At 41.6% G+C, this 284146-nt stretch overlaps 21 protein-coding genes and 1 long non-coding RNA gene across 43 annotated transcripts in view; 5 read left to right on the top strand and 17 right to left on the bottom strand.

The window, feature by feature from the left end:
• Nucleotides 1–30503: 30503 nt before the first annotated feature.
• On the top strand, nucleotides 30504–31455 carry LOC113570738. The gene is made up of 2 exons (XR_003409915.2): nucleotides 30504–30813; nucleotides 31224–31455. It is a non-coding gene; the product is annotated as an uncharacterized LOC113570738 (long non-coding RNA).
• Nucleotides 31456–45574: 14119 nt separating this feature from the next.
• On the bottom strand, nucleotides 45575–57587 carry reep2 (receptor accessory protein 2). The gene is made up of 8 exons (XM_026999339.2): nucleotides 57383–57587; nucleotides 55341–55413; nucleotides 54016–54092; nucleotides 53198–53318; nucleotides 52960–53073; nucleotides 52699–52861; nucleotides 49558–49730; nucleotides 45575–48666 (listed from the first exon to the last, which is right to left on the bottom strand). The coding sequence occupies exons 1-8, from the start codon at nucleotides 57412–57414 to the stop codon at nucleotides 48592–48594; spliced, it is 828 nt and encodes a 275-aa protein (XP_026855140.1). The 5' UTR covers nucleotides 57415–57587; the 3' UTR covers nucleotides 45575–48591.
• An 812-nt stretch (nucleotides 57588–58399) lies between these two features.
• kdm3b (lysine (K)-specific demethylase 3B) lies at nucleotides 58400–73533 on the bottom strand. 2 transcript variants are annotated; one of them, XM_026999298.2, is made up of 25 exons: nucleotides 73115–73533; nucleotides 71779–71946; nucleotides 71366–71479; nucleotides 70957–71062; nucleotides 70700–70824; nucleotides 70450–70518; nucleotides 69616–70344; nucleotides 68160–69498; nucleotides 67591–67798; nucleotides 66645–66859; nucleotides 66397–66549; nucleotides 66042–66149; nucleotides 65804–65931; nucleotides 65370–65646; nucleotides 64780–65033; nucleotides 64234–64506; nucleotides 63874–64045; nucleotides 63203–63293; nucleotides 62988–63118; nucleotides 62682–62801; nucleotides 62179–62202; nucleotides 60358–60518; nucleotides 59886–60062; nucleotides 59662–59796; nucleotides 58400–59400 (listed from the first exon to the last, which is right to left on the bottom strand). In XM_026999298.2, exons 1-25 carry the CDS (start codon nucleotides 73265–73267, stop codon nucleotides 59320–59322), a joined length of 5511 nt encoding a protein of 1836 aa, XP_026855099.2. In that variant the 5' UTR covers nucleotides 73268–73533; the 3' UTR covers nucleotides 58400–59319. The 2 variants fall into 2 exon arrangements, with proteins under 2 accessions (XP_026855099.2, XP_026855100.2); XM_026999299.2 differs by having other exon boundaries at nucleotides 60379–60518.
• Nucleotides 73534–75077: 1544 nt separating this feature from the next.
• Nucleotides 75078–89292, bottom strand: spon2a (spondin 2a, extracellular matrix protein). 2 transcript variants are annotated; one of them, XM_026999331.2, is made up of 7 exons: nucleotides 89204–89282; nucleotides 88222–88242; nucleotides 86045–86273; nucleotides 84293–84513; nucleotides 76805–76996; nucleotides 76329–76503; nucleotides 75078–75934 (listed from the first exon to the last, which is right to left on the bottom strand). In XM_026999331.2, the coding sequence occupies exons 3-7, from the start codon at nucleotides 86271–86273 to the stop codon at nucleotides 75747–75749; spliced, it is 1005 nt and encodes a 334-aa protein (XP_026855132.2). In that variant the 5' UTR covers nucleotides 88222–88242; nucleotides 89204–89282; the 3' UTR covers nucleotides 75078–75746. The 2 variants fall into 2 exon arrangements, with proteins under 2 accessions (XP_026855132.2, XP_026855131.2); XM_026999330.2 differs by lacking the exon at nucleotides 88222–88242 and having other exon boundaries at nucleotides 89204–89292.
• A 2894-nt stretch (nucleotides 89293–92186) lies between these two features.
• On the bottom strand, nucleotides 92187–110866 carry LOC113570725 (C-terminal binding protein 1). Its single transcript, XM_026999323.2, has 11 exons — nucleotides 110781–110866; nucleotides 109420–109466; nucleotides 109028–109203; nucleotides 100101–100255; nucleotides 99862–100006; nucleotides 99354–99560; nucleotides 98528–98742; nucleotides 97908–98038; nucleotides 97320–97447; nucleotides 97116–97236; nucleotides 92187–96843 (listed from the first exon to the last, which is right to left on the bottom strand). The coding sequence occupies exons 3-11, from the start codon at nucleotides 109083–109085 to the stop codon at nucleotides 96654–96656; spliced, it is 1350 nt and encodes a 449-aa protein (XP_026855124.2). The 5' UTR covers nucleotides 109086–109203; nucleotides 109420–109466; nucleotides 110781–110866; the 3' UTR covers nucleotides 92187–96653.
• Nucleotides 110867–115708: 4842 nt separating this feature from the next.
• On the bottom strand, nucleotides 115709–123052 carry ankrd13d (ankyrin repeat domain 13 family, member D). 2 transcript variants are annotated; one of them, XM_026999309.2, is made up of 16 exons: nucleotides 121896–123052; nucleotides 121637–121772; nucleotides 121277–121401; nucleotides 121115–121160; nucleotides 120741–120884; nucleotides 120283–120472; nucleotides 119910–119976; nucleotides 119478–119559; nucleotides 119252–119313; nucleotides 118272–118402; nucleotides 117963–118120; nucleotides 117749–117862; nucleotides 117161–117333; nucleotides 116740–116822; nucleotides 116344–116577; nucleotides 115709–116245 (listed from the first exon to the last, which is right to left on the bottom strand). In XM_026999309.2, exons 1-16 carry the CDS (start codon nucleotides 122067–122069, stop codon nucleotides 116182–116184), a joined length of 1983 nt encoding a protein of 660 aa, XP_026855110.1. In that variant the 5' UTR covers nucleotides 122070–123052; the 3' UTR covers nucleotides 115709–116181. The 2 variants fall into 2 exon arrangements, with proteins under 2 accessions (XP_026855110.1, XP_026855111.1); XM_026999310.2 differs by having other exon boundaries at nucleotides 118272–118396.
• A 298-nt stretch (nucleotides 123053–123350) lies between these two features.
• Nucleotides 123351–134976, bottom strand: kdm2ab (lysine (K)-specific demethylase 2Ab). 3 transcript variants are annotated; one of them, XM_026999301.2, is made up of 23 exons: nucleotides 134810–134976; nucleotides 133713–133751; nucleotides 133022–133160; nucleotides 132836–132914; nucleotides 132605–132651; nucleotides 132252–132430; nucleotides 132056–132162; nucleotides 131780–131873; nucleotides 131339–131492; nucleotides 131019–131134; nucleotides 130801–130927; nucleotides 130408–130703; nucleotides 130114–130191; nucleotides 129506–129772; nucleotides 129276–129407; nucleotides 129062–129142; nucleotides 127753–128016; nucleotides 127597–127629; nucleotides 126487–127442; nucleotides 126204–126367; nucleotides 125947–126093; nucleotides 125497–125709; nucleotides 123351–124241 (listed from the first exon to the last, which is right to left on the bottom strand). In XM_026999301.2, the coding sequence occupies exons 2-23, from the start codon at nucleotides 133746–133748 to the stop codon at nucleotides 124060–124062; spliced, it is 3891 nt and encodes a 1296-aa protein (XP_026855102.2). In that variant the 5' UTR covers nucleotides 133749–133751; nucleotides 134810–134976; the 3' UTR covers nucleotides 123351–124059. The 3 variants fall into 3 exon arrangements, with proteins under 3 accessions (XP_026855102.2, XP_035388121.1, XP_035388120.1); XM_035532228.1 differs by having other exon boundaries at nucleotides 126487–127412; XM_035532227.1 differs by having other exon boundaries at nucleotides 134916–134976.
• Nucleotides 134977–135530: 554 nt separating this feature from the next.
• On the bottom strand, nucleotides 135531–149464 carry stx3a (syntaxin 3A). 5 transcript variants are annotated; one of them, XM_026999333.2, is made up of 11 exons: nucleotides 149095–149462; nucleotides 146260–146334; nucleotides 145938–146037; nucleotides 144508–144582; nucleotides 144320–144390; nucleotides 144045–144153; nucleotides 141871–141944; nucleotides 141346–141480; nucleotides 140440–140550; nucleotides 139192–139316; nucleotides 138507–138543 (listed from the first exon to the last, which is right to left on the bottom strand). In XM_026999333.2, exons 1-10 carry the CDS (start codon nucleotides 149122–149124, stop codon nucleotides 139230–139232), a joined length of 867 nt encoding a protein of 288 aa, XP_026855134.1. In that variant the 5' UTR covers nucleotides 149125–149462; the 3' UTR covers nucleotides 138507–138543; nucleotides 139192–139229. The 5 variants fall into 5 exon arrangements, with proteins under 5 accessions (XP_026855133.2, XP_026855136.1, XP_026855135.1 ...); XM_026999332.2 differs by lacking the exons at nucleotides 138507–138543; nucleotides 139192–139316 and adding an exon at nucleotides 135531–135938; XM_026999335.2 differs by lacking the exons at nucleotides 138507–138543; nucleotides 139192–139316; nucleotides 140440–140550 and adding exons at nucleotides 135858–136335; nucleotides 140208–140318 and having other exon boundaries at nucleotides 149095–149464.
• Nucleotides 149465–151100: 1636 nt separating this feature from the next.
• ran (RAN, member RAS oncogene family) lies at nucleotides 151101–154109 on the bottom strand. Its single transcript, XM_026999343.2, has 7 exons — nucleotides 154014–154109; nucleotides 153097–153165; nucleotides 152830–152914; nucleotides 152452–152577; nucleotides 152060–152247; nucleotides 151675–151845; nucleotides 151101–151521 (listed from the first exon to the last, which is right to left on the bottom strand). Exons 2-7 carry the CDS (start codon nucleotides 153127–153129, stop codon nucleotides 151477–151479), a joined length of 648 nt encoding a protein of 215 aa, XP_026855144.1. The 5' UTR covers nucleotides 153130–153165; nucleotides 154014–154109; the 3' UTR covers nucleotides 151101–151476.
• A 1632-nt stretch (nucleotides 154110–155741) lies between these two features.
• Nucleotides 155742–162170, top strand: tbc1d10c (TBC1 domain family, member 10C; the record flags this gene model as incomplete). Its single annotated transcript, XM_026999304.2, has 10 exons — nucleotides 155742–155781; nucleotides 156059–156183; nucleotides 157522–157618; nucleotides 157770–157877; nucleotides 157989–158095; nucleotides 158245–158359; nucleotides 158501–158566; nucleotides 158652–158841; nucleotides 158941–159101; nucleotides 159510–162170. Coding segments are annotated over exons 2-10 (3627 nt in total), but the record flags the coding sequence as incomplete, so codon positions are not given.
• Nucleotides 162171–162420: 250 nt separating this feature from the next.
• On the bottom strand, nucleotides 162421–166690 carry rad9a (RAD9 checkpoint clamp component A). 3 transcript variants are annotated; one of them, XM_026999327.2, is made up of 11 exons: nucleotides 166357–166690; nucleotides 165889–165959; nucleotides 165551–165673; nucleotides 165283–165397; nucleotides 165039–165138; nucleotides 164793–164899; nucleotides 163918–164024; nucleotides 163748–163812; nucleotides 163527–163634; nucleotides 162897–163107; nucleotides 162421–162795 (listed from the first exon to the last, which is right to left on the bottom strand). In XM_026999327.2, the coding sequence occupies exons 1-11, from the start codon at nucleotides 166388–166390 to the stop codon at nucleotides 162679–162681; spliced, it is 1158 nt and encodes a 385-aa protein (XP_026855128.2). In that variant the 5' UTR covers nucleotides 166391–166690; the 3' UTR covers nucleotides 162421–162678. The 3 variants fall into 3 exon arrangements, with proteins under 3 accessions (XP_026855128.2, XP_026855129.2, XP_026855130.2); XM_026999328.2 differs by having other exon boundaries at nucleotides 162905–163107; XM_026999329.2 differs by having other exon boundaries at nucleotides 165551–165601.
• A 9392-nt stretch (nucleotides 166691–176082) lies between these two features.
• On the bottom strand, nucleotides 176083–181705 carry p2rx3a (purinergic receptor P2X, ligand-gated ion channel, 3a). The gene is made up of 12 exons (XM_026999326.2): nucleotides 181001–181705; nucleotides 179913–180048; nucleotides 179636–179707; nucleotides 179408–179477; nucleotides 179198–179282; nucleotides 178973–179050; nucleotides 178642–178783; nucleotides 178201–178337; nucleotides 177997–178087; nucleotides 177854–177919; nucleotides 177684–177761; nucleotides 176083–177180 (listed from the first exon to the last, which is right to left on the bottom strand). The coding sequence occupies exons 1-12, from the start codon at nucleotides 181120–181122 to the stop codon at nucleotides 177064–177066; spliced, it is 1194 nt and encodes a 397-aa protein (XP_026855127.1). The 5' UTR covers nucleotides 181123–181705; the 3' UTR covers nucleotides 176083–177063.
• A 1748-nt stretch (nucleotides 181706–183453) lies between these two features.
• On the bottom strand, nucleotides 183454–193834 carry ssrp1a (structure specific recognition protein 1a). 2 transcript variants are annotated; one of them, XM_026999306.2, is made up of 18 exons: nucleotides 193784–193834; nucleotides 193194–193256; nucleotides 192778–192963; nucleotides 191335–191440; nucleotides 191010–191203; nucleotides 190315–190415; nucleotides 190088–190217; nucleotides 189263–189366; nucleotides 188893–189021; nucleotides 188248–188469; nucleotides 188064–188136; nucleotides 187509–187626; nucleotides 187222–187267; nucleotides 186958–187093; nucleotides 185491–185658; nucleotides 184722–184819; nucleotides 184459–184618; nucleotides 183454–184350 (listed from the first exon to the last, which is right to left on the bottom strand). In XM_026999306.2, exons 2-18 carry the CDS (start codon nucleotides 193245–193247, stop codon nucleotides 184270–184272), a joined length of 2106 nt encoding a protein of 701 aa, XP_026855107.2. In that variant the 5' UTR covers nucleotides 193248–193256; nucleotides 193784–193834; the 3' UTR covers nucleotides 183454–184269. The 2 variants fall into 2 exon arrangements, with proteins under 2 accessions (XP_026855107.2, XP_026855109.2); XM_026999308.2 differs by having other exon boundaries at nucleotides 185491–185655.
• A 10536-nt stretch (nucleotides 193835–204370) lies between these two features.
• On the top strand, nucleotides 204371–205946 carry clcf1 (cardiotrophin-like cytokine factor 1). Its single transcript, XM_026999358.2, has 3 exons — nucleotides 204371–204496; nucleotides 204798–205101; nucleotides 205780–205946. Exons 1-3 carry the CDS (start codon nucleotides 204371–204373, stop codon nucleotides 205944–205946), a joined length of 597 nt encoding a protein of 198 aa, XP_026855159.2.
• An 18875-nt stretch (nucleotides 205947–224821) lies between these two features.
• On the top strand, nucleotides 224822–250985 carry slc43a1a (solute carrier family 43 member 1a). 4 transcript variants are annotated; one of them, XM_026999318.2, is made up of 15 exons: nucleotides 224822–224967; nucleotides 234569–234723; nucleotides 235119–235302; nucleotides 235638–235693; nucleotides 236211–236287; nucleotides 238269–238361; nucleotides 238824–238960; nucleotides 240134–240255; nucleotides 241035–241181; nucleotides 241298–241333; nucleotides 241580–241697; nucleotides 241799–241931; nucleotides 247399–247472; nucleotides 249235–249358; nucleotides 249699–250985. In XM_026999318.2, exons 2-15 carry the CDS (start codon nucleotides 234570–234572, stop codon nucleotides 249900–249902), a joined length of 1659 nt encoding a protein of 552 aa, XP_026855119.2. In that variant the 5' UTR covers nucleotides 224822–224967; nucleotide 234569; the 3' UTR covers nucleotides 249903–250985. The 4 variants fall into 4 exon arrangements, with proteins under 4 accessions (XP_026855119.2, XP_026855115.2, XP_026855117.2 ...); XM_026999314.2 differs by lacking the exon at nucleotides 224822–224967 and adding an exon at nucleotides 231967–232286; XM_026999316.2 differs by lacking the exon at nucleotides 224822–224967 and adding an exon at nucleotides 231967–232286 and having other exon boundaries at nucleotides 238824–238954; nucleotides 249699–250984.
• Nucleotides 250986–251748: 763 nt separating this feature from the next.
• med19a (mediator complex subunit 19a) lies at nucleotides 251749–256001 on the bottom strand. 2 transcript variants are annotated; one of them, XM_026999341.2, is made up of 6 exons: nucleotides 255493–256001; nucleotides 255195–255317; nucleotides 254836–254969; nucleotides 254593–254689; nucleotides 254352–254446; nucleotides 251749–252012 (listed from the first exon to the last, which is right to left on the bottom strand). In XM_026999341.2, the coding sequence occupies exons 1-6, from the start codon at nucleotides 255710–255712 to the stop codon at nucleotides 251947–251949; spliced, it is 735 nt and encodes a 244-aa protein (XP_026855142.1). In that variant the 5' UTR covers nucleotides 255713–256001; the 3' UTR covers nucleotides 251749–251946. The 2 variants fall into 2 exon arrangements, with proteins under 2 accessions (XP_026855142.1, XP_026855141.1); XM_026999340.2 differs by having other exon boundaries at nucleotides 254352–254449; nucleotides 255493–256000.
• A 429-nt stretch (nucleotides 256002–256430) lies between these two features.
• On the bottom strand, nucleotides 256431–260913 carry si:dkey-6i22.5 (polyamine-modulated factor 1). The gene is made up of 5 exons (XM_035532233.1): nucleotides 260622–260913; nucleotides 260339–260444; nucleotides 259889–259989; nucleotides 259472–259667; nucleotides 256431–256956 (listed from the first exon to the last, which is right to left on the bottom strand). The coding sequence occupies exons 1-5, from the start codon at nucleotides 260810–260812 to the stop codon at nucleotides 256888–256890; spliced, it is 663 nt and encodes a 220-aa protein (XP_035388126.1). The 5' UTR covers nucleotides 260813–260913; the 3' UTR covers nucleotides 256431–256887.
• An 80-nt stretch (nucleotides 260914–260993) lies between these two features.
• Nucleotides 260994–263704, top strand: tmx2a (thioredoxin-related transmembrane protein 2a). Its single transcript, XM_026999336.2, has 8 exons — nucleotides 260994–261280; nucleotides 261481–261541; nucleotides 262044–262157; nucleotides 262284–262360; nucleotides 262465–262571; nucleotides 262660–262725; nucleotides 262817–262946; nucleotides 263021–263704. The coding sequence occupies exons 1-8, from the start codon at nucleotides 261092–261094 to the stop codon at nucleotides 263192–263194; spliced, it is 918 nt and encodes a 305-aa protein (XP_026855137.1). The 5' UTR covers nucleotides 260994–261091; the 3' UTR covers nucleotides 263195–263704.
• On the bottom strand, nucleotides 263432–277042 carry zdhhc5b (zinc finger DHHC-type palmitoyltransferase 5b). Of its 3 annotated transcripts, XM_026999312.2 has the most exons (13): nucleotides 276475–277042; nucleotides 273749–275118; nucleotides 273536–273657; nucleotides 273081–273238; nucleotides 272776–272948; nucleotides 272221–272323; nucleotides 272032–272123; nucleotides 271826–271940; nucleotides 269068–269176; nucleotides 268861–268967; nucleotides 266182–266936; nucleotides 265811–265833; nucleotides 265214–265300 (listed from the first exon to the last, which is right to left on the bottom strand). In XM_026999312.2, exons 2-12 carry the CDS (start codon nucleotides 273883–273885, stop codon nucleotides 265812–265814), a joined length of 1893 nt encoding a protein of 630 aa, XP_026855113.2. In that variant the 5' UTR covers nucleotides 273886–275118; nucleotides 276475–277042; the 3' UTR covers nucleotides 265214–265300; nucleotide 265811. The 3 variants fall into 3 exon arrangements, with proteins under 3 accessions (XP_026855112.2, XP_035388122.1, XP_026855113.2); XM_026999311.2 differs by lacking the exon at nucleotides 265811–265833 and having other exon boundaries at nucleotides 263432–265300; XM_035532229.1 differs by lacking the exons at nucleotides 265811–265833; nucleotides 266182–266936 and having other exon boundaries at nucleotides 265194–265300.
• An 85-nt stretch (nucleotides 277043–277127) lies between these two features.
• On the bottom strand, nucleotides 277128–280650 carry clp1 (cleavage factor polyribonucleotide kinase subunit 1). The gene is made up of 6 exons (XM_026999325.2): nucleotides 280551–280650; nucleotides 279837–280114; nucleotides 279621–279728; nucleotides 279382–279501; nucleotides 278424–278561; nucleotides 277128–278079 (listed from the first exon to the last, which is right to left on the bottom strand). The coding sequence occupies exons 2-6, from the start codon at nucleotides 280110–280112 to the stop codon at nucleotides 277390–277392; spliced, it is 1332 nt and encodes a 443-aa protein (XP_026855126.1). The 5' UTR covers nucleotides 280113–280114; nucleotides 280551–280650; the 3' UTR covers nucleotides 277128–277389.
• Nucleotides 280651–280730: 80 nt separating this feature from the next.
• selenoh (selenoprotein H) lies at nucleotides 280731–283063 on the bottom strand. Its single transcript, XM_026999344.2, has 5 exons — nucleotides 282976–283063; nucleotides 282153–282270; nucleotides 281850–281992; nucleotides 281296–281419; nucleotides 280731–281080 (listed from the first exon to the last, which is right to left on the bottom strand). Exons 1-4 carry the CDS (start codon nucleotides 282995–282997, stop codon nucleotides 281313–281315), a joined length of 390 nt encoding a protein of 129 aa, XP_026855145.1. The 5' UTR covers nucleotides 282998–283063; the 3' UTR covers nucleotides 280731–281080; nucleotides 281296–281312.
• An 82-nt stretch (nucleotides 283064–283145) lies between these two features.
• The window catches only part of LOC113570724 (zinc finger protein with KRAB and SCAN domains 1-like), a 3306-nt gene continuing 2305 nt past the window's right edge, over nucleotides 283146–284146 (bottom strand). For all 4 annotated transcript variants that reach the window (XM_026999320.2, XM_035532230.1, XM_026999321.2 and 1 more), the window contains exon 4: nucleotides 283146–284146. This exon is cut by the window's right edge. In XM_026999320.2, the coding sequence (XP_026855121.2) occupies nucleotides 283956–284146 (191 nt within the window). In that variant the 3' untranslated portion in view covers nucleotides 283146–283955.

Here is a 284146-nt window from a genome sequence, read left to right as displayed (position 1 = left end):
TTTTCAATAGTGACTCACTATGCAAACACACATACACACAAATCACACACAAATGCACACACATACACACATGCACACAGGAGGTACCTTGGAAAATATCACAGCCACCTCCAGGAGTTTTAAACAGAATGCTGCGTCTCTAACAGAATGCATCCGCAAAGAAACGGCCTCTCCTTCACACAGCCTCTCCTTGAAACCTCGCAGACTCCCTATTCAACCTCTATTCACTTATTCTTCATGTCCTTTCCCCCACCACCTGCACCAGCCAGTGCCCAATCGATCGCAGGGGATTACAACAGTCCCACACCTGAGCACACACAGGCATATTAACAGCAGTCCCAGGATTCCCCACCTCCTTAAGAACAATGATTACAGACAAATGTAAGAGAGAGACGCACCACATGTGGTGTTAGCTCTGCACGTGGGCTTACATTTAGCCGCCGGTACACAATTTGTGCATTTTCCATTCACCTTTGAGCAGCTTCATGTCTTCCTAATGGTAAGGCTGGCGAGGTTACAGTTTTCTTTCCACCGCGTCATAGTATTCCCCTGTGATACGTGCAAATCCAGAAATAGAAAAGGGGTTAAGTGTACCATCTGGGAGTAATTAATACTTAATTAGTGTGTGAGGTTGTGAATGCTCATTAGAGGATGGGGCGAGAGGGGGGTACCTTCAGTCTCCTGATTTATCCTCTGTTTTGTGGGAAGCCATCAGGACAGCCTGCTGTGAAACACCTCTCTGATATTTATGGTTGCAGAGAAGCCTCATAATGCTGATCATTTCATTTGGACCATAATATGGCATAACAAAAGATTCTTCTTCCTTTTGGCTTTTATACAGGTTTATTTGGTCTTTATTGGCATGCATGTCATCTTCCGCTTTTGGGATTGTATTTTTGTTTTTGTTTTGTTATTTTAAGCAAGATTGTAAAAAAATGAATTAATAAAGGATGTTGACTAATGTCCCTTTGTGACCAATTTAAAATGTGCAAAGCAGCAGATGAGTTGATGAGTTGATGACTTATCATGCCACCGACTGTACTAAGGGAGCTATATGAAAGCATCATACATCAGCCTCTCTGTGCTTCTGAAACTCAAGTATAAGCACTGAGGCAGTGGCTATTCAAATACCAAGACAAAAGATACAAAAGAAAAACTGAATAACATCATAAAACAAATGTGTTCCGGCCTTATATCCTTCAGTACTTAAATGTGTTCCTATAGTTTTTTCTAAGCTTTATTAAAAAAAAAAAAAAAAAAGTACTATGCCAATTAAAACTGGTGTTCATTTTGTACATGTAGCGATAAATGTCCTTAAAACCAAATTCCTCTCAGTCCATTTTTCTTTGAATTCTAGTGAGAACTTTCATAATGACCTACGGATAACTATTTACAGCAGAGGGACAAGAATATCAGAACCTGACAATATCAGAACCTGATAAGATTTTTTTCATCCATCATGTGATTTGAAACTGACCATATGCCCATCAAGTTCTAAAACAATGAAAAACTGATTTGAACATTATCATCATGTCGATAGAATTCAAACTGCAAAGAGTCCTGAATGTATTCCTAGGAGACTAAAGGATTTTTCCCAGGTTAAACAATTTTTTCCCAGTTGCATCCAGAATCTCACCACTGTGTTCACATGGTAGTGTGTATACTAAAAGACTTTCAGTGCTTAGGTCAGAGCATCAGGACCACCCATTCACCACATGACACTTACTCAGATATGTAAATACTACCATACACACCAAAAACAAACAAAGAAAAACAGGACAGTAAAGTTTATAAACGGTGCAGTGGCAGCTCAGTGGTTAAGGTACTTGAGTTGTAATTAGAAGACTGCTGGTTCAAGCCCCCCCCCCACTACTGATTTGTGACTCTTGGGACCCTGAGCAAGACCCATAACCCTCAACTGCTCAGGCTGTACTCAGCCATGATTGTCAATGTTTGCATCTGCTTCCTGAAGAGGAGCTGTCTACTCCATAAATCCAGCTTTGCAGGAATTCCTAGTGAGCATCGTCGTTTCTGCTACTACTGTTATTGCACTAAAGTCCTGAGCTTCTGCCCAGGAAGGAGTCAACACAGTCAGTATGCTCCACCAAGCGTCGCAGTGTGAATGCTGTTTGGCCCCTCACCCCAGCAACAAACACATGTCTTACTCGCATTGATTTCTCAGTCCTTTGCCCAGAGTCCTCTGATCCTCTCAAAGTTCAAACCAGGAAAAAGAATATCCATGACAACTTCTGCCCTTGTATCTCCCTGTGTCTTACCAGGTCTCTGTTTTGTTTTCACACTTGGCTCCATCACTTTCCCTTTCTTCAGTGTGGAGTCACTGTGCCTTTTGCGAACATTTCAGGTAAGACACTTCCTTCCTACCCACAACTGAGAACACTGACACAGTTAGGGCAACCTCACCAGACAGGTCTTTCACTACTGTAGTACCTTGTTGCTTTTAAGAGGGAATACCTCAGAAGTAGTACTTGGGGTAAATTTCTAAAGAAGTGGCCCCATGCCAGTGTAAAAGAGTTTGAGGTTTGCTGTTACAATTGACATAGGAAGGTCAGCTCACTGGAACTGAATGGAGGTCATTAATTATGACTTCAGATACATACAATTACAACCATTTTTAAAGTGGTGTTTTTTAATTGCACTATCATTCATCATTTACAAATACAGAGGTGAACAACAAAGGGTTTTATGATAAATGATCTAGTGATTTATATATATATATATATATATATATATATAAAAAATACAGGTATTAGCAAGTATGTCAGTTATCTAGAGTGCCTCTGTGATTTAGCTCTGAACTGTAGCCCACAGTAATAATACAATCTAAGTCATCTGTCACCAGTCAGCAATAGCTGACAGTGGGGTTCCTGGGTTCAATTCAGACTCATTAAAATCCAATACAAAACAATTACTGCATCATGAACTAGATTTAGTGCTAAATTACTTTTTAAATGGATGAAATTACAAAGGTAGAAGTCTATGGAAGACTATTTGTTTACAGCACCTTCTAAATCAGTCTGTAGATTACTAATAACAGTTTTGTTTATAGAGAACTACATGGTGTATGTTTTTCAGAAATTGTGCATTATGAAATATTGGGAGTCCAATGGACCCCTAAGCTGTTTAATGAGGAACTGAAAAGACAAAGCTGTAGGATCTGTGAGGTGTTGAGGGTGCAGATCCAAAGCCAGAATGCACTCCTCCAAGTTTGCTCTTTATCCATTTGTTTCTCTTATCCTCAACTTGTTGTTGTTTCTTTCTTTCTTTCTCTCTCTCTAAAGATTAGAACAGATAAAAGGTTATTATCTATCCAGTGCCAATTTAATTAAAACTTCCTTTGAAGCTCATTTACAGATTGTCAAAAGTATATGTATACATATAAAATGTGTCAGTTGTCCCTGGAAATTCTTGTGTTGCTGCATCTGTAACAGGATTTTAGAAATGACATGTAATCCTACTGTTGTCAAAATCATTAAAAATAATTAATGTACCAATTAATTTTATCCCATTTGTTAGAAGTATTTACTCATAAAAGATTGAATTTTTATTATCAAAACACTGGACAAAGAACAGAAGAGGACACTCTAAGTGTCAGGTATAATGAGGCTTACAGGTGATAAACATTAGGCTTAATAAGGAAGAATAAAAGTGTCACATTAGTTAAAGTATGAAGTATAAAGTATGAAGAATCAGCCTCAAAATTCCTGCTTACAATATAATTCTAAGAGTTTAATTTATTTCCAAGATTATAGATTGTTGTCATTAGTTTTTGATTCCAGATGTCATTTAAATATAAACTAATGTCACTTTAAGTGATAAGGTATAGACAAAAACAGGTTTTGTCTGCTCCTTCTATCAGAGAGAGAGAGAGAGAAATAGAGGTGCAGACAGAGATAGAGAAAGTGATTGAGAGACTGAGGAGGAGATGCGTGCTAAATGAAGCAAGTTAGTAATCAGAACATGTGATGCTGGTATGGAGCCGATGCTTCATAAATTCTTGTGAGCCTCAATGCAGTGAACACACCACGCATGGGAGCCAGCATATTTTAGGATTTACAAATTCCCTGAGTAAATGATCGACATGATTAGTACACTCAAGATCTGATGATGTCAGGGACATGCCCTCTTCTGTTAAAAAACAAAACCTGTGGGTTTGAAAGCAGGCAAAGGGAAGGAAAAGAATCATTTGATTATGTCTGATTACCTACATTCAGCAAAAGAACAAGTTCCAGAGAAATAACTTCCATGTATTCTTGATAAATGGACACCTAGAATTAAATATACATCATAAGAAAAATATACTTTTCAAATCAGTTAACAATACAGAAGCAGACACTCATATACAAAGATGCAGGTGTTGAACAATAAACCAAGTTGTTCTTTGTGGCATAAAACTATGGTTGTGATATTTACTTACATTAACACTCTTCATTTCCCTTGTGATGTTTTTAGGACACATCATCCACAAAAGGGCAACATCACCACGATCAGACACACCACTGTCCACAGCCTCGTAAAAAGGGCCACAAAAGTCACTCAAGCATCGCTTTCCCGCAGGGCCCCAGTGTCCCACTGTGCAGAACGAGATCGTTAAAATAATCAAATTACAACAGAAGCACCAAAAGAAAAAAAGGGAAAGGGCAAATTACCAATGCCCGCCATCGTTCGAAGAGCTGTACTAATAATTCTGGCCTTCTGAAGGATGGAATTGTGGGAGGTATGTGAGATTTAACACGTGCAGAGGCACAGCCTGAGGATAGTTGTTTTTTATTTCTTTGTTTTTGTTTCGCTTTTTTTTTTTTTTACAGATTAGTGTTTCAAAGTTCTTTTATAGACAAAGGCAGAAGACTGAGCAGCTTCTGTTGCAGGCTGGACATATATCTTAGATGCACTATGCCAAACATAGTCATTGCATTTTATTAAGTACTTAAAAGTGGTGTTTAAACCTCATTCACTGAAACAAATGACCTCTAATTACATATCATTTTATTTTTTAGTGTAGTTAGATATAGTTGAAGGTAGTTAGATATAATCAATGACACTTAATTCCAAACACAATTAAAAGAGCCATAATTGGTTTACTTTTCCATGCAAATATCTTTATTTTATTACAGGAAAAAAACAGTTCAAGTTTCCTCAAGAAGTTTGAAAGTGGGATAGAATTTCATCAACTTTGCAGAGTCATTTAGAACATGTGTTAATTTACATCAATAATCTCTCAGTCAAAAAGATTCCTAATTAATTATGTGAAATGCAAATTTTTTCATTAGATCTGTTAAACTACAAACACGCCGTCAGTTACAAGTGGCTCTGCTGAGATTACGGCTGATTTTGTTTTCGTTAATGAAGCTGATGTTGCCTTTTCTCTCTCTTTTTTCATTAATTGGATTACAGTAACAATCTTCTTTAGTGTTATGCCAAGAAGAGAAAACTTAGTGGTTTTCTTGTATCTAGATAAAAAAAGAAATCTCTTGGTCATGAGAGATTAAGTAAACTATCTTCAGTTGACCAAAAAAATCCTCATTTTTGATTTTTCAAATCATTAAATGATATGAAAATCAAATAGGAATGGATCATGAGAGAAGAGTGCATACTTTAGTGCTTTTTATAATGTAGCAAAGTCTGCTGAAATATGAGGCATGAAACAGAATATAGAGGCACTGCCAGCCAACCAACAAGAAGACACACACCCTCAGACAGATGCTCACTGATCATCCACGGTCATTACACAAAACTGTCATTTATGAACTGACCTAATTATGGAAATCTGCACAAGGAAGGCAGAGGGAAGACTCATATACAATATGGCTGCCATTTTTGGAGGGAAACATGAGAACAGGAAGGTTTTTTTTTTCTTTAGCAGTAATACTAACCTGTCAATGTCATCATTCTGTGTGCCCTATTTTCCCAAAGTTGCAGTGGATATTGTTAGACATTAATCATTCCAAAGCCTAATGAATACTCAGAGGCCCTCTTCTTGTGTTATCAATGCAGCCTCATAAACTGGCAGTTTTGCACCTGGTGCAGGTCACCTTCTGTAGCAGGATCCACAGCAGTCATCCAGCCCCATCCAACAGCATCCAAACACATGAAGAAGTGTTAATAAAAATGTTAATAGCACTTATGTGGGAAAGCAGGACAGCAAGCAGAAATGTTGCTGTGTTCCAGAATTCTAACTTTAACATCCGTATCTGGAGATTTTGACTGAGAGTTTATGCTATGCAATGAATTGCAGAATTTTCTCTCTGGATGTGAAATTTCCTACACAGAGGTGGTACTGCCACTTGTTCCTGTTAACATACCACAGGCTTCAAAAGTTTCATTGTCAAGAATGTGATGTTTAAAAATGGAGGTAGTTAGAACAGCATAGTGTTGCTAGTATAAAAGCTTAAACTCAGCAAATGGGTTTTTTCCCACTGTAGATGAAAGATGTGTATTATGTTTTTGACTGTTTATATGTTTTTGAGTAAAAAAAGATTTAAAGCTAAAATAAAGAAATAAATTGTAGAACTCCATTAGATCAGTGCCAATCCTAATTTAACCATGGTGAGTGGTAACCAGCATTAAGTCTAGTGAGGGGTGACCACTGACTCATTTATATTATATGCTAGTATTTATATGCTATTTCTAAACTGTAGCAAACTGTGTTTGGTCAAGACTAGAATTTACCTGTGTATGGCAACAGACTTCCTGGAGCACAGCATGATCCCCTGTGCTTTAAAAATACACCAGCCTATCTGGCATTTCAATATTTACCATCCAACCAACAGTTGCATGTCCGTCATGTGACATTACAAATGGCTGCCCTCTGAATGCCTTAATTTGATAGGTAAACTGTGGAAGTGAAGTGTTTAAAATGCCTCCAACATGTGCCTTAGAGCACACATCAGCTGAGCTGGCAGCGCTCAAGCTGAGAAAGGGAGACAAAAGAGGCCAAGAGCAGGAAAACTCTGATGGGTGGCTCACAGGCGGAGAGGGGCAGAAGAACAAAGCCACCGTTCTCCTGCTGGAGACAGGCAGAGGATGGGGACAGGAAAGCAAGGGAAGCTTATGTTTAGTCCCACGAGACAGCGGCATTGAGCGGCACGTCCCATCCTTTTCTCACTGTCTCAAAGTCCTGGGTTGACTCGTGTAAGTTCAAGCACGCTGTTAGAACAGAGAGATTTCTAAGTGTAGACGCTGGATGCGCGTGTGTGTTTATATGTGTGTGTGTGTGTGTGGTTGGTTTGACGCTCCGGGAGGTATTCCGTAATGAGCGGGGTGGTAGAGTCACTGCCGTCTCCTGCAGGCATGCATGGCTCATGAAGCAGAATCTTTATGGCAACGCTGCTATTATCACAGCTAACACCGCTTTCTATTGATTTCTCTGTGGAAGAATGTGTACCTCTTCTTTTTCCCCCTTGTACATTCCACCGATGACAGAATGTGCGAGGACGCAGAGCAATGAGCTGCCATTGCACTGGTGATTTCATAAGCGTTTCGAGGTGAATTGTGCTAACAGGCTGGAGCCTCCAGCATATGTGTACCCATTCCATCTGATCCCAGTGTGAACAAAATGGTGTCCTCACACAAAGGAAGAAGCAGACGAAGGCAAAGTTGAGGGGGATTTGATGTAACAATGGTCATGTTTTCATGTTTGCACTGCTTGCTGAATCTAAACCACACATTTGATCAGTTTGCTTTGTGAAATAATTTCCTTGAACATCTAAATGAATAATTTTACTGTATTCGTTTGGTAACACCATCTAGGTTACAGAGAAGCATACTCATACAGATATGCAATCACACAAACACCTGTTTGTCTTATAGGCTTATGGGCTTTTAGGTTACATGTCACGCTTATGTGAAAGAACACACACACACACACACATGCACTGCTGAGAACCCCATAGGGAAGAGGTGGGAGCCCTTGTGCTCCACTAAGTGGAAAACTCGATCTTCTTACCTCAGCAACTTCATACAGGGCAGCTCAGTGGAAGGACATATGTGCTTGAGAAAGAGAAAGCAAAAGAGAGTGAGGGAGAGAGAGAGACAGAGGGAGTGAGATTGAGGGGGAGAAAGAGAGAGAGAAAGAGATAGAGAGAGAGTGAGAGAGAGAGAGGTAACAAGAGAGGTAGTTCTGGACTTCACCCTGCTTGGGGAAAGTGTGAAAGGTGTGAAAGAAGAAGCAGAAACAACACTCTGAAAATATTATTTCATTCTTCAGCTGCAATTAATAGAACCTCAGTGAGCTCTATAGTAACATTTCAGGAGACAGTTAGATACCAGTCTCAACTCTGCACTTTGCTCTGATTGATAGCACATTAACTACAGGGAAGAACCTGATAGGTGAAGAAAGACATGCAAAAAAAAACAAAAAAACAAGATGCTCTGACTTTACTGACTGGATATTGGAATAGGCCACCACAGGCCCCTTCTCTGATCAAAATGATCACACTATCACCAGTGTGAAAAGCCAAGGCCACAAATCACACATTCCACTCCCTCCCTCTCCTGCTTTCCCTTCCCTGCCTCTCATTTTCTGTTTTCCGTTTTCCTCCCTCTGGCCTGTTGGTCTCTGTTGTAGTTCAAGCACTTCCTTAAGATGACATCAGCTAGTAGTCATCCTCATCCATCAATCCTCCACCTCTGTCTCTCACTCTCTCTCTCTCTCTCTCTCTCTCTCTCTCTCTCTCTCTCTCTCTTTTTCTGTCTGAACTGTCACAGGACATTCTGCTCAAAAGGCTTTCCCTGACAGGACTGTGAGATTTCCTTTGTCATGCTGTGCTTTTCATCCTGCTGTGCTTTTCATCCTGTTCCTACATGATGGATATAAAGGGTGTGTGGGTGTGGGAATTTATGTACATTCTCAAGAGCTTTAGTTGTATTAGTAAATTGTGACCTATTCTGAAATTATTAAATCTTTAAATTATTATACCACCAAAGATGACAGCTTCATAAGTGCAATGTCAGTTGTCAGATCACCTTACCTTTTTGATATTGGTGTCATATTTGTACAACTAGCAGTTTATGGGCCTTATAAAGTCTTAATTGAGAGTTGCCTTGGAAACAGTGACATCACAGAAGCTCTCCCTTTTTTTTCTTTGCTTTTTTTTTTAGGCTGTATGATTATGAGTGTCAAACTACAATATGCAATGGGAGGACCACTGCCACACTCCGCCAATCAGACTTATTATAGCACAATCACAAGTCACAATAGTGCCAGTCATTGTAGTGGAAAGTAGCTATTCTGTCGGGAGCTCTTTTGCGCACGTCTAGCCTATATATAGTTATATAGTCCAACCCTTATGGAATCTGGCTGGGAGTAACAATTAGTGAATAATTAAATGAATCACTCTCTGTGGTCAGATGACAAGCACTCTATTTAGCTAGTCACAGATGAGGTTTGATGTGTCCTTCCAACAGCGGAGTAGCTGGGTTTTGGGTGACATGTTGCAAACAAGATTGTCACAGGGTGGACAGACTTGGATGTCAGCGAATTTTTAGCAGTTCTTGTAACTTAAGAGTGTATGTGAGCCTGCATGCATGTGTGTTGATTACTCTTAGCTCAGCTCACCCTTCACCTAATCGATACCCTTGGTGCACTGCTTTCACCATGACGACACTGTCCTTTCTCCTCTAATCACCAAACACTACCACCTCCTTGGAGCCAAAAAAACCCAAAAACGCCCGAGTGTTCATTTCACTCCTGATACCTGCCATTTACATGTCTGCCCACTGCCGTGGAAATAAATACCATGTTGGAGAAGCCCCACGATGGAGTCTCCAGTCAGAGGCTCTCTCTCCATTCAGAGCACACCTGCATAATTGCCACATCTGACCTTTTCCAGGCTGTCTGATGCTGGAGCAAGCGCTCAATTGGGTGCAGTATAAATAGAAGCTCGTTACATGCAGCCAAGGCATAAAACAAAGCTTGATTTTCAGAGGCACTTTATTTCATCAGCAATGCACCTTTCCAAACAACGGGGGGCTTGTTTTACTTGGTAATGCACAAAATCCAAGGGGGAAAATTCATCAGAGTAGCTAATTTTTCTGATCCGGCATCAGTCAATGTTGGCACAAATCGATTCTTGTATAAATCTGACCTCATTTGATATGGGTCTTTTGTGAAATTGTCTGTGTGTGTGTGTGTGTGTGTGTGTGTGTGTGTGTGTGTGTGTGTGTGTGTGTGTGTGTGTGTGTGTGAGAGAGAGAGAGAGCGAGAGAGAGAGAGAGAGAGTGTGTATGTGTGTGTATGTATGTGTGTGTGTGTGTGTGTGTGTGTGTGTGTGTGTGTGTGTGTGTGTGTGTGTATGAAGGGGTGATTAAGGAGTCAATTCAGTAGCATAATTCAATTCTCCCCCTACCCCACAGTAATGATTCTCTGTGTAACTAACACAGATTACTGACAGCCATTCTCTAAGTAGGGCAGAAAAAAAAGTTTCCTATTGAAAGCAGCTCCAAGCCTTAATCCATAATTATCCTCACAGCTCTGTAGCTATCTGAAAGCTGATATGCCCCTGTATCAGTGCACAGGAGATTTCTCCAATGTGCGAGCAAGCATTAGTACACAGATTTTCAAACAATGTAAAAGAGCAGATGCAAAGCATGCGAGCTGAATCCAGGGAAGAGCGCCTTAACAAACCTGCAGAATAACTACAAATACCATCACATTACACACACCCACAAAAAAACATGACCCCGTGAGGATCATAATTCTGTGTTCCTGAAGCACAAGGGGGGGGGGGGGGAGGCTTGTGTTTTTGATCTCATTACAACAGATTTACCAGCTCTTTTACAAGCTTAATAATTCATGGGGTAAGATTTTATAGCTCCTTCCTTTGAGCAGGGATTTTGCCATATGTATGACAATGTGATATAAATCTACTTGGCATCAGATTGTTATGGGGAAAGCGAGGACAAAAGAGAGCGGCAGTGGCGGGAGAACAAGAGTATCACTTTAATGCACCATGGACAGCCGTAATAAAACGCTTCAGAACGAGTGTCTTTTCATGTGAGGTGGAATGCGTGCAGAAATCAATCTAACGCAATCACTAAAACGAACAAGTATGAATAAGAGTATTCTTCAAACTATGTAATAATGTGACAGAGTGTAGGTGGATGGTGGGTGTTTTAATATGTGAATTAATGAGGGTGCAGCATGCACAGATGATAGAGGGATATATAATATATACTTCTCTCTTATATATATGGAGAGAGAGAAAGAGAGAGAGATGCTGGATTAACAAAATATATATAATGGAATAGGGATCCCCTGGAAACTGCGGCCCACACACAGACAGCCACGGAGTCATTAAAGAACAGACACACAAAAAAAGACACACATACTCATACTAATGCACACCGACTCTGTGAACATGCAGGAGCTTCAGAAATCAATAAAGATGTTAGCAGTACACTGTGAGGGATGCACATAGGCTGCAAACAAAAAAGGGAAGAGTGTGGCTCCAGAGAACATTCACACATGTTGATCTGCCTAACAGGCATTGAATATTAAATTATCTAGCTAGATTTTATGATACATTTTAGGTTTTTTGCTTATATCTTCATGTGATCATTGAGTAGGTAGCATCAATACAGACAACACCTTCATGTAATCGAAGGCACGTTTCCCATGTGTATAATGACAACTTGAATACTCCTAATATAGATACCCAGTGGCACTGTGAATTAATACATTTGTTGGAGAGATTTTTGTTAAAGGATTGGTAACTTTTTATTATTTCATTTTATTGTGCTTATTAACTTAGCTATCTTATGCTAAAGTTGTATGCTGCAACTTAAAGACAAATTAAAAGGCTGATGAGGTGTAGGATGTTTACTCTATATTTGTTTTCTCTTGCCACAGAGAACTACAGTGTAGTGTATAGGTATTTGGACAGAGACACTATCTTTGTTACTTTGGCTCTGTACACCAGCATTATCAGATTATCAGATCGGGGTCACATTTCCTTCAAGGAGAAATTACATCTACACTAAAGCATGTGGACACCTGACCATCACATTTAATTGAGCTTGTTGGACATTAATATGGAGCATAAATATGCTCCATGTTGGACATTAGTATGGAGTTGCCCTCACTTCTTTGCAGCTATAATACCGTCCACTCTTTTGGTGAAGCTTTGCATGGGATTTCAGAGTGCACTTTCACACTCAGCGGTTCTGCTCTAGAAGATTGGGCTACTGCTTCCTGGCTGAGCAGTTGTTGCTCCTTGATGTTTTTCTTTCACAATATCATCACTTACATTTAACCAGGTCACATCTAGCAGGACAGAAACTTCAACAATTGATTGGTAAAAGTGGCATCATATGACAGTGCCACATTTAAAGTCACAGCGCTTTTCAGGATGGCCCATTATACTGCCAGTATGTCTGTGAAGATTGCAAATTGATTTTGTACACCTGTTAGCCATGGGTGTGTTTAGAATACCTGAACTCAGTAATTAGATAATTAGAGTGTTCACACTATTTTGGCAATGTAGTATACCATTTGGGAATAAGCCTGTGGTTTATATTTATTCTGATCCCATTTCAGGAATCCAAAGTAATTGTATCAGTTAACTATCTTGAATGAAATGGTCATGTTTAACACAGCTCCAAATCCTTTGCATTTAGTGGCTGCAAGGTATCTTCCTTGGCAAGACATATGATGGCAGTTATGTGGCTGTTTTCACTTTTTGGATGAGAAAAATTAAATACATTAGCACTAAATTTAGTTATTATCTTGCTGCAAGGTGAAAGGCCATCCAGTGACTTCTGAGAGATTTTTTGAATGTGGAGAAGCATCTGTGCACTTCAGAATTCATCCTTCTAGTATTCCTTCATGCTGATGGTGTCAGTGGTTTCACAGATTAAGGTAGTATGTTTCACAGATGAGAGGGCAAGCTTTTGACTATATTTTCCCCTCCACACTTTCCTTTCTATATATTTTTGTCAGGTCAACTTTTACCACATCCTTTAACACACCTCATCTTACGAATTGTTATAGTTTACATCTTGTGGATAGCCTACTGAGTTTGTGCTGGTGTATTCTAGTACCATGGCCAAATAAAGAGAAAAACTGTAGACTGACTACTATGTTAAACTTCACTAATTGCATAAATAGTCTATTACCCAACACTGTTGTGGCACGGAACGCTCCTCCCCCCAAGAGTCACGTGGCATGGCCCGCCGCGTGCAAGGGGACTCACAGTTGTTATTGTAACCACGCCCACCTAGGATAGCACACGCCTGTGCTGAATTGAATGTTACGTTTGTTCGTGTTTCTAGTCCTACGTGTATTCATGTTAAACGTATATGTTCGTGTTGCCGTCGTTAGTGTTCCTGCCAGTGTTACATGTATTCATGTTATGTGTCAATAAACATCTGTCAAAGTCGAGGGAATCTGTGCGTCCTCCTCCGCGCCCTGCGGCATTCGGGCCGTTACAGTGGTATCATGCCGTATCATGCATTCCACCCGCTATGCATCAGTCTACAGTGTGAGCACCTGTCCCACTCAGAGGATGTGCAGGTACAAAACATTAATAACTGAATCAATAACCACAACTGTTCCATGAGAGTCATAAAATAATAAGGGTCAGAACATATTTATAGGGGTACTTTTATATTATAAGGGTGGCATTTTAAAACAGATGACTAGACTGTGTGTGTGTGTGTGTGTGTGTGTGTGTGTGTGTGTGTGTGTGTGTGTGTGTGTGTGAGCATAGTGTTTCAGAGAGGGAATCTGCATGTAAGAAAAAATAGCAGTGATCACAAACCAAAGTCCTCAGCCCGCTTTCATCTCTTTTGTCTAGTGCCACAGTGTAGGTATGTAGGCATTAACAAACTCCTGTGATTTTCCTTCAAGCTTACTTATTCATTCACTTACCAAATACAGTATGACCTAACAAGAAAATAAGCTGACAATGTAAGTGTCTTATCAACAGAAAATAATGAAGCATTACCGAGTGGACATGAGCAGACAAATGGCTCACCTGTGGCTACACCCCTGCTGTTTTCCTCTCTATATGATAAAGGTCTATGAAACAGTTGGCTTTTTTGTGAGTGAAATCATTTTTGAGTCATCCACTACTTTGGCCTTCCATGGTCTAACAAGTTGTTGGCCAATCACACCACAGCTTATGGTGCTGTCTAGAACCACAGTTTCTAGAAGTCTCTCCCCTACAAATATATTCTAAAAAACCTTGAGTGCTTTGGTTTCTCACTGCATCTCATACATGACTACCAGTTGATTTATTAGATGGTGTAATATGTTGCTTCAAAATATATGATTTGCTAGAAATATCAAATGCTCTAAAAGTGAGTTGTATGATCTAGAAGAGTGCTTGGTCTCCAATGGTCTCCATTTTAGCAAAGTGTCAAGACAACCCTTCTCCCACCTGCCAGCCCTGCGTTCCTCCAGGTGTCTCCTCTGGGCAGATGGGCTGTGCTAATTCCACGATTAGCTCCTTAATTACTCAACATCTGCCACAGTGATGAAGCCCTGGATCACGTTGTCAACTTGATCAGGGGGTATGGGTAGGGGGTGTGGGCTGCACCATAGAAAAAGGTCCAGAGACCAACCTAACAGGTGTTCTCCACTGTAAACATCTCTGGGGGGAGGTGGAGGGTTATGGGGGAGAGGAGTTTCCCCCCACTGCATGCTCACCCAGTCCTCCTCTGCATGGCTGAGTGTTGCGCAGGCATTGGTTTAGGATATTAATCTCATATGTGCATCAGCACTGGGTGCACAGATGATAAATGGAGCTGTATGGTACTGGGTTTCAAGATCAGCTCTTAAAGATTCCTAAATATAGGATAGTCATATTTCTCCTCAACCCTCCTCCTTCTCATTCTTTCTCCCTGCTGCTCTCTCTCTCTCTCTCTCTCTCTCTCTCTCTCTCTCTCTCTCTCTCTCTCTCTCTCTCTCACTCCCCTCCTGCTCTCGTTCTCTCTCTCTCGCTCATCTGTATTCATGCCCTCCATACTGAAAAGGTCTGTACAACTTGGACGAACTCATGAAAAGCACTTACTGCAATTACTGATTAATTACAGGGAATTAAAGCAATTACTGCTTTTGAAATATACAATTAACCATCACATTTCCTGTTGTAGCTCTGACTCGAGAATGTGCAAGATTACAATGCAATCATATATCTTACTGTAGTCTTGATTTTTAGATTCATCTAACATAGGGATGAGCTACAGAAGGTGTTTCCAAAGGTCCTGCAAAACAATGAGTATTTTCATCATGGAATACATATTCAGTTTCACATAGGCAGGGATGGTTGGTTACCACAGATATAAGCTGTATTATACATGTGATCTCTATTGTTACCATCCCCTCCCCACAATTTAGTTATATATTATTTTTGAGTGGATGATGAGATCTTCCCTATAAAAGAAATATAGTAATGGCAAAAGATTTATACATATTTATGCTATTTCCTTGAACCTACAGACACACTACAACAATGGTAGATTCTCACCATCACTTACGTTGTCAAATCAAGATTCAGTCTTATGGAAAGGAGTGCTGGGACAGTATGTGACAGGTAAAGGAACTTCAGGTTTAAAACTCACTATTGCACTGGGAGGTATGAGTCTGCTCCAGGGGAAGGGGAGGAAGGGGTGACTGAGTGAAAGAGGATTCACAAGGTTTGAAAGTGAGGAAAGGTCTTGTTCCCCACACACACAGGCACACACACACACACACACACACAGGCACAGGCACACACGTAATGCTGCACCAAAACAATGTGCATTGCCTGCAGCCATGCTTAAGGATACATACATACACACACATGCATGTTTTCTTCCATTATTCAATCGTTTTTATTTACTACATGGCACCAAAGCAGTGATTTGCATAGGCACAGTAACAACAAATCTCAGAACTTCACTTGTAAACTTTCCACTGTCATGTGTTCCACATCGCCTGCTGATTTTGCATTTAAACTAAGCTGATAACAAATTTTAAGTTAATATATTGTGGCAGCATTGCCTTACAAGATTTCACTTATAGCAATTTTAATGGAAAAAAAAACATTGCTAATGCATAAAAAGGTGCTAATCTGTGTTTTCAAACACATTTCAAAAATTCACATTCAAGGCAGTTGCTGTGTTTTATGGAAACTTTACGTTTTCCAGTTCTTGTCCCCAGAGCTATAGCACAAATGGTTATTGCTTCTCTGGAAAAGCCCACCTGGATGAAAAAATGAAGGGAAGAGCTTTTGTTGCATTGCCGCTTTCATTATTTTTTCATGATAGTGTTGCAGCAATGACTGAGAGCTTGTGGTCATCACTGTGCTAGTCCCTTGCTGTATGCCACTTACGGAGCTGAAATGGTCTGGATCTGCAGAATTTTGCAACAATCTGGGCTAGTCCATCAGCGGCAGTGTTGGATGTCCTGTACCCAAGTTCATTCTGATGTGGTTTTCTGTCCCTCTGCCTATATCGGGTCTCTTTTCTCCTTGCGTGTTTGTTTCTTGTATATTTCTCTTAAATGTAATGAATAATCAAGGAAGCCTCTCAAAACCAATGTCTATCTCACTAAAATGAGAAGGATTGCCATTTTATACTTTTGAATTCTTAGACAAATTGATCAAATATTAATGTCCATACATAGTTAGGGTTTTTTCTTTTGTAAATCTAGAACCTTTTTTGCACTTTATTGCTTTACTTATTTATGAAAGGAGCAGAGAGTGTCCTCATATACAGCCTGTGAGTCATCCAGATACGAATTCACATGGCAACCCTTAAACTGCAATTTGCGCACGCACACACACAGGCACACACACATATGCAGGCACACACAAAATTACAGCAGCACAGAGACCATTTTTGATTATTAAGGTCAGCAGGTCTTCTGATACTGCAAAAGATGCATGTAATCATTCCCATATTCCCACTGTAGTCATTATGTTTAATTAATATGTTGTTTTCATATTAATTTAAGTGTGCTCTAACTGAGGCCAGTGGTTAAATAAATGAGGGCAAATATGCAATAATGTCACATGCATATCATCTACTGATAATCGTCTCTTTCAGAGGGACTTAACGATCAGCTTTCTGGGGGATGGGGGAGGAGGGGTTGGTGTTCAGCACAGTTCAAAAACTCTTTGCATCTTTCCTCTGCAGATTTGCCATCTCCACCTCCCCATGGAACACTTTAGAGGATAATGACCGAGTGCTGTCTGCCGCTACTCTGGTAATGACGTCTAATGTGTTGAGCCGGCGTAATGTGCATTACAAGTTGCATTTGCGTTTGGGTTTGGAATGTGCCTCTGCCTTCTTATACTGGTGCTGCAGTGTGAAGCCATTATGATAATGCAGCACCTGAGGGAAGCAGAGAGAGACAGAGAGAGAGAGAGAGAGAGATCAGTCTTCAAGTGCTTATTACCAAAAGATGACGGTGTTTAATGAAAGCCTCCCTGTGTGTGAGAAGGTAGGTCGTTGTCCTCCTCTCTCTCCCTCTGTCTTTTTATTCTCTCCATTTATCCTTGGCTCTTCTTCTTACCCAATTTCACATCCTTCAGCCCTGCTCCCCCTCTCTTTTCTCAACCATCACGATTTACCATGTTCTTCTCCTCTCCTTCATCACATCCGCCCCTCTCATCTGTCACCATCCCTCTCACTTTTACCTCTCCTCTCACATTTGTCTATACCAAACAGTGACAGCTTATATAACCCAGTTCCAAACTTAGCTTCCTATTTGAACCATGACTTCCACTTCTGTTTTTTCTCTACAGTTACGTGACTCATATTCGCTATTATGCTTCACACAGGGAAAGCAACGAGAAAATAAGAGAGAGAAAGAGAGAAGAAGAAGAAGAAGCAGATGAAGAAGAAGAGAGAAAAATGTGTTTAATTTTTTTAGCCTTGCAGCAGAAAGCAGCATTACCGAGATGGGATACGGGGCTCCTTGGATTGGCAGGAGGTAGGACTTGGGAGCGGGCGGAGGGGTCACCCTGGGACAGCAGGAAGGTGTAGGGGCGTACAGGTGGGCGAGAGGAAACACCACAGTATGAGTTGGCAACCAGAGAGAAAGAAAAAGGGAGAGAATAGGAGGGGGTGCTTATCGATGTGCTTCTGAAAAGGTGTGAAAAATAGCAGGGGTTTTTTTTTTTTCCAAACATCACTTTTTCCTCTAGAAGTGGTTGAATTCCCTACATTTCCTACTGGTATAATTGAATCTGTGACCAAAGCAGCCAAGCTAGGAAAGCCTGGGAGAGTTTTGCTGGAAAATGTTTGTCAAAGCACCTGTATAACACACAGTTGGTGCTAATTACAGCTAATTAATCAGATCATTAATAATTATTTTCACCCTCAGGTGAAATCAGGGATAACTACTCCGAGAATTACTGTTAATAGTTTAGAACAATAAAACATCTATACACCACCAGATTGTTAATTATACAAATTGCATACCACATAATAACCCCAAAGAACCACCATACTCTAAATGCCTAAAATTGCCTAAAATGCCTAAAAATTCATTTTTGTTCAGGCAGTTGGAACTCTACATGGACTTCACATGCTTAGGAGAGGGGGTCCTGAGAGACCTCTTTGGATGTGCAGAGAGGGTCTGCCTGCTAAAGAAACAGCTGGTGTGTGTGTGTGTGTGTGTGTGTGTGTGTGTGTGTGTGTGTGTGTGTGTGTGTGTGTGTGTGTGTGTGTGTGCGTGTGTGTGTGTGAGTGTAATTGTGTGTCTGTGTATGTGTGTGTGTGTGTGTGTGTGTGTGTGTGTGTGTGTGTGTGTGTGTGTGTGTGTAAAAAAGGCAGAGGGCATTCCCATGCACACTGCAGCTCCCCATAAAACGCAACCACTTTCATCGCCATATCCTAAGTGAAGACAACAAATCAAGAGAGGGAGAAGGGGACAAAAATGATTTCATTTAAAAAGTGGAACTAACTAAAGTTAAATTCACTTAATTTGTGATTTTGATTCGCAGTGTTAGAAATTATTCCACGCAGGACAAAGAAAGTAGTAAGTAGGTCAAGTTTGCTGTTTTTTTAAAGGTCTTGGCACCGCGTTTATTCAGTTCACGTGACCTTAAAGAACTCTTTTTAATCAGATCTGCTAAGAACAAACACCTCAAAAGCGAACGTGAAGAAACTGTCAGGTGTTCCGAGATTAAACCTGCGTTTCGAGTGAACTCACTGACACAAACATACTTTACAACTTCATTCTTTTCCTCTTCTAATTGCCAGCCTTCGAATTACTTTATTCCCTACTGCGCATCATTCTTTTTCTCTGTGTCCCTCACGAATTCTATTCTGTCTGCACGCGCACGAGTGATTCAGAGCGGACACTAAACTTCCGATAAGATCAGTGTTTAATTCGGATTGCTGCAGGCCATTGACAGAAACAGTGGAAGTCTTTCATCTACAAAGGGACGCACGGAGGCTCCTTGTGAATCTCTTATATTTTAACGCATTCGTCGCGAGCTGTCCCGTTTGTTACTCAGAGCGCGTGCTCTCGCTGACACGAAAAAGATCTGAGGTGCCTTCGCTTACAGACAGGTTCGCCGAGGGAAATCGCTTGCCCCTCGCACTGGGAGCGCGTATACGACCCTTGTGTGTTGAAGCTTTTAGCACTTTGGACAGCGGGAGCACATGAACATTATGGGTTCTGCACCACACAAACTCTTTTTCTGTGGCCCAACAATCTGAAAGCAAGAGTGGGCAAAGCTGTTCTGTAGAGACTTGGAAGCCTAAACCTGCTCCTGGAAATACACATTCCTACAAAGCTTAGTTCCAAGCCTACTTACCTGGCTCCAGTGTTCAAATGGTCTTGAGGACTTTGATTCGCTAGGTTAAGTATCTAAGATTAGCCACGCAACTACATGCACCACATGCTGCATTAGAAAAAACACCTGCCTTGCACCACCAATCTCTCTCCACTTTATTAAGCACACCTATCTTAAGGCCCTATCTGTTCCCATGCACAATTTTTTGGCCACTCCTCATTCATCAGTGATCTGTTGCTGACCACACAGGACCATTGCTGACCAGTATTGTGGATGGATGGCATTTGAATGGCATCTCAACACAGCAGTGCCACTGATATGGTATTGGCATGGTTGTGGGTGTTGCACTGGTATGAGTGCACCAGGCACAGCAGCATTGCTGGAGTGTCTAATAAATGAATGTTTCTGACAGAGTGGGTGGTGAATGTAAACTCCACAGGAGCAGAACTGGGGACCCTTACTGTGGCTGAACACCTAATTCTAAGTCAGGTGGAGGTAGTTATATGAGACGCTGCACTTTCACATAGACCCACACTGCTGTCGCTTTGAAATCCTTTAAACTAGACATTTTATGCCCAAGTCAATATATGTTCCTGATTGCTAATCACTGGTGGTTAATAGCTAAAAAGATACACAGTTAGTGCAATTTATTGGTCACTGAGCACCATACTAGATTCCTATAAGTGAGGAAAAATGTCCAGCATTCAGCCCTTGAAGACCATGAATTGACAATCCCTGCCTTAAAAATAATGAGTCACAGACAGACACACACACATACACACACAAACACAAACTATCTGCAATATTGAGCGCATGCTAAAGTGTGGCATCCCCTCAAAGTGTGCTGACACACTCACATACACCCTGCACCCCAAACCCCCCTCCCTGCCCAAAAAAACCCACACCATTGGGACCAATTCAAACATGCACATCTTATTACATTGACTGCATACCACCCACCTGACCTGACACAGACATCCTCATATTCATAAGCATCTTAGGCATAATTGAATAATTTTGTGCCAAGCTGAGATATATCTTCGGGACTCATATATCTCTGTCTCTCCACGACAGGCCCTGGCGACAGCTTTGCCACAAACCTTGGGTCGCATTAATGGTACCTGAAGGATGCACGCTAACAAAACAGAACCAATTTGAATTCATTAGTTCAGGTGGGCCACCTTCAAAGCCCAAGCCATGCCTGTGAGCCTGCATGATGTGCCCCAAACACTGTCAACTACGAATTTTAATTCATCCTTCTTCTTTTGAAATTAGTCATTTATGTAACTGCTCCTCTTTTAAAAAAGACGAAAGAAAGAAAATGCAATAGCATAAATAATTAGCATTTTGTTAGCAGAGGAGCAACTTGTTAAACAAAGCGAGAGGGCTTAGCGTAAGGAATCGTGTTTGAAGTGCTTGTAAGTAATCCGGATGAATATGCGTTCGCCCCAGAGAGCCGAAGCAAAGCGGAAAACCATAGCAGCACATGATGCTCGCAGCCGCAGCTCATCCACATTTTCAGCGTTAAAGCACATACAAGCTGCCACACATTAAAGAAATCAGATAATCAGTTTCAGATAAGTGTAAAAATCAGTTAATAAGATGAGCATACAACCCCCCCCCCACCCACCCCATCTCCTTGCCAAGGAGAGCCAAGGTTGAAAGTACACAGGTGAAGCTACATCTCTAATTCAAGTTTAAATCCCAGATGTGCTGTGTACCATTTGGGATAAAGGACAGCAGAGTCACTCCCTTCCCTGACAATGCACTACACATCAACTAGTCGGGAATCTGCCAAGTTTTGTGGTGGAGTCAAGCATGTAGTCTTCTCCTCCAAGTGGGTGGAGGTGCAAAAAGATGCAGTGGCAGATTTCATATGCACCGGAGGAGTCATGCAATGCCCTTTGTCTCCTCAGACTGGTAAAAGACTATTTTGGCAACAGCTTATGCAACCCAACCGCACAAATTTGTGTGAATTATGACAAGTACTGATATGCCATGGAGGTACTGATTTCACTGGATGATGTTGTAATACATATAAATTGATGTCATAACAAAAGCACACAGTGCTAAATTCACCCTATCTATATCCCTAATCATCTGTAACTTTTCATATAAGTTCCTTCAAATTTACATTTGTGCTTATTCCTACAATTTTTAACGATCGTGACATTATGCTAGGTTATGACAAGAGTGGCTGAAAGTAAGATCTGTACATTTGAAAAAGTGTTCTTAGAAAAGTTGAACATACTCAACTTTTCTGTCCACATACTTAACCCTCTGAAGTCCACAGTTATTCTTTGTAGATGTAAATAATATACTGTGCTCTATATAGGGTTTTATATTCTATTTTAATTACTTTAGTACAGCATGATTTTTCATGTCACCAGCAATGTGTTAGACCTCAGGGGGCACTTGATCAGACTTTCACACAACAGGTGTGCTGAAGACTTGTTGATTGGAAACACTGTGGACACACTTGACCTAGATTTTCTAATAGCTGTTAAAAGATAGTCTATCAACATCATAGGAAGTGTAATTTTACTGCAGTGCCAGCAGTCATATGACATGGAATGCAGCTATACAACTCTCCATGTGAAAGTTATGGAAGGTGACTGAAGGGGTGCCTTGAGACCCAGTAATGTTCCCATATGCTTTCGTTCAGCGGGGAGTGATGACAGAGGGGCACAGGGTGGACATGCTCTTCGCTAATTGTAATGGACAGGAGTGAAATGTCAGACATCCAACCTTTGGATATGACCCCTCTGGCTGTAGCTGTAACCCCTGAATGCTCTTTGTCCCCTAGACATAGTACTGATAAATATATATCGTCTAAAAAAGTTTTGTTTTTTTTTTCATGCATTCAGTGCCATATTCTGTCAGGTTTGAAAGTAGAGGCAAAGACTTGATGTGTCTATTGTGACTTGTGTTTAGAAATGTTTAATAAAAATGTGGATTGTTTGACACAGATAAGGAGGGGGGGCAGCACTATTGCCACATATTGAAAAGGGTCCATGGATAAGGCTTTGATGGTTTCTAGCTGCTGAGTTTCAGATCCTGTTTTTTTTCAGGTATGTGACACCCATGAGGTTGCTCTCGGAATCAATGCCAAGTCATGTCAGAGCAAAATCGGCTTAGCAGATCCAGGGCTTAAAATGTCCTTCCCACTCTATGCACTGTTTCACAGAGGTTAAAAATCAGCTTTAAAAAATGACATTTTGTGATAATTGGGCCATACATAGACATGTCTCTTTCTCTTCGCTCCTGATAAGGACACTTTTGACCTGGGAGATATCTTCATCATAGCACAGATTATGGAAAGTCTTAAGCTGTTCTTTTTAATTCAGTTCCATTTCAAATTATGACTAATTCAGAATAATTTAATTTAGACTAATTTAGACTAACATAGAAGATGACTAAGATAAAAGTTTATTTTCTTCAAAAGTTTTCTGTAGTCATGTTATACATTTCCAATCTACAATTATGTCTGGGACTTGGTAGGTTCACACCAAATCAAAGTGGTGGCAGCAAAAGTAATTTTTCAAACCTAAGGTGAACATCCACCTTGCTGTAGCCATCATTTTAGTAGCTTCAATCTCATGTGTCAGGTGTGCAGGCTTTAATAACTACCCAGAGGTGACTATGTCGCAGTCTGGAGATTAGAGTGTGTGCTCATGGACCTGAGCAGATGTGTCCTTGAACAAGTAGTGGCATTTCATTGTGGCAACACTGAGAGCAAGTTATGGATAGATTTCGATTAGTTTCCATACAGTTCAGTCTTACACAAGGTAAGATTGAAGAGTTGTTCATGACCATGTTCACAAAGAAAAGGCCAAAAAAGGAACAGTGACTTGGGAAGGGCCCTACAATTACATTTTCTACATCTTCAATTCTTTACTAACATTAAAAGATAGACAAGACAGGAAACAGTTGAACACCAGTTAATTGATTGTAATCAATTGTAACTGAAATGTGCCTTATACACTCACAATCTGTGGAAAAGTCATTATTAGACTGTAATTGAATTGGCCCTTATATAACATAATTAAACTTACAATTAGTGTTAATACCAAACCATTCAGGCTCTTCATTCCCTTAAACCTTCTGTGCTTCTTAGCTTTATCTACACCCTTCAATCTCACAGATCCATCCTCCATGGCACATGACAGCGAGGGGTGTCGTGTTAGCGACAGGCCCAGCAGACCAGATAATCCGCAAGACAAAGTGAGCGATCAGCCCTGAGGACTCATTAACCCAACGCTGCTCTGAAATGGGTTGACATACTCAACCAGAGGTTGCACTCTGAGCTAAACGAGTCTGACGTCCCAGCCGCCACTCTCAACATCGTAGCTTGTGCACTGATTCACATGCTCTGCTTCAACACATGGGTACTGCCAGAGGAGGCTGACATGCTTTTGGCCTGGGGTGTCTACTGGCCATGATAACCAAATATCTTATGGGCCGAGAGGGCAGTGAGAATGAGAAGAGAAGCCAGCTAATCCGTTTCAGTTATGCTGAGAAGCCTTGAGTTGTGCTGAAATATCTGCATTGGACAACTTTTGGCCCTAATCCATATTCATAAGACCTCAGCTAGATCTGGACCACTGCATCATGCACCACCCAAGACATGCCATTTCACAGGGACTGGTAGATTAGAATCCTGTACTGCACCAGGCAGCAACGCAGTTTTCAATCTCAGCTCCCACAGCAGGTCCAGAATCAAGCTGAGTCACGTTCTCGCCTCTTTTCTCGGAGGAATGCCTAAAACCTGCCAAAAGACACCCGGAGCAGGAAGAATCCTAACAGCAAAAAACTTCCCTATGTGGAGACATCAACTTCCCATGGCATCTTCAGGCTCCCTCTGGCAACAGTAACTTTGCAAAAGTTGAGTGTGAAGGAAGCACTGCTTGTGACCCACCAGTTACTAACTCACTTACTTTGTAATTCTGGAGTGTTCCTGCAGTATTTGGCCAGAGCAGTTGTGTTAAATGCACATATATCTAAAGACCCTAACAGGATGCTGACCCTGTGAAATTTTTTACCTTCATTGAGAGACCAACTAATTTTACAAAGGGCAAATTTTTAATGCCAAGTTATTGTTGAGCAAGTTACAATAGCTCAGTCAGAGGAATCTTGGTACACCCACTTACAACAAATTAGTCTGAGAGCTACAACACCATCTTAATCACTGTTTGTCATTACGCATTCAACTCAAACTTGTCTAAAGGAAGCATGCCATATACCACTCCAGGGCTGCTTATTCCTGCACTGATGGGACAACATACCTTAATTGGTAGACATGACCTCAGATCAGGACTGGGTGTGTTAGATCTGGGTTAGAACTAATCTCTGTCAAAGGAGAGATCTGTGTGACTTCAGTCTGTTGGAAATCCATGGGGACCACAAATCCCACTCCCTCTTCTCCACCATTGACTATGACTATATTCACATCACAGGACCTAATGCGCTATTTTGTTTTTTTACTTTTGTTGTTGGTGGTTTTTTGTTTGTTTGTTTGTTTTTTGTTTTTTGGCTTGGATCGAATCTTTTCTCTTAGCATGCTTGTAGATAACCCATAGCTGTCATCAGTGTGAACAGGCTTCTGCCCTAAAAGGATTCACATGTGCACATTTACACAACCCATGTCACATGCATCACCCACATGCCCACATGAACAACAGCAAAAAAAATGTCAGATTTACAGAGCCTTTATTGAGGCAGTCCATCAATGGAATGGCAAAATGAATTAAACAATTGTACGAGCACTCGTGGCAAAGATTCGAAAAGGGCAAAAGGCATAGCTGATGCTGTTTTAGCAGCTATTGCTGGCACTTGTGTGCTGAGAGGTGTGTGGGTGTGGGAGAAGAGCCAGCAGTGGTGGGACAGCAGTGTGGACAGTGATCTATGCTGCACAGTGGGGAAAAAATGCATGAATTCCAATGTGACAGTTCTCACTGGGCTCTCATGGCCATGGATCAGATATGTATCCGATCTAGGACCACATCTGAAAATACAATTGTATTTTTGTGTTCACACTCCTTAGAAAAGTGTGAAGAAAATCAGATATATGTCACATGTAGGAAAAAAATGCCACTTTCACCCTCAAGTGTGAATGTATTACTGCTTAAATTTGATTGATGTTTGTCCTCTGAAATTTCCCAAGGGCAGAATTAAGGCACAATTCTAAAATCTCTCAATTGTATTGCCATCATTTCTTCATAATACATTGTTTACCTTCTCTGACCTGATTTTCATCAAAACCTATCCCTGAGACAGCATGAGCCTCACTAATCCTATCTCAGGAACACTCCCAAATCTCACAGAGAGGGAACAACCCTGACCATCTGTGTGTCTCTCCATAGCTCTGGCATCCCTGAGAAGATTCTGGAAGCCGAGTGGATCACCCCTACAGTCAGCAGACCGCACAGCCCAGCAGCATCCATTCATCAGACCGGCTCACGTTCTGTTCTGCGACCGGAATGGAACATATAGGAATGCCTGAACATCCGTCCCTTACAACACAACACAAAAAAAAAAGAAAAAAAAGAAAAAAAAACAAAAAAAACAGGAAAATCACCTCAGAATAAGGTCAAGTGAGTTTGGGGACCCAACATAGCAGTTGATTCACTTTTAAAAATGCATTCTTCAAAAGAGCTTTTTGGAGGAACAGCCTGGTGTTTGCTTCTCAAAGTTCTAGTCATTTGGTTAAGATGTTTTAGGGTTTAACCTAGGACACGGTTTTGGTCAAAACCAAGATTGCTTTTGCCATATGAAAAGCTGAGGTCACTGGAGCAATGATGGCCTGTACGCTTACTGTGGGGGTGTGCATGTGTCTGAGAGCAGTGTCACATTGCCTAGCCCTTGCGCAGTGGCTGGTCATACCTTCGTGCACGGGCAGTTCGACCTTCTGCAGCAAAGGGGGGGGCGGGGGGGAGTCCCCGTTCCCCACCCCAGCCTGCAGAGAAGGCCATCTGTGCTGGGAAACCTCACGCCGAGGTCCTGGCCGAGTGTATGGAGCCCTGTACCTCATCCTCTCGTTCACACATGCACATGCACACATATTTTCACAGACAGTCTTCCATCAGCTGTTTGACTATGAGAGACAAGTCCTCAGTGACCCTGGGTGACTGTCAGTCCTTCATTCACATAGTCACTCCGTTTATAGCAACATCTTTGACAGAATTACATTAAACTAGGAGGTATGGAATGTTTCAGCAAGGTTACTTGTTTGCAATGTGATCAAATGTATATCCATAACCCCCCCCCCCCCCCCATATTTTATGGGTGGTACTGAAATGAAAAAAATGGAGCTGTGGGAAAGAGAAGTAGGAGATGTTTGAAAAGAGCATATTAGAGTATGTTAAAATATGTTAGAGGGGAACTGTGTGACCAGTAAAGTGATGTTTAGAACCTGCTTTTGCCTTGATTGCTGGACTGTCTTTTGGATGTGTTCTGTTTGCATGGGGCTGTGAAAAACCGGCCTCAACTGTCTCTAAACATGCACTGCATGCTAGACAACTGGCTGTTTTACACTGGAAATGCAACAAATCTGTGAAGAGAACATTTCAGGTCAGTAACACTAACATACAAAAACTGAGAGGAGTGAAGAGAGAAAGATATAGAGAGAGAGAATATAAATGCTGAAGGTAAAGCCATGCACATCGAATTCACCCTAATATGATTTTGTGTTCTGTCTATTGAAGTCAGTCTTGATTCGGTTTCAAACACTAATCACATCAGCCAAGAGATTTGCATGGGCTCCTTTTTTCCACTTCCTGTCTTTTTTCCCTCCCTCATTCCCTATTGGAACTCGCATCAGGCGTCATGACACAAATCCTCCTTGATAAATTAGAAATGATTGATTCTGAGTCAAAGATGGAAACAGCACCAAGAGAACTGAGAAACTACTGCATGTTGCAGTAGAAAAAACAGAGTCCACGTTCATTTCAGAGAAAGTGATGGCTTCTAATCACCTCTGAAGCACGATCCAAGCAGCCTGAGGATCTGCTACTGGTCTGTCAATTAGTATTAACTTTTGAATCAAAAACATTCTACTCTCTAGAACCTCATAACCCACAAAACGGCTTTAAATATTCTCCAAACAAAAGAGCGTGTTGTATCTGCGTGAGTCAACATTCGGTGTGTGCATCTGAGGGTTCTGCTGTTTTCACTTTTACTGAAGATAAATATTACTTCCCTGTCCACTGATGAAACACCAAAGTGCCTCTGGCACTTCATGGATGAATAAAAAATAGGATATTTATGCTTGTTTGATCAAGTGACAAGTGCGTGCAGATGGTGCAGGAACTCTTTGGCAATTTCCAAGTAAGCTAAATGAACAACCTCACCACAACCAAAGTTTTTTCAAACACGTTCTCATATTAAATGGTGGGGTGGGGTGGGGTGGGGAGGGGAGGCAGAAAAATGTCAAGCTCAGTCAAATCACTGTGCATCTACAAACAAGCTCTGGTCCCAGCTTCCCTCTCCCTGCAGCAGTCTATATTATCATTGCTATTAGCACGTTTCATACAAAGCAAAGCTTATTTCAGCCCAGCTTTCCCTCTACTCCTAATGTGTGCACACACACACACACACACACACACACACACACACGCATGCATGCATGCACGCACTCACATACTGCTCCAATTAGGCGGGAGTGTTGTGTAGCGTCAGTGTCGAGGGATTCAGCTTTCTTCTGTGCTGTCAGGTCCCATCAGAAAGGCGGCTCATTAGTGTCAGGTTCAGCACTGCCACTGCCTCTCTCCACACTCTCTTTCTCTCTCTCTCTCTCTCTCTCTCTCTCTCTCCATACTCTCTCCTTCTCTCATCTATCTATTGCTCCACATTTCTCCTTTTTCAAATAAACATTTCAAATGACTCCCACCAGTGGATATATGCTGTGTGCTGTGCTCTCTCTCTCTCTCTCTCTCTCTCTCTCTCTCTCTCTCTCTCTCTCTCTCTCTCTCTCTCTCTCTCTCTCTCTCTCTTTCTATCGCTCTCCTTCCTTAGTTTATCATATCTTATCATCAGATCAGTGTCACTTTTGGCTGTATCTTCCTTTACAGTGAACACTATCTGCCCTATATAATTCATCCAATCAGAAAGAAAAAGATGAACCTGCACCATAAATGTATTAAGAGTGTAAGCCAAGCTGAAGGGACTTTTCTTCACAGTGCTAAAATAACCACAAGATTACTACCTCTGTCTCTTAATTCAACCAGCCCGTGTGAGTTCATAGCTCCAAAACCACCGCAGCGTGGTAGTGAGGGTGACATTCAAACCCTTATACCAGTTCAGGTGATCCTAAAGTTCCGATATTTTAGAGTACTTCCTCAATACCAAAAACCCTCTCACCCCGCAATTGGCTTAATGAAGTCTTCGAGCACGATACGCTGGGGTAGCACGAGGAGTTGCAGCGGCATATTTCTGCCCGTCGTAAGCTTAAACAGCGGCGAGGGGAGACTGGCAGTATTCGCGCGCGGAAAGCGGTGCTAATGGTCTCAAACGTGTCAACAGGTTTTCACAAAGGACCCCATCACAGCCGCGTGCACACATAACGTGTAGTCAGCACATTCACACGCGCGCAAAACTCATTATGTAATAATTAATGGGCCTGACACTACCCAAAAACCCGAAGATAAACGCGACTGGTAAAGTAATCGGTAGCAGACATTATGTAGACTACCACGTCGTATCATCTATCAAACAGCAAACACTGAACAAACAAACAAACATTAGTTAAGTAAAGCAGTGCTTCTACTAAACCTCTACTGGCTCCCGAAACAGGCTACCTTTGGCTATTACTGGCACATAACAAGGCAACGGTTACTAACAGAAACGATTGTCTGTTTAAGTTTGAAATTTTAACATTAGCTTCTGAGAAAGTAAGTGTCTTGTTGGCTTTTTACGTGTACTGCTAAAATGAACAAAAATCAACAAAACTTATCTGAGCCAAGCTAAGATCAAAAGGCTAACTTTTGTTTATCAGTTTCATCTTCCCAATCATACGACCCCCCAATAAGTCTCCCTTCACTTTCTCTTCTGGCAACCCAACCCATTTCTAATTAAATCCTTTAATTAAGAAAACAGCCTTTGAATTCAACTGTGGGACCACCATCTCCGGATGCCACGTCGAGGGAACAGTCCAACCTACTCGTTTCATTGACACCCCTTCTCCAATTCCCCGCAAAGTGTGTTTTTTTTTCTTTCCTCCTCTCATGCCCTGAGCCCCCCTCTTCAATTCTCTTTCATTCTCTTGTTCCTTCAGAACACTTTCACTATCAAAGACATGTTAATTAGCCGCAGAGGTTCGTCTGTATTTTATTATATTCTCTAGTTTTAATTAACTGTGCGCAGTGGCAACGGAGACCGATCTCCATCGCGCCGCTCAGTCTTATGCTTTGCGCGTGCTTGTGTGCGCACATGCAAACTTTGAACTGTGCCCTGGAAACGCGGCGCAGATAAAAAGCCAGCAAGTGTCAAAAAGCAAGCAAACTTTCTCCATTCCCTCCTCTCCACATGAATACACCTTTCCTCTCTTTCCTTCTCCGCGCCGTGCTTCTTTTCATGCCATTTGTAGCGACCTAATGAGGACATTTCTGTCAAAAAATCAATCAAAGACGCGGCTGGGAGCGTTATAAATCACAGGTTTCTGAGATGCCTTACTCACCCCCTTTTTCTTCCGGCAGATGAGTAATAATAAAAATAAAATAAAATAAATATATAAGTTGGGTGCATTTAATTCTGCAACACGGGGACTGGTGGACAGGGTTGGAAGGGAGTTGAAAGGGGACATGGGAGAAGCGCAAGCTGCCTGGATTCCCTTATCTCTGAGGCGGCATAAAGTGAACATGCCAAACACCTTCAGACTGGGGCGGGAGCAGAGTGTGCCTTGTTATCCCCCCTACCACCATGTTTAAAATGGGATTTAAGACAGGGCGAATGAGCGTCTGAGTACGTCCGTGCGTGCGTGCGTGCGTGCGAGCGTGCGGAAGCGTCTCAAAACGAACAAGAGATAGACGGCAGTGGGCAACCCTCCAGGATACCCAGAATGTCGCACTTGGTATGCATTTTGACTTATCTCCCCAGAACAAAGATGGCTGTGTCTTCGTGCTTATTAAAACATGCTTTTTAGCCTCTGCCTGTGTTTTTTAAAGAAGCAAATCTTTTTGCTACAGACTGACAACGCGCGCGAGAAACTGAAAAAAACAAAACATGCAAAGAGAGAAGAAAGATTCTCATTTAGCCCCAACATCTTGGACATGATTACTTGTTTTAAGTGTGAGAAGCTTTGAACTGTATTGAAAACCTGGGCTGCTTCTCATGTAGGGTTTAGCTTCACTCTCATTCGTGGGTGGGGGTGGTCGTGTTGATCTCTTAATTATTTAGCCTACCCGTCTTAAACAATGACGTGATTAAACGTGTCCACACAAGTTAAAAGCGACTTGTAATCGTTTTTGTTTCATCCCGAAGTGAAAAAGGGGACAACATCTGCTGCTGACAGGCTGTTGATGGTTTGACAGCGCTGCTTTTGAACATGTCTGGATACCTCTGAGCAGATGCGGACGCTGAAATGTACTGTGGCTGCCTTCAGCACGGAAGATGAAGAACGAAGCCCGGATGAAATTGCGCAGCGCATCTCAGCATATGCAGATTTGTTATGTAGACCATGGGATTAAACAGGCAATAAACGAATTTCCGGTTACCATGGACTCTGTGTTGTAATCTAAATAATTTATTTAGCTGCTGTATCTTGCGGTTTGGTTATGAAGTAAACGTCTGCTATAATAAAGTGGGGAATAGTTTAGAAGTAAATATTTAGTGTATAATTGTACTTAATTAAGGTCTGTTACATAAAATGCTTACAAAAAGCGAGACTGGGAAATTATTATTAAAGTGCACAACATGTATATGATGAAAAAATACACAAAAATGCCTGCATTAGTTGTAATAAAATTCAAAAGTTATGCTAAAACACTCGAGATTATTATGATTAGATACAAATAAAAATATTTGACAAGTCAGTGCATTGCTGGAAGTCATTTCCCCACTGTGCTACAGTGCAATGTCCTGTAAAATAATGGTAAGCCTACTCTTCAAGGACAGTGATCTCCATTATTCAAATCTAGACCTCTACAATCTTTATTGTAGATCTGTGTGTGCTTCCAGTTCATATTATTGTGGATATAGTGCATTGTGTGGATTCTAAAATTTTAACTTCTCCTGCATGACCTCAACATTTTTCACAACTTTTCAGGCGATTCCAGCATGTTTTCTTTTCCTTGCAAATTGAAATTATTACATCAGAGCAAAAGACGTGATCTTTCCACAAGAGGCATCTTCAGAGTTTGAAAATAGCTTCATGTTTGCCCAGCTCCTCGCATTTTCATTGTGAAGTTCATTGTGAGTGCAGCACTCAAGGGCCCACTGGGTCAATTACCTAATCTTAATAACCATAACTGCTGGGCTTAGAAAGCAGCTGAGCTATTAATTCTGGTATGGACCACTGGAGAATTGAAGCTCACTGCCAGAGACAAGACATGCTTAAACAGGAGTGCGCACAAACGTATGCACACACACACACATAGGCAGAATGTTAACGCACATCTATCCCCTCTGTTATGCACATAGTGGTTCTTAAGCACTACCTCTTTCACACGATTGGGTCTCCTTGGTTAATTAATGGGATATTCCACCTCCCCTGCAGTCTCCCTCACTGGTTAGCAGTTTGAGTTTAGAGGATTCCTCTGCCGCACCCAGGAAGATCAATCGATCTCAGAGTGCCATGATCGATCCACGAGTCATCGCCCCATCTTCTAATGAAGCTATCTATGAGGGGACTCTTACCCTGGCACTGTTACCCAGCAGACCTTTCTTCACAGGCAGCCCACATCCAAGTGCAGACATCATGAGAGACAGCATGTATGCAGTTGGGGTGGAGGGGGCGTGTTAATGTGACCCTGTATATTAAGTATGTTCACTCTCCCACAACCTGTTCTTCAATAGGAAGTTGGCTTGGATCTGTAGGGGTCACTTGCAATCGATACCATGATCAATAGCATGGAACTAAAAATAGGCAGCAGGGAAATGTCAGCTGTCTTTCGGTTACTGAGAGCCGTTTCTCAGTGTGGTGTCAGAGTGGAACACCTGTTCGTCAAACTTGCGAGGACTCTACACTCGTTCTTCAGAAAGTGTCATACATATCATGAGGAGAAGCGAGACTCACTGAGGTGACGGTATCTCTTTGTGGAATGCACTTGCTCTTAGTTCCAAGTTCCTACCAGACCTGATTAACATACACAACCTTATTATTAATTGATTAGCTCCTAATTGTTTCAGTGGGTATTCCACCAAAAATGCTATTCATTTGATTATTTTTCTGCTGTAAATATTACTGTCCTGCCATAGCTAACATGACACAACTGGTTCCATTACAAATGGTGTTGCTGTCACTGAATGTTAGCACATATTTGACAACGTCAGTGGGAGTTTGGGCTCCCAAATGACACGTCCTGACAGTGATATCCTCGGGCAGCCTACTGAGTGATGCCGAAATTTGGGCAGCCCTGGTGGAAAAGCTTTACATTCCCATATACACCACCCTCCCCCCAATCTCCCCATGCACCCCTTTATTGGAGCTGTCACCATGTAATGTTGCTCTTTAGCCTTTAAATATATGTGTGGAGCATGCTCATGGTCCTGGGCATTTGTCACTGTAATGACAGTAATTTGCGCCTCTGCTACCCAGCGTGCCGCAGGCTGGAGCTGCTCTCAACACACAAGTAACGCCGACTCCCACCCAGCGCCCCTGGCGGACATCTGCCTCCCTGACCGCACGTCATGCATCACGCATCACATGTCATGCGACACATGTCACACGTCACTTCACTTCCGATCAGCCTGTCGAATCCTGCCTAATGTGTGGCATGTTGTTGGGGCCTCATCTGCAGCACCGCTTTACGAATTTGTGTGCGCATCGAAGAATTCTTTTAGCTTCAGCCTTAGTGTCCATACCATGCCTGTGCAGTGCCATTGCTTGAGTGGCACAGAAATGACACTGGAGGGTGGTGCCTCTGACCCTCACCAGTGGGCGGGGATGACACCAACCCTGTCAACGGACCACAGGGGGAGATGGTCAACCAGTGGACCGGAGGGGAGGGCTCAAGCACTGGCTGCTGCAGTTGCCATAGAGATGGGTGATGAGCAGAGGAGAGAAGCAGTGGCACTAAAATAAGAAATGGCCGCAGGTAATTGGCAGAGAGCCGTCCATCGGAGCAGGGTGACATCTCGCTCCTGACAGTCGACCAAGGCCAAGGAGCACTCTTCCCCTGACAGAGGCCTGTGGAAACAGTCAAATTTTATATTTGGCAAGATTAAGCCAAAGTTTTGTTGATGCCTGAGTTATTGATTTGTGTCACTAAACTTGACTACATTACCTTGCAATTGTGCTCAGAAGATGGACACCAAAGAACAGTGCAATATGCTGCTGTGGACATCAGAACCTTTATAATGTCTCATCAACACTATTTCTATGTGTGACAGTGTTTGTGTGTGTGTGTGGAGGGGGGGGCTGAGAGAGAGACAGAGGGTGACTGAGAGATTGAGAGGAGAAAGTGGTTGCTATGGCAAACAAAACTTTCATAATGAGAGGCAGAGCTGCAATGAGAAAGCAGTAAAAGAAAGTGAGAGATACTAAACATAATATTGACTGATAAGAGAAGGGACAGTGCCAACAAAATACTGAGCTATGTTTGAGAAGATCCAATCAATTATTTCAAAAATTAAGCGATTTCTTTTTGCCAAATATATTTGCATTATTCAAGAGCTTGAACAAATGATTTTCTGACCTAGGACTGCAAAGTAAATTTAGCATCAGCCTTCGACCTAAACTGCTTTCACTAACAGCACATTGTTTAAGCACAAGTCACTAGATGAGGGTGTAGGACCACTACTCTTCTGTGTTCAACCAAGAAGATCTGTCTTTGACTCTGTGATTAAGCCCACAGCTGCAGAAACCCCATTCATATGGACTTAACAACAAGGCCAGAAAGAGAGCATGATTTCTCTCTACCTATTTATAGAATCCACCTTTGAGCTGCATGTTGTCGTGTTTGTAAGCATGTGCTAGTGCGTGTACAAAGGGATATTCGATCACATCTGAATGGTGTGGAGTGGGAGGACGCCCGAGGCGATCCCTCTCCATCTGGGTCTCAGGAGCTTCTCTCCAAATTCCTCTGCTGCATCCCACGGCCGCGCTTAAGCCTGCATTAGCCCATCCTCACAGCCAGGCTTGTTTTGTCATCACCAGCCATGTTAGCTGGCATGGATGTCCCTGTCAGGGCAACCCTCCAGCGTGGGCTGAACTGCGCCTACACGGAAGCGTCAACAGATTAGTGCCATTCAGCCGCCCCAGATTTGCTCCACACTTCGTTTCCAGGCTAAGCATGGAGAGCTCCGAAACAAGCAGCCTTCTAAGCAGTTCGAGCCCTTCATCATTGTTTTATATATATATAGCTACTGGTGTATACATATATAGCTACTGCGGCAGTCCATTCGGGACTGAGATATGAATTGAGGCATGTGAACCCTAACCTGATTTATTAAGAAAAGTTAGCTATGGACTTTGCCTTCATCCACTGAACTGACATTAATGTATCAACCTGGTGCTCTTGCGATGGGTGAGGTCAGTTCATGAGCGATGGCGGATTTTGCTCTGGTCTCTCTGAGGAGGCTATGCGCTCTCATATTAATAAAGCTGGTGGGCAGGCCGAGAGGAAAGAGAGACGCTCTCCTGCCATTTACAACTAATATGATTTCCCCCGCAGAGCAGGTGGTGCAGACACTGAGGTTAAAGAGTGCATCTTTACAGCACTCACTTGCACAAACACAAACACACACATGCACGAGCACCCATTTGGCTACTCTGACCCGCCTGAGAAAAGCCCTTTATTGCTGAAAAGATCTCTGTTCGCCTACCGCTTGCACCACCTTCCCTCTTCAGGTCATCTGGACAGGGCAACAAGGGCTGAGTGACAAAGATATAAAAAGGATACGAAAATGAGGGCCGAAAGAATGAAAAGTAATGGCTGTAAATTCAGATGACAGCAAGAGTCACTTCGATGACTAAGGCATGATGATGTAGATAATAAGAGAAGGATGGAGCATGCCCCTGCTCTTAATCAGGCAAAGGAGGGGAGAGGGAAGGGTTATGGCCACACTCAGAGGGAGGGGTTGTAGCCGACTGGAAAGGCTGGCCCTGGCCCGGCACAGTGGGTGTTAAAGGGACTCTGCTGATGACAAGCCGGGGAATTGGGAAACCTCCGTCATCCAGCAGAGATCTGGAGCCACCACCCCCTCAGCCCAGATCCAGAGCTGCCGTAATGGGAGAGCCTTCTGCCTCCCACACCCCATACACACACTCACACAGCCTGACACCAGCCCTTCTAAAGCCATGGTTTCTGGATGAGACTTTCAAGATTGATACTTTCTATGCCTCTTTTCATTCACTTCCCACACTGGTCTCTTCATATTGCTAATGCAGACATATTGCTGTAAATATACATCTAACAGTGAATCAGCGCACTGAATCAGTGAGGTAGCTATTGCCCGCGTCATACATATTATTTAAGGGTACAGAATGTTGTGTACTACAAAACATATCTCCATAACTTCTTCTTACTTCCAGTCTGGAGGCCTTGGGCTGGGGGAATGAACGGGTTCCTCAGCAGGGCGCTTGTCTCTACTGCCCCACCAACACCCTGCCTTGTCTCACACTCATGTCAGGATTCCTGAAGCATGAGTCAGCTTGACACCAAACAAACCTGATTCCAACGTCTACCCGAACCAACCCCACATGCCATAAACCAGCATGCTGTGCTCGGACAGTGGTATGCAGCCATATCACTATGGATAAGAATGAAACGCACCTCAGAGGGCATGGGTACCTCCAGCCCACTACGCACACTTCTTGTCACCCCTCTTAGGAACCCTCCAGGGCTCAGCAGAGCAGTGGCAGTGTGATTCATGTGGTAATCTCTCCCCGCTTGTCGGGGGTTATTGACTGTGAGAGAAAAGCTTTCAGACGTAATGGAGATTCATTTTTCCGATGGCATCAAGAGGAGCCGTCTGCACATATTCATACCGACCCCTCCATGCCGAGCAATGGGATTTCAGAGAGTGAGGGAACGAGGGAAAAAAGAGATGGAAAAGTAAAACAAGCATTGATCTGAGAAAGAGAGACAGTGAGAAAGGGAAATACAGGGACTCTGGGGAGGAGAGGGAGGGAGAAAGAAAAAGAGAGGGATTCCTATATTTATAGTCTTAGACTTTGTATAGAAAGAATGGTGACAGAATGGTATCAGAAAGTACAGACTTTGAATGGGATTCAATTCACATGTAATACACCATGTAAGTAAATGTCATTATGCTTAATATGCATCACTCAGAACAACCAAACTTGGTTGAGCAAAATACTGAATCCAATTTAACTTTTTAGAAGTATAGCAAATTCAATGTATAAGAATGTTTAAAAGATACAAATATATAAGCCTATAGGTCAAAAACTATGAAGTATCCAATAACATGGAGTACAGGATGCTTCACAAACAAACCCGTCATTATATGCGAGTGTTCTGTGTAGCCCCAAGATAGATTTAATAATGAATGGTTATATACACCCCAATCACAACTGATTGCCCAGTTGCTGTGAAGCTGTCATCAAGAAGGTGTAGCTGAGATATTTAGTTAAATTTTTGAGTCATTGCAGAGCTGTCGAACTGATTGGGTGAAGTCAAGCAATCTGGTCAAGTTGAGTCAAGTCCCAACAGTTTAGGCCAGAGGGAGATTCTGTTGACCAAACCGACATACAAATTGCACATGCAACATACACATGCAAACTGAATGCAGTCCCTTGTTTTTGTTCTAGTTTCACTTGGAGAGAGAGCATCACAGAACAGCCACTGATCTGAGATTACAGGCCATTTGCCAAAGAATCATTAAAATGGTATTGCTAAGACAAACAGCAAAGGAAAAAAACATTAGGCATATAATAGTTCCAAGGGAGCTGTTGCTCTGTCGTCCTTGACAACAGTAGAGTTGGAAGAGGTAAAGCCAGCACTACATCCTCAGCAAGCAGCACCGCAATTAAAAAGACAAACAAACAAATACCCCTTCATGTACTCATACACACACACACACACACACACACACACACATCAGCCCCGCTTGTCAGTTATGTAAGCCATTCATTTATGAACACAATAACACAATACATACACCAGAAGGGGAACATCTATTATTTACACAAAACAATAATAAATATATTAGAATAATCTTTATTTTTTGGATATGTGAGACCCAGTTGTGTATGGAAAGGGCACTTGTTCACCTGCAATACCTGGTGTCCATGGCAATACTTGTGGTCAAGGACACAGCAATAACTCTATTCAGCTGGCCCATAAGTTGTTAAAAGCCATGTTCTGTCAACACCGTGTACTATGTACTAACGACAGCCTGAACATTATGTTAAATGTAATAAAATACAAAGAGGGCAATAAACAATGCTGTATATATGTGCTCGTGTGTGTATGTGTAATTTAGAAAAGTAAAAGGCAAACTCCTCTTCGGCACTGTGGTTTATAGGTAGTGTGGCGAGTGCAGTGAGTTGAGTTTAGCAAGAGGGTAATGGGGGGAAAAACATTAACATCATATTATTGATGTAATATTTATGAAGTAATATCAGAAGCCTCCATTTCCATTATTTAGCACCAAGGAGAGAGGGAGGGGAGGGAGAGTGGGAGGAACAATACTGGTAGTGTTAACAGACCAGTGCAGATGCAGGTGGGTGGAAAAGGGCTTCCCCCAACTTTCACACTGGCTCTGGCACTACCATAAACACCCCCCCCCCCCACACACACACACACACACACACACACTCACACACGCACAAACACACACAACCTCACTTCCCAGTGCGCGATAGAAGCAAAAGTGTCTTGTTGTCAGGTTGGTTCAGGATGGCTCCTCATCTCCCACCTGTCCGGCCCCACAACTCATAAATGGCACCTTCTCTACTCCTTGACCCAGTAAGTTTCAATGAGTTGGTGTGGATGCATGTGTGTATGAGAGCCCATTGCATGCCTTATCGTTCATGCTTTCCAGTCTTTAAAAGATGAACACTAAGTGAATAAACTCTCAGGACTGCCTTCCATGCTGTTACATGGTCTGCACATCCATAAAGGAGCTTATCGTGTGCGTTGTGTTCAGAAAGCACTAGCTGCACGGCCATTACTATGCCATTGTGATTACATGCTGGATACAGTGTGTCATAGCCACATACTGTGTGTCATATCCACATTCTTGTGACATGGCATCATGCCTAACAGCACTGTAAGTGTGTGTGCCACAGAGCCTCTTGCCCCTCCATCCTCTGCTTCATTCTCTCTCTCATCACTTCACCTTCTCCCTTACCTGCTTTTCTTTTCTGCCTGCCCTCTCCTCATCCCTCACTCTTCTTCCTCACTGTCTTCATGTCTTCCACGTGACCATCCCTCTCTCCCTTTACTGCTCCTGGCTCCCTCACTCTCCTGCTCTTTTCTACTTGCCTACAGACCTACTCCTGTCAGTTTGGCAAATCTTGGTTTGTCTCAGTGAACTGTGGTGTCTCTATTGTGTGTGTGTGTGTGTGTGTGTGTGTGTGCGTGTGCGTGTGTGTGTGTGTGTGTGTGTGTGTACTCATCAATCTGGAATGGAAAAACAAATTGCTTTGTTTCCACTGCTCTGGCTCCTGCCCTGTGAAATCTTCCAGGCAACTGTCAGAACATTCCTGTGTCACTCACGCACACTTAACCGTGCAGTCTCTTCGCGTGTACACACACGCGCACGTATCAACGTTCAAGGTGTAAGGGGAAATTCTTTGCTCTTGTGTCAGTATATATAGAGGCGTGTGCGTGTGCGCGTGCGCGCGCGCGCGTGTGTGGCATGCGAGCCACTTTGAATTAGAGCAGTAATGAGGTGCAGTATGAGGGGGATGTGGCCGTAACACAGCAGGTCGCGGCCAATTTGCTCCTAGCCGCCGCGGCGCGGCACTCACTGCGCGCCTGAGCGCGCCTTTAAACCTGGAAGGCGCGGCGGGAGAGAGCAAACTCCAGCCCGCGCTCCGTTTTATCATCCGCTTCACAGCGAAGATCAAGCACACGCGCTCACTCTACAGGAGCCAGCGCTGGCGAAGTAACGCCGTCGTCGTTTAAACGCAGATCCACGTCTGCACACATCTAAGGGTTCTGGCTAATGTTCATTTGGTAATGTTCATGTAACACACATGTAAACATTATTGATTAAAGATACGCTGTGCCAGTCCTAGCCCTCCTGGCATAGTGCGCGCTTCGTAAGGCCGTGTATTTGAATTCCCAAAGTGAATGCCTCGTTCGGTGCTATTGTATAATCATACACACACTAGCGGTTGATTTTCAGGTTATTTTCTCATGGAAATTAGTAATTTACAGTGGGAAACTCCGTTTTGTTGTAGCGCCACCTATGCTTGGACTATAAAACAAGTTAAATATGTGTGTGTGTGTGTGTGTGTGTGTGTGTGTACGTGCACGCGCGCACTCAGTTATGTAAAGGCTGAAACGAACAACGGAAAAAGTGTTGGGATGTGTCCTACTAGATTGACATTGTCATCATACATTAAATAGCACTCTGGGTCTGTCTAAGCAAGCCACATATTAATAAAGAATGAAGCCTGTTTTAATTTTAGCTCACCACTCCACTCCTCTGCCTTTCTCTGTGCTTTCGACATTTTGACATTGCATATGGAAAACAGGGAAAAGGATTTCAGCACCATGGAGAGCCTCTGTGTCTGAATTCAGGTGAGTGAAATGTTCAATAGTGCTTCAAGACGAAAACATGCTTTGTAAAGCTTTATTTATGATTGTATGTGTGTGTGTTTGAGGGTGAGTGCCTTTCAGTGCTAAGTGTGTGCGTGTCTGTGTGTGTGCATCTCTGCACTAAGTATGTGTGCATGTGCATCTCAGTGCTGACTGTGTGAATGTGTGTGTGTGTGTGTGGCAGTTGATGACAGCACACCAGGTGTCCCCTCAACAGGAGCACAGCAGTAAACAGCAGTAAATGCAGCAAGGCTTCTGACAGGCTCTGACCTTATCCACTTCTCTAAACTCCAACTCTCCATCCTCACATCCACATGTACACTCTCTATCTGACTGCTTCTGGCAGGGCTGCCCTGCTACTCATGTGCCCTCATTTGTTAAAGGTAAAATAAATCCTTTATGAGAGAGACAGAGAGCGAGACAGAGAGAGAGAAAGAGAGAGAGAGAGAGAGAGAGAGAGAGAGAGAGAGAGAGAGAGAGAGAGAGAGAGCGCAAGACGGAAGAGAGAGACAGACAGAAGTGAAGGAAAAAATAGTCAGCTGAAGTCCAATCATTCTGTCTCTGTAGACAAGCCCAGGCTTCAGTTTGAGGGACAGGAGAGGGAGAAAAGTGGTCAAACAGTAGAAGACTGTAAAAAGGGAGAGACTGAGGCAGAAGGCAATGGCAGACAGGCAGAAGCAGGCAGGAAAGGAAGGGAAAGACTAGAACAATGGAAGGAGAGCAGAGGAGGATACGAATGAGATCACGCCAGTGAGGGCAATGCCATTCTGGGCAGAAAAACATGGAGGTAAACTAGATTGACGGAGAGAGATGGAGCAGGTGGGGTGAGACAGGCAGGGGGACCTGTAGGGGTCAAGAGGGGTAAAGATATTGACAATCAGAACAGTGAAAAGAAAGAGAGAGAGAACTGAGACTGCATCTGGCAGGAGAGGTGAGGTGGTCCATTGAACAACCAATCTTGACTAAATTAAATTAAAACGGCCCTCAACTCAGTTGAATTCATTTCCATGTTTGATCAGACACTGAAGAAACCTGGAGAGGCTGAAGGTCAACCCCTCAACCCCTGGCAAGCAGAGCAGCTGCCTAACACAGCGAGAGTGAGGGAAAGAGCTAAACACAGACAGAAAGAGAGAAAGGGAAGGGCAGAGAGTGAGAACGTGTGAGAGACACAGACAGAGACACTGATGGTGAGGGAGACAGAGAGAGAAACAGGTAAATAAGAAGGGAAAGAAAGGGAGACAAAAAGACCATGAGCCACGATTTAAAGAGAGACATTGAGACAGAGCTGAGAGAGAGCTGACTGAATGAGAAGAGGGTAATGAAGAGGAAGAGGAGGATGAAGGGTGCCAAAGGTAAAAGAGGGCTGGAGGGATCAGCGGGTCCACTTAACCCCCCCCCCCCATTAGCCTGGCTCACTTTAATTAGCGCTAAGCTAAGTGCCAGTAATTAGCCGCATTGTGTCACCTGCAAGAGGCCCCACACAATCTCAGCGCATGTTGCTATGGCTACCAAGGGAGAAGAATGGTGGGGAGGAGGAGAGAGAGAGGGGGAGGGATGAGAGAAGACACAAACAAAGCGTCACACAGGACTGGACGGATCGCAAACAAACCAGCGTGTGTCCTGGACCCAGCACACACGCGGCATGGAAAAAGAACACTCTCTGGGAGGACTTCTCAGGAACATTGTACGGGGGAAGCAAGGGACATCCCGATATGTGAGCATGAGTTACGTGTGAAAGCGCACTTTAGATAAATGCACTCAGTGCCAGTGGCAAGCCCTTTATTAGGACAGAGCTGTAAACAGAAGCCATTCCGTTGAAGCAATACAACAAGCAATGAATGTAATGACACAGAAATAGCACAGTAGCACAGGCCTCCAATACTGCACACGACACTTGTGTAGCTTCAGGAGTACCAGGGGAGAAATAACACAAAATGTCCTCTTCTAACACACTTAAATCAGGTTGTGCCTGTTTGGTCTCCACTGTTGCACTCCACAGCGGTGGTAAGGGCTTTGTTACATTGTAGTGCTAGACTACCTTTAAAACAGCATTCCAGAACCGCAGTGAGAGCCACTTTAACCTAGGTGGTCCTTGACACTTCATCCAGCATGGCTGAAGGCCCCTTCACACACGCATATACTCACGAGGAAACACAAAACACACACACACACACACACACACCTGCGGCTGGCATGAGCATGCTATGAAGGTTTTTCTTCAAGGGGACCATCCTCAGCTTTCGATGGGGATGTTTTTCCCTATCTCTCTCTGCTCCGGTGCTGAGAACCTGTATTTGAGGTGTCATTTTACACTCTGTCAGAGTGTGAGTGCATGTGCACTTGTGTGTGTGTGTGCGCGCATGTGTGCACGCGTGTGCTCGAGTGCATGCGCAAGAGCTTGCTGAGAAGCCGTGACAAAGGACTGCTCTTTGACACAGTGACTCACTTGTCCATATCTACCTTAGTTGTTGCTGAGGTTTACTGCAGCATTCCTGTGTGTGTGTGTGTGTGTGAGAGAGAGAGAGAGAGAGAGAGATAGAGAGAGAGAGAGAGAGAAAGAATAACTTTCTGAAAAAGTAAAACTTTTTGCTGAGAGATGGAATGCTACTGTACATAAGCCCAGGTGTGCCCTTCACTTTCCCCCATACCATCACTCTGCACCAGAGCTCGATCAAGTGAAAAATAACTCCTCATGGGCTATTCGCTTTTCACCCCAAATTCCTCTCTCCTCTGCATTTTCTTCTATTCAGCTTCTTTCTTTCAGTACATTACTTACTTATGTAACATCTCTGCCCTCTATGTCCTGATCTAAATTTCCCAGCACTTAGTTCTAATTTTTGCCAAGGTGTTTGTTCTAAAGGAAAATGAATAAATACAATAAAGAATGTTGGTATGAAATCAGTTATATCTGCTGTTAAACAAGGAAATGCATGCTTATGTTTCTTCATGCAGTTTTCTTGATCTTTTAATGAGCGATATCTAATGGAACCGTAGAAGTCAGATACTTGTAAAAGGCCCCATATTCACAGACATTCATTATTGGTAACAGAAAAATGGGTAGAGATTAAAATCTGATTTTTTTTTATTTCTGATGGTAATGAGTTGTAAAACCCAATACTAATCAGTGGCATAACCTGAAATTATTATTGTACTTAGTACAATTTTTCCTGATCCTATATGGCCCCCTGGTGGCAAGGTATAGCATTACACATCAGAATAGCGTCCACTCCTTATGTAGAAGTAGGATCAGGCCTAGAGTATGGCAAGTCACCTCTTAGCCATTTTCACATTCATTCTGAGACTGATCTCAGAACAGAATCTTGAGCATCTCCATCCTTTTTAAAATTAGCAGGGTGTAAAATTAGTAGGGCTAAAGTCTGAAACATCTTTGCACATACAGTGTTATCAGACTTAGAACCATACATTGATGTATATTTGACCCCAAAAGAATGTTTAAATATCCAGAATAACTGAAAAAGGAAACTAGACTTTGTGAACATTATAAGCATTATTAAGACTCAAGTATTTTGTATTTACATATCTAAATATTTCAGTAAACGAGCCTCTGTAAATAAATAAATAAATGAATGAATAGAAAATTAAAGAAAAAGAAAAACCATTTTCAGAAGAAGGAGCACTAGGATATTGCTCTGGCACCTAAAGCCCTGGCCTGCACTATGACAGCCCGGGGGCAGGTTGTGTAATCGGGTCTATCCCATGATGTCAGCCAGAGACTCTCAGACAACAAACCAAGCAGCTCTGCAATCTCTGGAGGGACTGAGGGGAAAGAGAAGAGGGGGGGGGGGAGAGAAAATGAAGATGATGCAAGTGTGGGCAAACCCAGGGATTCCCCCATCTGTGTTAGTTTGTGGAGTTGGGGTTCACATACACACAAACACAGCCCTCCCTTACTGCAAACCAGAACTGCAGCAGTAATGAGATGCAGCCACTGCAGAGACTTATGCAACCACACACTTTTTGATGTGTACCTGAGACAATACACTCCGTCCACTCTCGGCTCACACCCACCCCTCATACACACATGCACCCACCAAAGATGCAAACACCAAACATGAAAATTAAATTGAATGATCAAAAGGTAGCTTTAAAAATAGGTTAACCTCACATCTCATTAGCAGCCCGACATCAATTGCCTTGGGGGGGGGGTTTTTTTTACTAGTTTATGTTTATAAAGTTCCTGTGCTCCTAACCGTAAAAAATTGAACATAAACTATATATTCATTCATCTTCTTCCCCTTTCTAGTGCCTATAAGCATACTTAAAGAACTATAAACACCAGCATACGAGAGGTCAATAGATTATTACACCGGATATAATGGAGATCACATTTTAACCTGTAAAAAGGATGACCTACACAAGCAATCATTTAAACCAGACTGAGTAGCACAAATGGCAGCATACCAAATTAGAACTCTGAATCATATCATGAGTAATCAGCACAGACTGCACAAACATGCATATCAAGATGGCTCATTTAAATGAAGTTATCACTGTTTCATTGTTTATTTGTACATAAGGTTCTATTAATTGGTCAATATAATGAGGAAACTCATTAGCGGGATATAACACACAACATAATTAGTTCAAAAATAAGTTATCACTCAAACACTTGCAAATGTAGTCGCTTCTGTACATTTGGTTGGTGAAGTCAATTGATGAACAGCGACCCCCTGTGACACAGCCGAGTACCGCATTAACTCAACAAACGAAATTCACAGCAAAAAGACCTCTTACTCAACCTCTGAAGAGTCAAAGAAATAAGACAGTGATCAATGTAGTTTCCAATACCATCTTGCTGCCAATGATCAACATTTGTGTGTTGACAATAAAAGGCTAATGCAGTCAGACTGCATTCATATAGCTGTTCAACCCAACTCACTATTAATAACTATCCCAAAATCAGGAATGCAGTCCATGTGGGAGCTGTGGTATGGTTTTATTTTGCAGTGTTGGTATGTCAGTTAATGTTTAGCAGCAGTCCTTAAACATATCATTATCATTCTTTATTACAGTGGAGTACAGACAACTGGCACAAACAATACATTAGTGCTGAATATTCTCTCACACTTTAAAGTCCTATACATGATAATACTGATCTCAATCACACAGCAAGAAATATTCTGAACAGAAAGAATAAAGAGAAATATGAAATGAAAATTCCAATTGCAAAAGAAGTAAGTATTACAACACCAGATGTGTCAATAGGATTGTGTTTACCATCACGCAATCCTTGGTCAAACTCAAAAATTTAAAAATTCAAGTCAAGGTTTGACATAAGCAAGCAGTGTAAAGAAAAACAAGTGGAAAATTAAATAGTTCTTTAATTTGGAGATTTAAAAACCTAAATGATTTTTTTAAAAACTATGTTCTGCAATATTTACTTAAAAAAAAAAAACCTGTTCTTTCAACAACAGGATCTGGCATTATAAAATACCAAATGTGTATCTGTGTTAACTGGTCTGTGTAAATGTGTGGCAGGTGTGGTAAACTCCAGCTCTTTGCTGTTCGGGCTAAAGCCTGAGCCTGGCTCAGAGCTTCTTCACTCCAGGCTCAGAGGCCCAGCCACACACATCCATGTCTTCTCAGAGGCTCCACCCTGACTCCACCCTGACCCAGACAAAGGGCTTAAGGATCAGCTCCAGAGATGTCTCTGGGCCGCTAGAGCGGGCAGGGGGACAAACTGCTGCGCCTGGAGCTGGGAATCACTGCTCTGGGTTCGAGCAGCAGTGTGACAGGGATCACACTGGACATGTGTGCATAGCACAAGGGACCGGCAAACTAGAGTGTGGAATTAATTTCACCATTGCTGAATGTTTGCATACAACCAGTTCTGACCATTGATTAATGTTGTCTTTAAGACCAAGTATATTAGAATATAGAAATAAACACAAAAATAGAACCAATATATAAAAACTAAAAACATTCTGTCAACCAATAAGTAGCTTTTTACAAGACTTTTTATACCTCTATTATAAAAGTGGCAAGTGATCAGATTTGTCAAAAACAAACAAAAAACCCAGAGAGTAAGGCAAGCAAGCTTATCCTGTACAGTCAGAAGTATAATAATTATATACATTTTTCCCAGTGGATTCACATTGAGAGACCAGTAGAGATCCTACATGTTGATCTCAAGCATTTCAGAATAACTCACTGTCCAGGGATGCACTCTCTCTGCCCTTAATCACATATATGTTAGAATAAGCATGAAAAACTGATCTGAGTGCAGGGCTTACCTGAGAGGTCTGATAGACACAGCCCCATACTGTAGAGCTCTGCTTCATTTTCATAGGAGTATGGCTCCCTCTGTTTATTACCAGTAGTCATTACGCTTGATAATGCAGCCCAGCTGCTCCAAGATCAGTGCTGTTGGCTCTGCTCTCTAATGCTCGGTGCACTCTGCTAAGAGGAACAGGCTAATCTTGCATCTGTATTAAGAGACAATTTCTTAATCAGAGCGGACACAATCCCACCTTGGGCGAGATTTAAAGCATTGACAAATGAGTCTCACAGGGGCCATACTGCATAAGAACACTGAAACAGATAGACATGTTCTTTTCAAGCACAACACAACGCAAAGACTGTGAAACCAGTGGGATTTTGGTGTAATTTAATATGACTAAGGAAATGTTTTTCTCCACTGCATGAACACTGTCAGTCATTTTAAAGCGGCACCATGAGGAGCTGGTTAGGGACGAGGAGCTGGTTAGGGTTAGCCAAGCTCAGGATGGAGCCTGCAGCACCCACTCACACCTCTGAGTTAATGTTCTGGTGGACGCCACCATGGAGGAGTCTGCACAGCAACCTTTCTGCAGCACAGTGTGATGCAAACACCCAGAGACAAGTCAGCCTTTCCCAGGCACTGTCCGAATAAGAGGCCATTTTCTGGTAATGGTATGCGGATCACTTTTCTCTTGGCCCAGTATGTTACACAGGCTTAACTTTTTTGCAATCTATGCAGGTGTATATAAGCCTTCATAATCCTTCAAAATGGTGCTATAAACCCCATGATGATTACCCAAGTGTTTAACAACAGGCTGTCTGTCGTGTTTGTGGCTGTGCTGCACAGAGGGAAAATGGCCCTGCGAGCGGGGGCTGGGCGTCCTCGGTGTCGGCCCAGACAGAGCGCTCATTAACGGTGAGAGCTTTTGGAGTGGATGTGACTCTGGCCTCTCCCTTGGCATACATCTCCTGGAGCGCTGACGAACCATGACGGGGGTGGGGTGGGGTGGGTACAGAACCGTACTCGTGGCCCTGACTTCCCCCACAGCTTTTCAACATGGTCATTAGGCATGTGAGAGAGAGGGTCTCTGAAGCTGGGCTGCCTTTCTTTGCTTCCTGTTACAGTGTGGTGTCACTGCTGCCCCCTGGTGCCAGGGTGGGCATGCTGCATGCCAAAAATTAGAGCTCTGGGGTGCAAGACAAGGAGACACAGTGTCCTAAAGCAGAGGGGAGCTGGGAGCAGGACTTGGAGAGTGTACTGCTACTTCTGTGAGTGCAGATGAAGCTTACTGGTCTAAAGCATTAGTAAGATCTCCATTACAACCTACAGAGGATATGGTGGGTAGTGAGGCCACTGCATGCATGCACACACACACACACAGGTGCACGCACGCATGTACACGCAAACCTATTCTCTAAAGTATGATATAAACTCAGATGATGAAAAGCTTCTGAATAATACAGAAACTGAGAATTCATAAAGTCTTACACACACACATAAAACGGTATCTAAAATAAGTCAGAAAGCAAAACAAGCCTAGACCAAGGGAGTGATAAAGTTGGTACACGCAGCTATGTGTGTGTTTTTAGGAGAGAATCTACCCATGTAGTAGTGGATTTACTCAAGTGTACAAGAAGTATTCAGTGTGTGGTGCTTGTGTGTGTGTTTGTGTGTGTGTGTGTGTGTGTGTCCAGCTTTATCTCAGCAGTGCTTCTCATGGTGTCTCAGCATTATTGCTGGTCATAGTAGTACTCTTCTTCTTTGGCTGTTTTTTCACCATTTTAGATGTCTGGTGCCCATGATAGGAGCAGGAAGGGAGAGAGAAAAAAAAAGAGAAAAAGTGAAGTTATTTAAAAAGTGCACATTCTGCTCTAGCAGCAAACCTCCTCTTCAAACCACTAAGCTAGCGAGAATGCATATGTAGGAATAATTGGTGACTTTTAACATGCACGTTCAGGCCTTCTGACATATACTGGGTAGTCCTAACTGTGGATAAAGTTTGCATTAGATCCACTCTGCCCTATTACAAGCCTAACTAAATGTTCGCACTTGAATTGTCTATTTGAGTCAGAGCCACCTGAGTGAGCAACAGCAAACAAATGAGAACCTAGGAAGACTACTGTGATTAATCTTAGACAAGCCTAGTTTCACTGGACCCACCATCAACAGCAAGGTGTTCATTGCAGGCTTTTTTTTTCTCAGAACTGATGGACATGGAATGTAACACATTAACAGTACCTTAATAAAGAATAAATACTCAATGCAACATTTAAACTTTGAGAAAAAAGAGAAAAAAAAGGGAGAAAGACAAAAGAGGACATGGACAGGGTACAACAGAGAAAGAGAGAGGGAGTGGGGGAGGGAGAGAGAGAAAGATGTGAAGTGATGCATTATGACTGAGCAGTATTGGCTGAAGAGTCCTGGAGCAACACACAACTGCAAATGGCAACTGCACTAAATTCCAAAAGGATTCACCCACTACTTACAAGCGCATTTGGATACACGTGTTTACATTCATGAGTTTGTCTCCTTATGAGACACCTTGCTTAAAATAATGCATAGTACATTTGATCTGTGTGTGTGCTTGTGCATTCACGCATGTGTGTATATGCATGCATGTGTGAAAATATGTGCATGTGCTTGTGCATGTGTGTTTGTGTGCAGGTGTGCGTGTGTGTACCTCCGTCTTCGTGGCTGCTGGTTTCTTGGCTGCTCTGACACTAGCTGTTCGCTTGGCCACTTTGTCAGCAGTGGCATCCTCATCCGAGTGTTCAGTCCTGCTATCCGATTGGTCGCCGTCAGACCGGGAACTGAGCTGTGATTCGGTGTCTGCAATTATGGGTGTGGCACGCACTGAAAAGAACAGAAATAGCTTTCTCAGATGTCCACTAAGAAATAATGGTGCTTTTGAAATGTCAAGTTATATACACACACACACAAAATACAATTGCCACATATAAAGCCTTATATGAAATACCTTTAAAGAATGAAGTGAGTATCAATACAGTTTTAAATTTCAATACACTGATTTAAATGTTTTTCCACTTGCTTGATACTGTCAAAATCATTGCACATCAAATTCAATGAAATCAGACTGACAGGTCACCACAGACTATGATCGTAATAGGGTAGCACTAAACCAAGTCCAGTTTTTAGTACATTCCCCTAAAACCAAAACATGCCTTATTTACAATAGTGAAAGGCTGAACCACACCGCAAACCCACGCTGCTCACAAAACTTACATCGTACCTTCAAGCCAGTGAGCAAACATCTACACCTACACACAAACACACAAGCCCCTACACAGACATGCATGCACAGCCACACACGCATTCCTCTCTCTTTTCCCATGATGGGCAGATATTTAAAGTGTGCCAGGCCAACACAAATCCGAGCCCAAGAGACAAAACCCTTCATTGAAAGTGCTCCACAGAGGTGTTGCTTTGTGCTGCCATCAGACCACAGGCTAAAACCCAAATGTCTTTGACATCATTTACTGTAACTATGACCTCAGAGGAATCCTAGATCTCCTAATAGTACATTTTGGTTGAAAAGGAAATGGCACACTATTTAAAATGGGCCAAAAAGCCTTTAGCTCAAGTTCCACACTACATCCGTCTCTCCTCTTGTCATTGTTTTGCATGTCTACAGCACATGATTGTTCCCTAGACTATTCCTTTATCCCCCTCGCTCTCCTCTCCCTCTAACCACACACTGATCACATCACCACCAGCATGGAAACGAGCAGGAACAATAGCCTCCTGCAAGGCTGGGGTCAGTGAGTCTGCAGGCCTCGCAATCGCTCTGGGAACACTGCCGCTTAAAGACACACTGGCTCCAACAGCTACCGGTGTAAATAAAAAGTAAAACACGTTTCATCATAACACATCTGAGAGCTGTGCAAAATCTGATGCGCGAGTTCATTCACTTCTGTACCAGTGTAGACCTTCAAAGGAACTACAGTAATGTACCACAACCTCAACATCATTGTACAAAATGATGGCTGATGAAGAAAGCAAGTTTTCTTCATTTTATGGTTCAGGTTTAAAATGTTTTTTTTTTTCTTTTGGAATCTTTGACTCCCTTAAAGCATATGTAACATTCCCCACTGTATTTATGACGTACCTACTAACCTTTGAATTGTGCTGTAACAGGTTCGCATGTTCATGCAATAACGCACATACATGGCAAATAATAACGCACGTACATGGCAAATAACTTGCCAGCAGGTGTAGTAGAGTCATAGAAAACCATCAGATCCAACATTCATGATATGCATGCTCCTGAGTTTGTGTAATTGAATAATTAATTGAAACAGGCGTGTTCAAAATAATAGCAGTGTGGAGTTCAATTAGTGAGGTCATTCATTCTGAAAAAACAGATGTCAATCAGGTGGCCCTTATTTAAGGATGAAGCCAACACATGTTGTACATGCATTTCTCTCTGAAAACCTGAGAAAAATGGGTCGTTCCAGACATTGTTCAGAACAGCAGCATACTTTGATTAAAACGTTGATTGGAGAGGGGAAAACGTATAAAGAAGTGCAGAAAATGATAGGCTACTCAGCTAAAATGATCTCCAATGCTTTAAAATGGAAAGCAAAACCAGAGACATGGAAGAAAATGGAAGACAGCACCAGAATGGCAAAGACTCAGCTCCAGGGTAATCAAAGACAGTTTGAAGTTACCTGTGCATACTGTGACAATTAGAAGATGCCTGTGTGAAGCTAATCTATTGGCAAGAAGCCCCCACAAAGTCCCATTGTTACAAAAAAGGACATGTGCTGAAGAGGTTACAATTTGCCAAACACCACATGGACTGGCCTAAACAGAAATGCAGAAACATTTTATGGACTGATGAAAGTAAGATTGTTTTTGTTGGATCCAAGGTTTGTCAGACGACCCCCAAACACTGAATTCAAACCCCAATACACTCTGAAGACAGTGAAGCATGGTGGTGCAGGCATCATGATATGGGGATGTTTCTCTTACTATGGCGTCAGGTCCATTTATCACATACCAGGGATCATGGATCAGTTTGCATATATCAAAATACTTGAAGAGGTCATGTTGCCTTATGCTGAAGAGGAAATGCCCTCGAAATGGGTGTTTAAAACAAGACAACGACCCCAAACACACCAGTAAGTGATCAGTATCTTGGTTCCAGGCCAACAAAATTAAAGTTATGGAGTGGCCAGCCCAATCCCTAGACCTTAAGAAAACTTGTGGGGGGACATAAGAAATGCCGTTTCTGGGGCAAAACCAAGAAATGCAGAGGAATTGTGGAAAGTTGTCAAATCATCCTGGGCTGGAATACCTGTTCACAGGTCCCAGAAGTTGGTCAGCTCCATGCAACACAGATGTGAAGCAGTTCTCAGAAACAGTGGTTATACAACTAAATATTAGTTATTCATAGCAATGCTAAATCCTAAAGATTTGTCAGTTTATACAGTAAATATTTGAGTTTGTGAAGAAAAATGCACACTGCTATTTTTTTAACAGCCCAATATTCATTTTTCTTCTAGAATATAATGCGCAGTGTTCCCAATACATGGAAATAAAAACTATTATAAGGATCCTGAGCTTTACTCATGTTTTTAAACACACTGCTATTATTTTGAACACAACAGTGCGTGGGCACTGTATTGTAAGAGTGTGTGTGTGTGTCTGAGCGCATGGACATTATTCCACAAGTGTCTGTGTACCTGACCATGTGGACGTTACTCCACAAGGGTGTGTGTACCTGAGCAGGAAGACATTACTCTGCGAGTGTGCGTGCACAAGTTAGCAAATGGACATTATTCAGCAAGTGTGTGTGCACCTGTGCGTGCAGGCGTCTTGGTGCGAGGCAAAGTAGCGGCGGTGTGCGTGTCGTCAGCCGGGTCGAGTAGGCCAGCACGCAGCTGTAGCTCCTCTTCATTCTGAATAAGCGTCAGATCCTGCATGCTGAAACTACGTAGCTTCTCCGAGAGGACACCCTGACCCTGTACACACAAAAAAAAAATTATACATTTTATACTGTACTGACACTTTTTTTTCCCCCACATTTATACTGCATACACAACCAGTCCCTCCCGTTCACCTTAGCGGCTGCAGTGACCGCTGCTGTAGCTGCAATATTCAGCCCCCTCTTCCCGAACCGCATCATCGTCTCATAGCTACGGTCCTTCGCCTGAGCAATGTACTCGTCAATCTCCTGCACGCACACGCGCACACGCACGCACGCAAGCACATGTACCAGGATCAGCATGTGCATTCCTGGCTAATAAACCAAGCCAGTGCTAGTCTGACAGGAGCGGTGGGTGTGCTAGAGGCAAGACCTTCTCTTTCCTGGAGAGCGTGGGGTGCACAAATTTGCGGTACAGCACGCTGGAGCCCTTTGTGTACGGTGAGAGCAGCCAGATCACGAAGGCGATCTTCAGCTCAAAATAAAATGGAAACCTGCGCAAACACAATACATCCTCGTAGCACACCCGGGACAACACGCAAGAGGAAATACATCTTCATAATACACCTGGGGCCACACGAGATGAAAAGCTTTCCCAGCGGACAGCGGACTACAGGCTTTTAAACCAGAAGTTTAGTGGCAACTGCCACAAATTTACAAGGTTGCAAAGATGCAATACAGTGAATTAAGACTGTTACACAGTAAAGTAACAACACAGTAAATTAAAAATGTTAAATAGTCCTGAAGGAACTCAATTTACCAAGTTTAAGTACTTATTCAAAACTTAAACAATGCAACATACAAAACAACTGCTTAGTTACTTGTGAGACATAAAAAGATAAAGCTATACAGATGTGTTCATTTAGATTGTAATGAAAAACTGAAAAGAAAAAAGTTAAAAACCATGTACTGAAATGTAAAGCAGTTTTAATAAGGTTCAATGTGACAGTTCACATTTTTGCATTTATAAAACTATAAACAGTACATGCATTATAATCAGAACTTTGTAGAACAAAGTAATTTTCTTACTATATAAAATACCTTAAACAATGTACATTCAAAAAATACATTAAAAATCTAACTGAAAATCAGAAAACATCTTAATGTATGTATATTTACACACCTAATAATGAAAGCAAATCACTTTCTTAGTATTAGTGTCAGTAATTGGAGTATGTGAAGGCCACTCACCAAGAGAGAAGCAGATCTGTGATCGTCTCTGCTGTCGTAAAGAGTGCAAATACTATCCAGTACATCATCCACTTCACCTGAGGGACACAAGGACACATGCTCACACATGCAACAATATCGGCCAAGGCCAAGATTCAACAGGCACAGGTTCACATCTTGCACATACACCATGCCTTCTTTCAGCATATGCTAGCCTTAGGTAACTTGTACGGCACACAGGAGTCACTCGCAGAGCCTTAAAAATGGGTTCACAATAATCCAGTTACAGAAGGGTCATTATAAACTACAAACACAATTTAACTAAAATTATCATCTACCAATTGTCAAAAGAACTGAGAAACAGTAAAACATAAAAAACGAAAAATGTAATTCTACAATAAGTAAGAGACCCTTGACAGACACCGGACTATCTAGACCCCTGCTAAAGCAGGAGAGATAGAGAGAGAGAGAGAGAGAGAGAGAGAGAGAGAGAGAGAGAGAGATACATACACAGAGAGGCAAAAAGGTGGGGGGGGGGGAGTAAAAATGGCAAGCCTGCCAACTGTTTTCTGACCCAGAGGGGTTTCCATAGCAACCTGTGAGAAATCTCCCTGGAATGATGTGGCATGAAGTCTACTCCAGGAAACAGGAGCTAAATGCTAAATGTTGACAAAAACATACTAATTTTTAATTAGTATCAGAAGTATCAAAATGTGTCTTTTAAATAACCCTCTCAGGTGCTATAATCACCTCATCTGACATTTATTCATTATGCCACCAGTATGGTAAGGCATTGAGCACTTAGATCAGAGCGTGAACAGATAAGACTAGATATTTTTAACTCAGAAATTTGTTATAAATAAACCAACGATAAGCCTCAAGTTATAATCAAATTGCATAATAAAAACTAAACAAACTGTAAACTTCCTTTGATGTTTAGGCTATGATGTCCAAACATCATGTACAGGGTACATGACTAACGAATAAAATGCATAGAATTGGTACCAGATTCATAATAAAACTCTTAGCAAATTTTTTTTTTCTGAACAACAACAACAATTAACTAACTAACTAACTAACTATGGTGTATAACTACCAGTTTTCACTTTGAATTATTTCTGCATCATTTTCAGTTTACATTTGCTGGACACCACCACTCTCTGTAATACCCAAATACTGTTACTGAACTGTCATCACACGGATCTCTTAATGATAGTGGATCCATTGCTAGGCCTATAGATGATATGACAAAACCAAAGAAAAAGCCAGATCAGAGTATCCAGAAAGCCTGATTAGCCTCCCCAGCAGGCCAGACTAGCTGCATGTAGCCATGCTGGAATACTCACATATTCCTTGACATTCTTTGTCTTCACTGCCTTATAGGAGGAGTAAGCTGGATAGAGCGTTCCAAACGCCAGGCTGTTGGGGAGAGAGACATATTAGCCTTTGGCTTAGGACCCACACATGCTTTCTGTTCCAGTAAATTTCACCCAGCTCACCTTACAATGATGAATTAGATTTCAGCATTTTGCACAAGCAAACCAGAGTAACATGAAGGACAGTATCTACTTAAAATGTCAGTAAGAGACCAGTCACAGATGAAATCTGTCAGTCATTCTGTAGCAACAATGATGTGATGTTTTTGAACTACTGTGCATTTCTCTCACTCGGCTTACGACAAAGCCAATGGTCAGCTCCTCAGTCACTAGACAATTGGGTCAATCGGTCCAGCCACCCAAAATGCTAAACTCATTATCCCAGTTCAGTAAGGAAACAAAACCCATGGAGGGTAAATTGAAATAAGAGACCCAGCAAGCTGTGCAAAGGCCTGGGTGAAAAACGAGGCCTTGAAAACAGCACATGAGCTGGCCGGATTTCGATGGCGTCATCTCACTGCAGAAACCAAAGTTAGTGGGAAGTTCTACTGCCAGAACCCTTTACTCGTCTCCTCAAAACTGGGCGCAGACACTGACCGCTGGGGCTCTGGCAGCCCTCTGATCTGGGACAGGGCTGCTTCACTGGGGCCTGAACCAATGTTAACCAGCAGAGAGTCAGAATGAATCATTTATTACCATGGACTGAGAGTAGGAGAGCGGTTTGGCCAGAGCGGGGTCAGCGCTAAGGGCTGACACAAAGAGGCACAGGCAACAAAGCCGCTCGTGCAGACACGTGCTCTCGCACACGCACAGACACAAGCACATGCATGCACCCACACACACCCTGGATGCTAATTTTTTTGCCAATGTGACAGGATCCCAACCCCTCTGCAATGGCAGAATTAACAGGCAGTTGTAGCCACTGCAAAGATTGTAGACATCAGCTGCCAGTGTGTGTGCATTTCTCAGTGTACAATAATTCTGTGTTCAGTCTGAGTGTTGTACTTGTGCATATGCAGAGTCCAATGAACTGAGCAAGAGTGGGGCAGATCCAGTACATGTCCTCGATCCCATTCAGAATACTCCCACTGCCATAATGCCTCTCCCAGACTATGCCACTCCAAAGCACACAATGTAAGAGATTTATCAGATAATTACCAAACAAGGCTATACAGTGGCAGTTCAAACATATCACAGTCCACGCTGTTGCAACCTAGCCTCTCTCTCTCTCCCTCATCAAAACATGGAGACCAAGGCCTGCTGGTTTAATCACAATAATGACAAAGCATCCTCTGTGGGACACGGCCCGAGTCTTCTTCAAACAGCAGTACACGAAGGAAACTGTAAATTCGAGGCTTCTCAGGCACATCCGATTCGGTTTAGTACACTCGACCACGTTAAATGTCGACAACAGACGGTTTAAATGTGAGAGTCATCAGTAACAGATTATAATCCTTCATTATAGAACATTAACAGTACAAGGAGGTCATCTCTGCATTTAGGCCTGGTTATTAATATAGCTAAAGCTCCGACTCCCATTCAAACGGATGTTCAAGAAATGTTCAGGGAAAACGAAATCAGCAGAGGATAAAGCACAACGTGCTCAGGTCAACAGCTGGAATAGGTGCAGCCTTATTCAAACCTGTCCGTGTCCTGTTTCACGTTTCATTTTTGGTCAGGCATCGTTAAAATATACTTGGCTATGTGATTTATCAAAATCATTGTTAATTAAAATTATATTTAAAATTTATTTTTATAGAGAAGCTAAATCTGTCAAGTGACAACCAATACAGATAGGTAGCGCCCTGTCTGAATGAAGTCATCGGTCGCCGTTTTATTAGCTAGATATCCGTTAGCAAGCATTGGTATATTTAAGTAGAGAACCGGGTTTTGAGGGGGGGAGTGAACATCTTACAAATTACAGCTAACTGGAGAACAGGGGAGAATGATTCGGAAAGACTAGCAAAAGGCAAGCAAATTACGACAAACAAGCTCAAAAAATCCATACTCACACCACCATCCTCGAAATGATCCACGACACCATCTTGATTGTTGCTGAATTTCACTTCTCCTTGGATGTTACTGTAGCATCCATTACGACAAATGATGTGAATTACTCTGAGGTAACATGGCCCTTTGCCTCGCAGCTCAACCGAATCACAGGTACCTCAGAACTACATTAGCCAGCAGCTTCTGTTCTGAGTCCTGCTGGCTACATATCTGTGCAGACAAGCCCCCTACAGTCTTAAAGGGACAGATGGCTCTTGTATCAGTTTGTCCTACAAACACAGCCTACTTTAAGACAATTTAAGATAGAACAGAAGATTTGTCCTAAGATTTTGTGTTCTCGTTTGTTTTTACCTCTACAGTGGATCCCAGGAAAGAATTTTGGAAGTGCTAAACAAAATTATTAAAAATACTTAACTGTCCCAGATTTATGAACTGATTTCTATAATTAGGAGCAGTTAGGGACCGTTGATCAAAATGATTAAAATTACAGCAGAGAAGACAACCAGATTAATTTGAATTGCTTTGAGAAAATGTGTTTAAAATATTCAGAGGTATAAAAAATAGATTTTTACTACACCCATAGTGTATACAGGCAAATGTTTAACACCATTTACTGTAGAACATTGCTTTAGCTTTGTATAGTTATGCATTAAATGTTAAAAAGATAATTCAGAGATGATCAGTGAGCTCTGACATGTTTCCTGTACTTGCTTACTCTAGAGGCATGTTAACCCTGAAATTTAAGCAAATTGGAGGCCTTTGCTTGTACATTACTACACCTCAATCTCTGCTGGCAGCAGGAAGCGTTCCAGAGTGCCTCTTGTTGGAAAGGAGGAAGGAAAGCCCCCCTTTTTTTCCACTTGCTAACCAAAATAATCAATGTATCTAGTTCATTTTTAAATATTTTTATTTAAACTGAAAGGTTTACTTTATTTACAGGTATTTAAAAGTAAACCAAGTTTGTAAGTTAAATCAGACAGCCAAAACAATTGAGGCAGAAAACACATCTGTAGCATGTACAACATTAAAAAATGCTTTGTTTATTGCAGCATTATCAAGGAACCACAAAAGGTTTTATTTGATAAAATTGTAAGAACTGAACAAAAATTTCTAACAAATTAAGTGTGCACAATTTCCAAAACAGGAGGGCCAAATCCATTTTTTGTAAACTTTATTTTGAAAAATCATACACACTGCTAAGATCAATATATATATTGATACATATTAATGACCAGTAGTCCATAACTGGAATTCTTGATTTTTCAACAATCATTTCTCAAAGCCATCTGCCTACCGCTCACTGTCAGTGATTCAAATTACCTAATGGCCTATTAAAGTAAAAGAGAAAAGAACAAGACAATTTCCATTTCCAAAACTAAAAATACAAAACTTTGGTCTAGTTCCCTTCAAAACTCTTGTCTGCCTCAGAGGGTAGAGGGAATCTTCATTTTCTATTTTATGTCTGTTTGCCTGTTTTTAATCTCCTGTACAGACAGAGCTTTCCATTAGTGAAGAAAACAAACCATTAACATTGGCTAAAAAAGAACCCCAGTGCTTACATTTATTCAGAAGGGATAAAGAAGCTGATCCTTCTTTTAAAATTCCATCACCTTCTTCCTGAACAATCCAACAATCTATCACGTAAAAAAAAAAAAAAAAAAAAAAAAAAAAAAAAAAAAAAAGGACACTGACATTTTAAATACAGGGGAAAATGACTTAAGTCATTTGATAAAACTAAACAACGGTTTTGTAACACTGATGAAGCGCATCCTTCATCCTAGCCTGAAGCTCTGAGAAGCCTTGAATTATAGGGCTTGTTCTGGAAGCCCTCTGGCTCTCTCCGAACCCATGTTTAAGTGCCACCCAAACACCCAGTCTCTGTGTGCTGTCCCAGCAACAGCCCAAGCTTAGGATTACAGTCAGCCCTGGACACACAAAACTACGACCGTGCTAGCTTCGCCTCATGAGCCTTTAGCGTTCCCACGGCGTCCTTCACGGCGTGGAAAATGATGTTCTTCACCTGTGGGAGTTGACACGACACAAACCCCATCAGAAATCAGTCACAAAAGTGTTTATAATGATGGCAACAATAGATCTTACAGGGTGTTTCTATTTTTAGGTAAGCTCAACCATTTTAAGTGAGAAAATTCTGCTCACATTCTGGCAGCTGTCAATAAAATATATCCTCAAGAGTTTAAAAAAAAAAAAAAAAGAAAGATCTTTTTGGTTCTGTAATCAGGGGTCTCCGTAGCTAACTTTGGCAGGTACCAGTAGCAAATACCTGTAGTTTGTCCTCATGGTTAGTGTGCGTGGTGGAAAGATGTCGGAACTCCTGCGTCAGTCTGAAGCAGTGCTTCACATGCTCCGGTGAGACAAAGTCCTCAGCCACCTTAATGCAACTGTACAGGTTGTGCACCTGGATGGGCCATGAGCATCAACTATTAATTTGTCAAGTGACCACCAAAAGATAAACATGTGAAATAGGGTTAAATCACAGATGCTTGCCTGATGGGGTGCGCCAGCTGGAATAAAGACGGCATCTCCCAGGAACTGGACAATGGACCAGCCCTGAACACCATACTCCTCGTAGAGGCGGCGGCGGAGCACCTGGTCCAAATACCAGCTCTGGTCATGGATGGGGTCGTGATCTGGAGGATTCTCTTGTCCCTGCTCCTCTCCCACCTTTAGCAGTAGCCGAATGAGACAAGTCTTTAGTCTTAACCCGGAATCTCACAGATGACTGGGAGTACTTCCATGATGTTTATTTTAGCGGCAACCAAGAAAACAGTCTAAAACTCCCAGAGAGAAATAAGAGATCCGTTTGTACACATTTGCTTAGGGTTTAAATAGAAAAATGTCAGGCACCAAATAAATGCACCAAGGGACCATGATCCTAAATTAGCACTCTTGGTTTATTCTACTCGATGGATGGGAGGGTTTAACAGCACTTTTGTGGCCTTTTTGGATGGGGCCTTACCCCACAGATGATGGGCGTTACCTTGCGCAGGAGCTCACGGATCTTCTCAGCGTCTTTGGCTGCGTAGATGTGCCAGAGGGCACCTGGCCTCTCTTTTCCCTCGTAAATCCTCCTTTTTGTCATCTCATCCACATCTCCCTCCTCAATGGTGAGCGCCACCTCTGCAGTCATAACAGAGGTGTGTGAAACGGGTGCAGATACACACCTTAAAACTGATCAGAGGTGACTTTTGCTAGAACACTGGAGGCACTCAGCTGTTCCGAGTGCAGATGAAGACCAAATCCGGGATTAAAATTATTACACTGATGACAATTCACTTAATTCACTATAAATTATAGGCCAGGACTCAGATCATTCAAAGGTCAAGTATAATGAGCAGCCAACTGTACATGGCCTCTGAACAGTTTAACTGGAAAAGGGTCTACAAGATTTTAATAACAAGAGTATTATAGCACATTCTTCACCAGTTTCTGAACTGAGAGTAAAGATCCTGATATATTGCTTAGACAAGCTATAATCTAGCAAATCATCCCAATACCAAAACTACCACAAGGCATCTCCCCAGGTTTACATGGCAACAATGACCACTGAACAAAGGACATCTTTACAACAGGTATTTTCAACCAAACCATTAATAGACAGTGATTTTATAGGTAGGAATGAATAAAGAGAAGATTAATGTCCAGATACTCCATACTATTTGGTGGTTAGGTATTGTAAAGAATAGGTTTGCTGTTTTTTAGCCCATACGTTATTGCTTTTAAAATTACATATCATTTAATCATCATGTATAGCACATCCATGCCTTTAGGACTGAGAGACTTTGTAGCTCCTCAAGAGTTTCAAGTTTGGTTTATTTGTCACATACATAGTCATTCACAGTATAACTCGCAGTGAAATGGTTGAGAGCTGCACAATTATAAATAAGGTGAAAATTTTATTGAGGTATGGGTTGAAGAAATAGCAAACCGATCCTTTACCCTTTTCTTATTATGATGAACAGCCATTCAGCATGAGAGAATGTTGGAAGCAGGAGCTGATAGAGAATGACATCATTCCTTCTGGAGGAACCCTCCACAGACACCTATGTTTACTGTGTTTGTTTGACTTCCAAAAAGTACTGAGGCACCATTGATCTATGCTGTTAACCTACTTTGCTCTTCACAGAAAGGGAGTGGAAGAGACCAATAGTTTGTCCTTGACCTAAGGGTTTGGTTTTTTTTTTTTGCATAAGCACCAAAGATGTGGTTGGGTGATGTCCGTCTCCCCAAAAGACTGCTGTTACTAAACAAATGCTCCAGCCTTTTAGGTCAAAGCCATATTGCATGCAGCTTGTACGGTTTGTGTCAGATAGCTGTACAAAGTCCTGCTATACTCACAGTTAGGGCATATACTCTGAAAACGTATTTTAGTGGAAAACAACAATCATTATCTCTGACAGAGGTGACTGAAATAATGTTGAAGAACTCGAATCCAAGTGCCCTTAGATGTTCAGTGAACAATTAAGGGTATAAGAGTTATGGTTACCTGAAATTAAAGCAAATCATTGACTCATTTTAGGTCTGAACATGTGATGGGTTTGGTAGCCAGCATAATTTTATTTCTTAATGCCAGTGTTACATTCTGTCTATAGGTGGCAGTGCATAAGGAGTGAATAACTTTGGGATGTGATTTACTGCAGTAGAATATAGCCACCTCTGGATGCCATATAAGGAGGTTGAGAAAGAGATGAGTGAAAGACAAGAAACGACAGAGGGGTTAGTCTAGAGGGGCATGCCTAGGAGGGATGACAAATTTGGGGGGAAAAAAAATTGCACAGACCTTTGGATCCAGCGAGGTCTGCTTCTGTGAATGAGAAATGGGGCCACAATCAAAAGAAGCAAGACCCTGTAACCAAGTAACGCTGTGACTGCTATCTAAGGATCCAAGTCTCACAGGCTAAAGGAATATAAGGTTTTACACGTCAGAGTCTAGTCATGACAAGACACTAAACGATATGGGGGACCAGACAAGGCTAAAGAGCAGATGAAGGCTCAGGTTAGAATATTGAATAATCGAAAAGCCTATGGAATTGGGTTCAAATCTGCTGCACAAACACAGAATACACAGGTATATTGGCAAGACGGAAAGAAAAAAGCTGGTGACATTAGCCTATTTCACTGCTGAACACTTGGCACCTGGTCATCACATGATAACGTCTTCTGCTTTTGTAATTGGACCCTGGTTTTAGCTTTACAATACTGACAGTACTACAGCCGTTTCCTTAAATAAGTGGTGCCTTTAAAAAAAAAAAGTAATAAAAAGTAACCAATGAGAGGCTTTACCCTTTTCATGGTCATCCTTTCCCTCAGGGATTCCCACGTACACCATCACGTTAACCGCATCGGAAACGTCCAGATGCAGGTTGGTGGTGCCAACCTTCCTGTCCTCCGTAGATATTAGACCTGGAAGGAAAGAGGAAAGAAAGATTAGAAAGACAAGGTGGGACAAAGGACAGGGAGACAAAAGAGAAGGAAGGAAAGAGAAAAAGGGGATGGAGAAAAGATAGCGAAAGAGGATAAGTAATCTAAACCAGAAATACAGGACAGGTGTTAATGAAGCAGTGCTGTGTTGATCAGTGTGCCCCTCACCGTAGGCATTGTACATCTTGGGGCCCAGATCCGGCCGCACAAAGAAGTTGGGAAGACGGGATGCCAGGTTGAGGCGTCCATCTCTCTTAGTGTACTCCGGCAGAGGAAGATTGTCCATGAGGTCGTCGAACCTGGGCAGAGCGGAAGAAAGCTCATTGGCAAGCTCTCTCTTTGAGACCGTGGCTGGGACATCAGGTAAAAGTCATTAAGATTACCGAGTGGGCATCATATCTCGGAAATCCTCCCCCGGAGGCCAGTCTTTGAGTTTCAGTACCATGGGCTGCCCATCAGTACCTTGCAACCGTTCTGTAGGATAATGATGAAGACATGGGATGGTGTAGTTGTAAAGATTTGTGTTTTGTGCTACAAGGTAGTGACAAGCAAACAAACAATAATTCCAAACTAGAGCCAGTGTTATGTGGCACTGCCTACATGAACTTTTCTATTAGAGAAAGTGCTCAAATTGCACTCTGATCTTTGGGAGGCCAGGACACTCTCACTCACTCTTTCCCCCCTCTCCCTCCCTCCATGTTTTGTAATGGAGGAGAACATTTTATTTTTACAAGGCTTTTGCTTTTATGCAGATTAACATTCCTGATTATTTACTATTGACATTCCTTTCTATTTGCAAAGAACATATTCTGTACCATGAAAAGAAAAATTTTTGCTTTCCTCAACTGCTTAATGGCAAAGATATCTCCAAGAGGGACATAGTGGGTAAACCCTTGACCGAATCTGCATCACCTTCAGGAAATCAGACAGGCATTACCAAGCCCAAGCACAGAATAAGATGATATCTACTTATACAAAAACACTGGTTTGACCATTTTAAACAGCCTGTGACATGTAATGGCAAAGACTTTTAGCCTTGTACCAGGACACTCACTGGAGATGACCTGAAAGCCGTCCCAGAAGTCTCGGACCTTGACATCAGAGATGATGGCACAGTTCCTACAGTTGACCAGGTCTACGTCCTGATCTCCAAACTCTTCACTGAAGGCCTCTGGCAGCCACAGAGCGGTCTTCAGCTTCTTGTCGACACCAGACACCAAAACCGGCTAAATAATGAACCAGAACAAGTCACGTCAGATACTGCTTAAGGCTACATGATCCTAATTGCACATGTGAAAGCTAGGCAAAAATTACTGCAACAATGATTGGACTTGGACACTGTATTACTTTACCGACTCATTGAGAAACTCCAGGTTTTAGCAACAGCATTCCTAGGCACCCGTGCAGCACTCACCTGGCCCTGTTTCCAACACTCGCGGAAGATCTTCCAGTTGTTGCCGTTGCTGGGATCCTGCAGACAGAGCAGGCGTCCATCACACAGCCATGAGTGGGAAGTGTGGGGGTCCAGCACGCTGAGGCCCATAACACCCTCTCGTCGCGAGACACCGATAGGGTCTGTGCTCTCTGTCGAGCCTGGCACTCGGCGCCCCTCTGCTCTCTTGTTCTCCACCACGGAGGCGATGATATGGTCAAGGATGGTGGGTAGACCTCCCTTCATCTTGTCAGCCTGTCAGGATGGTGTTAACCAGTCACTCATTCTCCTCAGCTGCTTAATGGCAGATGTCTCCAAGATAGACGGAGTAGGTGAAAATCACCCCATCACCCACCTAATCTACCTCACTTTCAGCAGTAACTTTGGAGACAATTGAACTCCAATATGGTTTGACAATATCCTATCTAAGGTGGAATGGATACAGTGCATATGGATACGAATCGTGCAGCTGCATCAAAATCACAACCATTCTGAGCTTCAGATTTTAGACCAGGGACCTCCACTCACCCCTGCTGTAGATGAGAACACTGAAGGGAAAGGGACTCCACCGTCTTGGGCCTGGGGCAGTTTGCCAGGGCCCGAGTTGAGAAGGTCTCGTAGACTGGTGCCCTCTGCCTTGGGCTGGGCAGGACCGGACCCTAGCAGCAGGCTGTTGAAGAGCTTGGGACTTGGGCTGGATGGCTTGGAGAGTGAGCTGAAGGAATCTAGACCAAAGGGGGTGCGCCCATCACGACCCACCATGGCCCGGAGGGAGCCCGAATCTGTGGGGACAAGGGAAGAGCATTCAGAAAGGGGCCAGGGGAAATTCAAGATGATTGACATTGGGCAACTATCTGATGGCAGGAGAGGATATATGAAATACTCCGGCGTTCAAAGAAACTTGATTAATAATTTGCATGGACTCTCTCTCTCTCTCTCTCTCTCAAAACACAGCACAGCCTGAAACCAGACCCCCCCCCGCCCCACCATGCAAACAAAAGGACAAGGACACACATGCGCACACAAACATACGCTAGCTTGCTTACTCAAACCCTAGGAAACTGGCAACCAGAAGCTCAAGCTCAGTCAGTGCTCCAAATAATCTTGAAACAACCCACCTTTGGAGTTCTCTTTTGCCTTCTGTGTGGCCAGGTCGGCCAGCCAGTGGAGGGCAGAGGATGGGTTGCCCTTGCCATCCTTAGAACCAGGCACCTGTGTGCCAGCCGGGCCTACTCCTCCAGCACTGGCTCCACCATTGCCCAAAGATGCCTCGATGCTGCTCCCCTCCACACCAAGTTCCACTTTGACCCTTGCGTCTGTCGTGGGGTCCCCATCTGGGCGGATCATGGCTGAACTAGAAGAGGCCCCATTCCCCCCACTTGAGCCTGCACCTGACTGCAAGCAAAAAAAATTGCCACCACATTAGATCCATACTGAATCCATACAGCCTGTAAGAGATAGAACCTCCCAACATAAGAAGCACAAAGCTATAAATAATAAGCACTTGTAAGCTGTTCTGGTGTAGTTAAAATTCAGCGTTAAGCAGCCTTACTTGGGAGAGGCCGTTGGGTGCAGTGGGCCTTGCCACAGGTCTGCTGTGTCGGTTAGTGCAGGGACAGTTAGCTTTGATTCCCCATTTGCCTCTTGCTGCATGGACCATGTCCCCTATAGTATAGAGTGCTACAAGGACAAAAGTAACAAATAACATCAGCCAACATGTTGTATTGAACTAAGTACGACAAAGTACGTAGGACAAAAAGCAGAATCTCTTTCAAGTGTGGATGGCCTACCTGTGCCAGGTATGATCTGAGTGGGCATGAGGTTCTGCGGTTCATGAGGTTGGCCTTTCGCGCACTTTAGCCATGAGAAGACCTCATCATCTGGGCTGTCGTCCACCTCTGCATGAATAGGAAATAAATTAGAAAAACAGGGCAACTCAGAAATGACAAATGCCATCACACACTGAGTTGTCATCAGATACCACAAATAAAAGCCCAGTGACCAAGACTCAGATTATTCATAACCCAGACTACTAAATTTCAAAAGGTGGATCACTACTAACATCTCGATATAGTCCAAGAAAGGACTTAATTCATGCCAGGGAAATGCTTAACCAGCTGTTACAGACAGCTGCTACAGACTCACCATCACGTGGTCGATTCTTCCGTAGCCGGTAGCAATCTAGGCAGACGCCAAAGCCACACTTGCGACACACCCAGTGAATGTTGAAGAGCGTCGTTTCGCACACATCACACATCTCCCTCACACCCCTCACCGCCCGCTTCCATGCCACCTTTTCTGTACCAACAAACACCCACAACGTGTTAAAAACCAAGTCAAAAGTAGCAGGCTGGTACAAGGAGGAGGAACATGAGGATTGTGGTGAGGCTTACGGTGAGGCTCCACCATCATCATGGCCTCTTTCTCAGACATGACAAGCTGGCAGAACTGGTCTCCCACGTTGGCCAGGATGTACTTGGATGTGTCCAGGTCGAGGCAGTCTTGTGCATTTGAAGAGGGGAGCCACAGGCCCATGGCCATATTGTCACTCTGCTGTGGGGTCAGGAAGCCCTCCACACGCAGTACACCCTTCCTCGTGAATGCTAGTCTGGTGGAGGGAGAAAGAGCATGTTCAATATGCTTCCTACAGAACGCTATATCTTACGGGAACGTGAAAGGTAGGTATTAATGCTTTTGTATAATAGCTGGTGTGCGGACCAAAATAATGGCTGCTTGGAGTTCTGCACTGTTCCTTATCAAATCATGGCGAGGCAAACCAGGCAAGGCACAACCATGTCAGAACTCAGGTGGAGTCATAAATCCCAAATGTCCAAAAACAAGATTTTCACTGTAAACATGATTGTAACGTTGAAAAAACAAATTCAAAGCTCTTAAAACACACTCACTATAAGGGAAAACTGTTTAGCTAGCTCACCTTCTACCTAGAAAGTTCTCTGAGAAACTATTGAGCTGGCTGTCTCTCTGTGCCTTTTTCCACCTCCTTGTCCATCTTTTTACACTACAAGCAAATACTGATTGGACAACTGTGTATAAGATCCAAATGCTAAAAACTGGCTAACATCATATAACTGTTGATAATGCTAAATCACTTACAGTATTGTACATGGAACATTATATCATCACTTGTATTAGATTTTCTTTAATCTCAAAGTTTAAATCAAACCAACACTCAGAATTGCTCACATTTTAAATACAATTACCAGAATGGACTTTCCTCTTCACTGCAATTTCTAAAATGTACAGTATGAACAGCTCAATTTCAGCAGTTCACTTGTGTTCACACTAATATTTTACACGACTCCATACTCCCGTACTGACCTGCGAAAGTGGAAGAAGCGGCAGGCAACATTGGGGTCATCATCGTCTGATTCCTGCTCGCGGGACTTGCGGTAGCGCTCCAGTCGGCATTCGCGGCACTTGTGCAGGTGAGGTGCCACGTTGATGCAAGAACCGTCCTGCAAGAAGGCCTCACCAGACTGCTTCAGCCGCCGAACCTTGCTCTGGTCCTTTAGCACTGACTGACCCACTGCAGTGTATGGCAACAAAAGAGTTAATCTCTGACACCAAAGCCACATGCCTGCATCGGTAGTACATTTCTGTAAAGTACCAACCATTTTATGTGATAAATAACTCTATGCTTTCATGAAATAGGTCAGGAGTGCCCAGCTATGTTCCTGGTTGGCTGAAGTACAGCCCAGTTGGGTGATTTCTCATCGGTAGTGTGCCTGAACTAGGAAATCACTACAAACTGCGCAAAATTCCAGCTCTCCAGGACCAGAGATGTGCATCCCTGCTAGCATTAAAAGACACAGCAACAGAAAGCTCCCCAGCATCTACACAAACATGAAGAAAGCAACATGACAGCACTGTGATGGAGTGGTGGTCACCTTTGAAGGGTTTGCTCCTTGAGCGGCTTTTAGGAGCGGACTGGGGCTTGGAATTCTGCATCTCGTCCCCGTCAGCCTTTGCGTTAGGCACCTGGACACTGGGCTTCTGGCTCTGCTCCGAGTGATCCTCAGCTTCACTCAGGTCTGACAAGTCACTGTTCGTGCTCGATTCAGAGTCAACTTTGGTCGCCTGCCCACGCTCATCCAAGGTGAACTTCTGCGATGTCTGGTCAAAGGGCACAGAGGTAACCTCCTCCTCCACCAAGTTGCTTTCGGAGTCGATGCAGGCACTGGCACCACCTTCAGTGCACTCTTTGTTGGCTTTGAGCATTTGCTGCCCATCTTGGGGTGTCGACATGAAAGTTGGAGCCGAAGAGGAAGATGAACCACCAGTGAACTGGGAAGATAGGATACCCTTGGGAGGTTCAGCCATGATGAACAGATTTGACTGGCCATCAGTGGAAGTTGGATCTTGGTTAAGAATTCCAGGGCCACTGGTAGGCAGAGTAGTGGACACAGGTGTAGGAAGCTTGGGGGTGGTCAACACGCTAAACGGACTAGGTGAGGCCGCGCTGCTATAAGCAAGAAATGGATTTGCCTCTTTTGAAGCCTGTAAAAACAAGTTCTCATGAGCTTCTGAACCCTTGCTGCCTACTAGCAGGCCAAAGCTGCTAGCTGCGTTAGTGCAACTGGTGTTTCTTAACCCACCTCCAGCGGCACTCAGTCCAGCAGAACCTGTACCCAAGGAAGCACCAAGCCCTAAGGCAGGCTTGGAAATTTCCACTGAACCCACCGCAGGGCTGCTCCCTACAGCTGCAGGAAACCCAGAGCCCAGTTTGCTGAGGGCATCTGCTCCTGGTCCAAAGGGCTTGCTCATCAGAATTCCGTTACCTGCTGGCTTGGCATCAGGTACTTTGGGCTGCTCTTTCATAGATGGCAAGCCACTGGCTGGAGCAGAACCAAAGAGTCCTGCGGACGCAGAGGCAACAACAGCCTTCTTTAGGCCCTCAGAGGGAGTGGCAGGCTTGAACAGGCTCTGAGGCTCCTTGCTCAGGCACTCTGACAGGGCTGTGAAGTAGTTAGTGTCTTTTGACTGTGTTTGAGCCATACTTGGGCATGGAGTCTGCGTCTGAGACATGCATTGGAAGAACAGGTTTTGTGAAGGATCAGATGCCTGCTGCTGAGGTTCTTTTGGGCCAGAGAAATAAAATCCAAAGGGCTTGTTTTCCTGGGATGAGCCGTTCGCCTGCGCAGGGACGTCGCCAAACACTGCCCCGCTGGTCTGCTTAGGCTGGGAAGGGCTGAATCCTGCAGCAGCAAGGGTAGTTGTCTTCGGTGTCTGAAATGTAATAATTCCTTAGAATCAAAATCTCACATTTAACTCAAACATTAATAAGAACTAGAGAAAAAAAAAAAAAAAACAACAACAACAGCAGAACATGATCTACAGGCTTACTTGGCTGGTTTCTGGGGGTGAGCCCCAAACAGGGGTCTTCTGGCTGCGGTCGGCGGGTGCAGAAAGAACCACACTTGGTGCATTGTCCTGGGAAGGTGAGGAGATGGTGACAGGGCCTGGGGACACGAGGGCAGCAGTTTTGGGGTATCCTGAAAGTACACCGTCCTCCCTCTCTGGCACCAGGGCTGTAGGCGAGGACTTGGGTGCAGGAGCTCCGGGTACCAGACTGGGCATCTGGCCCAAGGAGGGAAAAATATTAGAGAATGCTGAAGGAGCCGGCTTCAAGGGTGGTGGCGTTGGGGTGGGCACAGGAAGGGCCACAGTTGCTGGTGGCCCTGTTCTGTCCTGGTTCAGGATAGCACTACCGTTCTCTTTGATGACGCCTGCAGATCGGTTTCCGGGGTGATCCTGCTGAGACGCAGTGCTGGTGGTCAGACCCCGGCTGGCCAAAGTAACTGCTTCTGGGCTGGCGGTGGACTTCCCCCTGCTGACTACTCCACCCACTCCGTCCTTTCCCTCAACCACTCCGAGCACAGGTGTCTCTCCACTCATCAGGGGCTCACTGTCCTTACTGGGAGGGCTACCGTTCTGCCCATCTGCTTCACCCTCGCCAGCACCTTTGAAACGTTTGAGTGTAATGTCATCATCACCGCCCTCAGACGCAGTCCTCCGTCGCCGGCCACCCTCACCCTTCCCTCCATCCAGCTCCTTCTTGCGGCGATCCTGGTTCTGCAAGATTACAGCGAATCGAAGCAAGCAAAGACAACCACGACTGTATTGAATTCTTTGCTACAAGGATGACCCTTATGATGCAAAATGAGAGCATAAGTATACCTCATCTACTGGATCCATAGCAAGCATTACATGAATTACACGGGGATCTACCACCTGAGTCTCTTCTCCCTGCAGAGGAAAAAGGTGAACATGAATAAGAATAAAGCGTTTCAAATGCCCAGCGATGAAATCTACACACAGCAATTCCAGCATAGGAGAATTCAAAAATAATCATCGAAAACTAGATGATGACAACACCACAGAAGTGGATGGGAATGTAATAAACATTTGTGGCAGACTATGCACAAACCTGATCCATGGTAATCTCCATAATATGTGAAACAGGGTCATGCTGAGAGACAAGCCCCATTGCCCAGGGCTCCTCAAACTCCGGCTGGTACACCTGCACCCTCCGCCCCTGGATAGTATAGGGTCCTGACCGAGGAAGAAAGCACATAGCATATTTAACTACAGAGCCTGTGGGAGGAACCACAACAAAGCTGTGCTCGGGCACACTGGGCAGGGTCTCCCATGCCAAGGGCTGTTTCTAGGGCAAATGCTACTGACCTTTTCTCAGGATCTCCTGCAGCTCAGAATCCCGGTGCCAGCTGCTGACGGCAGCATGAAGGGATGGCTGTTCCTGGAATAGTGGGTGCCTCACATCTTTCTCAGCCTGCAGGGAGAATACCAGCTGACCTTGAACTCATGTCTACATGGATAACACAGGCTGACAGCAATTCTGCACAATGCAGCCATAAAGGAGAAGTTCAAACAAAATTAAAGTTCCCAAATGAATGTGTGATAAGTGGATTTTTTGAAGACCTGGATTTGAGCCATCTCTTGCAAATGTAGTTCCTTGAAAAACGGTTAGCGGTTGCCAGATTTTGTTTCATGCAAGCCATTCTGAGATTTTGATCAACCTGTTCAAATCAATACAGATCTCTCATGAAGACATTTAAATTTATAAATGGCCAACCTCAAATCTCTGCAAGGAATTTCCATTGGGGAGAAATTCCAGCTTTCTAGTTCCAAAGAATTCAACAGGAACCAGAGATCCCAACCCCACACGGTCCACAAGCAAATGGAACACCTGAAAAATGTACCAGAGGAATGTCTTTTACCACTAGCATTTCAACGGGTGTTTACACTTAAGTAACAGTTGTACAACATCAACTATATTTTAAAAACTGCATGCATAAAATTTATATTTGTAGTCTCATTTGCAAATAATGTGGCAGGTTTTTTTTTTTTAAAACAACCAGGGCTTCTGTGAACTATACTTGCAAGCATTTAAGCAATATATGTATTCAGCACAGACTGCACACCAAGTTAACAGCCATAACAGGCTACTTTTCCAAAAGTGAATGAAGTTTTGTCTGTGGGACTTACTAAGGCTGGCCAATGGCTAGTAGACGTTCCCCCTGTTGTGGAAAGGGAGGGCTCACTTCGGGGAGCCCAAATTATTGTATTCTCCATCAAAGCTGCTCGCACCTCCTCTCCATACACCTGTACCCAGGAGCGCTGTCGCCATGGGCTATCTTCAAATTCCAGGAACACCTACAGCGATAAGAAGAGTTGGCTTACAAGTTCACTTTACCAATGAGTCCGAATGACAGGTAGCTTGCATTTGTAATGCTGCACCTGTTTAAAGACATCCTAATTGCTTACACATGAAGTAAATGGTTAGGAAGTAAGGATATGCTTTAAAAAAAAGTTTGTAATACTTATACAAGTTAGCATTGTATCATCCACCATAACATATATGGCTCATGTTAACAGTGACAGGGCAGAGCTGAAAAAAGCACTGGGTCTTAAGAAACTTTCAGAGAGAAGCAAATTTCCATCCAACTTTTCATCAATCTGCCAATCTTTGTGAACAGGGTTGCTTTCTGACATACTGAAAATATTTACTTGCTTATAGACCAAACCAGTTTTTTCTGCAGAGAACAGAGCTGAACTGCAACATCAAATCAAATCAAATAAATAGACATAGGCCAAGTTAAATGTAAGACGAAATAGCCAGTGACAGCACGCATATACAATTATGTATTTTAAAAAACAAATGTTACACAATAATACAATGTACATTTAAATACATTTGTGAGAGTGGTTGCGTGTGTATTTTGAGCCTGCCCCTTGTTAAATAACCAAAATTTCTTTTCAGTGTAATTTGTGTCATGACTGGCTTACAGACTGAGTAGCTCGTAGCCATGGGTTAGCTATTTGGTAACGCTACATTCCTGACTACAGTTACCTAGATAGACAGACAGCTAGCTACCGGGCTAGCTGACTTGAAGTTAGCACAGAAACTACCCATAAACAAACAGAACGCGTGTTGCATGCTATACTTTACACGCACATTTACCAACTTACATTATGAACGTGTTTTCGATTGTTGAATGACCTTTATTTGTGCGTGTTTATACACATTCCAGCCACACAAACCGCTAACTAGCTGGCTGGCTGGCTAGCTAGCTAGCTAGTTAGCTTTCTTATTAGTCATCTTTAATAAAAGGCTGCGATCATATGAACATAGAAAATCCGAGCGCTAGATAGTTAATCTTGTCCAGCTCTGCGTTACTAAGGTGCTAGCTAACTAATATTTAACTTGACGTCTACACAACTCGTCTTCTTGAGCCAGTTAGCTTTGCTATGTTCTTTAGCTATCACTGTCTGTATATTCAATGACCGTCAGCACTACTGTTGTTACATTTTCGTTTCTTACCTCTACTCCTGGGCTCGCCAGACCAATAACACTAACTGCCCGCACGGTCCCTCGAAGCCAGGCGGCCTGGTCCATTTCGTTGCCAACAGCAGATCCCCCATCGTCGAGGAGGAGCAGCAGTCGCTTCCCGATAAGACCGAGAGAATCCCCCATATTTATAAAACCACCATGAAGACGCGACTTCCTTGCTTGAAACTCACTTGAAATTACCAAGACCGCTGCAAGCCTTAAATTGTTTAAACATAAAACATTGGCTTGCAACTAATGTTTAGCTACATATGCATGGAAGTGCCCTCTACCGAAAGGTTTCTTTTATGGGTACTGAATCGAATTACACCACTTTTACCGGATAACTGAGATGTTATTGTTCTGACTACGGTCCCTTCTCCGCATCCGCCATTTAGGCTTGCAATAACGAAACGCACTCCTCGTACACTGCGGGCTCTAGCTCTTCAAGTTACCCATGGAATTTAATAGCGCCCTCTGCCGAGTATTTAATTTTATGGATAATGACATTGTGATGGGAAGATTTTTAAAATAAAAATGCAGATATACCTTATTGCTGATATATTGATTGGTATAAACAGTATGGTCCCTTTTATTCGGCTTTTTAATGGTAGACCCTCCTGAGACTTGTCTTAGAATGCATTATGAAAGTGGTCATCCAGGAGAAAATCACCCCTAGTCCCCAGGTAAACCCATACAGTGCTTGATCTAGTTAAGTTTATGCCTTATCATTACGTTTCAGTGGTAGACTGTTTAGTCTTGTACTTTTAAAAGCCAATAGATGATAGAAGGAGAAGTGTTGGACATAGGGTAGAGGCTTGCTTTATTAAGGCGAGAGTGCTCATCTCTAAAGGCCTTTGGGAAACGTATGTATTCATGTAAACCTGTGAGCTGTTTGTGTCGTTCATAAACGTAGTGTTTGTGGTTGTGGGTAGTTACCTGTTGGCTCAATCAGATTAGCAATAAATGATAAAGGATTTTTTATTATTATTTGGTCAAATTGGTGCTATGAACTAGTGATGATTTTGTATTTGAGTCACTCTATGTTTAAGTTGAACAGGGTCAAGAGTGGCGCAAGTGAGCTCAAGGACAGACCATTTGTAGTTAAACTTTAAGGAAATAACTTGTGTTAACCACAAGGGGGCGGCATGTCATCTTTTGAAGCAGTAGCCAACGTTTCACCACATCGTTTACTTGCTGGCTCCAAGTCCAAGCCATAGAATTGTAAAAGTATAAAAGTTATGACGAAATGATTACAAGGGTATGACTTGTAATTAATGACCGATGAAACAAAATAATGACCTTTTCATATTGGTTACACGTTGCTTTCTGTAAATATTTTAATGAATGAGAATTTCAAAAGCAATCGTTGATGAACTACTGGTTGATTGCACTTAAGAGTTAGTTTTTATTAAGTAATGGCCACTGCTTGCTACTGATTTTCAAATAAACTATTTATGAAACCCACATGTTGCTGTTGTCATAACTTATAAATGCCCCGCACTGGTAAATATAAAGGTGAGAGGGTAATTAAGACCACTGTGTGAAACATAAGACATAAATAGTCATGTCATCATGGATTACAGAATCACTTTTGCTGTAATGAATTTGGTGGCTCTCACTGCTCTTGGCTTTTGATAGGTCGGTCGGTCGGTCTCTCTCTCTCTCTCTCTCTCTCTCTCTCTCTCTCTCTCTCTCTCTCTCTCTCTCTCTCTCTCTCTCTCTCTCTCTCTCTCTCTCTCTCTCTCTCTCTCTCTCTCTCTCTCTCTCTCTCTCTCTCTCTCTCTCTCTCTGGGGGTGGGGGGGGGGGTATGTGAGTACTGCATTTGGCTAGATCAGCATTGGCCAATTCCATTCTTGGTGAACTGGATGGAGTCTAGCACTGTCTATGATTTTCATGCTCAGACACACCTAATAAAACCTATCAGTAAATGAATAGGAGTGTTTGAGCAGGGAAATCTGAGTTTATTCTAGATTGCACCAAAATTACATCTACCAGAATACTAAAGTTCATTATTATTAAGGAAAACAAATGTATTTATTAGACAGAGAGAAAAGGGCAAAAACAACATATATACAACTCATTATATATATATAATGATTATGTATTCAAATTGAACTTAGACATGGTTCAGGGTCTGTTAGCCTAATAAAAGGGACCTGGCCCATCTTTCCCAATGTAAGATTTCAGTTTCCATGTCTACTAGTGAACAGCACTGTTGGTCAATTCATTCCACAACTGAAGTACCTTTGTCTCAGTGCAATGGTGAAATGAAAAAAACAAGAAAATAAAAATGTCCATAGGACCTACATTTGACAGGTCAGTAGGTGTGTATATTAAAAAAGATCCACTCTCCATAATAACTGCAGCTGCAAAGTATGATGCATGTGATTATTTTTCAACACGCTGTGTTTACCATAGAAAAGCGGTACCTATGATCAGAGTTTCTCTATGAACAGACTAGACAGGCCGTGCTTGTCCAGGCAGGGCAGCTGGGTGGGTGGGGCAGGCGAGCACCAGCCATGCCCCTGCCTCCTGCAGCCGCAGCCTCGCATTGGCCTGCGTCTCAAAGCCGCTCTTAATGCGGGCCACGTTGGGGTGTCTGCGCCGGTGCCCAGGTGGCTGTCACTGTTGCGTCAGGCAGTTGTGCGGTGTGCACTGGGACTGCTCCTCCAGCTCGGGGCAGGGGGCGCCACTGTTGGCCGGTTTCAGCAGGATGTAGCGCGTGCGGTGGCGCACACCTCCGCGTGAGCACGGCCCCATGCACAGGCCCCACGAGGACCATAAGGACACCTCACAGTCCAACGGTGTCTCTGCAAGAACATGAGCCAGCCATGAATGAGTGCTCAAGGAGCAGCCCACCCAAAAAATGCTAACAAATCTAACAGTGGGAACAAAGTGAGTGTGAACAAAATGGGCATGAGTTAATTTGCCAGTGTTAATGGGTTAGCTTTCATTCATTTGCATAATGCTAATCTTTTTCTATCTCATCAGTCACTTATTTCCATAAAGCTAATTGTGCTCTTTTAGTTTTATCTCATTTGCATAATGATTATTGGCCTCTTTTAGCTTTTATTCATAGTTTGCTATGTTATAATTGTAATTTGAACTATTTTATTCAAGTTTAAATGGTATGTCAAAGGTTTTTGGTGAGGTAAATAATAGCACATGCACAAGCTATTTCCTCCTTCAAGTCTATATTTTCACCTGAGAACTGCTGTGGCTTGGTATGATGGGGTAGAATGTGATTAGAAACATGGTTCTGTTGACGGACAGGTGAGCGTGTCTGTCTCTTCAGCCATACGGTGGCCAGGGGCGGGAGCTCTGTCAGGCGTGGGTAGTAGAAGGAGTTAGCTGGATGATTTGGCCTTTGAGATGTAATCTGCATTTTAAAATGAAACAACAATGACGCAGATTTTGAGGTTTCTTATATCCCAGCACATAATTGAAATCACCTATTTCAAAATATTCTTTTAATCCCAAAAGGAACATGACAAAGGAAAAACTAATTTAATAGAACACTTCCTAAAATAAGACCACTGTTGTACACTGGATTTCATGGAAAATGTTATGCGCATTATCACCAGCCCATTAGAAAAGGAGCATTTCTTTTCTGCATGGCTGTCACCAGTACTGTAGAAGGTTTCTCAGGTGTAGAGGAGAGAGCTCATGGACTGTCTTACCATGGTGATGTTCTCCGGGGGTGTTGTGGGAAAATTGGGTGAAGAGAAAGTGAAGCCACTGTCTGTCCCAGCATCATATGGGTGCAGGTCAATGGTCACTTCCTGCTTCCACTGCCCCATCTCACACAGGTTTAGACTGTCAATGCCCACAAACCAGTCAGGACTGGGAATCACTTTCACCATCAGGGAGAGCTGAGTGAGAAAATGTAGCGTAATTAGACACACAGAGGCACATACAGTTATGCACACATACCGCCACAGATTCTTATAAAGTAAATTTTTTGGCAATTTACTTTTGTGAGCTGTACATGCCTCACTATGCAAGAGTAATTGAGTTCATAAGTCATATCTGAAACATTTCTTTGCAGCAATTTCCAGAATTTTCCATTTTTCCTATGTTTGTTAGACTGAAACCTGCTGGGTGTTTTTCCTTTAAATGGTGATGAATGTTTCCTGTTGGGATATGACCTCATGCAGGAAGAGCCCCTAGGTCACAGCACACACACTCTCAGTCCGTCTCAAATACACACATACAACCACACGCAATTACACACGATCCTGAGGGACAGGGCTATTTCAAGATTAGAGCAAAAGTTGATATGCAGCCAGAGTTTTTAGTGGAGCATGCATATAAAGTGCAACCAAATGGACAGTTCAGATACATTACTGCTTATTACTGGCTTTAGATCTGAAAGGTTGAAATCACCACATTAGTAATGCATGAGGTAGCTGAGGTTATTCTGAGCCCATGATCAGGCACTGCTGCAAAGCCCACAGTGTCCTTTATTATTCACATTTTGTTTTATATACATCGTATTCCGATAGAAATACCATATAATATGAACATTATCTTCAAAACGTCTGCCTATAATGATGCACAGTTTCCTCTTCCAATATCCTGTTACAGAAGTAAATGAATTGATCTCCCAGCCAGCCTTGTTTTGCTCTTCCTCCCCCTCCTGTCCTAGTGCCTTGACTTTTCCAGGAATCCGCCCTGCTAGATCACTTTCACTGGCGTGGGAGCAGTGGGAGCGGCCACATCTCTCCATCGTCTACTATGGTCAACTAACACTGGTGAGAGCAGACTAGGTGCATGTACACACACACACATACATACACACACTAGCAAATCGGTGGCTACACCATCACACTCATACACTTTTTGGCTTCCATTTCACTTTAAGTTAGTGAAAGACAACCCCCACGCACTCCAACTCTCCCCTGACCACCAAACCTAACTTACAGCAAATTACACCATGTCAGGAAAAATTTTTGTTGCCATCATACTTTTCTCTCTTTCTCAGCTGCTGCTTGAAACTCTAGTATTGCCTGTTTCCCATTAAATGCATAATCGCTTGAAAAGTGACTTATAAATATTTATGGGCAAACAATTTGTGGCTTTTGATAAACTAGTTCATCTTAAGTGTTTGTGTGACTGTGGCCAGAAGGACTCTCCAAGCTAAATCCATCAAATGATATTCCAATCCTTACCCTATGATTACGTGGCTGTCTGACTGAAACCCAGTCCGTTCAGAAATGTTTGAATGTGAGCTTTGCCCTATTAATGCACTTCCATACGTCAGTACTGTGCAGGTAAACTAAGAAAGCTCTAAAAGGCATGTGCAACAGAGTGATCTTGTCTCCACATTAATAGTACATTGTGCTGTCTCCATAACATCCCAGACAACTTGGCCTTTTCATTTCTGGGGAAGTGCATGTAAGGTGAAATCAAGATGTCTGTGTGCTGGCCTGAAGACATTGCTATGGCATAACCACCTAATGTGTCATACACACAAACACCCAACAGGCTGCAGGTGCATATAATGCTGTGCATCTGAGTAAAGAAAGGGAGAGAAGGGAAAGAGAGATGAAGAGCAAAGCAGAGAGAGAGAGCCAAGGATCGTTCAATACTGCATGTTCCATTGTTCAAGTTGTTCGCGTGTGACAGGTGGTAGAGGCCAGATAAACACAGATAAATATCACATTCCTCACACCCTTGTGTCTACTCCCACATGCACACAAAGACACTCACAGAGCCACGAGGCATCCATGGCCTCATGATAAGGCCTATAAACAGCCTTACCGCAGCAGACGTCCTGCCTGTCAGCTACGAGCGGGCAGCCACATCAGACACGTGTCCGAGAGCCACAGTGTACCTGATGTTTTCTTTTCTTTCCTTTTTTTAGGAGGCTTCTTTTCATTTTGCAGGTGCCAAATTGAAAATAGCCCTCTGGGTAATGAACACAAGTCGTCGCATCCCCACCTGTGGCCATTTTTAGCCGCTACGCCCAAATGTCCCCCACCGGTCAGGGGAGCAGCCATGAGTCAGTGGAAAGCGTAAGACATTGGAAGATAAACAATCAAGAGTGGCAGAGAAGGATCCAGACGATGGCTTGGGCTGCATGGCGCAGAGCTCAGGGTACAAGAGACACAGGCCAGAGACCCGGGCCTGGGGAGAGGAGGATGTGGTTTTGGAGGGGGCTCAGAGCACAACTCTGGATGGTTCTGGAAAGCCGCTTTGGTTTTTGCTGTTATTATGGTCTACTGAGCACTTCACAACTAAACGCAAAAGAAATTGTTTTCAGTTTTGACCTACTATGTAACACTAGGATCCCTTACCTAGCATCCTGCTAGCCAACGTCCAGTCTCTGGATAACAAGCTAGACGACCTCTGGGCCAGGATAAAGTTCCAGAGGGACATTCGGGACTGCAATCTCCTCTGCTTCACCGAGTCGTGGCTGAACCCAGCGGTACCAAACCACGCTATACAGCCGGCCGAGTTCTTCTCGGTTCACCGCATGGACAGGACGGCAGATTCGGGGAAGTCGAGAGGCGGCGGAGTGTGTGTGATGGTAAACAACAGCTGGTGCAACAATGCCAACGTTGTTACTCTCGCCTGCTCCTGCTCACCCAACCTGGAGCTGCTCGCCCTCAAGCTTCGTCCCTTCTACCTTCCCCGGGAGTTCACTTCGGTCATCATCAACACCGTGTACATCCCACCTCAGGCTAACATGGACACTGCACTGTGTGAACTTCATGAGGCTGTTACAACAACTGTAGATATGGTACTATACAATGGATCTGTACATTCTGTAGATTGTGTACATATATACTCAACCATATACATTGTACATTGTGTATATAATCACAATATACATATATATTGTACATACATTATTAATATATTTTGTACATACATAGAATATATATATTTATCTGTATATATTTTTTTTTTCTCTATGCACCCCTGGTTCTCTTCCTCAGTTTGGACAGAGCACTCTCCACCATTTCACTGCGTGTTGTACTGTGTATGACTATGTATGTGACAAATAAACCAAACTTGAAACTTGAAACTAGTGGCAGGATTTTCATATCTTCTGGTTTAAATGATTAGCATTATACATTCTATATTTATTCTTTGAAACTTAATAGCCTGCTATATATGAGTTACCTCATAGATCATCTACAGGTATTCAGATTATTTAAAAAACTATTTAGTGCTTGGCTATATTCACTGTTTCTGGTCATGCATGAAGCTACAAAGCTATTGATCTGGTATTGTCAATGAACTGTGTGTAATTTTTGGTGTTCCAATAGAGCTGGATCCGATAATGGAGTGTATCGCCAATGAATACATTTCATGTATGTTTTACTCTTCAGTGGACACCTTCTACAAAGTCTGGGATCCTTACTTAGGGAATATTGGACCTAAGCTGTCATCTTCCTTAATACATGGATTTCCTAAATCGGCCTAACCTGTCTCTTCTGTTTTTATTGCAAAACCCACTTTCCTGTAACTTTGCCATCTATTTATATATAGGGTTATATATATATATGCCAGACCAGAGGACAAATATCAGCTTAATAATACTGAGGAATGTGTGAAGGACATCAGACACTGGATGTCAAGAAACGTTCTCTCACGTTATCCTGTTAAAACAGAAGTGCTTCTATTAGGCCTACAGACTATGCCTTCTATTAGGCCTACAGACTATGCCTTCGCTCTCTAATTACATAATAAACGTTGATGGTCTCCCAATCACACCTTCTTTAACAGTTAAAGATCTTGGTGTAATTATGGTCCTCAGGCTCTCATTTGTAGCTCATATAAATAATATTTCTAGGACAATCTTTCTCCACCTCAGGAACATTGCAAAGCTTAGGAACATACTATCTTCACATGATGCAGGAAAGCTAGTCCATGCCTTTATCACTTCCAGATTGAACTACTGTAATGCCTTACTATCTGGTTGTACCACTGCTCCCAGTAAAATTTCATATTAATAATCAAATACTTCTAATGATCTACAAAGCACTGAACGGTCTTGCCCCACCCTTGCCTTACCCTGACTCTCTATCCTCTCTTTGGATACAGTTACAAATACTTTCATTTCTACACTCTCCCCATCAATGAATCATCTGTGCCCTCTCTCCTCTAGACCCACTAAGTCCTCCCCACCTGCCCCCTGGCTAACAGAAACACTTCGCTGCCACAGGAGAGAACTAAGGACTGCAGAGAGGTGGTGGAGGAAATCTCATGTAGATTTAGACCTTAGCTCATACAAGTCTCTCCTTTCCAAGTTCTCACTGGAAGTAACATCTGCAAAGTCATCCTACTATAGGGAGAAATTCAAATCATCATCATCATCTGATCCACGCAAGCTCTTCACTATTTTTCTTCTCTCCTTAATCCTCCCCCTCCTTCCTCATCTCTTACTCCAGAGGATTTTATCACCTTCTTTGAGGAGAAGGTTGCAGCAATCCACCAGTCCTTTTCCTCTGTTCCCAACCCTCCAACTAACGTGCATTCCTCAACATCCAACTCTCTGACTTCTTTTTCTCCTCTCTCCACAGATGAAATTCTTCTACTCCTGACTTCTAGCAATCTGACTACATGTCCGCTGGATCCGATTCCTTCTGCTCTGTTCCAGACAATCGCAAGAGATCTGCTTCCTTTCATCTCTGTCATCATCAACAACTCCTTATCTTCTGGATACGTGCCTACTGCATTCAAAACCACCAGGGTGGTACCAATCCTCAAGAAGGCCACACTTGACAGCTCCAGCGTTACCAACTACAGACTGGTATCACTTCTTTCTTTCCTCTCAAAAGCCCTTGAACGAACAGTTTATAATCAATTGTCTCTTTTTCTCACCCAGAACCAGCTGCACGATCCCAATCAGTCTGGCTACAAACCACAGAAACGGCCCTCGTAGTGGTGACTGAGAAACTTCATGCCACTAAAGCTGCCAAACAGTCATCTGTTTTGATTCTTCTAGACCTTTCAGCAGCCTTTGACACAGTGAACCACAACATTCTTCTCTCTGTTCTTTCCAGGCTTGGTGTGACTGGCTCTGCTTGAAGATGGTTTCAGTCCTATCTGGATGGACGGTCCTATTAGGTGACATGGAGAGGATCCACATCTAAACCGTATAGACTCTACACTGGTGTTCTACAAGGCTCAGTATTAGGCCCCCTTCTCTTCTCTTTGTATACTCGTTCTCTTGGTGATGTAATATCTTCTCATGGTTTCTCCTACCACTGCTATGCCGATGACACTCAGTTATTTCTTTCTTTTCCACCCTCTGACACGCAGGTCTCCAGACGTATCTCGGCATGCTTGACTGACATTGCGTCATGGATGACAGCCCACCACTTGAAGCTCAACCCCAGTAAAACTGAGCTTCTGTTCATCCCAGGTACTCTCAACCCTTACCATGACCTCACTGTTTCCTTTGAGAACTCCCTGGTATCACCATCCGAAGCTGCCCATAGCCTGGGTATAACTTTGGACAACCAGTTGTCGTTCTCAACTCATGTTTCTAATCTAACCCGGTCTTGCAGATTCCTCCTTTGTAACATACGAAGGATTCGACCCTTTCTTTCGCAGGAAGCTACCCAGGTGCTTGTACAGTCTCTTGTGATCTCAAAGCTAGACAACTGCAACTCGCTACTTGCTGGTCTTCCTCTAAGAGCCATCAAACCTCTACAACTTGTCCAGAATGCAGCAGCACGACTGGTCTTCAATCTTCCGAAGTTCACACGTTACTCCACTGCTGCGCTCCCTTCATTGGCTCCCTGTAGCTGCACGCATCAGATTTAAAACCTTGATGCTTGCCTACAAAGCCAAAAATGGACCAGCCCCTTCATACATGAGGTCAATGGTCAAAGACCGATCTCTACCTCGAGTACTTTGAACCTCAAGTACGGCTCGGCTTGAAATACCTTGCTTTAGGTATCATGGACGACAAGCATCGAGACTATTTTCTGTCCTGGCTCCAAGATGGTGGAATGAACTCCCACTTGATGTCCGGACAGCAGAGTCCCTTGCAGTCTTCAAACGCAGACTGAAGACCCATCTATTTGCAGAATACTTAAAAGACAACTGACACTGCTCCCTTATTGACTGACTAATTTAGTACTTATTGTAGGGCACTGTTTATGTTTTTTAACAAACTCTAGCACTTATTGTTTATAGCACTTATCATTGTTTAAGATAGACCTTATGTATTTTGTACTTCTAGGTATCAGCATTCATCCCTGTATTCTGCAGTATTCTAGTTCATTGGTATGTTTAATTCTAACCTACTATACTGTACTTGGATATATTCTATGAGTAAATGACAAAGCACTTTTGTAAGTCGCTCTGGATAAGAGCGTCTGCTAAATGCCATAAATGTAAATGCCCCACAGTACAGAGACAGAGAGCGGTGGAGTGCTGATGTTCTAGGGAGCCCTCATGCCTGTGTTTCCTTGTGGTGCTATACTTAATGCTGTGCTGCCATAGCCTCTGCCGAAGGTCATCTTTGTACATTATAGTTCCCTAATTTACAAATCTTTGTACTTGGACATGCCTAATAATCTATTCTTTCTTTCTGTCGAGGTACACCTACTCCTGATGTCATGTTGTTACTGAGCCTCTAAGGCTCCTTCCACCACCCCCTGATGACCCATGCTGTAGCCCACCAGCCCACCACCCCTCCACCCCAGCTAACCACTTCTCCGTTGCCCTGAACAGACATTCTCATGCAAGATGGGGTTCGGACACACGTGCTATGACTTCTAAAAACTGGAACAGACATTCATTACTTATTTTTTATTTAATTAGCTAATTTATTTTTCTCTCATTAGTTCGTCTTTATTGTTTATATTGTGGCTATTGTAGTGTCCTTTGTCGGCCAGAGGACCAACAGAGGATTTTATCTTTAGGACCTGACATCAACACAACTTGTTTTAGGCAAGATTTAAAAAAGAAAATTAGTTTAGTATAAGAATTTCATCAATAGTAACTTAATAGTAACTTAAATTATGCTTTATATATTGTATGTATATTATTAATAATTGGTCTAAACAGAGATAACTGCCAAGTTAGCACATCCTGTGAGCCCTCAGCCCATCAGCCCCTCAGGCCTATCAGCCCCTCAGGCCCATCAGCCCCTCAGGACCCTCAGGACCCTCAGGCCCTCAGGCCTTTCCATCTGGACATACCAGTGGGCTCCTTGGCAGCAGAAGCAGCTCAGTGGAGCTGTGGCCCACACCGGCGGGGATCCCAGCTGTGCGGTACATGGAGCCCAACGCTTTTCTCTTCCTTGCTTCCTTGGCTTCCTTCCCCAGCTCCACAGTCACACCCAGCTCAGCGAATATCTGTACACCAAGACTCGCTGGCGCCCCCTCCTGCCACAGCTGGTACTGATCATTATGGGTGACAGCTGTAGGGAGATGGAGAGTTAATTAAGCAATTAAGATTTAATTAAGATGTGAAGAAAATACTTTCATGTGGTACTCAAAGTTTAGGTGAAACATCTAAAATGATTTTACTGATACTGATTTAGTAATTCACGTGTGACCAGCTCTACATAAATAAAATAAAATCTATCAAAATAAAACCAGGTAATAATAATCCATAAGGCATGTCGTGGCATGCTGATGGACAGGCACATGTACCATATACACACTCCAGGAGCTTTGCGTCCATCTAAACACCCACACACGACCAAACGCACTTCTGCCATACTTCTGTATCCTCTCAGAAACTCCAGTGTGCGCCAGTGTGCGCCAGTGTGCGCCAGTGTGCGACACAGTGACAAAACAGCTGTAACAGCTACTAAAGCTTAGAGGAGATTGAAATCTCATTAATAAAGTTTTTAATTTATGCAGATACAAACCATTTTGGTGGGTGAGAGAGAGAGAGAGAGAGAGAGAGAGAGAGAGAGAGAGAGAGAGAGAGAGAGACAGAGACAGAGACAGACAGAAAGAGGAAAATATTGTTGGTTACACTGACATACTTCATCCGTTCAATGCAGGGCATGACTGGTTGTGCATATACGCAATCAGTCAGAACCAAATGTCTTCACCTCAGGCAACATTACCACAGAACCACAGCAAGCCCTCCTCCCCCTGCCATATCTGCCTTTACCAAACCAAACCCTCATGTAGACAGGGTCTACTCACTTCTTCACATCTACTCTCATTTCTTTTCAATTTGACTGCAATTTTAAAACAAATTACTTTAAAGTTGAACAGGGAGGCATAAAGGAGTGGCCTGATCTGTCCCATCCCCACAACCCACACACACCAGATGTAAATGTCTGGGTCACAGTCGTAGGGCCTTACATCCCCCTCTGGCTGGCATTGCTTGGTAGCCCGGTATTAATGCTGTGTAACATCTGTATGCAGAAGGGCACCAAAGGTCCATTTCCCTCTCCCACTTAGCTTGTCTCTGCCCTGCTTTTTCTTCGTCTCTCTGTCTGTCTCTCTCGGGCTTCTTACTCTCCACTTCAGGTCAAGGGGAGCTGTGGGGTACCTGGTATCATCTGGTAACAGTTATTACACTTCCCCTCCTTTCCCCCCCCGCTCTATTTCTTGCCCTCTGCTTTCCTCATTAGGCTGCCTCACTCACTTATGGAGGAGGTGCAGGGGGAGGGGGTTTGGGAAGTTCTCATGGGGTTGTGGGGGGCACCACGGTAGGTTAATAGGCCAGCTGTGAATCTTCAGCCTTCCAACATGTCACAACCTCAAGTAAGACCTCCCCTCCCCCACCCGCCCCACACAGACAAATTTCATTGGGAACAGAACTGAAATCAGGGAGTGCATGGAGAGGCTCTGTGGAGGCAGTCCAGAAGGGACAGCCATCTTTTTGGGCTGGTACACCTCATACTGAGCTCCAGAGCTCAGCAGAAGGTAAAGGACAGTTTTACAGAGTATCTCTTCTGACTCATATACCCTATAGACATGTCTTACCTACAAGTTTGGACCACTGTGCGGGAGGTCGGAATAGGGGGTACTGTTTCGGGAACATCTGTGAGCTCCAGTGACCAGTGAAGACCAGGATGTAAGAGGCAGCTCCTCGAGCAGTGCATGCAGTTTCATTGGCCACTCTTACCGGCGAGGCACAGGAGAGGGTAAGCTTCAAGAGCACAATAAGCAGGTGCTGAAGCCAACCAGGGATGAAGGTATCGGATGACATCATCTGCAGTAAATATAAAGTGGGGAAGACATCACTACAGGCTTGTACTCGTGAACTGCTGCAAAACCTACAGATTACTGAAAATCTAGATAATTTGCCGGTGAGTTGAAGTGCTTTTGTTAGACCAGGGCAAACCATATGTCTAGCATGTAATTGTTCTGCATTATAAATCCAGTACTTCTTCCTACCAAATAAAACTTCTTCCTACCAAATCTTGGTACAAATTTTGTACCTGAAGTATCAAACTTCCGAATTCGTTAACTTGATCACTGCTTCATAGATATTCTTTAGGGACTGAAGCTGATGCCTCGCAACTGTGTGAATCCTCCAAATCCTCTGCATTCTAATACAGAGATTATTATATCTGAAATTATATCATCATAATTTGCGTAGAATGGTGTTACAGCACTTTGCACCAGGTGCAAGGTTTTCAGATGGGCCCCTCAAATCCTTTGTGATTAAAAGCTGAAGACAGGGACTGCAGTTTATTTTTGCCTCTTGCTAAGCAACCAGGCACATATAATGATTGGTCAATCTTATTTGTGTCTCATTACATCATCTCGTAATTTCAAACCTTAGATAAGCACAAGTTATGGAGATGTCCTGAGGTTCTGTTATGTTAGCCCATTTTTAAGAGATACCAACATATTACTGTCACTTACACATATGCAACATTACATATGCTAAGTCACTGCGTGTTTGTAGTGTGTTCAGTTGCTCTTGACTAGAGGTCAGAAGCTTGCCAATTTAAACTCCTTTATAATGACGTAACTGTTATAAATGGTGAGACTGGTGTAAAGAGCCAAACTTAAAATAAAGCATCTGTCAGGGCTGTGCAGGGTCAGATGAGGGGCGTGATGACAGAGCAGGAACTAGAGCAGCAGGTCCCTCTCTCTGTGCTCTTTTCTGCTCCTAGATGGAGCTCTACCTAGAGCCTCAGATCAGCATAAATCAAACTCCACAAAAGCCCTTCAAACCCCAACCCCCCCCCCCCTCATCTCCTCTCTGCACATGCATACACAAGCGTGCGCCGACATGCTCCCATGCGTATACACACACTCCCTGATTTACTGCCTGGCCGCATTAAAATAGCAGAACAGTGGCAAAGCCGTTCGGGCTGAGATATTTCTGTCTGAGTGGCTGTGTGAAGTGAGAGCGCCGCCGCCGCGGTCGGCGCGGCACGCGGTGGCATGGCTGAACACTCCGCAGGGAGCTGCCCTGTCTGTCACAGCCACTTTATAAAGACAATAACGCCCCGAAGGTCACTAGGTCACTAGCACCAGGTCTCCAGCACCCACCCTGCCAGCTGTTTCCTTAAATGAACCAATCACCCATGATCAGATGGGTCCACAGATTAAAGAGCAAGCTTCAACCGCCTCCTCCACCCAAGTATTTTTAAACTTTAAAGTGGCTTTTAAATTTTGAAGTCATTAATGCAAGTTAAAAGACTGATGTATAGGCTTTTAGAAAGTGTGTTTAGCTAGAAGGAACTGTAACAGCACAAAACAATGATCAGACCCATGCAGCACAAAGTGGAGAACAATAATTCTTCATCAGAAGTGATATAAACCATATTAACATATGGGACAATGTTGAGTCACCCGAGGTGAGCTAATGTCTAACCATCTAATTTCTAGGTCTTTGGTGCAATCTAGACTTCCTCAGATTTGAAAAGAGGCCTAAATCACAGATACAACTGCTGAAGGACGAAAGCTATGTTCGTTTTCAGTGTGACCGTCTGTCTTCCTTTTATTGGACCACAGATCTGAAAGGTCTGATGCAACTCTTCTTGGAAGCCTTAAAGTCGTGTGTATTTATCGGGTACACTGCACTGCCATAAAGCATTTTCGAGAAACCAAACATGACCAAAGAAAGATGCTTGCGTGGGAGAGAACACAAAGTGAGAATACAGAGAATGTTAACACACAACTCATGAAAACAGAACACTCACTCAAAGTCTTTCCATTGACATCTGCAGAAAACGACACAAACACAACAAACTCAGTTACTGTGCTGCACATCTCTATGTTGCCAACCAACTTCTGCATTACTTCATAAGGACTTGATGCATTTGATCCAAGTCATTTACACAAACATTTGCTAATTAAAGTAATATGTTTGACTTCTCATTTCATTTAAGGAAATATTAACCACATTTACCACATCTGACAGTAGTTCTTTTCCTCAGTAACACCTCTTTCTGCTGCAATGTTATGACATGTGGCAAACAGAAAATCTGTCATTTGTGTCTTGCATAACACAAAACTAAGACTTGGGGCACCTTTAAAGATAAAATAGTGTTTTGCATTAAAAGTTATTGTGATTGGTGAAGAAAAAAGCCCGGAGCCAGAATTGCCAGTGTTATAGTCAGTTCCATTGATTTAAAACTTAACCAGTACTGTTGGCTTTGCTAGCTTTAGTCACACTGGCCTAAAGCAAACCAACTTTTATTTGCCCTCTTTGTTAGACAAGCCACAAGACACACACACCCTCAAACCTCATATTCAGCTTTCAGACAGCATTTCCCTTCCATGAGCACGAACCAGACACAATAAAATCAGGAGAGGAATAGAAGAGCCAAAAAAATGCTCGACACTTCTTACCATGCTAAGACAAAATTACCGAGCCCGACACAGTGTGAAACACAAACGACAGAAAGGTTGAGAAACTCCCATTTTCATCTCATACACACAGAAACCACAGTGATGATGGACTTTTCAAGACCATGGAATAAGAAAAATTGAGCAATAAAGGAGAGAAAAGAAAAGAGAAAGCAAGAAACTGGTTACAGGGAGTTCATATGTTAAATCACTCAGAAAGAGGGCACAGTTTTTGAAAGGAACATCAGTCCTGCGGAGAGAGACAGAGATGGACAAGATAAGAGGGAGAGCACAAGAGATGCATTTCACAGCGGCAGTGCGGCTTGTTCTTACCTGTTCTGGAGGAGGTCAAGAAAGGAAGAGTTGGAGGAGATGATGTGCAGCACTGTGCAGTACTCTTCTCTACTCTGTCTCTCTTTCTCACTCTCCCCTTGTCGCTTACACGCTCTCTCCCCCCCTTTCCCCTCCCATTCTACACCCCCTCCTTGTATGGGTGCAGAGCACACACACTCTCCCATAAGAGTTGTGTTCGTTCATTCTCTCTCTCTCTCGTCTACCTCTATGTCTCTCCTTAGCTCTTCACAGCCATGCAAAAATTCTCCTCCTCTCCCCCATTGCCATTAAACTCCCTCATCTCTGTAGGCAAACATCAGGCAAAGCACATTTTATTGCACAAAGTTGCTTTAGTTCAGGATTCCTCAAACGGTGGAAACAGTTGCTTAAGGGCACCCTGTTAGGGTGAAAAGCTGAGTGTGCATCCTTGCATCCTGCAGCATCCTCAAGCCTTACTCCGAACACACTGCCTATGGAAAATGCATGCACTTCGTTTAGATTTGGGGTGTGTTACTATAGTTAAGAGCACTGTGACTCTTGCCAGGAGCATTCTGTTCAGATACTAGTTTGCAAAAACCAATGACTAAGCAAAAATTTAAAAAGCATTGTGTGAAAAACCAAGTGTGAATGCTTCAGTTGCTTAAACTCCACAGACCCTTCAGTGGGTCTGGACTCTTACTCCTGAAATTACATCACTGTAATTCCAATGAAGCTACTGAATAATTCAAAGTAGTTACTAAACAATTTTCATTAAGGTAACTATTTAAATGGGTCTGATGTTCAGGAGGGAGACTGGTGCTTCTAAGCCTAAACCTTGACCTGTCTTAATAGCCCCAAGTCAAATGGGAACAAAATTTACAACAATGCCCAGTTTGTAGCTAGAGGGAGCAGTATGAAGCATGTCTATGTTTTCATGTGCTGGGAAATGCCAAAACAAGGAAGCGAGAGGTGCTGCCCCACAACTGGGTACTGTCAATATGGATGGTATTTAGTGCTAAAAATATACAAGCTCAAACTACTTATTCCTTAAGAACCAAAAAAAAATAAGCTAGAGCTACATTTTATTTCAGTCCATAAGAAGCAGCTTACTGGCTCCAGTGTGCCTTCCTGCCAAAAATGAGGTCTATTAAACTGCTCCATGAAAATCAGTGATGGCATTTAAATGAAAAGGGATACTGACACACTGCTCTGAAATGGAGGGAAAGAAAGCACCAGTGCCTGTCAAATGTGTCATGTTAACTGCAGCAAGCCACACTAGTCATGAGAACTTAAGCAGAATGTGCCTTATCGCCACACTGGTTGACCACTTATTGGTTTGCTCTGACGTAAATGAGTTTGGACTGAGCAGTTTCTGAATGCCAGTGCAAACAGAGCTGCCTTCTCTCTAGCAGTGCTGAGCACACAGCTGCCATGGTGACCCTGGCTTGAACTTCCCAGGCCCTAGTGGAGGTCACGCCGGCTGGGAGCCCGTAGGCCGCAAAGAACGGCTGTTTAGGCCAATAGTCCTACTTTTATACCAACTGCACAATTTCAGCTGGTCCTCAGGTGTACCTCTGAGTGCAACTTTTAAGCCTATTTCAACTTAGCTTTCTTAGCAAGCTAAATATTCAGTGGAAAAACTGACATCATGGCCTGGGATTAAGTGCTGATGCACTTAAGTGAAAAGAGAGAAACCACCCTGAACAGTGATGCGCACTGGGAGCAATCCATTTGCAAACATTTAGATCATGACCAAGTGCAGCGTTAACAGTTGTCCTTTGTTGACTGTGGTGTGAGAACTGTGGAAGTTGCTTTAAATCTTTATTTCAGTGAAACCTCTTTAGACATAATATGCGGAACTCTTGCCAGGACATGTAGTAGGGCGAGTGGTCAGTGATCAGCTCTTACAATGGCAAAACCCCATGTACTGCTGCTGTAATCAGGGAATTAGGGTTGATGACTATAGTCTAGTGTCAGACACATTCCTCAGTATAAATCTACCTTAGGAGTTAATTTCAATATTCATTATGACCTTAAGAGTCTCCATGCATATCTACAAAACAGAAAACAGAACTGTTGCAGGCCTGTGCTAAAAAAAAAATAAATAAATTTTAATTTTTAAAAATATTTTAAAAAATTAATGCAAAAGGGTATTTCTGCAGACACTGGAGCACTTTGTGATGCTTACCTGAATGACACACAAAAGAAAAACACTAAAAAGGAAGTTAAAGCAGATATTTTACATTTGCTTCAAATATTTATATACCCAGCAACAACACAATAGCCAATTTTGCTGAATTGTAACATAAAACACACACTCAAAGTAGCCTGCATTTTAATTTGTTAAGGGGTTGCCAAGCACCCATTGTGAAATGAGGGCAAACGATTTCTAGAACACACTTCTTTTTCCTTTACAAGTGCTGTTTGAGAACCAAGTTGTTCCAAAGGTCCCACTAGCTGATGGCACCAAGCAAGCTTTAAAAATACAGGCATCTTATATTTTCTCTTTAGCACAAGTACAGACATCTTTTTTTCTCTATTTAGATCAAAATTAGTATAGGTAATTGAAAAAAGGTCACAAATCCTCTTGAGAAGATACCTCACATCCTCGGTGAGCCTCCTCACCTGCTAAGATCCTTTTATAATTTAGTTGGAAATATAGCACTCTATGTTGCTGTACTAAATGTGGGTCAAAAATCGAGGCTACAGGACAGAACCCTCATAAAAGGGCCATATGGTAATGATTTTAGTTGGCAGGCATGGTAGGGAGTGCACGCACTGTAGCCCTCATAAAGCTAATAGCACCATAACTGCCAACCTTCGCCAGGGGCAGGATATACACAGTCTGTGGAGGCTGCCTGGTGTAAAAAAAAAAAAAAACAAAAATAAAAAAAATAAAATAAAAAACCACATACAACAGCAATAATTTCCTTAATAACAATCAAAAACAATTTCTATAGTTATGTAAACTCAATTTTCTTTAACAAAGACAATAAACAAGGGGTTAATCTTTAGGATTTTATTAAAATACCTTGTGGAATTTACCATCAGAGGTTACCATCACAAACATGATTGTTTTCTAATAAAAAAGTAAACAAAAACAAAAGTAAAAGCTTAAGAGCCTAGTTATTGGAGTTTTTTTTTTTTCCTTTTTGTTGTTTTTGCAGTCTAGTGATGGGGGGGAAAAGAATCAATTCACAACAAAAACAAAAGGTGGTGAAAGAAAGGAATAAAAAGTTCACATGTTGTAAAAATACATTTCCCAATTTCAACATTACACACAGTTCAATTAAAACATTCATTCTTTCATTGTTAGATGTCAGTGCGACAAATATGCCAAGAAGAAAAAAAAAAGGGGAGAGTAGAAAAGAGACATCATGTAGACAGAAAGGACTGAATGAGAACAATGTGGAGTTCTAGATCTTCATTCTGAGGTTTTGGAGTTGAGTGACCCACAAACTCCTGGAGGATATGTGTGCATTTGAACCCTGAGAGAGAAAGTGACTGCTCCAGACTCACATTTTCCTCTATACTCCATCTCCCTTCATGAACTAGATTTAGCGATAGCTGCACCCCATTCCATGGGTTAGCAGAGCCTGAAAAGGAGCTTTAAAGAGCAGCCAACCAGCGCCCAATTCACAACTCAAGGAAAAATCCAGCTGGACATATGCATACAGCACACAGAGCTATGACCTTTTAGCAGAGAATGGCTAAAGAAAACTTCCTCTCTCTTGTATGCGTACTGCAGGGATTGGCCGAAAGAGGCCGGCACCAAACCCATCACAGTCTACATCTTTAAGGCAGTGAGGGGCTAAATGATTACATGTAAGTGAAATCCCGGAGGAGGCCCATTAGACTAGCTGCTAAAAATGATCTTTAAATGCAATGTGACTGAGGGGAAGAACGAAGGGAAGAGAGATCTGTTTGAAATGTTTCCATACAACATGTAGAACACTGAACGATATCAACTAAAATTAATTATACACAAAAAATGTAAATGTACAGTGCACAGCTGATGCCAAAGCCTGATGAAAACGATAGCAAAGGAAATGCCAGTTATGCTCAAAAATCCAATAAATGACAGCAGTCAAAAATATATAGCAAAGGACAGAGTAGCAAGAAAATTTCAATATGGGTATAATGGGTGCCACTTTAGTTCAGTAGAACTACCACACCAGAAACCAAACATCAAAATGTGGAAAACCAGCAAAATGGGGACAGGGAAGTCAAGGATGCACCAAGTTATCCAAAAACAGTTCCTATATTGCAATATTGTGTCGTATTTCGACCTCATGTGAATAACATGCATTATTCCATGAGATTCATATTCGTTCAAGGGGTATGTTGGCATGAAGATCAGAATCATTTAAACAACAGTGTCCAGACGTGGGATTCAAGCCAGTGAGATCCAACATACAATTTTGTCCTTGACAAAAAATGTACTAAAACTACACTGGATTTTTGCCAAGAAAAAAAAATACTCAACAGAATAATTTAGTCCAAGTTTAGGATAAGGGTGAATGGCCCTAGAAGTAGGCAATGTTCTTAAATCATCCTGTTAAGAGTTTATTTTCAAATGCACTAGTTACCTAGTTTACCAGACCCTAATCCCCACAATTATACAAATCACTAATACACATACATCCACAGAGTAAATTAATGTTGATTTGTGCTCATTAATTACAAATGAAAGAAAGGGTTAGCTCTAAACATAAGATTAACCTATTAATCTAGCTAATCAAACAAGTGGATGCTTTATACATATTTAAAAAAACAAAAACAAAAAAATGGGGAGGGCAGGATTTCAACAATGGGTAGGGTTCATCAGACGTATTGAAAGAGCTGAAAATATACACTCAAGCACGCAACACTTCAGAAATAGGAAACTACCATCTAAAAAAGCTGTACAAAGAAAAAAAAAAAAAGAGCAAGAACAAGAACAGTAAAGCATACATTCAATATCTGTTACTGAGGTACTACAAAGGTTTTCCCTTGATGCAGAACAGTATTCAGAGCTAACATGCTTATCCTGGGGATGGCGTCCCCTTTTGGACAATGACTGGTTTGCCCGTGAACTAGCTTCATCCAAACTCTCGTTTTAAGCTTCTGTGCTCCTTATGCTGGGTTGAGTTATTGGAAAAAGATATAAAGATATCCTTAACAATTATAGGAAAAGAAAGGGTGGGGTGGAGAACCAGAGAAGAGCCAACACTGACAGGATCTGCAGGAGAAAATATGCGCCTGTCTCAGGGATTTTACTGTTAGAGAGACAAACGGTGCGGCCCACACTTCTCTGCCCCAGGTCTTTGGAAGTCAGTTGACTGCTTATGGACAGTGGTCTACTCCAAGTCTGCCTGCCTCCATCTCTATATGACCAGATCCAATATCAAGTTTCTAATAGGTAGACACTGTCCTTTATAAAAAAAACAAAACCCTGGACATTCTCCAAAAGCCTTGATCAGTGCTGAGCTGGAACGAGTTTGTCTGAAAGAATTGCAGTGTGTGAAATGAAGTGCTGCGAGACTGAACTCTGAGAAACATTGCATCACCGGCACCTACTGGTAGCTCTTTGTTACTACAGAGTTTTCCATTTTTCCATGAAGAACAAGACCCTGTGACTAGTTTGGGAGTCACTTACCAAGGGTTGTGGGATGAGGGGGGAGGTGCAGACTCAAAAAGCCCAGCCTTCACCTTAAGCATATCTCCAAAACTTTTACTGCAGTAGGTTTACTGGAGGACATGTGTGCGCGTGCAAGTGTACAATACACAAGGGGTTTCCTCTTTGCTTGAGTGCCTGGCCGGGCAAGGCAAGGGCAGGGCTGGGCTGGCTTCTACACAGTGATGTCACAGGACGAGCAGGAGCAACAGGGAAGGACCACAAGAGATAAAGGCAGGGTGGCCCAGGGTGCGTCAGTACAAGGCCTAATCACTCAAGGAGGCACAGGCAGGAAACACAGAGATATCAGTGTGAGAGAAGAGAGGGACCAAGAGAAAAGAAAAAAAAGAGAGAAACAAAGGGGTAAAGCATACTGAGGTGTACACATCAGGTTCATCATGGAGGACAAGAATATATTTGAAACAAGCAAGAGTAAAAAAAAAACAAAAAAAAAACACCCCCACAAAAACCCAATCCCACCCAACAAAAACTACAGCATGTTACTGTTAAAGGAGAAAAAATAAGCATGTCCACCATTTTGTTAAAACAGCACAGAGAGAAGTTACAAAGAGCAGTGTATGAAGACATAATGGTAATATTGAAGTTTGTGAATGAACTACAGCCTACAGACTGAAAACATGCCTCCTTTTCCTTCCCATAAATTCATAAAAACAGTGAAAATAATGATAGTCTGTTTAAGTGTAGACAATGACAAACAGGTTACTGTATATCCTCTAACAAAAGGTCTTTATAAGAGAAACAAACACAAAGACAAGGGTGAAGTTCAGAGTTACACACAAACCAAACAATAAGAGCAGATTTCATACACTCCCATAATATATAATCACCTTTGTCCTATAAAATCTAAAAAATCTGAAAGGCGCCAAACACAATGCAACACTGAGACCAAAAGGATTCACTCTCACATAGTTTGACAGGTGACATGGAAAACTGGACACGTTGTATATGGAAATCAATGAAACGGTTGTACACAAAGAATGTCCCATTTATGATGATCTCACAGCAGACCTGTCACCCATGCATACTTTAAACACAGACTGAAGTACATGACTGAACAAATCCTTAATAGTTCCAGGAGAGGCAGCATTCCCTCGTCTTCCACTCTCATGACAAGACAGAGTTCTATAGGATGCCCACAATGTGAAGAGTGGAAACCAGTTTGAGCTTTCCATGTGCTCCGAGTTACCAAGAGCCACATGCAGATCACAGACGTCATTCGAAATCTAGTTAAGATTGGAAATAAGTTGCTGTTGTTGACTATCCCTTGGAACCATAAAGGAAATAAAATGTTCAAAGACTTAAGCCATCTTTTTGACTTTGCTTTGCTGTTCCACACTATGGTAAAGGAAGTGAAATATCAAATGTAGGTGGGGAGTGGGAGAGAAAGGTTCATGCTTTCTTCACTACACTTCTAAAACAGCTGGACAGAAAGAAGTCAGGTAGAAGAGACACTACTCAAATAAACTCCAACTAATCCAGAGTAGATTTAAAAAAACAAAAACAAACAAAACAAAAAAACAGGGGTTTAAATGCCTAAAAAAATGACTTAATTACTTAATCCTTGAGAAAAGTTATTGCTTACTGCACAAGTGAGGGCAGGGTGGGGAGAGGATACGACGAGGGGGGAGGGGGACAAACAAACAATGTTTTTCAGCGGGTCACTTCTGGGTTTAGACTTGTGTTCTGTTGAACTAGGTTGACCCGGGGTCACATCAAAGCAGGGCTTCGGCATGGGTTCAGCCCTACAAAACGTGAAAGGGCATCGCTGGGGCAACGATGGAATGTGTTGGGATGCTATTGGTCAGAAGGGACGTCTCTGTCAGCCTCCGCCTTGGAGGGCTGCACGGGTGAGGGGGTGTGCGGTGGGTGCGAGACCGGGGCAATGGCATGGGCCAGGGGCAAAGTGCTCGCCACAATGCCCTCCACTCCTGCCCCTGCACTGGCTAGACCACCCGGTGCTACACCAATGAGACTAGCCGGGAACCTAAGAAAGAACACAGGATTCTCAACATTAGGGTTTACAGCATTGGTTTTGAAAAATAATCATGAGATGAGAAAAGAACAGAAACCTAATTACACACATGCCTTTTACATAAAGAAATAACGTTTTATTTTGTGTTTTAATTTTGTGCTGGTATCTTTGTGAGACAAGAAAAATCAATCATGTTAAGCATGCATTCCATCTTTTAATATCAGTAAGGTAATGGCTGCAGATATGCTGAACCTGTTCCAAGGGAATGATCTGATGCACTTCACCTGTAGCTTCCAGCTCCATTAAGTTCAGAATGCACAGCTGCAGCATCCATAGACGGCCACTGGGAAGCAGCCATCAGGTACTCCTTATTAACACAGTTCTTCAGACTGTCTGGAATACGACCTGCAGAAACAGAGAATTAACTAATGGAGTGCTGGGACAATGAAAAGGGTGGCAAGGTCTTGGGGTGACAGGATTTTTCTGACCTGTAATGGCCCTACGGACTTCCCGTGCTGCCTCCTCCCTGGCCTCAATGGAGGCCTGCTCGCTATACCAGGATGTATGCGGTGTACAGATCAGGTTGGGGGCATCCTTCAGAGGGCCCTGGCTGAAACTGGAGAGGAGTGAGGGAAGGAACTATGACATGGTTTTTGTGATCATAGACTATATGCTTACATATAGCAGACCCATTAAGCCAAGTAACTGTCCCTAATCTCTTACACAACCCACAGCCTATAGGACTTATCTAAAGGAGCCCAAATCTCTCCAACTCATACACCTACACACCTCAGGTAAAGAATTCCATTCCCTCTGCTCATATCCACCCACATTTACAGCTCACCTAAAGGACTTTCTCTCTCTCTCTCTCTCTCTCTCTCTCTCTCTCTCTCTCTCTCTCTCTCTCTCTCTGTGTGTGTGTGTGTGTGCGCGTGCGCACCATCGACCCACACACAAAGACATACGCCCACCCAGCCACCCACCCATGTGTGCATGCACCCACACGTTCTCCGTCTCACATCCACAGGCTCTACTAAAGGGTTGTATATCCATGTTTTTCACACACATAGGCTCACCTAAAGGGCTCTGTCTCGTGGACGTCTAGAGCTGCTCCCCGTATTCTGCCCTCTTTGAGAGCCTGAGCAAGGGCTTTCTCATCCACCAGCCCCCCCCGCGCTGTGTTCACCAGGAATGCACCCTGGCGCATCTACAACACCAACCAGCGGATCATGTAAATGTGATTGCGGTTTCAGCATAGTGGATGTTACAACACCAACCAGTGAATCATAGTGTTTTTAGAAAAAAATGTGTGCGCTTGGACAACACTAAGGTAATTGCCTTCATAGGGGGCTGTTTATTGGACAGTTAATGTAAATAGTTAAGCTAACTAGTCCACTTTAGTATCAAAACTAACTCCTAGGTAAACAGGGTAAGGTACAGAATTCCTAGACAAGAAATAGCGGCTTTAATGGTGTCGAATGTGTGCCTTTAGACATGTTCATAGAGCAGACAAGCATTTGATCACAAAAATGGAAAGGGGGGGAAAACAATGTTCATAAGGTATCTTTGTGAAAGTTCACAATATGACTAGGTGTGGCAGCCATCAGTCTGATGAAAGGCCTTTGATTATGTGGAATATTTTACCTGTTTGATGGTGTCATTGATCGGGTGATGTGTTTATGTGTGTGTTATTGACCTGTTTGATGGTAAAGTCATTGATGAGGTGGTGGTTGTGCTCATTCAGACTGCAGTGAAGGGAAACACAGTCTGAGTGGATAAGCAGGTCCTGTAGGGTGGCCATACGCTGGAGGCCCAGTGACTTCTCCACACCCTCGGGCAGGTACGGGTCATAGAAGATCACCCCGAAACCAAAGGCCTTCGCCCTCAAAGCCACGGCCTGTCCCACGCGCCCTAAAACACAAATGTCAATGTCAGACAACATGCTGTTCTGAACTGCACTCAGTTTCTTCACCTCTTCTGCAGCAAGCGTTAATCTGTTCTGGCTGATAACATCATCTGCCCCTTTCAACAGCAGCTAATGCTAAGTCACTGTTCAAACCAAGAGTAGAAACCCAAAAGAAGCAATGTGAAAAGCACAAAAAATACCTAAAGCAGCATTTGTCAGTGAAGTCCTCAGGGACTCACAGATGTTGCAAGCAACAAACTTGAATCAAGCAATCAAGAACACTTAAAGACTTAATTCTGTTGTGTTGGAAACTGGGTTAAAGCAAAAATGTCAGGAGACTTCCAGAGGACTAGATAAGAAAACACTAAACGCATCTGAAGCACTTCTGTCTACCACTATTAATGCTGAAAAACATCTAATGAAAATGGTTGTGCCTGACGATCAATGAACTGAAGGTTGCAAACAAACTGAATCTGAACTGAAATCACTACCAAGTTTGAATAACCGATTTAAAAACAATTATACATATCTGCAACAGGTAAGGAAACACAGAACAGCAGCTGCTCTTGACTAATGTTGATTTCATTTCAAAACAGCAGAACAGACAAAGGCTTACCGAGGCCAATGATGCCCAGGGTCTCTCCCCGAATGCGAGCAGCACCACCAGCCACCTCCCTGATCTGCTCCACACTGGATGCTCGGGTGCCCTCCCGCAGGGCCTGGTGCATCCAGGTGACCCGCCGGTAGAGGTTCAGAATCAGGCACATGGCAGTGTCTGCCGTCTCCTCCACTGATGCCGCAGGCACATTACACACAGCTATACCTGTATACAGAAGTCAGGGTAGTGTGTACTGTTAACTGTAAAAGAAGGATTTTTGCCATATTCAAAAGACTATTCATCCAGACTATCCTTTTGAAAGTCCAGTTTAATTGAGTGTGATGCACTCAAGATTTGCTCACTCAATTAACTATCATCAATCAGAAAAACAGTAAGAATTGGCATCTTATAACAGAAAAGGCACGACTCATCAGATAGTGTGACCAGGGATGAAATTCAACTGAAAAATCACAACTAGTGACTAACTAGATATAAATTGCTCAAAGACTCGAATATCAAATCTTACCAAGCTCTGCCGCGGCTTTAACGTCAACGTTGTCATATCCACTCCCAATTCTCACAATGACCCGAAGCCCTTTAAACTTGTCCAGGTCATCTCGTGAAAGTGTAATGGTGTGATAGAGTAGCGCAGCCACAGCCTCGTTAAGAACCTGGAATCCAGATTGAAGGACACCTTCACTGCAACGCAGCCACAGGACATGCACACAGTGGAAGAAAACACCATGCTACGCACTACTCCTGTACCTTCTCGTGGATCTCCTGGGTGGACTGGGCATCGCAAAAGGCCACAGTGGCCACGTCCTTCAGGATGGGCATCTCCACCGTGCAGTCACGCCCGTCCAGCAGCGCCACCAGTGGCCGAGGGTGCATGGGCCCATTGAGGATGGGTGGGCGAATGCCTATGGGACATAAGCAAAGCCTTTTAAATCATGCAGAGCTTTTTTCTTTTTTTTTTTATTATTGCCGAAATGTATGAACACAGGACAACATTTACTAATTGAACTACCAGGCTTGACAATCACATATAGAATTGACTGGGCTGTGCTTCATGCTTCACCAGTTTGTCAGTGCTTACCTCTGTGTTTTAAAATGTCAGCCAAATGTCAGGCAGCTTGTCAGACCCGTGACCCATAAGAAAATCTAAAGTCTTAGCACAAACATCCCATATTTAGGTAACGCTGTGGCTAAACAAATTTAACCAGGATAGTAAAAGCAGGCAGATGTTATAAATGGGTTTGGAAGGAATCCCTGCTTTAATCAAACATGTAAACTTAAGCTTGAATATTTCTAGCCATATTGATTACTGGGCCCATGATTTATTTATTAGAAACAGTTCACTGCACTGAGAAGCGAGGATTATATGATACTGGATACTCCCCCACGGGACTTGGACCACTGTCAGAAAACTTAGTCTAGCACAAATAAAAGCAGCCTCTTACAAGTCACGTTTACATGGCTTGGCCTGCCCTACAAGAACCCTTCACTGAAATTAAATAAATCAGGTGTTCTTTCTTTGTAACTGTGGCCCTTTATGCTTTCTAAAAGAAAAACCTAACTCTTATGAATCTACTTCCAAAGGCTTGATTAAATCATATCCCAACAGTGCAAATCATATAATTAAAAGTTTTGAAAGGCTTTCATTTCAATAAGTATAACAGTCAATTTGATGACTCAATAAAGACATAACTGTCTGTGTGTGTGTGTGTGTGTGTGTATTTATATATATATATATATATATATATATATATATATATATATATATATATATATATATATATATATATATATATATATATAAACAAACATTTTTAGTTTCTGCCCTTATGGAACGGGGAAAAACATGTTTAAGTTTCCTCCAATTTCCAACCTATAGTCAGTCACATGATACATTCATTAGACTATTGTGTCAACTATGGAAGACCAACACTAAATAAAAAGTAATGCATAAACAACTTTTTGGAATGCAAAATGCATTTGCCTTTCTATTAGAGTATTTATTATGCCACAATCATCACTAAATGCAGACATGGTTTTGCTTAATTGTTTGGTATACAATAAAATACAATCATTGCTTTTCCTTTTTTGTGCCATTTTGAAATACAATCCAAACCTAGGAATGAACTCCAGGTGGCTATTGCATTTCACCCTCTGTCCTTAAAGGTGACTCAAATTCAATGCAATGTATTTCTACTGCTAGACTGATGCCAAGTACTGATATCCTAAGAGTCTACAGCTTAATGAAATCAACCATGTAAGTGGCAAGCCACAGACATAACATTTTTCAGACAGGACTCGACAGACTAACTGACTAATAGTACATTATCACTTGAATGCTGTGAATAGTCCTTACTGTTTCAACAGACTATTCTGGGCCTTAGACAGCTTCCACCGGTCTCATTCTATATTATAAAACTACTCTGAAGAGGATATAATCATCAGTAATGGTACAAACACTGCACTAAACGATTTGTTTACACTACTATGTGAATCTTTTCAAATTCCAACAAACTAGATTTATAAGTCTCATACATCAGTCAGCTCAACTGGATAAGTCAGCTCAAAGCTGCGATTGGACTGTTGATTATATTTCATTTTGACACTTAATGCCTAAGCCTTAAGTTATAGAGATTCATGGCCTCAAACATGGAAGGCATGGTGTTTGTGTGCCACCTTTACTGTGTAGAGACAGTGAAATGTAATACCTGCCTGGATTTCATTCCTAAGTTTGGATTGCATTTCAAAATCGCACAAAAAAATCCAACACAACGCCATTCATTTAAGAAAAGTGACAATGCCATGATTGTATTTCAATGCACGCAAAAATACCAAGCTAAGCAATCATATCTGTTTTGTGTTTTAGCTGTGGCATGATAATGTGCATAACTTATAGAAGACCAATAACAAATGTGTCCTGCATTTTACGCGGTTTAATTCTCCATACACTGCAAGGCCGCAGAAGTAATGTAAAAAGACAAACAAAAGCATACCCGACTTCCACCTACTGACACACTCATACATGGATCTGTACACTGAGAATCACACCACTGCTGGCTCATGTTCATATCCAAGCCCTCCCCCCACCAGCTGTTCAGCTAAAGGGGTTGGGGGCGAGATGATGAGGTGGATGGAGGGACCAGGAGAAATGATGGAGTGTGGGATGACAAGGGCAATGGAAGAACTGGTGAGTGGGGGCAGGCAGTCTTGATATGACTCGTGATGACCTAAATTCTGCAGTGCGTCTAGAAACACAACTCACTTTGACCCTCACCCCAGAGAACTGCTTTCATTTGCATGCCTCAAACACATATCTACCATAGTTTGCTATTTTCAAACACAATGGCCTTGAATACTGCTGCAGCAATAGGGAGTGGACCTGGGTTCCACAGTATAGCTGTTCCCATTCCAGAAGCAAGATGGAACTGAAAGACCACTACAAAACACAGTGATCCTAAATCTGTGTTTAGGTATTTAAATAATGCTTTTCTTGGTTATTGGACAGTTTCTCAACAGATCACTAGAACTTTATGAAGGTGTATTGACCTTTTATATTAGGAGGTAAGGAAAGCTACTTGCAAATTTGGACAAGCTACACATGGGCCCACTTAAGTTTTTGGCAGAAAGAGACACTGCCTTCTCAACTTCATTAGCACTTAATGGTTACACATCAATCACCATTAAAAATGAGCCAACATCTGCCAAATACCCAAAATGCAACAGTTACCAAGAGTAACTTCATCCCACCTACAGCAAATTTAACTTTTAAACAGATAGTGAAATAACTGAATTATCAGCATAAGGCAAGTTCTACTTCACAACAAAATGACATGAGCTGATAACAGATTAGAATCAAAGTGGGCATTCTTCAAAACTGAGTGGTAAATTTGATTCCAATATAGTAATTTGGATGTATGACGAAGGGGGGGAAAGGACCAACTACACTGCAAATGCTTCAAGCTTTGGCAGTGTAGTCTACCCCCCCAAATATTTTTTATTAAATAAATCATTTTGCAATTCAGTATTGAACAACAACAACAAAAAAAGGTCCCCTATATAATCAACATATTCCAATTTTTTTTCTAAACATGAAACCAAAGAATACAATTAAAACACCAGAGTATGATCATTTAAAATGTAATAGGAAAAAAAAAAAAAAAAAAACACAAATGAGATCAAAGCCCACTTTCTCCAAAATCTTTTTCCCCAGTGCCACAACGACAGGTGCCCAGTCCATTGCTAGCTTGAGACTTTTTGTAGAGCAGCGGGTGTTTATACAAGAACACTCATTTCACTCTCACTAACACACCAGTCAATTCACTGAGAAGCATGGCACAGAGAGGGCTATAATACAAATATCTGTGAACTCCTCTTCCATTCATTCATTTTCACAGCATACATACACAATTTTGAAATGGCAGAGACTAGATATTTTATGGAGGAAAAAATGCTACTAGTCCCAGTTAAAACAAAAGTGGAGGGGGTCTTAAAATACATGGAGAGGGGAAAACGTCAGTGCAGCAAAAACAATCATAAAACCCTCATGTACACAATGAAAAAGCTTATTCCACCGAGGTCACAGAGGGAGTATTGCTTGGCGGCAACTAGCACAGATGTCGTGTGTTGAGCCTGCGCCAGTGTCTATGAAAGAGAGAGAGCCGCAGAGGAGGCATGGCCATGCGAACAATGCCATTCATTCATAGCTCAGGCCTCCATCTCTTCCCTACCACCCCCTCTTGCCAAACCCCCTTGTCTCCCTCTCTCTCTCTCTCTCTGCATTCCCCACCCCTCCACCTCGTTTTCTTACCCTGCTGCTGCTACAGGAGGGACACATGGGGGGGGGGGAATGATAATACAGCAGCACCACACCCTACCTCCTGCTTGCCAGACACACACACACACACTTGCTCAACTCAGCAAGACCACAAGGACATATACACACTGTCAAAAAGGAAATTACGACCGCTGGAGAAACCACACCCATCCCACGTTACTCCCAACCCTAAAGCCTTTCTTCACAGCCCACCAAAAATACACGTACACAAACATACACATCCTAACCTTGCATCATGAAGTGTGCACGCCTGTCTTCTCTCTCTCTCTCTCTCTCTCTCTCTCCTCTCCCTCTATCGCTCTCTATCACTCTCTGTCCACCCTTTACAATCAGTGTCAGACTGTTTTTGCCTGGCAGGCTCCCAGCTGTCATCCACACCCAGCTCCTCCCCCACATGCCAGCTCCAATCAGGGGCACAGCATTGCGTGCTGACCAACCAGCACTAACCTCATTAGCATATACAAGAAGCGCTAGAGGCATTTGGGCAGAAGTTGTTTTTTTTAAAGACACAGCAGTTTGTTCTCATAGGCATTCTGATTCCAGTCTTTTATATATATATATATATATATATATATATATGAATGAGAAAGAGATATATATATATATATATATATATATATATGTGTGTGTGTGTATATCTATTATACACACACATACAATTTATATATCTATATCAAATCTATATCTCTATAGAGGTGTATCTCTCTGTAATATATATATATATATATATATATATATATATATATATATATATATATATATATAGATACACATATCTATATATATATATATATATATATATATAGATACACATATCTATATATCTCCTCTCTCTCTATATATCTCCTCTCTCTCTCTCTCTCTATCTATCTATCTATCTATCTATATATCTATCCATCTATATATCTATCTATCCATCTATATTTTTTTCAACTACATATATAAGGTTTCCAGAGAAACAAGATGTTTCAGACAGGGGTCCTTCATAGGCCGTATGTGTGTGAGCAGCACTGAAAATGAATGTAGCCATTGCTGTGCAAAAATTATTGTGCATCATTAAAATGGACATGAGCATGGTTTACTTCTAATTTAACATGTGGCTAATGGTTACAATTTGCCTGGTGTCCCTGCTATACTTCTATAAACCAGAGAGATACCTGCTAACTAAAAAGCAACCACAATTTATATCATTTTGAACAGACTAGCTACATAGCCAGTCTATACAACTAACAATATCAGCTGCTAGCAAGCAAAAAAAAAACCAAAAAAACATAAGCCACGTAGCTTGACCCAGGTCAGCTCCATTTTATGCTCAACAATCTTGGTTAAGCACAGCACTCGACATGGGTTGGTGTAAAGCCTGCTGTGGTAAGCAATGTGTGAAAAGATCACAATATGCAGAAGCTGCACTTTGAAAGAAAATACACTTAAGAAAGAAAAAGCCAGTTTATGAGAAAGCACAATTAAAAGTATTTGATAAATTCAGTGAATTCACTTCAATGTCTATTTTCTGTTGGGGGTTTTTTTAGGTAAAATACCCAATACCTTTGTGAGTAACATCTGAAATTGGTTAATGGCACCAACACACACTGCAGGTGGGAAGGCTAGTGCTCACTGTGTTTGGTTATTATTTACATTTTGCCAGGATAAGAAAATATATATAGACCACTGACTTAGAACAGAAAACATTCTATTATCTTACAAAATTATTCATCATCATCCTGTCCTGATAACATAACAGCTGCATACATGTGTACTTATCAGGTCCTACATGCGCTGTTCACATGCACATATTTCTCAAGCAGGAATTTCCCATGAATATAATTTCAGATCTGTATTAAATGTTATTCATAAAACATTTTTTTCATCGCCTACTAGGCTAGATGATAACCACTAGCTAACACCAGTAGAGACAACTGGGCGTAAATGATGTCACTCAAACATTTTCTAGCTGAGAATGTTACCGGAACCAATCTGATTTAGTTATATCTTGGGGCAAGACTACTTTGATTCCAGAACTCATAAGAGATCAAGTCCAAAAAATCAAGTCCATTTTTAGCGCACACTATCCTGAGTGTGCCATAAATAGCTGAAGCACCCCATTTAGGCCCACATTGTTCCTGCTGCCTTTAGCTGCGCTGGGCAAGAGCCCCTTTAAGGCCTGCCAGCTGTCTCCCCCACCCCAGCGGTTGACAGGAAGGAGCAGAGATAAGAAAGAATAGCACTCTGCCTTTGCTACAGCCTAGCTCTAGCTCTTTACCTGCCCACAAGCTCACACTAAACACATTCAAACAATCCAATCACACAATCAACGGTATGTAAACACAAGCCTGAATAACTTAAACTACATAATCCCTACCTCTTAGCACACATCCTGGGTCTTGAATATTTGTATATGTGAAACTTGCACATATACCCATGTTTTAAGATATGCCATAAATAATACCATACTTACATATCAGTAACTGATTCTTACCATAAATATGGTCAATTAAATAATTTATAAAAGGTGATCACCATTGGCTAAAAGCCACATTTTAACAGTTTTGAGCCTGGGTAGCTTTAGCCTACATCCTAATTGCTTATGCGTTTAAAGTATAGAAAATGGCTTTCGTTCCCCATAATATTTGTGATGAGGACTGATGTTTTGAAATGTAAATATATATATATTTTTTTTTAAAGGGCAAATTTGCAGCTTTTCTTTCACATAAAGAAAAAAAAAAAACATCTTGATGATCACAAAAGATTTTGAGGTGAGCAGTTATTCAAGATTTACAATTACACTGTAAATACTTTCATTATTCAGGCCCCAAATGTAGTCTCCCACCATGTTCTCATTATACTGTCCATGTTAATGAGCATTCAAGGCCCAATCTGTCCTGATGGAAGTGCTGGTCTTTTTCCTCAAGCTCACCATGTTCTCCTTGAACTTATCAAGATGAGCATCAAGGATATAGACTTTGAGGGACACCCTGCAATCCATTTTGACAGTTTTTCAACAGTGCCTCAAACAGCTCCACAGTTTTCTGCTTCCTAGTGAGCTGCTTTGTGAATTCCCTGCACTCAGGATCTTCATCAGTGACACTGGCTTCGACCTTTGCCTCCGAGCTTAGGGATGAAAACATGACGGCTGCTGACTATCTGGAGCTATGACAAATTCTTTCATAAGGCTCAATACAATGTACAGTGGTGGCATCAACACCTTCCAGAGGTCCAGTAGTACTCTTACAAGATGCTGTTTCTCACTGCAGAGAACTCATTTTGCTGTGGCCAGTCCTGTCTGTGGTAGTACACCTCAATGTCCCCATTGTCCCAAAGGCAAAGTTGCAGGGAAACTTGGTAAACCACTACAGAGAATCGAGAATGCTATCATTTGAAATCTCTGGCGACTTCCCAGCTGTACTCATCATACTTCAAAGCATCTAGCAAGTTTTCATACTGTAGTAATCATCTGAGGTACACTAAGTAAGCCATGGAAAGAGATGTGTTCTTGTTCCAGTTATGAAGCAGTGCAGCTTTGACATTCCTGGATGAGCCATCAATGAAGATATACCGCTAGTTTGGATTACAGGTGATTCTGACAAACATTAGTCCCATTAGGGCAGAAGAAGAGATCATCTTAATGGATAAAGAAGCTGGAAACATCTTAGTGACGCATCCTCTGGACTGCAACTTACACACTTTCATTCAACAAGTTCCACAGCTTGAGTCAATATGCCAAACTCTTGACATTGTATTTGGTGAGAATATGCTTTCTGATCAAAATTTCATGACATTTTGGATGGGGTAGTATGGTTTTCTCTTCAGCTACACCTCTGAAATTATTCTGGCTCTCTATCTTCCTTGCTCTCTGACTTGCTGTTCTCTTCTGCAAACAGAAGCTCCCTCTCCAGAGGATCGGGTACGGGGAGCTCAGGGCAGTGTGATACCATGGCGATGGACAAAGGAAGGTCTGGATACATGATCAGTGCATTCTTCCAGTCCACCAAGGGTCTACTATGCAAAGGTAATTGCTTGAGTGGTCAGAGTTCTAAAATTCTACTAGTTACACAACGTCTACTCAGCACTGACCATCTGCACTGTTCTGGACAATAGGTTGAAAGTCAAAATATCACTGTCCTATACACAAAGGCAAAGTTTATGGGCTATTTTATATACCTTTGAAGCATAAGCAATTAACAAAACACTTATTATCCAGGAACAAAAATTGTAATTGTTGCACAGTGATTTAAATCTCTGATACATCTCTAGTCATTTCTCAGTCACATTTTTAATAAATATTCTTGCAAATAGTAGCACACAATATGGAAAAAATAAGTAATCATATGCAGTTTTCAGTGTGTCAAATTCACACTGATAATTCATAAGAGCTAACAAAGCACACTGATCTTGGTGATGTTTTGACTGAAAGGAAAAACAAAAATACTGTATGCAATGACAGTACTGTTTTAAAAATGTTATTGTTGCTTTAATTGGATGCAAATGTCTTGAGACTATTTTCTTGTACCACTATACAGACCCTTAAACATTTTTCATTTCTAAGCCGAGTACCCTCATTGGGCATGTTTTGCATAGTAGCATTCATTTACCTATTCTTAAGTTACTTGTTAACAAACCAGCTAGATCAGAACACAATGTCCTAATTACTGCTAAGGTAAACTACAAAGAACTAAAATGTAGTGACTACATCTATGCATTACTTTTAATTACAAGCTTACTAGCAGTTATATTCAATATGCGTCTTATCTGATGAAAAACATGCTCTAAACACTTATTTAAAATGCCATAGCTATAATTGCGAATTAAGTCAAATTTATGCACACATTCAACAGGTTATTCTCACCTTCACAGATGCGATCCAGTCTCTGCCGCTTGACTTTGTGTCTGTCCATCAGAGCCATCGACTGGCAGTTCTTAACAAAGACCAGCTAAGGCCACAACAAGAGAAGGTAAAAGAGCACAGACCAGAGTTTGGTCTCGTCCACACGAGGAGAGAAATCAGTGAAATCTTCTCACAACCTGAAATAATACAGACAAGAAGTAATAATTAATGAAGCAAAAAATAAATGTAGAACTATCTGATAAGTCTGAAAAGTAGCAGTAGTAACAAAACAATTTAAAACGGGGTAATTGAGTTCTTACAATTCATTTAAACAGGGATTCATCTCTCAGCTGAATTGAAAATATAATACAACACAGTAGAGCACAACTGGATATGACAGTTGTCAGTCTCACCTGAGGACCAAGTCAATAAATAGCTGTCACCTTCCTTTAAACGGAGTCTGTTTAAGAGAGAGAAAAAAAATCTGTTAATAGTTATTGCAGGCTACTTCGTGTACAATCTAGAAAAAGTTCGTTCTAAAATATCAGTTCATATAGAGGTTGGTATTCATCCTAGAGAAAATATCAGGAAACGTATAAGGCGGCGAGCACAACCCTGCAGGCATACATGAAAAAGACGACCACATATTCCATGTTCAAACTAAACCGTAACACCTTGCAATCGAATTGGCAATATCTGCTAAAATTCAAAATAAAAAGTTGGCAAGCGCTACGATAATAGTTACACTTAGCCCTGGAGTTAACTAAAACTCAATGGTAGTAGTATGACTACGGCAGTAGCAAATCATATTAAACATAACGTAGCTATTCTCTCGCTGTTTTATTTACGCCAACATATCTGTTTTGTTTTCTTGGCACTTTGACGCAAACCCAATGTACATATACATTTATCGCAAGGACGCATCTAAATCAGCTATCGCTAATGCTAGCTACTTTAAAATCGAAGTAGTAGTAAAGTTTCAACAAATTAGTAGCGGGTCGCCTTGAGTAGCAAGTTTAGCTTGCCATCACCTGCCTGCTGTAGTTCGCTGTCTGCTAACGTTGCCATCACCGCTGTATGAAAATTAGCCAGCTTAGAATAGCTATGCTAAAGCTACATCTTTAGCTAAAAACAGTTTCGCTAACGTCGTCTCCTATGAATTTGTGTTATTCTAGCGTACACGTTTATCCACTCTGTGTTTTAATGGTACATTCGCAGTTACTACAATCTGAATTGTGTTGGCTAAACGGTCGAAAAAGCCAAACTGTCGAGTAGTTTCCAAGCCTCTACTAAACTTCTTAGCAACTTAAACAACTAGCTCGCTAGCTAACGTAAGCTATCTAGATGTTTGTACACCTAGCTAGCTAACCAATGTAGCTAGCTAACGTTAGCTACAATTCAAATGAGTACAAACTTTAAAGAAAAATGCAAATAGCTAAACAAATCGAGGGAATGTTGTGTTGAATGCATTTCGTAGTTATTACAATACTTTGTTAAATGTTTCCTTATTTTCTACTGTCTTTGAAAGCTTTGCCCACGCTAGCCTTATAGGTGGCGACCCATACAGCAAGAAAGGCAGTTTTTCACCCGTTGCCATTTACTGGCAAGCTAGCCAGGTAGCATAGCTACCTAGCAAGCTATCTAGCTAGCAACCAACTACTGGAAAGGCAAAGTTTGTGGATGGTTGCTTGTTATATTGTCCAGTGCTCACAGCTGTAATAGTTTAATATGTATAATTAGTGTAGCAATGAAAAAGTAACATAAAACAACTCACCCGACAAAACGTATCTAGCGGTTAGCCCGCGACAGGTCAGTATGGTCAGCGTAACGTTACGTGAAACAACTCTTCCCCGCTACCGCTTGCCATGAAATCTGCATAAAAGGAAGTCGGGAGTTGAGGCCTTGTGAACAACGTGGTATAGAAAGAGTGAACCACAGGAAAAATAATGCTAACGCAGAATAGCATAGCGGCTCCCAGAGGTGGTCTTTTGACATGGTCAAAAACGTCAAGGTGGGATTGTAACAGATTTTCTGCAGCAGTTTAAAACTACCACAATTTATCTTATGTTTTGGGTTATGCTTTTTTAAAAGGAGAATGAGTCTACACTAGTTCAAATGTAGGCTATATGAAATAGCTTACATGTAAATTCAGCGTACTCACATACAACAAAGAAAGATTCACTCAGCTGGGTTTCTTTGTAGCTGATATCCTGATAATTACTGTGCTGACTTTTACAATTGTAGGTTAGCTATACAGTATCTAGAGTTTTCTATGCAGAGGTTTATGGAAAGCTCTTTACTCAAGGTGTTTTACTCAATACTCAAGGTTAGTAAAATGCTGTTCTAACTACTCAAAATGTAATTCCAACTGCACAGAATATGAATTACAGATATTCTTAATTTAACTAGTCATTATTATCCTTTATAGGTAATTCACTTTAAAAAATATTTTACTGTAGCTTGGCAAAACTGAGTTACAGTTAAGTATCACATCATATCACTTCTTCAGATCACTTCTTCAGCACTCATTGGGAGATTTATATGACTAATCTAATTCATGTACTGACTGTAATATAAATATATATTATTACTGACTGTAATATAAATAAAACCTCAGATATGTAAAACCAAATTTTTGCTAGTTAAAATGCAGAAAAGCTGAAAAGTAGTTATCTATGGAAATGTCAACACTCTCCATAAAAACAGGTATAACACAAATGTTTAGGTGTTCTATGTTTTCGTATTACAACATGCAATGTAAGGGTTGATGCAACATTCAAAGTGTAAGTATTTGTGTAAATGAGTGATTTCATCATTTTAAAAGTTAAAAAGAATGAGCATTACAAAGACAAGATAGCCAGGCTTTGAAACCACACTAACTTTAGTATATACTTTCACTGAAATACTTGCATCATGTGTTTGAGAGTGAGACTGCAGTGCACTGTTTTCAAGCACAGCTTTGTGGGTTTTTTTTAATCAGGGCTTGAACTACATATGCAGATTCTATTTCACTCTGTTCACATCTGATCTGAGTTTCTCATTAGTGGATTATTCTTCCACACTTTAAATAAAGATACATTTATGCAAGATACATTTACACTAAGCAGGTTCACTACCCTGTGAAGTTTAGTTCCAAATCTATTTTAAGAGAGCTGCACTAATATTCAGATGCTACAGAAGACTTGATTTGCAGGATAGTTTACACCGAGAGTGCTCTCCAGAGCTTGTCTAAATCAAATGCTAATTTTGTTTGTTTGATTCTGATAGGCTGACTTTTTAAAGGATACAGAAGTTCCTACTGCCCTTTGCTTGACATTAATTGTTTGTAGCTAGGAAAGAAGGAAGAAAATGACAAAAGCTCTTCTAACCTCTGAGAAACAGGTGGATAAAAAGTGAGAGCCAATTGTTTTTCCAAGAAGTGGATTTGCTGATGGAGAGCAACCTAAATGAGCTAGAACTGGGGGATGGACTGGAGGGACAGTGTACTGCTCAGAGAACAGTGTGGGTAGGTTGAGGTCTAGAATGGAAGTATGTCATGATGGAAGAATGGCAAAATGCCTCCGTCTCTGTCCCTGCGATCATGCTCATCACCACGCTTTCGATGCAATTTTTAAATAGTGGCACAATCCTCCCCTTCCATTTATAACTCAGTGCAAATGATTAAATGCAATTGCTTAAAATCAGAGCAACTGCTTAAAATGTAAAATCTTAAGGTTTGAGAAAGATTTAATTTAAAAGCCATTGCTTTCAAAGCAGCGCATAGCATGTAACAGACACAGCCATTTATATGTTTACACATTATGCTTTCCATATTTATGGCACTGGACCTGCAGGCAGTGAAGACAAACAGGAGGGAAAGAGAGATGACTTATAAAACTTATTGTATGTATTTAAATTAAACATCGTAGAAATACTCAGAAATCCACAGCAAAATCAAACAATAAGCAATAAATATTTTTAAAGATGATATATTTTTAAAAAACACATTTTAAAGGTTTTTTGATCAAGATTTAAAAAAAGATCAGAGGATAAGATGAAATTACAAATAATGATAAAGGTTGCATCCATCCACATAGTAGTTGATTCACTGTGTCATATTTTTCACTGTATTGTTCATATGTGAAAAATTATGAACTTGGTGCAATAAAAATGAGCCATCATTAAATTCAATGTAGCATCAGATGAACTATAGCCTAACTCAAATTTTCTCACTTTTATTTTGCTATTCCACTAGTTAGCTACTGAATGCGTGCAAGTGTCTTGGTGCAGAGGAGCTGATACAACCAGGGTATTTCGAGGCTAACTGTTGTACTGGGGCAGAAGAAGTGCAAAATTCTGAGGCCCTACCACAAGAGGCAGCCTGGAGGCCCTTTTATTTTTTTATCATTTAAACATTTTTTTGAAAGATATAACATTGAAAATCCCCTCATTGGTGGCTCCATTCATGCCATGCAAGCCTGTCCCATACAATGTTATTACAATGTTATCACATAGCTATTATGCAATGTGCTATCACAAGTTGTTATTATACTGTTATTACTTGGTTACTACAATTTGTTACTATGTTATATGCTAGTTATTAGAACAGTAGTTAGTACATAGTTATTAGAGTGTGTTATTATATGGTTATTACTGGTGTTATTACATAGTTATTATGCCGCATTATTAGTTTATTACATAGTTATTAGTGTGTTATTACACAGTTGTTACATTATTAAACAACCACATTGACAGTTATAGCACTGTTATAACATTTATTTATTACTGTTATTACATTTTGTTATGTATTACAATGTGTTTAGTTTCATTTTTGAATACTGTCATTACAATGCATTATTGCAATGTCTTATTGCATAGTTATTACATATTATATAGTTATTATGTTATTACTTTGTTATTACATACTTATTACATTGTGGTATTACAATGTTATTTGTTTATTATTGTATGTTACTACACTATTATTACATTACATTGTTTTATTAAAGTTATTGCATATAATCTTGTATAACCTACCTTGTGCCCACAGACCATGTGTGTTATTACCTTGTGCACACAGACCATGTCTTGCATGCCATTTATCTTGCCAGGCAAAGTTAATCAGAAGTCAACTTCTCCATGTTCAGTTACTCCTTTATTTTGTTTTACTCTCTTACTGCTTTTATCTGTTTCTTTTCACTGCTCCTGTTCTCTTTTCATTTTTGTTCCCTGCTCATTTTCTGACTGCTCTCTTTTCTCATGAGGTTTTTTTATATTCATTTACATTTCATTTTAATATTGTCTCACATTCATGTTAAATAATTATTTCGATACATAAAACTACATGAGTGTTATTTTGTTTATGCGTCATCAGTTCATGCTATCTAGATAACACAAGCTCGTTTATTGGTTATAGTTCACATTTACAAGCTTGTTACCCCCTTTTGTTAACATAACCAATGACTTTGCTTTAGTGGTCTAATATGTGTTTTTGATATGTTAAATGGTCATAGGTTGCTACAGCTTTGCATACGCATAATGCTATGCATAATCATCTTGTCTTACATGAGGTTGACTTGCTTTTAAATACTAGCACAGGTCAATTTCTTTCAGTACCTGAAAGAAACTAGTTCTGAGTGTTAATCACGTAAGTGTTTGGCAAGATGCTGGGTGATTTTGGGAAACGTAGTACCTATAGTGAATTTGCATGATGCTAATGTTTGTGCTGTGTAGTTCTGCTCAACAATGCAGGTTAGAATTTAAAGCATTAAGGATTTTGCATTGACTTTTTACCCACGATTATCACGGGGCATGGAAACATTTTACTGGGGCACGAGCCCCATTAAATTAGGTCTAGTGATGCTCCCTGCATACAACCATTCACATATGAACCTATAAAGATTTAAAGAATTTGAATTTCTGGCACCAGATAAAGCGTTCAGGATAAGGATTTAAAACAGGGGTGTTCAAGTCCGGTTCTGGAAGGCCAGAGTCCTGCAAAGTTTAGTGATTGCTCTGCTCAGACACACCTAATCTATTATTGATCTACTAAACCTGGCAAACACCAAACTACACTGGTCTCTGGCCATCCTAGAAGGAGGTTTGACACAGTGCTACATTCATTAACTAATATTAACACACCTGATTCAACTCATCAATCAACTGAATTTGGGCTTTGAATTAGCCATCATAGAACACCCATTTGTACTGTTATGCTGACTTCCAATTTGTGTGATTTAAATCAAAAGGAGAGGGAGAACCTTTACGGTTCACTTTTAACAGTAAACATAAATCATGGAAAAGACAGCACAGCCTACTTGAAAAATAGAACTATAGCCCACCATTGTTAAAAATATAAACTTAACAAAAATTCAAGCCAGCTTGAACTGATCTTGCATTATATAACTAAGTTTCCCATAAGTGCAAATGAGCTACCGTTTCCTGTCTACCTCTTTCTGTCAGGCTTTGACCTGACAAAATAGCAGCATTTCCTTATGGGTTGTGAGAAATCAGAATTAAGGGATGAAGAACTGCTAGCAGGAGATTTGGATACAAGAACACCCAATTGAATGTCAGAAGTGTATTGATATTCTATTTAAAAATGAGTTAAAAAACAAACCTTTAAATTGTATAGAGTAAGACATCGGTAAGGGGAGAAATACATACTGCATGTAAGCTTAATGCACACATTGCATGAACAAATAATTTAAAATTGTTTCAGGGTTTAAAAGGGTTTCAGGAACATTTAATAATCATACTTCCATGTTGTTATCAATCTCCATAATTAACTAATTTTATGCAATATTATTTTCATCACTTTATGCATTACCATAGTCATCAATATTTGATATTCACTTTATTAATATGATATAATGAAGATAAAGATTAAACATTTTTCACTCAGAGTGATGACATTGGAATTGAAAGGATGTCGTTCACGCTGCAACAGTAGTCTCATCATGCTCTTTGTATACATGGTATTTATTAACCAGTTTGTCATCTGTTTCCCGTTTAGCTTTCATAACCTGTTGCTTCCTCATCTCTCTCTTTCTGGTCCCTTGATCAAGCCCTCTGTTACATTTTAAATATTTTATAAAAGAAAAACAGAAGGATAAATCTTTAAGAATAATTTAACATGGCAGAAAAAGCACAAACAATAAGTTAACCCTTTAAACCTGCCAATACTGTTGCTGAGGTCACTTCTCTGTGAGTGACAGCTGAAGTATCCTTTCCAGCTCCTCCTCCTCTTCTCTTCTCTTCCTGTTGGGAACCAATTGCAGGAATACTTTTGGTGTTCAAAGTAATAAGATCTTTCTGTAATTACCCTTCTGGGATTTACACATTCCTTTCTGTATCACCTGTCAAGCTCCTCCTGCTCTCTGCATGAAAGCTCCATAGCAAGCCGTAGCTGCTCGTCAAAACTGGTTGCCACAGCAAATGCTCCTGTTTCCTGTGGGTCAGCCAATGAACTGTAGGAGGGAGGAGAGTTCAGGGCGGGGTCTGGAGAGGACCCTGTCAGAGTCTGAACAGGATCTGTCAGTTCCCCACCCTCGCCCTCTGTCAACGACAAAGAAAGGGACTCCTGAATTGCCCTATGAGAGACAGAGAAACAGATCCACAAATGTTAATTTAAAGACACTCTGGAATAGACATGCACTGAAACACAATCCAGCACTGATCTTGAATACATGAACACACACACACACACACACACACACACACACGCACATGCACACACACTCCTGCATGCACACCTCTCAAGCTGAGAGTCCTCCTCATAAAGCGGAGGCTGAGAAGATATTGGACGAGTGTTAGTGAGAGCCTCCCATATGGTCACCTGTAGAAAAGAAGTGAAAGAAAAGGAGAGACAGAAGAATGAGTGCAATGTTAGTGCCCTAAATGGCCTTATTTCAAAGTCATGCACATGCCATCAAACACATGCATCTTAATATGGGTTCTTACAGTGTTCACAGGTTACAAAACAATTAATTTCATTTCAAAGCTGCATGTAGTGGCAGAAAGCAATGCTGGTTGGTCTGAGAGAGTGAAGGCTGGTTCTCTTAATTGACAAGCACCACTGCAGTTTGCCATTTCAAGAGAAGCAATGCCACATATTATGCCACATCGAACATCAATGTCTTTATTTCAGTGCATTCTGCCCTTCCTGGAGGTTACCTGGTCACTTTCTGTCCCTGCGTCCAGCAGACTCTGCTGGATGGCAAACTGCAGGAGGTTGTCATCCTCATCTCTCATTGGCTCACTGCGGCCAGGACCAAGTGTCGTGTAATCTGGGGGAGGCTCGAACACAGAAGGATCCACCTCACAGTGCAGTGGAGGAGGGCTCTGACCTGGAAGGAAACAAAGGTGTCACATAGATATTACACAGTAAATGAATAATAATTTTAGAAAACACATACACTGATCCCCTCCATTTACTTTAATTCTCTGTCATATTTGCTCAACAAAGTTACATCTGAGAGTCGTGTGAAACACTCAACTGGTAGAGCAGGTAGAGCAACACAAAGAGCATAGGTTCAATACCCAGCAAGCTCACATTATGTCATATATTAAATATACGTAAGACGCTCTGGATAAGAGTGTCTGCCAAATGCTGAAAATGTAAATGTAGATATAAACATTTGTATTACTAGTTGTTTAAAAGTTACTGCTGGTCATGACATTGTCTATGGTGAGGTTGTGACATTGTTGATGTGCTGACACTGACATTGAATGGTGGGGCAGGATGGAGGTGGATGGCAGTACCTGTGTCTGGGGCTCCCTGGGGGGAGTGTACCGTCACAGAGCTGACTGGCTCATCACAGCCGCACAGGTTACTAAAGGTCACTCGTGCATTCAACACATGGAAGAGGGGGATCTCTGGCAGGCATTAAAAAGAGAAGGAGCAAATAAAAGTGAGAGAACGCCGCACCATAGCAGTTCTGGTGGTCTGAAGGCATTTGCTGCTGGTCTGCCTCACCGATCTTGATGGGGAAGCCGGGGGGCAGGCGCAGGGTTATGAAGTCGCGCAGTTTGGCAAAGTGGGCATTGGAGATGGCCATGAGGTCAATGATGGGTGTCACCTGCTCAGCCAATGAGAGAGGGTGGGCCTCACTTAACCACAGCGTGGCCTTAAACCTGAGAGAGTGAGAGAGAAAAGGAATGACAGTAAGGCAGTATGTTGGAGACTCACTCTCTGGAGTGAGAGAGATCAAGAGCATCAGTGTGCTTCATTTCAGCTAACTCCTGTTAAACCATAACCACTGGGGGGTTGCCATAGAGACGGAACCTCTGCACTTTGCTGGTGAGCTCGACTGGCCGGCCGATGTCTCTGCCGTTCAGATTAAAGTCGGGGTCGAAGTACTCCTCCGCAGTGATGGCTGTCGGGTTGTGGGGGCTAGCACACTGAGACACCTGACTCTGACAGCCAACATAAGTAGAAAAAAATCAGCAACGTGAATTACTGATGCAGGAACAAATATATACAATAAATCAAGCAGTGCAATAAAGCAAGCCTGTCATCACAAATGCTTTGTGGCATTTTCTATCAGTGAGGAATGCAGAAACTTAAGATGCTTAAGATTCTTTCGGGAAGGTGAAAATGATTCACATTCATCTGAGCAATCCACACATATAGTACTGATCACGTCTTATATGACATACTGTGCCACACCTCTCTGGATCAACACCAGGCACCAGGCAGCAACACTCATTAGACTTGATGGTACTATTTTTAAGGTTGCCAAATGTCCAAAGCTGTTCAACTTTTCAGCAATTAACAACGAGAGTGCATTTTAAGTTAGAGGTTGCTTACATGAGCGCTTCACGGGCATCAAACACAGGGAGAGTGATGGGAATGAGGCTGGTCTGCACACTTGTGGCACACAGTAATGACTGAAGCTTGGGAGAGCACCTTAGTCCCTGTAGCGCTGCTTACTCCTCTGACTGTTTCATTTTAATCCAGCATGCATGTTACTGTGCATGGTATCTGCTTGCTAGGGCCTTTTGCAATTCGCTAATAGCAAAGCAAAAACCTGCAAATGCCACACAAATATGCACCAAATGTTTCTTGAACACATTCTGAGCATTACATGGGATGTTAAATGTATTTGTGGAGTGCTGACCCACACTTTTTCTTGGACTGGCAAGGATACACAGTCAGTACTGGCATAAGGCCCGCAAGGATCAATACATTCAGTCTACTGATCAGGAATGCAGTGTTCCATATCATCACAGCACGAGGAGAATGCGGGCCATGCTTGTCCTCACCCCACTGTTCGACACATGCTGCTCCGCGATGCCCAGGAAAGACTGAAGTGGAGTTCTGGATCCTGGGGGAACGAAAGTGTGAGAGCACGCAAATGCTCTTCAGCTGTTAGTGTGACAGTAAAAGTCATTGTTCATTTTAGTGATGTGTGTGTGTGTTTTTTTTTTGGTGTGTGTGTGTGTGTGTATGTGTATGTGTGTGTGCGCGCGCGCGCGCGAGTGTGTGTACCTTTGCACCTGGATTTGTCCTGATCAGAGAGGTGTTCAGTTCGAGAGCGTGTCACCAGCTCCACATTACTGGCACTGTAAACCTTTATTATGTCGATATCACAATACATCATCAATTATATATTAACATCACTACACAGTACACACCAACAGGGGTAAGCAATGATAAACAGGCTATAACACAACTACCCCTTTATCAGTTTCTACAGAATGAAGTTCAGCAAGTGCTCCTTTGAATATGTCCCACACAGAACCTCTTCAAAGGGCCCGTAATATTATGTATACATAATGCATATTATTATGTAAATTATTAAAAATGGAAACTTCTTTTTTTATTATGAGTGAACAAATATTTAATTCTTTATCCCTTGGAAAATACATGGAATTAAGAAAACCATGGTTTGCCCTGTATTCTGAAAGGCAGGAGCCTTACCTTTGCTTCATATCCACTCACCACCTCCGTCTTCTCGGAGCGCCAGCCCCAAATCCCAGACTTGTTCCTGGAAACATTGTAAAGTGCAGTCAGTCGCTGATGTATGAGAGTGCGGGTGGTCCAATAAGCATGCTTCTGAGAAATCCTATTATAATTAGGCGAACTTTCTCCAGAAACGCGCAGTAAGGCCTCTGCTGTTTCCTTCTGAACAGGCAGGTGCACACCTGATTCCACTTGTTTACTCAACTTATTTGGTCTCAGTATCAGGTGTGCTCCTGCTTTGTCGGAAAAAAAAACGCTGCAGCTACGTTGGCCCTTTGCAGATTAGATTCCTGGGTGAGAGGCATGTGCAGTGCTGGGTGTGCGTGTGTACCTCTCGAAGGCAATGTTGCGTGTGTTGAGGTGTGTGGAGACAATGGGAGAGGTGAGCCTTTGTGCTGTGTTCTCCTGCGAGGGGAGCATGGCGGCCAGAAGGGAGGGGGCGTCACGTGGAGACAGAGACAGTGGCTCTGTGTACACGACCTGCTTCTCGTGGTCCACCTCCATCACCATGGCCCCGCCCTCTGGAACACACACAAATAGAACCAGTAGCACAAATTAAATCAGTAACAAATGGAAACCGGTAGCTACTAACCAGCATTACGCAAACTAAAATCATGCCGATCTGTGACTACGACTTTTCAGCAAAGGTTTGCCACTGAGACATTTTTTGCCAAACTTCTTTCATAGAAACATATAGTACATAGCCCTAAAAATATTCATCAGACATTGTAAGTGTACAGGGTGTTCTTACAGGTGAAAGTGCTGTTCTGCCACGAGTGAAGAGGTTACCTCCTCCCTTAAAGATGTAGCTGCGTCGCCCCTTGAGCCAAGTCATGTGCTCAAAGCCCAGGAGTGTAGTGTCCACACGCAAACACGAACCACTCTTCCAAACACGATACACATCACTTGGACACACCTTTGATACCAGTGGCACTGGTGAGAGAGTGAGGAAGAGAAAGAAGAATAGAAAGAAAGACAAAAAGAACGTTGTCTTTAAAGGAAGGCATCTATGGAGCTGTCCATTTATGTGGTGCTGAAATAGTTAACTACGTCCCAGGGCCACACTGAGATAGAGAGAGAGAGGAACAGTGTGTGTGAATGTGTGTTATGTATTGGCGTAATGATCAGTTGTGTGTAGTGTCATGTGCTGGATCAGGGCTTACCCCAGCTTGTAAACTCCCACTTCATCTCCACATAGAAATCCCTGGCCTGTAATATACCAGACCTTAACTGTGGAATCTTTTTGAGGATTAAACGGTTAAACCACCCCCACATATTAGCATATCATAAACTTCACTGTATGTCAGAGTTTGTATGAGCATTACCTGTCTCAGTTTGCTGAGAAGCTCTGGAATGCCTGCAAGCCTCTCAGTGGCTCTTTTGAAGTCTCTGTATTGAAGCACCAGCTGCACCAGCTCAGGGTCTCCTGTACTAACCGCTTCCTGCAATACTACACACATAATTTAAAATACCAACGTTTAATCACCAACGCATACGTTATCCACCAAAAAAAGGGAATATTTTAAAGCGTTATGGTACGCTGTACTGAGTAGTGAGTGCTAGGTAGCTACGATAGGCAGCAAATAGCTTTCCATCGTTATGGTTGCATACCTGCCGCCAGAATTAGTTAAATAGTGCTATTCTTAATATAGATGTGAAAGGTGGTTTAAAAAAGGGAAATTCACCCGTCCAGCCCTGTGCGTTGCAGTGCGTGGGATCGGCATTGTGCCTCAGCAGCACGCGAGTCGATTCCAGGTGACCAAGGCAGACCGCCAACTCTAGTGGCGTGCGCCCGCGCGGGTCCAGGCGCTCCACGTCGTGCTTTATGATTGAACAAAACACCCAAGTTCAGTCCCTCATCCAGTTAACAGCTAGACAGATGGAAGAGTCTTGATAACACGACACAACTGTACGTGCATAGTGCAGCTGTCTGTATTCGTTTACCTGCTTTTTCTTTAGTTCTCGATCTAATTCCAGGTACTGGTTGTTCCAGACTAGGTAATGCAAAGGAAACGCCTCTTGAGCCATTTTGCACAAATGATTATTATTTTTCCCCGTTTCTGTTACAATCTGCAGCGTAGCAAGTGCCGGTATTGTCGGTGAAACGATTTGCTGCATGAAGGGCTGCTGGCCACCTTACAAACAAATTCCGTTAAGGGTCATGAAATGTTTGTGGTCCTTAAACTGGATGACATACCAAACTCCATAATCAGTACCATTCATTGTCGACGAGTCGAAACCTCCTGTACCTTAACAAAATGAGCTATAAATATTCTGCTTTAAGTAAGCTAGGTAGTTAGCTCCCACTGGTAGATTAGGCGACTGAAGCAAACCTCCGACTGGTAGGCGATTAAAAGCTAGCAATGCGAGTTATTATTTTTGAAGGCTTTTAGAGTTTTCCCATTTTAGTGGAAAATCTGTATAGCTATTACGTAATATAATAAATTCCATTTAATGGGTTAAAATAAAGGGCCTGCATGAAGCGAATCGTTTGTTTTGCAACAAATCATGTTTCATATCCAAAACTAGCTAGCTAAAAGAAGCGTGGGTTTTCGGTAGCCAGCTAACCGCTAGCTAGCTACTATAGGTAGCAAAGAGCTTTCCATCGTTATGGTTGCATACCCGCTGCCACATTTAGTTAAGCAGTGCTACTCTAAACAACAACAAAATTCCATTTTAACTGAACCAAGCCATAAAAATATATTCGCATCACTATGCTTGGATCTGTGAGCAAACGCTAACAACTCATTAGGAAAACCCAGGAGCGGCCTAATTTCCCCTCCGCATCCAGGTCAACAAAGCTGGATGAAGCAAGCTGTCGAAGACCGCTAGCTACTTGGCTCTCCTCTTCATAAGTCTTCAGTGAAGAATCCAGATGTTCAGTTCAGCTGGATCGGCAGGAATAGGACCAGAGCGTTATGGCGAAGTAGTCTGAAATGTTGCATTAGGTAGGAAAAAACAGCGGAACTGGTCGAGCTCGCACATCTACTCCACGAACAAACTGTTTATTTATTTATTTTTACGCATCGTTTTCACTTCGGTACGAGGTTAAACGGAGATCTGTGTGAGTGCGCAGCACAGGCAACACTTCCATCATTCACCAAAACTAGAATGGAACGAGGGAATACATGTTTTACTCATTATCTACACATCTGCTTCACAACCACAAAAGTCAAACTGTAATAACAAAATTTGAAGTGCAACTCTGAAAACGGAGAACTAAGCTCAGCTTAGTTTACAAAATATCAATTGGTAATCAAGGTTTTTTTTTTTTTTTTGCTTAAGTAAAGGTGAAGATGAAGTTTAAATATACACACACACACACACACACACACACACACATTCCCAGGTTATCTAAATCAAATGAATGTAGAAAATACTTGATCATTTCTTTATTTTTTTGAAAAACAAAACAAAACACAAAAAAGTGAAAAACAAGCCTCTGAAAATAATTATAATGCTACAGATTTTTTTCTGGTTTACTACAGGAGAGGAATACATTTACACAAGGGCGTGTATATATATATAAATTTTTTATATATATCTATACTCTTTTGAAGGACAGGAATCAAGAACAGAAAGGTATTCCTCTTGAAAAATAAAGTGGAGAAAGAGGAGTGAAACAAATTGAAACACCTTAATGCTGCTAAGAAGTATTTCAGAAACGGAGACAAAAAAAGTTAGAGAGTCAAAAAGAAGGGGATGGTTTCAGGAGAGGCATGCAAGCAACAGGCCTGCCCTGGAATAGAAAAGAGGCTGTTGAGGAATAGCACCTGTTTAATCTCCTATTGGAAGAGCCCATGGCATTACAGGCCTGAGAATCGATCTGATTGCCAATTGCAGTACTTGTGTGTCCATGGAACAAAGGGAAATAGTTAAGTACAAATAAGGGTTACCCATTGCTGAGTTGTATTTACAAATATGCCCCACCATGGATGCTTTGAGCTCCTCCACTCTAAATGTTCTATACATGAAAGACTTCCTCTGTCAAACAGAGAACCCTCACCAACTTTCTTATACATATGTAAGCACACATACATTCTAACAGACATGCTGCATTCACACCCACACAACCACACCCCTCTGCATCTCCCAGCGAAGGGAAGCTCTATGATATCCTCTGGATGAGCTTGTCATCTGATAGGCAGTAGAGGGTGTTGACAGACAGCTCTGAGATGAAGTTCTCGCAGGCCTGCCGAGAGACTCCTTTGCAGCTGCGAAGGTCCAAAACAGACAAACAGGACAACCGCTGCAGGTAGCTGAGACAGCCGTCCGTCAACCGACTGCAACCTGAGAAGGAGAGATAGCGAAGGTCATGGTGGTGAACCCCCATGCATGTGCGAGTTTACTCGCTATTCATATGGAACTTGTGTAGGTCATCGTTGTACATGTGGGTGTAGGGAACGTGGAGTTGTTGTGGATGATGCCAGCTTATTGCCAACCAACAGTTGTGCCTCTTCTTTCAACTTGACAAACAAGCTTTCTCGCACTGATATACCTAATTAGCCAGTATAGTCATATACATAGCTGACGCATAGCAAAAATGTGTGGCCCATTATGGTCTAAGTGTACGTTGCACTAACCATTCACAAACTATATACGTGAACAAATGTGGCTATATCTTCAAATATCTTTGAATGCTTTGAATATTCGGATGCCAGTTTGTTCAACATGTCCCTAGTCAATAAATGAATCAAGCGTGTTACATTTGGGTTGTACTCAAAACTGAAAGGGAGAAGGAGATCCTGTTTTACACTTTCAGTAGTTAATGTAAAAATATTTATACAACCACTTTTCCATTTATGTAACCACTCATTAATACTTATTATGTATGAGTATTATGTTAGGATTGCTTAGAGTAGGCAATGTACACCAATAATAGCCCAGGTTACTGAGGGAATAACTAATGTTAAAGAGAAAAAAAAGAGTATGAGCTGTGCTAGCTCAGTGTTTAAGGTACAAAACTAGTAATCAGAAGGCTGCCATGTCAAGCCCCACCACCACAAATTTGCCACTGTTGGGCCCCTGAGCAAGGCCCTTAACCCTCAATTGCTGAAGTTGTTTTCAGTCATAATTGCAAGTCGCTCTGGATAAAAAAAAAGTGTCAGCTAAATGCCGTAAATGTAAATGCAGAAGTTGGTGCTGGAAAAGGGAAATTTTTTTTTTGGGGGGGGGGGGGGGAAATAAATAATCATTTGAGAAGTCTAGTCACAGTATTTGTGGTTGTTTTTCTAAATAGCACTGGTTTGCATACCACTTCAGTCTTCATGATCTGCCCTCATCCTCTCTCTCATTCTACGTTTAATTGTTGGTTTCTTATGTTGTAGAGAAAGGTAGATGTGTTGCAGTTTGTGTAGCCTAAGTGTGCCTCATAACATGGCTGCTCCGCCCAGAATTCCACGCTGCACACCACAGCTCCACATTCCCTATACAAGCATGCAGCATACACACCTACTAGACTGCGTAATTGCACAAGCATGCAATTGCGTACTGGCCAGACTGAGCTGGTGGATGTGCAAGTGCACGGCCGTGCGCGCGTGTGTACCTGCCAGGTTGAGATGTGTGAGTGTGTTGCGTGTGGAGGAGCCCACGGCAGTGAGGAGGTTGAGGGCGTTATCGGTCAGAGGGCAGTGTGAGAGCTCCAGCCTTGTCAGCTGGGGCATGTGCCTGATGATAAGCCTCAGGGTGGCCTCAGTCACCTCCAGACCACACAGCCTCAGACACTGCATGTTGCGCAGCTGGGACCGGTTATTACTGCCTGCATTTACACATATACACAGAAGTGAAAATTCAGTAATGCAAGATGCAAGTGGACTGCTGTGCTAACCCTTTACTCCAACATCTCTTATATTAAATCTAAAAGGCAATATAATTTACTCTTCTCTGCATTTATGACTTCTAAGATGCTTCACTGTGTCCTTGGACTTTTCTTTCTTTTGGAGTGCTAGGTGAACATCATTGACACAATGAAAGGGTGTGTGCACGATTCCCTTACCTGGTGGGTTGAGCAGTTCGCGGATCTGGGTGTCTTTGACCCCATCTGCCCAGCGCAGATCTAATGAGCGCAGTAAAGGACAGCTGGGAGAGCTTAGAGCAGAGACTGATGCCCAGGTACAACCTGACAACACCAGATCTTTCAGCCCTGGCAAAGTAGAGTGAGAGGGTCAAGACAGGGACCGGACCATGTAAACTGCTAAAATGCTCTGGCAAAACAGCACCAGTATGAGCCCACGCTATGTCCACTATTGGTACCTGGCAATCGGTTGATAAGCCAGGTGAGCTGCTTCTTGGATATGTTGGTCCAGGACAGATCCAGTGTGACTGGCTGGCGTTTGATGATGCCAGAAAGGGCCTGTGGACTGATAGACTGGCAACGGCTCAAACTGATCCGCGTCCACAACCGCTTATCACACCCCCTGGTACAACAAATACCGGTCAGAGCACACACGAATCCCTCTGGCAGTCGCATCCATAAATTTTCATCTGAATTCCAAAATCATATGACATTTTGATATTCATAATTTCGAGCGCTCACCATTTGTACCAGCTCTTACAGACGGCCATACAGATGCACAGTTCGACTCGAGTCAGGTAACGGAAGACAGATACCCACACCACTCTTTCCCAGCCAGGCTCGCTGGCCCCGTTCAACTCTGGTGACGCATGTGAGGCAGGGCTGGTTGAGGAGGCAGGGGGCCTCCCCTTCTCCGGCCGTGGCCTCTTCCCACCCCTGGCGCCATGGTGAGACTCTCTGGAATTACATCTTAGGCTGCGGCTCATCTGGGAGTGTTTGGAGGTGCTCCTTGTCAGAGTGTGGGACTGGAGGTGCGGGCTGCCACTGTATGGCCGCGGTGTGGCCATAGGTGTGTGTGGGTGCTCTGTATGGGGGTGAGCCCTGTCTGTGCGGCGGGCCCCATTCCGGAGCGGGGGGCGGAGCAAAGACTTGCCCTGCATTTCACCGTGGCTTCGGGGGAGGCTTCTTGATGACACGTTGGCCTCTAGCTTAGGTACGATGGTGCTGGGGTCCCGCCTGCCCCTTGTAGGCTGCAAGGTCACAGTAACACACGACCTCTGAACCAGAGTCTCGTCGCTGAGCACCACAGAAGTGTCTGGCTGAGCCTGCTCTCCATCCTCGTCTCTCTCCCGCTCATGCTCTCCGTTCTGCTGCCCGTCTCTGTTCTCCTCTTCCTTTGGCCGCCCTCCGTGCCTGTGCGGTCGGTTCTCTTTGCCTCCCCGGCCATTCTCCCTCCTCTCCTCTTTGTCACGCCCATCTCCCTCCTCTTCACTATCATCCCTGTCTTCATCTCTCTCGCGCCTTCCTCTCAGAGCGCCACCTCGTCCTCCACCTCGGAGCCTCACGCCTCGTCCCCGACAGGACATTGCCCCTCTCCCGCGGGATGATCCCCTGCCAAGTCCTGCCCCGATCACGCCACCTCTCTCCAAACTCCGCTGACGCAGGAGCTTTGGAGAAAGAGAGACAGATGAACGAGTCTGAGAGACAGAAAAAAAGAGAGAACGAGATGCGAACAAGCAGGAGGAAGGAGGAGAACGAAAAGAGTAAAAGCCACACGGAGCATGTGAGAGCAATGCGTGCGCAATAATCACAGGCAGGAAGACTTGAGTGACACAAGGAATACATTCTCACCGAATGGAGGATTTTGTTCCGTTCTAATTTCACCTGCAGCAGAAAACAACAATCACAATCACAATCAACCACACTGGCAGCAAAGAACAATAAATCCAATGTGAGAGAAAGAAAGAAAAAAAGATAGTGTTTGTGTGCGTGTGTGCAAGCTCTTACCCTCCTTCGGTGCTGTAGCTCCAATGCCCCAGCTCTCTTGCGGCTCTGTTGGTGCTGCAGAAGGATCCTCTGCGAGGGTGGGGGCTGGCGCCGCGAGCGGGTCAGGGGCAAGGAGAGTGAGAGGGCCGGCCGACCTCTGCGTCCCAAGCGCAGCCCGCCCACCCCGATGCCCTCCCTGTACGCCCGCTTAGCCGGTGGGCCTGAGGACGGCAAGCCCGTCATCGTGGCACCGTCACCCTCTTCTGCTGAACTGCTGCTGGAAGACTGAATGGTAGAAAAGAACATCAATGTTTCAACTGAAAGAAATATGCAGACTAAACGACGGGCTTCGTTTCACAGTCCGTCACTGCTGTTGACGATACAAGCCGGGGCTGGAGCTGCACAGGTAACCCCACACACCCCTCACATGAACTGTTCACCCTTTTGCCATCTGGAAGAAGGTACCGCAGCATCCAGTCCCGCACCACCAGGCTGTGCAACAGCTTCTTCCCAGAAGCCATTAGACTCCTGAACTCTGGCTAACTCCAATTCCAATATCGGCACTTTTATACATGCTTATACACAGTCACACATAGATACACATACATACATATCTATATACACACTCACACATTGTTTTGCATCGGACTAGTGCTGAAGTCAAACCTCACACAAATAAACTATGCACTCCTGCTGCAGTCTTGCACATTATCCTACTTGCTGCTAGAGTAATGTACTAAACCAGCACTGTACTCTGAACTGTTCTGGCTGCTACCAGTGACACCTATGTTCAGTGTAGCATGTCACTGACTCCTATGCACAACTCACTTTACATATTCCCAGTACTGTGTACTGCACTAAATAATTGCACTGTCTACTCATTTTGTATTTGTCCTGTTCTGTATTTATTATTGTTTATTTAATGACATTTTTGCACTATATTGGACTGTTTCCACTTGTGTAGCATGTTGTCTGTTGCACTGTTGTTTTGTGTTGCACCATGGTCCTGGAGGAACACGGTCTCGTTTTTGTTGTGTACTTGTATATAGCTGAAATGACAATAAAACCTCTTTGAACTTGAACTTTAAGCGCGTCATGCTGTGCCATGGTTCAAGATGGGTGCTGAATTTGAGGTCGACAGAATATACGATTGAGCACTGCCATTTCTCTAAGGCAGCGGCTTTTAACCCTGCTGCTGAGAGGACATTGCGCTATACAGCTTCATGGCACCCAGGTGCCTACACACCATCTCACCCTCATGAGGGGAAAAAAAAACGCACAGCCCCTGAGAAGCAGAGCTGCGGTATAAGGACTGCATGGTCTACCATACCTCTGTGTTCTTATGATGGACACATTTGGGACATTCCCAGCAACTGGGCAGGTCCTTGTTGATCACACCATCCCCTGGCATCTGACACACACGAACATGCAGAGACAACAAACAAACAAACAAATAAATAGTACACCAGCACACAACCATTCTGAATACAAGTTTAAGCTCCGTGCATTTACTATCGGACATATACACGCCCTTGTGTTTGTACCTTTATACATTCCGGGTGTGTGATCTGTGCGCATTCGGAGCACTCCATCAGAGCCTGGGTGGCCTGGGAGCCTTCTGCCTCCTGGCTGCCCTCCTTACATATGGCACAAACAGCGGAGAGGGGCAGGCCGGGCTGGGGGTGGGGGGTGGGGAAGAGAGAGCGAGCATGTGGGGTAAGACACACACAATGCACACCCGATCCCCACACAGAGGCACAAGCAGCCCACTCACAGCCAGACACTGTCTGAGGACGCAGGTCTTCTTGAGGCGGCCTGGCCCGCCGAACTTCTTCATGTCCCTGCAGTAGGTGCAGTCTCCGCACTCGGAGCGCAGGCAGGCCTCACAGCGCTTGCAGCGTACCCGCCGCCGCCGCAGCCGCATGAGTGAGGACGGAGGCTTTACAGGCCGTGGCACGGGCGGGAGAATGGGGCTTGATCCCGGCGGCCGCGGACGGTACAGCAGAGAGAGGGGGGCGGGGGGTGGGCTGTACCACGAGGGCTGCCGGCACAGGAATAGGAAGAGAGATCAAGTGAGACCATGTGTATGTGAGTGAGTGAGGGAGTGAGTGAGAGAGAGAGAGAGGGAGAGAAAGATTGTCTGTGTGTGGTGTGTATGAGACAGAGAAAGAGAGAAAAAGAAAAAAAAAAGGAGCGTGTGTGCAGGCTGCAGTCTACAGCGGACCTGTCCAGCCTTCCAGTTTGGCAATTTGCTCAAATGCACCTGATTCAACTCAATAGTTAATGACTCGATCTAGTAGGTTTGTGTTTGAATGGGAAAATCAATCAACTGTTATGGACTCCAGTCGGTGGGGAGAGATAATGACTAGTGTGTGGTCTTACCCTTTTGGGCCACATGACAATGGGTTTTCCAGTGTAAGACTGTTTGGGATCATCGTTGGCATGCTCCTTTAGCAAGGCCTGTGCATGGCCGGGGAAGGGAGAACACATTTAATGGCAATTGCATCATATTATGACAGATTGATTAGTCATTTATACTATGGTGGTGACAACTTCAGAACTGGCTTGCAAGCGCATTATTACATGGATCAAACAATCCCTATACAATGATCTTCCATGCATAACAACATTAAGTGGTGTAAGAATGTACAGTGAGGGGCAGAGGGGGACGTGTACCCGTATGTCATTAAGGAGGGCAGGAGCGTTTCTGATGCCCACGGGGACGCACTTCTTATGAGCCGGCAGCTCCTCAAGTTTGTGCAGCAGCTGCCAGAGGCCCTCAAGCTCAAACGGCGTGAGATGGACCTTCACCCCCGGCCGTGCTGGGGGGGATGGTATGGACTCCTCATCGTCAACTCCCTGCTTAACCTCCTCCTCTTCCTCCTCCTCCATTTCATCATCCTCTGCTGTCTGTCCATTTCGTGTGTGGCCGTTGAGTTTGTCTGGTTTGGTGATGTCGTCCTCCTTTAACCCTGTGTGCCAAATATATTGGTCATGGTATGTTATAGGTTGTGTATGGCAAAGTGGAAATGTATGTATTTGTGGGTGCACTTGTTTGTGTGTACTGACCGATACCCAGTGAGTGTTTCTGAAACTCTGGCGTTAGATGAGAGATGTTCGTCAAACAGTAAAGGTACCGTTCCAACACATACCAGCACATCTCATAGTAGAAGGGGTAGCGGAACTTAGATGGGACCTAAGACACAGAGACAAAGATAACGAGAGTTTAACTAAGCATCGCTACGCTTGATAACTTTCAATGCATATCCATTATGAGAAAACATTACCCGTGTGCGGTCCTCAATGTTGTAGATGTTCAGCTGCATTGGAATGTTGAAACTGTGCAGAAAATTGCCACCAAACACCAGAGTATCCTCAGGAGTGTACACAGCATGGATCCAGCCTGCATACACACATTGAAAAAAACAGAACATACTGGGACCATCCAGCACCAGTGCAAATTCTGCTAGCCTTCCAAAATGACTGTAGACAAAATCGCTACACTTGATTATAATAGAACTAAAATTTCTCATTCACTTTTCCTGCATATTTTATTACATTCAGTGAATTAGTTGTTAATTTTGGCTTTGCGTGTGCAAGTACATACCTGAAGGGATCAAGAAGGTGTAGCCCTGTTTTAGTTCAATCCGCTGACAGGAATTGGCTTTGTCTCCGAGGAAGATGTCACCCTGTTTCCCTGACAGCACCCAGTTCTCATAGAGCTCCAGGTTTTGTGGTGTGGGCGGGATCAGCCAGAACATCTGTGATTCATCCAGGGAGCACAGAACTCAGAATGGGACAGGACTAATACAATCACCACAAACAGCAACAGCATTCAAAATCACTGCCAGTGTGAAATTTCTCCATCTACTTGGAATACAACCTGTGTAAGTAAGGCAGTTCTGCAGCAAAGTACAGAATCTCAGTACAATACTATCAAAGCTAAAAGCAGCACTTTATTGTATGAAGAGGCTCTGGCATGAAGATAAGCATGAAGGCAGGAGGAAATGACAGTTACACGCACATGCCTACCACACATGATTCTCACCTTGCCCCCTCTAAGGACGTGGTACCATACTGATGTGCCGCCAAAGTCTATGTGGAAGTCTGTGAAGCAGCCCTTTACACTCATAAGACAATACCTGCAAGGCAAGAGGGCAGAAAAGTTAAAGAATGAAAGACAAAAAGAAACAAGATCAAATGTCACAAAAAAGAAAACAAATGAATTTAGCTATAGTGACACTAATACAGCCTCATATATCATGTCAGGACTTCACAGCAGGAAGGAAGTAACAATCATGTACAATAAGAAACACTAACTCACTTCTGTACTTTTGGGTATTGCATGTCTATGATGGCATTAGTAGAGTCTCTCTGTCTCTCCTTCAAGTGCCGTGGCCACATGTTGTCTACCCAGTCAACCACATCAACCTGACAAAGGCAATGTATGTTCAGGCGTTTATAACAGAATAACTACAGTGTGTACCTTTGTATCCGTGTACGCTTGCAAGCATACATACTGCGTTAGGTCTTTTGACAAGATGCTCTAGTTTGGTATGACTGAACTCGAGACTGATAACGTTATAGAGCTTTTCCCTTTCAGAGGCCGGGGTTTCATAGTACCGCCTCCACTGCCCCATTGACATCTCTATGCCCTTCTGAGTGGTTACATCCATTACGTCAATCACTCGTCGACTGCCTATTGGAAAGGTGGAGAGAATAGGCAATATATTGGCTGTTACAAAGCAGGTGCATGGCAAAAACAACTGTCTGGATTTTCTTAATAAAGAAAACCTGGTGTTAATACTGGAGACTAGATGCAAAAGAAGAGGTGAGAGAAAGGGAGCGTGAGGGAGAGAGAGGACCTTCTTACCTACAAACAGTTTCACATCACTCACACTGAAGTCTGGATCGGGCATCCTTAGGGACAGAACATCTCAATTTAGACTACTTATGAGAATCACACCACAGTTAAGCACAGTCAAAAAGTCAGCTGCTTGACGTATTCAATATAAGCACCCTTTTTATTCATGTGCCTTCAGCAAATTATAAACTACAGCAAAAGACCAGACTGTGGACCAAATAGGTGACAAAAAAAACCTACTGAAGGCCAAGACCATCTGACTTAGGAAAGATGATGGGGTCTCGAAGCCCCTCACGCTGGATGTACTCAAAAGTGAAGTCTGTGGAGAACAAAACACATTCGCATATATTTTAAAAGCAATTAGCACTTGTATGCACCATAGGCTGTGATTTTAGTTAGGAGTACATCAAAAGCTTTAATAACAACCTTTTCCATCCATAATTTTGACCAGGTTCGAATCAAATTGTTTGCTTTTAATTTTTTCTTCCAAGTCAAAAGTCCTCTTCCCCTCAATCTCATCATCTGAGATTCCATCGTCTTGGTAACGCCGCCGTGTTCCTGTTCGCTGCACAAATAGTGCCAGAGTTTAAACAACAATATACTCCAACACATACATCTGAGCTACACATAGTGCAAATAAAATGAAAGTAAATATTCTTGCACAGAGAAAACATGCCATCATGACAATAATGGCACCCTTATAAGTCACCATGACCAGGATAGTGCCAATTTTGACATTTTTATCCAAACGTTTTTTTTGATATGCAAAATCCAGAAATTGTCTGTGGTGTGAAGCCTTTAGTAAACTTAATGTTTTTTGCAGTAAGGGTTGCAGAGCATACACACATTAAAAAAAAAAAAAAAAAAAAAAAAAGTTATGTTTTGCCTACTTTGTGCAACTTACATTCCAACAATACGGTACCAATTCAATGGCACTAGAAAAACTTGAGCTCCATTATCACAGAGGCGTCTATTATCGTGCCAACACAGTCTCTGATGTAGCCTTAGTTATTGCTAGACGTACCTTTTCTTGTAGCGTTAGACCTAAAAACTAGCCCTTTAGGAACCGGGTGTATTTAATTACTCTGATCCGACGCGTAGAGTAAAAGAAACTTACCAGGCGCTTGCTGTAACGGGACTTGGACTCCTCCATTGCCTAGAAACGGAATACACGTATTATGTACACTAACCCTAAATTCGCACGCGTGATCTATTACAGATGACTGTCTCTGAAATAAACTAACACTGAGTAATTAATGCGAGGTAAAGTATGAAACCTATTGAGTTAGGGCAACTAGGGCAAAGTTTTCTGGGTTCGAAAGGGACCAGCACTAAACAGTAGCACTTGGGAGGCCTCATTATTTTATCAATTTATCTAGGATAGCATGGCTGCTTAACCAACATTAACGCTAAATTACCCGGTTCCCCAATGGCAAACTGTGATTATGATGATTTAAACTCTTATACAGTTAACCAGATTAGTCAGATTAGTTACAAGAGTTTAAGAAGGGATAAACACACTTACTCCAAGTAATTTAAGAGATAAAGACTTGGACAGCTCATCAAAACCAGCTGTGTTAATCTTATTTGGATAACTTAATATAAGCCAACAGTGAGCTAGCTGAACTTGCTATTGAAATTAACCAGCTCAAACATTTAACTGGCTAGCTAAATTTTATTCTACACGTAAAACTTTAATAGCCTAAAGTCCCTAAGTTACTGATATCTATAATATTTGCTTAACTCTCCATGACAGCCAACTCACTAGCGGCCGAAACGAACCGACTGTATACGAACTTCAGTTAGCTGGCTCTCTTAGCTAACCTAGCTAACATACCTAGCTAGGCTATGTTGCAGACTGTCTTCAACTGCCTCTTCCACACTGTCTGTTATTTTATTACAATTATACAACCTTCGTTAATATTAATATCAGTTATCCAGACAGAACCCTGTCGTCTTAGTTTCCCTGACACCCCTAGAGGAAAAACAGCTCGCTAACTAACTAGCTTGTTTAGTTTACGTTATCTAAGCGAAGAGACAGGTAAGAACATTACTAACAGGCATCGGCTTATAAATAGCGAGTTAGCTAGCTAGCATTTTCATTGACACCCAAAAACGCCTGCTAGCTAGCTACACAGACAGCGTTAGCTAGCAGGGAACAAAACAAGCCAGCAAGCTAGCAACCAATAATGTTGGAAGACCTTTAACAAATACCTATCGTTCAGCTTCTGTGTAGTACTGGAGAGGTTTGTTAATGCGAAGAAAACAGGTTATCCTAGTTGAACTGAAAACTCATTCTGTGTAATCTTGCCGTGCTCACTTAGTATGCTTGTTATTGTGCGATAAAGTTAAAGGAGTCCGCTTCCATCCGCCATTTTCAGATTGTCATTACACACACACAGCACGAGCATCTATTAGGCCCGCCCTAGATTTAAGACATTATCCAATGAAGAAACAGCAAGGTGGAACAATCAAGTCATGAGTGGATAACACCCACGCTTCTCTATAGTTCTCGGATTAACCCCGCCTAGTGTCTTTTATTATAGAACCAGTAAATGACAATGGAAGGTTTGATGTGTGAAACATAATTTATTGGCCGAATACTGGAATTATTAGATTAACCAATAATTGTCCAGGATCGAAAAACGCAAACGTCATTACCTGTTGGATTAAATTAACAATGTATTGTGAAATCTAGGATGATGGAGGATATATGGAGGGGATTAGGTGGAAGTGATCATAATTTTAACTATAAATTTTCAGTTTTTTCATTGTTTTAAAAGATGCTATTGATCTATCTTTGGTTGTTCATATTACTGCAAATTACAAATATTAAATAATCCATGTCAACATAGTGAACAAGTGATTAATGTAAAACAAGTAAACAAAAAAGATTTAATAGTAGTTTGACATTAAGTTTATTACATCACATGCCCATAGAAACAGTAAGAGCCACACCAAAACATGGCATGGTTTTGGCAAGCACTTCTATATTTTTATTTTCTACAAAGATATTTCACATACACAACTCTTAATTGACTCAAAATACCCCCACTCCCACAAAAATCCCTGAAACTGAATGTGGTTTTTGAGGAACTGATATTGTTTTAGTTATTCAGTCAGTTATACTTCGATTGTTGTCTAAAATTTCATACAGCATAATTGTGAATACACTGACCGAGCTGGTTTGTCTTCATGTTGGAAGATGGGGAGATGTAAGGGTGATGTTAAAGCTGCAGAACAAAACTAGAAGATATTTCAAAGGCAAAACCCCACAGGAGGAGACAGTGGCTGATGAAACAAGCTGAGTCAAAGGGTTCCTTCTGGTGGGCTTTCTGGGAGCCTGGAAAGGTAAATGTTTGAACGCATCATAGAGGGTGCATGTGCAGCCTAACTGTGCATCAAGTCAGATATATTACCCAAAAGGACACTTGAAAATTAAAAAGTGAGCTCTCAGCCTGTTTGAGTTCTCAAAATTACAATCTAAATGTAATCTAATCAGATTAGTGTAAATCAGAGCCCGCCAGCCAGACACAGACACACATACAGTTGATTAATTTAAGAGGTTGTTTTGCATAAATTATCCTCTAGACTACTGTGAAGGAGCTTTTTACATTTTAAACACACACAAACAGCATATGCATTTTTTTCTAAACACACCTTTATGAGAAGAAGCTGTATAAATAGGAAAAGACAACTATCCCCAGAATGACACAACACAACATTATCATCATTTTCTTCTACGGGCAGAGAGAAAAACAGAGGTTAGAAGTACGCACAAAGAGAGATGGTGGAGACCTGACACATAGGACGAAACATAACAAAAACACTATGAGGAAAGCATCTGCTGCTTTTAAAATTCTATTTCTCAATCATGAGTTTAGGACATAACAATCTTAAAATGTATCATTATATTCTGTAAATGAGAAAAAGGAAAAAGACAAAGGAACATAAGATGTTCTGGGTGAGGGTAGTGTGTGAGAGAGAGAGAAGAAAGGAGATGGACAGATAAACGCATATTAGGTTAGTTTTTAGTAGCCTACATGATACGATGCAAACATTTTCTACCGTACTTTAGATTTATAGCTGTCCATGATAACTCATTAGGGTATTATATATAATTACTATAGAAATAACATATCATTTTAAAAAATTGTGTTATTCTTCTTCTTATTATTATTAATATTCTTATTATTAGTGCAATTATCTTATTATATAGGCAAGTGCTCCTGGAAAATTCCAGCATCTCACATCTCACTGTCCCAAAGCTCATTGTTCCTTTAACATATTCAGTCACTCAAAATGTGTTTAAATGAAAAAAATTCTAAACCAAATTCCTTATAGGTCTCCTACCTTAGAGGTGTGGCTCGTTTGGGTAGAGTTTTAGAGGTCATCTTCCTTCTATTGTGCTAAATAGACTCCTTCACTCATTTATTTATTCTCCAGCACTTAAAATTACAAACTCATTTATTCATTAAATGATGTATTAGGTGTACACAGACAAGAGTAAAGATTTAAACACAAAATAATTATTTAAACCTAATGTAAATCATTTATCAGTCTTAGTGGCTGGTCTTAGTTAAGGATGACCTAATGACCATTACCAACTGGGCAAACAGCATTACTAATTTGATTGCTTGATTTACAATCATTATTTTTATACTTATTAGCCAATGTTAAAATGACCATAAAACTGAGACAATGAGAACATATTCGATGCAAACTGGCAGACCACTGATCACGTCACGATATACGGCTTTAATTCAAATATGGAAACTGATTAATAACTGCTTAATAGGGCTATTTGATCCCATAGATTTTGGTAATGACTCCGATTCAGGATGTTGAGGATTAATCGCACGAATTCCAAAAGTTCATTTCACACACAAAAGAATTGTCCAAAATGTTATGCTGTGCTTTGTTTTCTATTTTCTCCAAAGTACAACAGTGCCAGACCACTGATATTTGTAGTATGGAGGGAGGCATTTGTCAGTAACCAAAACAGTGGATTTTCTCTCTCTTGCTCATCTGTGCACACATAAAAGGTAGGCACACTTCAAATCCATTTCACTGTATGCAGTCATGTTGAGAACTTTGGGGACGAGTTTCGATTCACAATCCCTGGAATCATACTAAGAAAATCCATACCATATTGTGTAGCAGTGTACAGCCCAACAGATGTTCAACTGAACACAAGAAGTGTCCATTACAACACCTAGAATCTCTTCACTCAAATCAGTAACTAACAAGTTTGCACTGAGAGCACTTCAAGGCAGGAAGTCAGGCAGGTCATACTCCTGCTTCATACACTCCAGTCTCATTCTTCACTCAGTGATGTGAAATGGTCACTATATGTGAAATGATGGGTGTTAATTCTTAAGTTTGATGTCTTTGGGAGAATGTGGGGTAAAGAACTGTTTAAATAGAAAAATAAGTTAAAGAAAGAAGTATGAGACCACTTGTAGATTCCAACATTTAAGGACAAAGTCTTTGGCATTGTCCGTTTTGACACCACACTATAAAAATACACTCTAAAATTTGTAAATGTTTAGGTCTTTATGTTCCTCTCCATACTTAAATAAAATCCTTCTTTTCTGGGTATTGATCCTGTCCATTTTCCAAAACAAATTCCCTTCATGATATGCCCAGCTTTAGGCATCCACTGGAGTCGTTGTCCACTTGACATGGAGAGCAAGGGGCAGATTGGCAGATGGGAGATGGGGGTGTTTGTCTTCTGTTTCACCTCTTGACTTTTAGTAGGGGTTGAAGATGGACAGCATTATAAATAGAGACAGGGATGTCAGGGATGTATGAAAGCACGGCGGGGACACAGCTGAAGGGTGCGTGTGGTGACACGTAGGTGCATGTTCTCAGAGTGTCTGTGTGAGGATGATGATAATGATGATAACCACAACCACAAGACACACCACACCCAATATGATAATTTTCTACATGGGAGGAAAGAGAGAGATGACAAGGCACAATCAGTATCCACAACATTTAACCTCCAATAAGCAGATAATTACAGCAGGCAACCCACCGGAACCATAGGAAAGAAATACACTGAATGAAGAGGACAAGGTGTCAACTAGACTTAGGCAATATCCGATTTCCAGCATTTCGGTTTTTCTATCAAAAGTAACATATTTTCTAATTGTAATATTTCAGTTATAAATATGATTTTACATTTATCAGTATATCAGTATGTGTGCTTGATGCCATTAGCACCATGCTCTACCTGCTCTAGTAGATGCGCTATAGGAGCTATAACAGCTATAACACACATAACTAGAAAACATTATGCACCTTATACTAGCACCCACACCTGTCATTTATAATCCCTAGTGTTATGATAAATATCACATTAATAAATATCAAATATTGCTCCAAATTTAGGATAAACCTTTGTCCCAATGTCCAAGAAGAGAGAATGAGCACTAGAAAATGCACCTGAAACCCAGCTTCACCTAAAGCATTACTCACATGACCTGCCACCACACTAACATGCACACAGCCTTCCTACATCTGTAGTCACTACTTCCCATTTTCAACACACACACACAGATGTATACCAGAGTTTTTAAATATTTACTCACCAGAGAGGTGATATTTGTGACATATGGCTTTTTTGTTTTTACTTTTTAAGTCCTAAAGACAGACCTAATATCAAAGCAATAATGGCAAGAATCACCAATACTACACACACGATAATTAAAACTTTCTGTGAAAACAAACATACATGCACACACGCACACACGCACACACACACACACACACACACACACACACACACACACACACATGAAATGATTAATTTCAGATCATAAATTGATTGATCATAATAAGCTCTCTGTATTAACAAAAATTCATATAACTGGCAGTTCAACCAATACCATGACATCTTCAACTAAAACCACATGCAACAGAATACCACTACACATAATGTAACCAGAGTAACAAAGTACTGACCTACCTGGACACTCTAAAATAATTTCAGAAAAACAATATGCATTAAAAATTGCTCATTATTTTAAAACATAGCAAAAACCATGAAAAATCAGTGTGTTCTATAAAGATTGCAGTCCCAAAACCCTTTTGACAATGCAGTGCAGTTTCAAATTTGCCCCACCAGTGGGCGCATTTCTCACACTGAAGTACAGCAGTACAACTACTGCAGCAGGAACTATCTGTAATGGAGTGGTATAGAGAATTTCTATGGATACAGGCTGGAAGGGTTGTAGCAGGTTTCTGTTGCTCTAAACAAAAGTGGGTGGAGGAATAGGCAGGGCTGAGGTACCTCAGCAACATAAATGCAAACTCATTTTAGAGCAATGCTTGTTAACTAAAATTCATTTTATATGGTACCCAGTTAAATCACGTTAGGGACTTGCTGTCAATCAAAAGGCATAAAACAATTTGTTTGTGTGTGCGTGTGTGTCCGTGCGTGTGTGTCCGTGAGTGTGTGTGTGTGTGTGTGTGTGTGTGTGTGTGCGCACGATATATATTTTGGGGGTGGTGCATAGTGATGGCACAAGGAAGAGAGTTTTGTGGAAAGGCATGGGCAGAGGGGGCGGGAGGAAAGGGGCGAGTCAAATCTTTCTCAGCCACTCACACGCCGTGTCTCCTGCTGAAATTTGGCAGCTTTTTTAGTGTCAGCCACTGCCCTCTCCACAAAGCCCACCGATTGGTCCATGTTGCTCTCGATCCTGTCAATCATGCCACCCTGCCATGTGGCACGCCAAGGAAGGAGGTCAAAGAGGAGCATGAAAAGGACGAGAAAGAGGGAGGACCAGCAGCGCGTTAGTGTGTGAGAAAGGTGTGCGAGTGTGTGTGTGCTTTCATACCTTCCGTGCTTTGCTCTGATACCTGACTGCTTTCTTGGTTTCAGCCTTTGCCACTGCAACATGATCCACTGCTTTTGATACATTCACCTCTATATTATCAACTATGTCACCCTGAAACACGAACACACTAGATCAGACACACACACACACACACATCTGCATGCATCCATATACAGACTTCACACACACACACACACTAATATATATATATATATATATATATATATATATATATATATATATATATAGTTGTTTATTATTTAGAGATGATGATGTTGCTATGTAGAGAAATCTAATTCTAATAAGATCTTTTTTCTCCAAAATCATTCCACTCTATTCCATACAAATCATACATACCAACATCATGCCCTAACAACATGCTACTGGAAATTCACTGTCAATATCTGTATCTAGCACTCTGTCTTATACACACACGCACGTTGGTCCAATAACAGAATGGCAGCATTTTTACATTACTTTCCTAAAATACAACCTCTTACCTCTCAGCTGTTCTCCTCAGACAGCATATAACAAGCAACATAAAGGCAACTTGATCAACGCTATGTTTTGTAGATAATAAATATACCATGTGAATGGTAAAAACTACCATTAACTACCATTTATACTACCAGTAAAAAAGGAATGTGGCCAAGAGACAAGGTCACGACATGTCAGGGGGAGGAGTCCTGGATGGGGAAACTCACAGCAGGATATAGATCAGCTGAAATTCCAAGCAACGGGTCAGAGTTCAGGACCAAGCGAGGCATCAAGGCGCAGGGAAGTCCATTTGTAGAGATGGGTGGAAAGATGTTTTTTTTTGGGACTGACTATGTGATGTGTACAGAGAGGGTTTGAATGATGGCACGATAGGATGGTAGGCCCCAGCGATGGGCTGGAAGAACATACCTGACTCTCCACGAGCATGGCGATGTCTACGAACATGTCATGCAGCTCCTTGATGCTTCCCTCCAGACGCACAATGTCTTTGTGCCGTGACTCAATTTCATTTAGTGCCTGCTTGGAGATCCCCAAATCTACAATCTGAAACATGCATGCATATGCACGCACGCACGCACACACAGAGCAGGTTGGCTTCATTCAAGTCATGACAATAACTAACAGTGCTCTTTCAAATTAAAGGTGAAAATGAATGTGAGGGAGTTATGACAATCACAACCTAAGAGTCTTGTTCTACAACCAGCCGATGTGTTATAACCCCTTAATGCTTTTTTAAGATTAAAAATCCCACCAAGGTCTTCCTTATCAAATGAAGGACAGATGTGGTCCTTTAGCTTAACGACACATGAAAAATCAGATGGAAACCATCAAACAGATAAAATGCCTTCACATGTAAACATGTTCAGCATGCACACACGCACATAAAAACACACATACACACTTGGGCACATGCACACGCACACAATTATTTACCCCTGCAGTGAAAACAGCTGCATTCCCTCCCTCCAACATCTCTTCTAGCTCCTCATCAGTTGTGGCTTTCCCAGCTAGAGACAAAGTGTTGGAGTGTTAGGAAATGTGTGACTCTTTAAGACACTTGAACTTCATGGGAAGATTAAAGGCTGAATGTCCTATATACGATCCAAAACCAGGTATAATTCATTTTTACACAATCATTTTCCAACCTCTCCTCATCGCTTAGAATTAGAACAGACTGTCTTTGTTACTGCCCCTTTAAGACGAATATAAAATAAATGAGCTGTTTTGATTTGTCACACCTGCTCTTAGTTATGTTCATTGTTAGCACAGGTATTTAAACCCGTTGTTCTGTTGTCTGTGTTTGACTCTGTGTACATTACATGCTGCGCTTCACGTGAAGTATTGTCTGGTTTTGCTAGTTCCTATGCTTAGTGTGTGACTTAGTGTGTTTTGTGCTGTTCTTCACATTTTGGTTTCGGTTTTGTTTGTATTGTCAATAAACATCTTTTTTCGTTACGGAGACTTGCCTCGGCATCCTACTCCCTCATGACGTCTTGTTACACAAACACCGGCTGCCAAGAGATGCAGCGCGCCTTCTTTTCATTACGAGGTCTACTAGCAGAGGCCGAGTACTTGGTGTTGCTCCCCGAGGACACCGAGCAGGCACGTGAGGACAAGAGAAGCGCAGCTCAAGTGTCTGCCAACACGCTGGACACATACCTCGGGAAGGACACTACTAGTATTGGGGATGCAAGGCTGACCTGCAGCAGCACGGACCTGGAGAGGCTCCTCCATGAAGATGAGACAGGTGAAGCCCCATTAGAAGCCCCTCGTAGTGTCCTAAAGATTCCCTCTAGCACCCCCCTCAACAGCTCTAAGGGGAAGGAATCGACTCTACCACCCCCTCAGGAAAGAAGACGGGGAAGAAGAGAGACAGTACTGCTTTTGACCCCTCTTGTGTAGTACAGCCCGTCCTCCAAGAGGATTTGTCTCTGCCTGGAAGTGGAGCCTGTACTCCATATTGGCTCACTCTGTCCTTGCTTGGATGAGGAAGAGTATCCCAAGGGGTTAAAAAAGGATCCTGGGGTTTCTGGGTCGGACACTATGGTGGTCGACCAGTCCTCCATGGCCCAAGATGATGAGAGCTATGCTGAGGGCCAGGAGTTTCACTGCAACTTTAGCTTGGATGCAGGATCTGATCGCACGCTTGCCTCTCAAGGCATAGAGGAGCTTCCCCTGGAGGCTCTCTCGGATGTGGAGTCGGAGCATTCCGCAGACTCCTGCGTGGAGGTGAAAGCCTCACCTATCATGGCATGGCCGTTCTCTCCTAGACTCCTCCCCGTGTGTGCGTATGAAGGCGGGTGTGTGTGTGTTTGTTTCCATCATCATGAACTTACCATGTTAATTGCTCTCGTCACACCTGCTCTTAGTTTTTTTCATTTTTAGCACAGGTATTTAACCCCCTCTTGTTCTGTGGTTCTGTTGTCAGTGTTTGACCCAGTGTATATTACATGTTATGCTTCATGTAAAGTATTGGCTTGGTATCCCAATAGAGATTGCAAGAAACCACTCCTATTTGTACATAACTGCCCGAGGCAGACACTGCCATTAACACCAGCCAACATGCCCCCCCACCTCCCCCTGCAGGTTCATGTTAACTCCACAAACTATAACCACTTCACTGTTGGCACAGTTTGCACTCACACACTTAGGTTTGAGAGAAACACTTGAAACTCCTTCCCCTTAGCTAGAACATTCCTGGTGCACACCCATCATTCATACATGGCATCTTCTCCATGCACACCTAGAACTTCAGCCCACAAAGACATGGTCTGTGCTAAAAGAATGTGATTTAGAAACTGAGAGGCAGGGATGGAGATAGAGAACAGTTTAGAAAAAAAAAAGTCTGTTTGACACTCTCATACCACAAGTGCAAGAGAGGAAACAGTTAGAGATTGCACAGGAAAAGCAGTTATGGTTAATGCATTTCATCAAGAAGAGGGGCCATTGTATATCTCGCCTAGCTGTAATGAGGAAGGACACAGAGGCATTTAGTGATGTGGTGTTTAAAACTGAAATTGAATAAACATTAGAGTTTAAACCGATACCATTCCCATGCCAAAATGGCTTAGTTATGTGAATTAAACGTGTGTGTGTGTTGGACTCACTGATCTCTAACTGCCTCTGGATGCGTCCTTTGCTCTTCTCTCTGAAGTCCACCTGAGCCTCGTTGTATTTTGTCATCACATCCACAAACTTTCTAGATAGAACAGCATGCTGGGAGGAAAAGAGTTGATATGATATCTCTGTGGATGTATATGTGTGTTTCTCAGTGAGTGTGCACATGGGTGTACATGTATGTGTCTGTGTGTGGGGCATGCATGTATGTATGTGCATGTATACGTGTGTGTGCATGCCACAAAACAAGAAGGCATCCCCAAACCTGTGATTTGCGTATCCTCATGTCAGCTGACACTCTCTGCTCCTCATCTGCCTCAAGATTCCTTTCAATGGCTGCTCGTATGTATGCACGAACACATTCATTAAAGAAACATATTTAAAGACATGCTACATTTTGCTACATATTTCTTTCACTACACAACAAAGAATGCACATAAAAGATAAACTTACTCTTCAGCTTGTTTCGAGCGTTGTTGGCCATTTTCTTAATGTCATTAGTAAGGGCCTCCAAGTCATCTTGTGTTTCTGCAAAATGGAATTACAATGAGAAGTACACTTAGTATTTTGTGTTGGTTAATGCCAAGATACAAAGAACAAATGTTGCCACAGCTGCTTCAAACCAGTTCTTAGGTAAGGGTCATGCACGTTTGCTGATATAGTTTAGGGCATAATATAACTTATAGTTCTCTTAAAAAAAAAAAAAAACCTCAAAAAAAAAAACAAAAAAAAAAACTCACAAAACTGAAATGTTAATCTTATAGGGCTGCCATCTTGGAAAACCAGAATATTTTCCTTAGCACATAATTCTGTTTTATTCTATGCCCTATTCTCCATATAAGAATTGTTTCAGAATATAGGAAGTTATGAAGATGACACTAATATTCAACTATTAACCTTAATTTGTAAATATGTACTTATCACTGCTATTCAAAAAATTAATTTTTATTAAGATTTAGGACATGTATTTACTAAAAAAAATACCTGGTGACAGACTTTCACTATTTATTACATTAGCTTTGTAAATCCAGTGAAAAACCTAAGAAGAAAACTTCAAACACCAAATATGACTCAGCTATTTGACTTCATTTGTTGTAAAGAGAAGGTTTTGCTGAGGCATTCCTATAAGGGTTGTTCCTGTAGAACACAAGACTAAAGAATGAAAGGCTAATCAATGATGCAAAAATCAGGAAGTACAGATGATGCCATATATCAAACCAGGCCATGCTCAATTTTTCACTAGCTGATATCAGATCTGTTTTCAGCTTTTCCCTCAGAGCATCTATCTTTAGCAATTGCTATTAGGATTTAAAAAGACACCTTAGCCTGCTTAAATAATCTATTACAACATTATTATCATCCACTAGAATCTTTACAATCTCTATAAGTTCTCTTCTTTACAGTGCTGTACTAAAAGGGAGTTGACTATCTGATAGCAGATTTTTGTTGACTGTCAATACTGGCAGGCAGCAAAGCTGAGCATGAGCAGGCAGTCAAGTCAGCCATTCCTGTGTGGGCTCCTTCCTCATGTGACAGCTAAGGTTTAGGTTAGGCTAAGCAAATATGCCGTCAGCTAGTCAGACATTAGACTTTCTTCAGTCTTTCTTCTGCTTTGGTGTTTTTCACAAAGTTACACATAGATTTTAATTTTTAAAATATGTTTAAATAAATGTATGTTCAGATGAATGGTACAGCTCTGTACAGGACTTAAACTGAATGCGCTGTTAGATGAATTTACAGAGATTACCCAAATTAACACACTTCAGAGACAGGGCAATAGAATTATTTACATGGTGATTTGAACACTTGTGATGAACCAAACTGGCCTTCCCACTGCTTGCGCATGTGTGTGGAGTGTATCTGTAGGGCTCTGTGTGTCTTACTCTGATCAGATGTTGGTGCAGACAGAATAACTGAGTAAAGTTTCTTCACTTCAGCAACATTTTCATCAATCTTATCAATGCTGATTTTGATATCTTCAATCTGAAATAAACCAACACACAGCCTTCTACACAAGATGCATTTGAATGATCTGTGTCCAGATGCATTTGTTCACACAGGTTAACATTTGCTTTGGACTCCAGGCCACAGAGTGGGAATTTTGCTTTGAAAATCACGACTTCAAATGAAAAACCATCTTTAATTTACGGAAAGTATATTTTTCATACTAAATTGTGCTTTTGAGAGGACACAAAAGTGCATTACCTGGCCAAAGAACTCGTCCATGAAGGCAGGATTATCCACAGCAATCTCAACATCTTCATCGTCATGATCACATGTCTGTTAAAGCAAAAGGAAATAAAAGAGACTACACTATGCTGAATTGGAGATATGCATGTCTAACTTAAAATGAAATTATAATTGTAATAAATGCAAGCAACAATCGCTAGTAACATGATGTGGCATTTCCTGTTCATGACAGACTGATGAATAGTAAAGCTCTCTAAGGGGGAGGTGATCTGAACACACTAACATTCTTTTTTTCTTATTGTTTGTTTTTTGTTTTGTTTTATTCTGTCAAAGGGTAACACTCCAAAGTGCTCCATGAAAAGCTACCCTCTTAAAGTCTTTTGCTGCAGCACTCACCTAACCAAACTGGCTCTGAGACCTTGATTAACTGGATTAGGTGTGTTAGACTAGGGATTAAACTAAGATCCGTAGATTGGTACCTCCAGGAGGAGGGCGGAAGACGCCTTCATTATGATGCCTCTCTGACTGCCACATGTCAGCACTTGTTTTATGTCCTGAGCCTTTACATGAACAATAAATCCCTTTGCCTTGAAACTGTTAATGTGAGCTTCCTGAACATATTAATATGACAGTTTTTAACAGCTGACAACTTCCAGCCTCCTTTCATTTGAAATATACCTTGACAGGGCTTTCAAAAATGATTTAGCATAGAGCAACAAAAATCAGCTAACACACATGTAAGGAACTTAGTGGTGAGCACTTATTTTTACAACACAGACCACAAGTGGTGGGGTTCGAAGTCCAAGAGACTTGATACTTTGTCATTGCTTGTGTCATTTTACTCTCCTGTCATCAGTTTGGTGAGACGGCTCCCTGAAGCACATTGTAATAATCTAATATGTGCACTCACAGACATCCCCACACACTCAGCTAATCTAGTCTCACTAAAGCTGATTTTTAGGTTTATAGTGCACAAAGATTTCAGTTAAATCAAGCCAATGATTGCAAAAATGTAAAAAATAATGCTATAATACAGAAATGCTATCATCTTGATTTCTCAGCAAACTATCTCCATACAACCTCAGGTAAATAACAGAAAGTGACAATTACTCAAAAAAGGATCCCAAGGCTAATTTTGCTGAGCACTGTTAGAAAACTGGGAACAGAACAGGCCTGTGTGAAGGTCAAAAAGAGACACACACACACAGTGTAGTGGAAAAGCTGAGGCAGGGAGATAAGACTACACAAGACTTCCTGAGGTGGCTGAATGTATGTGAGAGAGGCAGGGGGAGAGAGAGGATTCTCTTAAAAGTAGTTTAACATGTCACTCCCTCTCATGCAACAAAAACTAGAACAACGTTACACAGCAGTGTGTATGACTGAGTTTTATGTACGGATTCTTGAAAATAAGAATGCTCTGTGTGAGTTATGTTATGTGTCAGGAAAATATGTTTTAAGTGTACAAAGATAAAGAGATATAAAGTGTAGGCAGATGAACAGTTTCACTTAAAGGTAAATACACTTAAAATATGATGTTTTTATTAGTGGGAAGACACAGAATGTGTAAATACACATGTGTACTCATGAATACATGTGTGCGTGCATGCACACACACACACACACACACACACACACACACACACACACACACACTTCAGCTGTTTAGTGTCCCAGTTTCTTTACAATTCTTACAAGAGGAGTGTGTGTGTGTGTGTGTGTGTGTGTGTGTGTGCTCAAAACAAACTTACACGCAAACATTAACACAATAATACACCCACTCCAGCAGGTTAAATATTACAGAAATAGGTAGAGAGATGGAGAGAAACATAAAAACATAGAGACTAACGCTAATTATACAATATTACAAACACTGTTCCCACACATTGACATACCCAGATGCACACATTGCCTTGTAACTTATTTATGCTGCCCACCAAAAAAAAAAAAACATCCAAAAGCAGAAATACCGATAGTAAAATGAGGAAAGATAACTCTTTGTATTACTTTTAATTCTGAAACTCATCTCTGACCTATGCAAATAACACTAAACACCCACATGCGCGCGCACACACACACACACACACACACCTGTGCACACACCCACACACACGCACGCCTGTGCACACACCCCAACACAAACATTCGCTTTTTAGTCATGGATTTTTGCTTATTGTTAGAACTCAATGTAACAAAGGCAATAGGGGAAATATTTGACCGTCACCACAGCAACAAATCCTGCTTCGCTTTTAGGATCTCTCGGTGTGCGTGTGTACTGGCCTTTCTGAGTATTGCACATCCATGCTGTCGTTAAATCATGATAACCTTAATGCGTATCTCTAACTCTATGCCTCTTCCTCTACCACCCCACCACTCCTGTCAGCTGACCACATCATCTGGTTGCTCATTCAGTTATCCAGGCCATTTTTTACTGACTCTGTCCAATAGGCGATGTAACACACAGGGAGAAAAATCGAGGGAAAAAAAACTATTTCTATTTTAGATCAGCGATTATAAACCTCGCTACGTGACACATTTGCCGTCGTCGTTGATATTTCCTTTTGGGTATAACTGTTAATTTATAATAGGTTATCTTAAATCAATTAAACTTTTACACCGGACCTGGTGTCAGATAATGGCTTCTGGGTTTTACTGTGGAGTTCGATAAAATGACAGACCTTTTAACGTCTTTTTAATGGGATACGCAAAAACCTCGGGCCATCGAATTACACAGCTAATATAACTAGTAGTGCTATGTAGTAACGTTTATTACAGTATATATAACGACTCATAAAACTTCCACTTTCAGTCGACGAGTAAAATATCTAAACATAATCTAATCACTCCACTCACCGCCTTCAACTGCTCCAAGCGGTCCTTCATCGCTGTATCTACGGCTTTCACAATTTACAATGTATTGAATAAATAAAAACGGAGGAGCTGGGTTGGCAGCTAGCTAAAGGGCCATCTGCGAAGCGAATCCCGTAGCAGCCAGAAAAGTTTCGACCTGTTCTCCCACGCTGCTGGAAGTTGAGTTATTCCGCGAATGGTCCATAAAATATGGCTGTTTTGCTCCAAACCAGTAGTTTTTTTACTCTAAATCTATCCGCTCATAGGATTAAGACAAGGGTTGTATACGCATAATCTCTCTCTCTCTCTCTCTCTCTCTCTCTCTCTCTCGCTCTCTTTCTTTCTCTCTCTTTGTAATCATTCTAAAACGCAAAATGCGCGTTGTTCACGCATGCTCCCTCACACCTATGCAAACCCCTTGCGCTTGACGGTAAAGACAGACACGCCCTGTTGTTGTAGCCTACCTGTGTGTATACCGACGGCGTGGGCTCATGTCCAATGTCTTAAAGGGCACACTCTGCTCTCAGGTTCTTCACCTGACAGGTAGCAAGCTCACGTATGGAAATTTGCCTAACATTCTTCAGATGAAGCTGCTGTGCCATCTGTGGGTGGATGTGTTGGGTGCCTCGATGTGAATTATTTCTAGACTTGCCTATCACTTTCAGACTCCCAACATACTCTGTGAACCGAGCGTGGTCTGTCTCAGTGTACTCTAAATCTTGGATCAATGTTTATAGGCCGCTACTACACCCATTTGCCACGAGAGCTGGTATTCATTAACAATGAACAAACCCATGGTAACCCATGAACAAACCATCCTGCCACCTATCTCCTAAGCGGATAAGCAAGCACCACAAATATCACTCTGTCTATAACTGTGTGAGGGCCATCACTAAAGAGGAGTAAACGAGACATCTGCCTGTGCCATTATCGTTATAAGACGGCAATGACATGTACTTGTTTATATTTTCAAATGTCATAGTATATTTACTACTACCAATTAAATGTTAATTGTGCACGCTATTCGTGGTATGTCAGAGGTGAGCGTTCCGTTTTTCCTCAAATGGATTAGGTTTTTGCGTCCTCTGGCGGCGACAACTGTCAAAATCGTTTCCTCGTTTTCCTTTTTTCATTGATACAAAGAATAATGTCGCGTTCAAAAAGGAAAATGATTTTAACGCGGCATTGTGTTTAGTTTCTGTAATCTGTAATTCCTTAAGTAGCCATGTTAGTATTTCCCTAAGAACAGAACACAGTCATTAGCCAATCAACGAGCCTACACTGACTATAAAGTGGACTTACAATGCAGTGGCCATCCTCTCTGTAAGCCTCTGCGAAATGTTCATTGTCTTCACCAAGGACAGCGTGATGCAGAAAAACAACTCCTGCAGGTGTGTGGTGATTCAACTAAAGAACATTTTTTTAACCCAAAAAACTAAAGGCAGGGGGGTATCCTTCACTTGGATATAAGGGTACCAAATTCCATCTTGGAGCACCGGATCCAATTGGCATAATAAACGGTAACTTGCACGCTACTGGGTTTCAATTTAACACATGTATGGTTTGGATATAATGGTGGGGATTTCAGAAGTTCAGATGTAAAAAAGAAAATGGTGCAACTATATTATAACCTCTAAAAACTATAAGAATTTGAGTTGTGTACTGGTCAGACATTTTCTGGAGTATGCCACAATAATGCTTGTCAACTTTGACCTGCAATAAAGAACAGGCTAGCTATTCTCAACCAGTAATTGAATCTGCATCTTTATTTTTGAATGAACTAGAAGTTAAGTGTCATCGAATCAAGAAATATAGAAAGCACTGTGGAACTAAGATTGTGGACCACACAAACTGCTCATACCTATGAATTTATAGCCAATGTAAAAATGACAGGTAATAGCTTTGTATACTGTTAGGGATGCTGTACTTGTTCATGTACATGTGCTTGCACATTGTGAATTGCAAAATTGAATGAGCAGAAACTCAAAGGAAGAGTCCAAGAAACATGCTGTATTGAGAACGTTTTTATTCAAAGTTGCGCTCTAAGTGCTTGGCGCCATACAGAGATTAAGCACTGGGACACACAGTAAACTGTTCATACGCTTTTGAGTGAATGTTTGCACGTGTGTCAGTGTAGGCAATGTGTTGATGTGTCCTAGAGTAAGTCTGCACGGTGGCGTTAGGGTTAGCATGTCTACGCTGAAATCCAAGAACCACACAACTTCACTTTTTATTCAATTTGAAACACAAAAACGAAACAAAGTTGAAAAATAAAAATAGTCTGAGCCGGAGGTTGTACAGTAAAAGGGGATGGGGTGTGTCAAACTCCTGTTGCTAGGGACAACCAGGCAACAACGCCACAAGGAAAAGTCAAAGGAAAACAGGTTAAAGGTCATCATCCTCATCTGGGAGAGCTGTTTCTGATGCCACCTGAGAGTAGAAGGGGGAAATCATAATCGTTAACATCAGAACGACAATCATGGGTGTACGCAGCAGAGAACCCTGAATACAATCTGATCAGGCTTCACTGTTAACAGCTGAAACATGCAGGACTTGGGCATTTAGTGTCAAGCATGGACTTACTTTCAGGTCGTGCTCATACTGTGCAGCAAGTGATGGGTCCATGGCAATTTCAGGTGGGGCAAGGGCAGGCATCTCCACAAACTCCAGGTTGGGATCACCAATCAGCTTCCGTGCAAGCCACAGGAAGGGCTTCTCAAAGTTATAATTACTCTTGGCAGAGATGTCGTAGTACTGAAAGGACAGGAAATACAGATCGAGCAATCCATCGCTGTAGGTAAAAACTGATCCCACTGAAGGTCCATAAGGTCTACCCAACCTCAAACAGGATAAAACTCATGCCAATAAAGCACACTATTGCACCTGCACAGTATTAGATATGATGTGCTTTCTGTGGGATACACGTTTAGGGTCATAGGGAGAAAAAGGTACATGGCACTGCGTCTACCTGTAGATTCTTCTTGCGGTGGAACACGATGCTCTTAGCTTTAACCTTCCTGTCCTTGATGTCCACTTTGTTGCCACACAACACTATAGGAATGTTCTCACACACACGCACCAGATCGCGATGCCAGTTGGGGACGTTCTTATAGGTCACTCGAGAGGTCACGTCAAACATGATGATTGCACACTGAGCTGGAGAGTGAAGCAGAAGGACAAGATTAACAAGCCATTTTAATGCAAGCATTAAATCAGTCAACTCATGGCTAAGCATCATTACAACAAAACAGAACATCGAATTTAGAAAAGCCATAACTTAATGGAGCTATATCCTAAATGGAGCTGAGCATGTACTGTCAAAGACAACATGTACTAGGTGAGCAAAAGCCAAAAGCGTACCTTGGATATAGTATCCGTCTCTTAGGCCTCCAAACTTCTCCTGTCCAGCTGTGTCCCATACATTGTATTTGATGGCTCCTCTGTTAGTGTGGAAGACCAACGGGTGTACCTCAACCCCAAGTGTGGCTGCAGGGAAATGAGCACTTTGAGATCTACAAGATTTTTCACTCTGGCACTGAAAAGAAGTCCAGTATCAGATAAGATACTCCACTCAGTCTAGGTTTGACTAAAACCTCCCATGGTGTATAATGTGATGTCACACCCTGCTCACACATTCCAGATTAGTATTACTCAAATTGTGAGTGTTTAATGGCAAAGACTAACTTCATAATATGCTTAATGTTTACTATTGTCAGTGAACATTATACAGAAACTTACCAACGTATTTTTTCTCAAACTCCCCTGTCAAATGTCTTTTCACAAAGGTTGTTTTCCCTGTGCCTCCATCTCCTACGAGAACCAGCTGTGGTGGTGTTGGGGGAGATACGATTACATAATCTGCCTAAGGTGAACGCTGCATATTTTTAAGTCTAGCTCCATTTTTCTCATTTAACAACATTTTACTTTGTAAAAGCAATATATCGTTTCTCCATCTGAGAAGTCTCAAAAAAGGGTGTGAAGAGGGAAAAAAAGTTTAAGACTCACCTTAAACTGAACCTGTGGGTCGTTCTCTGCCATTGCTGAATCTGTATGTATTTCTGACGCAGCGAGACTCTAAAGGGGAGATGGCGGGAGGGTTAGCGAGGAAGCGCAGACAAAAGGCCGGAACACAGACTACAGACACAGCACACTAAAATTGTTAACTACGGATGGGCCTAGGAGTGTAGCATTGGCTAACTAGCTAGCTCGCACGCACACAGTCTATTCCGGGACAATCAAGTTCTAATAAACAAACCGATTGACAAGTGCGCATTAAAACGGGATTCAGCAGACCAACACGTCGGTGTAATGTCAAAAAAATCGGCACATCGCAACCGAAATTGATGCAGCTACCTAGCTAACATGAATTGCTGAACGTGTTAGCATTTAGCTTAATAGCCACACAGCGCATCGCTGTTGTGATGAAAGCTGTGCGCCATGTCGCGCTGCCGCACTTTTCTAGTTTCGACTGGAACACATTCAGTCCTACACTCAAATCTCTTCCCTCGCTACCGCTAACTGGCCGTCCTAAAACTGATCAAAAGTACACAAGGCCTTGCGCTGTCGCAGTGGCACTGAAACCACAATACACAACGAATAAAGGTTCTCAGCACAGCGCAACAAATGCTTACTAAACAAAAAGAGAGCAGTAAGAGTAACAAAGCAAATAAGACGAATGGATGTGGTCTCCCGCGGCTTCTAACGCTAGCAACATGCTAAGTAGCTTAGCCTGCCCAACAACACACGATGCTAACACGCTAGCATTACATAGTCCGGTTATGCAGAAAGACATTAACTTTACTACAAGAATGCAGACACACAAATTGGTCAACACACGCCAATATAAGCTACATATCAAAGCCTTAAGACGGCATTCATCAGGATCAGAGCTTAGGTTTTCCGTAAAACGCCCGTAGTCTTACATCAGCACTTGTGTTCCGCACACACCGGCGTAGAAGTGATATAAGAAAAGAGCAAATGGCAGCGCCCGCGCGGGCTTCAGCGTGGGTCACATAAACGCTTCCGCCCACACCACGTGACCATCACTATCCGCGCTCATAACTACAATTCCCGTGACATTTAATATCGAAAGAAGTGTTTTACTTGGCCATGACGGTAAAGACGCAGATAGAAGCAACTGCGCTGCATACAATTCATTATTTTCAATAATCGACGTATAGCGAACCTAGAATTTTCTAAACAAAAAGCACTTGACATTGAAAACACATTTCAGTGTAGCTCATAAATAGCACCATGTGAAAACATTTAAATCCTTTATTTCTGAAAAAAATTGCTGTGTGTATATGAGCATATATTCACACTTTTTAGTCTACTTTTGTATATTTGTGTGTGCTTTGTCATATCCTGAGAATTAGATTAGTAAGGTTTCGGTGCATTGCTTTGGTACATGTTTTAATATGATACATTCCCCATGCTATGTGTGTATACATATTTATATTATGGGCATTTTAGTATAATGCTGTGTTTTGGTGGATGTTCATCTGTATATGTTGTCAGCATGAAAGTAAAAGTCCCCATTATTTCCCAGATATTCCACAGAGAACTCAAAATCAATACCCCGACCAAGAGAAGAGGAATTAAAGAAATGGATGGACAGATACACACATGGATGGATGAACAGATGGTGGGGCGTAGTGTGGGTGGGGGTTAAAGATGGCAGAATACTGAACACAGTTAAATGCAAGCTCCATATATATGAGTTTGCAAAATCTACAGTAGACATATGATGTCAGGTCAGTATGAAAGTGAGATGTTTTCCTGTTGTCATCACCATAGGTATGGATTTCAGTTGCAGGACACACACACACACACACACACACACACACACACACACACACACACACACACACACACACACACACACACACACACACACACACACAAATACAAACACAGGTATGAACATAAATACACTGCATGACAATGTGGAATATTATTCTGTTCTGTATTAAAGCTAAGTGGGCTTTTGTGTGCGCGCGCATTGAGAAACGGCCAGTGGAAACTGATAATAGACTTGTGGGATAATGCGTAAAGGAATGGTGCTTGAATAGCCCGTTGCTGCCATCTGCTGAGTGAGATCTTGAGATAGGTACTGAAAAAAATGAACAGAAAAAATGATCTCGTTATAATTTTCTAATTTGCTCCTACGAATGGTTCTTCTATGCTTCGCTTCATTGCCATCTTGGGTTAGGGAGTTACCAAGCTTATTACAAAGTAACCTATGAATATACTATAAGATCTACGACACCATGCCATAAATGTATTTGATGTATTGTGATCACTTCCTTTAAATGTGGTTATAGTCAGGGACTATCCAGCAAATCCATTATCAGATGATACTCAGTTTAATTAATTAATTTATTTTGCTCCCTCAAGACTGCTAAAACACTATAAAGGAAATTTGTTCTTTTCTCAGATGATTTCTGCCAATGTGGTTATCAAAGACTGATTTCATTTAAGCATAGTGACCTTTCTACATGTAAACACACACACACACACACACACACACACACACACACACACACACACACACACACACACACACACACGCACGCACGCACGCAAGTGCACACACACACACACCCTACAGCGGAAGAGTAATTTTCTCAGTTCTGTCTTTCCTCCCACTGTAGCACAACGGCACCTATCAGTTAGACAGTGTATCCAAAGGTAAGTTCCTTAAAACCATAACAGTCTTCGTCTCACACATCTCTCCTTTTCATCGCTCACCTCTCATATCTCAGACACAAAACAACTTTGCATCTGACACACATACACACTCTGGCAAAATAACACTACACGCTGTATTCAGGGGTTGTAGGTCACTTTACTCATCACTTTAATATTAGACATCTGTTACCATATGTAGCACAGCAGAAAATAATATGTAATGCACAGATATGTTTGTTGAAGTAAACTTTTAATCCCCCCCCCCCCTCTCTCTCAGGTGATGTCTCTTCTTCCAGAGCAGAGAGGAGATGGAATAGGGAGCTCTGAATCCATAGAGCTGCAAGTAGCTAAAACAGACCGTTATGGATTCCTGCTAGATAATGGAGATACACACAGCTACAGGTCAGCATACCAGCCATATATACACACATTCAGCACAAACTGTGTTCAGTGCAAGTGTGTGTGCTTATGGATATACATGCTATTTTGTAGGCTCACCGTGAGCTCTGAGTTATAGCTCCTGATGAGACACTGCTATATGAATATCGTGTGCTGTTCTCAACTGTTACCTACAGCTCCTTTTTCTCTCGGTCTCAACATCCTGCCATGTTACCATAGTGATATCGGCTCTGACAGAGTGTGGTTTCCTGTTTTGTGTATGTGCCTGTCTTTATGTTTATTATGACTTTCATGCAACATTGTGACAACTGGATTGCTGTGGACAGTGATACTATTTTATTGAGATATGAAGACGTGGACACCAAAAGTTGGCAAAAGTTCTAGTAAATGTCTTCTTCAGAAAACTGAAGAAGACATATTGTATTTAATGAAAAATCATAGTTTTATATTTTTCTTTTTTTAATCTTAAATATTACATGTAAATAGCCTACTTTATTTGTAATTTCCTTGAATTAGATTGCAAAATGTTTAGAAGAATATGTAATACCTTAATCAAGTAAAATCTTTTAATAACAGAAAAGGCTTTAAAGAGCAATAATGATGGTATGAAGGTAGGCCTAATTTATGACAATATTTTTGTATGTAGTTACCAGTACCGGAGTTGAAACAGCCTATTAGAGTTCAAACACCATTCTTTGTTGCCAAATGTTTTATGTTTCGTCCTGTAATCGTTATCAGATGATAGGCTCCTGCTTACACACCAGTCACAGGCCTAATGTGATGTCAATAAAGTACCTGAATTACGACCCACTTTTAAACACAATTTCTGCTGGGAGCAGGTCTACTATCTTAGATACATTTTAAAATAGACATGTCCACAATCTCCTATAAGGGAAGAGTGTTTTTAATGAGTATACAAAATGCCACAGGTTCTGTATGTATTTTTTCCTCACTGATGCTAAAAGATTCTATGGCTATCTGGAAGGTTGTCACTACCATTTGATAGGAGTGTAGGGATTGGGCTTTCTACAGCAAACAGCCTTCTCAGCAGAGCTGGACTGGTGGGGAAGGCACAACTTTTACACATCTGTTCAGCTGTTCATAAGATAAAACACAGAGGCTTCTGGGAGCTTGTTGGTAGACATACAGGCTAGCACTGTAGAGGACTACTGTTCTGAAACCCTTTGGCAGTTAATAGGTTAAACAGTAACCCCAAAGTAACTGACGCTAATCAGATTATGTTACTTTAATACAAAATCCATAGGTTAGATAATTTTAAATAGGTGATCAGTAATCTGTAATGGAATAAATTTTAAAAGTAACCCTCCCAATCCTGAACAGTGATGACCTTTGCCCCCGGGTTGTGAGACATCGTGAAATGAAATGGATCAGCCTCATTAAACATTGGGATCAGGTGCTCGAGCGGAAGACCAGTAAGGTAAGTTGTGTGTGTGTGTGTGTGAGTGAGAGAGAGAGGAGAGAGAGAGAAACACAAACTTTAAGTATTAAATGAATACATAATAACTATTAGTATAATGTCTAAATTGTCAAAAAGTTATAAGTCCTCAGTCTTCACCATTGGCTTACAGATCAAAACGCAGTGTCAGAAAGGTATCCCAGCATCCCTCAGGGCTAAGTGTTGGCCATTACTGTGTGGTGCTACACACAGGAAGGAAAAAAACAAAGATCTCTACAAGGTGAGTCATTGACCGAGTGGGATATAACGGTGAGTAGAATTTTCATGTGACCTCGTTACTGGACAGAACTGTGACTTGTTGGCTGTGTTTATTTTACATTTTCTCTGCAAGGCTCTGGAGTTAGCTCCTGGTCAGCAGAGCTGGATCGATGTAATCAAAAGAGACACAGACAGGCAGTTTCCCTTCCATGAAATGTTTCAGTCGAAGGAAAGCCATGGGTAATGCCACCTTCCCGTTGGTCTGATCACTTTTCCCTTCATCTTGCAACACTACATGGACAGCACACGTTTTAAATAGCGATCAGTCGTTCGTATTTGAGTGATGACAATTTTTTGTTTATCATATTTTTCTGAATTTGCTGGAACAGTCAGCAGGGCCTGTTGCGGGTTCTGAAGGCGTACACAGAGTTTCAGCCAGAGGAAGGCTACTGCCAGGCTCAGGGCCCTGTTGCAGCTGTGCTGCTGATGAACATGCCTTTGGAGGTATGGCAGATGGCAGCCAAACAAATTCAAACATTTTAGACTGAGTGGATCTCTTGAAATGAAGTTAGTACACAAGAAAAACAGCATTAAGAAAAGAGATATAAATCTGAAACTAATACTGCTTGTTCCTTACAATTTCAGGAAGCTTTCTGGTGTTTGGTGCAGATCAGTGAACTCTACCTCCCTGGCTACTACAGCACCCTGTTGGTAGGGCATTGTTACCACAAATACAATACGTGGTGGTGTGAAGTGTCATTGTGTTTATTGTCCCTCCCTTGCTCTCTTTTTGCAGGAGGGAGTTTTGTTTGACGCCGCCATTCTTTCGAGTGTGTTAAAAAGGACATGTCCAGCTGCACACAAACACATGGAGAGTCAGGGAGTGGAGCCTCTTATGTTTGCCACTGATTGGTTGATGTGCCTGTACAGCCGTCATCTGCCTTTCAACACCTTGCTTAGAGTGTGGGACCTTTTCTTCTGCTATGGTCAGGGCTTATATATGTATGTTTACATGCTTTAACTCAGTAAAGCACATGTGGGTGCAGCAGTATTTTTCTAACAGTGTCAATGCTTGCGTGTTTCAGGTGTCCGTGTGCTGTTCCAGGTGGCTGTGGTTCTTGTACGCCGTTGTTTGGGAGAGGCTCGGCAACGAAAGGAGTGTGAGGGTCAGATGGAGACTCTTGAGCAACTACGGGCTGTTCGGGGGCGTGTACAACACGAACATGCCGACTCCTTCATTCAAGAGGTGGGCACTCTGGGCACTTAGGGTGGACCTAAACCCCTGGTTGCAACTAAACCATAAATTAACACCCAGTTACATACTTGCTGTTTTAGAGCACGTTTGCAAGCTTGCACCTTAGACTACTTTCATTTTGAGTGGAGTGGATTCATCAGGATTTCAGTGTAATATTATGCTTTCATGTACAAGGAGCCTTGATGCAGTAATTGTGCACATTATTGTATAGAGTAATAATAATAATAATAATAATAATAATAATAATAATAATAAATGACTACTGCTGGTACTACTATTGCTACTTCTAACAATTGAAGGTTTGGACAATCAGTATTGGAGACGCTCCTTTGGTCTGCAGGAGGACTGTGTTCATAGTGGGGGCTGTCCCTACTAACATTGTTCACCCTTTCTTTACAGGTGTGCTCAGTACCCCTGTCCTTGGACGACCTCCAGAAACAGACAGACAAAGAGTTCGAGAAATGGAGGAAAGAGCGGCCTGGCTCAACCTTTGACCCTCGGTTTCGATGTCATGGATACTACATGGTGTGGGAAAAAGAGAGGGAACATGAGAAGGAGCAAAATAAGAAGGATAAGCAGAGCGCAAACCTGAGTGTTTCGCTAACGCGCTCGCACTCGTCTCTATCTCCCGCAGTCATTCGCAAAAAATGGAGGAAGAGGGGGAGTAAAGTGGAGACAGAGGAGTGGGAGGGGAGCGCAAGAAGGTTCTCCCATGGCATAAAGGAGGAGAGTGACGAGGGAGAGAGGAGGAGGAGGAGCGTGTGCGGAACATCTGGGGAGCTGAGGGTAGGGGCGGGTAAGAAACCTCAGGGGCTTGGCGGCCAGTTCCAGAAAGACTGTGACACAGTCATGCACGCGTGTGTCATAGCCGTGGAATCGGGCTCCAGTTCAGAACTGTCCAATCACAACATGCCTGTGTTTGAGGAGGAAAAGAATGATATTGCTGACACTGCTGCACCACTCCAGGACGCATCATGCAAAGACCACGGACAAGACAAGGAGATGGGGCTGTCTTCAAGCCTGGAAGAAGAGGTACAAACAGGACAATGTCAACAGGAAATGGAAAAGGAGACAGTTACTGGTCAATCAGTAGATAGCATGATGACACATCAAGATGAAGACAAAGAAGAAAAAGAAATGCACATAGAAACAGATTATCAGGAGTGCATATCAGTGCTTCAAGATGAACACACGAATGAGACTCAACAACTGGAGGAATCACAAACCTCTCAGCTAGAGAAGGAAACACTTGCCACCAGCAGTAAATGTGAAGAGGATATACATGCGAACAGCAGAAAACCAGATGAGGAAAAGGACATTAAAAGTAGCATACAGGAACAAGAAAATGACATCAAGAACAGTACACAGGAAGAGGAACTGTACAATAGTAAAGAAGGAAATGAAACAGGAAACAGGAGATGTGAACAGGAAGAGGAAATGGACATTAACAGAACTAAACAGGAAGAGGCGAAAAAGCAGAATACCAGTGAATGGAAAGTGGTGGAATTACAAATAAAAAGCACTGAAGAGGCAGCTGAAGTCGAAGTTATTATTAACATAGAGGAAGAGGCAACACAGATGAATATTTGCAAGCAGGAAGAGGAAGAGATAAACAGCAATAAACAGAAGGAAGAAATACAAATGGACACCAGTAAACAGGAAGAGGAGATAGAGATATATAACAAAAAACAAGAAACACAATCAGATAGCAATGAACAGGAAGAGGAACAGAAAAAGGAAACAGAAATAAACACAACTGAGCAGGAAGTAGAAATACAGATCAACAGCAGTAAACAAGAAGAGATGAAAGCACAAAGCAGTAATAAAGAAGAAAAAATCCAACCAATATGTCTCATACAACAGCAAGACATACCTGAAGAGATCCAACACCAAGACTCAGAAGAGAGAGCTAGTAACCAACCAGAAGAAAAGACATGCACAGCTCAGCAAAGCTCAGAAATTTGTACATCTGAAGAGCAGTACTTATGTTTACAATCTCCAGAGGAAGGAGAACGAGAAAAACAGTCTCTTCAAATGGAAGAAATGGTTGAACTCCAGATGTGTCTAAGCAAAAAGGAGGTGGAGGGAGCACAGGAAGAGCAGGCAGGGAAGAGCGAGCTCTCAGAGGAGACAGAGAAGGAAGCCCACATAACAGACCCACCAGAGGAGTCTAAGGGAGTGAGTGAGGCAGCAGTCATGGTACAGGAAGAGAAGGTAGAGAGGGAGAGGGAGAAAGAGGAGAAGAATAGCAACGATTCCACAACAGGGGAAGATGCATCACAAACAGTGGCAAGGTCATCTTCAGCCTGCACACACATGCAAAAAGAGAGAGAAATAGAACCTTCTGGAACACCTGAGCCTCTTCAGGACTCAGCTGACCTGCTAGAGGAATGTTCCCCAGAAGCACAAAGAATCTCTGAGGGTGTCACACCTGAGACTCAAACAGTAGTTTGTGACCATGGCAAATTTGATAAAAATAGTGGATGTGGCAACCCAGAACCTCAGCAGGAAGCTGAAAGTGTTATGCCTAGTGAGATGCAAGTAGAAAATACCCCTGTTTTAGTGCAGTCCACAACCCAGACAAGCCCTCCAAACCATCCCTGCCCAGGTTCCACCTCAAACCCTCACACTCATCTCCGCTTACGCAGGTCCTCCAGCTCCAATACCTCCTATCCCACAATTCTCTCTGAGGAGACATTTAGGGATCCACATGAAACTGAGCAACAACTCGCATCTCAGCATTCCAATGCACAAATTCCAAAGGCAAACTCTGCATGCTTGTCCACAGAAGCACCCATCCCAGATAGCGCACAGCAAAAGCATACAACTGAACCGGATATGTCGCAGGACACATGCAAAAGCAAAACGCATGCTCTCCCTGGTTCCGCCATGCAGACTCCAGCAAATAAACCCAAGCGCAAGGGGCTGTTCCACCGCTTCAAAGGTGAAGCAGCCCCCAAATCCACGGTCCCAAAAATCCTCATCCAGGACTTCAGCGAGGGAGAGGAGAAACTGAGCTCTAAGGAGCGCAGGAGGAGGAGGAGGGAGCAGGAGAGGAGAAATAAGGAAGAGGAGAAGGAGAGGAAGAAAAGGGAGAAGGAGCTGGAAAAGGAGAAAGAGAGGGAAAGGAAAACACCTCAGATGAGGAGGAAGAGTTTTCAGAGGCTCAGCAGGAAGTGTGACAATAACGACATGACCCCGGGAAACAGCGGCTCTCAAACATCAGGGCCTGAAAGGAACACTGCATCTTATGCGAACAATTATTTCTGAGTGCAATTTTCAGTGTAAAAAAAGGACTTGACCACAGAGATAAGGCAGCAGGGGCTATATTTTAATGTCCAGAACAATGATTTATATATGATGTGTATTATTTTCACTGCTCCATCACTGATTCAGCCTTTAAAAGACAGCTTCGAAGAACAATAAAATAGAAGGATTGTATTTCCAGTTTGATATGGTTCTTCCACCTCAGTCTTTATTTCTATAGGGTCTAGTGAAGTTTCTTCATTTTACAGATTTTCTTTGTCCATTATGTCTTTTCCACGTACATGACTGATGACTGTTGTGGTTATTCCTTTTCTCCCTCATCCTCGCTGTCACTGGCAAGCACTTCCTGGCTCCGTGTTGTCTGACTGGTCAGTTGAGTGGAAGCAGGTAGTACAGAGCCAAAGAAAAGCGAACAGAACTGAGAATGGAAAATGAGAGTGTGTTGAATTAAAGCATTATTTGTGGGTCAGATAGGCTTTTAAAAAATTGATCAAAGCAATAACTTTTTTTCTTAAAAACCTTTTTACTTGGCGGTCTGTCTAGCAGTTCCTCCTCCTCCTCCTCCTCTTCTTCTTGCCTCGTGCTGGACAGTCGAGCTCTGTGATTGGTGGAACAGGGATGGGGGGCAGGCTCATAGGATGGTACAGCAAGTTCACTTGTCTCCATAGCAATGAGGTATGAGTCCATGTCATCACTCATGAAGTCATCAGGTGGGGGCTGGGCCTTGCACCTAAGAGAGCATGAGCAACAGGCAATACTCAAACACAGACTAACAATACTGTTCAAATAAATAAATAAAAATGATCAGTGAATAAATATAATTTTTGTAGTTAATCATGATTACTCATTTGACAAGTTAATGAAATTTCATTAAAATGTCCATTTGTATGGGTTCTGTATGATGGTTAGAAGTAGTTAATTTTATTAATAACAAAAAATAAATGCTTATTTTGTTATGTATACTAAATACATTTTATAATGTATACTTAATGTATTTTACCATTATTATTTTTATAATATGTATTCATTCAATAATTTATGTAGAGGATTTTTAATGTGCGAAGTGGCTCTACTATACGCCATTACATCATCCCACACTATTTTGTTTACTTCATTACACAGCTGGAGCTCATGAAGGGAACTAGTTACCTCTCTGCTTTGCTGTTGCTATGGCTGTGTTGGTGTGAGTCTTCAGACAAAGTGGCGAGTACAAAGTTAGCCTCCAGAACACTGTCTGACACACTCAGGACCACTGGGCTAAAGTCACACACACACACACACACACACACACACACACACACACACACACACACAGTAATTCTGATGTGTGAAAGGCAGGGATCAGTTTGAATGGAGACTCTGATATATACCTGCCAGGGTCATCAAAGTACATAGAGACTGGGAGACCAGATGACTCCGCAAATGTCAGCAAACCCTGTCAGGCATACAGAAAGCACTAAAAAGTAGCATAGCCAAACTAATGTGTTACTGTGTGTGTGTGTGTGTGTGTGTGTGTGTGTGTGTGTGTGTTTAAGCTCACCCTGAGCTCTTTGAGGCAGAAAGTAATGCTGTTCTGAGAGCTGATAGCAAAATGATCAAACTCCTCTGAACTCAAACACAACTCAGTCATCATTGCTCGTGATGGGTCTTATGAAGGAAAGGGGGAAGAGCGACAGAGTGAGAGTCAGTATACAAAGAGGGAGAAAGCAAAAAGTCTTCAATGAAAATGAATACATTCATCTCCCCCCCCCAATATGTTATGTAACTTTTTTTAGACATTGAAATTAATGCTTTGAGAATTTTCTAAAACAAGATACGACTGTCAAACTAAGAAACTGAACGGAGTCATGTAGCCGGTGCTTAAGTAGCAGTTGAGTTATTCAGTTTCTCTGTTCAAAGTTAGTTTCGAGTTACATGTGTACTATAAAATCAATGTCCATAGATTTGTACTTTGCTGTGCATTTCAAGATGATGTTTTTATTTATACACAAGCATGCACATAAGTATATATTCGCAAATACATTTGTGTATTCTATATACTCAGTAACAGCTTACTGGCTTTGTGTTGAATGTCAATATGTTATGTAACTGATAGCACCTGGTCTGTTATCTGCTTGATCACTCCTCATCTTCAAGCTTTACCATTTTTTGTAGGTCAAATAGTTTGCTTTTATTTTACTTCCTTTTTTTTTTTTTTTTTTTTTTTTTTACAAATGCTGTATATAATACGACGTCCCTCCAAAGTTACCACCACAGACAACTCTGCTATTTCTGTTAGTTTATCGAGGCTGCATATCGTGTTTTTTGTTTAGATTTTTTGTTTTAAACCAAAAAGTGATTGAACAAAACACTAATGATTCCCAGCAGGATTTGGCTATTGCTCTGAAAATATCCATGAATTCCCCCAAAACTAACCTGCATCATCCTCCACATGGTTCTTGAGCCACACCCGCTCACCACTTACTGACACACACACTTCTTCCAGAGAAGGTGGAAAGTGCAGAACTGTATCCACCCACAACCTACACAAACAGGAAGCGGAGTGCGAAATGAAAGCGCAGGAAAGAGACTCAAATTGAAGGTGATGCTGCAACTGTGATGTTGCAAAAATCACCAGTCAGAATGCAAAATGAGGGGATGGGGCGGTAGGGGTTACAGAACCTGGGTTGGGCTTGTAGCACATTGCCACGACTCTCTTTGTCAAACACTGCCTGCAAGCTCTCACAATCTTGAAAGGACAGGTTGTGTGTTTTTAAAAGCCCTGAAATACAAACACACACATACACACATTTTATACAAATGTCCACCAAAATTCAGAAAAGTAAAATAAATTACTTGAACATGTTTCTTGTTTAAAGAGAATTTGAGGACTTCACTCATAATTTGTAAAATTCTTTATTTTTACCATGTTTGCAGTGTAGTGTGATGGTCAGACGACTCTTCTCACTGTTCATCTGAATACGGCACTTCTCCACTGAGCGTTCAAGGGAGGACAGAGACCTGAACACTGCCTGTACACTCTGAGAGAGAGAGAGAGAGAGAGAGAGAGAGAGAGAGAGAGAGAGAGAGAGAGAGAGAGAGAGAGAATTATTTATAAGACCAAACACAGAGAGTTGAGAAGTCCAGCACTAACCAGTCTGCTGTACAAGAGAAGACTGTGGAGTGGAGCTTACCTTAATGGGCATTTTGCAGTGGAAGGCTTGGTCTGGAGGAGCCTGGTACCTCTGGAAAAACAGTGGAGACAGCATGAAGCAGGCGAAGGCTGATCGGGATGAGTTCACAGCACGAAGAGTTAGCTGTAAAACACAAAACCATGCATGGAAACAAGCATGTGTAAACATGTGAACACACGTGCACATACAACGACAAAAAGAAGAGCTATATCACCCATATTAATATAATTTGGCAAATATGTCATGCATAATGTATAATACACAAATTCCTTCATCCAAAAGCATTTTCTTGCACCATACATTGAGTTTAATTTGAGCTCCTGACCACACACACTAACCCCATCCTCCATGGGTTCCAAGTAAAGTTCTTCTCCAATCCTTGAAAGGGAGTGTATTGCTTTTGCCAGCACTACAAGATATGAATTATATGTTACATACATACAAGATACACGCTACATAATACATAAAACCACACTGATATCCACAATATAAACTGAAAAACTACTGTCAGAGAATCTGCTACTTTAGGTAGGCTAGCTATACAGGTTACGATATGAAAATGCTTCTCTAAAAACAATTGAGAAAAAGCAGAAAGTATTTAAATGTTAGTTAGATCAAGTACAGCTTAGCTAATCAATTTCATTTCTGTCTGCTGGGAGAGCGACATCTGAATATGGACTTGAAGGTAATGCAATGTTGTAATATTCAAACTGAAATTATCATAGTGGCTGGCTATTTATAATAGTTAGTTAGACGTCTCTAACTTGCATTACGAGTCAGCATTTATTGACTTGGCGTTAAGTTACCTTTTACATTGCCTCCGGTCGAGACGCAGTCCATTCTAAAAATACTGGATTAACTCCAAGGGATTCTTAATGGTGTAACCTAAAATATAGCTAACTAACTCTAGCTTACATGCCTACACATAAATATAATGAGGAATTTATATTTTGACTCCTTCCGGTTCCATCTGGCGAAACGCCACTGCTAATGCAAAAGTCATTTTTCTCATCAACAGGCATTTAAATAAGCAAAACATCTAACATGCGATCTACAGCTTGTTTCCAAAGCTACGCCGCCAGCTCTAACCACTGCCCTCGACGATGTTTACTTCGAATCGCCCTGTCGCGCGCAATTCTCAACGACACCAATACAGTCGCTCTGCGTAGTATAAATGCGCCACGTCAACGCTGTCCTGCAGTGACGATTTCATGAGGCAGGTGTTTGAACAGACATGTGTACATGTTCGTGTGTGTCTATTGGTTTTTGTACACTATGATAGAAATCAGCTCCGCGGCTGCCTGTTCCATGAAGCTCAATCCAATTTTGAATGCATGTGAATATATTGTGTGTGAGAACCAATTCACTCAGTTCAGTTAAAAAACATGAAATAAGTGACGCATTTCAGATCACAGACATCTAGTTTAAAATGATTATAATAGCCATATTTAGATTAAAGAAATGGGTCCAGTTTTACATTCTTTTGTAGCTATACAACTTAATACAGTAATAGTTGGCCCACATGAGTAACCATTCATGAAAATACAAAATCCCTCAAACAGTATTAGTTCAACGGTCTGATTATTATGAAATTTAATTAAAGTATATCCAGAAAGCCTGAAACACACTAATGTAATAAATGATAAAAAAGAAGAATAAGAGGAATGTTTGAGAGCAACTAACGAAAAGACAAAACAATTCCTTTGCCATTAGAAAATAGTGTGAGACTTTACTGGAAATGATTCATAAGGTTGTTATAACTACTGCACTAATACAATTTATATACCATCATGTTAAAATGTAATAGAGGAAAACTCTCAAAACCTTGCCTAGATTATACAATTATTATTTTCTGAATTATGGTAATATGTTCGATTCTTGTAAAAGTCAGAATTCATTCATATGAATAATAAAGAAAGCAGTCTTAGCATGGGTTCCAAACTGTTAGTTACAGACAGAGATAAAAAAAAAAAAAATGGACCAACCAGCAGTGTAGCACCTAGGCTAAAAAGACTTCTGTCTCAAAGTCCATACACATGAGACAAAACAGATGCATTCCTTTAATACAAATGGCAATGAGCTGGTTGATAAGATGCTGTCTGCAGATTCAATGAAGTCACGTCCACTGGCTGCTCCACAGCTCAAGTACAATAACAATGACAATTCTGATAAGCATGATCATCTTGGCAGTAGTGATGCTGCTGCTATTGGTAACCAAAGCTGTTGCTGATGGTGCCAAAAATAGTGATTGATGATGGCGATGTGGCTGAGGCAATGGATGTTGATTTTGTTCAGCTTTCCTCACTGTCAAAATTGCAATAATGATGGTATTGGTACTGACCATTACAGCAAAGTTGTGGAGTTGTCAGAGCTCTGTTTGACCCAGTCCATGTCTTCTACCTTGGATCTTAATGTCTCCCATTAAAGGCCTGAAAGTGAGTCTCTGATGGAGAACAATGTAAGAACTGGTGTCTTGAGAATTTGGGTGTGGCAGGACTCATAGGATTAGACCAGAAAATCAACGATGACACCCATATATGTGCTGAACACTTTAGTTTGCTTCAAATTACACAAAATACACTGATAAATGAAATTAAAACGTTTAGAATGGCATAAAAGGCTCACATTACATGTTAAGAAGTCTAAATGCAAGATGAAACGAGAGCCCGGAAATGCTACTAAATTAATCACTTGTCTGAGTCAGTCTGCTGGAAGACTGTGGTCTCACTAATGTGTGTTCCAGTGCAATAAATGAAAAGATTTTTTTTTTTTTTATAAAAAATTTAAACAGAACAGGATGGTTGCAAAGGTTTTAGGCAAAACAAGACTATTAGTGTTGCCTTAACATAGGTCATGGCATTGATGGCTAAAATACTGGGGAGGAAGCTGCAAATACACTGAAAAGCACTGGCTCAAAATAACAGAGACAGAAGAATTTCTCTGCACATCAAGATTCTGAAGTGTCTCTGATGCCTTATCTCCACATACATGTTATAAAACCCACACCAGTGCTTGGACTCCAGTCTTCTCTAGACAAACTGGTGTTGCATTTTCTGTTAAAATATCTTGACTTTGGTTCAGTGGATAGTTATGCTTAGTTTCTCTCACAACACAAATTGTAAACTCACAGGTTGCCCCTGATTTTTTAAAGTGTAAAATCTTAAAAAGCACTACTCCCTGTACTGAAATAAAAATAATTAAATTTTTTTGATTGACAAATGGTTTTATTAGCTTTATTATCTTGCTACTGGTTACAGTGCACATGAATTAAATCCATAGCAATATACATGATTTCTTTCTGTGAGGGTCAGTGTTAATCCACCTTCAGTGAGTAAAAGTCCAATTGATCTCAAAATTGACAAATTAACCCCACTGCTTACTGCTCGAGTCATTTTAACAGGCCTCAGCTTCAATGGCCACTTGCCAATGAGTCTGTGACATTGACATTAAGCAAGGAGGGTTTATGTGGGTGTGCAGTTTTTTCTGAAAAATTCTAACAACACTAATCGGTCTTCATTTTTTGTTTATCATGGGGAAAGTTTTGCCTCTGAGACTTCAGGATCTGACAGTTATAACAGAGAAATTATGGAAAGTTAATTAACACCCTTTCTACATAAACATACAGTTTTTTGGTTAGAGTTTTCTGCATAACATAAGCAACACTGTATATTTGCCACTATTGGCCCCTCCCTGGCGTCGCATGTCTTTATTTCGCTTCGTTCCCTGTTTCGCTCCTCGTTTAAGTTTCATTTCTATCATCTGCGTGTTGTTTAATGCACGTTATACTACGCATATATACCCCGTGTTTAATGCGCATTATACTATGCACATAAACCCCGTGTTTCTTCAGTCTCGTCGGTGGTCATTGTGAGTTCAGGCATCTGTTCTAAGGCCTGTATTTGTTATCCGGCCTCCGTTGTGTTCGCTTGTCCTAGTTATTTGTGCATATCCCTGCCTACGTAGGTCGTGTTTTTCCTTATAGCCCGCGTGTATAGTTTGTGTTTACTATGCTATCTCGGACTCTGTGTTGGTGCTATGATATATATATATATATATATATATACAATAAATCAAGTAAACAGTCTAATAAGCATAAAAGCCATCATAAAACATTTATAACTTCTTTAAAAAAAAAAAAAGTGAAGCATCTCATGAACCTGGTTTATAGCTTACCCACTCACCACATGCTTAAGAATTTGACGATCTCCACAGGGAGGCGCTATTGAGCCTTCAAATAGCTTATTTTGCATCTGCGAAAGGGACGAAATTGCATGAACCTATATCAGCCGGGTATACACACTGTGTGCGTCTGCGAAAGGGAAGAAATAACATAACAAAAAAGTATAAAAGCTCTTAAAAAATAAAAGTGGACATTTGTTGAAACAATTATCTTGCATATCAATACATATAGAACAGGGGTTCTTTTCTGGGCCTTATTACCCTGAGGAGTTTCACATGTTCCTTGCTCTTACACACCTGATACAGCACATCTGTTAAATATCGAGCCCTTCAGGAGCTGGATCAGGTGTGGTTAAGCAGAGGAAACTGGTAACTGCAGAGCACTGGGGTCCCAGGATTGGAGCTGCAAACTCATGTTCCAGAGGAAAGCTGTGTATATCCTGTTTGTTCATTTGACTTCGCACTATCAAGCTAACTGTGGAATTATATAACTAGATAACAAGATGATGTTAGCCGGTATACCTGCAGTGATAGGTGTTGCTAACGTCACCAAGCACTCACATCACATGTAAACTAGCAAACTGACAAATCAGCAAAGTTTTTCTCATTACTTAGTGGACACTTTGTTAAGATAATGTTATCTGAGATATGGAGAAGGACAACCTTGTTTGTGATTTCAGTTCTAAATAAATAAGCGTTCAGTATCAAATCAGTTCTAAATAAATAAGCATTCAGTGTCAAATCACAAACAAGGTCCTTCTTCTCATTATCTTTCAAACAATTCATATGAATTCTGAGAAATATTTATTGTCACTAACACTTTCAGTACCTGATTTTTGCAAAATGCCAACAACATTATTGCTGAGGGTGTAAGGGTGAGCGGTAAGGAGGCGGAGAAGAGCGAGATTTATTCAGGGCAAATCCAGAATCAGAGTCAGAGTCGTAGTCGTAGTCCAGGGTCATAGAGCCCCAACACGGAGAGTACGGGGATACATGACTAAACAAAACAAACACACGGAGGCAAACAGGGGAAGCAGGCTATAACAAAGACCAGGAAGCACGGAGTACAAAGAAACAACCATTAGAATAAACATGCAAACGCAAGGAACTAAACACATTCACAAATTCAATGAACAGCAAAAACACAGGCCTCAAGACATGGTTTAAATACATGAACTTAACCAAGGACAGGTGTGGAAAATTAAACGAGGGGCGGAGAAAACGAAACTATGGCATGGAACTAAAAAAAACACAAGACAGGGCAAACACGGAATCCAGGAGGGACTGATCGTGGCAATGGGATTGAGTTTTGACACTCACCAGTACCTAGTTTTGCAAAATGATGATGAAAACATTTGGGTAGGTGTCAATTATCTGATCTACAAATGTTTCATTCACCCCAATACTCAGGTTGGGTCAATATATCTGTGCTAGGTTGTAGAGAGAATTACAAGCAAAAACAGCCCCAGAGGTTCTATCTGGTGCTTCTCTGTGTCCTTCTAGAGGTCTCTCTTTCTTTCTTTCTTTCTTTCTTTCTTTCTTTCTTTCTTTCTTTCTTTCTCTCTCTCTCTCTCTCTCTCTCTCTCTCTCTCTCTCTCTCTCTCTCTCACACACACATACACATATCACGTGGTATAACACAGAACCACTGCAATTGATTCCAATTAAATTTTTTAAAATATCACAATCGTAACTCCCAGTGTGCTTAATGCTTTACATTTTACTTACATATTTGGATATTTGAGACATTTATAGAACCACAAGTTAATTTTATGGGTTTTGCATTGAGTGAACCCATAGAGGAAAAGATTGAGATTGAGGGATGTTAACCTGATACACTTGTCTTTCTTGTCTGTCTAGGTCTGTCTGTCATAGCTGAACACACCTCTCTGCCTGGCCTTTCTCTCTGGGGCCAAGTAGGTACAACAAAGAGCTCTTCCATATTCAAAAAGTTGAACGAAATGCAGGATGGATTTAAATGCTATGAAGATGCTGTTATTCTGAAATCACAGACTGAGTAAGGGAGAAACCTGCAAATATGCTTGAACCTGACAAAGAGGAGTCGAAGACCTGAGTGAGCGATTACAGAATTCAAACATACCTCATGAAATTATATAATCTTACCATTGACTTTGGCTTTTTGTGTGAAGAAAAACCTGAACATAATGTTTGTGTCATTATATGTGTTATATGCCGTTATAACACTCTCTTTGGTAGTCCTGTGAGACTGCTTTTGTGAACGTGTGTGTTAGACATGTAATCCAGCCTTTCACTTTGAACTTGTGTAAATGGCAGAGTTAAGCCCTGTTTCAGACACTCAGGCCTTATTGCAGTCTATGCTTCAAAGACTGAAGCTCCAAACACATTCTGGCACAAGCATGTTGGAGTCAACACCTTTTGCACTCATAGAAGGTAATGTCAGGACAACAGAGAGTTCATCCGAAACCCCAATTTACCAGTTTGGTGCTTCTCTGGAGACAAAGCAGCAGGGCAGGATAGCGTCCATTTACACCAAGCCGGACAGCCCACGGACTTTCCAGTCATCAGGTTTGAAGAGTGCAACCCAGACTCCTCCCAAACAACCTGCTAGAGAGATCAAAGTTCATAATTCAGGGGTTTCCACTTGGGGGTTTAGTTCAGAAAGAAACAGTGGTGCCATTTCTAGCACTGATGTTGCTAGTACACCCAGGCGGATTAAGAAGCAATTCAATTTTTTACGTAGAAAGGCGAACGAAGACAACTCTAGTGTGCCATCATTCCCTACCACAGACGACACCTTGAATCCCCCTGACCTTTCACTCCTGTCACCTGCATCAGCTACACCAGGCTACAAGGTATCAGAGGCGCAAGACCAGGAGGCCATATGGAGTGGGACTGCAGGCAATGGAATGGGGGGCACTATCAGTGTTTCTGAGAGCACCACACAACCACGAACATCAAGGAAAAAGAAGAGGGCCAATCCCGGACACAAGAGATGGACCCAGAAGGTTAAGGAAAGATGGAGGGAGAGGAGAAACAACAGAGATAAGCAAGAACAGAATGAAGTGGCAAAAGTGAGTTTCTCTACTTTTCAACTTCATTCAAATAATAGAATAACAAAATTGTCTAATTCATCTTTTATTTAATCTAATAAGCATATTGCATACAAACGTGAACCCCTTTATGTCTAATACAATTACAATCATTTGGAAAATCTAATGCACAATGTACTGTTTATTAAGGCTTGCCACTCTGCAACCTTCACTCAAACCAATGATGACATCACAGCTACAGCACTCAGGGTGGAGGATGGTCTTCAGCACCATCCATTCAGCAGTGGCGCAGACGAAGCTCCTCCCAGTCCACTTGATCACCTGAGGTAGAGGGAGTTCTTTGCAATAACTTTGGATGAAACATAGTTGTCATACCACAGTGTCAACTTTCAGAACACCTCTGTCACTCTTAGAAACTAACACACCCTAAATGTGACCACAAAAAAGAAAGAATGAGAGTGATGGTGTTAGAACATTAATGCTAAAGCAATAAAAGAAAGAATGACTGCTATGACAGTTCAGAATTCATTTTCATTGAGAATTTATTGCAAATCTAAATGAATGGCAATACATTTATGTCCCATCTTTTTTTCAGTGAATCCATGCTTACATTTGGCACTATTAACCTGATGGAAGAGATTTTCTCTGGTCAGGAGTGGGCCAAATTCTTTCCAGCAAGTACCAGCAGCCGATCAGAGTCCAGCTGCACCACACAGGATCAAGCCATAGAGTCTTCAAGCAGTATTAGCCAATTATGTCAAGAAAAGCAGACTACCATCAGACAATGGGATTACAAAGATACCACAGAATCAAATTTGAATATGGCTCCATCACAAATGAACTCTGGAGGTTTACAGCAAGACATGGATACAAATTTTTACAAACAAACAAAAGCCTCAGATTTCTGTTTGCCTTTATTACCTAAAGGGTATTTAGAACTGTCTGACCCAAGTGGGTCAAACCAAAGAGCAAAGAGCATGGATCAGTATTTCAGCCATTCACAAAACTCTGAACTAACAAAAGACCAGTCCCAATTCCTGGACCACAATCTCAGTAATCAATCACAGACAGATGTAACTCAATTGCTGTCTGGTGATCACAGTCTCAACCATTCTGACCAAGATCATAACCAGTCTGAGGGCATGTATGAAGAATTTCTCCCTCTTTTTGACATGTCATATCTTCAGGTAAGAATAGGAAGAGTGGAGCACATCTGAACACTACTTGTGGTTTATACCATAGTCATGAAATGTTTGCTGGACCTGCAACCTACCAATCACGATTCACATTAGTTGTTGTCAGTCCCATACAGAGGTGACTCAAAGCTTGTGAGGGATCTATAAACTTAAAGCAGCCAGTAACAAATGCATATCAGTTTATGCTGTATTTATAAATGTTTACATAAGCGGTATTTACTTACTAAATTTTCTTAGCGTATAAATGTTTATTATAAGCATCTAGCAAAGGCTTTGCCTTTGGTCAAAACCATAAAGGAAAAAGGCCATTAAAGGTTAACAGAACGTATACAGCGGACAGGGCTCAGTCAGTTTCAGAGTACAAGAGTGAGATTACAATTCACTATAAACTTACAGCTATAGACTAAATGTGACTAGTAAAGTTATTAGTCAATGCATATAAATAAATCTCAAATAAGAAACCTTGCCCATGCAACCCACATTTTAAAAATTACTTTGGTTACCACATAACTGATGGTCCCTCAGTAATTCATGAAACATGGCCAAATGAATACAGAGAAATTTTTGTTGGAGGATGATAAACTGTGTTATTAGTGTGTAAATTTATAAAGGAAGAAATATTCAAATTGGAAGAATGGGTTCCAGTGACACCTGGTCAACTGTTTCCTTCTAATTCTGTGATTTTTCCAGTGTGTCTGTAAAGCATGTGCTACACAGCAGTTGGGCCACATATATGGCCTTACCCCAGAAGCAGGTTTCTATTTCAGCTCTTCCTTAGTGTTCTCCTGTCATATACTTCGACATCTCTGTGTTGTTTCATTACTATCTTTCTCATTTCATCCTATGTCACGCTCCCAGCCGAAAGACAGCTCCTCTCTGAGGGCACATGGGTCTCTGAACCGAAAGAGAGGACACTGCGCACTAAGCAGAAACGTGAGTGAGCAAGGTGGGTCACAGAGTGGAGAGGTGAACGACTGGAGAGAAGATGCCTTCCGTCCCGTTTATTCTCCACACCCAGACAACTGGACAGAAGACACCACGAGGCCCATCTATTCTCCACACCTACCTCCAAGCCTCTCACCCACTTCCTTCATCTCCTCTCTCCAATACTCCATTTCCCAGGATTCTGATTTATCCACAAATACAGAAACTGTGGTCAAAAAGGTACGGCAGTCCTTGATCGAAATGCGGTGTTTCACAGTAAACAAGCTTTTTATATACTCACATTTGAGATGATACCTCTAAATAGTGCTGTGGACTATGTTAACATTTAGATACATTCAGATACATGTCCTGTCACGTATGTGTCTTGATCATTTTCCTCATTTCCTTTATCAGAGAAGAATGGAGAACACCCGTCACGTGCGATTCGCAAAGGAGGTGGTCATTTTGCCACCCCTTATTCTGTCCGAGGATGAGAATGAGAATGAGCATGATAATGATGATGATGATGATAATGATTTTGACGATGTAGATGACGATGACGATGGCGATGATGAAGGTGATCAAAGTGATGAAGAGTGTCAAGAAGAACCATTGCCTCGTCCCTCCGTCTCAAGCTGGATTTTTGCACTCAGGAGCAAGGCTAAGAAGAAAGCCAAACTAAAACTAAAACATAACTGGCCCTCACTCAACCCCCAGAATCACTAAAAAACATTGTTTACATTAAGTACTGTGCTAACACTTTCACGGTGTATTGTAGTACTTTCACTTAGTAAATACAGCTTCATAATTACTGCAAATACCTGTGCCTGAACAACACTATTGTTACTAATTAAAATGAATCAAATAAGTTACAATATATGTGTACACTGAACTAAACTAAATGATAATTGAACATGGCAGTGCAGTAAACTACAACCACTGGAGCCATAGCCAATGGAGGCAACAGTTTGCCTTCACTCTCTATAGGTTCCCACATTTTAGGAGGCATATTTAAAAAAGCTCAATCCATGACTAGCAAGGGAGGGATGTGGAATAAATAACAATGAGCAATAAAGGAAGATCAAATTGAAATTTATTGAGTACATTTAAACTATGTAAAGAGCAGTGAAAGAAAAGTTAAAATATACTTATAAAATACTTATAAAAGTTAAAAATAACATACTTTTAAAAATGTCAAATATACCAAAGAAAGCAATTATACCACTGAACACAATAAAATGTATCTTCATAAATGTGCATATTATTCATGATTTTTGGTATGGGTGGTATGTGCTATATTTTAAGTTATTTAGTTTAATACATTAAAATATTAGGTCCTGGATGTCTAAAGGTCCTGGATGTCTAAAACTGCATATAGACCTCACTGAATATAATAATTGCAAACATGCAGCTATTCCAATTCATTATATTCAAGGGACAGAATGTGACATAACATGAGCTTTGTCCTCTATACAGTACAGTAGGAAATGAAACCTAATACGTATGGTTCCAGCATCTAAGTGCACAGTCAGTGAGCAGTAAGTAGATTGCGTTTACATTTTCTGCTTCTGGCCACATAAATGTGTCTGTGCCATGCTGAGTCTGCCATATGTGAGTTCAGAACAGGAGCCAGCCAACCAGCCAGCACTGTTCTGTACACCATGTCAGCTTTCTGACCCCTGCAGAAGCAATGCTGGGAAGAAGCTGTTAAGAGTAACTTGGCAAGAAGCTTAGCTAGACCTCTTTCACCATTTGGCCTGCTTCATTTTGTCTGTAATCAGCTGTGTGGGGCTTTACATATTGTAGAAACACAATATAGTTTGGTAACTTTTTTTTCTTGTAGCTATGAGTACCAATAAATGTGGATCTGATGATCTTTACTACTGTAAGTCTTAGGACATTATGAAGTTTTAATAAGTGTTGGCATTGCTAAGCACTTGGAATTTTGATGAGTGAATGTCACCACCTTTTTTTTTTTACACAAGATTTACAGGATAGAATATATATGTATATATTTGTTTTTATGTGTGTGATAGTTATGAGGATACTAGAAATTTTTAGAGGAATTAAATGTTGACAGTAATAGCATTGCCCTGCAGATGAAGAGATTTGAGGTCAGAATGTTGAATGCCATTAATAGCTTTGGCATTTCAGTCTCCTATTGGCAGAGAAGTCCTCTCACTCACAGCTGATAGCCAATAGAAAAAGCACCTGAATCATCTGAGTTCTTTTCCTCTGCTTTGATTGTTATGTGGCTCGCCTGCTTGAATTCTTTACATTTAAATGCAGAATCTGATACCTGAGGAGGGAGGGAGACAGAAACATCCATGAAGAGAGAGACACAGGAAAAAAAAGAGAGAGCTAGAGAGAGAGAGAGAGAGAGAGAGAGAGAGAGAGAGAGAGAGAGAGATAGAGTGAGAGAGAAAGAGAGAGAGAGAGAGAGAATGCATAAAATCATGACTGTCATATACCGCTGTGAAAAACTATTTTCTTCATTTCCATCATATGTAAATATATTTTCTGCCTTAATCAGATCAATTCTGTAATTGTGGAAATGTTTGGTGGAAAAAAAAGCAGTTGTAAATTAAAAGTTGTAAAGTAAATTATTTGCATTCAGTCTGTCTAAATTTGGTACCAGATGACTGTCTTGTACTAGCTCCTGCCAAAACAGAATGAGTCATCATTTGGTGGTTTACAGAAATCACAGAAAATTGGCTAAATGATTAGCATTTGAAGCAGATATGCCCAGCACAAGATTAACTACAGTTAATAGTAAATCATCTTAAAACATAAACTCATCACCTCTTCAAATTTCTTTGCCTTATATTGTTCTGCTCCTTTCAGGAAGTTTAACAGAATGATGTCACAGAGTACTGTTGCCTGCAGCCAATAGGAATTATGGTCAGTAGAGTGAAGTAAAAAATTTTATTAAGGTATTTTTGGAGTGTGTATGTGTATGGTAGTAATCTTACCAGACCAACTGAAGTGCATGCTGCAACAACATTAATTAATGTGGGGATTACTGAAAATTTTCCAGCCTAAAATAAAAACCAGAGTTACCAACGTATGTCTTCACACTCTCAAATCCCCTCACATACACACACAACATACTTACACTTCCAGAAACAATTATGTCAAAACGGATGGCAAAAGCTTTATGAAGTGTGCGAACTTCCTGGTTTTGTGACCTATAGTACTTTGCAAACCTAAAATAAAAAAGAGACATTATTATTATTATTATTATTATTATTATTATTATTATTATTGTGTGTGTGTGTCCATGTGTATTTGCATTAGTTTGTTATGTTTGTTATATTACCTGAAGTTATAGCCTTTGGTGACATGACTGTGTTTAAATGGAGCATCCAGCCGTGTGAATGTATAGTTGGGCAAGCAGTTGTTCACATGCAAATCCAGATTACATTTCCAGGCAATGTTAATCCCAATCTCTCCTCCCTAATGTAATGGGCACAGACAGACAGACAGACAGACAGAGACAGAGACACACACACACACACACACACACACACACACACACACACATATTTCTTAATGACTACTGCTGTAAGTGTAGCTGTTCTTAAATTTACTGTTACTCATCTAGTAATTCCATGATTATATGATTATATCACTGAAGAACCAAAGTAAAAGGCAAATGAACACAGGATTACTGTGACTGAGCCTATTCAGAAGGAGGTGTAAAGAAACAACAGTCTCTCTCAAACAAAGGGGGAAAAGATGTGGAGTGTGGAGGACTTACTCTGTCCATGATGCTATCTAAATTTTCATTAGCATACTCAAGAACATCTCCCACTCGGAAGATGGGGCAGTATGGATCCTTATATGGGTGATACAGGCAGGTTTGGATTTTCTGGGCATTCACTGAGGATAAGATATTTCCCCTAAAAGAGAGAAACAGACAGGGAAAAAGACAGCGAGGACAAAAAGACAGAGAGAAAGAGAGACAGACAGACAGAGAGAGAAAAAGAAAGAGAATTCTGGTTTAGATCTAAGATCCTAGCTAACCTTACCCTTTCTGTGGTGATCCTGCACCTTGTGCACTGTTACCACAACTTGTGACTATATCTCACCTTGTGACATTAAAGAGAGGGAAGCGAATACTGTTCTTTATGAAGATTGTGAAATTCTCCACCTCTCTCATGGGTGTCCTAGAAAAGATCGAGAGACAAAACAGAAAAGTGACAATAAGATTCCTTCTGCACAACCAGCACTTTCTCCTACATTCCATCCATGAACGTCTCATGTAGGTGTTTATTAGAAAGTACAAGGGCAGTGTGCGTACGCGCACTTCTTACATTGTCTGGTTGTCATTCTCTGCTGGGCACCAGCCTTCTATCTGACACTGTTTCTCAGAAGTCAAACACCTGCCTGTTATCCTGCCTACAAAGGCAGGAAGGGGGACAGGAAGTGACTACCAGGGTTGAAGCGCAAAACGAGGCTAATGACAGAAGGAAAAGCACAGGGAAATAACAGAAGAAGGAGAAAGCGAAAGAAAGAGACCATACCGCTTCCCAGATTCGAGGACAGATGTTTTGTGCAGTCTTCATCAGTGGCACAGCTGAATTTCTTGTCAGGCTAAGACACAGAGATGGACAGTGAGTGATATACAGAGGGGGAGACACAGGCAGGACAGGCAGAACTTGGATTTGGTTAGATATGTAGTTTGTGCTATTAAAAGTGAAATGACAGCATAAATACGTGATTATGGCTCATGTTGTTTGTAGAAGACTGACCTCGGCACAGAGTCCCTGTGACTGACTGGGTGTGATGATCATTTTGGTGATGATACAGAACATGGCAGCCCCCTGTGAAACACCACAGCTGGGTTTGCATGTTACGCCACTCTTAGACATATATCACCCTCAGGCAAAGCAACTATCTGACACTTAGACAAATGCAGTGTCAGTGGTTCATGTCTCATTTATAAATATATCTGCAACCAATGACTGTGGTGATTAGGAGGCTGGTTGTAGCCAGTCAAAACAAATGAGAGTATATTCATTTGCTGACCTGCTGGGGAGCCACATAATCAGCAACGTCCATCAGAGATCCGTTATAGAAGCCGAAGCCTTTCACCTTAGTCATGACCGCTGACTCGATCCCCGTGTCACGCACCTGGTAGGCTTTCTCATGAAGAAACACCCAACTACAAATATAAATACACATGCACACATGGTCCCATGCATTTTTTGTCATTTGATTTCTCATCAGGAATCATGTAACTCTTTCATTTTCAGATTAGCTGAGAAGAAAGGCAGACACCTAATTGAATTTAAACTCGTTATGTCCCACTCAGACAGAAAGCTTATATGGGACAAATGCATTGAAAGTGACTCATGACTTATATGAGAGTATCAGTCAGGGACCACACTGATTATAAAGATGATTGTAGCCAGTCAACATGGATGTAAAGGATGTTCATACTGTACAATGGTTCACAACATGGTGAAATGAAGACTACTGAGGTTGCGGCATAACTACTGAGCAAGAGACAAAAAACAAGACAATTTGTTTGAATTTGCACTGCAAGCCTCATCCAATCTGTAGTTAATCCATATATTTAGACATTAAATATTAAATCTTCCCCCATTTGTTCTGTGTTCACATATTCTGCGATTACACATTTTTTTGATAATAACATTCTCCTCTGTAATCCCTTGATCTTCTGTAAATTTTTGCCCTTTCAGACAAGTAATTTTAATAGAGAAACTATTTCAACCTAAGAGCAACTTTTTATCAAAGCAACAAGTCCGATCAAATGCCATTACAAAGTATTTAGATAGCACTCTTACATCAATACTGTACCACTAACTGAATTTCCACATCAAAAGTAGGCTTCTCTATTAATTATTCTGACAAGATAAAAAGGTTTTAAATATGTCAAAGGCTTCTCTTAGTCCTAAACTTAAGCACCATTTTGCTTCTGAGACTGGTAGTGACTCCACTTTTACTGTAACCCAAACTCGCTTGCACTGAGCTTGTGGGCTTTCTCCATCACTGCCAGCACAACCACTCAGACAGGTGCATGTGCACAGACACGTGCACACACTTTATTGCTGCCATCACACACAGTTGCGCAACTTTCAGTTTGTTCTTACCCAACGAAATAAAGGATGATGAGGAGTTGGGCGAATCTGTAGATGATTCCCACCTGCCAGCTCTTGACCACCACAGACTTGGTCGTTTCATAGGTGAAGAAACCGGCTACGCAGCCCAACATCCTCGGACCAGGCAGGATTCACTTGCTAATCAGGTGTGAACAAGTCTGAGAATAAGGTCCTGTTTGTGCCCAGATGATTTGGAAAGATGGCTGAACCACGTGTGACTTCCCAAGTCTTCTGCTTCTTCCAATAAATGCAGCAATGAAAAAAGGGAAAGAGGGTTAAATTACTGTGCCACTAGTCTCTCCTCCCTCCTTTATCACCCTCCCTCTCTCTCTCTCTATCTCCAATCTCTCCTGTCTCTGGGGAAATCTCCATTTCTTTAACAATGCATACATTAGCCATCCTCTGGGACACATCAAAACAAAGGTTGAACATGACCTCAGCCTACGTCTTGCCGCTATCCACAGACACAGTTTTATCAAATTAAATAAATAAAATAAGCAAATAAAACATAGACTAACACAAAGGTAATTGTGAAAAAGTACTCTACCCTACATTAACCCTTAATCCCATGAGATTACCCTCACATCTTGAAATGGGTGAATTCTGAAAGGACTACTGTAATCAGCAAATTGCGTACTTACTGTGGAGTGACAACACACTTCCTCTGTGCTGAAGTGGGCCCATTATGTTTGTGGTTGACTGCCTAGCCAATTACATGTTAAAAACGCTTTCAAGCAGCTGGTGGGGTAGAACAGGCTCGACTTCCCATAAATTATATAACATGAAGACGGGCACATGCACACATTAGTGACTGTACATTTTGGGGGTGTAGCACAGCACTGAATCGCTGGGACACCCATGAGACAACAAAGGACCTGGAGAGAGTGCGAGGGCGAAACATTAACACGTACTTCTTCTTGTAATGGCATTATTCTTGAAATGCCACACCAAGAGAGCAGAAAAACAGGCAGAGAGGTGGACAGCAAAATTATGAAATAAACACTCCCCCGACATTCCCAAATTCGATTAGTGCTGGAGAGAACATGGAAATGGCTCCATCCCCATTTTCACTATAGTATTTTTATTTTTTATTTTTTTTTACCCACACTGCCTCTCAGCCTCCCATTCTTCCTGTGACATATTAAAAAGCATCCCGGTTCTTTCTACTCCTTTCGGCCAGTGTATCAAATTAAAAACCACATACGCACTCTCAGACCCATTAGTTTGGTGTGTCTTTATAGGGAAAGATTCTTAACTTTGTAAACACAGGACAGGCTTTTATCATCTGATATCTCTTGTATGTGTTCTACCAACACACATACAGGGCTCTAACAGGGATAAAAATTTAAGTGAGAGCCATACTCATATACAGTAATAAACCACACTGCCAGATTTGTGTAGGTGTGGTACTACACGTTCGTTTGTTTTGCACTTCACTTTTCCTTTGCTTTCATCATAAGGTCCCTAATGTACATTCAGTACAAACTGTTTAACATGGAACATGAAATTATGTAGTACTATACTAATTTTTTTACATTTCTCATCACTTTATTCATAAATTATTGCTCAGGTTAGACTGCGTGATGTAGGTGTTTTTTAAAATTTAAATTCATTAATTATTAAGTTTAGATACTATTTTTGTAGATAAATTATTTTCATGAGAAAATATTATTTATTTTAATTTACACCTGATGTTTAGCTAGCCAATGAGTCTCTCTCTTTCTCTGTGCAATATTTTTAAAGTGATCAGATCTCAAAAACCCCTAAATGATAAAACGTTATATGATGTTTCTTTCAGTTTGGTATTTGACTAGGTTATTTTGAGGGGAACATTTCTATACCATTAGGCTAGTTCTAGCTGAGCAGTTAAGTGAAACAGTCAAGAATATTGTCATCTGCTTTGAGGTCAGTTGAGAATCAAATTTGTCGTAGACTTGCTATACTTTGCCACAACATAATAAGAACAGTTTCCATATTCAATCTCATAACTGAAGATGAGAGAGGGAGAAGCTGAAATTGTCAGTGTCCTCATAGCTAGGTATGGCTCTGCACTCACACACAAGCTGGAATCCATATCATCTCTCAAAAATTAGAGAGCATTCCCTTTTGTCTCAGTCATCAAGCTTAAGATCTTACAGTTCAATGAGACATTTTGCCAACAAAGTTTAGTTTCAAACCTGCTCCTGGGGACCGCCTGCCTAGAGGATTTTGTTTCAACCTTGCTCTGACAAAATTCGCAACTGCTTTGTTAAGCAACTCAAGCCCTTTTTAGATTATACATTGTTTTTACCATTTTATTTTTGGTATGCTTAGTTGATTTTCACTTAATGGCACCCAAGTATAGTGTAAATGTTTGTCATGTGTAGTTGTGATTGATGACTTATTGCAGCCTGCCAAAGACATTCAGATGCAAAAGCAGAAATTAGTCCTCTTATAAGACAGTATAGAATCAACACTCATGGATGAAACCTTTAATGTAAGGAGTACAATACTGCAAAGTCCTTAAATTTGGCTAATTAAAAGCATATGAAAGCAAACAAAGCAGTTAGCCTTTTAAAATAAAGAACTAGTAAATTAGGAAATCACTTGGAGCCATATGCTACTACAAAATACTGATAACCCTCCCTCACCACTGAGACAAAACTGTCTCTGGTTCGACCTGATGGGAAGATCCAACCCAGGCAGATAGACTTCAAACTTAATAACAAAACATTTATTTATTTGGAGATACAATGACCGCTGAAAAGCAGAAAATCCATTTCATTTAAACAAAGTGATGTTGCCTTAAGTATAGCATAGTCATTAAAAAAAACACACACACACACACACACACACACACACACACACACACACACACACACACACACACACACACACACACACACACACACACACACACACACACACACACACACACACAAACAAACAAACAAGCTGATGGATCTACAGTTCCCTGAATTTGTTTTCAAAGCTACCTACAAAACCAAAAATGAATTCATCAAAGAGCTTCAGATGGCCTTCGTACACAATTGCATTTATTTAACAAAAAACAAAAACAAAAAAAGGTTTTAGCTACCTGCCTTTCCATGGTCTCGGTCCATAAAATGGAAAAACAGTGAATGTAAACTTGTGCCAAAAATGCACATCATGAGGTGTGGCACAAAACCTTGGTCCAGAGAACTGTGTGCATGTGTGTTCGTACTGTAAGAGTGTGAAGCCTGAGAGGAGGTGTAAGTGTGCGTCGTTACAGCTGAATAACCTTAATCAGACCCCGACTCCTCTTCTGAACTTGGTGGCGTGGAAGCAATTTCTTCATCATCATCATCATCATTTTCGTGAGCCTATAAGAGAGAGAAAATATCACTTCTTGTTCCTCTTAAATGACTCCTATATTGTTGACCAATGATAGCAGATGAATGCCAAGGTGGCCCCTCCTCCCCAGACTTCACCTTGCGCTTTTTCCCTTTGCCGTGCTCTGACTCCGATGAGCTCTCTTCGCTGGAGATGAACTCTTTGCTCTTAAAGCTCTCATTTCCTCCTTTCTCTCTCTCCTTCTCTGCCGCACTCTTCCTTTTCTCCTCTGCTTTCCCTCCTTTCTTTTTTTTCTCCCTGTCAGAGAGTGCACATGGAAGCCACGGGTTCCCTCACGCCGACACCCCATGAGCCCGGGCGCGTGTGCGCATATCTGTGTGCGTGCGCACAGTCAACTCACTTCCCAGCGGACGCGGCCGCTCCTCTGCCGCTCTCCTTGTACTCCTTCACTGCTTTGTCATACTGCCTCTTTGCCTCTTCAGCCTTCTTCTCCCACTCCTACGGGGAGAGAGGGACGTGCGGCATGGACGTGAGACGCGTGCTACTTCAACCTCCGCCCTTGCTCCAACACCCCCACTGACGCCCACGCCCCTACAGACTCCCCCGAGGGCCCTGTGTCTGCATGGCCTGAGTGAAGGTGGTTAGTTAATAGAAGGAGGGGCCAGCAGGAAGCTGGGATGATAATGTACAGGAGATAGAGAGTGGGGCATTGTGGGACGCATGTGGGTTTGTGTTCCCAGAATCATTTAGGGTGGACGAGCTTCTCAAAAAAATTTACTCATTTTAAATTATTAGGTTAATACATACACATAAATCATTTACATTTTGGAAAGATCTCTTCAATATTTACTTAAATGTCATAGCTAGCAGGCATAAAAGCAGCGGCTACGTTTCTGCTTAAAGTAACTGACTGAATGCCAGCTGATGATGCTTATAGTCAACAGGGCAAAGTTTCTCAGCATAAACATCCCTGGTGCTCGGTAAAGGTCTTGGTAAAGTTGCTTATGTTCGAGCTGGTTGTGGAATAGTGTAGCTACACGTCTTCAAGGAGGCCTTGAGATTTAGGAAAGCATAATAGATTTCCACTATGTGGAGCACCAGGTGGTGTGAAGCGGATGTGGCACGCGGTGGTGTGAGCTGCGCTGGAACTGAGTGTGCCGTTTACCAACCTCGCGGCGTCCTCGGTCCAGCTGTTTCCACATCTCTCCTGCCTTCTTGGAGATCTCCGTGACGGAGATGCCGGGGTTCTCGGCCTTGATGCGCTCCCTGCTCGAGTTCAGCCACAGCATGTAGGCGCTCATCGGGCGTTTGGGTGCTCCGGCGTCTTTGGCTTTCTTCTGCCAGAGACACAGCGAGATAGCTTCCCACTTCACCAACCGTGTACTTTAAAGGCTATCTAAACACCGCCTTTAGCATTGGTATACACTGCTCTGATTAAGGCTTTGACTTGTAGAAATTTCCCCCTGCTGGACTGGGACTCTGAAAACAAATTTATGCAGTGCGAAAATGAACACCAAGCTTTAACTCAAACAAAAATGACCAACCCAACATCCCGGGATTAGAGAACATTTACACCCACCCTTTCTGGGTCACATACATTGTATTTAATATTTATTATTTCTAATAAAGTATATGATAATTGTATCTGAAACATCTTGTAGGTGGACCTTTAGAGACTACAGGCCAGCTGGTGCACGGTGCAGTTTGCGTTAGCCCTCCTCTGCCAGCTTTTTGCCAGCTCTAGTAGGCAGGACTACTCCTAACCCACAGTACTGAGAGTGACACTGTACCCCAGGAACACTTTACTGTTGCTTTACACCCTCATTCCTGCATCAGAGCCACTACTGTGCCAGTACAATCTGGAACTGTACTTACGAAATTCACCTACAAGATGAAGGCACAAAGTAGGTGTTTCTAATGTAGAGGGTTTGCAATGTGCAATCCTCTTAAAAACCTCTGTATGTGGACTTATTGATATAATTCTGTAGTCATCTTTTCACGCCATTACAGGCAGAAAGCTGTGCGGCAGATAGAGTGCGAGAGCTGTGTCATTTCCAGACCCAGGGTGATGTCCTCATCTGAGCATCTGCAGGATACATGAACACCAGAACAGGAACCAACCTGATTTCACCGACGCACAGGGAAGTAATTACGCTGCCCACATGGCCTGTATTAATTACAATTAGATTCATTCCCTCAGATGCAAGTAAGAGTGTGTGTGTCGAACAAGTGGGAAAGGGCCCTCCCGAGTGCTAGGGAGAAGCTGGTCTGGGGATCATCAGCGAAGGTTTCCTTAGGAAGGGACTTGTTCACAAATGCACTCCTCTTGGGAGAAGCTAAACGCTAACAGATCCCAAGCGTTTTCTCATTCCCAGAGTGTGTACTGGGAAGCAGTCAGCCACAGCGCAACCACAAAAAGATGCGAGCTGCGTTGCCGTCTTACATCACAGGTCCCTGCGTGAGCAGGCCCCGAGCCAGTGCTCTGTAAACACACTGTACCACAACGCAGACTCGGGAAGTAATTACAGACATCTAAATATGACTTGGTAACTCAAAAGAGCTTCTGTAAACAAGGACTTGGAGGGGTTGAAGTGGAAGTGTGCGGGACCTCGTATTCCAGGCTCTCCTGCTCTCACCTCTTTGCGAGGTTTCCGCTCTTTTTTCTCTTTCACTGCTTTCTTGGGCTTCTTCTCGACTTTCTTCTTCTTTCCCTCATCCTCGCTTTCGCCATCCTCAGCCTCACTGTCGCTCTCGGAGGCATTACTGTCATATCTGCGAGCACACACACAGAAGCACGCGCGCACGAATGAAACAGCGGGACAAATGACGTTTAACTGAACTACCTCTAAATTTGAGAAGAAAACAAAGCAGAAACCCAAACAAGAGCAAATGCAACCCACTCTTCTGCAATATCATCCTCCTCTTCTCCTGGATTGAAGGACTCATCTGCAAAGGTAAAGAAGCAAACCAATAAACAATGTGTGAAAGACCTGACGTGCAAAGCTGTACAATCGATTCCAAAAACACCATTCAGCCAGCTACAAAGCGCTAAAAATAACAACACAGTCAACGAGAACTTCCAGAATAACGGAAGGCTTGGCTCGTTTTTCAAAAGAAGAAACCTTTCCAACAGCCACCAACAACTTTAGGACATGTGTGGTGATTGGCTGGCAGAGCTGTCACTCACCACTATCACCCTCCGAGTCTCCTTCCTCTCTGATCTTTCCTTCCTCCTTCATCCTCTCCAGATAAGCATCATGCTCATCCTCATCTGAATCACTGTACCCATCTTTGGCTTTAATTTCCTACACACACACACACACACACACACACACACACACACACACACACACACACACACACACACACACACACACACACACACACACACACACACATCATTACGAGACCAAGGCAGATCTACTAAACAGTTTTAATAAGAAAAAGCAAGAGTTTGTTTAAAACATGTGCTATTTAACTCTGAATGGGAGACACAAAATTCTAAAAATGCCCAGCATTTAGAAAGCATGGAGTCAATTAAACCACAAAATCCCAAAACTCCAGAGTGGAGTGTATTTGTTTTGGGTAGATTCAGCTTTCATAGTACTTAATGGTTTTTTCCTGATCTCTCACACGCACGCACGCACGCACGCACACCACCTGCTACAAATGTGTACTCCTGGTTCTTGGTAACAGTGATTTTTGTACAGTCTGTTTTTGTAAAGCAAGCAATACGTGTTACCTCCTTTAACCCTCTGTTTTTTATGCTCAGTTTCTTGGCATTGACAAAATCAAACAGCTTGCCATATTCTTCCCTACGAGAGACAGACATTCAGGTATTAGAGAAGAGGCATTAGGATGAGAAGGGGTTGTGCGGTGTATGGCTGTTTCAGTGATTAGTGAATCATTGTGGGTGGTGCACTTACCTCTCAATGCTGCTGAACGTGTACTGGTTGCCCTGCTTGGTCTCAATCTCAAAGTCGAAAGAGCGGGTGGTGGTGGTGCCTCGGGCGAAGTTCACGCAGGAGATCTCCTCGAAGCGCAGGTGAACGGGGGGCTTGTGCACGTAGATGAATCCCCTCTCCAGAGGATAGAGCAGCCCTGAGCTGGCCTTATACGAACATGTGATGCACTGAGCTCCTGAATGACTGCAGAGAGAGAGAGAGGGAGAGAGAGATTGAGAGAAAGATAGACAGAGTGCAAGAAAGAGAAAGAAAAACAGAGCGTGACGGAGAGAGAAAAAGAGAGATAGAATATACATTGCATTATGTTTTCTGATTTGGACTTTTATTTATTTGCACTAAAAATTAACAAAGTCAGTTTTCTTTTTTTCTATTGCTCAATGTAAAACATTTCTTCCTTAAAAATAAACAAAAACAAAGGAAATAACATTCAGATGACTGTGTAAACTGATCATCACCAGATCCATATCCCGACAGCAAAGAAAGCCAGTTAAAGAATGCCTTCCAAGAAAACAGCTGTTTACATCCAAACTCCACAAAACCACTGCTAACGTATTCAGAGGCTCAGCCGCTGCACTGCACAAGATGTGTGTGCGTCTGGTCTCTTACCCCTGGAAGTTTCCAGGCACTGTGATCTTCCTGTTGACCAGAGCTTTCATAACCCTGCTGACCATCTCATAGAGAGAGCCAGACATGTTCTTATTCAGCTTTCCATCAAAACGCCTCTCCACCTCCTCCCTGCAGAAGGCGGGGGATGGGGGTGGGTGTTGAAAGAAAGAAAGAAAAAGAGAGTGGGAGAAAGATAGGGAGGGATGGAAGAAAGAAAAACAAAACAAATCTTGTGTTAATAAGCTTGATAGAGACGTCCTGTGAAGCTGACAAAATTATTTGAAAAACTGTAACCAAGGCCTTCCCCCACCCACAGAGAGCAAGCGAGAGAGAGCGAGCGCAAGAGAGACTGACGAGCTGAGCTACTCACTCGCTCATGTTGAGGGTAAGGCTGACATCTTCATCTTTAGAGAAGAGGAGGATGAGGAAATGATAGCGGGTCTGTCCCTGTTTAATGGGTGGATCCAGACTGATCTGAAACAGACACACAATGGATGAGGGACATCAGAAGTGTGCAGGCCTGTGGGGGGGGGGGGGGGGCAAGGTGGCGACAACAACACACTGAGACGCAGTAAAAACCTGACCCGTGTCTTTAAGGGCTACGTACTGACCCACGCTTTGAGTCCAGTGGACGGTGTGAAACAGAGGCCTGGCCTGACAGCTGAAGTCTTTACCACAGCAGATATGGTTCTCTAACAATGCCCTGCTGCACCACTGGATTTCATTTGCTTTTGTTGACATTGTATCTTGGGTACATGGAAAGTCTGCGGCCTTTTTTTTTGTTTACAAAAAAAAGCAAGCGACAAAAAACTAACAAAAAAAATCCCCATGTCGCTACAATGTCTTGTCTTGTTTAAAACATTGATATAATTCTACATGTAATGCTTTTATTTTTCAAAAGGATTTTTTGGGAATTGTAACATTACAATTTTGTTTGTTATTGTGTGTATTTAAATACATAATCCTGTTAGATGTTAGCTGTATTCTGTTAGTGCTACACTGATTACTGTAAACATATGACTAGAACATATTCATGGGTAACATAAGGCTTAACCGCAGTGTAATTCACAGAGGACCCCGTCACCCAAAATCAAAGTTACACCGCCACACCAACTTAGTGACAATTCCACTTCAGGCCAGGAGGTGGCAGCAGATTCGCGTTTCTTTTACAGGTTCACCTGTATGGAGAACTTACCACAAAGAACATCTGTCTCTGATCTTTGTGTGGCAGCAGAAAGAGGCGCAGGACGGTGGTGTACGGGATCTTGTAGTCAAACGTCTTACCATGCAGGTGTAAGAATGTGGGGTAGATACGAATATCATACCTGAAAGGGAGGCAGTCAGTGAAAACCACCACAGACCCTGATAGAACACATTGAAAAAAGCTACAGACTGTGTGTGTATGTTTGTGTGCACCTTTACCTTCCTCTAGGTGTAAGGCACTGCAGCTCCTTGAAGATGCACACAGCGTCTCCAGTAGCCTGGATAACATCAGCCCGTGACAGAACATTCTGGGAAAACACCTGTAGAAAAAGGGAAAGACACACAGTCTCTACACATTTACCCAGACAAGGCTCAATGGACAAACAGTCTCTACACATTCTCCCACACCAGACTCAACAACTTGGTCTCTATACTTTTAACTAACAGGGCTCAAAGAATATTTGATTAAACCATTTAACCACACCTTTTTCTGAGCTAAATTTACAAAGATTTCTGAATTTTTTAAAGATAATGCTAACAACTAGTTTACGCTAGCTAGCATTATGCTATTCTTGTGTCATTGCTTATACTCCAGATGGTCAAAATGCAGGAAAGTGAGGGTGGGTGTTTGTGCGCAAAAGTACTGGTGCAGGACCATGTGCGTCAGCCTTAGACACAACCTACTACCACAATTTCATCTGCACGTCTCCAGACCAGTCCTCTCTTTATGAGGTCATGTCCGGCTCTGTGAGCCAACAGGCATCCACACCCACTGGGAGTACGAGCAGCCCTCAGCATTACTGATAATACTACATCCTCTGCTGCTACAGTCAAAGGTCCGGGGCTTACAGATGGGTTTTTCCACAATCTGCATTTAACTCATGTTCCCAGCCATCTTGGGGGTACTGGCGTACCTCTACGGGATCTGTGCCATCGTCGCCGGTGGTAGGGGGCACGTAGAAGCGCATCTCCATGAGAGAGACCTCTGCGTCGTCATTCTGGTGGAACTCCACCGTGACCTCATTCTTACCCGTGGTGCACTGGGACACATTAGCCAGGGGGATCTCGAAAGCAGGGCTATCGTTGATGTCGAATGACAACAATGGCCCTGAACCAACACACACACACACACACACACACACAAACACATGCATATATACTGTACGCCAAGTAAAATATGCTAAATAAAAGATGACTAAATCTTCAAGCACAGTATCAATTATTTGTGAATTTGTGTACCTGAGAATTTAGCTGTACCCCAGTTCCAACCTTTCACACACATGTCTTTTTCCGTGAGTTCAACTTTGTAGTTTGCTTTGAAAAATGCAGATATTTTCTCAAAGTCCTGAAACAAAGGGTAAGAAAAAGAAAGAAAGAGAGAGAGAGAGAGAGAGAGAGAGAGAGAGACAGACCAAGGGAGTGTAAAGAAAGAAGAAGTAAACAGCATTAATTCCTCACTTCCCCAGCTCGATGACCTCTCTCCGTCTCTCTTGCTCATTAATATGGGGGTGGTTGACGGCACTGTGCCCCGTGGCCCTCTGGGATTGCGGAGGTGTGTGTAATCCGTCCAGAGGCTCATACTGAACGCACCCAATCAGCCTGTTTATTTATCCAGCACCGCTCAATCGCTTCCACATGTCACACTACCGGGGCTGTGCGTGTGTATGTGTGTGTGTGTGTGACTGTGACTTTCTCTCTCTCTCTCACACACACACACACACACACACACACACACACACACACACACACACACACACACACACACACACACACACACACACACACACACATCTGTGCACACAACAGTTTGGCCCAGTGTTGCAGGATCCCTCACAAACACTTGAAAATTACAACAATCAACCTGCCCACCCGTTCTCATCTCTCTCTCCCTCATGCACCTGATCTAACATTCATTATAAAACACTTCCCATTCTTAAATTATACAACTCTTTACACTCATCCTAAATTAGTATGATAGTACTAGGATTCAAGGCCCATGAATGAGCCATGTATCTGACAGTGCACGCAGAGCAGGCCTGGAGCAAAGACTGCACTTTGTTCATCACAAAACAGTACAGATTTTGCTGGAGTGATGATATACTAGTAATACAGTCTGAATGTTAGTTCTCGTTCTCTCTCTCTCTCTCTCTCTCTCTCTCTCTGGAGCTGCTGATCAAGCCCAGAGAGACAAGCATTCCTTTCCTGTAGCATCTTGAATTACACACACACACTCCCCAGTAATCAAGAGACCAAGGCAGATCTACTAAACATTTTTCATAGGTGAGGGGTTGTTTAAAACATGCTACTTAACATCCCAATCTGGTTTTTTTTCCTCCTCCCCCCCCCCCCCCCCCCCTCCCATGTCTTCATGCTACCACGTTAATCACATACTGACATGACTTCAGTAAAAGAGCTCTTTACCTCCTAAGGTATATAATGGCCATATGGAAATCAAAGTGGCTTCAGAAGTGGAAAAACCAATCGAGATTAAAGAAAAAGGTTTGGGCGGATGAAAGGAGAACCATGCAGGTAGTGTCATGGATCATGGCAACTATGTGACACCGGAGAGCAGCCATGATGGCAAAGGACCTCCAAACTGCAGAAGATATGCCCCTTTTACAGCCTTCAGCCCCCTGGCAAAACCCTTATTGCCCTAAAGACTGAGCCAACCTACAAACCCACCGAGTCTTTGAAGCCGTCATATTTGTAGACGTGCCCGCTGCTGGTGGCTAGCTTGATCCCGTGGCCAAAGCATACACGGCGCCACTGGGCAAGCGAAAGTTCGGGCGCAGAGATGCTGTCCACCTTGCCCGTCTTACTGCTTTTGTAGACCACAGACTGCCTGCTGAACCTCAAACGGCCATCATTCTGCCAACAGACGAAAGAACGGTCACAAAACAATTCGTGTGTAACTACTGCATTATAAGCCTGACCATGCTATTTAGATTTGTTTTGTTTGACTTATTTAGGACAAAAAACAAGTACTGTATGTACTGATTGACCTTGAGTATGTGTATACACACGCATGAAGGGTGTGATGCAAAGATCTAAATGTGTGATGTGCAGAGGAGAATGGTGTTTGTGAACGTGCGTCCTACCCAGCATCCTTTCACTTCCTGGTAAATTTCATTGAATTCCAGTGTGTCTCCCATCTTCTCTACCTGATACAGAACATCAGTCATATGGAGACCAAAAAAAGCAGATTCTGGCTTTAAACGATTAGGCAGATAAGTAGGCTATCTAGCTAGGTAGTCGTGTGCCTAACTAGTCAACTAATATAACACGCCACTTGTGTCCTTTATAAGTGATGTCATTACCTACATAGAGTCGATAACCGGCAACAACTTTCTATCACCACTGCCGACGAACTGTCATGTTTTTACGTTCCAGTTTAAAGGTTAAAATTCAAATTAATATCGAATGTTATTAAAAGGAGAGGCATATAGATAGACTGCTAACCTAGCTGGCTTGCTACCCTACTGCTAGCTAGATAATGGTGATGTTGGACGGAGTCTTGTCCAAATGCCATGCGAACATGAATCTTAGCTTGGCCACTCTCATGGGCAAAGAGTATGAAATTTACATTAATCAAGAATAAAATCCATGTAGTAGCCCGCAGCAAAGTTTATCGTCTTTACAGCTAAATATTTTACTGATTAAAAAGAACAAAAATAAATTGGTACTGTACCTCAGCTCCCCCTTTTCCCGCGTAAAACGTCCGGGTTCTACGTACACTGAACCGGAAAGAGTTCTCTATTAACGTACACTTCCGTTTTCACGACTTCGTTTTCTGCCTATTCTTCCTGAAACGTCTTGTTAACCTGTACTGCAGCATATGTCAAACATGAAATAAATAAGCACAAGATGTATCTGCTTATGTTATATAACAAATCCTATGTATGCATTTTATATTATATTACATTATTATATTACATTAAAACATTTAACATAGCTGTGAGACTGGCTAGTGTCATGGCATCTTAACTATAACCTTGAGGGACTTTCTCCAGTAAATAGAAACAATTAGGCCTACTTCATAATCATTAAAGTTTTTTTTTAAAAGCGTGTGTTTTCGTAATGTAAACAATTGCCATTGGCACCAGAGGGCGACAAAGTTTACAAATTATGTCGTTCACCTAAGGGTCACTCTAACGCTGGGGACACTACGCAAAGCACTGTCACTCCGAGCACCGTCCAATGGCACGCAAAAAAGGTTAATAACAGAGCCAAGCAACACTTAATACGGCAATATTTCTTCTCTGTCCTCATTTTCCCTCTTTCGTTCTTTTACCCCTCCCCACCCGTGTCACTTCTCCATGCACAAACGCAAACAGAATGTGATTGACAGGTAAAGGTGTGAAATCACTAATCTCACTTTTAGTAGCTAAAGGTAATGTCATAGACCTGATACATCAAGAAAGAATTTACACAGTTCCATAATTCACTGTACGGTTGGACAGACTTGAATTATTCCTAAAAGTTCCCGAATCGAAGAATAGCCATGTCAGCAGACTAACTATTTCAATGAAGAGGCTATAGGGAAATACCTAATGATTTTCTGATTTATTAACCTGTTTAGGCGATAACGAGATGAAATAGGCTATAGTCTATTAGTTGAATTATTACATTTCTGATCATAGTAATCCCTCCTGGCCCTTTGTGGTTTTTGATTCTCGTGCCCCTATTCAATTAGGTTGTGTTTCTAAACATTTTAAACGATGCGTCAATAGTGAATCACTGAGGAGGAGGAGGAGGAGGAGGAGGAGAGAAAATTAGAAGGATCGGGGGGTGGACAAAGCTTTCAGCCCTGCGTATAAAATCACTTCACCGTCAGTCACTCACTCACATTCAGACAAACCGCATGCCCGTCAACTTTAAAGGACCGTCATAGTCATCTTCATCCCAAAGCGCGCTTCCTTACCCAACCAGACAGGGACACCTGGATAACCAAATTCGCTTCGGCGACTACCATCCCACAGCCATTCTTCTTCTTGTTTATACATTGAGAAATTTTTAAACAGGCTAATGATATTTACCCGTGGAGAACTTTACCCTACAGCGCGAAGCGAAAAAGTTTGCGGGACTTCGGGGGAGTAGCCTTAGGAGTGCGCGGAGCAGCCAGCTAGAAGTTTTCACAGGCGAGCTCAATAAACCAAAAAGCAATACTGAAGGAAATCAACTTTCTGTTTATAGACAAGGGGGAAAATGAACCGTCGGGAAGGTAAGTGATATGAGGATTTTGCCTTTTTTCATGCAACGACGTATAATATGGCAATTAAAATGTATTATTATTATTATTTTTTTATTATTATTATTATTATTAGTATTATTATTATTATTATTGATTGTGGTGGTGGTGTGGTTGTAGTAGTGATCCTGGTTCAAGGTAGGCTTGGCTTTGAATTTCTAAAATATCAAAGTATAAACGGCTGATGTAGCGCACTTTTTTTAAAAAAAAAAAAGGTACCTATGTTTTGTCAAGTTGAAATCTTGTTATGAAATGTGAATGAACCTATACTACACAATTCATCAAATAATCATCAAAAAGTAATTCATGATTTTTTTGGTATTTAGAGGCTCATATTTTAAATTTAAATGGCAATAATAGATCTGAAGAAATAAACTTCGTTGAAAATATTTTGATAAAAGATATTGATAGTGTGGCCTAGAGTTTTTCTAGGGTAAAATCAAGAGCGGGATTCGTTCCCCCTCACTTTTATAGTTGAGTGTTTTTGTAAGGCCTCTTCTTGTTGAATGCTTTATGATGTAGCCATAACATATTGTTGATACAATTTCAGTTCTATCGTTCAATTGCCAAGCGTTTTTGTAATGTAGGAAATACAAACCGTTCCCCACGGCTGACCCTGTCCGACGATAGTAGTAGGGACATAAATTTTCCCGTTTACCTATCGGCCCTTATAGATTATGAATATTTTCAAATATGGAAATTAAATTATTGCTGTATTTGAAATTAACCGTATGCTTAATAACAAATAGACAGACACAAAATAATTATTTATTATTGCAATATCTTTGTTTCAGGGTTCTTTGGTATTTTACACATAACTGGCACTGACAATGATTTACAGCTGAATGCTCAGAACAGAAAAACGATTCCTACCGGTGGATAGTCATTAAGAAAGTTTCTAACGAAAAAGACACAGGCACGTATCTTAATAAGGACTTTTAATCGTGTTGTGTAATTCTGTAAATTACAAAACAAAACAAAACAAATCAGAACCAAATAAAAGTGCTCTGCCTGCCTAAACCCTAATTCTAAGATTAAGGTTCTTCAGTATAATGCCTTTAGTTCTTCAAGAAAACAGTTTGCATAAAAAATCCTTATAAAGATCATTTCTCCACACAATATCAGAGCTTTTGTGAAGGGCTATTTAGAGTGTTTAAATTCATACACACACACACACACACACACACACACACACACACACACACACACACACACACACACACACACACACACGCGCACGCGCGCACACACACGTAGTCCAAAGTTGGGTCTATACACCTTGTGCACAAGCACAGTGAGGGAGCACTGGAGTTCATTGGTCGAGGGTTGCCCTTGTCTTGTTAACTGACACTAATATGAGAAAGTACATGATTCATGTTAGTCAGGGTCCAAACACATAGACACACACCCACGCCCACACACTCACATACTCACTCTCTCTCTCTCTCACACACACACACACACACACACACACACACACACACACACACACACACACACACAACCACCTGTCTACAGGGAACCATGTCTGTGAAAATGAGGATGAGTGTGTGACTAAATGATGCGATTTACACTAAAACAAAGCAGCAGAGCAACAGTCCAACCACACACACACACACACACACACACACACACACACACACACACACACACACACACACACACACACACACACTTCCTGCATCTCTCTCTCATCCGCCTCCTTAAGTGTCTTTTTAATTTCCTTCTCTTTTATGCTCTCCCCACACATGCATACACAGCACACACTTAATCCATCATAGCAATCACAGAAAGACCTAACTGACAAACATATTCTAATTCATGCATATGGCATGAATTTGACAATGAAGGCAGAGCTATTATTAGCATGTCACTGTGAACCACGTATTTGCATTTTTATCCATGCAAAGCTGAGCCAAAAAAAAACAGTTTGGGGTAAAAAGATGGAGAGGAAAGGAGGAAGGACAGAAGAAGGAGGGAAGGAGGGGTGAGTGTGTAAGAGAGGTAGAGCATAGAAGTTTAAGCTTGAAAGAAAGAGATAGAGAGATGGCGTGATAGAGAGGGGGAAGGAGAAAGAAGGTTAATGCAGCCCAGATTCCTTCACGAATGAAAAGACAGAGAGAGAGGGTGCGAGAGAGAAAGAGAGAGGGGGAAAGAAAGAACGAGATAGAGAGTTGAGAAAGTGAGACAGAGAAAGAGCGAGTGCACAGGGGAATGATATAAAATGAGTTGGTCATGGTTTGAACAGTTACACATGCTGTTTACATTTTTCCCAAATTAACATGGCCCCTCGCTTTACCAGCTCCCCTTTCTCTCTCTCTGTTGGTCTCCCCTTTTCTCTGTCTATCTTCTTTGCATTTCTCTTCTCCATGCTTTCTGCCTCTTCCTCTTTTCTCATTTGCCAGGAGATGAATGGTCAGCGTGGCAGACGACGTACTGGGTTCTTTTTTGTTTTTGTATCGATGAAAATGTCGTGTCAGGAGGTAATAGAAGGTTGAGTCTGGAAGATGGAAAAATGGACGGGGGGGGGGGGTAGATAATTAAAAAACAGGAAGAGAGAAAAAAGAAAGATAATTAGGTAAAAGAACTTACATCAGACAGGCAGTGGAGAGAGAGAGAGAGAGAGAGGGAATGAAGCTTGGCTGTTAAATAATTGGAGGAAAAGCTTCAGAAAAGAATGGAAGCAGAAGAATGTGAGCGAAGGAGGGATGGACAGACAGGGAAGATGGGTTTCTGTTGGAAATATAGGTTTTGCTCTCATTTTTTATTCTCCCCTTTGTTTCAATGTTCCTTGGCAAAGCTGACGATGTTTTAGGCCAAATGTGATCAATTTGAATTTCAAACCCAACCCGTGCGCCTACAGGGAGACTGAAGACTGTGCCCACATATGTGTATGTGTAGATAAGTGTGTGTGTGTGCGCACGCGCGTGTGTGTGTGTGTGTGTGTGTGCGTGTGCATGTGTGTGCGTGCACATATAATGAGATGTAACTTTACATGATGGTTAGTACATGTGTGTGCCTGATATACTAGGGTGTGCAGTGCATGTTTTACATGTTGGTGTGTGTGTGTGTTGAGTTAGTGAAGGAATGCACGTTTGATTGAGTGCAGACTGCACATAAATCTCCACTTTAACTGTACACAGACACACAACATCGACCCTGACCCTAACTCTCCCCTAAAGACACACATTTGCACTTACGCACGCACGTACATACACACACACACACACACATACACACACACACACACTACACTCTTTGTGTACTGAGTTGACCAACCCATCGTATGGCCCATATAAAATTATTTAATGTGCTATGAAATATTGAACATGTTTTATGATACTGCGCTTAAAGGTGAATTCTAGGCATTACAGACTATGGTTCCGAAAACTTTGGCTCCTGTGTTAGTGAAAGAAACACAATTCAAACTTAAAAGTATATTTTACTACAAATGTCTGTATATATGTCTGTGTGCATCTTTGTATATCTGAATATGTGTGTGTGTAAGTTTGTGTGTGTCTACATGTATTTGTGTGTGTGTGTGTGTGTGTGTGTGTGTGTGTGTGTGTGTGAGACAAGAATGAGAGCATAACATATCGATCTTCAGATTTGACATCATATCATTGCTGCCAGCTGTTGGCCCAAGTAAACTCATTCACACATGCTTGCGCGCACACACACACACACACACACACACACACACACACACACACACACACACACACACACACACACACACACACACAAACTTTCTAACAAAAAGATTCATTATTCACTGGATTTTTGAAAGGATTGCCTTCAGAAATTAGTTCATATACCAATACCCATTTTCCACAGCAGAGAAGCCAACGTCAAAATAAACAAGTTTACTGCATGTGCGACCACCTAGTTTATCTTCAGCAGTTGTCAAGTATCAAAACATTAAAACACAATAAAAGCATTATATAGTATAATCTTGTTAAGGATCAATAGTGCTTTGTTGTACTTTTTCCAACACATATAATAAAAAAAATTATTGGATTATAGTTTTGAAAAAAAAAGAAAAGTAAAAATAATAACACTGGAGAGCCAGGAAAAACATACAGGCAGTGTAGGTCTACAAGACTGAGTAAAGCTGTGTTTTAATCAAGTGTAGAACTTTTCCATTATTGGCCTCTTATCAACCTACTGTCTAGGATAATTACCATAACCTAAAGTCAGGAAAAGGTGTGGCACTGTACACTGTAAAGTGGTGTGTGTGTGTGTGTGTGTGTGTGTGAGAGAGAGAGAGAGCGAGCGAGTGAATGCATGCGTGCTTATCTGGTTAAAGTGCACTGTTTAAGACATGAAAAAAGCTTTTGAATATTTAACAAAATGTTTGATGTTTTGCGTATTGTTTTCCTTGCTGCATTAAGAGTAAGAAAAGAAAAGAGAGAGAGGAGAGAATGACAGAAAAGAGAATAGAGACTGAGAGGTAGAAGGAACAACTGCCAGAACTAATCAAAGGTTAATAAGCTGCTGTTATTTTGGCTGGGGGCAAAAAAAAGAGATAAACCACTTCAAACGAAGGTTGGGGGGCACGCGGGGGGGGGGGGGGGGCATGTGCGTGCACATGAGAAGGCATAACAACAAGCTGGTGAACTGTGGAAAAAGGGAGAGAGGGCGAGAGACAGAAAAAGAGTGATAGCAGGAGAGAAAAAGATGGACATAGTGGAAAGAGAAAGAAAAGTGAGCAGGTGAAGGAAAGGGTGAGAGGGAAAGGAGTGGTCGAGAGAAGCTGGGGTGGACGAGAGGATGACGGAGAGCGTAAACAGGGCAAGAAAAGAGCCTGACGACAGGGGGGGAGGGAGCACATATTTCACACCTGCTGAAGACTCAGTGCCTCAAACAAGTAATTACACATCTCTGCCGTGTCCTTCTGACTGCCTGACAAAAGAAGGAGGCGGAAAATTGTGTGTGATGTTTGTGCTGGAGGACTCCCCGAGGCGCGCACACACTCACAGGGGCATAGACACACATGCACACACACAGTTCTCTATGGCCCTCTTTGAAGTTTAAGAGATAATTTGCTGCCATTTTTCCATTTTCCCTGTGTGATTTCGAGAGACTAGGGCTTAAAAGGGTTCTTAGATTGATGATGGCCTTAAAATCACACACACACGCACACACGCACACACACACACACACACACACACACACACGCGCGCGCGCACATGCGCGCGCACACACATATACGCATCATAAACACTTATCATAAACACCCTGATAAGCAAACTGTCACAATGTGAGGCATGTAAACAGGGTATTGGCATTAGGACAAAGATACCATATCCCAAACTAAAACGTGTAAATGTACTCCCCAACAAAAACACATCTCCAACATGCAGGACCACACATATTCTCTCTCTCTCTTTCTCCCTCTCTTACACATACACACAGATACACACAGACACAATTAAGTAACTCTTTATGTTGCTCTCATGCACTACTACAGTGCTCTGTATCTATATCAGTTCATTATGAGCATTTTAAGTTATTTTAAGGACAGGCCTTCACTCAGACTGATTTGACATATTACCATTTTTTGGTTTTCATACTATTTGATTTGCTGTTGCTCTGAAGGCAGTATCATTGTTTTTGTCAGTTTACTTGGAAAAAACAAGTGGTCCCAAGTGTCTTTCTGATCACATGTAAGGGTGCTGGCTACAGCAAGGGAGAAATTTGTCAAATAGCGCCTAGGAGATTGTAACCAGATTGTAAACCAATCCTTTGTTTTGCTGCAGTGTTTTCACTTTTTATATCGCAGAAAGAATTTCCACATGACTGACACCCACGAACACTGCTTTTTAAAAAAAATACAGTAGTAACTCTCATTACTTTCTCGCAAAGCGCAACAACAATGTATAAATGCACCTTTGAACCCATATTTCTCAAAATCTCACAAATCACAATGCCGAGAACCAGACCAAAGACTTTATTGCTCATTATTTGTGTATATGACTGCAAAGTACAAAAAGGAAAAAATATATAAAAATTACAAGAACCACAAGCATATGTTAGACTGTGTTAGACAAAACCAAATGGCTTGATGTTACCAGTTAAAAATCTGTTTACTCTTAGTAGCAGACCAACATGTTTGTAAACGCTATCAACAGCACAACATGTGTACATATGATGTACAATTAATTTGTTAATTTATCCTAATGCAAATATTTAACTGATGCATTATGATCTTAATAATGTGGCATCTAGTGTTTCGCTGAAATGGCGAGGATGAACATATGCTCATGTACTCATGTCATACTGATAACAGTGCACTCAATCATACTGATACAGCCTACACAGTCATACTGATATAACCTACTCAATCATACTGATACAGCCTACTCAGTCATACAGGTATAACATACTGAGTTATACTGATACACCCTACTCAGTCAAATTGATACAGCGTACTCAATCATACTGATACAGTCTACTTAGTCATACAGGTATAACATACTCAGTTGTACTGATACAGCCTACTCAGTCATACTGATACAGCGTACACAGTAATACTGATACAGCCTACTCAGTCATACTGATATAACCTACTCAATCATACTGATACAGCCTACTCAGTCATACAGGTATAACATACTGAGTTATACTGATACACCCTACTCAGTCAAATTGATACAGCGTACTCAATCATACTGATACAGTCTACTTAGTCATACAGGTATAACATACTCAGTTGTACTGATACAGCCTACTCAGTCATACTGATACAGCGTACACAGTAATACTGATACAGCCTACTCAGTCATACTGATATAACCTACTCAATCATACTGATACAGCCTACTCAGTCATACAGGTATAACATACTGAGTTATACTGATACACCCTACTCAGTCAAATTGATACAGCGTACTCAATCATACTGATACAGTCTACTTAGTCATACAGGTATAACATACTCAGTTGTACTGATACAGCCTACTCAGTCATACTGATACAGCGTACACAGTAATACTGATACAGCCTACTCAGTCATACTGATATAACCTACGCAATCACACTGATATAGCCTACTCGGTCAAATTGATACAGCGTACTCAATCATACTGATACAGCCTACTTAGTCATACAGGTATAACATACTCAGTTGTAATGATACAGCTTACTCAGTCATACTGATGCAGAATATACAGTAATACTGATACAGCCTACTCAATCAAATTGATACAGCGTACTCAATCATACTGATACAGCCTATTTAGTCATACAGATATAACATACTCAGTTGTACTGATACAGCCTACTCAGTCATACTGATACAGCGTACACAGTAATCCTGATACAGCCTACTCAGTCATACTGATATAACCTACGCAATCACACTGATACAGCCTACTCAGTCAGACTGATATAACCTTCACAGTCAAACTGATATAACCTACTCATACTGATACAGCCTACTCAGTCATACAGGTATAACATACTCAGTTGTACTGATACAGCATACACAGTAATACTGATACAGCATACACAGTAATACTGATACAGCCTACTCAGTCAAATTCATACAGCGTACTCAATCATACTGATACAGCCTACTTAGTCATACAGGTATAACATACTCAGTTGTACTGATACAGCCTACTCAGTCAAATTGATACAGCGTACTCAATCATACTGATACAGCATACACAGTCATACTGATATAACCTTCTCAATCACACTGATACAGCCTACTCAGTCAGACTGATACAGCCTACTCAGTCATACTGATATAACCTTCACAGTCAAACTGATATAACCTACTCAGTCATACTGATACAGCCTACTCAGTCATACTGATACAGCCTACTCAGTCATACTGATATAACCTTCACAGTCATACTGATATAACCTTCACAGTCAAACTGATATAACCTACTCAGTCATACTGATACAGCCTACTCAGTCATACTGATACAGCCTACACAGTCACAGTCAGGCATGAATGTTGCTCCATTTAAGAATTCTTTCTAACTGAATACCAAGTTCTCTTGAAACTCTTTTACACAAGGGCATCTTTTACACATAATTTAGAGTATTTAGCATTTACTGGTTTTGTATATGCATTGTGCTTCATGCTCAAACATGTTTTATAAGAAGTGCAACAGGACATTAGCTCACTTGTAACACCTACCTGGCTTTAACAAAATTCTTATCATACCACATACAATAATTACTAGGACAGATGTAGACAAACTGTATTTCATTTATGAGATTAGAGGGTGTTGTGATCAGATGGGGGTGTGATCAAATGGGATTGTGATCAGACAAGGGTGTAATCAGAGGGGACAATTATCAGACAGGGGTGTGAACTGAGGGGATTGTGTACTCAGAAAGCTAAAGCTTGTGGCATATACACTGGTGGTTCTTGAAGTCCTAATCTATTAGTAGGATTTTTAGGGATTTTTACTCTAACATGCAGTGTCTGACCTTAATTTGTGCCTTGTCCAAAGAACAGAGAGATCTGACCATCTTGTTTTGGTTTGGTTCTTGGTCTTAACAGCTGTTCTGCCAATTATGACACAAGTGACAGTTTTGTGCTGAGTAAAACTCTCTAGGTTTCTTTCAAAAGCTTCACAGCATGGGATCTGAAAAGACAGTTTGCACATTTAGAGATGACAGCTGGGGTTAGTGATTGTTCTCTGAATAGTCAACAAACCATTAATATTTTAGACAGTGTGCCTGATTTGATTGTTTTATTTGATTCAAGTGTTTTGAATTTTGACAGTTGTGTTGAGATTTGCAACAAATGATTCTCAAACGTAGGCCAACATTTTTGTTTCCAATATATTTTATACTTTTGTGATGTGTTTAAATTTTGATAATATTGGTGTAGTATTTCTCATAGAATAGGATGAATTTTGACACTTAGACTATATCACAGTTAACTGTACTGCCTAACGTAAAATACAACCACCTGGAGTTTTGAACACTGCTAAGTGTCTATTCATACTGGTTTATTTTCCAGTACATCAGGCTCACCTCATGCTGCTATTGGCTGCCATGGTGGGATGTGTCCAGGTGGAGGACCGTGCTGTGACGTTGTCCAATGAGAGGAACTCGATAGAGAGAACATACGAGTTGACCAAATACCTGGACCACCAGCTGAAAGAGATCAAAGACACTTATGTGAGCATGAGTTATTCTCGTGGTTTTGTATGTTTTTGCTTATATGTGTATTTTCTCTTTTTCTTCTCTGTTGCTGTCTCTCCCTTTCTCTCATACATGCAAACACACCCTCATTTCTCCTCTTTTTTAAAGCCTTTGTCTCTAAATCATTTTCCATTTCTGTATCTCTGTCCAAAATCCCTGTCTATTTTTAAAGAATGAAACAATAAGTTTTTTGTTTAGTTTTTTTTTTTTTAAATACAAAAATGACAGAATGCAATTCATATGGTTGTAAGATGTGCTTTTTCTCTCTCTCCTTTAGCTCTTGTATCTCGGACCTCCATTCAGTGACCCAGACTTCTCTCCACCGCGGCCCAATATCTCTTCCCTGGCAGTGCCCAGCGCCGCTACGCGGGTGGACCTGTGGCGCGGCCTGGAGAACGGTGCCCGCCTGGCGCAGAACCAGCGTGCATACAGTGTGCTGCTGTGCGCGGTGAGGGAGTTAGCCCGCTCCACGCTGTGCCCATACCTCCAGAGCTCCCTGCTTCATTTTTGTTCTGGGCTCAGTGGACTACTGGGCTCGATATCGGGGCTAATGAACGCTCTTGGCTACACCCCGCCCTTGCGCGGCAACGCCCCGCCTTCTCAGAAATATGCTCTGCCCTTGACCTCCTCAAATCAGCGGGAGAATTTGAACAGCCCCGCCCCTTTGAGGAGTCATGCACCTCGGAGCCGTGGTGTTCAGGGCGGCCTGGCAACTGGCGGGGCGAAAGGGAGGGCATCTGGATCAGAGCCGGAGAGAAAGCGGGACAGAGAGCGGGAGCGGGGCGAGAGGGGGAGGAGGGGGAGGCGGCGAGAGGGAGAGAGCTGGGCTGAGAGAGAGGAAGACGAGAGGGAAGAAGGGTTGGAGAGGTGGGGGAGGAGGAGAAAACTGCTGACTGTTGAGGAAGATGGGAAACAAGCAAGCCAGAGCTACAGCAAAAACACCACCGCCAACATCAACGCTAGCACTAAAAGCAACGTGAACAACACCCATCTAAGTTCCATGAACTATTTCCGCCAATATGATGAAGGCAGATATGCTAACATCAGTAGCATACTCAGCCATGGCCAGTTTACAACAGCCACTGTAATGAAACAAGATCGAAGGATAAGCAAGGAAGAGGACACTGAAAGATTCCAAGAGAATGTCCCTCTCCTCTTTTCCTCGCCGTCCATTCATCCCGGGCGCTCAGAACGATCTCTCCCCTCGCCCCATCCGACTTTCTCTCCTCTCACCCTTCTTTACCCTTACGAAGGCGTAGCTACTGATGGCCACGCCCCCCTGACCACACCTGCCCTCTCACCACGCCCTGCCCTCAATGACTTCACAAGGAAGGTTGAAGGTTTCTGGGTGCTGAGGGAGCTGCAGAGTTGGCTGTGGCGGTCTGCCAAGGACTTCACCAGACTGAAGAAACGACTCCGTGCCTGAATGTGAGTGTGTGTGTATGTGTGTGTGTGTGTGTGTGTGAGAGAGAGAGAGAGAGAAAGAGGCAGAGAGAGAGAGAGAGCGAGAGAGAGAGAGAGAGAGAGAGAAAGAGAGAGAGAGAGAGGAGATGTGCTTTATTTAACTTGTGGTAGGATGGAACTAAAAGAACACGGTTTGGTCTCACACTTTGCACTTGGAATGTGCCTGGAAAAAACGAACTCATCCTCCACAAAAAAAAAGGAAGTAGACAGAGGGTGAGACAGTGGGAAGCAGAGGGAGACAGACTGCTCATTCAGTGTGACAGCCGAGCGAGCAGTTAAGGGAAAGTGAATCACATTGCAGTGAAAGGGTGACTGGAGAACGGAGGAATAAAAGAATGAAAGGAAATGATGAGGCAAAAAGAAAGAAAAGCTTCTGCTATCTCATAAACTGACTCAGCAACTGGTCACTAGCCATCACTGTACTACATCCCCCAATACACCATCAGACTTTCCATAATGGTGCTGGTCACAAGCCTGTGTAACTGACACGGTGTGTGATCATTCAGGCCAAAGCGTCAATCTGGGAACAACAGTATTCCATACGGGAACTTTTGCTGTACCATGTTAGCAGATGTGTGTGGGTGTATGTATGGCTGGGAGTGTGTGTGTGTGTGTGTGTGTGTGTGTGTGTGTGTGTGTGTGTGTGTGTGTGTGTGTGTGTGTGTGTGTGTGTGTGTGTGTGTATGTGCCCATACATGTGTTGCACCTACCTGAAGCCCAAGAAGGGAAGCACATCTACCCCAGGAATTAATTTCATTTGCAAAGTAACATCCTTCTGTGTTTGTATATTTTGTTTTTTCCATAGATTCTGTAATATTTATTAAATGTTTTATTTATTTTATTTTTTTTGATATAATTTCCTCATGTCACATTATAAATTCTACTTTAAAGCCTTTTTCATCTGGCTGCACTGTTTGTGTGAGAGAGGTCTCAGCCCTTGAGGGGAAGACATAAGGGACTCTGAGGACAGAGTTATAGTCTGTCGCAATGAAATTTATGGCCAGTCTTTCATCTAACACCACATCCTCTCATCTCTCTCTCTTTTCCTCACAATCTCTCTCTCACGCCTCTCTTTTACCCTCACACTCACCTACTGTCTCTCTGTCACATATACACCCCCCCCATGACCCTTTAACACTCATATAAAAAGTAAAGTAGAGATTATCTTTAAAATTATAGATGTATAATAAAAAATTTTATTTGTATGCTATATAACACCACACTAAAACACACACACACAAACACACACAGGTTCAGAGGAGGTTCAGCCCCCACCCCGCAATCTGTGCTTGGGGTAAAAGTGAAGAAATAATGGGAATCTCTGTTTTCCCTCCCAGCTACACACCTGTGTGCATGTATTCCTAGTGCAGCCACACCCAACACAACACACACACACACACACACACACACACACACACACACACAGAGGGCTTTTACCAACTGTGCAACTGTCAGTGAAGACAAAGTTTTAGGCTGATGAATTTCACATGCATACTATGGCAAAAAAAAAGCCTAATTTCAACTTTTACCTTTAACCGCTTTAAGAGAAAGCCATTTTAGGTTTTAGCTATTTGTAAGGATATATAGGATGCAAACGAACACACACACACATACACACAAATGCACACACACATGCCCAAGCAGTCACTGAAACGCGTAATGCAGAGTCCAGCAGGATACAGCCCTGAGGAGATGACCACACGTAGCCAACAAAGGCAGCTTTGTGTTAGTGTATGTGTGTGCACACGTATGTGTGTGTGTTTGTGTGTGTGTGTGTGTGTGTGTGTCACCATGTGTGGGTTCACTGAATCACTGAGAATGTCTCTTGTTGAATCACCATTAGTCTGTGTGTGTGTGTGTGTGTGTGTGTGTGTGTGTGTGTGTATGTGTATGTGTGTGTGTGTGTGTATGTGTCTGTTTACCTATGTCTGTGCATGTGTATGCATATGTGTATATCTGTGCATGTGAGAGAGAAACTGTTTATGTATCACTCCTCTTGTAAAGTAACTAGTTTTATTTGTTCTGGTTAAAAAGCTCAGTCCTCAAGTTTTCTCTGTCTCACACCCATTCTCTCCCCCCGTCTCCCTCCCAATCTTTTTGCCATATGCGTCAGAGTCCTACTTTCAAATCTCCACTGCCCTTCTCCTGCCAATCAGTCTGTCATCAATTCATCGGCTGCATCTTTAGTGATTGTTTATCTCCCCCCTGCCACTCATTCTTTCTCCTCACTGGCTCAGTGTCCTGCTGCCTCCACGTCTTCTGTTTCGCTTATTAACCCTATATTATTAAAGTCTATCGCTTTCTCGCTCTCCCTTATCCACAGAAATCCTGCTCACCTGCAGCACATAAAAATTCCTCTTTTCTCTCTCCAGAGGATTGCACCCTCTCCCAGGGAGTTGCTGCATTCCTACCCCTCAAGTCGTCCCATCTGCCGCTTTATTTCTTTGTACCTTTTGCCAGAATGAATGCCCTGGTTTTATTACTGAGCCTCTCTCTGTCTTCTTGTATCTATTTATCTGTCTCTCCTACCTCTGGCCTAACCCTTCCTGTTACCTCACTGCTCTCACCTGCCACTCCCCCACCCCCGCTCCTGCCCTGCAATGGAATCTCCCACCTCCATTGCTGCAGGGCTGGGCCGACTTTCCCAACCACTTAGTGGGGGGGGGGGGGGACACCTTAGGCACCAGCTGATGGATTTACAGCTTACTAAATTGATCTACCCAGATAACAGCAGGTAACTACAGACATGTGCGTGTGTGTGTGTATGAGTATGATATGTGTATAAAACTTTCATGTACTGTAGTGTGTTTCTGTTTTATTCAACATGTTTTTAAAAGAGCTCATGGATTAAGATTTTGATGTCAGTGTGTTTCATGGGTTAGTTACACTAGATCTGTGTGTGTGTGTGTGTGTGTGTGTGTGTGTGTGTGTGTGTGTGTGTGTGTGTGTGTGTGTGTGTGTGTGTGTGTGTGTGTGTGTGTGAGAGAGAGAGAGAGAGAGAGAGAGAGAGAGAGAGATGGAGAGTGTCAAGTGAAGGAGAAAATAGGATGTCAGAATAGATGTTCAGTGAAACCTAATGGGAGGTCTGACATGTAAGCTGGCAGCTTCTCAAATCCCCTTACATGTGCAACACAAAACAAAGCAAAAAGGAAGGCAGGATAGTGGGAAGATGGAGAGCTTGAACTCTGTCAATACGAGTCGTCAGGAAAGTCACACACACGAACACAAGTTCATGAGGACACACACAAAGAGCACTGTGTGTGTGACTGAAAGGTAAATAAAAAGCTTTTAGTGTCCCAGACAGAACGACAGAGATTACAGTCCCAAAACCTCCCACACTGTTACACTCTCTCTCTCTCTCTCTCTCACACACACACACACACACACACACACACACACACACACACACACACACACACACACACACACCTATCCAACCTAATATTTGCCTCACACTCTTTTTTCCCACACACACATGGCCAGTCCTATTTTAAGAGGCTTTTAAAAGTTCCAAGAATTTTTAACATAAACGAACGAGCTGTGTGCGGGTTTCCTAAATCCGGACGAACGCAAAACGTTGCTTCATTCCGTTGTGCTCTCTCTCTCTCTCTCTCTCTCTCTCTCTCTCTCTCTCTCTCTCTCTCTCTCTCTCTCTCTCTAGTTTCGTCCTGTTGTTTCTCATTGACCCAAACACGATTTGACAGGTGAGGAATGGTTTTCTCACGCTGCGAGAGCGGGAGCAGGTGATCGCGCGCTCAATTCGACTGCGCAAGGAACTCGGTGGAACTGTGCGCAAGCCCTGGAGTGATTTCACGTAGACCGCAATTCAATTACATACGTTCCATCGACTGGATCGTCAAAACCGCACATTCAACACGGCCCTATAGGATTTCATTTATCTTCATGAAATAGAGGAGGGGGGATTGTACCTGAATTAACGTTACTTGAATAGAAAACAAGTACGAATTGGTTTTCAGAATGTAGTGGAAACATTTTTAAATGTTATAGGCCACAATAAAGTTTCCTTGTTCATTTGCATAAAACATTTTACACACAAGCTAAGAGGTCCTTGGAGGCTCAGTAAAATGTTCCCAGAAAATTATGGGAGATTTGTTGTGGAGTTGTGTAAAATGTACTAATATATAAAAGAGATAATTTCTTGACATTTGCCAAATGTTTTGTAGAAGTGCATGAAAACATTTTGCAGTTAGAGCACTTTCATTACACATAAGTTAATTTGCTTCCACTTTTCATGGTTCTTGATAACATAATAAGTGATTAACATGATTTGTTTTTGTTCTATTACCTGTTTTTCATATACTTTTGCTTTTAACCAAATAACAAATACTTGGTGAGAGTTCATTTCTGTGTTTGTTATTCGATCTAAAAAACATTTTCATGTTCACACCACCCAGCCTAACACATTATATGAGTAGTGCGAGCAGGAATTAGTGAGGGAGACACAAGCTGTTATAAGAGCTGTTATATAGTAGTGCAGTCCTGTTACTCAACAACTACCTGAAAAAGGCTGCAAATATTGTGCTGGCTTGAACAGTCCAGGAACATCCTGAGTCTTCTACTCTGGAATCTCTCCATGCAGAGTTCCAGCCTGCTGGTCATTGACATTTGTAAGCCATCATCTCATAAGACAAAGGGGGTGGCTATTACTGCCTGGCTGTTATTATTCTCAATATTCCATATATATATATATATATATATATATATATATATATATATATATATATATATATATATATATATATATATATATATATAGAGAGAGAGAGAGAGAGAGAGAGAGAGAGAGAGAGAGAGAAAGAAAGAAAGAAAGAGAGATTGCGAGAAAGAGAGAGAGCAAGAGAGAGAGGTAGTAAAAATTGCAGTGAAGTACGCAAGGTTTCACTTTATTTGCACAGCTGATGAAGGACCTATGTCCAAAACATCCCGTTCCTCTGAAAACCTTATGCACTTCACATTTGACTACCTAAATATCTATACTGTGTACCACAGTACACTGCAGTTACTCTCTGATATATTCAGAAGCACTTTGCTTGCACGGCTGATGATGGACCTCTGTCGAAAATGTACTTTTTTGTGTACCTCACTACAATTTTGAGAGAGAGAGAGAGAGAGAGAGAGAGAGAGAGAGATTTGTTTGTGTGTGTGTGTGTGTGTTAGTGTGAGATTGTGTTTTCTGCGGGTGTCTGCAAAGTTTTCTGAGCACACGAATACTTTCCACACAGATTTAAAGAAACAATTCAAATGTTCAGATAGCGTTTCAAAAAAAGGTTCTTGTTTTGTATTTTTTGTTAATATACATAAAACAGCTAACAACATCTGAGAAATGAATTATATACAAACCATGGAACTGCAGTGCACTTGTACTGCAGCTGTGCCCAATGTCTCTAAAGCACCAAAACACAGATCATTTAGTCACTTGATTGTATGTGCTTATTTTAGAAAGCTGCTGAATGTATGCTACACAAAACAGTCATCTATAAGTTATTTCCACTTTGTGTTAGCTTCTGAGTAGATTATGTTTGCGGTGGTTTCATAAGAGCCATTTTTGGCTGGAATCTAGCTAGAGAGATTCTTTAATTATTCAATTTCAGTCCAGGAAATGTTATGTTCCATTTAGTGGGAACCATCAAGGTAAAGACATGTTGTTGAAACCATGAAAAATGAAAATTCTTCCAGATTCAATGCTTCAGTGATACTGTTTAGGGAAACACACCTGCTTTTGGAGTAAGCCACACAAGCACACAGGCACACACACACACACACACACACACACACACACACACACACACACACACACACACACACACACACACACACACACACACACACACACACACTCACTCACACAGAAACACAGAGTTTAGGATAACACTGGGGGTGAAATTGCAGACACATGTTAGCTCATAGGGTAAGAGGTCAGTTGCATGACCTCCAGCAAGGGTTGATGACCTGTTGTGACCTTGGGGATGCAGCCTTGGGGTAAGGGTCAAGTCTACAGACATGGGATGTACGGGATCCGACTAAAGATAAATCAATAACGTTATTATTATCTTATTTCTTGAATGCAACTTATGATACAGAAATAACTCAAAACAACTGTCTCAAATACTCAAGCATGTGTTTGCTCTCTTAAGAATATATTTTTGTCTCCAACATGCCCTAAAACACACATATCACTTTCTTAGTGGAGTACTGGTATAAAACAATTGTCTGATCTTGTCAGTTTTTAATAGGAGTAAAACATATCAGTATATAGTATATTTATATAATAACTAATTAATAAATACATAATTCCAAATGTGACCATTCATACCTTAATCTCTCAATAAAACTACAAAAATAAACAGATACATAGAATATGTAAAAGGTATTGTTTCAATTTACTTGCTTGTAACCTTTGCCAACACACTACAGACACATGCTACATTAATTTAAGCATGTACAAATAAGTTTATATCTTATATGGTTCTAGATTTACAAGTACAATTCAAATGACAATAAGAGTTATAGCTACCATTTAAAATTATTAATATCAGCTGGTACAGAGAGTTAAAAGGATCGTTCGTGGCTTCAAAAAATGATTCAAATGGTCGAACTTAATAACCTTTAACAAATCGTGCAAAGATGATAACAATCTTGTTCCAGACATTTAGGGAAAAAGCTTTCAGTAGGAGCAGCTCTAAACACAACCAACAAATGTTAAATGTAAAGGTGAATAATACAATACATCAGCGTATACAGGCTACTGTATCCGGGAAGAGGAGGTGGTTTAACGACAGAACGAAAGTCTCTTAAGACTATATTGTTTCCTGCAATTTAACATTATACTCAGCTTCTCTTCACTTTTCTCTAGTCTTTCACGGTCATCCATCATGTCTGTCGCTGGGGGTCAAAACCCATCCATCATTCTCCCATCTCATCTTTTCATTTAAGATAATCATAATTTCTCTCTCTTTCTTTCACTCTCTTTCTTCGCTGTCTTTCTCAGAAAAAAACACGTCCTGGCAGTACGGGAACATTAGGTGCTAGGACATTGTAACCAGTGCTGATCCTGCGGTTACTCTGTTTGCTCTCATAGTAGGGCATGTGACAGTTCACAGTCTCTGAAGGCTTCAACCCTGGGCAACATTGCCTGACTTTAGTAATTATATCTGCTTTGTTAAGTAGGAGATTAGATAGTAATACAAATGCACACAGGCAGTGCTCTATATAACAAACTTCCTTAACAATCTACAAAAGATTATTTACAATAGAAAAAACTGGACTGCACAATTGAAGTTTTCTTCCAGCTGAATGTGAATGCATGAGGAAAAGAGACGGTAAGAATGCAGATCGATTAAAATCTTTACACAAATTTCAGGTGCTCTGCTGCCACCTGGTGGACGCAGGCCAACATGATCGATGTAGATGCGGCACTTGCCTCTTTGCAGTTTCACATCTTAAACACACCCTCCATTTGGAGAAATAATAATAAACTATAGCCATTAAGTTTGCGTTTGAAGGTGGAATTCCTCCAGTTTTGCAGCGAAACTCAAGCTCCGCCAAAGCTCCAACCCCTGCCTGAGGAGGAAAATCAAAACCACATGAGAGAGACAAAGAGAGAGAGGGGGGGGGGGGGGGGGGGGGGCAATGGAGAGACAGGGAGAGAAAGAGAGAGAGAAAGAGAGAGAGAGCAAAAGAATGAGTGAGTCAGGGGGGGCAGGGGGGGTGCGCTGTTTATATGTTCATACTGATTGCAGTCTGGTCATCAAGAGACAAACTTAGGAATGATAATTACAACTAAATAGAAGTGAATGCTACTCTGATCATCCCCTGTGGTTTATCCTCAGACACACTGTTGTCCTCAAACTTGCTAAAGAACACATTACCCACATTAATCTACACTCTGAGAATAGGACTACTAGTGCTAACATGTCCAAGTGCTGAATGCAAATCAATTTTTAACAGTGCACATTGCTGGGATATCTTCATTGTTAATAAGATCCCAAACACCTTTTTAAATGAATACTGTTGAGTTTTAAGGGCCTCGTTCCAATTTCATGTGACAGCCAATGTATTTCATGTGTCCATCCAAGATCTTCTGAATTTAAACACAATCTGCATAGAATGAAGAGAATTTCCAGATAACTGCAAAGAAAAACTCTGTGGTTGACTTTCTGCTATACCAGTCTCAGTAACGGTATAGTGTAATATTTTCATAAATGTAGACTAAGCTTAGGTACAACCTTCAGTCTAAAGTAAACTCCAAAATTTCTAAACTCTAAAGGTCATTGTTATTAGCTAAATCTGTATTTTTAAACAATGATTCCAAGAACTTACAGTACTCATTATATGATATAGTCTAATTGTACAAATAAGAGGTCCATTCTTTTGTTCTGAGGTGACAATTAGAAACATATAAACAATTAGAAACAATTGTCTAAGGTGACAATTAGAAACATGTAACCCATGCCATCATTAAACTATCTATCTTTTTAAAATATGATTATTTAATAGATTAAAAACAGCTGGTGGATGAATCATGCTAGATAATGATCATGCTAGATTTGGTTCTAATCGAACAAATCAAAGATTTCACTGCTTACCCCAATGAAGATCTAGCAGAGTAATCTACATGCTCTTTGGTCTCTCTCTCTCTCTCTCTCTCTCTCTCTCTCTCTCTCTCTCTCTCTCTCTCTCTCTCTCTCTGCCATGAGCAACATGGAAAAGCCCCAAAAAGAATTGATACTTAAATCATCCTGATTAGGGCTTCAGAGTTGTTTATACAGCTGCAGGACTGTACAGGAAGAAACTGTGAGAAAGATTGCGGAGTGGCAACTTTTCAGAACACTAATGGACATTAAGTTCAAGATCTAATGCCTAATTTGACTTCCATAACATCTAATTTGACTTCCATAAAATAAATGGCAATTGAATTGTGGTTTTATTCTAAATAAAACTAGAATTTCTCCATTCCACATCCATTGTACAAGGCATGGTCACACTGGTGTATGAGTAAAGCTAAACTATACAAAACTTTTCCATAGGCCCTACATGTAGAATATATGTCCACATTCAGGCCTGGATGGGTTATTAATAATTTTTTGGGATTTCCTATTTAAAATATTATTCCACTGGACAAATTGCTCAACTGAGCCCCCACCAGCCTTTTAACTGGGTGAAACATCGTGAGTGCTTCACCTCACTTTATTATTAAAATATGTTGAGCCAGTAAAATGTCTGAATGCTCTTTGACCAGATGCCCAGTTATTTAGAAGTAAAAATTTGTTTTCCCTCAAAGTTTAGCCAGTGTATCTGTGACAATAATACATTTTTATAGAACACATTATCTGCAACTTTTAGAGCCCATGGAAAAAAAAAACTTTACACATTTTGCATGACCATTTTCTTCATGCAGTAATTATCATTACTATATTAACTATATATACTGAAGGTATTTTGTTCTTTTCTCTCCCAATATATAATTGCCTACTTGCTAACTTGAATTTATTGAATTGACAGATTTGTATGTCAAGGACGCAAAGCCATCCATAACAACATTGAATTCTGCACAGCATGCTTTATCTGATGTTTTCACACATATTTTTAAATACAGAAAGGTGCGTAATCTAGCCGATTATTCACAGCCTCAATATTTTAGTTGACCACAAGATGTATTTTTATTGGTTGGTTACCTACTTGTTAATATACACCTTAATATACAATACAAAAGAATATTAAAATATTGATATATGTAAAAACAAGATTTATCTATAAGCAAATTGAAAAAATAAAACCTTAAATAAAACTAAACTAGTAAACCCCAGTTTATAGTACAAAGGCTGTACAATGCAATATGATTTAAAAATATATTATCTAAATAAAACCTGACCAAAAAACTTCAAACAATCTTGTAACAAAACTAGGTTGTACAGGTTGTGTCAGGTTGTACATCCCAACTGGAGTTCTTGCATCTCTGTCTTGAGGTGGTGCAGCAGGGAGAAGGCCTTAGTCAGAGCTGTCCAATAACTGAGGGGCTCCAGAGAAGGACGGGGATCTGAGGATGATGACTCATAGCCCTGGGACAAAAGAATGAATTAGTTATACCAGTGGGCTGAGAATGTAGAAGGGGTGTTTTCCCATTCATGGTATGAACAGAAATAGTGCAGAACAGTGAGAGTGCAAATCCACAATGATGTGCTATTTAAATGTCATAAAGCAGGACTACAGGATTGGCATTCTCAGTGAAAATGTTTCCACGTTGTAATAATGTGCATTTGAAAAGCATTTTTGTGGCTGATGGTGAAAGAAAGGCCCTGCATACACTTAAAATACTAACATTTGAGCGGATGAGTGTGTGGTAGCGGGAACAACATAATCTGAGGGGTCTGAGAAGACGTTTTCTGCTTCAGAAAGGTAATATGAGGTAAGTGAAACTGGGGCAGATCAATTGAACATGCCTCCCCCCTCAAAAAAAAAAAAGGTGGAGAGGTGTTCAGATTCAAATCAGCCTGATCAGAGATGACCCCAACACCATACAGGACTCAACATTCAGCAGTAGTGCTGCAGGGGACAGGTTGGCAAAAGGCCGCACACATGAACACGACATCAGACGGAGTGGTTCAGTAGCCACCAATACACAGGCAAGGCAGAAACTGACAGGTTTCAGAATAGGGGCTGCATGAAGAAAAAGGAGCAATACTAATGCAAAGTTGGAAAGTTGAACTGTGTTAGGAGTGTTACCCAATATGACTTGTCTTGACTAAGCTTTGTAGAAGTTCTACAGACTCATCTGCAAAGACAAAGTCTTGCAATCTTAATCTGAACCCCTGGGCTTCTGTACTGTGCCAACTACACTGCACTGCAAATGTAGCCTCTGTACAGACACATGCTCCCCACTGCCAGAACCAGTGGGAAATTCAGGGTGGATGTAAAGCACTGGGAAGTTCCACAAGCACTTCAGCAATTTTTCACCACTTCACAAAATAACCATTTGTTACACGTCAGTGCCCAATCACATCCAATTAAAAGGCCAACACTACCTATTCAATCTACAGCAAAAGTAGATCTAAAAAACAGGTAGAAATGTACAGCTAGAAAACACCACTTCAAGTAATTAAGTAGATGTTCCAGACAAGTCATAGAGAACAGGTTTAAAGAGACAACTGGATGGGAAGATCATTCCTCCTGGACTCACCAGCATCCTCATGGCTTGCTGGACTGAAACGGCTTTGGCCAGCACTTCTTGGCTGATTCTGAGGTGTTGGCTATAGCACCCAATCTGGTACAACACACAAAACGCCTGCAACCCTTTCTACAGGACTAATAATCATATTTCAAATTGAATCAGAAATGCTTCACTAAAAAGTGATTAGCAATAATGCAATAGCTACATGGAGTAAAATAAGACTGCCTATCTGTGCCACTTTCTGAGATATGTCATTGTTTAATACTCTCTTTTACATCTGAAAATGTAGACATTATGTGTTACTTTACTTATAAACTAACCATAATGTATATTTCAGACAAGTATACTCTCCACAAAATATTAAATGCTTTTTAGAGTTTCCCGCATTCTTTAAAAAAGTATCTCTCTAAACATTTCACAACGTCAGTGTGCAGAAAAACACAGCAGTAGTGCTGTATTCTCATATATTATTATTCACATTGTTATTTAGTGATAGGATAGATAAGATTAGAGATAGGACGCATGTAAGAGGTTGCTTGCAATACCAGTAGCACTGGGAGTCATGAGCCGGGAACTAATCAGGATTCCTTAGCCTACTCTCCCTCTGGTGGCCTCATCCTATATAACAGCTTCTCAAAGGCTGCTCTTTGTGAAGCCTTGGTGTGTGATGCATGTGTGCTAAGCTTGCAGGTAATTGGTATTATCTTGGAAGATGTTCTTCTGTGACCTATTCTGTGTCTTCTCTCTGTGTGTGTGTCTCTCTAGTTGTTTTCGGGGGAAGGTTCTACTGTTTCTACTGGTTGTTTCATTTGGGTATCTCACGTACCTCCTTCACAGTGAGGTGGTTAAGGTGGAGGTCTTTGACTGGTGTGGACCCTGTTTCTATCCCTGGACTGCGCTAGCCACATGTGCCTTGCCTCAGAGCAACAAGCACTCCCTTCTCCTTCTGATTTTTCTTGAGTTTCTGTCACCAGCCCAAGAGTGTAGTGGGCAGAGCAGTGAGCTCTTATGCCCCAACTCTTTCAGTTCTATCCCTTTCCCTGTAGTGGTTGCATCTTTTTGTTTGGCTTCTGCCACTCTTCTCCATTCCTTTTTCCTTGCACTTGGGTCCATCTAGGACTTCCCTCCCTCCTAGAATATCTGCTAGGGGTGCAGTCTCTTTGCTAGCAAATTCTGTTTTGCTACACGCTAGCATGTATGTACTTAAAAACTGTTATTAAGCCATCTGATAAGGGTGGAACTGTTGCATATCTTACTACACTACCAAATATCTACAAAAAGTGAGGCAAGTCCTGAGAAGTCAGCTGAATGGGAAGAACAAGATCTGGGCTATCAACATCTTCGCTCTACCAGTCATCAGATACCCTGCTACCATAATAAACTGACCAAAGGAGGAGATAAAAGCCACTGACATCAAGACAAGGAAAATCCTCACAATGCACTCTGAGACTACACACTAAGCAGAAGGAGGGGGACCAAGGACTAGTGAGCATCAGAGCCATTATCCAGGATGAAACATCAAAGATCCCGAGGTGGACTGGTATGAGGAGGAACAGGAACTATCTTGGGAGGAAAAACCCCTGCACAGTATGTATCACCAACAGACACTGGAATGGCCAATATGGAGAAATCCTACCAATGGCTAGAAAAGGCTGGATTGAAAGACACAGAGGCACTAATCATGGAAGCACAGGAACAAGTGCTAAACACAAGTCAGGCAGGACCCCAGATACAGGCTGTGCCCCTGAGACAATCCAGCACAACAGTGGGATGCAAGATGCTAGCAAGAAAGGTGTATATGGAACACCATAACCAAGTGACTGGCATAGTATACACAAAAGTCTGTGCCAAATTTGGGATGGAAGTTCCAAGGTCAACATGGGATACACCCCCAAAGACGGTGGGGAATGACAGAGCTAAGATCCTATGGGACTTCCATATCCAGACTGACACACAGTAGAAGATGGCCACAGTGATAAATGTAGCAATCCCAAGTGAGAGCAACATCAAGACCAATCACTAGTGGCTCCCAAATTGGGAGAATGGCTCAGCAGATCCCAGGAACAGAATCCGAGTTCTCATTCCAGAAAAGTGCAATCCTAGAAACAGCTAAGATTCTACACAGGAACCTTAAGCTGCCAGGCCTCTGGTGGAGGACCCAAGCTTAGAGAAAAAAAAGAGACTGGGCAAATGGGGGATAAATGGTTGGATGGATTGCTGGATGGATGGATGGATTGAGCGAGCTAGACAGGCTGGTCTGAGTATTTCAGAAACTACTGGGATTTTCACACATGCCAGAGATCAGAGGAGAATGGTCAGACTGATTTGAGCTGATAGAAAGGCAACAGTAACTCAAATAACCATTTGGTACAATCAAGCTCTGCAGAAGAGCATCTCTGAACCCACATTAACCTTGAAGCAGGCCACACCGGGTGCTACTCCTGTCAGTTAAGAACAGGCAACTGAGGCTATAATTCGCACAGGCTCGCCAAAATTGGACAATAGAAGATTGGAAGAATGTGGCTGGGTCTGATGAGTCTCACTTTTTGCTGTGACATTTAGGTGGTTGGTCAGAATTTGCCTTAAAACACATGAAAACATGGATCCATCCTGCCTTGAATTAATGGTTCAGGCTGGTAGTGGTGGTGTAATTGTGTGTGGGACATTTTCCTGGCACACTCTATGAATTTTAATACCAATTGACCATTGTTTAAATGCCACAGCCTAGAGGATTGTGGCTGACCATGTCCATTCTTTTTTGTCCATCCCCACAATGTACCCATCTTCTGATGGCTACTTCCAGCATGATAAAGTTGCATGTCACAAAGCTCAAATATTTCAAACTGGTTTCTTGAACATGACATTGAATTCACTGTACTCAAATGGCCACCACATCTCAAAGGTTCTCTATTGGATTGAGATCTGGTGACTGTGGAGGCCATTTGCATCATGGATGTGTAGCCAACAAATCTGCAGCAACTGTGTGATGCTATCATATGAATATGTACCAAAATCTCTGACTAATGTTTCCAGCACTTTGTTGAATTTATGCCACGAAGAATTAAGGCAATTTTGAAGCCAAAATGGAGTCCAACCTGGTACTAGCAAGGTGTACCTAATAAATTTGCTGGTCAGTGTGTGTGTGTGTGTCTGTGTGTGTGTGTGCGTGTACAAGTTTTCCAGAGAAACACCTTGAATCTTCTTTGGAAATCTGAAGAAGATTCCAGGTGCTTTTGATTTTGTCACGCTTCCCTTTCACTAGTGTTATAGTCCCATTAGTAACCTGTCTTATGTGCTTGTTTTGCTCTGTTTCCTTATGTATTTTGTACTTCGAGGCATCAGCATTGATCCCTGTATTTCTACAGTATTCCGGTTCATTGGTATATTGGACTCTAACCTACTATACTGGCTAGGATGTATTCTATGAGAAAATGACAAAGCACTTTTGTAAGTCGCTCTGGATAAGAGTGTCTGCTAAATGCCATAAATATAGTCTTCACTGCTATGCTGATGATACTCAGCTATATTTCTCAGGCAAACAAGGGGGCATGCATGAGGAATGCATAAAGGACATCAGACATCAGACACTGGATGTTTCAAAACTTTCTCTCACTTAATCCTGACAAAACAGAGGTGCTTCTATTAGGTCCAGAGACAGCTAGGTCCTTGTTCTCTAATTACTCAATGAACCTCAATGGTCTCCCAATCACATCTTCGCTAACACTTAAAGATCTTGGAGTGATTATTGTTCCCAGTCTCTCGTTCGAAGATTGTGTAAATATTTCTAAGACCACCTTTCTCCACCTCAAGAACATTGCAAAGATTAGTAACATACTCTCCTCACATGATACAGGAAAGGTAGTCCATGCATTTATCACTTTAGGATTGGACTACTGTAATGCCTTACTATCTGGCTGTACCACTAAGTGCCTAAACAAGCTCCAGCTAGCTCAAAATGCAACAGCCAGAGTTTTTACTAGAACTAGAAAATTTGTTCACATCACTCCTAACTTAACTACTTTACACTGGCTCCCAGTAAAATGTCATATTGATTATAAAACACTTCTAATGACCTACAAAGCAATGAATGGTCTTGCCCCACATTACCTTAGAGAACTCCTAATGTATTACGACCCACCATGTCTGTTTAGATCAAAAGGTGCAGGCTCTTTACTGGTACCAAGAATAAGTATATCTATTGCAGAATATCTACTGCCTTCACCTATAAAGCTCCCATACTATAGAATAACCTTCCTGTGAATGTTTGAGACTCAGACACAGTCTCAATAGTTAAGGCTAGGCATGTTATTAACTACTTCCCATCTTAGGTAAAGGTGTAGATCTGGGGGTCCATGGGCACTGAGAGTTATGGTAAACTGGGGTGTTATGATGCTGTCACTGCACCTTTCTTTTGTCGCTCAAGTTTGTTGATTGAGAATGGCAGAATGCTGATGTTCCAGGGTGCCCTCATGCCTGTGGTTCTTTCTGGCTCTTTCCTTTTAGCTTTGCTGCCATAACTAGATCTGCCAGAGTCCAACTTTGCACATTATATTTCCCTTATTTACACACCCTCATATATGGACATGCCTAATAATCTATTCTCTTTTACGCCTACCCCTGATGTCATGATGTTACTGAGCCTCAACCTGTCTCAGCTGCCATGTCTACTCCCACCATCCCCTGATGTCCCCTGCTGTAGCCAAACACGCCTCCACCACAGCCAACTACTTCTCTGTTGCCTTGAAGGTCGTTCTTGTGCGGGATGGGTTTCAGACTGGCACACACCACTGGGACCAGCCTAGGACTTCTAGAAACCCGGACTATACATTAATTGCTTTTTTTTTTTTCATTTTATTATTATTTATTCATTTTTTCTCTTTCACTACTTATTCTGCTCCTTATTGTCAATATTGTTCCTTTGTGGTGTCCGTGGTTGGCCACAGGAGAATGGGCCCACCTTTGGAGCTTTTCCTTGCTCCTCAGTTTGCTCACTGGGGGCTTGGACTCTGACATTTATAAAGCTGCTTTGTGACAACTGTTGTAAAAAGCTCTATAAATTTGACTTGACTTTGACTTGACTAGCGGACTTTGCTGTGTATATAATGCCTAGTTCTGACAGAATAATTTGATTGAACAAGAGACATTCCATGAGTGCTGATATAGAGTATAAAAGCACTGGTATGAACTAGGCATATATCACTCTGCTTCATAGGGGCATTCTATTAAATGTACATTAATGCACATTAATGATAATTAAATTACATTTATGATCATTATCTATCTTAGACTGTATCAAACTTTCATCATAATAACACATGCCACTAAAGCAACTGTCAACAGACTCTTCTTTCACTGGTTGCACAATAAATGGAAACCTACAAATAAATGTACATGATACAAAGTAGCTGGCCTGCTGTAACATACACCTAGTGTGCAGGAAAATGTTTGTGCTGTCTCACAATAGTCTAGTCACTGAACTAGTTGTGATGGCAGAATACAAATTATTAAACAAACAAACAAATCATAACCTGTTGAAAATTATTACTATTAACTGAGAGGGATTTCCACCATAAGGGATCCATACAGTAAAAGCTGTGTGCTTTAGTTTGGTATTGGGCATGTTAAGGGGGCCTCCCTCTGATGAGCTCACAGACCCATTACTGAAATAAGTACAAGCTCTACTTAGAGATATACAATGATCAACAAAACTTTAAACTCACCTATGAAAACAATACATCTTCCTGTAGGTCCTGAAATAAGAACCTGCCTTACAGACATGTGATTTAAACACATCCATCATCAAACATGTCAACCATGTAGAGATCTAAACTTGCATTTTTTGACAAAATATTTAAGATCTCCCTGCAGTGAATGGTATGCCATAGCAGGATGAAATTCTTCCCTCTTACTGGCTGACAATTTTAGAGGTAATAGAATAAAAAGGCTATTTTCCATGTGTGTTTCATTTATGGCATATTTAAATATGTTTGAGAGAAAAATAGCAGATGACAAAGCATTAACATGTTTGAGCACTAGCAATTCTAAATCAATATATAGGAGTCAATCCATACATGGTTAACATTGGCAGAATTATAGAAATGGTGGTGGACACAGGCAGAATCCAACTTTAAATAGTAACACCAACTTAACACAAGAGGATAAACTGCTCTTTGATATATTCTGATTCAAATTCCCATGAGGGTATTCTTAAATTTGTGAAATTTTGACATGCTGTGCCCCGATACATCAATTTGATGGGATGCTGACTGAGAATGGTATCAACTTCTTGATAATAGTTTCATATTGTAAACAGCAATTACAGTAGAACGAAAGATGATTCATAGCATCACACTGCATATGCGTATCAGGGTCTTAAATGTCAGTTCTCTTCTTTTTCGTGGGACTACTGCCCCACAAGAGCTTCAAGGTTTCATACATATGTGCTCTCTATGTGCCGCCAACATGTTACAGGCATTATATGAAGCATGATTTTAAATAGTTTTTTGCTTTATTTTTTTTAATTATTGTGTTACTCTATTGCATTGTGCAGAGCACAGAATTACCCAAAACCAGAGCAAATGTAATAGCTGTAAAAGAATTGGTCTAAGGAGGCAAATTATATTTTACTATTTCATGTTCTTCTTTTTCCATTCCTCTGTAATGTGTTTACCAGTAAACAGGAAATTTACCAGTGCAATGCTGAAATCCTAGGTTATGAGTCTTATATGCCAAAAGAGAAGGAATAAATAATTATTTACAATAATTTTAAACGCCACTAGACACAAGAGGTTAACTGGGCTAGGTTCACATTACAAGCCACATTGTTCAATTTGATTTGTCAATTAAGATCAGATTTACGGATTACATTCTTAACTGACAGTGACTTGTATTTGTCTAATGTGAATGCACCCGTCATCCGAAAAGTCATGTCTGAGCACAGATGATGCGTCACTACCGATAAAAACATCATATTTATGAAATGACTTAATGTATTAAAACGGGAAAAATTAATACGCACATTATATTAAAAGCTCATGTATGTATCAAAATTCATACGCTAATAGCTCACGTATGCATCACGTATGTGATCAGGTCGAGACTGCAGGTAAAAAGCCAGATATATGGAAAGCCAAAGTGGTCAAAATACGCCGAAAACGAAACGCGTTTTATTTGTAAAACCGCGAAAAAAGTGGCGCTTTGGACGTTTTTACGACGCAAAACATGGCATTATTTTTGACTACGCTGTAAAATACGCTGCGAAAACCATCGAAAACGCCGTAAAAAGCTCCGTTTTAAGTGGTCCAAAACAGCATTTTTTACGCCGCTTTGGCGTCCCTACAACGGCGTTTAAAGCGCCGCTTTATAGTAACATAATGAGCTCTTCCTACTGGTTTTGACAGCCAATAGACTTGAACTTTATTCACCCAATCGCTCACGAACAAGGTCAGACCAGACCAGTTCACTACAGCTTAGTCGTCTGATAAAACAGTGCTCAAGTTTGTTTATTTTTACGATTTAGATATGTGTTAATTTGCTCAACAGTTTATTTATTCATACACTTGTTAGCTAGTTTAGCAGACCTAGAAGTAGTGACCATGGTTAGGTACTTCGGACATCGTACTTTTAAATGGGCAAATTAAATGGGCAAGTACTTTAAATAGGCAATTAGCTAACTAGTTAGCTAGCAATATTTCCTGCAGCTGGAAGATGGCGAGGAGGAACTTCATTTTGCCTCGTAGATGGACACAGCACTTCACAATCCAGGACCCGATGTAATTCAATCAAAATGAACGAGGTAAGGGCCAATTTAAACGAGTTAATCGCCAAGTCCATTAAACTGGTAAAATACTAACCAGAGATTACTAGCTAACTGATAATTGGCTGCAAAACAAGGCTCACCCAAAGGTAGCTGTAGTTGGCCAGTAATGAGTTGTTTCTAGCGCTAGACTGACAGCAAATTTTTCTTGCAGGAACAAATGCACGTTTGTGTCGAACTTGATGGCTAGCTAGCTATCAGAGGTCCGTTTTTGTAGTGTTGTTACAGCAGTTGCTGACTTCAGATTTTTCTTATGGTTAAAATTATTGGTACAAGCCTTGTGATGTTTGTTGAGAGAATCTATATAAAATGTCCTTTCTCCATCCATTCTAGTCAATTTGGCTTGTCTGTTCTTTTTCTAAGTTATAAAACATTACAGTGGATTAAAAAAAAAAGTTTGTTTGGTGTGCTTTTGTCTCCCATTCTATGTGCTATTCATGTGTGTGTTCTTGGTTAGGTAAGTCCTTAACCACAGTGGAGTCACCTGCATGTCAGAGACACTCCTGCTGTACTTGAAAACAAAGGCCTCCTCTGTATGATCACTCACCCTGCTGAAGAGACTGAAAGACTGGGCTGGAGACCTTAGTAGTTAGAGCAGCAGCAGCTTTATTCTGTCTAGTGTGGTGACTGTGTCCTCTGTGCACTCCAACTACAGCAGTTTCACCCTCTGACATGGCCATGATGGACTTAATTCTCATTGTCAGTCTTTTTAGGTAACCTCACACATTATTCATTGGTTTCTTCTGATTAATCTTAAGATTTGTTTAATGACTAAGCTATCTATCTTTTCTAATACATTACTAATTACTGTATGCTTCCATCTTTTTTTTTTTAATTGGTTCCTAACTCCCATTGCTTTTTTTGCATTGCTTGTGATATCTGGTGTCTACCCGAGGATGGGATACACTTGATTCTTGGTTGCTCTCAAGGTTTCTTCATGATCTGAAAGACATTTTTCTTTATTAATGTTGCCTTGTAATTGGACTCTGTCTGTACAGCTGGTTAGTGATGACACCTATAATAAAAGGTACTATACAAGTAAATTTGAACTGAATGATATCCTGACGGGATTCTGTCTGAGACACTGCTAGAGAACTAGGAATGTGCTCTGTGGTTAGAATGCCTCCAGAATTGTCTGTCTGGGTCACATCAGTCTCTACCTGGGAACCATGCTCCATATCGTTTCTTTCCCCCTCCTTGTCATCAGCTCTTGATGGAGAGTCTATAGCATCCACTGACCCCTCGGCTTGTTCCTCTTCCTCCCAACTCACTGTCAACCTTAACCTGGCCTCCATCACCCGAACCGGTAAGTATGCCGCTTTCATCTGTTTAAGCAACATCTTCAGACTCATTGGTGTCTAGTGTCTCTTTGTCTGTGGCTGGGAGAAACATGCACTGTGTTTGCTTCTCATGAAGCACCCTTTCTCTTCTATCCTCCTCAGAGCGGACAACATGCACTGGCGTCCCAGCTTGTGTTTTTTTTTTTTTTTTTTTTTTTTACTACCAGATATGGATGGGGTTCCCAGCAGTCACCCAGCTTATGCCTAGACTGAGTGTGACATGCCTTATCAAGAGCACTGTCCCCAGGCTCAAAGTGTCTTGCTCTGGCCTTTCGATCATAGTGCTTCTTTTGTCGTCTTTTCATGTATTTGGCCTGATCATATGCATGAGCCAGGCACTCCCGGAGGTCTCCGGCATACTCTGTGTACTCACAAGCACCTGTAGTCGGTGACAGGCCAAACATCAGATCAAATGGCAGCTGTGGATATCTGCAGAACATTAGGAAAATAGGGCTGTAACCGGTAGCTATAGATGGTGCAATTGTATGCATGTCATTTCATCAACATATTCATGCCATTGGGACTTCAGGTGGGGTGGCAGTGTGCTTAACATATTCATCAGTGTTCTTTTGAACCTTTCAGTGGTGTCATTCCCTTGTGGGTGATAGTTGTGCGGACATTCTTTACCCCTCCAATGTGACAGTTCCTTCACCACAGCTGTTTTGAAATTTCTCCCTTGATCTGATAATAAACTGACTGGAAATCCAAACCTAGAAAAGTTTCTCCACAACAGTTTTGCTACTGTATTTGCCTTTTGTTTTTTTTCGTGAAGTAGGCTTGAGCGAACCGAGAGAAATGATCAGTCACCACCAATACAATTTCTACTACAACCTTTTGATTTCTCAAGTTTGAGAGTCTGTACAAAGTAACTCTGTGGGTACACTAATATGAATATTGTTCAGTGGAGCCCTCAGCCCTGCAAGGGGTGTTTTCCTGAGGCAACATCTTTTACACTGCTCACACCACACTTTAACGTCATGAAACGTATGCAGTCAATAAAAGAGCTCTCTAGTGCAAATGTATGATCAACTCTAAGATAGTAAAGAAGGGCTGCTATGGAGGCATACCGGGAGAAGCCAAGGAACTTCGAGTTCTTTGCGGTTTGTCGGCAGTGGCCAGTCTTTCTCTTTGCTGCTTCCCCCCCCCCCCCCCGGGTCTGTCGTGATAGCATCAGCTGATACCACATGGCTAAAATACTGTACTTCCTTCCTCACCAACTGACATTTCTGAGGCTTCAATTTCAAACCCTGCTCTTACTGCCTCTTGAACACCACCTGCAGCCATTTTAGGTGCTCATCAAACATTTTAGAGAAGTCAATGATGTCATCTAGATAGATGAGCAAGTTCTCAAAATTCAGGTCACCAAAAAGTCATCTATCTTTCGAAAGGTAGAAGGTGCATTCTGTAAACCAAAAGGCGTACACTTTGCCTCAAAACCGTTTTGTCGTGGAACGCTCACCTCTCCCTCCATGGCCTGTCCCACCTCCTTTTTGCATTTCAGTACTATGTCTCTCTGGAAAACAGGTGTCACTTTCATGCTTGGAATCACTCATCTTACTCACCTCACCAGCAGCCTCGGACACATCTTCCACAACAATAGCATCTGTAATAGTGGTATGTGGCCTAACAGTAATGGGCTTTGTTGAAAGGTTCATTACCCTAACAGGAACAAATCCCTCTTCTACATTGGCCAGAACATGAGCAACAATCAACCCATCTGGAAGCTTTTGGGAAGGCAAACTATCAACTAATGCTTTACATGGCACACCCTATATCTTGCATCTCATTTCTTTACTGGGGGAATCACATGCTTTGTGTCCTGCAAACCTTACAGTGCCAGTTTTATCTTCTGTTTTCTTTCTTGTTGATTTTCACTACAGCTATCAATGCTGAGTACCATTCAGGGTGACTTTGCTTCACTCAGCAGATGAACTGCTCACCATATGAGGTCTGCAAATGCTCCTTTGAAGCACAAATGTCATTGGTACCTATGAGTATGGGAACACTTTCTCTGAATTCTGTTTCTGGAACAACAAATGCTGGGACAATGTTCAGCACACCATGATATGGAACCTGCTGTCCTGCTACACCTTCTATGGGCACCTCATTGGGTCTGAGACTCATTGAACAAAGCTGGGGGTGTTTCTTCCAAAACATATTAGTGATTGTTGGGCCCCCATTGATTCAGGATCTCAGGTCACAACACAGTTCCATTCACCACAACATGCCCTTCATTACTAGGGCCCACAAGGGGTGTGCCATAACAGTTCTGAGTGGTGGTTGCATAAACACCAGGTTCTGACAAATCTGGGTTTTGTTTGCCAGTGTGCTCAGGTTTTGGGCCATGATCTGTGTGCATGCATCTGACTGCTTTCTTGGGCTTGGTCTGGAACCTCCATAGTTTCACAGGCTAGGCAACGTACCTCCTGCCTTGAGCTCTCTAAATGAGGAAAATCTTGACTTCATTGGCACCATTTTTAGGTAAAGGTCCTCATTTAATCCCCGAAAGAACTGATGAATCAACTTAACATCACGGTCTGGGAAAGGGTAACCTTCATTCCAGTGCAGTAGCATATGAGCAAGGTGACTCACAAGAAGTCTGCAGGGGGGTCCACAGATGTCTGGGCATCACTATATTCAGCGCTCAGCTCATCAAATGCCCATACTGGCATCTGCGGCATTTTCTTCCACCTTGATCTCCACTATGTGGCTGGTACTCTGTCGACTTTGCCATTGAGGGATTCTGGCTGAGTCCCATGACAACTCTCCCTCAGCTAGCTCCCACAATTGAACCCTGTCCCTGGTTATTTGAGGAGCACCCCACATTATTCTTTTGTCTCCCCCCTTTTTATTCTTTACGTAGCTAAACACTTCTGTTAGCTTTCAATATCCTGTTGTGTGTGTGTGTGTGTGTGTGTGTATGTGTGAGGAAGGTGTAGTTTATGGGCTAGGCTGCAACAAATCTCTAACGAAACTATGCCCAATACGAGAGTTAGTTTGAGTAGATATCTCAAAAGAAAAAGATTTAAAAATAAGATTATAAATTCCTGGTAGAATTTGTAGGAACCAATCAGCTACTGAACAAAAGTGACTGTTACTGACTCACTATACAAACTATTTTTCAGCCTTCACTTTCCACAAAGTGTATGAGACCTTCAGCGTTAATCTCTAACACTTAGGCACCAGAAAGTAGTTCCCTTATGGCACAGCTTCACCCATAGAATTTTTTTAAAGGCTTTAGAAGGTGAAATGAAGGCTATTCAGTCCAAGAGAAACAATGCTGTCTATAGAAGTAGCACCCAATCTTCACACCACAACTGGGTCACGGCACCAAAGATGTTTTTTCTTTGACAGAAGTAATATAATATTTATTTTTTTTTTTTGAGCTCATGAATGAACTGTCACACTACAGTTAGGCCTATGCAAAATGTTATTTTAATTGACACAAACATTTGCAATGCAGTTTTTCTGCAAACTCTTGGGTATGTACAAATAATTTCTGCTAAATTTGAACAGAAAAACGTTTTGTCAACAAGTAGAATTTTACCGATTTTTAGTTCCTATTGCCAATATATCTACAAACATTTTAAGCATTAAAGAAGTTTTCGTAAAAAACTACTTGAATGAAAATGTAGCTTAGGTTTGTGTAACTTTTTTTAGCTTTATCTTTTATTTCACCAATATTGGTATCCAGTAGCTACACTACATTGTCAAAAGTATTCGCTCACCCATCCAAATCATTGATTTCAGGTATTCCAATCCCTTCCATGGCCACAGGTGTATAAAACACCTGTGCAAGGCAGACTGCTTCTACAAACATTTGTGAAAGAATGGGTGAATCTCAGGAGCTCACTGATTTCCAGCATGGTACCATGATAGGATGCCACCTGTGCAACAAGTCCAGTCGTGAAATTTACTTGCTACTAAATATTCCACAGTCAACTGTCAGTGATATTATTATAACAAAATGGAAGCGATTGGGAATGACAGCAACTTGGCCACAAAGTGGTGGGCCACGTACAATGACAGCACGGGATCAGCAGATGCTGATGCGCATAGTGCAGAGAGGTTGGCAACTTTCTGCAGAGTCAATCGCTATAAACCTCCAAACTCCATGTGACCTTCAGATTAGTTCAAGAACAGTATAGAAAGCTTCCATGGCTGAGCAGCTGCATCCAAGCCTTACATCACCAAGTGCAATGCAATGCGTCGGATGCAGTGGTGTAAAGCAAGCCGCCACTGGACTCCAGAGTAGTGGAGATGTGTTCTATGGAGTGATGAATCATGCTTCTCTGTCTGGTAATCCGATGGACGAGTCCAAGTTTTGCGGTTGCCGGGTGAACGGTACTTGTCTGACTGCATTGTGCCAAGTGTAAAGTTTAGTGGAGGGGGGATTATGGTGTGGGGTTCACAACTGTGCTTCTGGAAGAATGGTCAAAAATTCCCTAACACACACTCCTAAATCTTGTGGAAAGCCTTGCCAGAAGAGTTGAAGCTGTTATAGCTGCAAACGGTGGACCAATATCATATTAATCCCTATGGATTAAGATTGGGATGTCACTCAAATTCAAATGCTTACAAAGGCAGAGAAGTGAATACTTTTGGCAATGTAGTGTATGTTCTTAGTTAACTGAGGGGATGCCCAGGGGATGTCTTCCTGCCTTATGCTAACTGATGCACACTGATATTTTCACAGATGTAGATGTTCTCCATCTACGTCAGTGAAAATTCTACAAGACAAGTCGTACACCATAGACGTCAAAGCACCTATATATTTCCAGTTGCAGTTCTCCATTTAGCCAGCAGATGACAACGTATGAGAGTGCTCTATTTGGGCAGCAGGTTGCAACAAAATGGATAAAAAGGATTTAAAATATGTTGGGTCATGTCGATAGCCTACTATTCACATTAATGCTGATATGAAGCGTTTTGGGTATTTTCTTTCTATAATGAAATGTATTGTGACTGTGAGGGTTACCGAGAACAGATCATGTTCCTAATATACATGTTCACCAAGCTTTTAAAATTAATCAATTTATGAAATTTCAGAGTAATGTGTTCCACATTTTCGACATGTTCAGATGTGAAAGCACTCGTGTAGCTATCACATTCTGACCTAAGGGACAAGAACATATGTCAGCACACTCACACCTGTCCTTTTGTTTGTTGTAACAAGACCAATCCTTTCAAGTTGTTATGCTATATTAACACAAACATCTTTCCTAAATGTCATATTAAACTGACTAATACAGTGGGTACTGATCTTTTCATGGACTACTTATTTGAAATGACTATTTTATAATCTCCTTTTGTATCGTCTGAATTTCGTCTTTCCTATATGCAGTAAGGAGTCTATTCTCTCCTTGTTATATAATTACCGGTAAGTTAACCGTATTTTGGCGGCCAGTTCAACCTTTGTTTTTATCAATTACTTGCGATAAAGTGAGTGTTTGTAGGGCTACGTACAGGACCCGATAGAAACTTGATTATAGGCCTATTTCCTAAGTACATCTCTGAGCTAAGGGACCACGAGGTTCAGTCACAAGTTTAATAGCTATTTATCCTATATAAAATGTATGCAAAGCAACTGTCTTATCGATTTGATTGTTTTATTTTTTCCGGCAATATTTGCCCTATAGTCATAAACTGCTCATTTGCATATCCCATTGCCCGCAAGTAGAGCTCCGAGTTTTCGACTTGTAGTTGACTGGTACTACTCGAGTAAGTCAGAATTTGGGAGGAGTGAGAGAATAGCAATCAGGTAGGCCTAAAAAGTAAAACTGTCCACCACGCCGACCTGAGATGTATTTTAAGTTGTTTTGGCGGGGTGCAACATCGAACATTGAGCGTCGCCTGGGATAAAATTATATTGTCAAAGTTTATTCACTAATTAGAAAAAAATAAAAGCGGGAATTCAGCAACGATAGGCGCTACTGACAACTGGGAAGACGCAATGATGTAAGTTATTGTCTTTATTATAAAACATAGCTACGAAGTGTGAAACAATGGCGCGAACATTAGAAAAGTAAAACTCGGCTAGCTAGCGTTATCCAGTTAAACAGATGCTGTGTTGACTAGCCAAAGTAACCTATAGGTCCATTAGCACACACGTGGCACTTATAAGCTTCCAACATGCGCTGTAAGTTGTTGGCTAGGTTAACTAGCTAGGAAAAATACTAAATTAGCTATCACCCATTTCATCAGCCGAGTTTTACCACATCAGAACCTCTTAATTTTTATTTTTTTTTGCCAAATGGATAACTTAAGTTCATCATCTGAGTTTTAACTTGGAAGTTCTATCGTCGTAGTAATTGTTCACGCAGCTACTTAAACGTGGAGGCATTTGAATGAGCTAACGTGACTACCTAAGACAGAAGTGAAGTTTGCCGGTATAAAATAATTTGGTTGCGTTTGTGAGAAATAAAGTTTAAGGCAGCTGTATTCTAGCTAGCTTTTTTTCTGAAAATAATTCGCCTGGCATCTCTGTTAGAGAAAGCGACCCACCACGTGTATGAGTGTCTGGTCTCCTAACTCGTCGAAAAAAGTTGCTCCCCAAGGTTGGGGGGTGGTGTATCTTTTTGTTCTTGCGGTATCCGGAGCTGACTGCGAGGTCACAACCATTTGGCTTTAAACAGCTGGATGCTGACACACTCATCTGTGATCAGACAGAGCATGTTTTACCTCTGAAGTCTTTATAGTCCCGTCTTATTATTCAGTTACTTCATTCTAACAGCACACTATTCTGTTACGACTGTGAATTATTCAGTAACTACCCTGAAAGTAATAGGAAAGGTGTGTAGCTAGTGCTCTGTCAGTAGAAACGGCTTGAGAGTTCCTTTGCTCACAAGTGTATCCACGCATTGATTTATTATCACAAGGCAGTGAGACTTGCTTACAGATGTTAGTAGCACGTGGAAGTGTTTGTGTTCAGTACGGTTAAAAAACCGTTGACAGATTGCGCATACATTTTACAAATGCATAAATGTTGCACTCATGCACACCCTTTACCTGCTATACATCCAGATTCCTAATTGCCATACAGTCCTGCTGAGGCTAGATACAAAGTTTTATCCACTAAACTTTGGAATGCTCTCATGTTTTACACATTACACTGGAACTGAGATTAAAAAAAGTGTTAGACATGTTTTGTTTTGGGTTTAAGATGCCCTCTATTGCCTAGTGCTTAAGGGGTACCAGTGGGGGGGGGGGTGTCCTGGGGCACAACAGTGAGTATGCTAATGGTGTAAATTACAATAGAAATCCCTTCATAAGCCAGACAGCTGAGGGCAAAGCAGTCCAGTGAACTGCATCTAATCACGTTAAACACAAATGTGTCCCAACACTGACTGGATTACCTCCACATTCTCCTTGTCACCTTACTTTAGTTCAAGTGAAGACATTTTTTTTGTAGTCTTCTGATCTGCCGCTTTCTGTGCTTTTGTTTCCATAACAACTAGCCAGAAGTTTTGGAATGACCTCACTAAACTGTCATGTCCAACTAGAACAGCTAAGACACAGAGCAGAGACATGGTGGCAGTAGTTAAGTTATTTTATTGCTTTGTCCTTTTAAAATGGCACCTCTCTATCACTCAAGGTCACTTTACAAAATATTTGGAAAAATGAAATTGTAAGGTAGAGAAGAAAAAAGAGTCTTGTCTTGTTTTGTGAAGAGTTCTTTCGGATGAGGTTTCTGAGAATTCTCCGCGCTATTATTCTCCGTAAACTGAATGGTGCAGTGTTGCAAATGTAGCACAGACTAAGAAATGTTGGTCTGGATTTATGTCTTCGATGAACGATAGTAGGAGTCCAGTACTGCAGGACATGTAATGTGCTTCTCTTGGGTATTTAGACATGCCCTTCTTCTGACACAGCTGTCTGGAGCAGAAACACAGGCGCTTTTAACAGGAGCAGGAGGTGTGTTTTCAGGCGTGTCGTCCTCAAAATGATTTGTAAGGTTCGGCAAATAAAATTACATGGTGAAATAAAATGGTCTTATGTTCACTCTTATGTAAACCATTCCCCAATTACTTGGATTCTCACTTACAAGGACATACGGGTGTGCCAAATGTGAGTGGGGCGTGTACAAATCCATTTTGAAATGATGACATTCAGCAATTGAAATCTTTTTTTTTTATTTTTTATTTTTTTTTTTATGCTGTTGTGCATGGCTAATGACACATTCTTAAATGATTTATGTCTGTTTTATGTCTGGCGCTGTCCCGTGTCATGTCTGATCGAAGGATGGCCCCGCCGGTCTCTGTGGCGTTTCGAAGGCGGTGGTGGATGGCCTGCACGGCTGTGGTGGAGAACCTTGGGTTTTCGGCTGTGCTGCTTGGCTGGGGGTCTCTGCTTATCATGCTAAAGAAGGAAGGCTTCTACTCGCACCTCTGCACAGGTATATTCCCCCAGAATCCCGTGACCGCAGAAACTGGTTAACATGGTGCCAATATCACGTGCTGTGCTACAGGTAAAAATAAAACGAAGAATAAAAACCTTGGCGAAATGAAAGGGTTTAAAATATTCCTGGAAGCATGGTCCAGCCAATTAGGAGGTTGCATAACCAGACACTACAAAACTAACACAGCCAGACAGGCCATTCACAGCTGGAAAACCCTGAAACATGACCTAGGGGCTCTGAGCAACCTGAGTTGTTCAGTTGTCCAGAGACATTAATAAACTATGAACTGAGCACTTCACTCTTTCCGCTCTCCTGTATTTTGTGTCCCACCATCTCTTCTTTGTCCCTCAGTCACTGCCTGCCTCTATCTTCCTTCTCGCTTCCCATTGTAGAGAATGAGTTGGAGGTGGCTAATGCTAGTTCTGATGATACAGAGGGCTGGCAGAGCTGTGTGGCCCAGGATGAGATGCTGAACCTGGGCTTCACCATTGGCTCCTTCTTACTCAGTGCTGCCACTCTACCACTTGGCATCCTCATGGATCGATATGGTCCCAGACCCCTGCGCCTGTTGGGGAGGTACACACACACAGAGACACGTGCACACACAGTGAGGAGAAACCAGTGCCGCAAAACCCTTCTATGAATGAATGGGGATCTGCATGTGTCTTTGAGCCTGGTGGATATCGTGCTGTGAATGTGTTGTCGGTAAGGCTAAACCAGTTGGATGTGTATTGACATACATAAAACATGTAGCATAACTGATTTTAGATTAGGCTTATAAAATCATTAATTTTACAATTAAAATGCCAGAGTGAAACTTTACTTGTGAAAGACAGAATTGCAATTTAGGCCCTTTGGACTCATCTTTAACCCACAATCTCTCTCTCTCTCTCTCTCTCTCTCTCTCTCAGTGCGTGTTTTGCATTCTCCTGTGCAGTTATATCTGTGTCAGCATATCAGCCTAAAGGTGAGATCTTATACCCATGAGGAGTATAGTGCATAAAAGCATTAAATACAGCAGTGGATGTTGTACATTCTAAGTCACAGATCTGTCATTTACACCCAAGGCATCGGATTTCTTAACCTTATTAACATGGTTTGTTAACATCACCCTGCTATGTAGCCATAAGTCATTACACGTGTACACTCAGCACCCCATAAGTAGGAATGTTTTCCTTGTACTGGCTACTTGATTTGGTAGATGTTTAATAGTTGCTTGGGAAAAGAATATAATTTAGACTTGCTAAGCTTTCTTAGCAAGAGACTTTCTCATCAGACCTCTAACCTGTGCATGGAAGGAGAACGTTCCCTAGTCAAGTGGGTAGTGATTGTGTACTTGCTATTTAACTGTGAAACACAACCTAATGAACCAAGCATAAAGGCCCCCAACCCCTTTATTTGCAAGAACCTTTTATGTTAAATGGTGCCTGACTGTATTTTCTTTGCCCTCTCCCCTACCCTCATTCCCCTGCTCCTCTTTCCAGTCCTCTCTGCCCTTATATTTCTTGCTCTGTCACTCAACGGTTTCGGTGGAATCTGTCTGACCTTCACGTCTCTCATGGTAAGTCCCAGGAAGGGAAGGGGCTGGCTAGGGAGAATACCACAGGGGGCATGTCAGATTTGTTTTGTTGTGGGGTCCTCTGCATATTTCCATGTGCGTTTAGTCAGGTACGTGTGTGTGCATGCACACGTCTTTGTGAGTTGGGATGGGCGCAGATGACCTGCAAAGGAAACCAATCAAAGCCAGACCTTGGTACACACCTTCTCAGCAAACTGCCACCCACACTCCTTTAACTAAAACACACAAGAGGACACACCCCTGGTTTCTTGCTATCATGTACACATTAGGCACCTTATACCCAAATGTTATTTATGGTAATGAACTTTACGTATTCCTGACTGGCATAAAAAGAGATGCCTTTTATCTGACATGTTTTTATTTACAAAGTGTGTGATGTCTGAGATCATTTGGCATGAGAGGATATATTTATTAGCTGACAGTTTATGTATGTGCACGCACACATACACACTCCAGTTGCTGGCAGGCAGGCACACACTCCCACCATCTATAAACCCTCACACATTCCATTGTGATCAGTGGAAAAGCACGCGCCCAGGCACCGTGCTGAACACAATTAGCCCTTTGCGTCCAGTGACAGTGTCCTGCCTTTCTAAGAAGGTGAATGTAACACACAATTCTCTTCCTCCTCTCTCCCCCTCACCCTCTACCTCTCACTCATTCTCACTATCTCTCTCTGTGTATGTGGGTTTGTGCCAGTATGGAGAGAATTGCACCATGCTGTTTTGTTGTTGAAGGTTATGACCTTAGACACCTTCTGTCTCTGCCTTTTTATGTCTCTCTCCCACGCATGCACGCGCGCGCACACACACAGCTCTGCAGTAAATAAAGTGTAACGGCATTGTTTTTGCCTTGTGACTAATACCATACCTAACCTGGAGCCGAAGGGGAATGTTTTAAATGTTGGGCCGGGACTGGAAAAAAGATGTCCTTGTGAATCTTGTAGGGTGATTGCATGTGGGTGAGGAGAATGCTGTTTAGTGTATGCCATAGAGAAGTTGAATGATTAGCTAATTAGCAGAACCCTTTATGAATAGAATCAGACATTTCCTCTAGCACTTGTTATGCACTCCTGGCTTGTATTCGTTAAGCCACACATGGGATTGTTTTAAGAATCCTGAGGGTGTGTGATTACTTTCTATTTTATTGGCAGGTTTGTTTAGCCTATACGTCATACTGACAACTGTCAGAAGATACCATGGCTATACTGATTTAAATGTACTTACTGTTATATTCCTTCAGTAATGCGTTTGCGTAAATGATGGAAGGAAGTGTGTGTGTGTGTGTGTGTGTGTGTGTGTGGCTGGCTGTAGCCTCAGAAAGCAGGACAAACCCATTCACACCTACTTGGCACTAACCTCTCACCTTGTCGTTATGTGACACTCCTATGTGTGGTCTTGGCGAACTCCTGGAATATCTGTAGTAAAAGCAAAACGGTGCCAGAGTGAAACTTTACAGTTTACACTGTGGAATGTCAAGGAGAAACCTAACAGCACTGACTAGGTTAGGGCAGAATGACTAATTGATTTCCGAACAGAATTGAGATTTTTTTTTTTTTTAAAGTGTAACTTGCCAACTTTTGGATGTAATTTTAATTATAGATTAACAATAATCTCAACATTCCAACAAGAAATACAAGATATTTAAATTTTTATTTCAAGTCTTGTACACTGTTATTTGACAATTATAGTAGTTCTATAGTGTGATATTTTTAAATGAACATTAGTGGTAACTGCCTCATCTAACTTTGAGGTTATGCTTGGTAGATTTGGTACCGTATGGCTCATCAATATGCAGCTGGAGTTAAATTAATACATTTTAATTGCAACTGCACTCAGAATATTGGTCAGAAAAATTGTGATTGGATGTTTTTGTGCAATCATTTGTTTGGACTAGGGCCAAAGTTATTCAGTCCTGCATGCATTCAGTAGTGTTAATGCCGTGGCTGTCCCCTCTGTTGTAGTTACCAAATATGTTTGGAAGTCTCAGTTCCACAGTGATGTCACTGATGATCGGCTCATATGCGTCATCTGCTGTCACCTTCCCTGGAGTTAAGGTATGAGGTCATGTGACATCAATCTTATATCGGCATCAGTATAAGAATATATAAGGAGTCATTATTTGCACTCTATATTTGCATTAAGAAGCAACACTTATTTAAGAACACTGCGCACAATTATATCAGCTTTTATAAATGTATTTCCTTAATAATATTTAAACTGTAAAAGTTTTTATTTAACAAAACCGCAAAATAAAAAAAATAAGGGAAAACATGATCACTTAAACAGTCTTTGCAAACAAATATATTTATTTACTTTGAAAGATTTTTAGGTGATCATGGAAGTTAAATGAGGTCATTCAGTGCTTTGAGGCAGTGGGGGAGGATCATGTTGGCTGTCATGCAAAACCTCAGACAAATGGGTGTACCTGTATAATTGTCAACCACAGAAATGCGATCCATCTTATCCCTCTATATCTGTGTCTTTATCTGTCTCGTGTTTTCTCTCTCTCTCTCTAGTTGATATATGGTGCTGGGGTGTCATTCACTGTGATAATGTGGGTCTGGGCAGTCCTCGCTGTCCTGGTCTTCATCAACTGTTTTCTGAACTGGCCGGTTGAGCCCTTCCCCACACCAGAAGAGATGGAGATGTCAGTGTAAATCCTTTTTATTAAGTTCATTTCCAAGGCACAGCCATAGTCAAGGTTGCCACTAGGAACAAAAGGGCCTTTTTTTAAACATTTAAAAAAAAAAAGGACCTGTTATAGGGGAGGGTTGAGGATAAGGTGAGGTTAATTAATTCTGCAATCTGCCCAGGTAGGATTTTGAGCATGAGTATCAGTGCTATTTCCTGCTCCTTTTTGGTGCTTGGAACCAGTGGGGATTCTGAGGTTGCCTTTGAGTGAAATAGCAGTAGATCCAGATATCATTTATGTTTATATATAAAAAAAAACCCAAAAACCTTTTTTAAAAAATGTATTTTTGAAATGCTGAATTTTTAATGAACAAAATGTAATCTTGCCGTGTACATACCTACATACCCCTTCATGTGATATATTGAAGGGTTCTGTAATGCAAGTCTATTAGCAAAGTGACAAGAAATCTGACCAATGGATTGTATGGTTTTCACTATGGGGCTGGCCTTGGCCCTTCTCAGCATTGTGAAGGGGCTATGGTATTATTAGTAAAATGTCACTGTCCATGTACATGCTACCTTCACCTGCTAACTTCTAATGCTAACTATATGTGAGGTATCTAAGTAAAAGCCGTTTTCAGGGCTACCCTTCAGTGGAAATCCCATAATAATTCAGCGAGGTTTAGCAATGATATCTATAAATCCTGGCCAAAGAGCAAAGACGAACTTTAAAAGGTATGCCTGGCCAACAGCTAGCCTGCATCATACATCCCATTTTTGTTTTGTCAACTGTAGCTGCATATTGAGGACTGCTGAGCTGTATTTTGGAATCCAAGCAATGATGATGGATCACATGCAGAAAGGGTTGCAATTTTATGCATGGAACTTGTGTTAATGAAGCTGATTGACCATTTAGCCATCACCTCTAAATAAAGGGAGGGTGGACAATCTAATAACTGGATCTGGAAGATTATGATTTGAATATTCACATTCTGTGAGAGAAAGCTACCCCAGTAATTACAGGACTGAAGTTTAGATTCAAGAACAATGCCCAGTCCACAAATGCTTCATTAATAAGCTTTGTTATACCAATATGTTTACTGTTTAAAACAGTCATGGTCATAAAGAAAGGTGTTTACATAGCTATCATTTCTCTCGTTATCTGTGTCTCTTACTTTCGTTCTTGGCCTTCCAGAAGGAGAGTGTGTTCAGGTCAGGCCCCTCAAAATCCCACGCTTACCTCATCAGGGGAGAAGCTAGAAGAGAAACCATACCAAGTGACTGAGCCGCTGACGGGTACAGGCCCAGCTGCCCCACGTGAGTCGCCCACATCAGCCCAATCCCACTCACACTAAAACACAACTTGCTTTTACTCAAAGACTTTGATCCCACCTGACTAGATTGTGGTCTGCCTCTACCAGACAGAGAAAGAAACAACAAGGAGTAGTTGTGCTTCTTGCTAGAGTCTGCAATCGACTCCTGCATCTCGGGTGTGCTTGTATTACACTTAGTCTCAGGTGCAAGTTGCTCGGCATAAAATCGTCTGCCAAGGGAATAGCTACTACAGTTGTGGTTAGAGTAGACTTTGGCGAGGGTCGTCCGGTCTGTCTAATGTTCTGAAAGATGCTTGCAGAAAAGCAGCAGACCAATGTAGGTCACAGAGCCACAGAGTTCATACACATCTAATGAAGTTCTTAAGCAACTGAGACGGTGACATAACTTCCTCATTGGGGACAAAAAAAGCCTGACCTAGTCCTCTAAACCAGATTTTTAATATCTGAATTCCAAACATTATTCGGTACATTTTCATTTTAAGTTCCTTTGGGCTTACATGTTACAGCCTCTCTTAGGAGTCAAATAAGTGTTGACATCCCAATGAACACTGTTAAAATAAATTGCTGTTATTTTTATTAAATGGCATTCCCAATGGGGACTGGATGTTAACATGCAAGACCTGTTCCCAGAGCTTATAAAGCTGTGATCTTCTGTCAATGTCCTGTGAGTTTGTTGTGATGAGGACCACCATCACAGCATCATGACCCAGGCTTTGAGCTTTGAATGTGACTGCTGCCCTCCTTGCCCTTCCTCCTCCTCAGCCTCCATTCCATTTCGGCGCTCAGTCTTCTCCCCGATCTTCCTGTGGAGTCTGATTACCATGGGAATGACTCAACTGCGCATCATGTTCTTCATGGGAGCCATGAACAAAATGCTTGAGTTCATTATCACACATGATGATCCTCATTGTAAGTGTCCGCACGTGCAGCCACAAGCGCACACGAGTGTACACACATACAGCTGAAAAATGTTATCTGGTTTCTATTGTCATGGTCCATTTAATTGTTTCTTTTCAATTTTGCAGTACCTGAGGAAATTCTGAAAAAGGCTGAGGAGAAAGGTGAGATGTGTGTAACACATTCAAATTTGTTAAAGAGGGAATTCTTTAAACTATGCCTGATTCTCAGAGCATACCATGTACCCAGCTGAATGAGCTAGAAAAGTATACAGACAGTGACACCTTTTTGTCTTAAATCAGATATAGTGCATATTCATCCCATTTCAACCCACCAGAACAAGATTATACACAATGAACCATGCAGTTTTTGTGTATGCTGATGTGGCTCTGTGCATGGTGCTTTTGCAGTGGGCTTCTACTCCTCCATCTTTGGCACACTGCAGCTCCTGTGCCTGCTCACCTGCCCTCTGATTGGCTACATCATGGACTGGAAGATGAAGGAGTGTGAGGAAAAGACTGACCATTGGTGGGGCACATCAGCACACTTTTTTTTTTTGTTCTTTATAAACTCATAAATTGCTATTTATTCTCAGCTATGTGAATTCTTCCATTCATCTTGTCCAACAGTGGCACTCCCCTCAAGCCCAAGCGTGACCGAAACATCCAGAAATTGACGAACGCTTTGAAAGCCTTCAGCCTCACTAACCTGCTGCTCTTCCTGTTTGGTGTCACCTCGCTCATTGACAACCTGCCACTGCAGGTAAGTATAGCTCCCTGGAGCCGTATGTAAGCCAGCGGCAGTTGCTGTGCTAGATCGTTGACCCAGTCAGCACTTGCCTCAAACCTGGGCCAGAGTAGGAATGTGTTAATATTTCACTTAGGAGTTGTCAGATCATGGAGATAAAAAGTCAGTAGGCAGTATCAATATGTGGTCCAACACAGAGCTTTTATTGTCGGGTTCAATACCTGGCCTAATGTGTTCTCTTGTCCTTCTAATATTTGTTAATGAGAGAGATATCTAAATCCCCAGTCATTACATCATACTGCTCTGCATCACCTGTAACTCGGTCACACCCTATGAGATCTTCTATTTGCATTTTTTGACATGCAGAATGCATTTGTGGGTGTGGGATTGTTGCTAGTGAAACCAACTGAATTTATTGCAGCTCATTTGTTCATTACTGAGCCCTTCGGCTAAACACAGAACAGGGTGTTCCTGTGACCAGAAAATCTCCACACTCTGTGCAAGTGTGATCTAGCCAAAATATTCACTATGTTAATCATAAATACCCTGGTGTCAGTTGGTACCTAGATCAGGGTTCCCAAACCTTTTGCGTGACCCTGAATAGACGACATTAATTTTTGTGGACCCCTAGCCTTTTCAATCACCCTACATTTGTTATTGCAAATGTATAATTTAGGACTTTGCATTTTAAATTTTGGTTTGTTGGCCTGTTCATTATAATTGGTCTATAAATTCCTTCTTGGCTTGTTTGGCTTGATTTTTTTGTTGTTGTTGTTGTTGTTAAGTTTCAAGTTTGGTTTATTCGTCACATACATAGTCATACACAGTATAACTCACAGTGAAATGGTGGAGAGTGCTCTGTCCAAACTGAGGAAAAGAAAACAGGGGTGCATGGAGAAATATAGATGTTCTCTATATGTGAAATACAAAATATATTAACAATGTATGTACAATATATGTATATTATGATTATATACACAATGTACAATGTATATGGTTGTGTATATATGTACACAATCTACAGAATGTACAGATCCATTTTGTATAATAACATATCTACAGTTGTTGTGTAACAAGGTAATTGAATATAAATATATATATATATTCAGATATACAGTTATGTTACATGGTGGTGGTGGTCCCCACAGTTTATCAGTTTCCCTGATTCAGGGCCCGAATGGCCTGTGGGAAGAAGCTCCTCTTCAGCCTCTCTGTCTTGGTCTTCAGGGAGTGAAAGCGCCTCCCTGACCTCAACAGAGAGAAGAGTCTATTGTTGGGATGGGTGGGGTCCTTCACAATTCTCCTGGCCTTGGTCTGGCACCGCTTGTAGTAGATGGTCTGCAGGTCAGGAAGTTCCGTGTGAGTGATGCGCTCTGCTTGAACGCACTACCCTTTGGAGTGCTTGTCTGTCCTGCTTGGTGCTATTCCCAAACCAGACTGTGATGTTCCCCGTGAGGATGCTCTCGATAGTGCAGGTGTAGAAGTTCCGTAGTACTTTGGAGGGCAGTCTGAAGTCTCTTAGGCGTCTGAGGTGGTAAAGACGCTGACGAGCCTTCTTTGCCAGGGAGTTGGTATGGCGGGACCAGGACAGGTCCTGCGAGATGTGAACACCAAGGTACCTGAAACTATCTACTCTCTCCACCGTGGTTCCACTGATCCTCACAGGTTGGTAGTGTCGCTCCTGCTTCTTGCTGCAATCCACGATCAGCTCCTTTGTCTTACTGACGTTTAGGAGGAGATTTTCCTGGCACCAGTTTTCCAGGTGTTTAATCTCCTCCAGGTAGGCCCTCTCGTCGTTGTCCGAGATCAGACCCATGACAATGGTGTCGTCAGCAAACTTGACGATGGTGGAGCTGGAAGTGGCTGTGCAGTCGTAGGTGTACAGTGAGTTGAGCAGGGGGCTTAGGACACACCCTGAGGAGCTCCAGTGCTGAGGGTGAGGGTGGATGAGGCGCAGTTGCCCACCCGTACTGATTGTGGCCTGTCTGTTAGGAAGTTGGAGATCCAGTCGCACAGGGATGTATGCACTCCTAGATCCCCCAACTTAGTAGTGAGTAGGGAGGGGATGACGGTGTTAAATGCTGAACTGCAGTCGACAAATAGCATTTTAACATAATTTCCCCTCCCTTCGTCCAGGTGAGTCAGTGTAGTGTGGAGCAGATGTGCAATGCCACACACTTCTTTTTGGTTTCTATTCATTGTGCTGGAAAATATATGCAGAAACACTTCCTGAATATTGATTGTGTTAATTTTCTTGACTGTTGTCCCACTGAATCAAAGCACTGGATGTCGAGGACCAAGTGGAGGTACATGGATGTAGAAATTTGTCCATTTAGGCCGTTTAAGTGCAGTGCCAGTGCAAAGGTAGCGTAATAAAACACATGATGGCATGCGCTCTTAATCGAAAAGTACCTTATTTAACCATAACTCTCAATGACAGAGAGAGCAACTGAGTAATATTTGTAATCATTTTGAGGGGAAAAAACGGTTGTAGTGTAACAATCCCTAGTTATATGATCTAGATTACAATATTAAACTGGTCCTAGGACTGAACGTCAGGTTTTTTGGGGGTTTTTTTTCTGTAGGAAAGGACTGGTGTATATTTCAGAGCAGGAAATTAATTGGCCTGTCAATATTAGTTTGCCCTGTATTATGTTTGCATACCTTATATAAATGGTTTGGAACAGTTTAGGCTCCATATGTCACAGTGCTGATTTAATGGCAGTTAATATTGGTGGGTAAAAAGTATGGTCTTGATTGACAATATATGTGAGATGAGAGTATTTGCTAACAATTATCCATTTGGTCACTTTCAGTTCTGAGCTACAGCAGTAGTTTGAAAAAGAGCCCTTGACAGTGGCACTGATGTTGCTATCAATAAAAAGCACATAGTCAATTTTTTATTTCCTGATTTCACCGATTTCCCCTAAAAAACAAAGCCATGTTTCAGAATATTTTGCTGGTCAGTCTGACTAAGGGGGCATATTCTGATGGAAAAGTGACGTCGGTGCATACCCCCTCTATACATCAACTGTATCAGTGTCCAAAACCACATGCTAGTGGTTAGTATGTGACCTCTGTCGACACCATAAATTAATGGCCTTGGTATCAATATCATTTAGATCAGTCAATAATGGTAGATAATGTTTATTCTGTAGGCTAATCATGCATCAGGGTGCGTTCACCTACCTGCACACTTCTGATTCAATTACTAGGTTTAATAGTACATTTCTCTACTTTAATCACTAGCCAGCACCCTAATAACTGGAACATTTCAAATATAAGTACAAGCAGCAATGAAAGTGATTGCAAGGATGAAGGTTATGATTATGCAAATGAGGCCAAAGGCACTAGTCTGTAGACGGATTCAACAAGAACGCAAGGACAAGTGTATTAAGATTTGTGAACATTAGATAAAGCATTCCTTTTTTTGCTGATGTGGCCAGACTGAGTAGTTGGTTGAACTTTCCAGGTATATGTGGGGGGGGTGCCCTGGTTCATGTATATTCAGTAGCCTTTGTTTTCATGGTGGGGGGAAAGGAATTCCTGTAAAACATTCTAGTAAGATCCATTCATCAATTAAACAAAGAAAATCCATACATTTTCTACCGATTTCTACCTCATGGTCTTAGAATAAAGGTTGTAAACACACTATAAAACCCTAGGATGAGTGAAGCAATTGTCAGTTTAATTTCCACTTTTCTTGAGTTGCAAACTACTGACTTCAGTACATTTTGTCTAATTGATTCTTGGAGTTCTAGTTAACACAATTAGGAGTGGTTAACAATGTGTTTACAATAAACATGAGGTAAGCAACCTTCAGGTGAATTGATCAGGATGAATGCAAATTAATAAGAAATAAGTTATGAAAAGAATGGAAAAATGGGACACATCAAATAATAGAAGCAAACATCACAATTAGATTATATTAAAATAGCCATATATTACTAGCTGATTTGACATCATAGTAAAGTAGTAGTACATTTACATTTCATTTATGGAATTTAGCTGACACGTTTATCCAAAGCGATTTACAATTCTGACTGAACACAACTTGAACAATTAAGGGACTTGCTTAAGGACCCAACAGTGGCAACCTGGCAATGGTGGTGCTTCAACTGGCAGCTTTCTGATTAATAGTCAAGTACCTTAACCACTGAGCTACTACTGCCCTTAGGAAAATAGTAAAGTAGTACTTTGTGAGTCTGTGGGAAAGTGAAACATCTGTGAACATTTTCTGTGAGATGAGAAAAGTTGGTCATCCTGGTAAGGGTTTGAGTTTGAAGGAATTTATGGCAAGAGGTTCTTGTATTCTAATCTGTGGCTTTGACACGTAGGAAGAGGGGGAAGGTTCAGAAAGCCAGGCCAGCATGATGAGCCATCAGCTAGGCCATTTTATGGCTTTGTTGCTGAGCATCATGCCGCCAGAGGGGACCTGGTTGCTTTGAGTAGGTTTGGGCTGAGAGTAAGCCCACTGTGACGAGATCAAAGTTTCATCAGAGGGATAACTTGTAATCTATCTTCACTTTAAACAGTGTATGCCCACAGAAACATTTATGCAAAAATTTAACTTGATCACCCCTGCAGTTGCATCGAAAACTGCATGTCAACAGTATAGACCATCGAGTCCTTTTTTTTTCCTACAGCAAACAGGTTTTCGGCAATAGGATGCCTAGCATTTCTGCTACCGAGTGCTGATTGGTGAGCTGACTGCTGGAGTGGCAGCAATGCTAGTGTCCTACTGCCCAAAACCTGTTTGCTGTAGAGATAAGAATACACAGGTATGTTTTTTTCTTTGCTATTTTTATTGTAATACATCTACTTTCCAAAATGATCCTGGCCAAGTGGTGAAAAAATTTCATGGAAATTGTACCAGAAACTATAGCTGTTGGACCTTTGACTGCTGATGGCTTATGACAGTCCTATTATTTGCAAATGTCAAAATGTTTTTGACCTTTTGCGAATATTGACACCAATTTCATGCAGATCAGGTTGACTAGTTGGCAAAAGTAGCTTTTCCATATAATGCATGTCATCAGTAAATGAACAGTAAATTCACTATAGCAGTAATGAATAAAAGGTGTCTAGTGGAATTCACCAGAATCCAAGGATTAATGTAAATATGTTCTTGGACCCTTAACCCAAACTGAAACATACTGTGCATGCAGAATTTGCAAGCTTTATTTTTTCCTTTGATCACCAGCAAAAGTTACCATTGTAAATAATAAATGATATTCAGTACTATTGCAGTGACATGACATTTTGAAAGCCATAGTATTTCAACAGACATTTGCTCCAACATGTACAATTTTAGCAGACTAAAATAATCATGTTTGCATTGTATAATAGAATGTATGAAGCTTCATGTTTTGAACTTTTATATTATATGTATTAATCTTCTTGTTTTCTTCCCAAAGTTGCAATACAGCTGGACACTGTACTATATTTAATATAGACTATACATTTTGTGTTTTGGGTCTAGATTTTGTCATTCATCTTGCACACCATGGTCAGAGGATTCATCCACTCTTGCTGTGGAGGACTGTATGCTGCAGTGTAAGTGTACACACACAGTCTACAGTCTTGGTCAAATGTTTTGAGACTGATGCACATTTTAGCTTTCACAAAGTTTACTGCCCCTTTTTTTTAAATTTTAGCTCCTTTTGTCAGATATTTTTATGCTATAGTAAAGTACAAATTATAACCATTTCATAAGGCTTTTTATAAACCTTTTATTGACAAATACATCCAGTTTAAGTAAAGACTTAATATTTACAGTGTTGACCCTTCATTTTTAAGACTTCTGCAATTTGCCTTGGAATGCTGTACATCAGTTTCTGGGCAAATTCATGACTAATGGCAACCCCTTCTTGCCTAATCAGTGCTTGGAGTTTGTCCACCCTCTTTTTGAGGCTTGACCACAGTTTCTCAATGGGATTGAGATCTGGGGAGTTTCCTGGCCATGGACCCAAAATTTCAATGTTTGGTTCAGAGCCCCTTGGTTATCACTTTTTCCTTGTGGCATTGTGTTCTGTCTTGTAGGAAAAAGCATTGTTCATCATCAGATTGCTCCTGGATTGTTGGGAGAAGTTGTTCTTGGAGGATGTTTTGATACCATTCCTTATTCATGGCAGTGTTCTTGGGCAAAATTTTGAGCAAACCCACTCCCTTGGATGAGAAGCAACCCCACACACGAATGGTCTCAGGATGCCTCACTGTTGGCATGACACAGGACTCATGGTAGCGCTCGCCTTTTCTTTTCCGGACAGTCATTTGTCCAGATAACCCAAACAGTCTGAAGGGGGTTTCATCGGAGAAAAAAAAACAACTTTACCCCATTCCTCTGCATTCTAATCCCCTTACTTCAAGAATGTCAGTCTGTCCTTGATGTTTTTCTTTGAGAGAAGTGGCTTTTTGCTGCCCTTCTTGACACCAAGCCATCCTCCAAAAGCCTTCGCCTCACTGTGCATGCAGATGCACTCAAACATGCCTTCTGACATTCCTCAGCAAGCTCTGCACTGATAGTGATCTGATCCCGTAGCTGCATCTTCTTTAGGAGATGGCCCCGTCACTTGCTTGTCTTTCTTGTAAGCCCTGAAGCCTTCTTTACTGCAATTGATCCTCTCTCCTTGAAGTTCTTGATAAATGGTTGATTTAGGTGCCATCTTACAAGTAGCAATATCCTTGCCTGTGAAGCCCTTTTGATGCAATGCAATGATGACTGCACGTTTCCTTGGAGGTAATCATGGTTGACAGAAGAAAACTTCAAGCACAACCACCCTCTTTAAATCAACCAGTCTGCTCTTCTAATCAGCATGACAGAGTGATATCAGCTGCCTTATCCTCTTTAACACTTTCTCTTGAGCTAACAAGATCACTGAAATTGTTAGCAGGCCATTTTGTGGCCAGGCTGAAATGCAGTGACTGGAATGCAGTAATTTTTGTGATTAGTTCGTTATGGCAAGGAATGACTATTCTCTTCAAAATCTAGAGTTAATGCAAATAGCCACCATAACTGAAGCAGCAAACTTTGTGAAAACCAAAATTTGTGCTAGTCTCAACTTTTGCCCATGACCATGTATCTTTTAAGATGATAAGTTAACTTGGTAGTCATATTTCTGTTTTTATAAGTACTTCTTGTATTCATAACCTTCTAGGCATAGCTAGCTTTTGATGAGACCTTCTTACTTTTCACTGACATACAGCTTGTTTCATATATTTCATGTCAATTTGTCATCAAAACTTTGTGTTGCAAGAGACATTCAGATAGGTGATTTTATTTCAGATGATTCATTTTCTGTCTCTGTTTCTCACACAGTTACCCCTCTAACCACTTTGGTACTCTGACGGGGCTGCAGTCTCTTATCAGTGCCATATTTGCCTTGCTTCAGCAGCCCCTGTTTATTGCAATGTTGGGACCTCTGAATGGTGATCCCTACTGGGTAAGGCACATGCAAGCAGACAATTTCACATCCAATTTACAAGACTTTATATGCTGTTATACACTGTTTATTTTCAGACTGGACAGTATAACAGCTCTATTACATTACAATATGAAGTTAGGGATCTGAAGTTTAAATATAACAATGTGGTAATACAAGCAAAATGTTTTGGCAGCTTGGTATTCAAGGATACTAGATGGATGTTAGATGTATGATTATTCAACTATATATTTCTTTTATTTAGACTTTTTAGACTTTCAGGCTATATTGCTCATATCTGGGTTGTCTATTAATGTGTTTATAACTAATGCATAACAAATTTGTTTTGTCCTCCAATCAGATCAATATGGGACTACTGATCTTCTCATTGGCTGGCTTCCTGTTGCCAGGATACCTTTTTTATCATCGCAGACACCTTGTGCAAGAGAAAGCAAAACTAGACAAGGAAACTGGACAGGCTACCTTGAAGAGTCAAGCTGTCAACCAATCGGAACCCAATGGCATTAATCACATTAACAATGTTCATGTCCCAGAGAATGCCTAGAGCCTATGAAGGATCTTTTTGTACCCTTTTTTACAAAAACTGCAAAGTCAGCACCAAATATGGCAATCCAGATGTTAGCTGGCATGTTTTCAGTGAGTTTTATGCACATTTTAATAGCTTCACTTTTTGGTGTCATTTCATTAAAGCAATGAGATTTCATACAAGGACTTAAAAATATACAAACTGAAGATTAATCTGTTTTGCTTTTTGTTGTCATCTTTTGGATAGGGTTTGAATTATGTAATTCTGATATTTGCTTTTTAAAAAACTTGTATTTATTCTGTGGTTTGATTACTATTGAATGAAACTCATATTCCCAGTCCCCTGATATTCACACAAGTCACACATCAAGGAGGCTTCACTGGACTGTTTGGACAAGCTACCTCAGCTGATTGTGATCCCTGTCAGACTGACCTATGGGTCAGTTGGTTTGTCTGTGTCCTGTTTCAATTCACCAAAGAGTCAATATAGACAAACACCGTGTTATAAACCTTTTGGTTGTTTCCTAAAAATGATGAGGACAACACAATTATTTCAAGAAAGACCAAAGACACTTTTAAAAGCATGTAAAAAATATGCATATAATTTTAACAGTAATGGGCAGAAACCTTGAGCAGCTTTTTTTTGTGTGTATTTCATTTTTGTACATTGCCTAGCCATTGAAAGGGAACATTTGTTTCTACTCTATGCATACTATTATTGTAATATTTTGTTACTCAACTGTGTGAGCTCTCTGCTACTGCTGCTGTATGAAAGGCAATGTCAGTATTTACTCATTATATTTACTTATTGCTTGCTCGCTTAAAAAGATTTGGGTGATTATCAGCCCCTGGTTGTTAAAAGATACAGTATGACTCAACCACTGCTGATATGTCATGTCATGTTAAGTGTTTGGAGCCAAATTTCTATGTTGTCTTTTGTGTGGGGTTGATTGCTTTTGAATCATGGGATGTTCATAGAAGCTCACAGACTGATCTGTACAACCAAAGCAATTCTAACCTGTGTTGAAAAGCCATGTCTCTTATAAAGCCATTTGGGAAATGTGGAATATGATGGAATGTCCCAAATAAATGAGCTGAAAATGCCCAGTGTGTAATGTCTCCGTGTCTGTCAGCACAACGTGCACCACAGAAAGTACAGGAAAAAGTACCAGTCACAGTTTGCTTTGTATTAGTGTGTTCATTTAATTAGTCATTAACATTTTTGTGCTACCAGAGGCTAGAAAATAGTTGGTTAAGTCGAGCGTGGTGAAATGGGAGTTTTTAGATGTTTTTATATCACTAAGAGTACAGCCATTATGTTTCACATTAAGTTGCTTATCTTGGCAATTAAAAGCACAGTCCTTGTGCTTTAAGGCTTTTGTTTGAAATTTGTGCAAGCAAAGTATATTTGTGTTATGGCATAACATTTAATTTCTAGTAAAAAAAAAAAGAAAATTCACATTGTAGCAGCCATCATTTGGTAGGATTATCCCATACATTCAAAACCCTTACAGTTTGAAGAGGTTCACACTGATTTTCCAAACACAATTGCAGTTCTACACAAGCTGCTGTGAGTACTGTTTGACACCATTTCACCTTTAGGAAATACAAATATCTAAACTCTGTCTTGTTTAAGAGAAGTTCTTTGGGGTTTTGTTTGTTTACTTCTTTTTTTAAACCATGTTGAATCGATATTGGAAACGGAATGGCCGGAGTCAACCTTGGCTATTGTAAGACAGTGTCCTCTAGTGTTTTGTATATTTTTGATCTTAATGAGCTGTTCTCAGTCACAGTACCATTAAATACAGCTTATGCTACATCATGTGCCATTTAACTTTATAAGTATGCACAGATAGGCAAATAGGTAGAATAACAAATTTTTTTTATTCCTACTAAACAATAAGGCAAAAACAACAAGAAAGAGGATCCATGTGTAACAATCAATCAGTCTCAACATCACACAAAATACACACACCATGACATTAGCACGCATCATCTTTTTGTCACAGTTATTCACATACCCATACATACATACACACACACCCACACACCATATTCTCACTCTATCTCAGACTGTTGCTGTTGGGTTGAGTTCCAGTAATACCAGGATGATCAGGACTGTGTCGATTCTGTGAGTGAGTGAAAAGTTAGGAAAGAGTGTACAAGCAAAGTCAGTAAACATGGCAAACATTTGCACATAAAACATCAAAGAATTTAAAACTCCCAAACTTTTGACATAAATTAGAAATGATCTAATGCGGCCTAAGAAGCTGACATCACATATTTAAGAAAAACAGAAAAATTACATTATAATATTTAAGGTTATGGCTGTAACCGTGTAGCAGTGCATATTCTAGAGAGTGAAATGTCATTACATGGTGTAATTTACCATGTTATATATATCCACACATTTTAAGCTCCTACAGCATTGGGCTAGAGTGCAGACAATTGGGGTAATTTGTGGGAAATCTGTTCTGAAACCAGTATTTTTTTTTTTTCATTATTTAAAATGCTAAAAAACATATATACTTGAGAAGTTAGTCTACTTAAATAGAACACTTGTTATGCACAAAGATCTGGAACACATTACCAATAAACATTCGTCAGGCTCCTTCTGTCTCTGATAAAACATTTCTGTACTTTTACATTTAATCAGTTTATTTCCCTTATTTTTACTGTCATATTACTTTGTTCGTTTTGGTGTTTATTATATGTTTATATTTTTTTGCATGTTTTATCTATTATTAATATGTCCCCTTTTCTGGCATTGCTTTTATCTGTTGTTTTATTTTTTGCCTTTTTTTCCAATTTGTATTGTAAAGCACTTTTACCTGCATTTTTAATGTATGAAAGGTGTTATATAAATCATTTGTCATATAGCTTACAGATAAATGAATCTTGATCCTTTTCTACTATCCCTCACTCAACCATGACACTAATCACATGATGCCATGAGGTGCCACAGAACTGTATGCATAGTAATGAAGCGTAGTGGATTCAATTATTTTAACTAGCTATATTAACATCATTCTAGCCATTTTAAACAGCATCCACTGATTTTTTTTCCAAAAGGCCCACACTTTCATTACAATCACAGCCCTGAACAATGGCCTATAAAGGATAACCACAAGAAAACCAGCTTCCAGCAGGCTTTGGTCACAGCGATCCATACCATTGGATTCAGTTAATTTGGAATGTTATGTTTGAATTATTTACCAATGCCTGCTTGACATATTTAAAATTAACTCAGGTTTTCTACAAGATGAAGTCTTAATGTCAGCAGGATGCCCCGATTAGTGTAAGATCTATAAATTAAGTTTAGGCTTGTGTGTACGATTACAGAGTGACAGAATGGTCTGATGACATCACTTTGTACAAAGTTTCTCAGGGATCTCTCAGGATTTTAACTAGTCCTATGTATGCAGTAACAGTTAGCTTTGACGAGCTGACTGTTTGCAGTTTGCAGAATGTTTTTATATACCAATGTAAATACCATACCAACAATTAAATACCATATTAAACATTCAGCAATTATTAAATCCAAATAAAAGTAAAATAAAATGTTAAATCACTGCTCAAAAACCAACCAAACCGGCTCATGATTCCTTGCAGAAAAGGTCTGGGCATGGCCCTTATATTCCAACAACACTTAAGCAATTCAAGCATAGCTGAGTAGTGCAAAGACAGCTGGAGTAATGCAAGTGCTACTGATGCAATTGCTTCCTTACCGATGAAGATACTGATGCAAATGATACTGACATTCACACACCATATAAGCCTCCTTCACGGGTACTGACAGAACCATCAAAGAACACAGGCCAGCACTCTATAAATTAAATTTAGGCTTATGTAAACTCTGTTATTCCCAAGACAAGTATTACAGGATACTGATGTGCACATACAAACACAATCAACATTTCAGTTTGAAGGCACAGCTATATATACGCCTTAAGAAGAACCATCCTGAAGACACTAACTTTACTGTCCATTTTGACTAAGCCTTTTGCTCACTTGCCACTAAACTGCTCAAAGCCAAAGAAGATGAGAAATCAGGAACAGTGTGTGCAGGCGGAACATCAGATGTCTGTTGAAAGTAAAGCTTACGCAATATTTACCCAACATAACGACTCCTTTCACACAAGAAGGGGAAACATTCAGACAAAATAAAGGAGCCATTTACTGGGCTTTGGGTATTTATAGGACATATGTTTATATATTATATGCCCGGAAATGCAAGTTGCCTCATTGGAAAGAAAGCACCCTGGGTCTTTAAATTCTATCATAGTATTATGATAGAAATGTTCTTAAAATCCAAAAAGTCACATCACAATAATTATATGTTTCAATGTATTGGCCAGCCTTACTGTAGGGTATTGTTTTCTTTTCTTTCATGGACACAACATTTCCAAGGTTATCCAGCTTAATCTCTACAAGCCTGTGTATTGATTTGCGGAGTGACCGCACCCACCTTTTTCTTCTTCTTGTCTTTCTTTTTCTTTTTACGCTCAGGGTCATCATCCCTCTTTTTCTTCTTCTTCTTAGGGTCAGAGTCTGACGGTGTCTCTGCTTATAGAATACACAAATTTAGCATGAGTGCACATCTCTGCCTATAGAATACCCATATTTTGCCTGTGTGCACATGCATGGAGATATAAATCAGTATGTGAGTGTGTAAAGTTCAAGCGTACGTCCTTTTATGTGCGTGTTACCTGGTGGCATGGGGTCCTGAGGTCGATGATGTCTGTGTTTGTGTTTGCTCTTTTTCTTTGGAGGTTGAATGTGCATGAGTCTGTACTGCTCTGGAAGCTAGCAGGCACACAGACCCACCCAATATAAATGACAATCATCTGAATATAGGCCATCAAGGATACTGTACACACAAACATTTGTAAACTTAATTTGGAGGCTTTTTGTAGGGTTTGTGTTTTGCATGTGAGTGAGAGCGAGTGTACCGGTCCAGTGTGTAGTCTGAAGCCCGTCAGTAGAGCCCCGGTGAGTGGGCTGAATGAGTTTCCGCAGACTGGAGGCTTCTCTATTAGAGAACGCAAGGAACTGCCGTCCTGAACGCCTGGACAATCTATCATTCCTGAACAAAGAAATTCGAATATTTTACAGTGAGTTTTATTTGGTCTGTTCTAAAGCGGAATTTCTGATATCGCATTTTCTCTCATTAATTTTAGAAACACTATGCTGCTTACACTTGCCAGTAGTGGCACCAACGCAATGCAATGACAAATATTATAGGTTAGGTAGTATAATCTGCTAACCTAGCTAGCTACATAGTTCATCATTAGCTAGCAATTTAACCTACCTGGTAACTCTGGCAGGAAGTTGCTAAGTTTTTCCTTCACTTTCTTGCCACAGAACTTGTTGTATGCGTGCTCGAGGTTGTAGTGTGTTATAAGGTTCGTGTTTCCAGTTAAATCGTTTCCAACTGAGAAACAAACACAATAATAATTAGCTAGCTACCTAGCTAGCTAAGCTAGCCATCTAGCATAGTTACCGATAGCCAACAATCGACTTATGGGTCTTGTTAGCTTTCTAGCTAGCTGCTACTAAACAAAGCACGTCAGCGAGTATCGTTTAAAACTACATCTTCTTTTATTTACCAGGCAACTCTCGCAATAAATAGAAGGGTTCGTTCATGACTCCCGGCTTCCGAACGGGAGGGCCTTCGTCACCGTGTTGTGGTGGGATTTGTGCCGGCACTGATGATTGAGTTTGCGGGAGCGGTGGAGGTGGTTTTCCCGGCCCAAAACCTAGAGCGGTAGAGCCTTGGGGTGCCTGAGCATCAGTTTGTCCGAAGAGAGTTGAAAATATTTCCGTCATGACTTAAAATAGAAACTTTTATTTAAGCAATAAATACAACAAACGTTGAGCCCGATCGTATTATCAGATTCCATCAAATCGCCCGCTTGATTATTGCACAATATCAACACGAGCGGTACCGTAACGAAGCTAACGGAAGCGCACAAGTGAGTTCGCGTGAGTTTGCCACAGTCATATCGCTACCCGAACTAAATCTCGAGACTGCGGCCCTGTGGACTTTGGGTTTCCATTCTGTGACGTTTACTGAAGTAGTCGATGTCATCATGCTGAATGTGTGAGGTGTGGGACTATGATTAAAAAAAAGCAAGTTGTACACATCAGCCATCACCATCGCTCTTGTTTATGTTAAATGTACATTTAATAACTCGAAAGAAGAGGGTTTTACTACTTTTCCCCCCCAGAATTCAGGCTCTTGTCATCCAAGACCAGTTAGGTATACAATTTACGGATTACAGAATAAATTACAGAATAACTGTCTTTGCCAGTGGACCTCTTGTTAAGGAAGATCTGAAGTTATAATAAAATTCAAAGCTATGCTTAAATACACCCATCATCCCATCTGTAACATTCTAACCAAATTTGAATAATATCGTATCAAAGTAATTCCTCTTTCGTTTATGTCAGACCCTTCTTCAGGTATTTCCACAAGCAAAGTTTGCTGAAGCCTGCAACACAAGTTAACTCTAGAGGTTCGCAAAAAGTGTGCATTATCCACTGATTCATAAACAAATAATATAAAAGTTCTTTATTAGAGATTTAATGCCATTACCTCCTTTACGACCTAAATGAACGGCTTTTGGCCCTGTGGACATTCTTGGGAATGTATATGTTAAATTCACAGGTATACAAAACCAGAGACACGAGATATAGACTTGGCAACAGATAGAAATCTGCCAATTATTACACTCCATGCTTACATAAATTGTGTACTTACTAGCTTGGATAATCGATTCTCCTGTAGAATATGCAAATTGATAACTTCCTAAACAATTTAATGATCTTTTAAAGATATGCAGAGATTATTAAACAAATTTGTTGAAAATAACTAAAAAAGCAGACAAATACAGCAACAGTAATATTTAATGAAACATTTAACAGAGTAAAATAGAATTAGTTAATTTTAGAAAATAAAACAAAAATGTTACAATTTAATAGTTGCCTTGGCCCACAAAGGTTCAAAAAGTATCAAAATTTTCTGATGGCCAGATGGACAGGACAAATGATTCCAGGTCAGCAACAGAAGCCTGCAGGTAAGAAAGTGAAGTCAGAATTAGAAGCGCAAGCCTTTCATACAGCAGTGGTCACCATGGTCTTCAGCTCAGCTCAGACAACTTAGCAGGAAAAAGGAGAGTGGGGACAAAATTCTCAACAAAGACTGAAGAGCTGCTAATGACCCAAGTTCATCCAGGAAATCTCCAGATTACAAACTACATTGTGGGAAAAACACCCCTTTACTCTGAACAACCAAGAGATTACTAATGACCTGCTTGAGTTCCACCATAAGTTTGAAAGGGGTATTGTTTTGCACTTCTAGGCATCAGCATTGATCCCTGTAGATCGACAGCATTTTAGTTCAATGATATCTTGAACTCTAACCTACTGTACTGACTATGATACATTCTATGAGTAAATGACAAGGCACTCTTGTAAATCGCTCTGGATAAGAACGTCTGCCAAATGCCATAAATGTAAACAACAACAACAACAACCTGCCCTCCTCCCCCACACTGCCTGTCTGCCTCAAGCAGGACATTGACAGGCTCTTCATGAGACGAAAAAGTGAGAAAAGCTACAGGCCCAGATTTAATCTCACTATTCACCTTAAAACACTGCTGTGGCCAGTTTGCACCAGTTTTCACAGATATCTTCAACTAATCATTGGAACTCTGACCATTTCCCTCTTGCTACAAGTCTTCTACCATCATTCTAATTCCCCAAAAGGCAAAAATTACAGGGCTAAATGACTACAGGCCAGTCACCCTGACTTCTGCAGTTATGAAAGTATTTAAACACTTGGGTCTCTTATGATTTGAATTTTCATAAACTGATATAAATATCCATTTCATGGTATCACATTATTAATTATCCATTTAAAAACACAAAAGATAGTGGTAAATATTAGAGGAAAATCTACTAGGGAATCTGTACAAAAGTTTATTTTGGCATCTTTGCATATATAACAAATAAAACCAAAAGGCTGCAGTTTCCAATAGAGTATGCTGTGCACAAATTGGCTGCCACTTATCAGTGTGAGATTTATTTGTAAAAAAAAGAGTAAAGCGTCCTTGGGTTTGAGAAAGGTGCTATATAAAATGTGCACCAAATAGCCAAATGGGCACTAGAGATACAATTTGGCCTGGACTATCGGTGAAGCATGAAATGTTTGGTTGAGCAAACTTAAAAGAACATAGCCAGTAAGCTATTTATTAGAAAAGGAGTATGATTTTATGTGTATCTGAGATGTGACTGTGTGTGGACTGGGAGTTAGGGGATCATTTTTCACTCTTTCGTTATAATGTGTGTGAGGGGAGAGGGGCCCAAAAAATTGTCCCACACAGCAATGTGAAGCTTTACTTTGCCACAGTGCAAACTTCACCAACTCTAGACCAAAAATAGCAGCTTCATTTAGTTATGGTCAGCACTGCCATGTTCTTCTGTGCATTTGATAGCCACTATGTATGATAAAGTTACGAACATAGTAGGAGGAGCAGCAGATTTAGAAGAGTACCATATTTATAGCAGTAGCAGATTAGAGTCAAAGGACATTTTCAGTACAGTACACATTCCCTGCGCAGAGAAACAGCAGTTGCCCTAGTAACAACATAGTGCCAGAGCTCCTTAAAGTCAAACTGCCCCACATCCTGCTTGCCAGTGGATCATGGATTTCCTGACAAACAAGAGTCAGCAGGTGCGAGTATGAAAACACACATTAGACAACTGAACTCTCAGTACTCATTAACCAGACATGCAGAAGGCTTCTTCCCAAAGATGTAGCACTCATTAACTGCAGTTAACATTTAGAACTTTAAACTGCGCCTCCCACACCACTGCTTTACCACTGTAGCCCAAGCCATGTCTATACCACCTCTACAATAATGCATCCCTGCACTGTATAAATGTTCATACCATCCTGTAATGTCCCACCAATAAGAGTTTATTTCTATATTTTTGCTTAGAACTGCTATTCTTATATCTATTCTTATGTTATTTTTATTAGGTATTCTTAAGTATTTTATTAGGTATTCTTTCATTAGTTATGCCATATTTTGTTAGCAATTACCAAGACAAATCCCTCGTATGTGTGACAAACATGGTGAAAAAGTGATTCTGATTCACAGAATACGGTATATATACACTAGGTAGTGATGCAATCAGTGCAGCGATTTCCAAAGAAGCTTCATGGTAGGACATCAGGTGCTTATTGGCGAGCACCGAGAATACTCTATCATTATGCAACTGCCAAAGTCTAAATTAGTCTAAAGTATAAAATATTAATGCTCTATCCATTTAATTCCATTACATAAAAGGTAATATTTCCCCAGAACTCAAAAATACAGTTCAAGATATACATTCTGAGAGCTATATTCAATACTGTCAATTCATACATATCATTGCCTCAAAATACCATCAACAGCCCTAGTCAAACTGTGCCAGTGAGCATGGAGTAAATGTGGAACCAGGAAATGAAAACAGCTTTACCACCGTGGTACAGGCACATTAAAATTAGATCCACACCAGCCCCCCCCTCACCTCCCTCACCTTCCACTCGTCCACCGCTGCAGCGATGCGCTGCTCAGTGTGGGTAATGGCCTCTCGGCCTGTTTGCACCCTCTGTGCCAGGGCCGCATTTTCCTTCTGAAGTTTCTTCAGCTCTCGGCGCACATACTCCTCCTGGCCCTGGTGATACGGTATCATCACACTGCACACATCTTGCTCAGGAATGCCGCTCGGCCTCCTGCAAAGTGTGCGCAGACAGCTCGCGATTAGGCAACAGCGTTCATGACTGTGTTCTGCATGTGGCCGTGGCGTTTCAAATAATCCCCACTCAAATACAGGGCTAACGGATACAATCCAGTTAGGTGAGAACATACATCTGTGTGTGATGAGATTCGAGAAAAGGAGTCTAACTGGAGCTATGTGGGGGTGGTAGGGTATTGAATGAAATTCTACTCTTACCATGCAGCATCGGGTGTGTCTTTGGCCATTTCCTCCAGTTTGTCCAGTTCCTCTAGTTTCACCTCTAGGTCCCCCTCCTCTATTACTTTGTTTATATCTTCCTGCACACACACATAGGATGGTTAGCTACTCATGGACATGGCTTCCGCCATATTCTGTAATGATTCAAAATGATCATTATAAAAAAAAATGAAGTTTCATAGCAGCACTGAATCTTATATTAACAGTGATTTGTTGAAGGTGCTTGTGTAGTTTCCAAATAAATAAATTTGTAATCCTAAATTAATACAAAATTCCACCAATATCAACGCTTCTATCACTGTAAGGAAGGCGATATAATAGACGTTTACAAATCATATACATACTAGGCTATATTTGATCATGGGCATATTTCCATGCTGGTGTTAATGATAATGACAAGAGAACGGTAAACGACAAGTATAATAGCACCTGTATAGCTTTCTGCAAATCGCTGATGAACTGTTTGTGGATGACCTCAGCCATCTGCGGATTCTGCTTGCATAGTGGATGGAAATAATGAGAAAACCTGCTGAAACTGAAACAATACAGAGGATCAGAAGCTAGTGAGTAAAACTTAGCTCGCTAGCTGCTAGCCTATGTCCTTTCGCTGAGCGATGAGTGATCTGTGTAAACGTTAGTTAACACGAAAAAATTTGGAATATTACCCAACGCTAGCCATCAGTCTGATAGTGACAATAAAGGAAAATTTTACCTAGCATCTGCTACCAGTCGCTGAAGGCTTTTCTCCATCACTTTGTTAAACACTTTCAGTCTGTTCCGCCGCAGCTCCGATTCTTTTGATTTAACTGAGTCATTTTCGCGACTAGATGCCTGCGCGGAAATATTATCACTAACGTTAGCAGAGCTAGATTCTTTGGACCGACATTTCTCCTCTTCCTCCATATTTTTCTTTCAATGTTAGGTTCACATATACCCGCCAAGAATTAGCGGATAATGTACGGAAGCTCTAGTAGTTCCTGCCGTCTTTTCGAATTGCGTTTCTCTTTGCGGTCCAACGCAAACTATCTGTAAGCACAAATCTGTCAGGGGATCCAGCCAACCAACTTGGCGCTGGAAACTCGACAGCTGTCGCTGTGCTATTTCTGAGTAGCTCTCTGTCCGTTTCCTTCGCTCTTGTGCGCAGTTTCCCAGTCTTCTGACATTTATATAACTTAGCTAATCATGGGCTTAATCACTGGACTCTTTACATTCTTTTATCACCTGCCACAAATTTATATGTGGCTCCTGCGCCCATACTATACATTATCATTTCTTCTATCGATCGCGTTCCTTGTTGTTCGGAAATGCCCAGGTTTGTGTGAACACCTACCCTCGCAAAGGGAAGACGGCAACTCGTGCGACTTTGATTGGGTTAGTTGCTTCATAGCGCTCAGTTTGTTACAGATTCTGTTTCTCTTAGGATATACCGTGCCTTCGCTAAATTATTTTATCTTGAAGTTTATATAAAAGTCTTCACTTGTATATCATTATCATTAGGCTAATACTGAGTAAACTGATACATTTAAAGGCCATGCATTTGAGTTCTGTTCACCGCATGCAATGATTTTTAGAGGGAAGTGGAGATCCTCATGTTTCTCAGCGCTATTGTCATGATGAAGAACCGCAGAGCAGGTACGGATCTGCCACTGTCTTTCATCTCTGTCACATACACACACACGCACAAGCATATTAAGTTGGCACCGACTATGAAATATGAAAGACAGTAGTTACTGAAAAGCATTATACGTCTATAAGCCAGGGCATGGCATATAATATTTTATTTCTACTGCAACATTTGTGAAGGATGTGCATCTATAATGAATTTATAATTACATTTATAATGAACTACACTTCATATTTACAAATGATCCAGACACTTAATTACTGAATGTTAATGCAAAAATAATACAAATAATATTTTTGATCCCCCTAACTAAATCATTTTTGATATATTTACTGCCAGACAAAGCACATACAGGTAAAGAATATAAGGATTTGGCTTATTCTTAGTTATGAGTTTGTATTGTTTAGTTTTCTCTTTTTGGAAGGTTAAAAGTGTTCTGATTCATATTACTTATGACATGTGTAATTAATATGCACAGTTTTCTGAAGTTGTTTTCACCACTGTCATCAGTAACTCTGGAACAGCATATGGGAAACATTTTCCTCTTCAGCAAGGTGGCTAATGTGGTGCTGTTCTTCAGAGTGGACTTGAGACTCGGCCTCCTCTACCTTACACTGTGTGTTGGTAAATAAACAATCATATACACTACAAATGCTTAGTCATACACCGACACACTATATATGTTTGTGTGTGTGTGTGTGTACCATATGTAAATGTTATTTACAGGAATTTCCCCCTCTCTAACTACAGTGTTCCTGATAACATGTAAGCCTCCTATGTACATGGGCCCAGAGTACATTAAATACTTCAATGACAAAACCATAGAGGTAAGTACATATCATAGCACCATACTAAGTCATTTAACTATAGAAATTTTCATGTCCTTTTCTATGGAATTATAGTACACAGCAATATAATTATGATGTGATAGGAGGAACTGGAGAGGGACAGTCGAGTAACATGGCTTGTTGAGTTCTATGCCAACTGGTCTCCAGAGTGTCAATGTTTTGCATCCGTTTTTGCTGAACTTTCAATGAAGTAAGAAAAGTGCAGATATTTTTATATGTATAATTTAAGTTCACTGCAGAGGTTTACACATATTCCTAACAGTTGGTCCTTCTGGCAGGTATAACTGCTGTGGACTCAAATTTGGAAAAATAGATATTGGACAGTATACAGCTGTTGCAGAGAGGTAAACCATATTTTGGGCAAAAAAAAAATAGATTTAAGCAGTTCTCAGAGTTTTGATCCAGCCCATTGACATCTGCAGGTCCTCTGTTTAGGTATAAGGTTAGCGCATCCCCTCTCTCCAAGCAACTGCCCTCTCTGTTGCTCCTGCAAGGTGGGCGAGAGCTGGTACGCCGCCCTCAAGTGGACAAAAAGGGAAGGGCAGTGAGTTGGGCCTTCATGGAGGTGAGTTGACAAAGTACATCCCTGGTGGGTAGATAGCAATTGGTCTTCACATAGCCCTTTGTATGTTTCTGCAGGAAAACATCATTCGTGAGTTCAACCTGAATGAAATATTTGAGAAATGTAAAAAGCTCAGTAAGGGGCGTAATGAGAAGATAGAGGAGCTGGGGTCCCTCCCACAGGAGCACCCTAATGGAAAACAACCAATCAGCCCACTGCAGCAGGAAGCAGAGAGCAAGAAGGACAAATAAATGGAGAGAACTCCCTGTAGTGTTGATTGTTTGAAGACTAAATACTGTTTATGTTTTAAAGTCTGGTGTGCCTTAAGAGGCCTACTTATCTTGATGTCTGTTGAAAGTAAATATTCTTTGTTGTACTTTAACACATGAATGTAGGCTCCACAGCGTTGCAACTCCAAAATCAGCAATAAAAGAAGCATAAGGAGAAAATTAGTAGTACAAATAGAATAAGGAGAACACTCAGTATGATTTCAGTGTTGCAGTATTATTTATTGTTCTGTTGGAAATGTGTCAGCTCACATGACCCAGTTTCACCAGAATTAAAAGAATACAGAAGGGTAGAAAATCTCCACCCACAGAACTCAATACATCCATCTCTCCTCTCCTTCCTGTCATTCCATCTTGTGTTCTGTTAACAGGCATGCAGGTAGAACTCTTCAGAACCCAAAATACAGTTAAAAAGGCTTCATAAGGCCATGTTGGAAATGACAAAAGATCATTAATAAAAATACTTTCGTATGACACTGCATAAGCTCTTTATATCTTACATAAACCAGTCACTGGTACTCACATCTCAAAGCTAAGCATGAATGTTCATATACACCTGCCCACTCAAATCTTCACTCTTCCACTCTCCTTCTCTGCGCGCACACACACACACATAAAGGCAGATGCTAAGCAGAGTCTCTGAACAAGGTAAAAGTTGGAATGTTCACCTGTAAAAGTTTTATAGACATCAAAAAGTATGCCAATCTCTTTTCCGGTCTCTTTCTTTCTTTCTCACTCACACACACACACACACACACACACACACACACACACACACACACACACACACACATCCACCCTCTCACTCCAAACTGAGTTTTCAGACCTTAAGGGCACTAATGACCATCTATCTGCATACTCGTACTCTGGCTCTTGACAGAAACAACTGCCCATTAAAAAAAATAAAATAAAAAATACAATCGATTGACAAAGAGTTGCTTATCTCAATCCCCAGTCTCTGGGGTTCTGTATACCCAGCATGTGCTCAGACCAGCTCTTATTCTCCTGGGACTGGCAGCCTAGGCCATGTGAAAAGGATCATAGCTCTTGTTTGGTGAATGGACAGGAAACAAATGATGCAGCCATTCATCTTGCACAATTGCTCTTCAGCATTCAGATACTCCTATTGCCTTCAGTCACAATGAAAATTGTGCTCTAATAATTTATAGATTACATTTCACTCCTATTTGTCAAGTATACTGACAGTCAAAACATGGTCCAGACTTGTCTCTTTGGCTAAGAATCCAAGTTCAGGTTCTGACTGGCTGATGCAGCCATCAAATACATCCAACAAAGAGCTTCACCCCCAAAGTGGTCAGACCTCACATGCCTATTTGCTACTATAATTGGCTTGCATTCCTATCAAACAGTAATTCAATAATTCTTATGATATATTGTATCTGTACCTGTATAAAACAATATTTAGAAATAAAGAAAGTAAAAAAAGACAAATTAAAACAGAAGTCAAGATGGAGGCTGTGGGCTGAGTAACAGTCATTCATAGCAATTGAGGTTTTCTTGCAAGAGTTCTGTGATTTCCATTTCTATGGGCCATCAGTCATTAGCCAGCAGCTGGTTGCAATTTCACAATATCACATATAAGGTCGGCAAGGAACAAAACCAGCCTCCAGAGATCCAACAGTTCCACAGATTTAAAACTGGTAATGATTGTTTAAATATGTAAAAGAATTTGTGAAGATTGATGTACCATATGGAGATTGAGAAACCAAGGCCAGTAGGCCTCTTCTTCACCCATCCACATTCTTCACGTTCTTCCTCTCAGACTGGTTAATTGTTGAATCTAACTGTTAAAGTCTTCTGTCACAATTTCCATGAAGCCTTTGTACTTTTATTTATTTATTTATTTATTTTGGCTTATCTGCTTGAACTGCTCTCTGTCTGTCCTCCCAGAAGGGACAGGTCTGCAGAGTGAATCCTGTGGATCAGGTGCCAGCCATTCATATGGAAATCTCATAGGTCGTTCCGCCGACACCAGTCACTTTCTTCACCCCTCCCCCAGGTTTTTGTGCATGGGTGCTGAGATTGGCCAGGCTTTGCCTAGTGGTAGAGCTGATTGGTTGGAAGGAAAAAGGAATATGCCCACAAATTAACTCAAATACTCAAAATGCCTGTAAAGAACAAGAATCCTGTAAAGAACGATGGCGATACAAACAGACATTTGAAATGATCTAGGGTAAGACATTTTAAATATCATGTCATTACAATGTATCTTAAACATTCTCTTTCCCTTAACTATCAATTAGGTCATAGTTTTATTGAGCATTACCTCATCAAATGAGGTGCATTTTTAAAATACTCTTGCTAATCAAACTGAGTATAATTATTTGTATAAACAGGCCTGTGCTAGCTTTCTCATGTGCATTTATGTCAGAGTATCTTCACTAAATGACATCAATGTTGTGACGATCAATGTAATGATTTCATGCTGTATCACCAGCCCCTACAGTGACCTAGAGTGCAACACATGCATTTATTATAAAAAAATAAACAAACACACACACACACACACACACACACCATTTAGTGAGACACCAACGTAGTGCACAAATAGAGACGAACCTTAGCACAGAGACAGAGTCATCCTTAATGGCGACAAGGCAGAAGAAGTGAGGAAGAGCAGAAGAGGAAGAGTGGAAGAGAGCAGGCCAAAAAAGAGAACAGAGGAGCACAGGAGGAGGAACAACCCAGAAGATGAACCCAGAACATAAGTAACAACAAGACACTGACAAACGAAGAAGAGTCAGGAGCAGAGAGGAAATGGTGTGTTAGGAAAGGGTATCGCATTACTGAACACGGAGAAAAACTAACTCGAAGAAATGTAACAGCATACCAAACCTTAGCAAAGACATTGAGCTTTGCCATCATTCAAGACGATGTGAGTGTTTGGGGACAGAATGTTGGAACGGCTGAGAACTGTGCCCATTACTCACTTTGGCATGGAAGTCCCGCCACCTGTGTTAGTTGGGTGTTGCTGTAACTCGCCTTCACCTGTGTAGGACAGCGATTTGCCCAGGGGGTTGTTGCCAGGGGCGGGACCAGAAGGTGGGGAGCCCAATGAGCGAGCACAAGGTGACAAGGGAGGAGCTCGGGAAGGGGGTGGGCTTGTGGGGTGCAGAAAAGGTCTGTTGGGGGAGGGTCTTAGGGGGGCAGGGCAGGCCTGGAGAGAGCCCTCCCTCTGCTGAGCAGACAGGAAAGGGGAGGAGTAACCCATTAGGGGTGGCCCCAGTGGGGTGGTGCTGAGTGAGTGTGAGGGCTGTGGCCTGGACGGAGACAGCTCAGGAGCAGCAGATTCAAACTCTGGACTCTCTGAGGGTGTTAGCAGGCTGTCATAGGACAAGCTGCCATTTCGCGTCTGATTGGCCAGGCTCTTATAACTGGTAGAGGTTGTTCCCTCTGAGAGGAGGGGTCCCAGGGCATTGTGGGCTGTGTGTGCAGAGCGGATGCTAGAGGAACAGGAGACTGCTGTTGATTGGAGGAGAGTGTCTGTGAAGGAGGGATAAGACCTCCCACCCATTGTTGAGGCCCCACCCAGCCCTCCCGAGCCTGCTCTGCCCCCTTCCCCTCCACCTCCCACTCGCCATCCTACACCCCCCCGGCCTGATAGACTGGGGTCTGATCGGTAGCTGGGACGCCCAGAAGAGAGAGCAATGGAGGGGGACTCCACCAAACTTTCCCCCTGAGTCATCTGAGAGAGAGAGGAGAGAGAGAGATAGAGAGAGAGAGAGAGAGAGAGAGAGAGAGAGAATACCACACATTCCAAATGCAGTAGTAACACTGAGGAGATTAAAGATGATGTGAAACATTCTTAAAGTAAGCCAATTTTTGCCATCAAACACACATGGGTTCATACATGACCTCTCATCATATCCAAAGCACTGAGGACCTGAGGAGCACACAGAGGCCTAAGTTGCCTGTTTCACATCATGTTAATCAAAGGAGCAGGAAAAGAAAGGGGGAGGCTGGACTCTATACCACAGCAAAGACCAAGAAGAACACATTGATAGGAATGAGCACAGGATGAGGCAGTACAACCACAGAGCAAAACTTACACAGCAAGAGAACTATGGACACAGAACTATGGGCACACACACAATGTATACACACAAGCAAGCTGTATATGTATGTATGTACGTACGTAAAGAAACTTGATAAAATCTTCAACTTCCTAAAAATGTTCAGATTCATTTGGATTACAAATAACACTGATATTTTGTGCTGTGTCATTTTATTTTAAAAGTTCAAGTTTCATTTATTTGTCACATACATAGTCATACACAGTATAACGCGCAGTGAAATGAAGGCCGACCCTTTAATTTAAGTTAGTGATATTGATATTATGTACAAAAATATTTTTGACAAAAATTGATAAATGAAAAATGATATTGGCTTTAGTATTTACAGGGCCTTGAAAAAGTATTCATACCCTTTGAACTTTTCCACATTTTTTCATGTTACACCTACAAACTTAAATGTATTTTATTGGGATTTTATGTGATAAACGAACACAAAGTAGCAAGTAATTGTGAAGTGAAAAGAAAATGATACATGGTTTTCAAATTTTTTAATAAATAAAAAACTGAAAAGTGTGACGTTTTTAGATGTATCCTTCAAAATTCAGACACACCAAGACTAAAGAGGTCAGAATTCAGTGGATGAGACTGGAGTGAAGGTGATATCATACAGCCAATGATATCATACAATTGGCCTGTATGGAATGGTGGCTATTGGAAGCCATTACTGAATAAAAGCCACATCAAAGCATAGCTGGAGTTTGCTAGAAAGCATCAGTGATGCAACTAGGGATAAAGATTTGTGGTCAGATGAGAAAAAATGGACGCTAGTGGCCAATGTCCAACGCTATTTTCAACAATATAATTAAAATTAATTAGAATTATAATTTCAGTCAATTTAATTCTATATGGAGGTTGCAGCATCATGTTGTGAGGTTGCTTTTCCCCAGTAGGGACTGGGCATCTAGTTAAAAATGAAGACTGAATGGATCATGCTAAATACAGGGAGATGGTGCATGACACCCAGCTTCAGTCTGCTAGAAAGCCTGGCAGTACCACAACCTGTCAGTAGGACAATGACCCAAACTGCAAAGCCAAAGCAACACAGGAGTGGTTAAAGTCCAGACTTCAATAAAATCAAGAATCCAACTATACCCCAGTGAATTTAAAGCCGATGTTGTGGCAAAAGGTGGTTCCAAAGGGGCTAAATATTTAAATTTACTTAAATTTTTTTTATTTTAAAGATTTGCTGACAAATAATGATTTTTGACTTTGCAAATGCATTTTAAAAGCACAATGATTTACAAGAAAGATACTGGCTAAAACAATCCGTGCAGTGTTAAACATCATTTGTAATCCAAATTAAGGGAGTTGAATAGATTTGCATTGTGTTTTTGCTTTTTATATATAATATATATATATATATATATATATATATATATATATGAGACACACACACACACGCACACACACACGTACACATATCCATATAATGACAAATCCATCACTTTAATGGTGTTGTCCACCTTGACGATTTTTATGTTTTTTACTGATGTTTTTTTCTGGTTGTCATGCATTTGTGTCAGGATACCTCCTTACCTTTGTGGAATGTGTTAAGGCTTTATGGTTTTTTTCTGGACTGCTATAAGCTTGTCGATATTTATATAACGAAGGTGTGGGTGGTGCTTCAGTCAGCAGGCTGCTCTCTGATTGGGTGAAATTATGAACAGAGGATATCAAGTAAAACTGCAACATTTATGAGTTTGGTTTAATTACTGGATTGTGTGTGCGCGCATGCAAGTTCACCTTCATTGTGTGTGTGAGGCAGCCCTTGGTATCTGTGCTCTGGTTTAGGTGGTGGCGGAGGTTCAGCATCTGTAGACTGGCTTTCCATGCCCTCTAAACTGCTCTTAGACTGAAATACACCCATGCACACACCCCCCCCCCAAATTTATGCATATTGATATTCAAATTCCAATAACATCATCAAGATCCCCCAGTTCACGTATTTATATACTGAACGGCCACTTTTTGGAGACACCCATCTAGTAGCTCGTTGGACCTCCTTTGGCCTTCAGAACCACAACAATTTATTGTGGTAGGTACACTAGGTGTTGAAATCGTTCTGCAGGAATCTTGGCCCATGTGGACAGGATAGCATCTTGCAGTTGTTGCAAATTAGATGAACATACTGACATGCTCTGAAAAGCCTGTTCCACCTCATTTTAGAGATGCTCTATAAGGATTAAGATCTGGGGACTGTTAAGCCCAGGGAAGCAAGGAAATGTCACTATCATGCTCCTGGAACCTATCCAGTACTATACAACCCTTGTAGCATGGTGCATTGTCCTTCTGAAAATGTCCTTCTGCCATAGGTTAAACAGCTGTGTCACGTTCGCCCCTCCCTGGCATCACGGTTCCCACGGCAACACCTCTGTTTAGTTGCTTTCTGGTTTAGTTTAGTTGCTGTGATTTTTGACATGTTAGCTGTAGTACCAGCATTTTATTCTGCTGTAATTAGCTTGACTGTGCACCACCTGTTTATCAGAATGATTCTTGACATCCTCCTCTGACCCCTTTTGTTGAGGAGTTGTTTATGACCACAGGATCCCCTTGTGATGGAGGTTTTCCTCAATCACACCACCGTTGCACAAGAAAACCATACAAGGTGGACAGTTTTAGAATTACTGGACCTGGCTAGTCTAGCACTGATGACCATGCCTCATTCACAGTTGCTCAGATTGCGTAATTTTTCCATTCTAATCACATGGAAACTGATCCATGGAAACTTGCTCAACTGATTTTATGCTGCACTCCAGGGTCATGTGTCTAATTTCCATACACAGAAGCTCAAACAGTGAAACGGCAGGTGGCCATTCAGTGTATATTCCTGTCACACATATTTCAAAAATTTGTGAATAACTTAAGTTATTAACTTTTTATTAAACAAAGTACTTGGTAATTACACTTACACAAAATTACCTATGTGTCACAGAATAAGATTTATAATGATGAGGAACAATGCAAAAAGATCCCATTACAAGAGCCTGTGGTGCAGGATGTCAACATTAACTAGCAATGAGATGTTAAATAATAAAAAAAAGCATGCAATGGAAACTGTACATTACAAGCCACTGTTCAATTCCAATTTTTGCTCAGTTCGGCTTGGTGATTCACATTCATAACTGCAAGTGACCGGTATCTGTCCTCTGAAACCGCATGCATGCGCACAATGATTCATTTTTGCATGAGTCACCTGCATCACTGTTACTTTCTGCATTTTCCTCTGTACTATACACATTCTAGCAAGATGACTACTCATTGTAATTGCACCACTTGGCAAGAAGAGACACTACCTTATTTCTAATGAATCACCATCAACTGTCTAGACTATCTGAGGCCCATTTTCTCACCCAAGTTTTACACCTCCACAAGGACTGTATGAAGTGTCAGAGAATGATACAGTGTGTCCTCGCATGCTGTTCTCTCCGGTGGCCAATCATAGCTGCAAATAAACTATTTTCCCTTATGAATCTACATGTTTCCAGCATTTACTGTGAAGGCCCTGTCACGATCAGTCCCTCCCAAGTTCCATGTTCAGTGTTTTCCCTGTCTTGTGTTTAGTTCCGTTTCATAGTTTTGTTTTCTCCTCCCATCGTTGGATTTTCAACACCTGTCCTCGTTTAGTTCATGCATTTAAATCCGTGTATGTATATTTTGAAAGTTTGTTCTCCTAGCCTTAGCACGAATTTTCCCTAGTCTTTTGTTATAGCCTGATTCCCGTTTGCTTTCGTGTACTCTTGTGTTTGTTTATTCATGTATCCCCATACTCTCCGTGTCGGCTCTATGACCCTGGACTGTTCTAACGACTCTGATTTTGGATTTGCCCTCAATAAATCTCGCTCCTCCGCACATGCGTCCGCATCCTTACCGCTCACCGTTACAGGCCCTGAGGTAACCAGTGCAACAAATATCTGCAATATAACAGTCACCAACAACAAAAATCATCATGATTCACGGTATTAAAACCAGCAAAATGGACATGCATGTAGCTCACGTATGCTCTGCATTCTGAAGTATGGCAAACAGTTTTTCAGTTGTGCATGATCAGGTTGAGAATGTGAAAAAAGTCTAGGTGGCTAGTTTTTTCTGTTTTCACAGCTACTGGATTCACTGCTGTTGCTCTCCACCATTGTTGTTTTGCTGAACAGCCGGTGCTGGCTGACAATGCAGCACTAAGCACAGAGATTCTGATCTGATTCTGATTATTCTCATTCATGCTGCATAGCCTCAATCAGATATATACCCCATCTAGGACCACATACGAAAGTGAATCAAATCTGATTTGAAAAGATCATATTTGTGTTCATACAGGCCTAAAAAAAACAGATCTGTGACACATTATGACTAAAAATCAGATTTTAGTCATATCACCTTGGTGTGAATGTAGCCTAAGACAGAGGAATTGTGGACTTCAATAGGTTCAGCCTGACAAGACAAAACAAACAGGCAAAACAAACGTATGTATGTGTGTGTGGCAGTGCATGTGTGTGAATGTGTTTACCTGCTGGATTCCATTGTCCAGGACTTTAGCAGCAAGCTGTGTTTCTGAGAGTGGAGGCCGCAGAAATGGAGGCTGGACCTGAAGGGTCTGAGTGTATCGCAACCGTCCCATGTACCTACACTCACACACACACGGACCACTAGGTCAGGATTATGCAGAGCTCCCTACAGTCTATATGGTGACTGCAAAAAAGCTGTAGTTTAAACCTGGGGGCCTGGGAGCTGCAGAGCACATGAGACACATTTTTGCAGCATCCATGTGTAAAGGGGTTAACTCCGCCTCTGAACTTCCCTGTAACCTGGAGATAAACAAAGGATGAGGAGAGAAAGAATTTAGATAATTTCAAATGTCAACAAACTGTAACCCTTACTGCAACTCTTCTAACAGATACGCACCTGTTCATTGGTAGTCCTCCCCCGGGCCACCAGTACAATGTGGAAGCCAGTTAGGCCTGCTACTGGGATGAAAAACAGACCAGCTACACACATGACTGCCATACTGAGGTAAGCGTTCAGGACAGATTTTAGAATACTGTTTCTGACAGCTTTATTTGGTATACATCTAACGTTTTATGTCAAAATGTTTGGGAAGTCTGAACTAGATGATCATTACCAAAACAATGTTAGGCTAAGTTGGCAGAAACTAAATATTTGTTGAAAACGCAAAGTAAATGCCACTTATGTTGTCCATGCAGGGAGCTGAATGTTCGCAGTGAAAAGGACAATCAAGGAGCTTTTAGGTGTATTCGAGGGGAAAAAGCTCAGTAAATGTGATGGGCACAGAGCAAAAACAGCCTGCTCCGACAGAATTCAGTAAATGGCACCTGTGCCTGTAGTAACTTTCAGCATACATTTAAAAATTAAATAAAAAGTGCTAACCAATTGTACTGGCTCTATAACCTGGTGCTGCAGTAACAACTTTCAAATGTTATGATAGCGTTCAAAGGATACGTAACTCCCGAGTGGACTTCGTTGAGCTGTGTAGTGTTGTTGAGGACGAAGACCAGGCTGAATCCAAACACTCCCATTATGTGAGTGGTGAGGGACAACAGGAAGAGGAAGAAATAGCGGTAGTTCCGCCTGCCAATGCAGTTGTTCACCCATGGACAGTGATGATCAAATTCCTGCACAGCATCACAGCAGGCACAGGGGAACACAGATATCAACCCAGTATATAGCAATTTGAAGGGAACAGACAAAAACTGAATGGGTGTATCTGTGTGTGTGTAAGTGTGTCTATGTATGCATTTGTGTACCTCCACACAGTTGTCACACACGGAGCAGTGTGAGCATCGGGGAGGTCTGTAAAAGCGGCAGGTGGAGCACCATTTCATGCGCACCTGAATCCCCCTCACCTCAACCGTCTTATAGAGCGGAGCCCGGAAATCATCCTCCTTATCCTCATCTTCCTCAGCTGCATTAAACAAACACACAGTTACACGTGTTAAACTAATATCAATAAGAATAATGCACAAAAATAATAAAGAACAGTGTTTAGATCAGAGTGTCTGTAAACATGAATTATCACAGCACTGTACAGTTTAGTGAATTCACTGCTCTACCTACTCACTTAATTGATCAGTAATCAAACCCTTAATGGAGTTGAATCAGGTGCGATTCCCATTTCCTAACGCAAAACTGTACAGTGTTGTGGATCTTTGTGGCTGAAGTGGGAAAGCTCTTCTTGTTTTGACAGAGATACAGTGTTTACCTCTGGGAAAGACTCCAGGGTCCATAAAAGTGGCCATGCAAAAGTTGGCCAGTGTGAAGAGGAAGACCACAATGTTGTATAGAGGAATGGAGGAAGAGAAACGCTCGGCTAGCCATGGACAGCTACAGAGAGAAAGACACTCTCACGTCACACTTCTCATGAGAACGAGTCAAGATAAAATGCTTTGTATGAGTGTAAACATTTGAGCCTCACGTGAAGCAGAGGAAGAGTGTTGTGGACCCAACAAGGAAGGTTGTTGCTGCAGAGACAGGCACATAGCGACTGGGACGGAATGGGCGGGAAGGGGAGGGGTCTCCAAGAGCCCCACCCATGCTAATACCTGCTGGCATTGGAGAGTAGTCAGGAAAGTACAAATGGGTGGAAAGGTCAGAGAGAGAACCTCTGTCCTTCAACTGAGCTCCAGGAGGAAGGCGTTGTCATTGTAAAAGTACAGCAATCTCCCGTGTCACAACAGGGCGGAAAAAGGAAACTGGTATCTTAGTTGTATAAATATAATTAACTCACAAACAAAAGGTCTTTAAACTCAAGAAACAATTTCAGCCAGAGTTTGCCCAACATAGTGCACGTGCTTATGTATATTAAATGACATACATGCGTGTGTGTGTGTATATATATATATAAAAACTAATAATATATACAAAACAAAATATCTATAGATCCATCAAAAATAAATGTATGTGAGTGTGACAATGTTTGGTCAAGAAAGGAAAATTCAAGTGAAAGCCAAGCTTTTCAGTGCAAATTGCCAATAAGCCCCATGTTTTAGGGACAGGGAAAGAGACAAAAGAAAAACAGCAGCAGAGGCAGTAGGTGATGCAGGAAGCCCAGTTAGCTAACTTGCAGTACTCCTACTGAGCCACAACGCACATGTTTCAAAGTACCCAAACTTCAAGTGAACATGAGTGAATGAGTCAACATAGAGAAGTCGGAAAGAAAAAGACAAGTGGCACTTGAAGGGTATACAAAAATAATGAAGCAAACAGAAAATGAAACGATAGAAACAATGTAAAGAAACTCTGCCACAGTTTCTTCAGGACTAGTCCCGATACCCACAGGGACAGACTGCCTGTCTAATAAAAGATTTTAATTACAAAGATTAAGAACAAAATGGCGCACTTGCGAACTTCTGGCCTAAATGAGAGCTCATGTTTCACGCCAACAGTGATCAGAATGTTCAGCGCTTAGAGCAAAAACTTAACTCGTTCATGAAAATTAAGGGGGAAAAAAGGTAAAAATTGAACGAGTACTTGAGTATTTCCCAGGTAACAACTGCAAGAGTACTTGGGTTTTTCTGTATCCACATGAGTATGTTTAGGTCCAGCAGAGAGGTCCTTCAGAGGGCTATGTGTCCACACACAACTCCCACGCCTGTGCGTGTGTCCATCGTGTTGAGCTTGTGTGTTGCAGCATCCAGGTGAAATATCAACCAAAAACATTTTAGTCCTTTATTACAGCTCATCAAGTCCATTGCTGTTTGAAGCAGACAGATATCAAACAACTGTGCACCTCTTGAACGTCTTCTTTTCCCTCTCAATGTCCTACCAGCAGCCAAGAAGTTGTACCTTGGAGAAGGAGAGAAAATTGCACATTAGAAGACACTAAGGCATCAACTGATCAAAACATTTATTGACTGACTTCATCTCTGCACTACATTATCAAAATGAAAAGACACTGTCTAGGTGTACATTTGTTTTACTCCAAAACAGCACTGGGTGCTCAAATGTGGGCAGAAACATTCCACAACACATGAGAAATTGTAAGATCACACAACCTTCGCAGCAATGTGTGTACAAAACATGCTGAAACTTGATCATTCCTCTTCTTCCTGTTGTCACATCTGACTCACCAGGAAAAGGGTGTGCCTATCAACTCTCTCCATTCTCTTATCTCTGTGAATGTCTTTTTTCACCTCTGTGGCCCTTCCTAATTAGCTGCACTATTCCTTCAATTTTGCTGTCACAGGGATCACTAAAATATGTCCTTCAGTCACTCAGAAATAAATAAATAAATAAATAATTTTAAAAAACACAAAACTCAAACATGACAGTTCTTTCTGTCATTCACTCACTCACTGTTTAGTTCTCAGGTGGTTGTGAATGAAAGTCTGTCAATCATTGACACTAGCACGTTGAACACAAAAGTATCTCTTTTGACTAGCGACATAATCGTTTTCAATTATGATAATGAACCTCAATTATATGTAATACCGCAAGGACTGACAAATTGCTATGAGAAAATCTCAAGTCTTCTTGGTGTAGTGTAGATAACCATGTAGCTAGCTAGTTAAGTAGTTAAGGTTAGCTAACGGTACAAGGACAAATGTATGTTTAAAAAACAGAAGAAAGAGAAAGGTGTCAGGTCGAGAATTAAGAGCTCAACAGACTACCCACAGACATGGAATCTTACAGTATAATCCAAGTAGCTAGAGTTAGGCTTGCTAGCTACCTTAGTTGAATTCCTGGTTAACTAACTGCTAACTACAAAAGCAAATTATGATTGTTAGCTAGATAGCTACGTTACGCGAATAATTTCCTATAACATTAGGTAACGTTCAATTACAGTGATCTAATTTCTATAAAATAAACAGTTCCCATAATTTACCGTCCCGGAGTCTCTTAACTTCAGCAAAACTCTATAAAGATTAGCTATGCTAGCTGGCCAGCTAGGTTAGCTAGTTAGACTTCGTCAAATAACGCTACTGATCTTGGGAGCTTCATATACCTGAAAAGTTTGTCAAAGCACGTCAAAAAAACGGCCTTCCTAAAAAACTAGCTCGCTCGCTTACAATTCAAAAATTACTAACTGCTAAATAGCTATCTAGCTAGTTTGATTGCCTGTTTTTATTCTTGTAGTTTTCTGTTTGTTTGGAAAGAGCAATAAAGTGTCGATATGGTTAACACTAAGCTTGAGAATATTACCTTCAAGGTGTCGTGCGTTGATTTGGCGTGTGTGTCCATCGGGTCACCAGCTCGAAGCTAGTGTGAAGGCAGCTAGGCCAGCTTGAGTCTTGTATTAGATGGATACGAGGAAGAGGCATGGACGTTTAAATCCTCTCGTTGTGCTCATTCATGAAAGCTAAAAATAGACAACTAGCCATGAAGATGTGGATGCACTGCAGTGCAGTGACTTTCTTCCGCTTATCCCAACATTAAAATATTTAAGGTAGTTTATCGTAGATGCTAGCGAGCGAACATTAGCCGTACCAACAAGACATCCGCTAATTTATGCCGCATTCTGTAACATTTATTCAGATACCGCTGAATGATTCCTCACCGTTGCTGTTACAGGCACTGAAAGTTTGTCGCATAGTACTTAAATACTGTGTCTGAACAAATTAGGAAAAAGTCCAGTCAAACCATAATAAGACTTCCAGAGTACCCTAGGTTACTAGCTATGACCGATAACTTGATTTCGATTCACATATTTAGCTATATTCCAATCTGACCTGCATTATAATTTCCAAACACTTCAGTTTAAAAGAGGGGGTTAATTTCTAACAGTATATAAAATTATATTTACGCTTGTAACATTTAACAAAACAAAACATTAACTACAAATTACTATTGTCAAATAACCTCAAACAACGTCAAACTGTTTATTTTGTGTAAGGACACTGCAAATATCAATTTGTTTCAAAATAATATTTCTACAAAATTAGTTAAAATACAAATTTAAAGAAAGCAAATGTATCCTGCTTGAGGGAAATCAAGTGCAGACATCTCCATTTGCTTACTTGTTGGTTTAAACTGACATGACCTCATGTGGACCCAGTCCTTTTTTTCCCACATTTACCCATTTTCACCAAACATCCACCCACCCTTCTCTTCAATCCTCTATTTGAGGTCAATGAATCGAATGTCCATGATGAGCAGGGTGTGCCGAGGAAGCGGCCTGGGTGCTGGGGAGAGGACAGTCATCACCTGAGCCTGAGTGTCCACGGCCGTGACCACAATAAACCCGCACACGGGGCTCTCCAGGATGCCCCTGCTGCGTGGCCCATCACCCTCATCCTCCGCACAGCTGACACTGAGTACGTGGTGCGTCAGGTCCCGCCCAGGACTAACAGGCACCAGCTTCAGCTGCGTGTCGTCCTGAGACATGCCCAGTGGTAGGCACGAGTCCGGGATGGAGGGCGCGCCGATCTTATAGATGCGCACATCCGAGAAACGCACGTCAAAGGCATGTGGATAGAAGGAGGCACCACGAAAGCCGTAGAAGTACTCTCGGATTTTCTCATCGCGTGTCTCGCGCCGGCAGTCCTTGGATCGCTCTACCACGCCACCCGACTTGGGCAGAAGGACGACGCGCACAAAATGAGGCAGGTCACGCTTCAGCTCATTGTAGAGGCGCTCCTGGTCAAGCACCAGCACCACATCCACCTGGAAGGCCGAGGCACAGTGGACCAGTGCCTGGTAGCCCGAGCCCTTCACCCAGCCGCAGGTGTTGATGATGCAGCCTCCCACGCTAGCCCTGCGGTTCACCTCACAGCGCTGGGAGAATACCTCCGCAAGACAGGACGTCAGCTATGCATGCAAACAGAGCAGCAGGAAAGGGTATTAAAGAACAATGCATTTCCACAAATGTTACCTCTACTGGCCTAACTTGGGGAATATATTATTTTCTTAAATCATTCTCTTGCTCTAGTTGGTATGTAATATTACTGTTATAAATGTCTTCAGTTTTAATATACACCAGATGTTCCACTTTATGCTGAGCATTTGGTGTAATTGACACTCAAACCTTATCCTATAATTTAATCTTTCTATTAAATAACCAGAAATTATTTTTGCCATATAGGTAAAAGAACTGTGAAGCACTGATGCGTCAAAGGGTGTCAAGTGTTTTTTTTTTTGTTTTTTTTTTAAACCTTATTATAGAGTTTGATGTTGGTCCCTGGTGTCGTGGAGCCAAAATGAAAGACCAGGGGAGCCTGCACAGAGAAGCCTTCCTCTACATCTGCCGGGCGCTCAATGCACAGCGCTGACATAGTCCCAGGAACAGACACCTGAACACATTGCAATAAAAAATATACAAAAACAAAAAAACCTTGTCATTGTTACGACCCCGTACAGGTTGAGCCGCAGCAAAAAGTGGTAGTGGTGGATGGGTACATTTGTAAACAGTTGAAGTATATGGGATAAACCAATAATAAACATGAACAGAGACAAAGAATGGCATATGTAGATGGGTATATTGCAAAACAGTACAGAGGTCAGGTCAGCCAATTCTGAAAACAAACAATCTGAAGTGAATCTTACCTGGCCCAACAGAAAAAACAATACAATCTTTTTCATAACTCTCTTACTAACCACAAAGCACATATACAAAGATCCATACCCACCAAAAATTGGTTACCAACCCTACAGCTGGTGTGACTAATATACAATAATGAACACAAAATGAAGCAGACTACAGACAAAGCTACACAAAGAGTAATAAACACAATATACACAAGCAACAGTCCAAGGGGTAAACCAAAACTCAGATTCTTTAACACTAGTGAAGCAGCACAAAGACGTGTACATCAACAGAGTTTAGCTTCCACTTTTATCCAAAGCGACTTACAATTATGACTGAATACATCTTGAGCAATTAAGGGTTAAGGGCCTTGCTTAGGGTCCCAACAGTGGCAACTTGGCACTGGTGGGGTTGAAACGACAACCTTCTTATTTCTAGTCCAGTACTTTAACTACTGAGCTACCACTACCCTAAAATTACTGAAAACTGGAAGTTGCTCTGGATAAGAGCATCTGCCAAGTGCATAAAATGTCAAAATCAAGATTGGTAACAGAGTGGCTAGGAGTTTGCAGATCATATTCTCTTACGCTGCTTTGGCCAACATCCAGCTCCACCAACGTGGGCCTTCTGCCCAGCCTCACTGCATAGTTCAACAGCAGCCGACACACAGTGGTCTTCCCTACATCAGTTGGGCCTACCACCATGACCTGCACAAATACAAAACAAATGCACAGCTATAACAAGACTGTCACTATACACCTGCTACGTAACATGGCATACAAGTAAAGAATGTAACTGAGACGTGTGTATGGCAGTGGTGACACACCCGTGGCCCTCTTTCATTATCTCTCTCAGCTTGTCGTCTCATTTGCTCTAGAGCAGCATGTGCGTTCAGATAGAGCAGCATAGGTGTTTCTTTGGAGACATACGCAACCTATAGACAGTCAGAATCATTAATTATATTTACGTGTTTGACTGCACGCCGTTTTTATCAAGCATATCGTCACTGATGCCGTTAGCAAGGTCTTCGTGACATCCCCACCTCTGTTTTGCCCATGAGCGACAAACTGCATCCCTGCCATGTAAACACGGCGATCTTGGAGCCTGGCCCGAACGTATACTTCTTGTTTCTGTTCAGTTCTGAGCCGAACACCTCGGCCAAACCAGACAGGAGCTCCAGCTGGACTCGCTCTCCAGCCTCCACCTCGAAGCGCAGTTCGGTTTCCTTATCCAAATCGAAACGCGTCCCTGCGCTCCCTACGCCTCCCCCAGAGCTCAGACTTTCCTCGCCCGACTTCTCGGGCACTTCTGTGGTCATAACTATAAGTGACGGTAAACAAAATATCGTTATCACATGCAATATTAAGAAGTACGACTTTTTAACTAACGCTAATTCTGGCCAACTAGCTATCTTAATTAGCTATTTGTTCCACCAATTTACGATTACTCACCCTACATTTGAACTCGAAGCGCTGTTATAGTTAGCTACTATTCTGTAAAGAGTGGTAACGTTACTTAACCAATACTAATGTGTAATATCTATCAAATGTGACTATATAGTTAATTGTGAACTTGTAGCTAGGCAGTTAACGTTAGTTCTACTGACCAAGTGCCTTCAATATAATTGGCAAACTAGCTAACTTAGTGTGAGCTATGGCTATGGATGTTATCCTCCGTGGAACAATTGCAACGCGTTATTTAGCAATTACATATTTTTAAATCTTAGGTGTAATATGGGTAATCTAATACGGCTTACTTTAAGCACTCCAAACGTGGCCCCGCTTTAAATCACCCACCACTGGACAGGCAACTTCGTCTCGTAGTAATGACGTCATCATAACATGCCGATGAGACGTGAAACCTCGTCAGAAAGCCATACTAATACGTGCAAAACGTATACTTAGTACCACAGCTAAAGACAAATTAAAAATGCAAATACAGAAGCTTCATTTTATTGAACATAGAACAGTTCTAATTGACAGGAAACTAAATGTTTGTAACCCAGACCGTGCAATTCTTGAATGTACACAATACATACAGAACATTCCTAAACAATTCATTATCAAGGCTGCTCAAAACACATGTAATAGTAAAGCCATAGATAAACGAAGCAGAGACAGAACAACTGTATAAACGCAAAGTATAAACTCAAAAGAGAACTCTTGAGACCACAAGGAGGCTGTAATAATCCAGGTCAGGATACCCAAAGTCATCAGAGAATGGACTTGAAGTTGACCATTTGGACCATCCTCATCATTATGCATCCAAGGACCCAAAGATGACTGACTGAAAATCAGTTTTAATATGTTAAAATCAAGAACAAAATATAAAATATGGTTGTTTTCTGTTAAATGGTGATATGCATTTGTTCCATTACAAAATTTTCCTCTTAAAGGGTGATATGCATTTGTTCCTGTGCATTCTGGCTACAGCTGACAAGTTTTAGAGAAATTCTCAGACTATGCAATTAACATTTTGAACACACACAGACACACACTCACCTGTCTCCTCACAACCTCTACTTGCTGTTCAGGGCATCCTCCAAGGCATTCACAACCTCAGCAGGATCTGGAAACTTTAGTTTCCGGGGGGGACCCTTCTTGATGCCAGTCCACAGCACAGTCTCTGCCAAGGAGAAAAAAAGGAAAAGGTTACTCTTATCTAAGCCTGCATACTATATCCTATTAAGTAAAACTGAACCCAAGAGTTATTAAAAAGTGGTGTAACATAGTAGGAGAGGTGGGGACAATCAGCTTCCTAAAACTCAAACATTAAAACACTAAACATTTATGGAGCACTTCACAACTAAAAAGCATGCACTGAACTACAAAAGACAGGCTGTCCAATATCAAACAATACACTCCTTATTAATGTGAAATGTTTAGTATCCATCACACTGGCATTTCTGGAGAATTTAATATGACATTTTTGCAGCATCAATGCCCCAATAAAAATAATTAATTTTTTTTTAATTAAAAAAATAAAACAAAAACAAAAACCATCATACTGAACTAGGCCATTTCAGACACAGCTATTGCTGTGTGCCTGAACTTACCTTTGCCTCCCTCCACCAGCGTGATCTCAAAGCTGTTCCGCCGAGGTTTATGTGGATTGAGCAGCACACGCAGTCCAGGTCGCGCTAGCACGAGAGCCTCACGCACTGTGTCAGCATTCCGCCCGTACACGCGTCAGCTTTTACTGAGCCAAAACACGTATCGCATCAAGAAGGTGAATACCGACTGACAATTCTATTATTCCTTAACTGCCATTTAACATACTTGAAAAACCAATATCAGTGGACCTTAATTTTTAAAAGAGGGAAAACAGATTGTTTTGATTGTGTTCTGACTGTTCTCACCAGTGTTCAATGATCACTCTTTGACCAAGATCATCCTCTGCTCGTTCATCTGCTTTATACTTCTTGGTCACTGTCTCAGGCTCTGCCACCGGGTCTACCGTGCGTTTCGACCCACGACCTGTACGTACATTAAACATGAAGCCTGGTAAGAGAATACCAACCAAGCAAAAACAACAAAACAAAACCTCTAGATTGTATGAAATCAGTGTATTAATCGATTGTATTATTCTCAGCTACAACGCAGGCGAGCAGTAATAAACTACGCAGTGAAGGACTGCAATTGAAAAAAAGGATTTTGTGTAAGACAAAAATGTGTAAAAGACAGCAATAGCCAGTGGCGGTAAAATAGAAGTGCTTAAGTCAATACATAGGCCGTATATATGCGGCCTGTGTCGTTAAACCTTTCAATACTGCACTTTTTCATATTCCCTTCATGTTGTAGGTATTTCAACAACCTCACGAAGGGCGATAGCCCGCTAAATATTTTATTCCCTTCATTCGTCCCGCTCAGCCTCGGGATCAAACGGTGCAGCTTTGAAGGTTTTAAATCACTTTACTAGCTAGATAAATAACCTAACCTAGCTGGATAAATATCCGTCTACTGTGAAACGAGGGGAACTCTAGCTAGTAAACTAACCAGGTTACCTTTATTTAAAAAGAAATAACTGGACACTTTTGACTGGCTGGCTAGGTTATCGAAACAGTAAATTCTATGTTTAAAATTACATAACACTGCAAAAAAGGATACCTTAGAATATTAAGCAATGCTTGGAAATAACCTTATACACACTTAGTATAACAATAAAATGTTTTCCCAGAATACCTGCTTTAGCACGCGATGCCATTGCACTGCCAGAAGAATTTGGCGGGCTACGATAAACCTTGCAGAAAAAAAACTAGCAAGATTTCAAGGGGATGAACACTGCGGAGCACATTTTATATCGCCATCTAGCGCGGAGGAAAGTCTTGACAGCCTTATCGTCATACGATCTCTGACATGACACGCATTAGCACTTTATTAGTTTGAATTTTTTATACATTAATTTGAACAAAAACACAAACACACACACATATATATAAAAACAACAAGATCTCTTTTAACTAATGAATTTTCAAGAAAAACAGCTGTTGGATAAGATGCCCAACTATGTAGCCTGCAGTAGTGTCATAAGAAATTAAAAATTCAACTAAAAATGAAAAAAGTACACTTCCAACCATTTACAACACTTATTTGAGAATATTTGTAAAACCAGTTATCATTCCTGCCACAAAGTGAATGTTTCCTTAGATGACTTAGTGATACATATATTCATTTTGCAGGCAAATGTACCACTGCTTGTAGGCAGTTCATAATTTCACCTAATACAAAGCTGCATAATTGTTAACAGTCTCCAGTGAGTGCAACTGAGCAGAACTGTATCTTTTCCCTAAGCTGTCCAAAGTTCACCTTCAAGCCCAAGTGCATGATTTCCTGTCTGTTAGTGAGGACAAATTAGTCTACTAAACACAGCATCATGCTAAACCTGTTGTACAGAACAACCTTGGTCCTGGGAATTATGCTGAAGAGTTTGATTCCAAATGCAGTAAATTAATTCATTTGAGCCAACTCTCATTATGGAGCTCTACTACCCTCTAGAGTTTATTTACAACTGTTATCTCGCTATCCAGTTAAACCCAGCCTGGAATACAATCTGGATACAGCAGCCAGGTGGAACTAAAGTGTAAAGGGCAGTCAATCTTCAGGACCGAAGGCACTTCTGACATAAGCATAGTGATTAACACACCACAAAATTAATGACCAGGTCAAATGGTTTTCTTGGTATGAATCTGTTTGTGTTTCTTCAGGTCTGATTTCCAAATGAATGTTTTGTTACAGGTAGAGCAGCAGTATGGCCTCAGTCCCAAATGGATGGTCATGTGTTTCTTAAGGTTCCACAGGTAGATAAATGACTTCCCACACTCAGTGCAGTTGTATGCTCGTTCACCTGAATGAC

This window comes from Electrophorus electricus, chromosome 12, assembly GCF_013358815.1.
Source record: "Electrophorus electricus isolate fEleEle1 chromosome 12, fEleEle1.pri, whole genome shotgun sequence".
Lineage (NCBI taxonomy): Eukaryota > Metazoa > Chordata > Actinopteri > Gymnotiformes > Gymnotidae > Electrophorus > Electrophorus electricus.
The sequence above is the reverse complement of the archived record's forward strand: the minus strand, read 5'-3'. Positions and strand labels throughout refer to the sequence as shown.

Bases quoted from the DNA above. Each gene is read 5' to 3' on its own strand.
- reep2 (XM_026999339.2), bottom strand. From the start codon at position 57,414: ATGGTGTCGTGGATCATTTCGAGGATGGTGGT. The intron at 54,093-55,340 runs GTGAGTATTCCA...TGTGTCCCTCAG, and splicing joins CAAAGAATGTCAAGGAATAT to GTGAAGTGGATGATGTACTG. The intron at 53,319-54,015 runs GTGAGTGGCCTT...GTGTTTGCGCAG, and splicing joins ACAGATCTGCTTCTCTCTTG to GTTTCCATTTTATTTTGAGC.
- kdm3b (XM_026999298.2), bottom strand. From the start codon at position 73,267: ATGGGGGATTCTCTCGGTCTTATCGGGAAGCGACTGCTGCTCCTCCTC. The intron at 64,046-64,233 runs GTGAGTGCTGCA...TTCATTATTTAG, and splicing joins AGTGTTGGAAACAGGGCCAG to CCGGTTTTGGTGTCTGGTGT. The intron at 59,401-59,661 runs GTATTTGCTACT...CAACTCCCACAG, and splicing joins ACCATGAGGACAAACTACAG to GTGAAGAACATCATTTTCCA.
- spon2a (XM_026999330.2), bottom strand. From the start codon at position 86,273: ATGATGTCATCCGATACCTTCATCCCTGGTTGGCTTCAGCACCTGCTT. The intron at 76,504-76,804 runs GTAAGACAGTCC...TTTAAAATGCAG, and splicing joins CCCCGGAGAACATCACCATG to ATTACATCTCAAAGGCCAAA. The intron at 75,935-76,328 runs GTGAAAATATAG...ATGTTCTTGCAG, and splicing joins CAAGCCACAGCAGTTCTCAG to AGACACCGTTGGACTGTGAG.
- LOC113570725 (XM_026999323.2), bottom strand. From the start codon at position 109,085: ATGGCTCTGATGGACAGACACAAAGTCAAGCGGCAGAGACTGGATCGC. The intron at 99,561-99,861 runs GTAAGATTTGAT...TTCTGTATACAG, and splicing joins TAAAGCCGCGGCAGAGCTTG to GTATAGCTGTGTGTAATGTG. The intron at 97,448-97,907 runs GTGAGCCTATGT...ACTCCTCTCCAG, and splicing joins CACGAGACAGAGCCCTTTAG to TTTCAGCCAGGGCCCTCTGA.
- ankrd13d (XM_026999309.2), bottom strand. From the start codon at position 122,069: ATGCAGCAAATCGTTTCACCGACAATACCGGCACTTGCTACGCTGCAG. The intron at 121,773-121,895 runs GTAAACGAATAC...TCAATCATAAAG, and splicing joins GAGAACTAAAGAAAAAGCAG to CACGACGTGGAGCGCCTGGA. The intron at 120,473-120,740 runs GTAACCTCTTCA...TGTGTGTTCCAG, and splicing joins CTACATCTTTAAGGGAGGAG to AGGGCGGGGCCATGGTGATG.
- kdm2ab (XM_026999301.2), bottom strand. From the start codon at position 133,748: ATGGAGGAGTCCAAGTCCCGTTACAGCAAGCGCCTG. The intron at 132,431-132,604 runs GTAAGAAGGTCC...CCTTTCCAATAG, and splicing joins TGATGTGAAACTGTTTGTAG to GCAGTCGACGAGTGATTGAC. The intron at 129,408-129,505 runs GTGAGTGGGCTG...CCCCACCCCCAG, and splicing joins TCCTCAGACAGTGTCTGGCT to CCCGGCCTGCCCCTCTCCGC.
- stx3a (XM_026999332.2), bottom strand. From the start codon at position 149,124: ATGAAGGACCGCTTGGAGCAGTTGAAGGCG. The intron at 144,391-144,507 runs GTAAGTTTATCT...ACATACGAGCAG, and splicing joins CGCTCGAAACAAGCTGAAGA to CCATTGAAAGGAATCTTGAG. The intron at 140,551-141,345 runs GTATGTTCTTCC...TTCGTGTTTCAG, and splicing joins CCATGCTCGTGGAGAGTCAG to GGTGACATAGTTGATAATAT.
- ran (XM_026999343.2), bottom strand. From the start codon at position 153,129: ATGGCAGAGAACGACCCACAGGTTCAGTTTAAG. The intron at 152,915-153,096 runs GTGAGTCTTAAA...ACACCACCACAG, and splicing joins ACCCACAGGTTCAGTTTAAG to CTGGTTCTCGTAGGAGATGG. The intron at 151,846-152,059 runs GTAGACGCAGTG...CTGTCCTTTCAG, and splicing joins ACCGCAAGAAGAATCTACAG to TACTACGACATCTCTGCCAA.
- rad9a (XM_026999327.2), bottom strand. From the start codon at position 166,390: ATGGACTGCGTCTCGACCGGAGGCAATGTAAAAG. The intron at 165,398-165,550 runs GTAAGCTCCACT...TCTCTCTCTCAG, and splicing joins ACTGCAAAATGCCCATTAAG to AGTGTACAGGCAGTGTTCAG. The intron at 162,796-162,896 runs GTTTTTAAGAAA...TTCCATTCTCAG, and splicing joins ACAGACCGCCAAGTAAAAAG to TTCTGTTCGCTTTTCTTTGG.
- p2rx3a (XM_026999326.2), bottom strand. From the start codon at position 181,122: ATGTTGGGCTGCGTAGCCGGTTTCTTCACCTATGAAACGACCAAGTCT. The intron at 179,708-179,912 runs GTCAGCAAATGA...GGTGTTTCACAG, and splicing joins ATTATGTGGCTCCCCAGCAG to GGGGCTGCCATGTTCTGTAT. The intron at 178,784-178,972 runs GTGAGATATAGT...TCTCTCTTTTAG, and splicing joins CCTCTCTTTAATGTCACAAG to GGGAAATATCTTATCCTCAG.
- ssrp1a (XM_026999306.2), bottom strand. From the start codon at position 193,247: ATGGGAGACACACTGGAATTCAATGAAATTTACCAGGAAGTGAAAGGA. The intron at 188,470-188,892 runs GTAAGAGACCAG...CTCTCTCTGCAG, and splicing joins GTGCCTGGAAACTTCCAGGG to TCATTCAGGAGCTCAGTGCA. The intron at 185,659-186,957 runs GTGAGAGCAGGA...TGTCTCTGGCAG, and splicing joins AGCGGAAACCTCGCAAAGAG to AAGAAAGCCAAAGACGCCGG.
- clcf1 (XM_026999358.2), top strand. From the start codon at position 204,371: ATGGTGGGATGTGTCCAGGTGGAGGACCGTGCTGTGACGTTGTCCAAT. The intron at 204,497-204,797 runs GTGAGCATGAGT...TCTCTCCTTTAG, and splicing joins AAGAGATCAAAGACACTTAT to CTCTTGTATCTCGGACCTCC. The intron at 205,102-205,779 runs GCGGCAACGCCC...ACGAAGGCGTAG, and splicing joins TGGCTACACCCCGCCCTTGC to CTACTGATGGCCACGCCCCC.
- slc43a1a (XM_026999314.2), top strand. The intron at 234,724-235,118 runs GTATATTCCCCC...TTCCCATTGTAG, and splicing joins CTACTCGCACCTCTGCACAG to AGAATGAGTTGGAGGTGGCT. The intron at 235,694-236,210 runs GTGAGATCTTAT...TCCTCTTTCCAG, and splicing joins GTCAGCATATCAGCCTAAAG to TCCTCTCTGCCCTTATATTT.
- med19a (XM_026999340.2), bottom strand. From the start codon at position 255,712: ATGACGGAAATATTTTCAACTCTCTTCGGACAAACTGATGCTCAGGCA. The intron at 254,450-254,592 runs GTAACACGCACA...GTATTCTATAAG, and splicing joins TCAGGACCCCATGCCACCAG to CAGAGACACCGTCAGACTCT. The intron at 252,013-254,351 runs GTGGGTGCGGTC...ACTCACTCACAG, and splicing joins AAGACAAGAAGAAGAAAAAG to AATCGACACAGTCCTGATCA.
- si:dkey-6i22.5 (XM_035532233.1), bottom strand. From the start codon at position 260,812: ATGGAGGAAGAGGAGAAATGTCGGTCCAAAGAATCTAGCTCTGCTAAC. The intron at 260,445-260,621 runs GTAAAATTTTCC...GTATTGTTTCAG, and splicing joins CGACTGGTAGCAGATGCTAG to TTTCAGCAGGTTTTCTCATT. The intron at 256,957-259,471 runs GTGAGGGAGGTG...TCTTACCTGCAG, and splicing joins CAGCGGTGGACGAGTGGAAG to GCTTCTGTTGCTGACCTGGA.
- tmx2a (XM_026999336.2), top strand. From the start codon at position 261,092: ATGGGCTTAATCACTGGACTCTTTACATTCTTTTATCACCTGCCACAA. The intron at 262,361-262,464 runs GTAAGTACATAT...ATGATGTGATAG, and splicing joins TCAATGACAAAACCATAGAG to GAGGAACTGGAGAGGGACAG. The intron at 262,726-262,816 runs GTAAACCATATT...TCCTCTGTTTAG, and splicing joins TATACAGCTGTTGCAGAGAG to GTATAAGGTTAGCGCATCCC.
- zdhhc5b (XM_026999311.2), bottom strand. From the start codon at position 273,885: ATGCCAGCAGGTATTAGCATGGGTGGGGCTCTTGGAGACCCCTCCCCT. The intron at 269,177-271,825 runs GTAAACACATTC...GGTGTATTTCAG, and splicing joins TGGACAATGGAATCCAGCAG to TCTAAGAGCAGTTTAGAGGG. The intron at 265,301-266,181 runs GTGAGTAATGGG...CCAACCAATCAG, and splicing joins GGCGGGACTTCCATGCCAAA to CTCTACCACTAGGCAAAGCC.
- clp1 (XM_026999325.2), bottom strand. From the start codon at position 280,112: ATGACCACAGAAGTGCCCGAGAAGTCGGGCGAGGAAAGTCTGAGCTCT. The intron at 279,502-279,620 runs GTGTGTCACCAC...GTATTTGTGCAG, and splicing joins ATAATGAAAGAGGGCCACGG to GTCATGGTGGTAGGCCCAAC. The intron at 278,562-279,381 runs GTAAGAGAATAT...CAATGTGTTCAG, and splicing joins TGGATGTTGGCCAAAGCAGC to GTGTCTGTTCCTGGGACTAT.